At 45.2% G+C, this 288,358-nt stretch overlaps 1 protein-coding gene and 1 long non-coding RNA gene across 5 annotated transcripts; one reads left to right on the top strand and one right to left on the bottom strand.

Annotated features, from left to right (window-relative positions):
• Positions 1–30,165: 30,165 nt before the first annotated feature.
• LOC121232972 lies at positions 30,166–31,098 on the top strand. Its single transcript, XR_005931778.1, has 2 exons — positions 30,166–30,233; positions 30,581–31,098. It is a non-coding gene; the product is annotated as an uncharacterized LOC121232972 (long non-coding RNA).
• Positions 31,099–88,409: 57,311 nt separating this feature from the next.
• On the bottom strand, positions 88,410–275,782 carry LOC121232404 (polycomb group RING finger protein 3-like). Of its 4 annotated transcripts, none has more exons than XM_041121533.1 (10): positions 275,504–275,782; positions 189,586–189,626; positions 151,041–151,158; positions 124,200–124,296; positions 121,532–121,587; positions 120,405–120,515; positions 119,543–119,631; positions 117,174–117,311; positions 111,056–111,136; positions 88,410–92,544 (listed from the first exon to the last, which is right to left on the bottom strand). In XM_041121533.1, exons 3-10 carry the CDS (start codon positions 151,147–151,149, stop codon positions 92,497–92,499), a joined length of 729 nt encoding a protein of 242 aa, XP_040977467.1. In that variant the 5' UTR covers positions 151,150–151,158; positions 189,586–189,626; positions 275,504–275,782; the 3' UTR covers positions 88,410–92,496. The 4 variants fall into 4 exon arrangements, 3 of the variants coding, with proteins under 3 accessions (XP_040977467.1, XP_040977469.1, XP_040977468.1); XR_005931772.1 differs by lacking the exon at positions 88,410–92,544 and adding an exon at positions 113,697–113,829 and having other exon boundaries at positions 111,080–111,136; XM_041121535.1 differs by lacking the exon at positions 117,174–117,311.
• Between the last annotated feature and the right edge of the window lie 12,576 nt (positions 275,783–288,358).

Below are 288,358 nucleotides of genomic sequence, written 5' to 3'. Positions count from 1 at the left end.
ATACAGGTAGTGCAGTAAAGTTAGGTTCTGTTTTAAGTTCAGCAAACCCTGGAGAGGGAGTACCAGGCGATTGGGGTGGGGGGGGGTGGGGGACGGCGGCGGCACGGCAGTGGCCGCAGCCGCGCAGAGGCCGCGGGACGCAGCAGCGGGGCGGCCGCGGCAGGCAGCGGTGGAGGTAATGAGGGATATAAATCCGGCTCTTTTTCAGAGTCCACCCTGCCTGATGCAAAAGAATTATTATCGGAATCAGAATCCTGCTCGTTAGCGGCCTGCTTACAGACTGCCTCCTCAAAAGCAGTATCAGGTTGTATTGATATGATTTTCTCTGCCGGCTGTAAATGCACCAGCGTAGTATAAATAAATTTCCATGTCGACAACAAGGTTTTAGCAAGCATTCGCGAGTCATGTGGAGTTAAAGGTGACCCAGAAAATGTATGGGACAAAACTGCCTGTGTAAAAGGAGATTTTAAACCATACTGAGCAATTGTAACCTTTGCTTCTTTTATGACTTTCCAATCAAATGGAACCCATTGATTAGGTCCACCCCCAGCCCCAGCAATAACCAGAAACGCTGTGGGAGCTGCTATGATTTCTCCCTCAATTAAGGCATCGCGAATAATTCCCCACGCAGGTAAAAGGGGTGCATCAAAGGATACGGCTGGCAGTTTTTCTCGCTTCACAGCAGGCTCCAGCTGAGCCAGCTTTTCTATTACTGACCGCAACTGCTGCTAAGTGAGCTCCGGCCCCTCTTCGTGCTCTTGAGGCAACCCGGGCGTAGACGAAGGCAACGGACGGTATATGCTAGGTATAATTTGTTCATGTTGAGCGGCGATATCTGGGGGCTGTTTTTTCCTAGGCAGATTTTTACTCGCTTCCTGATTCTGTAGGGTTTCCTTTAAGTGTATGGTTAGGGAGGCTTGGGAACTGTCAGATGGCTGATTAATATTGGCAGTCCCAGGGAGTGGAGCAGAAGTCAAGGGCACAGGAGCAGGCAGACAAGCTCTGGGAAAGCCAAAAGTTTCTCTCGCTGCATTATGTTTTTCTCCCTGCGTTTCCCCTTCGCTTGTGTTTGGAGAGAGCGCAGCAAAAGCAGACGCAGACGCTTTACGATCTGCTTTCATTTCTTGCAGTTGTCTTAATTTCCATAAAGTTACAAGACCTTTAACTTCTTTAGACCCGTCACTAATTTCATCCCATAGGGAGGTTCCGATAGCTTCCACAATCTGTCTATCCACATTAATCACTTCCGAGTCTGCCTCGTCCGAATCAATCGGACGAGAAACGGCCCCCCCTAATTCCTCCGTCTCTCGTGGAGTAACAGGCAGGGGGATACTTTCAGCACCAGCGACCTGGCTGGGTATAGGCAAAGGCTGTGTCTGTACAGACGTCTCAGCACTAGCAGAAATGGATGCTCGGGGGGGTAGAGACAGCTGCGTAGAAAATCTTCCTCTAACTGCAGCGGGATAGGGTGACGCGGCTGACATGGAGGCATCAGAAGGGGTCACCGACGCGCAGACAGCAGCGGCTGCCTGCTGTTCCGCCCTCATTGCCTGCAGCACATCCCGAACTACCTTCCAGTGCGTTGCGTATTTGATTGCTTCCTTTGTCTTATCTCCCCCGGCGCTAATAGTGTCCCACAGCACCTTGCTTACATCATCCCAAGTCGCTACTTCAAATGCAACATTTATACTCGGAATAAGTTCTCTCTCCCAAGCCCATAAAAGTAACTCCTTTATAATGGAGTTATCACATTTCAACCCTCTCTTAGAGAGTATATGTTGAAGGAGGTTTAGGACCGCTTCTTGCTCTTTATCCAACCCCATCTCCTTCTCCGACCGCTCACCTGATTAGGGCGAGATCCACCAGGGTAAGATTCCCCTTTTCCGCCGCGCACGCGGTCTTTGTCAGCCCCAGCTCAGCTGGTCATCCTGCCGGGGCAGCAGGGATAATTTCGGCCGGCTTCTCCGCTCCCTCTCTCCGTCGGCTCTCGTCGAAGAATTCAACACCGATCCGAGGGTCCCTGTTCGGGCGCCAATTGCGGAGGCACAGGACAACACACACAGACCAATGTGATCAGGTGAAGTCCACTTTACTAGAGCATCAGACATCATTTTATACATTAGTTACATCTGTACATGCGTTTAGCTATTTTACTATTGGTTGCACACATTATTCACGCACTGTCCATGCGTCTAGTTACACTTAATGATTGGTTATATCAACACTGTACACACGCATAAACATAAAACATAATTGGTTATACTAACAAAAACATGCGAGACTTGTCTCAGTCTAATTGGTCAAGATAAACTGCCGAGTTGAGGTTGTTTGTGCCAAGTTCTCTTTATCATGGAATGCGCACCTGTGTTTTTCTAATTGGTATCTTTCATATTTTTGTCTTCTGTTTATTCTGTTCAAGGCCTTCTAAAGGCATCTGGAATGCTCTTGTGACCGTTAGCTAAAAATGTTCCACAACAACCTAGCACTACCCAGGGAGGAAATAAATGGCCAAAGTTGACTCAGCAAAAAAATTTGACCTCTCCTCCCTGTTAGGAGATGTTAAGAGTGGGGCCATCTCCTCCAGATGCTCTGGCGCAGTACTTCCTCCTGCCCAGCTGCTGGAGCCCAGTCCGGTGTGCCCTGGGACCCAGGGCCTCTGTATGTCTGGTACCACTGCCCGGATCCCACGGTCTCTTACCCACTTGATGGGTCTCCTACTCGCTGGCTAGTCCAGCGTGATGCTTGCTAGCAAACACACAGACACTCATTCCACAGGCACTCTACAGTCACAAGTCCCCCCAGATACCATCACAGACCCTTGCCTGCCTGATACCCCTGCCCAGACCCAGGGCCTCCTACTCACTGGCTAGTCTAGTTTGAAGTTTGCTAATGAATTACACACCCACACTGTGGTGGGTTAACTTTGGCTGGCTGCCAGGTGCCCACCAAGCTGCTCTCTCACTCCCCCTACTCAGCAGGACAGGGGAAGAAAATAAGATGAAAAATGCATCGGTCAAGATAAAGGCAATTTAATGGAAAAAAAAAAATAAAAGCAAAGGCCATGTGTGGAAGTAAAGCAAAAAAAAAAAAAAAAAAAAAAGAAGGTTTATTCTCTACTTCCCATCAGCAGGCAATGTCCAGCCACCTCCTGAGAAGTAGGGCCTCAGTACGCATAGCAGTTGATTCGGAAGACAAACATCTTAATAATGAATGCCCCCTCTATTCCTTTCTCCTAGCTTTTATTGCTGAGAATGACATCATATTATATGGAATACCCAATATCCCTTTGGTCAGTTTGGGTCAGCTTTCCTGGCTGTGTCCCCTCCCAACCTCTTGCCCACCCCCAGCCTGCTGGCCTGTCGTGGTTTCAGCCCAGCCGGTAACAAAGGACCACGCAGCCGCTCGCTCACTCCTCCCGCCCCCCCTCCGGTGGGATACGGGGGAGACGGAGGAGAGAAAAGAAAAAAAAACCTGGAACCTCGAGGGTTGAGATAAGGGCAGTTTACTGGGACAACGCAAAAAAAGTTACAACAACAACGACGGTACTAATGAAAGAGTATACAGAAAAGAGTGATGCACAGTGCAACTGCTCACCACCCGACGCTCCGCCACTTCCCCCACCGAAAGTCGAGAGAGAGCAGGAGAGCCGGAGAGCCCTCCCCCCCGGCCCACTCCCCATATATATACTGGGCATGATGTCACATGGTATGGAATAGCTCCTTGGCTAGTTCAGGTCAGCTGCCCCGGCTATGCCCCCCCACCTCCCAGGTTCCTGTAAAAATTAACTCTATCCCAGCTGAACCCAGGACATTATCCACCCCTTATTCTATACCATTTACATCATGCCCAGATCTTACATTTTCCAATCAACCACTACCACTTTCCTTGTCTTATATATATATATATATATATATATATATGTATATGGACACCCCCCCCAACACACACACACATACAAATAGTATTCCCTTAGTCAATGGGTTATTCCTCCAATGTGTCCATCAATTTTATTTAGTCCATGATTTTGGGGCTCCATCTGTTGTAACAATTCTTCAGGATAAGAGAGATGGTGTGAGGTTTTGAGTTGTTGTATGCTGTCTCTGGAACTTCTGGCTGGTACATTTGATGCAACCCACACCCTTGGTCTACAGGTCGAAGATGTTGATCTTGAGGAAATTGCTGGGCGCCAGTTCAAGTTCTATCACTGTTGTTCTTGGCTCAGTTTCAAAGTCCATTCTTCAGTCATTTGGGTAATTCTTACAGTAATACCCTTGATATGGCATATAGACACTATAGATACAATGACATACATTGGCAGGTTATTTAGCAGGTAAATATCATATAGCCCAATTCACTGGCTATTCTCTCCCAAAATCAAATCTCCCTGAGGTACACATCGAACTTCCCCATCCTTCTGCATCACCCACCAGGTGTACCCAGGTCCCTGAGCAAAAACCACCCCTTGGATGGGTTTGTCTCTGCGTGAGGGAGGACTAACCCAGACTGTCTTTCCTAACATACTCCTCATGTGCACTACAGGAACTTTATCCCCTTCTACAGTATGTGGAAGTCTTGGTTGGGCGGGGCCCGCCCGATTGGTGGATCCTCTAGTATTAACTAACAAGGTGGCTTTTGTTAAATGTGTATCCCAATGTTTGAAAGTTCCACCCCCCATTGCTCTCAATGTAGTTTTCAGCAGTCCATTGTATCGTTCGATTTTTCCGGAGGCTGGTGCGTGATAAGGGATGTGATATACCCACTCAATGCCATGTTCTTTGGCCCAGGTGTCTATGAGGTTGTTTCGGAAGTGAGTCCCGTTGTCTGACTCGATTCTTTCTGGGGTACCGTGTTGCCATAAGACTTTCTCTTCAAGGCCCAGGACAGTGTTCTGGGCAGTGGCGTGGGACACAGGATATGTTTCCAGCCATCCAGTGGTTGCTTCCACCATTGTAAGCACATGGCACTTGCCTTGGCGGGTTCGTGGGAGTGTGATATAGTCAATCTGCCAGGCCTCCCACTGTTTATATTTCAGCCATCGCCCTCCATACGACAGGGGTTTTAGCCGCTTGGCTTGCTTAATTGCAGCACATGTTTCACATTCATGGATAACCTGTGCGATAGTGTCCATTGTCAAGTCCACCCCTCGGTCACGAGCCCATCTATATGTTGCATCTCTTCCCTGATGGCCCGAGGTATCATGGGCCCACTGAGCCATAAATAGCTCACCCCTACGTTGCCAGTCCAGGTCCACCTGAGACACTTCAATCTTGGCGGCCTGATCTGCCTGCTGGTTGTTTTGATGTTCTTCAGTGGCCCAACTCTTGGGTACATGAGCATCTACGTGGCGTACTTTTACCACTAGCTTCTCTATCCGAACAGCAATATCTTGCCACAGTGCGGCAGCCCAGATGAGTTTACCTCTGCGCTGCCAATTGCTCTTCTTCCATTGCTGTAGCCACCCCCATAGGGCATTTGCCACCATCCATGAGTCGGTATAGAGATAGAGCACTGGCCACTTCTCTCTTTCAGCAATGTCTAACGCTAGCTGGATGGCTTTCACCTCTGCAAACTGGCTCGATTCACCTTCTCCTTCAGCAGTTTCTGCGACTAGTCGTGTAGGACTCCATACAGCAGCCTTCCACCTCCGATGTTTTCCCACAATGCGACAGGACCCATCAGTGAACAGAGCATATTGCCTCTCATTTTCTGGCAGTTTATTATACAGCGGGGCCTCTTCAGCCCATGTCACCTCCTCCTCTGGCGACATTCCAAAATTTTTGCCTTCTGGCCAGTCCATGATCACTTCCACAATTCCTGGGCGACTGGGGTTTCCTATGCGAGCCCGTTGTGTGATCAGTGCGGCCCACTTACTCCACGTGGCATCAGTTGCATGATGTGTAGAGGAGACTTTCCCTTTGAACATCCAGCCCAGCACTGGCAGTAGGGGTGCTAAGAGGAGCTGTGTTTCAGTACCAACCACTTCTGAGGCAGCTCGAACTCCTTCATATGCTGCCAATATCTCTTTTTCAGTTGGAGTATAGCGAGCCTCGGATCCTCTGTATCCCCAACTCCAAAACCCCAGGGGTCGGCCTCTGGTCTCCCCAGGTGCTTTCTGCCAGAGGCTCCAGGTAGGGCCATTCTCCCCAGCTGCAGTGTAGAGCACATTTATAACATCTTGTCCTGCCCGGACTGGCCCAAGAGCTACTGCATGAACAATCTCCCGCTTAATTTGTTCAAAAGCTTGTCGTTGCTCAGGCCCCCATTTAAAATCATTCTTCTTCCGGGTAACTTGGTAGAGAGGACTTACAATTTGACTGTAATTTGGAATATGCATTCTCCAAAAGCCCACAACACCTAAGAAAGCTTGTGTTTCCTTTTTTATTAGTTGGTGGGGACATAGCTGCTATTTTGTTGATCACATCCATAGGGATCTGACGATGCCCGTCTTGCCATTTTACTCCTAAGAACTGGATCTCCTGTGCAGGTCCCTTGACCTTACTTTCTTTTATGGCGAAACCAGCCTTCAAAAGGATTTGGATTATTTTCTTCCCTTTCTCAAAGACTTCTTCTGCCGTGTTGCCCCATACGATGATGTCATCAATGTATTGCAGGTGCTCTGGAGCTTCACCTTTTTCCAGTGCAGCCTGGATCAGTCCATGGCAAATAGTGGGGCTGTGTTTCCACCCCTGGGGCAGTCAGTTCCAAGTGTACTGGACACCCCTCCAAGTAAAGGCAAACTGTGGCCTGCACTCCGCTGCCAAAGGAATGGAAAAAAATGCATTAGCAATGTCAATTGTGGCATACCACTTAGCTGCCTTTGATTCCAGTTCATATTGAAGCTCTAACATATCTGGCACAGCAGCGCTCAGCAGTGGCGTGACTTCATTCAGCCCACGATAGTCTACTGTTAGTCTCCATTCCCCATTAGATTTCCGCACGGGCCATATGGGACTATTAAAGGGTGAGTGAGTCTTGCTGATCACTCCTTGACTCTCCAATTGGCAAATCAGCTTATGGATGGGGATCAGGGAATCTCGGTTGGTGCGATATTGCCGCCGGTGCACCGTCGTGGTAGCAATTGGCACCTGTTGTTCTTCAACCTTCAGCAACCCCACAACCGAAGGGTCTTGAGAGAGACCAGGCAGGGTAGACAGCTGTTCAATCTCCTCCATCTCCAAGGCAGCTATACCAAAAGCCCAACGGTACCCTTTTGGGTCCTTGAAATATCCCCTCCTGAGATAATCTATACCAAGGATGCACGGGGCCTCTGGGCCAGTTGCAATGGGGTGTTTATGCCAGTCATTCCCGGTTAGACTCATTTCAGCTTCCAATACGGTTAGCTCTTGGGATCCCCCTGTCACACCAGAGATACAGATGGGTTCTGCCCCTTTATAACTTGATGGCATTAGGGTGCATTGTGCACCAGTGTCTACTAGAGCCTTATATTCCTGTGGGTCTGATGTGCCAGGCCATCGAATCCACACTGTCCAGTAGACTCGGTTGTCCCTCTCCTCCACCTGGCTGGAGGCAGGGCCCCTCTAATCCTGCTTAGAATATTCGTTACTCACTTTTCGCACACGTGAATCAGAAGTCCCTTCAAGAGGATCAGAAATGTGATCAGCCCATCTACTGTATCTGGGGGACTGCTCACAGGAAACTGGAGCAGCAGTTTTCCAAGAAGAATCCTCTTTTCTGGTTGCTTTTTCTCGCAACTCCCGTACCCGTGCATCCAGGACTGAGGTAGGTTTTCCATCCCACTTCCTCATGTCCTCTCCATGGTCACGCAGGTAAAACCACAGGTTAGCCCGTCGTGTGTACTTTCTCCCTCCTCTCTCTTGGGCAGAGGAATGCTTACTCCCAATAGCTGCGATGCGGGCCTGTACAGGTGGGGAGGAAGACATATCCACTTTGAATTGCTGGAACTCTCGGGACAATTCCTCTACAGCCGAGACACAGGCCCGTAGGGAGGAAGAGAGACTTCCTTCGTATTGCCGGAGTTGGACAGCCAATTCATCCACCATTTGTCCATGGCCTTCTTTCCAGGACATTACTGCCAATGAGTTGGCATAGGTTGGTGGTGCACTTCGTAGAAACTTCCGCCACATGGGTTGTGTGCATTGGACTTCATCTGGGTCTATGGGTGACTGCGCATTTTCTGGATCATTATAAATCACCTCTGTAATGAACGGGTTAACTTTGTTCATGAAATCGCATGTGGAGGTAGGAATATTCTTCACTTATCTAAGACCATGAGTACCGATGATTAGCATATGTAGAGAGACGTTTATAGAGCATGAATGGGACTTGAGTCACCTAAAGAACAGCTGAGGAAGACTTCGGCCTTCATCCCAACAACCACCTGAAGGCAAATTACGACCACTTAACACCTCATGGCACAAGATACCGAAGATACCAGCCAGCCATCACGTACCAGGGACTAAAAAGACTGTATAAATAAAGAGGCTCTTCCCCTGTTTGGGCGCGAGCTTGTGGCGGAGCACTGTCTCCCCGGCCGCCCAGCGCTGTTTTGCTCTTTTATCGCTTGCTAATAAATTTGATCTTTTATTTAATACAAATTGGCTCCTCCAATTTGTCACGAGCGTCTATAACAAACTTGGTGCCGTGACTCGGATCCAGGTTCTTTGGTGCGGACCCTTGCAAGCGGGGAGGCGCCCTATCCCCGGATAGCCCCGTCTTGAAGAGGTGCCGCCACCATACCCTGGATCCACGAACCCCTCTAAATTACGATAACTGAGCAAAAGAACCTGCAGGACCCCTTATATTTTGTGCACGAAGACCAAATGAAGACCCCGGGAGCGGGTGAGTATATAAAGCGTGAGCCGTTTGGTTGGGGTGGTTATCCCGAGGTGCGATTGTGTGAGAGGTCTCTCTGAGATCACGCGAGTGCGGACCCTCCAGTAGTGCAGTTCTCGTAGCCCGCGAGGGAGCGAGTCACGACCGAGGGGAAGTGAGTGTGTGTGTGGACAAAGGCACCTCGGAAGATGGGGCAGAGGAAAAGCAAGCCCTCTGGACCCATGGGGATGGGGAAGGGAAATAAGTTACCAGACATACCCCCTGATAGTCCCCTAGGCCTGATGTTAAGATATTGGGGCAGTTCACCAAAGAGAAAGGATAGGTCTAAGGAAAAGATGATTAGTTATTGTATTGAGATTTGGGGTGGAAAACCTCTCAGTAATCCTCATGTACTCTGGCCTGTGTTCGGGTCCTCTGAGGATTGGGTGTGTCAACAATTAAATATATGGGTAAACAATAAGAGACCACCAGCCAGCCCAGAGGAAAGTGAATATGCTGCCTTATGGATTTCCCAATCCTGGGAACTGTCATTCCTCTTTGCCTTAAGGGAAAACAGACCAGATAAACCTCAAAAAGATGCTGAGGACCCCCTTTGGCCCCCTCCCTATGCCCCTCAGGCCCCTCCTCCTCAGGACCCACTCCAAGGCCAGGAAATAGCCCAGGCCCAGGAAGGGTCAGATTCGGAATCTAATTCCTCGACCCCGACACCCCCTCCCAGAAGGTCTGCACGCAATAAAATAAGGAGAGGAGAGGAAAGATTGTTTCCTCTTCGAGAAATGTTAGTACCTGGTGGGGATGGACAGGGGGGACCGGGAACGGGGTATGTGGCAGTCCCCCTTAATACAGGGGATATAAGGGAATTTAAGAAAGAAATGGGGAGTTTGTTAGATGATCCCCTGGGGGTAGCCGAGAGGTTAGATCAATTCTTGGGACCAAATTTGTACACGTGGGATGAATTACAGTCTATCCTCGGCATATTATTTACCGTAGAAGAAAGGGACATGATTAGAGGGGCTGGGATGAGGCTGTGGGACCAGCAACATCAGGCTGGCCCGGTGGCGGATCAAAAATGGCCCTTAAATTGGCCAAACTGGAATAATCAGGATCCGGCTCACAGGAATAATATGTCAGACTTGAGAACAATTATAATACAGGGGATACGGGAATCTGTTCCCCGAGGACAGAATATTAATAAAGCCTTTAGTGAAAGGCAGAAAAAAGATGAGACCCCGACAGAATGGCTTGAAAGGTTAAGGAAAAGCTTCCAGTTATACTCTGGGGTAGATCCTGCCAGTCCTGTGGGACAAGCGTTGCTGAAAACTCAGTTCGTGGCCAAATCATGGGAAGATATTAGGAAGACGTTGGAGAAAATTGAGGACTGGCAGGAGCGGGGGTTGGATGAATTACTTAGAGAAGCTCAGAAGGTGTATGTGAGGCGAGAAGAGGAAACTGAAAAGCGGCAGACTAGACTGCTGGTTGCAGCAGTAAAGGAAGGACAAAAGGGTGTGATAAGGAGACCCGGTAGGCCTGGTGGGGGAGATAAGGGAAGAATGGAGAGGAGAGGAGATAAAGCCGTGGAATGTTTGTATTGTGGGAAAAAAGGACACATGAAGAGAGAATGTAGAAAAAGGATTCAGGATGAAAAAATGTTCCAGGAGGATTAGCGGGGTCAGGGGCTCTATGTGCTGAGGACCCCCGGTAAGAAGGAGCCCTTGATAACTTTAAAAGTGGGTCCTCAGTGCCAGAAGGTGACCTTTCTTGTAGATACCGGAGCCGAAAGGTCTACTGTACAATCATTACCTCCGGGATGTAAAATATCCGGGGATAAAGTTAATGTAATTGGAGCAAAAGGGGAACCTTTCAGGGTCCCCGTGATAAAAGATGTGGCGGTGGAATCAAGTTGCAGATGCGGAATCGGAACGCTCTTGTTAGTACCTGAAGCGGAATATAACCTATTAGGTAGGGATTTAATCATAGAAATGGGGATTCGAGTAGACGTGGAAGAGGAAGAGTTAAAAATTAGGCTTTGTCCCCTTACAGAGGTGGACGAGAAGCAAATTAACCCCGAAGTGTGGTATACTCCCGAAACGGTTGGAAAACTGGATATTGAACCATTTGAGGTGGTTATTAAGAACCCAGAGATTCCAGTGAGAATTAAACAATATCCCATATCTAATGAAGGGAAAGGGGGACTAAAACCTGAGATCGAGAGACTATTAGAAACGGGGGTACTCGAACCCTGCATGTCCCCTTTTAATACCCCGATTTTACCAGTAAAAAAATCCGATGGTAGCTATCGGTTGGTGCATGACCTAAGGGAAATCAATAAACGGACTGTCAGCCGGTTCCCGGTAGTGGCAAACCCACACACCCTGCTGAGTCAATTGAGACCCGAGAACCAATGGTATAGCGTAATAGATCTTAAGGATGCATTCTGGTCATGCCCTCTTAAGGAGGAATGTAGAGATTATTTTGCCTTCGAGTGGGAAGACCCAGACACTCATAGGAGACAGCAGTTAAGGTGGACTGTACTCCCCCAGGGGTTTACAGAATCCCCAAACTTATTTGGACAAGCCCTAGAACGGGTTCTACGGGAATACCGGTTGCAAGATGGGGTCGTGTTAATACAGTATGTGGATGACTTATTGTTGGCAGGAGAAAATCAAGAGACAGTCAGAAAAGAAAGCATACAGTTGTTAAATTTCTTGGGCCTTCAAGGCCTCAAGGTATCACGGCCAAAACTACAGTTTGTGGAAAAGGAGGTGAAATATTTAGGACACTGGATAAGCAAGGGGACTAAGAAGTTGGACCCCGAACGAGTAAATGGAATTTTATCACTGAAAGCCCCGAGGAGTAAACGACAGATTAGACAATTGTTGGGGCTATTTGGGTATTGTAGGCAGTGGATTGAAAACTTTAGTGCGAAAGCACGATTTTTGTATCAAAAGTTAACTATGGATGGGTTGCTTAAATGGACCCCGGAGGATGAAGAGAGATTAGAGAGTCTCAAGGCTGATCTAGTTAACGCCCCTGTCTTGAGTCTGCCTGATGTGAGGAGACCCTTTTATTTATTTGTGGCCACTGAGGAGGGGACAGCATACGGAGTTTTAACCCAGGAGTGGGCAGGGAAAAAGAAACCTGTAGGGTATATTTCCAAATTATTAGACCCCGTCAGCAGAGGGTGGCCCACCTGTTTACAGGCAGTCGTTGCTGTAGCCCTGATAGTGGAAGAAGCGAATAAGGTAACATTTGGAAGTGAATTAAAGGTGTTCTCCCCCCATAATATTCGAGGGGTTCTCCAACAAAAGGCTGAAAAATGGATCACCGATGCTAGGCTTTTAAAATATGAGGGGATCCTGATCCATTCCCCTAAATTAGAGATCGGAACAACGAGCTTGCAGAACCCGGCGCAATTTTTGTATGGAGGTCCTGAAGAAGACTTAACACATAATTGCCTCCAAACCACAGAACAACAAACAAAAATTAGGCCAGATCTAGAAGAGGTAGAATTGGGAGAGGGAGAAAAGCTATTTGCTGATGGGTCATCTTGAGTAATAGCAGGGAAAAGGAAGTCAGGATATGCAATTGTGGACGGGGGGAGCCTAAAAGTAAAGGAATCTGGACCCCTCAGTCCTAGTTGGTCGGCGCAGGCATGTGAGTTATATGCAGTACTTAGGGCATTGGAACTTTTGAAGGACAAAGAGGGAACCGTGTACACTGATTCAAAATATGCGTATGGAGTGGTACACACTTTTGGAAAAATTTGGGAGGAACGGGGACTTATTAATTCTCAAGGAAGGGGTTTGGTTCATGAGAAACTGATTGTCAAAATTCTACAAGCAATAAGAGGGCCCAAGCGAATAGCTGTAATACATGTTAAGGGACACCAAAGAGGAACAAGCCCCGAAATTCGAGGGAATAATCTTGCTGACCAGGAAGCCAAGGCGGCAGTACTACTTGCTGTGACCATCACCCCGCTGGCAGGTGAAACGCCAGCAAAAATCCTTAGCCCACAGTTTAGTAAACCAGAAATGGATAAATTGAAGGAAATGGGAGTAGTGGAAAAAGAGGGTAATTGGGAACTACCCGATGGGAGACAAGTATTACCAAAAGCACTAACATGGAAAGTAATGAGAGGTATGCACTCAAAGACTCATTGGGGTGTCCAAGCGCTGGTTGATCAATTCGCAATAAAATACATGTGTATTGGGGTTTATAATGTAGCCAAGGGAATCGTACAGGGGTGCCTAACGTGCCAGAGGATCAATAAGCAGCATCTTAGAGAAAAAGTACAAGGGGGACGGGAATTGGCACACCGACCATTCGCCAAAATACAGATTGATTTTACTGATCTCCCTAAAGTAGGGCGATATAAACAATTACTTGTATTGGTGGACCACCTCACTCACTATATCGAAGCGTTCCCTACTGCTAGGACAACTGCCAATACAGTGGTAAAAGTACTTTTGGAACATATCATACCGCGATATGGAAATATTGAAACTATTGATTCAGATAGAGGCCCACATTTCGTTTCCAAAGTAATAAAAGAAGCTCTAGCCCCCTTTGGAACTAAATGGGAGTTCCATACACCTTGGCACCCCCAAAGCTCCGGGAAAGTAGAACGAATGAATGGAGAAATAAAGAAACAATTAACTAAGTTAATGATAGAAACCAAAATGTCCTGGGTAAAATGTTTGCCAATTGCTTTATTAAATATTCGGACTCAGCCCCGAACGGATACTGGAATTTCCCCATTTGAAATGTTATATGGCATGCCCTATGATATGGAATGCCCAGTCGATTACCCTACTTTAGATGAAGATAGTATTAACCCTTATATTGTTCAGCTGATGAAAAGGAGAGAGAAATTGCGAAAGAAAGGAATGGTAGTACAGAGGCCGCCCCTAAATATATCCATACATTCAGTAAAGCCAGGTGATATGGTATTAATCAGAGCCTGGAAAGAATCCTCTCTCACTCCTAGGTGGGAGGGGCCCTTTCTTGTTTTACTTACCACAGAAACTGCTGTCCGGACTACAGAACGAGGATGGACGCACGCCTCGCGAATTAAAGGACCTTTACCCAGAGATCAGTGGGAAGTAACAAAGACTTCAGAGGACTTAAAACTAGTGATAAGGAAGAAAAAGGAACTGCATGAATGAATAAATCCTTTTGGAAGAACGGTAAAACCTAGTTTATACCAGTGGTTCCAGGTGTCACCTGGAGAGGATTTACAGGTGGTGAACTTTACTCCTTGGCTTACAGAACAGATACCTCATCAAACCAGCGGAGCTGGTATATATGCATAAATTAGCAGGAACTCCTCAGTACTCACCTTTTTATGTACTTACTTTTTTATTGTGAAGTGGGGAGTAAGGTCCCTAGACCACCGGAATATTTAGTGGGATTCCGTGTTTAAAGCATCGTAACCATAACCATTGCAGTTGGGTGTTTTGTAACTGTACGGTCAGAAATGGTATTGTAGTTCTAGAAGGGGACATTATTATTGTATGAAGTGTCGAGAGTACCAATTCCCCGTGGAGACCAATTGAATAGAGTGGAAATTAATAGACTAATTTGTGGGTAGGAATTATTAGTACCTGAAACTATAAGGCGGTGTGCTATCAGATTCGCGTGGAAGCGAGCTAGACGTTATCACTAGAACAGCGTCTACTCTTAAATAAAATTTGTATAAGGAATGCTGGTGGACACACTGCAGGAACAGCCACCCATTTAGGGACGGCTGTACACAGTGTACCCAAAGGAGAAGGGGACTAAACGTGTCCGCCTTACGGCGGGGGGGGGGGTAGCTACAGGAAATCCCTAACCAACCCGAAGCTCCTATAACCCTGAATCCTGCGAGTGTCTTGTCATTTCCCAGGTAATATAAAATATTCTACACAGTTCCCGGGGAGGAGCTAAGTCCCGTAAGGGCTTTACAAGTGGAAAAAACACCCTTAAGAAGTACGACTGCTGCCGAGAAGATGAGAAACCTCGCTGCTCCAGGCACCGGAGTAGGCGAAGTAGGCAGAGGCGTACGGAAAAGGGAGTGTGAGTACACCGTGAGATCATCGGCGGGTAATGGCAAAAAACAGACACTTCGAGAGGAGGAATGGACTCTGGGAGCCCGACCAGGTATGCCCTGGCAAAGAGATAATCGGGAATTGACATCGACACCCATTGGTGTTCCTTGGGAAACCCCACCAGCAATCCGTGTTTGGATGATGTTACTGTGGTATTTGCTTGTTGGGCCTATGGTATCTGGTAATGTCAGCCATCAACCCTTCAAGTGGTCACTAATACAACTAGAACACTCAGTTATCATACAAAACAGAATTACCCCGGGCGCTCCCTCTTTCACGGCCCACTTAAGTTCCCTAGTAAGGTCATACCATGGATGGGCCCCCATTGATGAGAATACTCGCAAGTATACAGTTCAGCGTAAAGCCTTTTATATGTGTCCAGCTAACAATCCAGGAAAAGGATATTGCAATCACCCAACTGAATATTACTGTGCATATTGGGGCTGTGAAACAATAGCATCAGAATGGACACCAGGGGGAGGGAAAGACCAATTTTTAACTGTAGGATGGGGACCGCCAGGATGTCAAAAACCCACCTATGGACCTCAGGGTTCGGTTCGGAGAGGCACATGTTGGCATATTTATCTTAACGTTTCGAAACCTGAAGATCTAGGATGGACTATAGGGAGAACTTGGGGAATCAGGTTTTGGGAACCAGGCACTGATACAGGGGGAATAATTTTAATAAAAAAGGAGCCGGTGCCCAATGAACCCTCTGGTGTAGGACCAAATCCAGTCATAGCAGAGGAAGATGATAGTAACAGTATTGTACATACTGTTACAATCTCTCCTAATATAAACATCACTGAAAATAACACCCCAGGTGCATCAACAGAAATCAAACCCTCGACTCTTACACCCGAAGTCAGCCCATTGTGGGATATGCTCCAAGCCAGTTATCAGGTACTGAATGCCACCTACCCTAATATAACTGAGCATTGTTGGTTATGTTACAGCATTCGTCCACCCTTTTATGAAGCTATTGGGGTGGACATTAGATTTAAGAAGGCCAACGGAACAAACCCAGCTCAGTGCTTATGGAATAAGGAATCTGGACGTAAGCAAGGGATAACAATGTCCCAAGTATCAGGAAAAGGAAGATGTATAGGGAATGTCCCAAAAGACAAACGACACCTGTGTAACACAATTCACAAATCAAGAGAAATAACAGCTGAGTGGTTAATTCCTGCAGATAATACTAAGTGGATTTGTTCCCAAACTAGGGTTACACCTTGTATATCCCTAAAGGTCTTTAATTGGACAGCTGAATATTGTATACAAGTAGCTGTAATACCTAGGCTTATTTACCATCCCGAAGATTTTGTTTATGACTATCAAACTACTCAGGCCCATCACATACAAAAACGTGAGCCCTTGACAGCCCTCACGGTAGCAACCCTCATAGCAGTCGGAGCTGCTGGAGCTGGTACAGGAATAACCTCCCTCGTACAACAAAATCAAAAATTTCAATCCTTAAGAATAGCAGTCGACGAGGATTTGGCTAGGATAGAAAAAGCCATGACAGCCCTAGAACAGTCTGTTAGGTCTTTATCAGAAGTAGTATTACAAAACAGACGGGGCTTAGACCTAATGTTCATGCAGCAGGGGGGGGTTATGTGCAGCCCTACGGGAAGAGTGTTGTGTATATGTTGACCATACTGGAGTAGTTAGAGATACAATGGCCAAGCTACGGGAGGGGTTAGAAAAACGGAAGAAAGACAGGGAAGCACAACAGAGCTGGTATGAGTCTATGTTTAATTATTCACCCTGGTTAACCACCCTATTGTCAACTATTACAGGACCCCTTATCTTGTTGTTCTTATTTTTGACTTTTGGGCCATGCATTTTTAATAAGTTGATCGCTATTGTTAAAGGGCGCTTAGAAGCTGCACACTTAATGCTGTTACGAAAACAATATGAACAAATAGAGGATAAAGGAATTACTCCTATCCTTGGGCGGGCAAAAGAAGTATTAGATCGATTTAATGAACAAAATCAGGATAAAATAGAAAAGGGGGGATTGTAATGAACGGGTTAACTTTGTTCATGAAATCGCATGTGGAGGTAGGAATATTCTTCACTTATCTGAGACCATGAGTACCGATGATTAGCATATGTAGAGAAACGTTTACAGAGCATGAATGGGACTTGAGTCACCTAAAGAACAGCTGAGGAAGACTTCGGCCTTCATCCCAACAACCACCTGAAGGCAAATTACGACCACTTAACACCTCATGGCACAAGATACCGAAGATACCAGCCAGCCATCACGTACCAGGGACTAAAAAGACTGTATAAATAAAGAGGCTCTTCCCCTGTTTGGGCGCGAGCTTGTGGCGGAGCACTGTCTCCCCGGCCGCCCAGCGCTGTTTTGCTCTTTTATCGCTTGCTAATAAATTTGATCTTTTATTTAATACAAATTGGCTCCTCCAATTTGTCACGAGCGTCTATAACAACCTCCAGCACGGCTAATTCCCTCAGGTACTGGATACCTCTCTCCATGGTGGTCCACTTGCCTTGGTGACATATAACTTCATCCTTGAAGGGGTATCTTTCCTTTACACCTAACAGAAGTCGCCTCCAGAGGCTGAGGACTTGTGTTTTTCTCCCAATCGCCTTGTCGATGCCCCCTTCCCTAGATAGAGACCCCAACTGCTTGGCTTCCTTACCCTCTAATTCCACACTACTAGCCCCATTATCCCAGCATCGGAGCAGCCAGGTAACAATGTGCTCACCTGGGTGGCGGCTAAAATCTTTTCGCATGTCACGCAACTCACTCAGGGATAGAGATCGGGTGATTATTTCAGGTTCTGCCTCTTCCTCCTGTTCTCGTGATGACCCTGGTTCATCTTCATCTCTCACTGAGCGAACTGATTTCTTTGTGTGTTTCTTTTTCTGTACAGGGGCGACTGATACTGGCACAGGTTGGTTCTCTGGTTTAGCTGCAGTATCTGTCACCGGGGTTGGGGTAGCCGCGCTGCCTGTTGCCGGGGGTAGGGGTAGCCACGGTGCCTGCTGTCCTGTTTTCCATCTTTTCCCCCTTTTCTCCCTGAGGGTGCTGCCTAATATCAAGCAGTGTTTGGTAGATACTGGCCAGGGCCCAGCACAGTGCAGCGAGTTGTACGTCTTTGGAATAGCCACAGCATTTTTCTTTCAAATATTCTACCACTTCATGAGGGTTCTGTAGTTGTTCGGGAGTGAACTTCCAAGCCACTGGGGGTGAGAAGTTCTCTAGATACCTGCCCATATCCTCCCACATGCCGTGCCACCCATGAATATCCAGCTTTGGGGCAGATCTCTGGGTGGTACTCTTAAAGAGCCTTTTTGTAGCCCTAAACAAGACCTGAAACATATTCAGGAGGCATAGCACTAACAGCACACTGGCTTGCGCATCCCAAGGATATTCAAAGTTCTCAAAAGCTGTTGTAATTAGTCGGAAGGAGAGAAGGGAGGCGAACGGACGGGGGGAAGTATCCCCCCCTAACTTCCCCATGGATTGGCTGTAATTACCAATAAAATCCGATAGAAGGTGCCCAAAGTATGGAAATGATATCACTGCCTCATACAGATACCAGCTTAACCTCATGACCAGTGATGTAATCATTTCACAAGTCGACATTGCCCAGTACAGCAAAATGATAATCCCAATCACTCTCCCAGAGGTGAGAAACGTAACTACAGGCAATACATAGAGCATATAAGGACTTACAAAACGCCACCATGTAAACAAATTAATCAACATTGTGACTAACATCTATTTATCTAATATAAGGAATGCGTATGACAAATTTGTTTCAACACGCTCTAGCCAGATCTGTCGTTATCTCAACCCTTCCTGCCCCACGTTGGGCGCCAAAAAAGACTGTCGTGGTTTCAGCCCAGCCGGTAACAAAGGACCACGCAGCCGCTCGCTCACTCCTCCCGCCCCCCTCCGGTGGGATAGGGGGGAGACGGAGGAGAGAAAAGAAAAAAAACCCTGGAACCTCGAGGGTTGAGATAAGGGCAGTTTACTGGGACAACGCAAAAAAAAGTTACAACAACGACGGTACTAATGAAAGAGTACACAGAAAAGAGTGATGCACAGTGCAACTGCTCACCACCCCGGGACCCGACGCTCCGCCACTTCCCCCACCGAAAGTCGAGAGAGAGCAGGAGAGCCCTCCCCCCGGCCCACTCCCCATATATATACTGGGCATGATGTCACATGGTATGGAATAGCTCCTTGGCTAGTTCAGGTCAGCTGCCCCGGCTATGCCCCCCCACCTCCCAGGTTCCTGTAAAAATTAACTCTATCCCAGCTGAACCCAGGACATGGCCTTTGGCACAGGACTTTCAAGAGATAGTCTTGATGCTGTGCGAGCACTGCTCAGCAGTATCCAGAACATTGGTGTGTTATCAACACCGTTCTAGCTACCAATGCAGAGCACAGCACTATGAAGGCTGCTATGAGGAAAGTTAACTCCATCCCAGCCAGACCCAATACAATCTCCACCCCTTATTCCATACTATTTGCATCATGCTTAGGTCCCACATAATTTAATACATATTTATATCTTCTAACCATCCCATTGTATTTAATTCTCATTACTGAAATACCTTCTTACCAACACTTACAAATTATACTACATACTTAAACCATCTTTAGAACCAGCACACTAATTTATACATTCTCATTAACCACTATCCCATGTTCCTTCACAGATAGATCGATAGATATTACTCTCCCATTCCATGGGCTTCTGCCACTCCCCCAAATGTCCATAAGAACAGGCTGTGACTTGGGCCCTGTCTGTCAAGATGGGTGCTCAGGACAGGAGAAGAAGCATGTTCGATTGTTGGGCACCAACACCTGCTTGGTTTGGGTCATAACTGCACTTGCCCAATTCCTTGTGAAGCTCACTCTTCGTCGGTTAGGTAGTTCTTGCTACATTACTTCCTACAACATACAACTCACATCACAGATTGTTTTTCCCCCAAGGTTAAATGTCCTTGAGGCACACACTGGGTCTCCCCATCCTTCTGCATTACCCACCAAGTACACCCAGGTCCTTGAGCAAAGACAATCCCATGAATGGGTTTGCCTTTTCCCATGGGAGGAGCAACCCACACTGCCTTCCCCAGCCACTTCCCTATGTGCACTACGGGGACCTTATGTCCTCCCACAGTATGCAGGGGCTTTGTTTGGGAAGAACCAGAATGGTTAGCAGATCCTCTGGTATTAACCAGTCATGTGGCTTCTGCTAAATTTGTATTTGCTTCCGTGCCCCATTGCCCAGCGCTCTCAACATAGTCTTTAACAGTCCATTATATCTCTCAATCTTTCCAAAAGCTTATGGGTGATGTGATACACATGCCATGTTTCTTGGTCCAGGAGTCTATGAGGTTATTTCAGAAATTAGTCCTGTGTCCTGACTCAATTTTTTCTGGGGTACTATGTCACCACAAAATTTGCCTTTCAAGGCCTAAGATGGTGTTTCGGGCAATGGCATGGTTTACAGGGTATGTTTCTAACAGCTCCTCCAGATGCTCTGGCCCAGTACTTCCTCCTGCCCAGCTGCTTCCACCACGGTAGAATTCAGCTCGAATTGAAATTGGCCAGAGGTGTCAAAAACTACAAGAAAGGGTTCTTCAGGTACATAAACAACAAGCAGAAACAGTAAGAAAATATTGGCCTACTGTTAAACGGGAAAGGTGAATTCGTCACCAACAATGCTGAAAAGGCAGAGGTTCTCAACACTTTCTTCACCTCTGTCTTTACCAGCACTGTTGGGCCCCAGGCCTTGGGAACAAAAATCCAGGTTGATGCAAACACAGACCCACTGTCAGTGAAGGAAGAGTTGGTATGTGAACTATTACAGGAGCTTGACTCCTACAAATTGATGGGCCCTGTCAAAATCCACCCAAGGGTGTTAAGAGAGCTGGCTGACGTTGCAAGGCCGCTCTCCATAATCTTTGGGAAATCATGGAAATTGGGGGACATCCCAGAAGACTGGAAGAAAGCTAATGTCACCCCCATCTACAAGAAGAGCTTAAAGGAGGATCCAGGAAATTATAGGCCCATTAGTCTTACTTCAGTCCCTGGGAAAATTATGGAACAAATCCTCCTGGGGGCTATCTGTAAGAGGCTGAATTGTTATCTCGAACCATTTGCCTCAAAGATTGTTAGGTGTGAGGGACTGGGCTGTCATCAAGGAACTGTGAACTGCTCATCTTGAGCCCTTTGTCTCCAAGATGGCCGGTTTAAGCGGGACACTCCTCTGTCCATAAGGACGATTACCAGGCCATTGAGGCATCCAGGGGAGGAAACTGGGCTGGAGCTGATAAGATATTGGTTTCTGGTATCGATCACGCGAAGGTTGTGTGATAAATGAAACCTGCAGCGCATGACATCATCGAAATATGCCCTATAAAAAACCCCTAGAGACAAGTGGTGAGAGGGCCTTTTCTTCCTCACCAAAGAATTGAAGATTGAGGACCGACAGGATGCCGCTGGATCCATGGTGGTGACTATCCTTGCAACTCTATCCCGACTGCTTGCTTAATTTCTACCTTTTCTTCCATTCTATCCTATCGCTACCATTTTCCACTTTTGATACTTTTGATAATAAAAACTCTTTTGACTATACGGCATTTGACCTCGTTTGTGTCTTAATCTCGCTCTTGGGATCATATCGAAACCTTCCCCGACATTGGATCGGGACACTATCACAAGTCAAATGAAGCATGTGATTGGGAAAAGCCGGCAAAGATTCACCAAGGGTAAATCGTGCTTGACAAACCCGATTGCCTTCTATGACAAAGTAACCTGCTCGGCTGATGTGGGGCGAGTGGTGGACATTGTCTACCTGGATTTCTCCAAGGCTTTCGATATGGTTTCCCACAGCCTCCTCCTAGAGAAACTGATGCATTACAGTCTAGACAAGTGATCTGTGTGGTGGGTGGGGAACCAGCTGACAGGCTGCACCCAGAGGGTGGTGGTAAATAGCTCATTTCAAACTAGTAACCTGTCACAAGTGGAGTCCCCCAGGGATCGATATTGGGCCCAACGCTGTTTAATATCTTCATATGTGATCTGGATGATGGGATCAAATGTACCTTGATGAAGTTTGCCATTGATACCAAACTGAGTGGGGAAGAGGACACTTCGGAAGGGAGAGCCACCCTGCAGGAAGACCTGGATAGGCTGGAAGAGTGGGCTAACAAGAACCTTATGAAGTTCAACAAAGACAAATGTAAGGTCTTGCACCTGCAAAAACATAATCCAGGAGTGCAGCAAAGGCTGGGTTCTACCTGGCTGGGGAGCAGCTCTGTAGAAAGGGACCTGGGGGTCCTGGTGGACAACAAGCTCAATATGAGTGAACAGTGTGCTGCTGTGGCAAAGCAAGCCAACAGGATGCTGGGTTGCATCAACAAGGGCATCACCAGCAGAGATAAAGAAGTCATTATCCCACTCTACTCAGCGCTTGTCAGGCCACACCTGGAATACTGTGTTCAGTTTTGGTCCCCGCTATACAAAAAAGATGTGGACAGGCTGGAGAGGGTCCAGAGAAAGGCCACAAAGATGATCAAAGGACTGGGAAGCCTGCCATATGAGGAAAGGCTGAGAGAACTGGGTTTGTTCAGCCTTGAGAAAAGAAGGCTTAAGGGAGACCTTATCACCATGTTCCAGTATTTAAAGGGTGGCTACAAAGAAGATGGAGACTTCCTTTTTACAAGGAGTCACATGGAACAGATGAGGGGTAATAGGTACAAGTTACTCCTGGGGAGATTCTGATTGGACACAAGAGGAAAATTTTTCACAATGAGAACAATCAGCCATTGGAATAATCTCCCCAGGGAAGTGGTGGATTCCCCAACATTGGACACACTTAAGATTCGGCTGGACAGGGTGCAGGGCCATCTTGACTAGATTGTGCTTTTGCCAAGAAAAGTTGGACCAGATGATCCTTGAGGTCCCTTCCAACCTGGTATTCTATGATTCTATAGTGAGTATGTAGCACTTGCCTTTGTCGGTTTGTGGAAGTGGTCCAATATAGTCAATTTGCCAGGCCTCATGTCCTGGTTTCGGCTGGGATAGAGTTAATTTTCTTCCTAGTACCTGGTATAGTGTTATGGTTTGGGTTCAGTATGAGAACAATGTTGATAACACTGGTGTTTTCAGTTGTTGCTAAGTAGTGTTTAGACTAAGTCAAGGATTTTTTTTCAGCCTCTCATGCCCAGCCAGCAAGAATGCTGAAGGGGAACAAGAAGTTGGTAGGGGACACAGCCAGGACACCTGACCCAAACTGTCCAAAGGGGTATTCCATATCATGAGACGTCATGCCTAGTATATAAACTGGGGGGAGTTGGGCGGAGAGGGATCGCTGCTCAGGAACTAACTGGGCATTGGACGGCGGGTGAGTTGTGTTAAAGCGTAACGAAGATGGCAGAAAATAAACCCCCTTGCATTCCAGCTTGTCCTCAGATATCAGAGGGGCTGGGGATGGCTAGGCTTAGATTCTGAGTGATGTCCAATTCAGCACTATAAGTCTGGTTGCATTCAATATATTGAACTGTCATGATTACGGATGCACTAATAATGCACTGTACTTTCAATTTAGTCACGTTCGATGAACTATCACAGCTAGCTTTTAATGAACAGTGCAGTTAATTAAAGCAACAGTACAGGTTCCTTTAGATTGCCAGTGATAAATACACTGTCTGCAAAGCACGTGCAAATAATAATACAGTCGACTACAAGCACATTAAATTATGGAAAAACTCTATAGAGATTTCTAAGTTTCCCAGGGAAGCACTCAATATAACTGAGGGTTCAAATCTTACCCAATAGGCATCCCTATGGGGGGGGAAGAGAGGTTCAGCCCATTGACTGATCCCAGAAGTCAGCAATGTCCTCCCGACTTGTCTATGATGGTATCTTCCCTAGCATTCCTCCTCTCTTAAGCCCTTTTATACTATTTTCCTATTTAGGTGGAGCTTGAGTGACTCTAGTCACACATACCTTTACTATGATTGGTATAAAATCTCCTTGCTTTACTTTTAAAGGTATATACTAGAGAAAATTCAGAGCACATGCTCAGTGAGGGGTGGTCGCACATTGGAGGTGGGTAGCTTTTGGGAGGGAGGCATGTTTTGGTATTATAATGAGATTATAATGAGCAAAGTTCACCCAGAGAACATGACTGAGCGTGTCACTACTCCAGAACTGGGAACTTATGATATAAATCAGATGTAAGACAATAGCATTGACAGAACCCCCATTATTTCACCTCCTTGCTTCAGTGGATTCAATGCAGGGACCTTCCATTCTTGTTCCAGTAGTTCCAGTTCCCTATCCCTGCGATGATATCACAGAGCCTGGCCGCGGTGTCTCCACTCCAGTCCACCCTCCATGTTGTTTCTCTTAGAGTCAGCATACCAAGCTCCCCTGGTGTTGCTAACCTCTAAGGTTGCTGGTTATCATAGAATCATAGAATCGTTCAGGTTGGAAAAGACCTTTAAGATCATCAAGTCCAACCATCAACCCAACACCACCATACCCACTAAACCATGTCCTGAAGTGCCACGTCTACATGTTTTTTTAACACCTCCAGGGATGGTGACTCCACCACTTCCCTGGACAGCCTGTTCCAATGCCTGACAACCCTTTCAGTAAAGAAATTTTTTCTAATATCCAATCTAAACCTCTCCTGCCACAACTTGAGGCCATTTCCTCTCATCCTATCTCCAGCCACCTGACAGAAGAGACCAGCACCCACCTCACTACAACCTCCTTTCAGGTAGTTGTAGAGAGTGATAAGGTCTCCCCTCAGCCTCCTTTTCTCCAGACTAAACAACCCCAGTTCCCTCAGCCGCTCCTCATAAGACTTGTGCTCCAGGTCCTACACCAGGATGCCCTTCTCTGGACACACTCCAGCACCTCAATGTCTTTCCTGTAGTGAGGGGCCCAAAACAGAACACATTACTCAAGGTGCAGCCTCACCAGTGCCGAGTACAAGGGAACAATCACTTCCCTGCTCCTGCTGGCCACACTATTTCTGGTACAGGCCAGGATGCCATTGGCCGCCTTGGCCACCTGGGCACACTGCTGGCTCATATTCAGCCAGCTGTCAACCAGCACCCCCAGGTCTTTTTCTGCCGGGCAGCTTTCCAGCCACTCTTCCTCAAGCCTGTAGTGTTGCATGGGGTTGTTGTGACCCAAGTGCAGGACCCGGCACTTGGCCTTGTTGAACCTCATACGAGTGGCCTTGGCCCATCAATCCAGCCTGTCCAGATCCCTCTGTAGAGCCTTCCTACCCTCGAGCAGATCAACCCTCCCAACTTGGTGTTGTCTGCAAACTTACTGAGGGTACACTCGATCCCCTCATCCAGATCATTGATAAAGATATTAAACAGAACTGGCCCCAGTACTGATCCCTGGGGAACACCACTTGTGACCGGCCGCCAACTGGATTTAACTCCATTCACCACAGCTCTCTGGCTCGGCCATCCAGCCAGTTTTTCACCCAGCGAAGAGTACACTTGTCTAAGCCATGAGCCGCCAGCTTCTCAAGGAGTATGCTGTAAGAGACAGTGTCAAAGTGACACGTGGAACAAACTTTACAACTCGGAGAGTGAGTTACAAAGCAGGCATGTTTATTACAGTGCCCGGGTGCAAGGGGATTTCTCCTCAAAGCTTGCACACCGTCTCAGCAAGCAGCCAGATATTTATTACACCAGGGCATATATATTCATAGGGTTACACAATACAAAATATAGATATGTATAAGTTGGGGCAGGGTTAGTTCAAAAAGCTTGTGTCAGCAGTTCTAAAATGTTTATGTCATCTTGTGCAGGCTCAGATCTGTCTCTGGTGGTCGTTTACTTCTTCAGGGGTCTTATCTTCCTCTTCTTCTTTTGTCCTCTAGTGAACTTTAGTCATTCACGCATGCTCTCTTCTTACTTGGTGATTTCAGTGGTTTTTAACAAGTCCTAACAAGTTCTGTGGTAAGACTAACATTGCAACTCCCCGTATCACTCCCTTTGTCTGGCATGTCAGTCCTTGACGAATACCAGTCCCTGATAAGCTTAACCCTTGACAGACGCCACAGGCGCCAGGCCCTGGCAAGTGAGCCTCGAAAGAATAAACAAAGCCAACAGAATTATTAAACATTTAAGTGGTCAAAAGGCAGATGGTTATTTCCCTGTATCAAAAGGCCTTACTAAGTCCACGTAGACAACATCCACAGCCTTTCTCTCATCCACTAGGTGGGTCACCTGGTCATAGAAGGAGATCAGGTTGGTCAAGCAGGACCTGCCTTTCGTGAACCTATGCTGGCTGGGCCTGATCCCCTGCTTGTCCTGCACATGCCGTGTGAGCACACTCAAGATGAGCTGCTCCATAATCTTCCCTGGTACCGAGGTCAGGCTGACAGGCCTGTAGTTCCCTGGATCCTCCCTCCGACCCTTCTTGTAAATGGGCATCACATTGGCAAGCCTTCAGTTGTCTGGGACCTCCCCTGTTGACCAGGACTGCTGATAAATGATGGAGAGTGGCTTGGCAAGCTCCTCCACCAGCTCCCTCAGTACTCTCGGATGGATCCCATCGGGTCCCATAGACTTGTGAGTGTCCAAGTGGTGTAGCAGGTCATTAACTGCTTCCTCCTGGAGTAAGGGGGTATATTCTGCTCTCCATCCCTGCCTTCCAGCTCAGGGGGCTGAGTAACCTGAGGATAACTGGTCTCACTATTAAAGACTGAGGCAAAGAAGGCATTAAGTACCTCAGCCTTTTCCTCATCTCTGGTGGCAATGTTCCTCTCTGCATCCAATAAAGGATGGATATTCTCTCCTTGGCTCTTTTTTTGTTGTTAACATATTTGTAAAGACATTTTTTGTTGTCTCTTACGACAGTGGCCAGATTGAGTTCTAGCTGAGCTTTTGCCTTTCTAATTTTCTCTCTGTATGACCTAACAAGATCCCTGTACTCCTCCAGAGTTGCCTGACCTTTCTTCAAAAGATGATAAACTCTCCTTTTTTTTCCTGAGTCCCAGCAAAAGCTCCCTGTTCAGCCAGGCCGGTCGTCTTCCCCGATGGTTCATCTTGCGGCACATGGGAATAGCCTTCTCCTAAGCCATTAAGATTTCCTTCCTGAAGAATGTCCAGCCTTCCTGGACCCCTTTGCCCTTCAGGACTGTCTCCCAAGGGACTGTCTCAACCAGTGCCTTGAAGAGGCCAAAGTTGGCCCTCCGGAAGTCCATAGTGGTGGTTTTGCTGACCACCTTCCTTGCCTCACCAAGAATTGATAATTCTATCATTTCATGGTCCCTAAGCCCAAGACGGCCTCCGACCATCACACCTCCCACCAGTCCTTCTCTATTCGTAAACAGTAGGTCTAGCAAGGCTCCTCCCCTGGTTGACTCACTTACCAGCAGTGTCAGGAAGTTATCTTCCACACACCCCAGGAACCTCCTAGGCTGTTTGCTCTCTGCTGTGTTGTATTTCCAGCAGACCTCTGGGAAGTTGAAGTCCCCCACGAGAACAAGGGCACACGATTCTGAGACTACTGCCACCCACTTGTAGAATGATTCATCTGCCTCTTCAACCTGGTTGGGTGGTCTATAACAGCCTCCCAGCATGAGTTTTCCCAGACTCCCTGCCTTGTTGGCCTTCCCCCTCATCTGTACCCACAAGCACTCAACCTTATCATCACAATCATGGAGTTCTGTACAATCAAAACACTCCCTAACATAGAGCCACCCCACCACCTCTCCTTCCTTGCCTGTCCCTTCTGAAGAGCTTATAGCCATCCATTGCAGCACTCCAGTCATGGGAGTCATCCCACCATGTTTCTGTGATGGCGACTAAGTCATAGCTATCCTGCTGCACAATGGCTTCCAGCTCCTCCTGTTTATTGCCCATGCTGTGTGCATTAGCATAGATGCACTTGAGCTGGGCTATTGATTCCACCCCCAACATTGGCATGCCGCCCCCAGGCTCATCTCTGGTGCACCTAGTTTTATCCCTTACCCCTTCAAACATAGTTTAAAGCCCTCTCTATGAGCCCCACCAACTCATGAGCGAGAATCCTTTTCCCCTTTGAGATAGCTGGACTACATCTGTCACCAGCAGGCCCAGTGCCATGTAAACCTCCCCATGATCAAAAAACCCAAAATTCCACCGATGGCACCAGCCTCTGAGCCATGTGTTAACCAGGTGTGTTTTCCTGTTCCTTTCAGTGTATTTCCCTGCCACTGAAGGGATTGAGGAAAACACTACCTGTGCTCCCGATCCTTCCACTAATCACCCCAGTACCCTGAAGTCCCTTTTGATTGCTTTTGGACTTCTCTCTGTGACCTCATCACTGCCAACCTGCACAACCAATAGCGGGTAATAATCAGAGGGCCAAACCAGACCAGGGAGTTTCCTAGTAATGTCTTTTACTCAGGCCCCAGGGAGGCAGCAGACTTCCCTGTGGGATGGGTCAGGTGTGCATATTGGGCCCTCTGTCCCCCTCAGAAGGGAATCGCCTACAACAATTACCCTCCTTTTTCTTTTTTCAGAGGATGTGAGAATGCATGGGGCTGCCCGACTGAGCCTAGGCACCTCCCTAGATAGGGCTTCACCTACACCCTGATCTTCATTGACCTGGTCCTCAAGTTCCAGAGCCCCATACCTGTTGTGAAGGGGCAACTGGGAAGGTGAGGGAGACCGTGAGCAGATTCGCCTGCCTCCCTGAGCAGGGACCTGTATCCATTCCCCTCCACCTCTTAGGTCCCCTCCTGCCTGGTGGTAAGAGGGTAGGGGATCCTCTGCTTGTTGTGGAGCCTCCATCTGCTGCCTCTGCCTCAGGGATGGTAGGGTGTGGCTCCACCAATCTATCTCCCTCTCACACTCCCTGATACTCCTCAACCTTTCCACTTCCTCCTTCAGCTCTGCTACCAGGCTGAGCAGATCATCCACCTGGTCACACTGCACACAGGTGTTGTCTCTGCTGCCCTCCAGTACCAGTGACAGGCTCAGGTACTCCCTGCAGCTGGAGACCTGGACAGCTGCATGTTTACTTGGGAGCTCCGTCTGGGTCGCCACATTTTTCCTGGCAATGACTTTCATCCAAGTAGCAACCATAGCTGGGTCTCCTTCTGAGAGGATGATGCCCACTGGTTGATTAGCCTTCTTGAGCTGGGAGGGGGACTATGCCCTCCCTGCACGAACTGCCACGCCATGCCCTTTCTGATGCACCACGCCCTGTTTGCCCGCCCTGGTCGCTGGCGCTCCCCAGGGCCGTTTAAATCTCCCGCGGTTGCTCTTGGCAACGCCTACCCTATGTCAGCCGTGCTCTGAGAGATGTTGGCTCTGGATGGGTCCCTCAACTCTTCCTCAGGGTTCCCGGGCGCTGGGAACCTCCCTGTCTGCCTCAGCCTAGCGCTCAGCCGCTGAACTTACCATTGCTTAGGGAATTATTATGGAACAGTGTGGCAATTGAAAATGGACTCCGAAGCTGGTTGCAAACGAAGACCCTTTATTGAACAAAATGAGTCCTTTTATCTGCTAGTTGTGGCCGATGCAACAGCCAGCAATCATAGGCAGAAACTTTCCAAAATTTTCCACTCAGCAGCAACTATCTTATCTCTACACAATTCTTGGCTCCGTGTTCTTTCATCATGATTACTTCACCAGGAACCTCACTGTTCCCATGGCTTTCTGCCAGCCAGAGCAATAATATCATTGTTTCCACAGGTGGTCACTGAGTCAAGTGCTCCCACATCTCCCCCTGCTTTGTTTATAATTAACACAGCCTTACATGATCTATCAATTAATTTTTGAACACCTTGCAACATACAAGGCACACAAATTAAAATACATAAAAACACTACAAGACAAATCAAAACTGTCTTAACTAATGATTTAAGAGCAGCTCTATTTTGTAAGGTTGTGTGTCTAATACTATCTACATCTAACAGTAAATCAGAGAATGCTACACCAATCTGTATTCAGGGACCCCAGAATTTGTGATTCCTGGGGTGGCAATGAGGGTGAATGCCTGATCCGTGGAAACCAGGCTTTCCCATCCGTTGAGTCCATGACCTGCTGCACAGGGGACTCCGTCAATAGGTTCTTAAACTTTGTTGATGCCAGCGGAACACCCTATTAAACCTGTGGAAAAGGGATTGTTCGGTGTTGCTGTACTGAGGCATAAGCAATCTTGTCCGGTCACGTCAGCCAGGGTCATCCAGATGTTTTCTTTGGCTTGCGGCGGTATCCATGACTACGTCCCTCCGACTACTGTGAGGAAGATGGACCATCCGTACATTCTTGTGCTGTCTTGCTCCGCGAGCTCAGCCCAGCGATCGGTAGGTGCCTGTCGTGGTCGAGACGGACAAACGACAATTACGCATTATAGTACAAGCAAAGAAGGGTTTTTTTATTATCACTAGTCAGCAAATTTATACCTATTATACTTGTTACCTTGTACATATGTCTGCCCCTTATTGGTTAGAAAGTTGTCAGAAGTTGTTTTTCTCACCCCTCATTGGGTGGCTTTTTCAGGTTCCTTATCACAACTGCAAACAGTCAACACGTTCCTTAAACTTAGTTTCCCAGGCATGCTTCTCATCCTTTCTTGTTCTCTCACGGGAACACTGCAATCTTGTCAAGGTCAATATCCTCTCCAGGCCCCTCGGTCCAGCCAAGGTCCTCCACAGGTGCCAGCTTTACGTGGGTGTCCCCATGGAGGCAACGGTGGCCTTGCCGTACACCAGCCCGATGCTCTTTGGAAAATCCCGGTATTTATGCATTTGCAGAGGAATGGGTTTTGGCACACGTGGCCAGCGGGTGCCAAAACCTGCCTCGGTTGCAACATGGGGAGCCTATGACGCATGCGCTCGCTGGCCAGGGGCACTGCACGAGTCATAGCCATCCTGTCTATTGGTTCATGGGCTTTGTACATGCGGTTGCAATGCACAGAGAATCTTGACCTGTCATGTTGGCCAAGGTGACCCACACGTTAGTTTTTGGCTGAGGTGGTATCCATATTGCTGCACCATCTAGGATGTTCCAGATGATGATGGTTGTACAAATCGAGCGGGAGTCCATCGTGGGCCTGTATCTGTGGAAACACAAGCATAACCTCACCCCCAGGTTATTAATGGAAATGGACCTTCCCATTGCCCTGTTTCTAGATTCTTAACTAAAACCATGGCCTTACCCCTAATTTCCAGCCGCTCCTGATATGTGGATAAAAAGTGTCTAAATATCAGTGGACCGCCTGCATCAGACCAGCGATTTAGAAAATTTAAAACATAAGTGGCTGTGGTGGGTTGACCCTGGCTGGATGCCAGGTGCCCACCAAAGCCTTTTGTGCTCCTCGCACCACCCCATCAGTGAGTAGGCTGGGGGTGCACAAGAAGTTGGGAGGGGACTGTCACAGAGGCTCACACAGTCAAATTAAACAGGCGTTAAACTCAACGAAATTTATTCTTCAATCAGAATTGTTTAGAATTCCAACAACATTAGTAAACCACAGGTTCAATGATGTAAGAGGAAATTAATACTACACAACTGACTTAAGAAGTGTTAAGCTTTAGAAATGATGACCCAAATGCGCATATCACTCACCTAAAAGATGAGGGCTCTCAACCTCAAGGAATTCCCTTGGGCGGTGTCCAGACCCAAGGGGAAAGTCCCCAACTGCAGACCCGCTGCTCCAAGGAGGACCGACTCAATTTGCCCTCAGGCAGGACTCTGTTTATACCCTATTCAAATCTGATCTGTGGTCAAATCAGGTCATGTTAGTCCTCATTGGCGGAGGTCCAACACTTCCTTATTCCTGACCAAAGTGTGTACCTGTACCTGGCAGTCGTAACTTGACCCCACTCTGCAGGCGGGGTGGCTCGATCCCCAAACCACGGCTTCTAGCTTTTTTTTCTCTTTTCCACGTCTGAGAAGTTTCGCTCTCTATCAGGGCAGGTGTGCCTGCCAAAAGGTCAACCTCAGCTTCGGGCTGCAAGGTAAAGTGCTTCTCGGCCTGTGTGTCCTAATTTTTCATGTAACCATTCCCCTAGTCAGTACCATTCAGGATCTGACATATCCCCTGATTTTATTTTTCTAATTCTGGCTAATTCATCTACTTGTTGTTTCCAGTTTGTAGCTGGTTTATTGTCTTTGGCGTGAGCTTTCACCCATCCCATGGTGAACGGCGTCTTTCTGGCTATGTTTAGTAATAGATGCCAATCCTCAGTTCTCCAAACTGGGGATCTATTTACTTCCCAATTTAGGGCTTCCCATTGGCAAAGCCATTGTTTGGCTCCTGCCCATACGGCATAGGAGTCGACGTAGATAACTTTTGCTCCGTTTTGTGCTGCTAGAACAACTGCCCTTAGTTCTCCTACTTGTACACTACCTTCACCTTCTTCAGTTACTTGTCGGTCGGTGTTAATTTCTAATGCAGCAGCCTTATATTGCCATTTATCATTTATTCTTTTTGCTGAGGCGCCGGTAAACCAAATGCCCTCAGTTGGTGTTTCCTCAGTGAGGGGGGGGGGGGTGCATCTAGAATTGGTGAAGGTTTAAATGGCTGTTATTGGTGCTAGAGTACATGGACTGTAGCCTCCCGATTTTTATCAGGGCTAGGGTTAATGTTTGAACCAAATGACCACACACTGCCGTTTGGCAGGTGCCAGGTATGGCCATTCAAACTATCAAAACCCAAAATATTTTCATCATGATCTTTAACTGCAAAGTGAGTGGATGACATGCACTTCTCGCCTGGGAACCGTAAATTACCTTTTGCAGTTTGGCATATATCGCTCCGTTTACTGCAGTGATTTTAACTCTGCATTTTTTTGCGTTTGGAGCATTTCCTCTCTGATTGTTATCATCATGTCTCTGAAATGCATGAATTAGACTCTGGATAATGCTGGCAGTTTGTCTCTGAATTGCAGCTCTAGGGATGCCTAATGACAATGCTTGGTTGTATAATTCTCTCCACCTCTGAGTCCTGGGTTCATGATCAATGGGTTCCAGTTCTTGTGAACTATTTTGGATTGATTGTTTAATTTGTCTCACATTACAACCTGTCTTTTTGGTTTCATCAGATAGATCACCCCATCCCATTTCTCATCCATGATTTATGATGTCATGCATCAATGTTGCCTGGGTGGGGAGATTTCTATGCACTAGGGCTTCTTCCAGGTCATCAGCAGCATCCCTTATCGCCAATAGGGCATTGAAGTCTGTGTGTCTCCTAATTTCATCTCTTTTTGCAATGAGGTGGGGTTTAAGCATAGCAGGGGCTCCCTTGATTAAAGGCTTTAGCATGTCAGGATCCACAATTGCTGATATGGGAACACTAAGAGGGCCGTGTTCATGCGTGGCATGGATACAGGCAGCTTTTGTAATAGCTGTAGAGAGCTCATTCAAGGATTTGATGGGTATTAACAGAGGTTCTCCTCTCTCTAAAACATCTATTCCGCCAGCCCAGTATGCTACCCTACTTGTTATCGAGTGGGGATCATTTGGGGGTTCAGGTACAGCATTTAAAAAGACACCAGGGCCCCAAAATCCATTGGCTTCATTGCCACTAAGATTCTATCTTCCCCAGTTAGACATACTTGCCATAAGTATTCAGTTTCAGTGTCACCTGGCCTACAGCCATAGTGTTCTTGCAAATTAGCCACCTGAATTGGATCGAATGGGGTTGTTTTTCGGGTATGATCTTCTGCTCCACCCCAAGGTCCAGTGGTTTCTTCTGGGCCTGGCCTCATATTTGGGGGAATTTGAAGGAGATAAAGGATTATTTTCCCTTGGATCGCTATTATCACGGTCACCCCATATGTTTCCATCCCATTCTTCAGGGGATACAATTAGTTTCCTAATTTGCACAATGTCAGGGGGGTGGGGAGCTTGCATAAGCATCATTTTGACCCTTTCTTCCAACTTCTGTTTTTTCTCCTTTTCTTCCTGTAACTGTTTCTGCAGCTGCTCAATTTTCAAGGACAGTAGTAATTCAGCTGCTTTTCTGCCTTCTATTTCTTCCTTTGGGTCCAGTTCCCTTTTATTGCTATTCTTCCTAAACTGACAAGCAGCTTCTAGACAGGTACCTAACATTTTGCAAATAATTCCCTTTCCTTTTCCATCCTTTATATGGCCCCTGGCCATCTTTAGCTGTTCTTCCACATTTTTCCAATCATGTCAGTTATCACGAGCCCATTCTTCTGAAAATTTGGGACTCAAACTTATTCCATGCTTTTGTAAGTAATCAGTGATACTACTTGCCATCCTGCCGACTACGCCAATTTGTCACGAATGAGTGGTTTGGGCCGCTTAAAGAATCACCGTCAAAGATATGAGCAGAAGTGATTTAATAGGAATTTATAAAAGTGTGACTTCACAAAGTTCGATTGCAAGGTTCACTCTATTACTTAATACATGGATGAAACGTACAAAGGAAAATCAAGTTAGAATCAAACTAGAATGATTTATACAGAGACCGAAGACACAAAAGGGTAAGAGAGAAACACACAAAGGAAAATGGAGTTAGAATTGATTTTTCATGATTTGCACAGAGATCGGAGATGTAAAAAGGTAGGGGAGACCCTCCCATTGAGTTATGAGGTTCAGAGAAGACCCCCTTGCTTTCTAAACTCCTGATGGAGCTTAGGTGTAGCTGGATCTACTCATAGTCCCAGACTTGGTCAATGGTTTATGTCTAAAGGGATTATGTGTGTAGCAGCACTCTGAGGTTCATACACAGTTTGAGGTGAATCACAAGATTTAGGAGAATTTGATCATTTTAACATTTACAAAGTGATTCACTAGAATTTACTACAATCACAACAGTGACTTAGTTATAGATTCGAAAGGGAAATATTTATACTATACTTGTTATCAGATACCTGGGTCAATCCACACACGCATGCATACAGACACTAAGATATATATATATATAAACAAAGGTATACCTGTGTAGAGAAATTCCATGCGGGGACGGACGACAGGACACCAATATGATGATCAAAGTTGCCAGTTTATTAGTCACAGCTGATTATTCTTATACTATTCTCTAAGTTCCTTAAAAGCTCTGATTGGTTGCTGCATGCAAGCATATAGTGTCCACGCGCATAAACATAAGATATAATTGGTTATACTAACTCTGTACATGCGCATAAACATAGGACATAATTGGTTATATCAACTAAAACATGTGAGACTTGTCTCAATCTAATTGGTCAAGATAAACTGCCGAATTGAGGTTCTTTGTGCCAAGTTCCCTTTATCGTGGAATGCGCACCTGTGTTCTTCTAATTGGTATCTTTCTTTTTTTGTCTTCTTGTTTATTCTGTTCAAGGCCTTCTAAAGGCGTCTGGAATGCTCTTGCGACGGTTAGCTAAATATGTTCCCACATACCTGTTAAAAATTCCCCTCGAGTTCAGTGAAATATTCACTTCAAATATCTCGGCATTTCTCAGCGGGCAAAGGGTTGAGCCTCAGAGAGTGAAGGGTATCAGCCCAGGTCCCGTCATCAGCTTTCAGTGACGGTCCTCCGATTTTCACAGACTGGGGAGTTTGCGAGCTCTGAGAGGTGTCCCACTCAGAGGGAGGTGCTGGTCACAGCCCGCTGCGGTCCAGGAGAGCTCAGAGGGCCTCACTTAGGACCGCTATTTATAGATTCGCAAGGTTGGCTTTAGTCATCAGCAAATTACTGGAATTCCAGTAACACCGGTACCGTTTCACTTGAGCTACGATCCAGGTAAGGGATGTTCCAAGGCTGTCAGGGGATGACTAATTATTCCTGCTCTCATTCCCCACCTCTGCCAGGCAACAGGAATTCTTGGTACGGTCAGTGCTACTCCCCACCTTAGCCATGCAAGAGTTCCTGGTGCAGTCAAGGGACGCTTAATCGCCCAACTCATTACACAAAGGCCAAGGCCTAACAGGAATTCCTGAGATCATAGAGTGGCCTGGGGGGGACGGTGGGGGGAATGCACCACCACAATCCACCTCATGACTAAAGTCAATCCATCTCTATCTCACAGAGTGGCGGTGTGGTTGCCTCTTGCCTCTGTGCCTATAAACAGATTGATGCCATATTCCAGTTATAATTTGAGGGAAATTTTTGGTTGGTCTACTTAATTATTAATGGTTTGTTAGATGTGATTAAGCAATGTTATATATGTGAGGAGGTTTTTGTAACAGTGATACTCGTCTAGCTATCCTCCATATTCTAACATACAGAACAATGTATAATGTAACAGAAATTAGTAAAATTACTACGGGATGTAACATTCGATTTAAAGTTCCTGTTGCTGTCGGTGGCCATCCGAATAAGGCATCCCACCAGTGATGTTCTCTGTCTTTCTTCACTCTTTGCAGGATATGGTGTATTTTCTCTGCATCATGATGGACAGTTGTCATGGTTTAAGCCCAGCCATTCTTAACTGGACGACACTGTGAGGAGCAATTAAGACTAAATGGCCACTTGCTGAGAGCTGGTGAAAGAGAAACTGCAGCTTGAGACATTCGCATTCTCCAAATAAAGTGCAGTTGCCTTACTTCGGTGTTAAAGAAAAAAGCTTAATATTTTTAATGGATTAGTATATGAAAAAAGAATGATTCAATTAACAGCAGGGAAAATGGTTTTGGGAGGGATTTTTTTTTTTTTTTTTTCAAAACCACTTTGTAGATTTAAAGGCTCCTGACTGACAGCACTGGAGGTGGGACTCTCCCATCCCAGAGAGAAGCAGTGACAGCTACAGCTGCAATAACATGCCACCTTTCTGCACTGCCTCACCTGTAACTTGCAGGTGCCATCCTGTCATGGTTTAAGCTCAGCTGGTAACAAAGCACCACGAAGCCACTCACTCACTCCTCCACCCCTGGCCCTGGTGGGATGAGGAGGAGAAAATATAAAGAAAAGCTCGTGGGTCGAGACAAGAACAGCGAGGGATCACTCCCCACTTATGGTCACGGGCAAAACTTGGGGAAAAAAACAAAATCAGTTTAATTTACTACCAGTCAAATCAAAACAAGGATAATGAGAAGTAAAACCAAACCTTAGAACACCTTCCCCCCACCCCTCCCTCTTTCCCAGCTCAACTCCACTCCCAATTTTCTCTACCTCCTCCCCCCGGCGGAGCAGGGGGGCAGGGAATGGGGGTTGCGGTCAGTTCGCCACACATTGTCTCTGCCGCTCCTTCCTCCTCAGGGGGAGGACTCCTCACACTCATCCCCTGCTCCACCATGGGGTCCCTCCCACAGGAGACAGTCCTTCACAAACTTCTCCAACACGAGTCCTTCCCATGGGCTGCAGTCCTTCACAAACTGGCATGGGTCCTTTCCACGGGCCAATCTTCAGTCACAGACTGCTCCAGCGCGGGCTTTCCCATGGAGTCACGGCCATCTTCGGGGGCATCCACCTGCTCTGGCATGGGGTCCTCCACGGGCTTCAGGTGGGCATCTGCTCCACTGTTCACCTCCATGGGCTGCAGGGGGACAGCCTGCTGTCTCACCACGGGCTGCAGGGACATCACCTCCTCCAGCACACCTCCTCCCCCTCCTTCTTCGCTGACCTTGGTATCTGCATAGGTGTTCCTCTCACATTCCAATCCCCCTACTAACTGCAGGTTCCCCTTCTTAAATATGTTATCCCAGAGGTGCTACCACCGTCACTTATTGGGTCGGCCTTGGCCAGAGGTGGGTCCGACTTTGAGCCGGGGAAGCTTCTAGCAGCTTCTCACAGGAGACACCCCTGCAGCCCCTCCCCCACTACCAAAAACCCCGCCACACAAACCCAAAACAACAGTAATTAGGGGTTTTTGTCTGTTGTTCTGAATTCGTTTTAGCAATCGACTCAGGTCATCATGTTGCAACAGTTTTCTCACCAATGTAAGATCCATTCCAGTGGGGGTAGGTAGTAAGTCTTGATATGATGTGTAGTTTGATTGTAGCAATTGGTAGGTTGTGACAGGAGGTGAATAGTTAAAGTCGCATCCCACAATTTTTGTAAAATTACAAATACAGATATTTGAGTGATTATATATCTCCACGGTGGTGTTGTCTGTAAGTATAGAATCACAAAGGGTTCTCATACAAACACATCCATTTCCAACATATATAAGTACAGTTTCAGGGGTTCCATCAGGATGTATTTCAAAATGACAAACATTTTGTTCAGTGTCAAGACAAATGTCTTGACCCTTAAAGGCATTACCTTCACAAATTAATCCCTGTTGTTCCTGTACAACGCATGCATCAACATCAATAGTTTGCCATTTGTTTCCATTTTGTTGGGCCCATACTCTAATTTTCAATGGATAGAGTAAAGTTCCATGATGATTTAATCCCAGCGAAATTATTGGGTATATGATGTATACCGAAGCATTGCATATTGTCAAAACAAAAGCTGTGGCTTTACTGTCGGTATGGTCATAAGTGAAATTGATTAGATGCCACCAAGACTGGAATTCTCTTTCAAATTTAGTTGCATTATCCCAAATTACCTTTCCAATCTCAGTGGGTAAGGTGCCCTCATCATCTTCCCTTATAATTGCTGCCACAGTTGATTGTATCCACAACTGAGCTTGGATACAACTAAGAGCTAGAGAAACATCATTTTGGGTAGTGCCTAATGCATCGGTAATTAGTTGGTGGTCTTTTTCATTATTTCTTTCCCACTTAGGTAATATATCAGCCAAAAGCCATTGACTAGTTCTTAATGCTGTCAAAGAAGATCGTAATGGGTGTTCTAGATTCTGAAAATTACTTGTTGCTAAGTGTATTTTGTTTGCTAACACTTCAGCGTCTATGCTGTTTAATACTCCTAGTCCTGTTCCCAGGATGCCAGTTATATCTCTCTTCAATCATTTTGGAGAGGTGAGAATCTGTCCATGTAACCACACTAACCATCTTGTATAAGATATATTCAGGAATGGTGAGCAGGTAGGTTTAATTGCAGAGATATCAACCTGCACTGGTAGTTCCAATGGTTTGAGGGACCATGATGGGTTAAATAACACTCGCTGTTGTCTTGTTTTTAATTATGTAGGGTCCAGTATTATGAATGTGAGGAGATAGTTCGATAGGGGGCTGAGTTGATGAATATGGTTGTTCGATATCAATCTTTAATTGAAGACCTAGGCTGGAATGAGAGTTGGGGTCTGCCCAAAGACACATTATGAGTGCTGAATGGAATATAGCAAAAGTATACCAGCATTTGTGTTTAAAAGGACAGGTATGTATGTTGTGTTTTTCTTTGGCATAGTTTACAACAATGTGTAAAGTTGATGTCATACATTTAGTGTGATTTTTGATTCAGCATCCTATTGAAATGGTATCTCCCTTAGTTCCTTTCAAAGGTGGAATTTGTTGATTTTCATTTTTGTCTTTAATCATCCATTCATGCCTATAAAAGGTGATGTTATTGTGTAGTGTTGTCACAGATAAATTTAGAACAGGTATGTCAAAAAGTATGTATGCATGGCCACCCTGTTGTGTACAAATTCCATATTTTGCACTCACTAATCATAAAAATCAAATAATAGTTCTACACCACATTTACCCCAGAGGCAGAATGTGAGTACAGGTTGTGAAAAAGTGAAATTGTACCAGCAATCTGGTTCTAGTATCTTATAGCAAGATTTCTCATTGTTTTTTGGCTTAGAAAAATTGGTATAGTATATTTTACTTTTGGTGGATTTTTCGTTGGTAGATCCATTGATTGCCCGGCATCCTATTTTTATTTCTTCTCCTGGTGTGGCCTGAAGTGATAATATTTGGTAAATGTTGTTATTGTGAGATATCCTAAATCTTTTTTTGTATAGTGTCTCCCATCTCCATTCATCCTTTAGATATGCCTCGTCTCCATGCATAACCAAAGTAGCAAAGTTCAGGCTTGCCTTATCTTTTGGTGAGGTTCCAATACTTCCAGTATAATTTAGTAGCACATGTTCCCAAGGGTCTTGTGTCTGAGCTGAAAGGATTATACTTATCCCAGTTAAGAGGAAATTGAGATTAAATTGGGGGCATACTGCCGTTGATGTTGCTGCCATCAATATAGATTCATTTTCTCCTGAAAAAGAAAAGAAAGAAAAGTTTCGGTCCTGGTTTTGGCTGGGATAGAGTTAATTTTCTTCTTAGTAGCTGGTATAGTGCTATGTTTTTGAGCTAGGTATGAGAAGAATGTTGATAACACACTGATGTTTTCAGTTGTTGCTAAGTAATGTTTAGACTAAAGTCAAGGATTTTTCAGCTTCCAATGCCCAGCCAGTAAGAAGGCTGGAGGGGCATAAGAAGTTGGGAGGGGTGTATACGGAGGTGTTAAGAGATGGAATTTTGGTCTGTGGATGAACACTGGGGGAGAAGTAGATAGCCGAGAAAAGCGCAGTCAGCACAGAAAACAGATGGTTTGTTGCCCGTTGCTTGGAATGCTGACCACGGAGATAAGAGAGCTGAGCAATACTGGGGGAGGACATGCAGCGGGCTGTTGCACAGCACAGCTGTGAGCATGGTCAGTGCGTGACTGCTGGATTATGACAATATGCCATGTGTACAAAGCCCATGAACCAATAGACAGAATGGCTATGGCACGTGCAGCGCGCCTGGCCAGCGAGCGCATGTGTCATAGGCTCCCTATGTTGCAACCGAGGCGTGTTTTGGCACCCGCTGGCCATGTGTGCCGAAACCCATTCCTCCGCAAATGTATAAATACCAGGATTTCCCGAAGAGCATTGGGCTGGTGTACGGCAAGGCCACCGTTGCCTCCGTGGGGACGCCCACGTAAAGCTGGCACCTACCAATTGCTGGGCTGAGTTCGCGGTGCAAGACGGCACAATAATGTAAGGATGGTCCATCTTCCTCACGGTCCTCGGGTCAGTATGTTAATTTGCTTTACAAGATACCCTTAGTATAACACGTCTGTAGTTAATAAATGCTTGCTTTTTCCCTTATAGTCAGTGTGTGTGTGTTCGCCTTCTCGGGAATCCTCGAAACCACCCTAAAACAAAGGGACACAGCCAGGGCAGCTGACCCAAACTGGCCAATGGGATATTCCATACCATGTGATGTCATGCCTAGTATTATAAACTGGGGGGAGTTGGCCTGGGGGGAGCACAGCTCGGGAACTAACTGGGCATCGGTCGTCGAGTGGTGAGCAATTGCATTGTGCATCACTTGTTTTGTATATTCCAGTCCTTTTGTTATTACTATTGTCATTTTATTATTGTTTATTATCATTATTATTTTCTTCCTTTCTGTTCTATTAAACTGTTCTTATCTCAACCCACGAGTTTCACTTTTTTCCCAATTCACTTCCCCATCCCACTGGGCTGGGGGGGGGGCAGACTGAGTGAGCGGCTGCGTGGTGCTTAGTTGCTGACAGGGGTTAAACCACAACAGTGGGGAAGGCTGAATGGGTTACTCCTTTTATGATGCAGGATAAATGCATCTAGCACTGATTCTATGTTTTGCACCACTGCTATCAGTAGCTTCCCAAGCAAGTGGGCCATGAGGTTTAGTTAGTCATAGGTACAATTCCAATCTGTGGCAGATTCACCATAACAGGTTGTCCGGGTTGCAATGTTGTAGGACATTTTCTTTCATCAGAAGGGGGAGCACTGGATTCAGATGTTGCAAAGAATGCTCTGCTCACAGGGCTCCCAGCGGGCCCATACCAATTATTTAATTGATGAAGTACTTCGGAATGTTAAGTGTCCCACTTGGCCTCATGTGGCTTAAGGCTCTTTTTCAGCAGGCCATTGGCTCTATCCTATTTGATTGAGGATAATAGGGGGTGTGAACTACCCATTGAATTCCTTCCTGTTTTGCCCACTCTTGCACCTCTTTACATGAAAAGTGTGAGCCATTATCACTCTGGATTACATCCGGAGTAGGTACATCTGAGAACCAACATGGTAGCCCACGTACTGTATTTCGTCCATCTGCTCTCTGGCATTTAGTCACTGTAAGCAAGCCAGAGACTACTTCCACTCCTGTGAGGATATATTAATATCCTACAGAAGGTCTGAATGGCCTGATATAATCAATTTGCCATGCAGACCACAAAGCTTTCCCTTCATTGATGTGTAGAGGTGGTGCTTTAGCAGTGTGATCTGCTTGCAATTTCAATTTACATTGGGGACATTCTGTAAGAATGGTTTCACATGTTTTCCTGTTTAGAGGCCAACCTCAACTTTGGGCTGCAAAATAAAGTGCTTCTCGGCCTGTGTCCTAATTTTTGATGTAACCATTCCCCTAGTCGGTACTGTTACCTGATCAGAAAGTAACTCCCGAAACACACAAAGTATGTTTAGAGAGGAGACATTGCTTTATTCTGCGCAGGGTGCAAGGTGGAAGATTTCCACAAATCGAGCACACCTACTGAGGTTTTTCAGTCCATACTTATACACTACAATTAAAGCACCACGCCTATCTAATACATATATTCTGCCTAACGATTGCATATCCATTACGTTGAGCAAGCATGACCGTGTGGTTCTCTTGAGCAATCATCCCAGAGTCTTCTATGCCTGTGCGGGGGTCTCTGGTGGTCTTTGGTGGTTGTTTGGGGAAGAACACCCCTACTCCTTCTGTCCTTTTATGGTCATGCGTCAACTGAGGACACCAGGGTCTTTGTTTCTCTTTCCAACCCCTTGGAGGATGTATGGCCTTAATTAGCAAGCCTGTGACTCTTTAAGCATCCTCTACTGTAAGCAGAATCTTAAACTAGTTAAGCTTTACCTTGAGTACACATAATCTAAACAGTCCTTGAATAGCAAACATACCACGCTTCTCATGGTTTAGTTTTTTTTTCTTTAAACTATCACTGCCTTCTTATTTGTTAATCAGTCTTTTGAAGGCTTGAGGCAACAATTCCCCCCTTTGGAAGTTTTAAATATTTTATTTGAGACTTCCATGATCTTTAATCATCATTATACTCCAGACAAGCAGAGTCCGCACAATTGCTTGTTTCATGCATCCAATTAGCATCACATTGATTATTATCACTACTATTATAATCATCACACTTTGGATCAAACTAGCTAACCATCCTGTAAGGGACGATCCACCTATGCTTTATAGAATTTTGTTTCCAATTGTTTTCAGCACTTTCTCGCAATTCTTTGGTCCCTTTTGCTACCTCCCTGACTTGGTCAATTTGTTTATTAAGGTCTTTAGTCACATTGGGAATGTGGACACAACAACATTCCTTATCCAATTTGAGATGTCCGCATAGTCCCTTTTTTTTGGCCAACAAGAAATCTAGAGCTAAGCAATTTTGTAAGGTCATCTCGCTATTTGCTTGAACCTGTTTATTTACCATAAGCAATCCTTTTTCTGTTGCATTTGCTAAACTGTTCATTTGCTAAGTGAATTTAGTGAATAATACTCGTTTTTCAAAAGCCATTATTCTGGGGGTTAAAAGTGCTTCCATGGCCCATCCTACTTTTGTGGCCATTGAGGGGCCATGCCATGGGTTTGCATTTGACTCCCTTTTAACCTTTCCCCATAGTTGAGGGGTCAGAGGATTCTTTCTCCACAGTGGGCATAATGTTAACACCTGTAAGGTAATTTGATGATCTGGGATATCAAGATGAAGTCTATCTGTCCAGGTCTCATCACTTAAAACCCACACAGTATGAAATGGTTTTTGCGTGGCATTGGACTTGTCTTGGGACTACATCTTGTTTCTCTACAATTAAATTTTGACATTGACATCCAATTCGCAATGCTTTTTCCACTCCTGCTATGTTTTTCAAAACTCCCATATGAGAGCAGTTGAACACTTGAGTACAATTCCATTCAGGAGCATATTCTCCATCCTTGGGATTCATGATAATCTCATCATACTGATTCCTAGTATTTATAAATTGTCCTGTCCATTCAAAACACCATGGACTAAGGTTCATATCTATCTTTTGACCATATGTCTCAGGCCAGTTATCTTCCATGGGGCTTCTCCAATTTGTTGGATCCTCAGGTGTAGGACAGTTAACCTTTAGAGTAGACTTCTCATCAAAAGTCTCAAACTCTCCTGTCTCAGGTCCTCCAGTTTCTATGTGGTATGTATAACAGGAAGATAAACCTGTCTCATAATCGCTACCTGGAATATATGTCTCATTCCGTATGAGGTAGCAAGTTGCATTTGCTTTTAATCTTTTGCTTAAGTTTACCAGTGGTGGCTCTTTCCATGCAAGAATTCCCCATTCTACTGGATTTTTGCTGGAATGTGGAATTGGTATACAAGTAGTAATACTTGTGGTGTTTTGTAATTTGCCAAACCCCTGAATCAATTTCAAAATTAAATTATCTTCCAATCCCTTAATTTTTGTTAGTGTCATTAAGTTAATGATGATTAAAATTTTGGATTCCATATTCCTATCAAAATCATGAACAGATTATCACAATAGTAAACAAAAACATACTGTGCCCTGCTCCCGAGTACAATTTATGAATTAACCCTTTTAAATTTTAGATGCAGAGAATTCTCTTTCTGTTTTTCCACAATCCACTTATCTGGAGGGAGTCCCTTCTTGATCCGAGTATAATGGATCCAGGGTCCCACTCTGTTAAGTTTGACTGCAATATATGTGGTTAGGAGAATTCGAAAGGGTCCTTTCCAACGTTCCTTCAGAGGTTCATTGTTCCAGGTTTTTAAATAAACCCAATCTCCTGGCTGAAATTCATGAACTGCAGTATCCAGGCCCAGAGGCGTCCTTAATTGTAGATACCTGTTAAGAGAAGACAGAACCTTCCCTAGAGAAATCACATACCCTTTAAGATATTGTTTCCCTATTAATTCTATAGATCCTGACTTGTGATTCATGCTTTGATAAGGTTTCCCATATAATATCTCAAAAGGGCTAACCTTTTCCTTAGATCTTAGTGTAATTCTCACTCTCAACAATGCTAAAGGGAGAGCTTCCAGCCATTTCAACTGAGTTTCCTGACAGATTTTATTCAATTGTCTCTTAATTGTTTGGTTCATTCTTTCTACTTTCCCACTAGACTGCAGCCTCCATGGCATATGCAAGTCCCATTTGATTTGTAAAAATTTGGATACCCCTTGGACTATTTCTGCTACAAAGTGCGGTCCTCAATCTGAGGAGAACCCTCCTGGTACCCTGAATCTTGGAATGATTTCTTTCAGTAAAACCTTTACTACTTCTCTTGCCTTGTTGGTGCGACACAAGAAAGCTTCAGGCCATCCTGAAAAAGTATCCACAATCACCAGTAGATATTTATATCCTTTACAATTAGGTAGTTCAAAAAAATCAATTTGCCAGTAATCTCCAGGTGTATAACCTTTTCTTACCTCTCCTGGGGGGAGCCTTTTCTGAATTTTAGGTTTATTCTTTAAACAAACTTCACATTTCTGTACAATCCTTTTAGCTACTAACAACATATTAATTCTCACAGCATATTGTCTGGTTGCCTCAAGCAAAGCTTCAACTCCCATGTGTGTACTTTTATGCATTCTTTCCATTAGCTCCTTCATTATAGGACAGGCAATGGTTCCACCTCTATTTCCTTCTCCAAAGTCACAACAGCATACCCGGCCTTCTGTTCCCCTTTATTTACAAAGCTATTTCCATCAGTGAATAGCTCCCAATCAGGATGTTGTAGAGGGGAGGCCTTTAAATCTGGACAGCTAGAATATACTTGCTCAATGGTCTGTTAACAATCATGTGTTAATCCTTCTTCTTCTCGAGAGGGCAACAATGACACTGGATTTAAAGTATTAGATACCACATCCTTTTGTTCAAGCAATATTGCTTGATACTGTACCATCCTGCTCGGAGACAGCCAATGATGTCCTTTTTGTTCCAAAACAGCTATAACTGCATGTGGCACATAAACAGTGATTCTCTGTCCCATTGTTAACTTTCATGCCTCCTGTATTAACATCGCTGCTGTGGCTACTGCCCTCAAGCATCCCTGCCATCCAGAGCTTACACTACCTAGTCGTTTCAAAAAGTAAGCTACCGGTCTTTTCCAGTCCCCTAAAGTTTGCACAAGCACTCCCATCACTTGATGTCCTTGTTAAAGCTCAAAAGGCTTTGTCAAATTGGGGAGGCCTAGTGCAGGGGCCCTCATAAGAGCAACCTTTATATCATCAAACCCTTTTTGACATTCTGGAGTCCATTCCAACACTTCTCCTGGTCCTTTAATAGCCTCATACAAAGGTTTAGCCATCAATCCAAAGTTAGGTATCCAAAAGTGACACCATCTGGCCATCCAAGAAATCCTCTTAACTCTCTTTTTAATTTGGGTGGGGCAATCTGACAAATCGCTTCCCTCCTCTCAATCCCCAGTTTTCTTTCTCCTTGAGAGATTTCAAAACCAAGATAGGTCACATTTTTCTGTGCAATCTGCACCTTTTTCTGAGACACTCGATATCCAGCCAGCCCTAAAAAGTTCAATAAACTACTAGTTGCTTCTTTACACCGCTCAAAAGGTATTTTCCCCCAACAGGATGTCATCCACATATTGTAGCAAGGTAATTAACGAGTTCTTACCTTGCCATTGTTCCAATTCCTTTGCTAGTACATTACCAAAAATGGTGGGGCTATTCTTAAATCCTTGGGAAGTACTGTCCAACATAGCTGCATCTTGCATCCCATTGTAGGAATCTCCCACTCAAAGGCAAACATTTTTTTTTACTCTGTTCTTCCAGAGGAATATACAGAAAAAGGCCTCTTTTAGGTCCAGAGTGGCTTCGCTCCCTGTTTTAATTCCACTTTTACCAGTTCGGCTGATTTAGCTCTTCCAGGCCTCTCTGTTGCCCATACAAAGGGCACCACTGCATCCATAATTTCGGAGGGGATTTCAACTTGTTCATTCTTCATGTCCTTGATTCCTGTAACACATAAACTTGTGCTCCCCAGGCATTACTCTGAGGAATATGCACTAGAATTCTGTTGGGGTTTTGTTTTTTTTTTCAAAAGTTATCTGTGCTCTCAATTTATTTAGTAAATCCCATCCCATAAGAGGTAATGGACATTCTGGCATATACAAAAATTCATGCGTCAATGTTTTATTTCCAATTTCACACATCATAGGTTGGAGAAAGGGCATAACCTCTCGCTTTCCTGTGGCACCAACCACCGACATAGAGAACTTACTCATAGGTCCCTTACAGCTACTTAACACAGAATAAGTTGCCCCTGTATCTACAAAATTTTAACAATTTCATTCTGCAGCTTGGCTGGAACTCTTGGAATCACTGTATATACGATAAATTGAGTCTTAAATCAAATTAACAAGTAAGGCTGTAATCAGAAAGGCACACAGTTGGCATTCATAGAGTAAGGACACCCTGGAACAATTAGGCCTTGATGTTTGGAGGATGCTTTGTGTGCATTGCCAGCTTGGCAAGAATACTCAAGGTCTATCATCAGAGAGAAAAGAAACTTTAAGGATAATTAGACCTAAGATTGTAGGATGTGACTGATAAAAAGAAACATTCTGCTCCAGAAGGTGCCAAAGGGTGGATGACTGCCAAAGAAGCATGAACTGGGGGAAAGGTAAAGGTGGCAGGGGGAGATGGCGACCTCCGACTCAGTTCCAGGCTGGAAGAACTTGCTCCCCACTTGTAAGGAGCATGCGTGCTGATCTACATAGCAAGCAAGGCTAATTTAAATATGGCTGGCCAATAGCAGATGGGATGGTGACTATAATTAGTTCTAGTAAATAGAATGAATATGTATAATCATTCCGGGAAATTTAATACATATGTATGTAACTGAGAGATATAAGCTTTGGCTGATGCAACATATGGTGGTGTCATGGTTTAACCCCAGCCAGCAACTAAGCACCACGCAGCCGCTCACTCACTTCCCCCCCACCCAGTGGGATGGGGGAGAAAATCGGGAAAAGAAGTAAAACTCATGGGTTGAGATAAGAACAGTTTAATAGAACAGAAAAGAAGAAACTAATAATGATAATGATAACACTAATAAAATGACAACAGTAAAAGGATTGGAATATACAAATAATGCACAGTGCAATTGCTCACCACCTGTCGATCGATGCCCAGTTAGTCCCCGAGTGGTGATCCCCCCAGTTTATATACTAGATGTGACGTCACATGATATGGAATACCCCATTGGCCACTTTGGGTCAGCTGCCCTGGCTGTGTCCCCTCCGAACTTCTTGTGCCCCTCCAGCCTTCTTGCTGGCTGGGCAACAGAAGCTGAAAAATCCTTGACTTTAGACTAAACATTACTTAGCAACAACTGAAAACATCAGTGTTATCAACATTCTTCTCATACTTAGCTCAAAAACATAGCACTGTACCAGCTACTAGGAAGACAATTAACTCTATCCCAGCCAAAACCAGGACAGGTGGACATGTTAGGTGGAATGACTCCCTGATGTCCCTGGCCGAATAAAATAATGCCTGCTCGTTAATGCTAAACCCAGCGTTAAGGAGTTTTATTCCTGATTTTGGTGACAGAACCAGGGGCTCGGCTGGGGCTCAGCCCCCGGTCCCCGTCAATCAGAAGCCTCTGTACCAATCATTAGTAAATTGGCCTCAGGGTTACGGGCAGAAGGGGGAGACCAAGTATGTTTCCCCCTCCTCCCTGTTCCCTTCCACATCCCCGTCCTCTGGGGAAACCCCTTCCCCTGGAGGATGTTTGTGCTTGAGTAAATGCTGCTGCTAAAATAGCAGCCTTTTGCTTCTGATCTTTTAGTTTCTCCTTTGTTTTTTTTCCTAACTCTTCTCTGTTATTATACACCTTATAAGCAATCTCAATCAGTTGAGATATTGTCATTCATTAGCATGTTTGAATCAAATACTGCCAATTTGCATTTCTTTCTTGTTTCATAATCATTTTTAAAGCAAAGAACATATCCACATATGGTATTTGATTCCACTTATCTTGCCTTCTAAAAAACAACATTAGCTGTAAAATGGTATTATAGTTCAAAGTTCCCATTTCTGGCCATTTTTCTTCATCATCTAATTTATACACCAGCCACCATTGAGTACAGTACTCTTAATTTCTGCCTTGTTAGGGGATCCCCACCAAACTTGTTCCAATGTTTCAAAATACAACCCAACAGGGAAGCTTTAATTATTCACCCTTCCTCAGAGGAAGATGAGTTTCCCATTTGTAAATATTCACCAATATAACCTAATACAACAATTTAAAACAACCAATAGTACCAAAAATACAAGTACACCAAACCAAACCCAACTCTCTACCTGCTCTGGTCGTCACCGTACTAACGCAGGAGAGATAAAATACCTCCAACCAGCAGCTGCAATTAATTCACCAATTTGTACATTAAACAGATATGCTTTATAATATCAAAATAGCAATGTCTCTACCCCGGTTCCAATCGATCGCATACCACCCACCAGGGAATCGCAAGAGGAGTCCCCAGAAAAATCCTTCAGTGCGCGCTGGAGTATGGCTTGCGATTCTTCCGGCAGTAGCAAGCATTGATAGAAACCCGGTTTTAAAGTCCCATCTGAGTCACCAAAACTGTTACCTGATCAGAAAGTAACTCCCAAAACACACAAAGTATGTTTAGAGAGGAGACATTGCGGGTGCAGCGCCGCCTCGGGAGCAGCGGGGACAGCGCCCTCGGGGACAGCGGGGACAGCGCCCTCGGGGACAGCGGGTCGGACTCAGACGGAGCGGGCGGCCGTGGAGCGGGGCTCGCAGAGTGGGCCGTCTTTGATCGCGGACATGGGCACGGAGGGTGCGGCGGAGACGGAGGTTTTTTTCTGCAGAGGCGGCACCAGCAGGACCTGATGCGCCCCCCCCCCCCCCCCCCCCCCCAGTATCCATGAGAGGAGTTGCGGCGGGTGGTTCGGCAGCTCATGGGGGAGGGACGGTTTGCAACGCCTCAGGCACAGGCACAGGGCATGCGCGGGCGTGACTTTACGGCGGTCGCAACAACTGCCTTGGCCGCACTTGGGCGTGTCGCGGCCATGGATAGAGCGGACCCCCCTTGGGTGAAAGTTCGGCAGGGGATTGCCGAGAGGTTTACTGCCTTTTTAGATCGGCTTCAGCTTGCTGTGTAGGCGGCAAACCTCCCGGAGGCGGCTAAAGAGGCGATTGTGCTTGAATGTGCTAGGGCTCAAGCTAACCCACAGAGCGCAGCGCTTGTCTCTCATTTGCCAGCGGGTTCGTCCCTAGGCAACATGATACGCCATGTACTGCAGAGAGAGCAACACCGGGAAGCGCGTCCGGTAGTGGCGGCCTTGCAAGAACTTTTGCAGGCGGGTACAGCCTGATACTGCTTTTGAGGAGGCAGTCTGTAAGCAGGCCGCTAATGAGCAGGATTCTGATTCTGATAATAATTCTTTTGTATCAGGCAGGGTGGACTCTGAAAAAGAGCCGGAATTATATCCCTCATTACCTCCACCGCTGCCTGCCGCGGCCGTCCCGCCGCTGCCTCCCGCGGCCTCTGCGCGGCCGGGACCGCTGCCGTGCCGCCGCCGGCCCCCACCCCCCCACCCCAATCGCCTGGTACTCCCTCTCCAGGGTCTGCAGAACTTACAACGGAACCTGGCTTTGCTGCACTGCCTGTATCGCCTTTTCCTGCTAATCCCTCTAACTCTGTGCCTCTGTCTAATCCATGACGATTCACTTAATGATTTGGGAAAAAATACACATAGTTTGATGCAATGCTGTCGAGGAAAAGCTCTACAGCAAGAAGATACCATGTTTACTTTTCCTGTTGTATGCACACCTGCCTCAAGAAATGCAAGAACCTCAAGAGAGAGTTGTTAGGATCAGTCATCATGAATCCCTGTGTGATGTTTAATTACATCTATAACACCACTCAAAAGGGTCAGAATGTAAATGCTATTTTGCCTGTATATAGAAATGCTACAGCTTGGTGTAACTATATCTATTCCAGAATATCACACTCTTTTTTCTATTCCAGCTGCTTTACCTACGCGGATGTTTTTAATTTGTGGGAATAGAGCGTGGGAAAGGAATTCCATCGAAACTTAACAGGAGGCCATGTAGCCTCGGACAACTTACGTTACTAACACCCGATATTAATATGATTCACAGTAAAAGGCTCACGATAACTGACACAGGTTTAACTGGATGGCTAACAAGTTTGGGAATTAGGGGATGATTAAAAGATTTGCTTATGCATGGCTTAGTTATTTTAATTGTAATATTAGCAGTTGTAATGATTGTACCACGTATCATAAAATAGTTGAACGTATGATTGCAAAAGCATTTCATGTAACTTGGCTTGCATAAAAATAATTGGGAAAAAAAAAAAGAGAGAGAGAGGAAGAGACAGAAAGAAAAAAAAATTAATGAAAACAAACAGCTGGAGAGGGGGAAGAGAGATGCGGTTGCAGAACACACAGACATGGCAGCTGAAGAGTGAGAACATCTAAGAGAAATAACCCTGCAGACACCAAGGTCAGTGCAGAAGGAGGGGGAGGAGATGCTCCAGGCGCCGGAGCAGAGATTCCCCTGCAGCCCGTGGTGAAGACCATGGTGAGACGGGTCGTTCCCCTGCGGTCTATGGAGGTCCACGCTGGAGCAGTGTGCTCCTGAAGGACTGCACGCTGGGGAAGGGACCCATGCTGAAGATCTTCGTGGAGGACTGTCTCCCGTGGGAGAGATCCCACGCTGGAACAGGGGAAGAGTGCGATGAGTGCTGCCACTGAGGAGGATGAAGTGACAGAGATAATGTGTGATGAACTAACCGCAAAACCTCATTTCCCGTTCCCCTGTCCAGCTGTGGAGGAGAGAGTGATAGGATAGCTATGGTAGGTGACTGGTGTCCAGCCAGGATCAACCCATCACATAGACAAAATGCATTGTAAAATAGAATGAAATTACATTGCAATTGGGAATTTCAAAAACAAGGGCTCTGTGTAACTCCTTTACAAGGGAATGAAAGTGTATGTGATTGGAATTAGGTGAAGGCACATTTGCAAGGTGCATTTGCTACTAATATTGCAGGAGAGACCTAAGACCTTGCACAGATATTACAAGATCAAATGGAAAATATATGAAATTAGCAGAATAAGGTGTTTTTCAAAGAATTGTCTAATACTGTTGAATGCTTAAATCCAAAAACATGATTTGAAGGTTTAAATTTGTATATCTGAATTTATATTGCTATTGGAGAATTATTAATCATTTGTGTGTTTGCAGCAATCAGAATCACCTGAGGAGCAGTATGAGGATTGCATCAGTTCGAAGCTAGAGTCCTCGCTGCCTTCCTCGTGAATCTGATGTTCCTAAACAAAAAAGGGGGCGATGTGGGAGCAGCTCGGAACACCTGGCATTTGTTTTCAAGAGTGACCGTTAGAATTTGTTGTGCTGCATGTTTGCCAAGCCTTGAAGAACTAGTTTTACAAGGTCAGGTTGGAGGATGGCCTTGTGTAGGCCTGGGAAGATGTGGCTGAAGACAGTCACGAGTATGTCTATGGAATGTTTTTATCTTTAACTGTTCTGAGGACTGGCAAACATCCCAGCTGGGTCAGATATGCCTTCCTGTGCTAGTAGTATTGGCTGTGAGTCGTTAGTACTTTCTGGATCTTTGTTGAAACATATATAAGTTGGATTCTTTTGTGAAATAAAGGGAATCTTGCACGGAAAAAAAAAAAAAAAAAAAAAAAGGGAAATTGTGGGAGATTTCATAGAAAATGGGGGAACATTTCTTTGAGCCTGATTATTTAGAGTTAGCATAAGTAGCCCGCAGTCAACATGAGTGGACCGGAGTACGCTCCCTTTAAGCCACTACAGTATTTGCATGTTACCGTAGACACCTATAGTAAATATATTCTTGCTACAGCGCACAGGAAGCAGAATAGCTTGGCGGTTGTACAACACTGGGGTGCTTGCATAGCCCAACTGGGGATTCCACGACAGATCAAGACGGATAATGGTACAGCTTATACTGCGGAAAAGGTGAAACGATTTTGTGCAATCTGGGGTATAGCCCTTGTACATGGCATTCCTTATAACAGCACCGGCCAGGCCATTGTAGAACGAGCACATCGAACCTTAAAGACCCTGCTAGATCATCTTAGGGAGGGGGACCAGGCGGAGCCCTCCTGCTTACGGGATAATTCACCTGTTCTCCGTACACAGCGTCTCCTGTTAACTGCGTTAACTTCATTAAATCAGACAATTCGGGGGGACCTGGACCAGATGGCGGCGCAACGACATTTTACGAGTACGGAAGAGAAAGGCCCCTACCCACTGGTCCGTGTGCGAGATCCCCAGACACGCCAATGGGACGGACCGTTTGAGCTGCGTTGCCTCGGGCGGGGGTACGCCTGTGTACAGACACCTGAAGGGCTACTGAAATGGGTCCCTAGTCGCATGGTTCGTCCTGCCCTAACCTTGTAGTGTTTGAGTGTTTTTCTTTACAGATTGCTGTTATACTTTCCTGGCTTGTGATGTCTTCGGTATCTGCTACAAATTTCTGACGCTGGAGCAATTAATAAACAAGATAACAGAACTGCAGAAGCAAGAAGGCGCTGCAAGACCTTTATAGCAATTAAGAAAACTGTCATTTCGGCTTAGAACATTTAGCTGCGGGATGGGGACTTAGGAGTTGGTTTGTATCTTTGTTAAAAATCGGGGTTTCTTTTATTCTTGTGTATTTTATTAGGTATAATGTTGCTTTTACTGTGTTTAATTAATTGTGTTCATATATCTTGTAGGTCACCTTAGCCAACATAACAGGTCAAGATTCTCTGTGCACTGCAACCACATCACAAAGCCCGTGAACCAATAGACAGGATGGCTATGACTCGTGCGGCACGTCTGGCCAGCGACCGCATGTGCCATAGGCTCCCTATGTTTCAACTGAGGTGAATTTTAGCACCCGCTGGCCACGTGTGCTGAAATCTGTTCCTCTGCAAATGTACAAATACCGGGATTTTCCGAAGAGCATCGGGCTGGTGTACGGCAAGGCCATCGTTGCCTCTGTGGGGACGCCCACGTAAAGCTGGCACCTACCGATTGCTGGCCTGAGTTCGCGGATGGTGGTGACTAGATCTGCTAATACTCTTCTAATAGAAAAAGGGAGGGGGAATTGTTGTGGGAACATATTTAGCTAACGGTCACAAGAGCATTCCAGACGCCTTTAGAAGGCCTTGAACAGAATAAACAAGAAGACAAAAATAAGAAAGATACCAATTAGAAAAACACAGGTGCATATTCCACGATAAAGAGAACTTGGCACAAACAACCTCAATTTGGCAGTTTATCTTGACCAATTAGACTGAGATAAGTCTCATATGTTTAGTTAGTATGACCAATTATATTTTATGTTTATGCGCGTGTGCAGTGTTGATGCAGCCAATCATTGAGTGCAACTGGACGCGTGGACAGTGCATGAATAGTGTGTGTAACCAATGGGAGCTAGTTGGACATGAGGAGGGGGAGATGTAGGGAACACCGTTCGGAAGATCTCGCGATGTCACGGAAAGGTAGAAGGCTAGTCGTCGCCTCCCTATGACATATCAGTAATCCCACCTACCGTTGTTAGTATAAAAGGAATTAACTGCGCAATAAAGGACGGAGTTGGCACTCACACCATGTGTGTTATCTGTCTCTTCCCTGGTCCAGGCCGACCAGTGATCTAATCGCGGCACCTTGATATGTAGCACTGCTACATTTTCCTATTGTTTCTAGTCTTGCTACATCCATATCCAAATTTGGTTTCTCTAATACCATTACCATCTTGGCCTTACATGGTATTGCTGTTATGGTTACCCAGGCACTGTTGGCCTTACAGGGTTCCCAATTGTCCCCAAAACTCCCCTCCAATTATCTGTGAAGCTTGTTCATCTCTCAGATACTTCTCCCTTAACCACTTATGAAATCTGGCCATTCTTCATGAAGAAGCTAACTTTTGTCAGCTTCTCAATGTGCTATTTGCTATGTTCAGCAATTTCTCATGTCATATCCACTAGTTCCTCAAGGTCTGTTCAGTTAGCTACACCTCAGGTCAGGGCCTAGTCATCTGCCTGCATATCTTAACAAGGGCAAAACAGACTCAACTTGGGGAATTTAACTTAATTTATTGTCGCGGTCGAGACGGACAAACGACAAGTATGCATTCTTATAGTACAAGCAAAGAAGGTTTTTTTATTACTACAAGCCAGCAAATTTATACCCATTATACTTGTTACCTTGTACATATGTCTGTCCCTTATTGGTCAAAAAGTTGTCAGAAGTTGTTTTTCTCACCCCTCATTGGGTGACTTTTTCAGGTTCCTTATCACAACTGCAAACGGTCAACACATTCCTTAAACTTACTTTCCCAGGCATGCTTCTCCTCCTTTCTTGTTCTCTCACAGGAACACTGTAATCTTGTCAAGGTCAATATCCTCCCCAGGTCCCTCGGTCCAGCCGAGGTCCTCCACAATTTATTGCCAATTAACATAAACATTTAATTACTGATTCCGGTATTGGGAAACAAAGAAGACAAACATTTAGACATTTAGGGAAAACACCCCTCCTCCTTTCCCAGGCTCAACTTCACTCTGGACACCTCTCCTATCCCCTTGTTATCACCACAGGTTACACTCAGTCCCTTCAGTGAGGCAACGAACAGCACAGGAGGTTGGGGTCAGCGCATAGCAGTTTGTCTCTACTGCTCCTTCCTTCTCACTCTTTTCCTGTGCTCCAATGTGGGTCCTACACAGGCTGCAGTCCCTTTGGGGGCATGCCTACTCTGTCATGGGTCCTCCATGGGCCTCAGTCCCTTCACAAATATCTGCTCCTGTGTGGTCTTAGCCATGGGCTGCAATCCCTCCAGGGAAGTACGTGCTCTGGCGTGGGTCCTCCATGGGCCTTTAGTCCCTTTAGGGGCATGTCTGCTCCTCCATGGAGCACCTCCTACTCCCCTGACCTTGTTATTCCCTCATTCCCTCTGTTGTTCCTTCCTCCTCTTTCTCTCCCTGGCATTTTCTGCCCTTTCTTAAATATGTTTTCACAGAGGCACCACAAACTCCTCCGAATGGCTTAGCTTTGGTATGTGGTGGGTTTGTTGTCAAGCTTGCTGGAACTGGTTGTGACCAGCACAGGGAAGTCCCTGACCTCTTCCCATAGAGGCCACCCCTGCAGCATACCCCCTGACCCTGCACTACCAAAACCTTGCCATTTACATCCAATACAGATAAGCAGTCATGGTGGGCAAAGGTGAACACAAAACACCATTTCTGATTCAGCTCTGCAATTAGCAGCCCAGTTTGTACCTCCCAAGCACATGTTCACTCACATACAGGGAGACAATTACATGCATAAACAAAAGACTTCATTACTGTGGGTCATGTTTTCTCTGCCAGAACAAAACACCAGTACAACCAGAGATAATTGTTTTTACCAGCACAGATTCATTCTGTTGTTGATTCAGCTCTGCCAAAGCAAACTACTTTAGTTTGAAATTTAATGTAACCCGATTGCTCTAGGTTTATATTGCTGCTTCTCTTGTTAATGAATCTGAAACAAGGTGGTCAAAAACCCTCCCAATATCTCCACTATCAACATGGAAACTTTAAACACATCTCAACCAATCTCAGCATAGCCAAGGCTCTGATAGCAGAGACCTGTGTGCTCTTCCCAGTCACTAGATCTTTTGTTATCTCTAAACATCTTTTGGTTCCTGGCCTATGGCCCTTCAAACACACCCTTTCTTTTCACTCCTGCTATTTATTGCAACCAACAGCTCTGATAGCTCCTCTATATTTTTGTATCTAAAGTTCTAAAAGGAAAGGAAAAGGGGAAAAGCCCATATGGCTGCTGCTCCCTCCACCCATATGTTTTTCTTTCCAGCACACCTCCAGTTAAATCTGCATTGTCCAGGCAGATCTGGTTAACATGGCCAGAAAAGCTCTGTCAGACTGCTGATCATCCAGGAACCTCACTAGGGAGTCCTAGGATACTGACAGCCTGATCCAAGAAATTCAGGGAGTCATGGACCTGCAAGCCTGGTGTTTATATCAGGCAAGTTAGCAGAAACTATTCAAGAGAACAGAACAGTCAGGCATGTGAATAAATAAGATATATTAGGGAAAAATCATGGTGGCTTTTCTAAAGGGAATTTGACCCCCACAAGCTATAGTGAACCTGACCGAACAACCACTGTACATCAATGAGTTAGTGATCCACATAACAGTTAACCTGAATAGGCCCAGCCCTGTATTGTACTGTGCTATACTGCATGTACAGCTTGGCCTTCAGGCCTGTGTTGTGCTGTGCATAGCCCTTGGCCGCAGGATAAACTTAGCCAGCTAATTGTAACAAAGTAGCCTGTAGGCAGCTCCCACTGGGTACTGGCAATTACACCATCTGCATGTCCTTGCCTTTATCTAAAACTGCAGCAACAAGTTCTCATGTGAACATCCTCTTTATCTGACAGCAGAAATTATGAATAGAGTTGTTTTCTTTTAAGAAAATCCTATAAGAGCTCAAAGGACCCGAATGTCCAGTAACCTTTCCATGGATGTGTGACGGATGCACTCCTCCTGTTTGAAATAACTGAACTTTGGTCCAGGCAGATGCTCAGCAAGTAGGCCTAACTGAAGTTAATCCTATTGTGTGAGGCTATCAGTGAGAACACAGCACCAAACCCCCAAAAATGGTTTGGCTGGAGACTGGGCTGATAAGCGACTGAAACTGCATTTACACAGCAGAAAATCTGACTACAAATCAACCACTTTACGCCATAAAGATCTGCAGCCATCAGGGCCCGTTGAGCTCTCCCTCCATAGCAGCTGGGTGCACGCCAATCTCCCATTGAGTAGGGACACCTCTCAAGGTTACCCCTCGAGGCTGAGAGATCCCTTACCTGACACCAGATATCGATGGGCTGGTAAGTGACATTTTTTTGCATGCATGTAACATTTAAGATATGTATAGTAAGCTTATGCAATAATCTTTGTATCCCATACTAACTTTAAGTGTAGTAAATAGTATTGACAGCCAATCCATCTGTACTTATTAAATATTTTACATACCTAAATTTACTGATTAGAACTCAATAAACTAACTAGTAGCTCAGATCTGAGTGATCTCGGACTCTTCTCCTGCGACAGGATGGGATCTGCACAGTATGTTCTGCCTTGACTGGAGACCCTGTTACGGATGCACGACTAACCAAATCCAACAGGTGTTAAAACTCAGATTTATTCTTCAGCAAAAGTTAGCTAGAAGTCCGGTAACATTTTATAAAACCACAGGCTCAATGATGTAAAGAGAATTAATACTACACGGCCGACTCAAGAATCCCCAAGATTTAAAGTGACGGCTCAAAATGCGCATATCACTCACCTAAAAGCTGAGGGCTCTCTCCCTCGAGGAGTTACCTCAGGCGGTGCCCCGACCTGAGGGGGAGTCCCCGACTGCAGACCCGCTGCTCCGAGGAGGACTGCCAACGTGTCCTCCGGCGGGACCCCGTTTATACCCCTGTTGAATCTGACCTATGGTCATTTAATCCCTATTGGCCAGGAGGGTCACCTCGGTGTACCTGGCGCATCTCGATTGGCCAGTTCAAATTTCAACCTGTGGCCTCCAGGGTTTCCTTTCCCTTCTCCCTTCTTGGAGAAGTTTTGTTTCCTGCTGGCAGGATGGGGGGGGGCAGGGAGTGTACTGCCACAGACCAGTTCGATACCACACAATTTAGGGTTCCCAGTATCTGAAGGGACATAAGATTATCTATATTATCCTCTCTTTCTTTATAGTGTTAGCTCCAATGAATGGCATTTTAATTGATACTTTACAGAGTGTGAGTGCCTTTCTTACTGGGATCATAATGCACCAGCATCTTGTGGTACAAAACTGTATTGGATCTGGCTGGGATGGAGGTAACTTTTCCCATAGAAGCCCTCAAAGTGCTGTGCTTTGTAGTTGTAGCTAGAATGGTGTTGATAACACACCAATGTTTTGGCTACTGCTCAGCAGTGCTCCCACAGCATCAAGGCTGTCTCACCCCCCCCCCCCCCCCCCCTCTCCAAAGGCTGGAGGGTAGGCAAGAGGTTGGGAGGGGACATAGCCAGGACAGCTGACCCTGATACCGAAAAGCCAGTCAAAGAAACTCTCTAAGACTCATTTTGGAGTTTTGGAAAGCAGGCATTCTTTATTGCAGCGCTGGATGCACAGGGGATAATTCCACCTAGCGTGCATGCCACAGCTTTAGCACAAACAGGTTATATAGAATAACTAATTGCATATTAATCAGATTAGTATACATATACATAAAAATTATTGTAACTGATTATCTTAGTACTGCCTACATCCAATCATGCACAATGAAAGATCCATTTGAGTCGAAGGGCTGCTTTTACGACCATCGAACCATTTGAAGTTCTTGTTGGCTGTCCTTGAAGTCTTTATTCTTGTCCTTGTTCTTGAAGCTTAACGCAGTTTCAATCACATGTGGTCAGTTTCAACATTGTTCTCATCTAGCGTACAGGAACATCTAGTCATAAGAGCCAAGAACTGCCAAACTTGTGAGTAACTGCCTCTACTAGTTAATTGCTTGGCTATACTTTTGTCTATTGTTTCAATCATAGTGTTAGTATAAGATTTCTAATAATTATTTACTAAATCTCACTTTTACAGTCATCTAGCAGCAAACCAGTTTCCACGGCTGGTACAAAATACTAAAACCATCAAAATATTTAGACATACCATACAGAATGTATGGAAATATGCTATTAACCCAAACTGACCAAAGGGATATTCCATACCATATGACATCATGCTCAGCAATAAAAGCTAAGGGAAAAGAGGAGTAGGGGAGGCATTCATTATTAAGGCATTTGTCTTCCAAAGCAACTGCTATGTGTACTGAGGCCCTACTTCCCAGGAAGTGGCTGGACGTTGCCTGCTGATGGGAAGTAAAGAATAAATCTTTTTGTTTTCCTTTGCTTCCACATGGCCTTTGCTTTCCTTTATTAAACTGCTTTTACCTCGACCCATGAGTTTTCATCTTATTTTCTCCCTCTGTCCTGCTGAGGAAGTGGAGTGATAGAGTGGCTTGGTGGGCACCTGGTGGTGAGCCAAAGTTAATCCACCACAAAAACACAAGCCTATTGGAGTTCTTGGGAGGACTAAATGAGCATGCAGAAAAAGGAATCTGGTTCTAACTAACCTGCCATGGGATAAGAGGAAAAAGTTGTCACACAGATTTTAAAAAATGGTTAAAAGATAAGAAACAGAGTAAGAATAATTTGTCAGTTTTCTCAGTGGAAGGAGATCTGCAAAGGGGGGGTGTGTATTAGTGACCTGTACTGTTCAACAGTTGTAAATGAGCTGGAAAAGGACAGGAGAGAAGTAGGGAGGGGTTAAAGTTCATTGGTAATACTAACTTAATCAAGCATGAGAGCTGACTGTGATGCCTTGCAAAAAGCATGTGGTGATATTGAGTTACTAGGCAATAAAAAGGCAGATGAAATTCAATGTAAAGTGATGCACACGAGGGAAAAACACAATCAATTTCTTGTATGAAATGATGGGCTCTGAGCTAATTATAACCGCTGAGGAACGAGATCTTGGATGATGATAGATGATTTGATGAAATTAGCTCCATGCTCAGTAGCAGACAAATCATTACATATTTGGAATTATTGTAGAAAAGAACACAGAAAGCATCATTATGCCACCATATAAGTGAATAAATCTTGACTATGCAATTTCTGTCCCTGCATCTGTCAGGGCCCTGAGAGCATATTCCCCCAGAGGTTTGGCTACCTGGGCTTTGTATCAACTTAGAGATAGTGCAGACAAGGGTTGCCCCAGTTTCTTTTGATGACCTTGAAGAGAGCACTCCAAGACAGCTCTGCTGGGAGGCCTTAGCCAGGACTGACACACACACCACCACCACCATTACCCCAGTTTTAAGCTGAGGATCTAGTTCTTGGTCCCCCCCCAAACTACAGCTGCATCACAGCCATACCTGTGCCTGGCCATGGGCTCTGTTGATCCAGACCCAGACCCTGACTCACAGACTGCCCAGCTTGACCTGGACATGCTTTGTCACCATGGACTTGCCTGGCAATCACTGGACCATGTCTGACTCTGGTTACCATCACCAGACCTGATCCTGACTCAGACTTACTCATTTGCATTCCCAGATTGACCTGAGCCCTGCCTCATCACCACTTACTTGTTTGACGATCTGGACTTTTGGCTGATCCTTGCTACCACTCTCAGACCTACCGTGCTCACTTCACTCAGGTACTATGGGACTGGGCCCTTGCTGGCAAGGCCACCGGTCTGCCTGCCTTGTTATCACTCAACTCCCAGATCCTCTTTCCTTAGGGAGAAGTCTGCACTCATTGCTCCCTGACAGCATCTCAAAAAAGATAACAGAATTAGGAAAGGTGCAAATAAGGAAAGAAAACTGATCAGAGGTCTGGACATGAGGAATATCAGTTTCATAAAAATCACAAGTATCACAGAGATGGTGAACGGGAAATGATAACTCTCTCCTATGAAAAAAACTCAGGAATATCAAATGAAACTAGGTAGTAAATGCAAAACAAAACAAAAAAAAGAGGTGACTCTTGAGACAACATGTAATTAATCTGTGAAACTCCTTGCCACAGGATGATAAAAGTTTACAGAAGTTGAATGAAACTGGATAAACTCACAGAAGAAAAACCCATGGATGTCTATTAACTTTGAATCACAGATAGCAAGAGTCTAGGGAAAGAACCCCTAAATGTTTGCCCTTTTCTCATACTTTTCCCTAGGCTTCCCAGGATCCTGGACAAGAAAGACCTTTGATCTGATCTGGTACAGCTGGACCTATCTTCTTGCATTCTTTTGCTGACAAACATGTCAGGCCTCTTGAAAAAGTGAACCATTGCCATTCTGACCAACAGGGCAAAGTTTTCAGATCAGATAGAGCCCTTCAACAAGGTCCAAATGGTTCTTTTGACACTCAGTTCTTTAGTCCTATATGAAACTGAAGTTGAAATTACTTTAATAGATCAGTAATGTGGTAGGTTGTGACTACAGCTCCTAGCCAACAAAAATTTGCATATACCTTGCCCCCCACACCCATTACATGCTGACATTGCACTTGTTTATTATGTGTTAGCATTGCACAGTGCCCTAATCATGGAGGTACAAGGCATGAACAGTAAAGCTTAGCTGAAGGAGAGAGAAACCTACAGGATTAAGTAATATGGGTAACATGAATGTCATCCTTTGCATCTTTTCCAGGCTGTATGCAGATCTATCTATCCATAGATTATAATTGCAAAGCCTAGGATGTTGGAATGCCAGCATTTGCCAAAATGAATAATGTCAAAAGATGGAAATAATTAAAAACATAGTTGCAATACTGTGATGAATCTGCTTTTGCACACTGCACAAAGCAACTCAGAAAAGAGCTGTTCCAGTGGGTTTTGTCAACAGCCTGACTAAGCCACAGCCATTTGCTAATGTTTAATTACAGCAATCAAATAATGATTACCCTCCTTTTATTTTTCCTTTAAAGAAGTTCTCAGTTCCCTTTAACCTCAAAGTGCACAGCATCCACCTACAGACCTGTGTTTTATCATTAATTTCTGTCTCTAGATTAACCCTAAAATCAAAATGTCTGCCCAATTTCCCCTCTGCACATTGGAAGCTTCAAAATCTACCATTAAGATAAGAATTTGTTCAGCTTGGGAATTGCGCCTAATAAAGATTTAAACCAGAAATGGATACTGTGAGCTGCTAAATTCTTGGCTGGTCTTTCTACTTTATTTCAATTTTGAAATGTAATTTATACTTCCTTGTGTTATCACCAATTTGCCTATCACAGAATATGATATTCTATCACAAAAGAGACCAAGACCTTTGCTTCTTTGGGCTGAGCCAGAAAAACATGTTTCTCCCTTCTCCATCTCACCCTTTTCTACCTCCAGATATGGGATGGGAACATAGTCAAACAGGACTCATTAGGGGTGATGGCAGATGAGACCCAGAAAGATAAGCTGTCATGTAAGAGGATTAAAACCTTTACAGGCCAAATGATGAAATATTTGCTAAAGTCCTCCTGTCAGGTCATCAATGAAAACATGTACTTATCTACCCCACCAACACTCTGCCTAAAACCACACTGAATCCAGTGGGGATTGTGCCAGTTCCTTTCCAGGGAAGAAAACTTGTTTGCTTGATTTTGTTAATAAAAGAAAAGCTGTTCCTTATGAATTTGGCAATAAGGATTTTTGAAGTTGCTAATGTGACGGAAAAAGACTTAACTGCAAGGTTCAAGCAAATGATTTATTTGAACTTCACTTACAGACTTAACACGCCACTATTGCAGGTTTTACAGATACAATGGAGGAATGCACTATTGCAATTTTTTAAGGCAAGAGTAGTACATTATTACAACCACAAGCGATTCACAGACAACCACAAGCACACACGCGTTTACAAACTTTAAGCATAAACAATATTCACTTACCCCTCCAGGTAAGGGCTCTCAATCCCAGGGAAGCTACCTCGACCGGCATCCCGATCAAGGAGGGGAAGTGTCTCCTTCACAAGCCAACTATATAGTTGGAGAAGCAACTCCCCAATTTCCTACCTGAATCTTAGAGCTTTTATCCCCTGACTTGTGGAATGGTGTGTATGACTATGTCTGAGTGGATTATGATATATGCCTAAATGGGTTATGTATATCTGAGAGGAGTTTCCCCTTATCTTTCCTTTGTTGGGCTGTAATTGTTTGAATACACAAGGTTGTCATTTGAAACTGAAGCTGAAACCCTCCAGGTTTTTTTTTTTTTTTACCTTGCTTCCTCAGGCAACTGAATAGTGGTTGGATTGAGACTCAGGGCATACTATTTGTTAAGGGATTTCAAGGCTCAGTTCAGGTTTTGGTTCTTTGAATGGCACAGCCACCGCCCCGTTTAGTTTAGGGTTTATCAGAGAACCCAGGGCTAAGCTGTCTACACAACTCCCTGTGAGTCGTCTCTGCAGAGAGACAGGGCCTCAAGGCAATCCAAGGCTGGGTCGCTTTTGTAACCCCCCATGAGTCGCCTGTGTGCACTAGACATGGTGAAACTTGTTTGTGAACTATGAGCAGGACAATCCACACAGTTGCATTCTATTAAAAGACTGTTACACTGAATTTAGTCTGGGCTTTGTACTGGTTGCACTGGGGGGTGGGGGGGGGGGCATGCAGCACACTGATCTAGTAGGTACCATGCTTTTTATGGGAGAAAAGTGCTCCTCATGCAGTAACCATGTTGCTCTGATTTTTCTGCCTCTGTTTTCCTCCTGTATCCCTGTCCGCAATCTGAGACATTTAAGAAACAGCACACCTGTGCTCATCTGCTCTCCTCCCCCAACCCCCCAGCAATGCTGTGGTGGGTTGACCTTGGCAGGCTGGCAGGTGCCCACCAAACCATTTTAACACTCTCCCTCTGTCCTAGTTTCAGCTGGGATAGAGTTAACTGTCTTCCTAGCAGCTGGTACGGTGCTATGTTTTGAGTTCAGTATAAGAATGTTGATAACACTGATGTTTTCAGTTGCTGCTAGTAGTGTTTAGACTAATGTCAAGGATTTTTCAGCTTCTCATGCCCAGCCAGTGAGAAAGCTGGAGGGGCACAAGAAGTTGGCACAGGACACAGCCAAGGCACCTGACCCAAACTGACCAACAGGGTATTCCATACCATATGACGTCCCATCTAGTATAGGAACTGGGAAGTGGGGGCGGGGAATCGCCGCTCGGGGACTAGCTGGGTGTCGGTCGGCGGATGGTGAGCAATTGCACTGCGCATCATTTGTACATTCCAATCCTTTCATTATTGCTGTTGTCATTTTATTAGTGTTATCATTATCATTATCCGTTTCTTCTTTTCTGTTCTATTAAACTGTTCTTATCTCAACCCGTGGGTTTTGCTACTTTTTCCTGATTTTCTCCCCCATCCCACTGGGTGGGGGGGGAAGTGAGTGAGCGGCTGCGTGGTGCTTAGTTGCTGGCTGGGGTTAAACCACGACACCCTCCATCAACAGGACAGAGGGAGAAAATACAATGAAAAGAAAAGGTTGTGGGTCAAGATAAGGACAAGGAGATTACTTACCAATTACTGTCATGGGCAAAACAGACTTGACAGGGGGAAATTAATTTAATTTATTACCAATCAAACCAGAGTAGGGTAATGAGAAATAAAAACAAATCTTAAAACACCTTAGACTCATAGAATCATCTAGGTTGGAAAAGACCTTCAAGATCATCTGGTCCAACCATCATCCATGCCCACTAAACCATGTTATGGAGTACCCCATCTACGCGCTTTTTGAATACCTCCAGGGATGGTGACTCAACCGCTTCCCTGGGCAGCCTATTCCAATGTCTGACAACCCTTTCAGTAAAGAAATTTTTCCTAATATCTAACCTAAATCCCCCTTGCCGCAACTTGAGGCCATTTCCTCTCATCCTATCTCCAGCCACCTGACAGAACAGACCAGCACCCACCTCACTACAACCCCCCTTCAGGTAGTTGTAGAGAGCTATAAGGTCTCCCCTCAGCCTCCTCTTTTCTAGACTGAACAGCCCCAGTTCCCTCAGCCGCTCCTCATAAGACTTGTGCTCCAGGCCCCTCACCAACTTGGTTGCCCTCCTCTGAACATGCTCCAGCACCTCAATGTCTTTCCTGTAGTGAGGGGCCCAAAACTGAACACAGTACTCGAGGTGTGGCCTCACCAGTGCCAAATACAGGGGAACAATCACTTCCCTGCTCCTGCTGGCCACACTATTTCTGATGCAGGCTAGGATGCCATTGGCCGCCTTGGCCACCTGGGCACACTGCTGGCTCATATTCAGCTGGCTGTCAACCAGCACGCCCAGGTCTTTTTCTGCTGGGCAGCTTTCCAGCCACTCTTCCCCAAGCCTGTAGCATTGCATGGGATTGTTGTGACCCAAGTGCAGGACCCGGCACTTGGCCTTGTTGAACTTCATACAATTGGCCTCAGCCCATTGATCCAGCCTGTCCAGATCCCTCTGTAGAGCCTCCCTACCCTCAAGCAGATCGACCCTGCCTCCCAACTTGGTGTCATCTGCAAACTTGCTGAGGGTGCACTCAATCCCCTCATCCAAATCATTGATAAAGGTATTAAACAGAACGGGGCCCAACACCGAGCCCTGGGGAACACCACTTGTGACCAGCCACCAACTGGATTTCACCCCATTCACCACAACCCTCTGGGCTCGTCCATCCAGCCAGTTTTTCACCCAGCGAAGAGTACACTTGTCCAAGGCATGAGCTGCCAGCTTCTCAAGGAGTATGCCATGAGAGACAGTGTCAAAGGCCTTGCTGAAGTCGAGGTAGATAACATCCACAGCCTTCCCCTCATCCACTAGGTGGGTCACCTGGTCATAGAAGGAGATCAGGTTGGTCAAGCAGGACCTGCCTTTCGTAAACCCATGCTGACTGGGCCTGATCCCCTGCTTGTCCTGGATTTGCCATGTGAGTGCTCTCAAGACAAACCGTTCCATAATCTTCCCCTGAGGATAACTGGACTCACGATTAAAGATTGAGGCAAAGAAGGCATTAAGTACCTCGGCCTTTTCCTCATCTCTGGTGGCTACGTTCCCTTCTGTATCCATTAAAGGAAAGATTCTCCTTGGGATTTTTTTTACTGTTAACATATTTGTAAAAACATTTTTTGTTGTCCCTTACAATAGTGGCCAGATTGAGTTCTAGCTGAGCTTTTGCCTTTCTAATTTTCTCTCTGTATGACCTAACAAGATCCCTGTACTCCTCCCAAGTTGCCTGCCCTTTCTTCCAGAGATGATAAACTCTCCTTTTTTTCTTGACTCCTAGCAGAAGCTCCCTGTTCAGCCAGGCTGGTCGTTTTCCTCGGCGGTTTGACTTGCAGCACATGGGAATAGCCTGGTCCTGAGCCATTAAGATTTCCTTCTTAAAGAATGTCTATCCCTCCTGGACGCCTTTGCCCTTCAGGACTGTCTCCCAAAGGGACTGTCTCAACCAGTGCCTTGAAGAGGCCAAAGTTGGCCCTCCGGAAGTCCATAGTGGTGGTTTTACTGACTACCTTCCTTGCCTCACCAAGAATTGATAATTCTATCATTTCATGGTCCCTAAGCCCAAGACGGCCTCTGACCATCACACCTCCCACCAATCCTTCCCTGTTCGTAAACAACAGATCTAGCAAGGCTCCTCCCCTGGTTGGCTCACCTACCAGCTGTGTCAGGAAGTTATCTTCCACACACCCCAGGAACCTCCTAGATTGTTTACTCACTGCTGTATTGTATTTCCAGCAGACGTCCAGAAAGTTGAAGTCCCTCACGAGAACAAGGGCACACGATTCTGAGACTACTGCCAGCCACTTGTAGAATGATTCATTCGTATCCTCAACCTGGTTGGGTGGTCTATAACAGACTCCCAGCACAATATCTGCCTTGTTGGCCTTCCCTCTCATCCTCACCCATAAGCACTCCACCTTGTCATCACAATCGTGTAGCTCTGTACAATCAAAACATTCCCTAATATAGAGAGTCACCCCACCACCTCTTCTACCTTGTCTATCCCTTCTGAAGAGCTTATAGCCATCCATTGCAGCACTCCAGTCATGGGAGTCATCCCACCATGCTTCTGTGATGGCGACTAAGTCACATCTATCCTGCTGCACAACGGCTTCCAGCTCCTCCTGTTTATTGCCCATGCTGCCTGCGTTGGCATAGATGCATTTGAGCTGGCCTATCGAATCCACCCCTAACATCAGCATGCTGCCCCCAGGCTCATCTCTGGTGCACCTAGTTTTATCCCTTACCCCCTCCAAACCTAGTTTAAAGCCCTCTCTATGAGCCCTGCCATCTCATGAGCGAGGATTCTTTTACCCCTTTGAGATGGCTGGATGCCATCTGTCGCTAGCAAGCCCGGTGCCGTGTAAACTTCCCCATGATCAAAAAACCCAAAATTCCACCGATGGCACCAGCCTCTGAGCCACATGTTAACCAGGTGTGTTTTCCTGTTCCTTTCAGTGTATTTCCCTGCCACTGAAGGGATTGAGGAAAACACTACCTGTGCTCCTGGTCCTTCCACTAATCGCCCCAGTGCCCTGAAGTCCCTTTTGATTGCCTTTGGATTTCTCCCTGCAATCTCATCACTGCCAACCTGCACAACCAGCAATGGGTAATAATCAGAGGTCCGAACCAGACCACAGAGTTTCCTGGTAATGTCTTTTACCCAGGCCCCAGGGAGGCAGCAGACTTCCCTGTGGGATGGGTCAAGTTTGCATATCGGGCCCTCTGTCCCTCTCAGAAGGGAGTCACCTATGACAATTACCCTCCTTTTTCTTTTTTCAGAGGATGTGAGAATGCGTGGGGCTGCCCGACTGAGCCTAGGCACCTCCCTAGATAGGGCTTCACCTACACCCTGATCTTCACTGGCCTGGTCCTCAAGTTCCAGAGCCCCATACCTGTTGTGAAGGGGCAACTGGGAAGGTGAGGGAGACCGTGAGCAGATTCGCCTGCCTCCCTGAGCAGGGACCTGTATCCATTCCCCTCCACCTCTTAGGTCCCCTCCTGCCCAGTGGCAAGAGGGCCGGGGAACCTCTGCTTCTTGCGGAGCCTCCATCTGCTGCCTCTGCCTCAGGGATGGTAGGGTGTGGGCCCACCAATCTATCTCCCTCTCACACTCCCTGATACTCCTCAACCTTTCCACTTCCTCCTTCAGCTCTGCCACCAGGCTGAGCAGATCATTCACCTGGTCACACCTCACCCAAGAGGTGCCCCTGCTGCCCTCCATCATCAGTGATAGACTCAGGCACTCCCTGCAGCCAGAGACCTGGACAGCTGCATGTTTACATGGGACCTCTGTCTGCATCACCACATTTTTCCTGACAATGGCTTTCACCTGAGTGGCAACCATACCTGGGTCTCCCTCCGGGCCGACGCCCACTGCTTGAGTAGCCTTCTCGAGCGAGGAAGAGGAAGAGGAAGAGGAAGAGGAAGAGGAAGAGGAAGAGGAAGAGGAAGAGGAAGAGGAAGAGGAAGAGGAAGAGGCTACGCCCTACCCGCTCGAACTGCCGCGCCACACCCCTGGTCGCTGACGCTCCTCAGGGCCGTTTAAATCTCCCGCGGTTGCCCCTGGCAACGCCCACGCCGCGTCAGCCTCTCTCGCGAGAGCTGCGGGCTCTGGCCGGGTCCCGGGTCCCTCCGCTCTTCCTTGGGGCTCCTGGGCCTCGGGAACCTCCCAGTCCGCCTCAATCTAGCGCTTAGCTGCCGACTTACCATTGCCACTGTTACCTTCCCCCCACCCCTCCCTTCTTCCCAGGCTCAGCTTCATTCCCAACTCTTCTACCTCCTCCCCTGCCCCAAGTGGCACAGGAGGATGGGAAACGGGGGTTGCAGTCAGTTCATCATGCATTGTCTCTGGTGCTCCTTCTTCCTTGTTATAAACGCTCGTGACAAATTGGAGGAGCCAATTTGTATTGGATAAAAAAATCGAATTTATTAGCAAGCGATAAGAGAGCAAAACAGCACTGGGCGGCCGGGGAGGCAATGCTCCGCCACAGGCTCGCAACTTTATGTTACCGTTACATTCCTTATATACATTTTATGTACCCCTTTCTTGTAAGTCTCCACCTTGTCCTGCTTCTTCTTTCTTCATTCGTGCAGGTCTGTTACTATGCAGATTCGGTAAATTTTTTCAAGGATAAGTATCCTTAGATGTAGAATGTCTTTTGATGTGGAGAAATACAGTCTTGGTAAATTGCAGCTGTTGTCCTTCCTCTCCTTATCTAGTAAGTTATAGCTGTTGTTCTTTTCCCTCTGTGATGGGTTGACCCTGGCTGGGTGCCAGGTGCCCACCAAAGCCGCTCTATCACTCCCCCTTCTTAGCTGGACAGGGGGGAGAAAATATAACAAAGAGCTTGTGGGTCGAGATAAGGACAGGAGAGATCACTCACCACTTACTGTCACGGGCAAAACAGACTCAACTTGGGGAAAATTAACTCGCTTTATTACAAATCAACCAGAGTAGGGTAATGAGAAAAAAAAACCCGAATCTCAGAACACCTTCCCTCCACCCCTCCCTTCCTCCCGGGCACAACTTCACTCCCGGCTTCTCTACCAACCCCCCCAGCGGCACAGGGGGACGGGGAATGGGGTTTACGGTCAGTTCATCACACGTTGTTTTCTGCCGCTTCATCCTCCTCAGGGGGAGGACTCATCACACTCTTCCCTGCTCCAACGTGGGGTCCCACCCACGGGAGACAGTCCTCCACGAACTTCTCCAACGTGGGCCCTTCCCACGGGCTGCAGTTCTTCACGAACTGCTCCAGCATGGGTCCTTTCCACGGCGTGCAGTCCTTCAGGAGCACACTGCTCCAGCGTGGGTCCCCCACGGGGTCACAAGTCCTGCCAGAAAACCTGCTCCGTGGGCTCCTCTCTCCACAGATCCGCAGGTCCTGCCAGGAACCTGCTCCAGCGCAGGGTTCCCACGGGGTCACAGCCTCCTTCGGGCACCCACCTGCTCCGGCGTGGGGTCCTCCACGGGCTACAGGTGGATATCTGCTCCACCGTGGACCTCCATGGACTGCAGGGGGACAGCCTGCCTCACCATGGTCTTCACCACGGGCCGCAGGGGAATCTCTGCTCCGGCGCCTGGAGCATCTCCTCCCCCTCCTTCTGCACTGACCTTGGTGTCCGCAGAGTTGTTTCTCTTAAATGTTCTCACTCCTCTCTCCGGCTGCCGAATCTGCCTGTCCCAACTTTTTTCCTTCTTAAAAATGTTATCACAGAGGCGTTACCACTATCGCTGATTGGCTCGTCCTTGGCCGGCGGCGGGTCCGTCTTAGAGCTGGCTGGTATTGGCTCTCTCTCTCGAACACAGGGGAAGCTTCCAGCAACTTCTTACAGAAGCCACCCCTGTAACCCCCCCCGCTACCAAAACCTTGCCAACAAAACCAATACACCCTCCTTATCTAGTAAGTTATAGCCATTGCCCTCTTCCCGTGACCTTTTACGCATCACTTAAGCAAGCTTTGTTATTTACACAAGGCATATGTTAACTCTCAATATGTCTCTTCCCCCTTCTCGATTTCATGAACAAAGTTAACCCGTTCATTACAATCTCCCCTTTTCTATTTTATCCTGATTTTGTTCATTAAATCGATCCAATGCTTCTTTTGCCCGCCCGAGGATAGGAGTAATTCCTCCATCTCCGATCTGTTCATATTGTTTTCGTAGCAGCATTAAATGTGCAGCTTCTAAGCGCCCTTTAACAATAGCGATCAACTTATTAAAAATGCATGGCCTAAAAGTCAAAAATAAGATCAACAAAATAAGAGGTCCTGTAATAGTTGACAATAGGGTGGTTAACCAGGGTGAATAATTAAACATGGATTCATACCAGTTCTGTTGTACTTCCCAGTCTTTTTTCCATTTTTCTAACCCCTCCCGTAGCTTGGCCATTGTATCTCTAACTATCCCAGTATGGTCAACATATACACAACACTCCTCCCGTAGGGCTGCACATAACCCCCCCTGCTGTATGAATATTAAGTCTAAGCCTCGTCTGTTTTGCAATACTACTTCTGATAAAGACCTAACAGACTGTTCTAGGGCTGTCATGGCCTCTTCTATCCTAGCCAAATCCTCGTCGACCGCTACCCTTAGGGATTGAAATTTTTGATTTTGTTGTACGAGGGAGGTTATTCCTGTACCAGCTCCAGCAGCTCCGATTGCCATGAGAGTTGCCACCGTGAGGGCTGTAAAGGGCTCACGTTTCTGTATGTGATGGGCCTGAGTAGTTTGATAGTCATAAACGAAACTTTCGGGATGGTAAATAAGCTTAGGTACTACAGCTACTTGTATACAATATTCAGCTGTCTAATTAAAGACCTTTAGGGATATACAAGGTGTAACCCTAGTTTGGGAGCAAATTCACTTAGTATTATCTGCAGGAATTAACCACTCAGCTGTTATTTCTCCTGATTTGCGAGTTGTGTTACACAGGTGTCGTTTGTCCTTTGGGACATTTCTGATACACTTTCCTTTTCCCGATACTTGGGACATTGTTATCCCTTGTTTACGTCCAGATTCTTTATTCTACATGTACTGAGCTGGATTTGTTCCATTGGACTTTTAAAATCTACTGTCCACCCCAATAGCTTCATAAAAGGGCGGTCGAATGTCGTAACACAACCAACAATGCTCAGTTATATTAGGGTGGGTGGCATTCAGTACCTGATAACTGGCTTGGAGCATATCCCATAATGGGTTGATTCTTGTTGATACGCCCGAGATATTGTTTTCAGCGATGTCTATGTTAGGGAGGATAGTAGCAGTCTGTACAATACTGTTACTATCATCTTCCTCTGTTACGACCGAATTTGGTCTTACACCAGAGGGTTCATTTGGCACCAGCTCTTTCCTTATCGTAATTATTCCCCCTGAATCTGTGCCTGGTTTCCAAAGTCTGACTCCCCATGTTCTCTCGGTTAACCAAGCAGGATCTTTCGGGTTGGTTACATTAATATAAATATATGGGCAATTTCCACTCCATAGTCCTGTTTGGCTTCCATCCTAACCATGTGAAGCAGGTGTACATCCATGAGGCTCCCATCCTACGGATAGGAATTTATCTGGACCTCCCCCAGGAATCCAATCAGAAGCTATAGTTTCGCAACCCCAATAAGCACAATAGTAAGAGTCGGGATGGTTGCAATACCCCTTTCCAGGGTTAGAACTGGGACAAAAGTAAAAGTCTAAGTTATGCAGACATGGGTTCCTGGGTACGATTTGACATAAGGATTGATTAAAGCTTGGGGCCCCGGCAGCAATTACTTGCTGTAGTATCTTTTGATCCTCCCACCTATAGAGTGTCCATTTGTAGGGTTGGTGGGGGTTCCCTTTGCCTTGGGTTGTCCCTATTAGCATTAGTAACAGTCCTATCATCCAAGTGCTTAATCTCAAGTTTGAGAAAAGTGGTGTCCCTTTACCCTTGCGATAGGTATTCCGAGGGTGCTGATAATCATTTTGATTTTTGTCTTCATCCCTGGTGAGAGATGGGAGACTTTGGGGAAGCTCTGAGGACATTTTGTTTGGGAGTAATAAGTCAAGAGGCTCCGTGAGCCTTCTCTGGAGGTAGTTCATCAACCTTAATCCCCACAGCAGTACGTCTCTGCCCTCTTCTCTGCCTACTCTGTTGCTTAGAGCAGCGAGGTGTACTATCTTCTCGGCAGCAGTCGTATTCTTCAGGGGAACCTCCTTTATATTTACTTTGCTTTGACTTATATGCGTCCCAGTTTGTATCCTTCACTTCCCAAGCTCCCCACCCCACTCTGACCACTGTTCGTCTGCGGGATACTTGCACTATTTCAGCCTTCGTTGGGCATAACTCATTTACATAAAGACAACACCTCTTAGGGTTTATGCCTTTAGCAAAAATATCCCACCATTCTTTGGAGTCGTTTATAATTTTCTCAGTTGATACTCCCACACGTAATGCTTGCTCAATTAATTCTTGTTCGTAATTATAACATTCGTGGCAAATGTCACTAGGGGAATACCCATAGGAGCAATGTGTCCACCACTTTTCTCTACAAAGTTTACACCTGTAACATACAAAGATAACATATACAGTGAGGATTTTTACAAAAGACAGTCTCACTCCTCCACTTTTCTTCGGAACTTGATTTTCAAGCTGTCAGGGTCTCTGGTCGCCTCCCAATGAGAACTCCGAATTGGTCCTTTGATCCTGCTTGCATGAGTCCATCCTCTGTAGTTCGGACAGCAGTTTCTGTGGTAAGTAAAACAAGAAAGGGCCCCTCCCACCTAGGAGTGAGAGAGGATTCTTTCCAGGCTCTGATTAATACCATATCACCTGGCTTTACTGAATGTATGGATATATCTAAGGGTGGCCTCTGTACCACCATTCCCTTCTTTTGCAATCGCTCCCTCCTTTTCATTATCTGAACAATATAAGGGTTAATACTATCTTCATCTAAAGTAGGATAATCGGCTGGGCATTCCATATCATAGGGCATGCCATATAACATTTCAAATGGGGAAATTCCAGTATCCGCTCGGGGCTGAGTCCGAATATTTAATAAAGCAATTGGCAAACATTTTACCCAGGACATTTTGGTTTCTATCATTCCAAATAAGTTTGGGGATTCCGTGAACCCTTGGGGAAGTACAGTCCACCTTAACTGCTGTCTCCTATGAGTGTCTGGGTCTTCCCACTCAAAGGCAAAATAATCTCTATATTCCTCTTTAAGAGGGCATGACCAGAATGCATCTTTAAGATCTATTACACTATACCATTGGTTTTCGGGCCCCAATTGACTCAACAGGGTGTGTGGGTTTGCCACTACCGGGAACCGGCTGACAGTCCGTTTATTGATTTCCCTTAGGTCATGCACCAGCCAATAGCTATCATCGGATTTTTTTTACTGGTAAAATCAGTGTATTAAAAGGGGACATGCAGCATTCGAGTACCCCCTTTCCCAATAGTCTTTTAATCTCAGGTTTTAGTCCCCTTCTCCCTTCATTAGATAAGGGATATTGTTTAACTCTCACTGGAATCTCTGGGTTCTTAATAACCACTTCAAACGGTTCAATATCCAGTTTTCCAACTGTTTTGGGAGTATACCACACTTCGGGGTTAATTTGCTTCTCGTCCACCTCTGTAAGGGGACAAAGCTTGATTTTCAACTCTTCCTTTTCCACATCCACCCAAATCCCCGTTTCTACGATTAAATCTCTACCTAATAAGTTATATTCCGCTTCAGGTACCAACAACAGTGTTCCGATTCCGTATCTGCAACTTGATTCCACCGCCACATCTTTTATAACGGGGACCCTAAAAGGTTCCCCTTTTGCTCCAATTACATTAACTTTATCCTCAGATATTTTACATCCCGGAGGTAATGATTGTACCGTAGACCTTTCGGCCCTGGTATCTACAAGAAAGATCACCTCCTGACGCTGAGGACCCACTTTTAAAGTTATCAAGGGCTCTTTCTTACCAGGGATCCTCAGCACATAGAGCCCCTGACCCCGCTAATCCTCCCAAAACACTTTTTCATCCCGAATCTTTTTTCTACATTCTCTCTTCATGTGTCCTTTTTTTTCCGCAATAAAAACATTCTACGGCTTTATCTCCTCTCCCCTCGATTTTTTCCTTATCCCCCTCACCAGGCCGACCAGGTCTCCTTATCACACCTTTCTGTCCCTCTCTTACCGCTGCAACCAGCAGCCTAGTCTGTCGCTTTTCTGTTTCCTCTTCTCGCCTCACATACACCTTCTGAGCTTCTCTAAGTAATTCATCCAACCCCCGCTCCTGCCAGTCCTCAATTTTCTCCAACTTCTTCCTAATATCTCCCCATGACTTGGCCACGAACTGAGTTTTCAGCAACGCTTGTCCTACAGGAGTAGCAGGGTCCACCCCAGAATATAGCTGGAAACTTTTCCTTAACCTTTCAAGCCATTCCATTGGGGTCTCATCTTTCTTTTGCTGTTCACGAAAGGCTTTATTAATATTCTGTCCTCGGGGAACAGATTCCCGTATCCCCTGAATTATAATTGTTCTCAAGTCTGACATATTATTCCTATGAGCCGGATCCTGATTATTCCAGTTTGGCCAATTTAAGGGCCATTTTTGATCCGCCGCCGGACCAGCCTGATGCTGCTGGTCCCACACTCTCATCCCAGCCCCTTTAATTATGTCTCTTTCCTCTACGGTAAATAATATGCCGAGGATAGACTGTAATTCATCCCATGTGTACAAATTCGGTCCCAAGAATTGATCCAACCTTTCGGCTACCCCCAGGGGATCATCTAACAGATTCCCCATTTCCTTCTTAAATTCCCTTACATCCCCTGTATTAAGGGGGACTGCCACATACCCCGTTCCCGGTCCCCCCTGTCCATCCCCACCAGGCACCAACATTTCCCGAAGAGGAAACAATCTTTCCTTTCCTCGCATTATTCTATTACATGCAGACCTTCTGGGAGGGGGTGCCGGGGTCGGGGAATCAGGTTCCGAATCTGACCCCCCCCGGGCCTGGGCTATTTCCTGGCCTTGGGGTGGGTCCTGAGGCGGAGGGGCCTGAGGGGCATAGGGAGGGGGCCAAAGGGGGTCCTCATCATTTTTTTTCGAGGTTTATCTGATCTGTTTTCCCTTAAGGCAAAGAGGACTGATGGCTCCCAAGATTGGGGAATCCATAAGGCAGCATATTCACTCTCCTCTGGGCTGGCTGGTGGTCTTTTATTGTTTAACCATATATTTAATTGTTGACACACCCAATCCTCAGAGGACCCGAACACGGGCCAAAGTACATGAGGATTGTTGAGAGGTTTCCCACCCCAAATCTCAATACAATAAGTGATCATTTTTTTTCCTTAGACTTATTCTTTCTCTTTGGTGAACTGTCCCAAGATCTTATCATCAGGCCTAAGGGACTATCAGGGGGTATGTCTGGTAACTTATTTCCCTTCCCCATCCCCATGGGTCCAGAGGGCTTGCTTTTCCTCTGCCCCATCTTCCAAGGTGCCCTTATCCACACACACAGTCACTTCCCCTCAGTCGTGACTCGCTCCCTCGCGGGCTACGAGAACTGCACTACTGGAGGGTCCGCACTCGCGTGATCTCAGAGAGACCTCTCACACAATCGCACCTCGGGATAACCACCCCAACCAAACGGCTCACACTTTATATACTCACCCGCTCCTGGGTCTTCGCTTGGTCTTCGTGCACAAAATTTAAGGGGTCCTGCAGGTTCTTTTGCTCAGTTATCGTAATTTAAAGGGGTTTGCGGGTCCAGGGTGTGGCGACGACACCTCCTCAAGACGGGGCTATCCAAGGATAGGGCGCCTCCCCGCTTGCGAGGGTCCGCACCAAAGAACCTGGATCCAAGTCATGGCACCAAATTTGTTATAGACGCTCGTGACAAATTGGAGGAGCCAATTTGTATTGGATAAAAAAATCAAATTTATTAGCAAGCAATAAGAGAGCAAAACAGCGCTGGGCGGCCAGGGAGGCAATGCTCCGCCACAGGCTCGCAACTTTATGTTACCGTTACATTCCTTATATACATTTTATGTACCCCTTTCTTGTAAGTCTCTGCCTTGTCCTGCTTCTTCTTTCTTCATTCGTGCAGGTCTGTTACTATGCAGATTCGGTAAATTTTTTCAAGGATAAGTATCCTTAGATGTAGAATGTCTTTTGATGTGGAGAAATACAGTCTTGGTAAATTGCAGCTGTTGTCCTTCCTCTCCTTATCTAGTAAGTTATAGCTGTTGTTCTTTTCCCTCCTTATCTAGTAAGTTATAGCCATTGCCCTCTTCCCGTGACCTTTTACACATCACTTACTTAAGCAAGCTTTGTTATTTACACAAGGCATATGTTAACTCTCAATATGTCTCTTCCCCCTTCTCGATTTCATGAACAAAGTTAACCCGTTCATTACATTCCTCATGCTCTTCCCCTGCTCCAGCGTGGGGTCCCACCTATTGGAGACAGTCTTTCATGACCTTCTGCAACATGGGTCCTTCCCACAGGCTAGAGTTCTTCACGAACTGCTCCAGCATGGGTCCTTTCCATGGGGTATAGTCCTTCAGGAACAGACTGCTCCAGCATGGGTCCCCCATAGGGTCACAGGTCCTGCCAGAAAACCTGCTCCTGCATGGGCTCCTCTCCACAGGCCACACTTCCTGCCAGGAGTCTGCTCCTGCGTGGGCTATCCACAGGCCATAGGTTTCTTCAGGGCATATCCACCTGCTCCGGTGTGGGGTCCTCCACGGGCTGCAGGGTGGATATCTGCCCCACCGTTAACCTCCATGGGCTGAAGGGGGACAGCCTGCCTCACCATGGTCTTCACCATGGGCTTCAGAGGAATCTCTGATCTGACACCTGGAACACCTCCTCCCCCTCCTTCTTCACTGACCTTGGTGCCTGTGATATCAAAAAGCCAGTCAAAGAAATTCTCTAAGACTCATTTTGGAGTTTTGGAAAGCAGGCATTCTTTATTGCAGCGCTGGATGCACAGGGGATAATTCCACCTAGCGTGCATGCCACAGCTTTAGCACAAACAGGTTATATAGAATAACTAATTGCATATTAATCAGATTAGTATACATATACATAAAAATTATTGTAACTGATTATCTTAGTACTGCCTACATCCAATCATGCACAATGAAAGATCCATTTGAGTCGAAGGGCTGCTTTTACGACCATCGAACCATTTGAAGTTCTTGTTGGCTGTCCTTGAAGTCTTTATTCTTGTCCTTGTTCTTTGATCTTGAAGCTTAACGCAGTTTCAATCACATGTGGTCAGTTTCAACATTGTTCTCATCTAGCGTACAGGAACATCTAGTCATAAGAGCCAAGAACTGCCAAACTTATGAGTAACTGCCTCTACTAGTTAATTGCTTGGCTATACTTTTGTCTATTGTTTCAATCATAGTGTTAGTATAAGATTTCTAATAATTATTTACTAAATCTCACTTTTACAGTCACCTAGCAGCAAACCAGTTTCCACGGCTGGTACAAAATATTAAAACCATCAAAATATTTAGACATACCATACAGAACATATGGAAATATGCTATCAGTGTGCAGGGTTGTTTTTCTCACATATTCTCATTTTTCTCTCCCAGCTGCTGCACAGTGTTTTGTTTCCCTTTCTTAAATATGTCATCACAGAGGCACTACCAGTGTCACTGATTGGCTCAGCTTTGGTCAGAAGCAGGTCTGTCTTGGAGCTGACTGAAACTGGCTCTGTCTGACATGGGGGCAAACTTCTGGTATCTTCTCACAGAAGATCCCACTCAAGTTCTCCCTGCCCCCTCCTAACAAAACATTTCCACATAAACCAAATACAAATGCTTACTGGAAGCCAACTGTGCTGGTTTTGGCTGGGCTAGAGTTAATTTCTTCATAGTAGCTAGTTTGGGGCTATGTTTTGGATTTGTGCTGAAAACAGTGCTGATAATACAGGGATGTTTTAGTTATTGCTGAGCAGTGCTTACACAGAGTCAAGGCCTTTTCTGCCTCTCACACTGCCCCACCAGCAAGAAGGCTGGGGGTGCACAAGAAGTTGGGAGGGGACACAGCTGGGACAGCTGACCCCAACTGACGAAGGGGATATTCCATACCATATGATGTCATGCTCAGCAATAAAACTAGCGGGGGAGGTTGGCAGGGGGGCCACTGCTTGGGGACTGGCTGGGCATTGGTTGGTTGATGGTGAGCAATTGTTTTCATTTGCATCACTTGTCTTCCTTGGGTTTTATTTCTCTCTCTTTTTTATTTTCCTTTTCCTTACAATTTTTTTTTTCAATTAATAAACTGTTTTTTCTCAACCCATGAGTTTTCTCACTTTTACCCTTCTGATTCTCTCCCCCAACCCACCGGGGGGTGGGAGTGAGCGAGCAGCTGTGTGGTGCTTAGTTGCTGTCTGGGGTTAAACCACGACAGTCCTTTTTGCACCCAACGTGGGGCTCAAAGGGTTTGAGATAACAACAGGTTTGATTGGAATGTGCTAGATCAAATTTATGGCTGTTATTGCTGTTTAGCTGTTAATTGACAGGCTCCTCTGCTTGCCATGGGGCTTGCTTACCTTACTGTATATTAGAGTCTAGTGCTTGTTAGTGGTTGCTTTTTGCTTCCGCTCCTTCCTGTACTGCTGTGCTGCTTATCATCTTACTTTACTGTATCTGGGAACATTTTGGTAACAGCAATGGCAATGCGCCTGGACTGGCAGATGGCCAGGGGATCACTGCTGTTTCTGTGCTGCTGTACTGGACAGGCTGGAACTCCAGTGTGAACTCGAGTCAAAGGGACTGTCACCTGTGAATGAGTCCATGCAGGAGCAGGACACCCTGAAGTGTCTATGACCATGGATAAGTGCATGCCAAAGCAGGTACACCTTGAAGCGTCTGTGGCTGTGGTTATGTCTGTGCCACAGCAGGTATACCTCTGAAGGGATTGTGGCCCAAGGGTAAGTCCATGCTGCAGCAGGTACACCTTGAAGCATCAGTGGCTGTGCATGAGGTCATGCTGGAGCACCTCCAAGTGTGTGGCCATCAATAAGCCCATGACAGAGCAGGTACGCCCCTGGAGGGACTGCAGCCACAGGTAAGGCCATGTTAGAGCAGGTTTACTTCTGAAGGGACTGTGACTGTGGGTAAGGCCACACTGGAACAGGGACATCTCTGAAGGGATTGTGGCCCATGGATAGGGCCACGCTGGAACAGGTGCACTTCAAAGCGACTGTGGCTGTGGATAAGTCTATGTCGCAGCAGGTATACCACTGAAGAGACTGTGGCTCATAGATAAGGCTCCACTTGGAGCAGGTACACCCCTAAGGGACTGCAGTTTGTGGATAAGTCCAAGCTGGAGCAGGGGCAAGGGGAGGAGTTCATTGCAATGTTAAACCCTATAACATGCCCAAAGGAACCAGGGGTGGAGATTGCAATGGAAATACCTTTAAATTGTTATAAACTATGATTTGGGTTGCATGTTATAGAAATTACTATAGCAGGAACCAAAGGTTTTGGTAGCAGGGGGGCTACAGGGGTGGCTTCTGTGAGAAGCTGCTAGAAGCTTCCCCTATGTCCGATAGAGCCAGTGCCAGATGGCTCCAAGACCTGCCGCTGGCCAAGACTGAGCCAATCAGCAACGGTGGTAGCACCTCTGCAATAACATGTTTAAGGGGGAAAAAAGTTGCTGTGCAACAGTAGCTGGGAGAGAGGAGTGAGAATATGTGAAACAACTCTGCAGACATCAAGGTCAGGAGGTCATCAAGAAGGAGGGGAGGGAGGTGCTCCAGGTGCCAGAGCAGAGATTCCCCTGCAGCCTGTGGTGAAGACCATGGTGAGGCAGGTTTTCCCCCTGCAGCCCATGGAGGTCCACGGTGGAGCAGATATCCACCCGCAGCCCGTGGAAGACCCCACGCTGGAGCAGGCAGATGTGCCCTGAGGGAAGCTGCAGTCCATGGGAAGCCCATGCTAGAGCAGGCTCCTGGCAGGACCTGTGACACCGTGGAGAGAGGAGCCCATGCTGAAGCAGGTTTGCAGGACTTGTGACCTCCGCAGGGGACCCACACTGGAGCAGTCTGTTCCTGAAGGACTGCACCCCATGGGAAGGACCCACGCTGGAGAAGTTCATGGAGGACTGTCTCCTGTGGGAGGGACCCCATACTGGAGCAGGGGAAGAGTGTGAGGAAGGAGTGACAATGTGTGATGAAGTGACTGCAACCCCCATTCCCCATCCCCCTGTGCTGCTCAGGGGGGGAGGAGGTAGAGAATTCAGGAGTGAAGCTGTGCTTGGGAAGAAGGGAGGGGTGGAGGGAAGGTGTTTTGAGATTCGGTTTTATTTCTCATTACCCTACTCTGGTTTGATTGGTAATAAATTAAATTAATTTCCCCAAGTTGAGTCTGTTTTGCCTGTGACGGTAATTGGTGAGTGATCTCCCTGTCCTTATCTCGATCCACAAGCCTTTCATTGTATTTTTCTCCCCCTGTCTAGTTGAGGAGGGGGAGTGATAGAGTGGCTTGGTGGGCACCCTGCATCCAGCCAGAGTCAACCCACCATATTACAAGAACAAATGATACAGCTTGCAGCTCCAAGCATTAGGTTGCATCTCAAGCAGTTATCCAGTTAAGAGAGCTATGACCTCTTCTTCTGGAGAAAGCAAGCTACTGCTTGGAGAAAAGTATGTCATACTCATTGATTTGGTACATATTACATAGTAGACATTTTCTACATTTTTATAGAATCATAGAATCATAGAGTGGTTTGGGTTGGAAGGTACCTTTAAAGGTCATCTAATCCAACCCCCCTGCAATGAGCAGGGACATCTTCAACTAGATCAGGTTGCTCAAAGTCCTGTCCAACCTGACCTTGAATGTTTCCAGAGATGGGGCATCTATCACCTCTCTGGGCAACCTGTTCCAGTGTTTCACCACCCTCATTGTAAAAAATTTCTTCCTTACATCTAGTTTGAATCTACCCTTTTTTAGTTTCAAACCATTACTCATAATGTATTCAAACTGTGTTGGACTTAGCTGTGGTCTGGAAAATACAGCCAACTGAATTTAAGTGAAGAAAACAGCCGATCAATGCTGAACCAGTTTCACTAATGTATTCCAAGTAGTTTTGCCAACTGGACTTATTACAGCATATCAGCTTCCTGCCATACTAAGAGTCTGCAAGAAAGTGGCGATGATGATGAAGGTGATGATGATGAAGGTGATGATGATGAAGATGATGATAAGTTTTTGCTATGCTTTTCCTCTACTACTATACACTTTTCATCAGGACCTGCTCAAACACCCTATTGGTTATTCACATTTATGCCACTATTAGCACTGATTGGCGCTTGCTTAATTAGGCACAAGTGTTTCATACTGATTGGTTGATAAGCTTTGTGCATGCATAGTAATGGACAATACATATCAGATATTTAAATGACTATTATCTACACTTCATTATTCATTGTCTTTTCCCCTAATGTAAACTAAAAGCTACAAAACAAGGAGCAGGAAGAGGAAGGGGTGATTCTCACACCAGTAGCCTTCGCTTCCCATGAGAACCTGCCATAACAGTACTGGAGTGTGCAGGTGCAAGGACATAAGAACAACAGCATAATAAGGGAGAAATACTGACACAGAGGTTCTGGAAAACACTGCCACAGCATCTTGAGTGAAAGGGTACAGATCTGCAAGTGGAAATCAGGCTACAGAACTGCAAATGGCAGGACCATAGCATTACACAGGTTACAGTACTGTGCAACAGAAGTATATGTTTATACATGCAAAAATACAGTCATTACACAGAACACACAAAGTACTACTCATGCTCTAATTCATGCTCAGCAATACAAAACCTCTACAGACATGATCACAGAACATACTGAAGAAAATTATCATGTGAAAGATGCCTTAGAGTGAATTTTCAGAAGGTGGAGCATGACTTAAATCTTGTAAGATATATCTACCAAAAAATACTCTTGTAAATTTTTCTCCCACTACATCCAACTCACCACTTGAGTTTCTCTAAGATAAAAGTAAATCAACAAGAATGTCTTATAGCAAAAAGAAAGAAAGAGCGAGCTAAGTAATACCTATTTTACAAGCTAAAGACAGAGGGGTTTTTTCATATCCAGGTACATAAAGAGTTAATCCAAGTGAACTTTTAACATGGATTGTATTATACCATTATATCCATTATACCCCTACTCAGAAGTGAAAGTGATTTACACTTAAGTGAATAAAGGTCAATTTAATCCTGAGTAGTTGTCCACACAGGGACACTTCAAATTCACTTTAATCAACTTATATTGAGATATAATATGGATTTTTTTTTCTGAATGTTCCTATCTCAAAAAATTCATAGCTATTGTACAAAAGGAGACATTTAGCTTGCAATTACTCTTTCTTATTGCAGAATAGCTTAAATACTCAAATCAGATTATAAATAGATGAAGTGCTAGCAGTTGGAATTTTTATCATGTTGAGTGATCTCTAGAGAAAAATATAGTTTTTTGCTCGTTAACTGCAGAGACAGGTTTATGCTTTCAGGGCGCACTTACATGATTATTGCCAAAGCTGCTTGTGTGAGACTTGAGGAATTCCATGGGCAAGCTAGAATTGCTTCTACTCCTCTGTGTGTGGTGGTTTAAGCACTGTGATTAGGCAACAAGAGGGGGTTTGCTCTGCTCCACCCCACAGTTCTGTTTAGATTTTCCATGATGTACAATTGAGTCTAGTTTAGAGGAATCATTTTAAGCTACCACAGAAGTAATGGAAATAAAAAATAAAAGGTCAAAGAAATATTTCTATGCAAAAAAAAATCTGAACTGCTACAAGTATAATATAGACAGAATGATACAAAACATTAAATTGAAAAACAATTTTTACAACAGGATATTTTGCAAAGGTGACATTCATAATAAACATTGATAGTGCTGTCTTTAACCATTCTTGAAATTACATATACATGCAAGCCATTCCTACTGCAAACCCAAAGAGCTTCCTCTGGACATGACAGAGGATATGGAAAAGGCCAAGGTACTGAATACCTTCTCCACCTTGGTCTTTACTAGTAAGATTTGCCCTCAGGAATCCCAGGCCCCTGAGACCAGTGGGAAAGTCTGGATCAAGGAAGACTTACCTTTGGTGGAGGACGATCAAGTTAGAGAACATTGAAACAGACTGGACATACCCAAGTCCGTGGGACCTGATGGGATGCATTCACAAGTGCTGAGGGAGCCAGCCAATGTCATTGCAAGGCTATTCTCTATTATCTTTGAAAGATCTTGGTAATCAGAGAAGGTTCTTGAACACTGGAAGAAAACAAATGTCACTCTTATCTTCAAGAAGGGAAAGAGGATCTGGGGAACTACAGGCTGGTCAGCCTCACCTCAATCCCTGGGAAGCCAATGGAGCAACTAATCCTGGAAACCACTTCCAAACATTAAGGACGAGAAGGTTACTGGGAGTAGTCAACATGGATTTAGGAAGGGAAAATCATGCTTAACCAGCCTGACAGATTTCTACAGTGAGATAATTGGCTAAGGTGGATGAGGAGTGAGCAGTAGATGTTTGTTTACCTTGACTTTAGCAAGGCTTCCAACATTGTCTCCCACAACATCCTCATAGAGAAGCTGATGAAGTACAGGCTAGATAAGTAGACAGTGAGGTGGACTGAAAACTGTCTCAACTGACAGACTCAAAGGGTTGCAACCAGTGGCATGAAGTCCATCTGGAAGCCAGTCACTAGTGATGTATCCCAGGGGTCATTACTGGGGCCAATCCTGTTTAACCTCTTCATTAATGATCTGGACAATGGGACTGAGTTCACCCTCAGCTAGTTTGCAGATGATACAAAACCAGAAAGAGTGGTTGATAGACCAGATGGTTGTGCTGCGATTCAGAGGGACCTGGACAAGCTGCAGAAATGGGCCAACAGGAACCTCATGGAGTTCAACAAAGGGAAATGCCAAGCCCTGCACTTGGGAAGGAACAATCCCGTGCACCAGTAGATGCGATCCTTATCCTCTGCTCAGCACTGGTGAGGCCACATCTGTTGTGCTGTGTCCAATCCTGAAGCTCCCCAGTACAAGGACATGGGCATACTTGAGCAAGTCCAGCAAAGGACCACAAAATCGATTAAGGAATTGGAACATCTGACACATGAGGAGAGGCTGAGAGAACTGGGACTGTTCAGCTTAGAGAAGACAAGGCTCGGGGGGGGGGAATCTTATCAATGTGTGTTAATACCTGGTGGGAGGCAGTAAAGAAGATTGAGCCAGACTCCTCCAGTAGTGCTCAGTGACAGGACAAGAGGCAATGGGCACAAATTTAAATTCAAGAAATTCCACCTAAACATAAGAAAAACCTTTTTTACCATGAGGGTGATTGAACACTGGAACAGGTTGCCCAGGGAGCTTGTGGAGTCTCCATCCTTGGAGATATTCAAAACCTGACTAGACATGGTTCTGAGCAACCTCCTCTAGGTGACTGCTTTGAGAAGAGGGGAATTGGAATAGATGATCTCCAGCTGTCCCTTCCAACTTCAACCATTCTGTGAAGCATATGCCAATTAAGAATCCATAGCTTACACACTGTATATCATTATGTACTTCTGTCCAAACATGTTGGGTCACAGATAGCAGTTGTTTTACTCTCACTATTCCAGCATGGTACAGGAGTTGGAAAAAAGAAAATCTATAATTATACTACTGTGAAACAGAACATTTCTAGCACTATTTTTTTCTGGATTCCTGAAATCCACTAAAAACAGCACAGTGGGAAAAAGCAAGCTGAACCTGACGTGTCACCAACTAGTTCACAGACAGATGAACAGCAGTAGAAAGGACAGGGGAAGTGTCAGAACCGCTAATAATGAGAACATATAAGATTTACAATTTGCAGTGTTAGCTCTGGTAGTAGAATTACTGCTAATGCTTATTCACTTTTAAATGACTATTTATAAATAAAGTGACCTTCCTCTGCTAGATCTCTCATGTCAGTATTTCAATGAACCAATCAGTGGCAATCTGTGGCATCTCCTTGGGATGATTATACATGGCTACTATTGGTGAGACAATTGTGTGCAAGAACAAACCTCTGACTTTGAACCAATCCAAAACTCTTGACAATTCCTAACTTATTAGCAGGAAAAGAACCCTTCTGCATTCCTCAATACAAACAGCAATAGAATAGTCTGTAAATTCACAGTACTGTAGGAAGATGCTGCAAGATCACCCTCTCCCAAGCCCATCAGGGACAGCTATGCCCTCTTCCTCCCTATTCAAAAAAGAGAAAAGTAAAAATTTGGGTTGGTATGCTTTTCAATTTGACATGTGTCCAAAAGAGTGTCACGGTCCAGCCTACCCCTCTGCATCAGCATCATTAGATAAGAGTGAAACTTAAAGTAACATGTATAGGTAGGGCAAGTAGTTTTTCTGGATTTTAGTAAGGCTTTTGGTACTGTCCCTCACAGCATCCTTCTGGACAGGTTGTCCAACTGTGGGATGAGCAGGTACACGGTACGCTGGGTGAAGAACTGGCTGAAGGGCAGAGCTCAAAGGGTTGTAGTGAATGGGGCTACATCTGGCTGGCGGCCAGTCACCAGTGGTGTTCCTCAGGGTTCAATTCTAGGCCTAGTTCCATTTAATATATTTATCAATGATCTGGATGCAGGAGTTGAATGCACCATTAGCAAGTTTGCTGATGATACCAAACTGGGAGGTGCTGTTGACTCTCTTGAGGGGCAAGAGGCCTTGCAGAGGGATCTAGATAGATTGGGGCATTGGGCTGCAATTAATGGGATTAAATTTAACAAGAACAAATGCTGGATTCTGCACCTGTGACAGAGTAACGCCAGGCACAAGTATAACTTGGGAGAGGAGTGGCTGGAGAGCAGCCCTGCAGAAAGGGATCTGGGGGTGCTGGTTGACAGCAGGCTCAATATGAGTCAGCAGTGTGCCCTGGCAGCCAGGAGGGCAAAATGCATCCTGTGGTGCATCAGACACAGCATAACCAGCTGGTCAAAAGAGGTCATTATCCTGCTGTATTTAACCTTGGTGTGGCCTCACCTTGAATACTGTGTGCAGTTCTATATTCTATTCTAAGTATATTTATACTCACAAATACATGAAAATGGTAAAGTACCTACTTCCTGTCCCCCCAACAGAAGACATGTTAATTAACTGATAGGCAATTATAGCCACAGATGGGAATAAAGATTGATTATAGAACCATGTATGTCATTCTTGTTCCAGTCACACTGTGTTTGTTTAAGAACATAAAGGACTAGCTTGCATAATATAGTATGGGGGTGGGGGGGAATGGAACGGAACAACTACCACCAGCCTGGCAGGATTTCAGTTAGCTTTTTTACTTTTATTAACAAGCATATAATATTATTTGGCAAAACACTGGATACAAGCATCACTATCGTAAAATCAAAACATTACGCAATAATCCCAAAAGGCTTCTTCAGACCAAAACTAGCCACCAATATTACAAAAATCACACAGGAAACATTATAAAAAAGTAATCTCTCAAGTGAAACCAAGTCAAAAATATTGTCTTACACTGTGATAGTTTCAGTATCTTTTTATTATGCCACATATCGAGGATAAAGGCTTAGTGATTGTACTGGTTTATTGTCCTTTAACCTTAATTTAATGTTGTTGCAGAAAAAGAACAAACTCTTTTTGTCCAATTAAATTACTTGGATAAAATAACTTTATTAAACCAATGCATTTTAAGTTAAAAGATACAGAAACATCAGTCCGTCCTTCAAAAATTAGGACTCCATCTTGCAGACAGACATTTAAGCAATTTTGTCCACATGAATGATTCCACTGTTTTCAGTGGAACCATCTAGGTTAGTGATAAAGTTACCACTGTAAGAATTTGCAGAATTGGCTTTCAGCCCCTATCTTGCAATCTGACCTCGGCAGATCATGGTGGCTTCAAAAGGTTTCCAAGAAGCCTTGAGGATCCATTCAAGTGGCTCAAACAACAACAGAGTTTTAAATTTGTGTATAGGTATATCAAACTCCATTGTAAAAATATGACTGTTGGCTTCCCACAAAAGGCAGGTACCTAGAGAGTGTCTGTACATGATTACAGATTTTTATGAAAGCAGACATTAAAGTATTTTTCCATGCTGATGTTAGGCACCTTAATGCTCTCTCTGCACCTTTAAAAGAGCCAGAAGTCAATACCTCTCAATTAAGTGAATCTTATGCAAAGATTCTAGTATGTCTGACATTTTTTCTTGTTATTGACTTCAGGCAGAAATACTGAAGCATAGATTGTATTAATATCTCTGGTGAAATGTCCAAACTGAATCAATTACCCAAGGAAATACAGAAACTAGATTTTTCTGTAAAATTTAGCCTTATGTACTAAATACATTTCTTAAGTACTGTTGAGAAAACACATTTATTAAGATTAATGTGTTATTGTACAGACTAGTTGGCTCTTTCCAATTATACTTAACTCAATGGTAAGATTCATATAATTGATAAATAGGCTAGCTCTATAGTTCCATTTACCATCCAGTAGGAAAAAAAGTGAATCTCCTAAGACTAATTATGCTGTTATAACAACAGTAGAACCAAATAAGCTTTCAAAGGCTCATAGTCTATTGAAAAAAAATAGTACCATCATAAATGTAGTCTCATTTTTGCAGTCCCACATTCCCAGAGGTGACAGTGTTGTGTATATTATTGCACAACCAATAAAAATAAATATTCTCAAGTTAGATGACACGCAAAGATACCAGACATAACAATGGCACAAACCAATTTTGGATAGGCTGCATCTTTTGCATATTACTTCCACAATTCATATTGAAGTTTCTTGCTAGATCAACCATTTTAAAATATTGCTGATGGGTAGTTCTTGCACTTAAAGATTTTACAAGCCCATAAAATTCCAAACTTCATTATTAAAAAAACCCAACAAACCACAAATTAAAATTCCAAGCAAAAACCCACTGAATGTATATATGAAAACCCCCATCTACATTGCTTTTCAATTTAGAAGTAGATGCTACATTTACAGTTTAAACATATGCCTTATAAATGCATGTTTCTGACCCATTCCACAAAAGAAAAAGCAAAGCTCTTCAGCCACACATAGCAAAGACATACAAATAAAAGCCATTCAAACCTAATATAACAGGAAGAAGCTGTAAAAACTTTTACAGTTTTATATGCCTGCAAATAAAGCTGGACCTTTGAAACAAAAAATACTCAAATGATAAAATAAAACAGAATGCTTAATATAATAAATAATTTTTATAAAGTTAATTTTTCCAAGCTCCTAAATCTTATTTAAATTCAATATTATGTATTTTCTGTGAATTATCTATTTTTAATGAAAACTATATCTAGTGAGACTTTGAGCCTGGGATAATTTAGTCTCATTGCTGCTGAGGATAATGCTACAAGATACCTTTTTACCGCAATTATTTACCAGTGTAAGCGGCTGTAAAAATTACTTCCCAGTAATGCTATCTTCATTAAGATCAAAATAAATTAATCATGATCTTATCAGGATTCAAGAAATATCTATACTGAGCCCAACTTTCAGATTTAAAAGCTTAAAAAAAAAGAGAGAGAGAGAGAAAGTCAGTATTGTTTTAGCCAATATAATCTTGACATTAAATCAACTGTTTCTTAAGCTTCAAAGAAGTAAAACAGAACTTTGACTCCAAGGCTTGCCTCTGACTTGAATTCAGTTGTAGTCTAGTCTTTCTATAAAGCTAGAAAGCAAACAAATGGTGCAGACACCATCCCATCCCTCCCCATGGGAAACAGCTTTTGTAATGAAGATAGCTATTGTGACATGATCTGAACAATAGGGTTGTGGTTGGTTTTGTTTGTTTGGTTGGTTTGGTTTTAAAAGCACTGCTGAGGTTTTATCAGGTTAAACACATAACAAAAGCAGTTACACACAATTATGAGCAATCACCAGCTATAGGTGTTAACACTAGCTACAGATGCATACCTATATAAAGATTTAAATATATTGATATAGCACCGTAACAAATTCAAGTGATTCCAAAGGTAGTTACAAACTTGCAAACATATATTCTATACTATAGACTGTTAGAGCAAGATTTAGAACTGAATGGCAGAGAGCTTTCTGAATTTACATGTTTGTAACTGCTAACCTCTTTCAGTTGTAGAGCTACACAGGAAAACACTAAAATCCCAATAAACTTCAACAGCGCTGCATCAACATCTGATCTTGCAAAAAGGTTCCACAGTGTACATATACTGAGGTAGACCAATCACAAATATATTTATAAAACCCTTAGACTGTAGTTGAAAAATTAATTAGGCATTTACATGGTCTATGGACTTGAGCTCCATGTCTGTGTCAGGTACATTAGGGGTGCCTGGAGGATGGGTGTTTATAACTATATTTGCATTCTCTGGAAGCCTTACCAACTGGAACCAGCCCCTGATTTACACTGGGAAGTATACAATGATAGCCAAAGAGCTCCAGAAAGGCCTATTATGTTAACTTACATATACATCCATATCACCTGCATTCACTCTTCTGTGAAAAACTACCAAAAATAGAGACTAATTAGATCTCACCTGTCCTCTTCTGTCACTTCTATTAATGCTAAAAACAGATAAAAGCTAAATTGTAGGTAAGCGAGTCCAGAAACAGTACAGCAAAACAAGAGCAAACTTCTAATTCCATCACATGCACATTCTCTAAGCCTTGACATAAAGAAGTCCTGTCTAAACCAGTTGTTCAAATTTAGTGGTCTCACATCATCATTTGCAGAGATGGCAGTACTCCACTGGCCTTACTGTGGCTCTCTTGACTATCCCCATAGTTCAGTAGACTTTTTCTTTCTCTTTGCATTTCTTTCATTTTCTTCACCATTCACCATCTATGGCCATAAATGAAAACAAGGGCCCCATTTCCTGAGACAAAGTGAACTTAGAGCGTCCCTCTGGCAACAGCAGAACTAGGAAAAGAACTGAAAAGTTCAATTAAGAAAAGCATGGGAGATATGCAGAGCAATGTGGTGCTTGGAAAACTCAAGAAGATGCAGTAGGATTTAGAATACTTGAATAAGCCTCTTATGAGATCAACCTCCTATTATCAAGTGATGTTAAGCAATGCTTTCTTGCAAAGTAGGGGAGCACAGCTGGAAGAAGCAGGACAGTGCTAACAGGCATACTGATTTTCCTAGCCATCGACATTTTATGAAAGAATAAAGTGTTTGATATAACTGCCATTTTCAGCTGACAGGAAAACTCAAAGAGTTAAAAAATATTGGCAGCCTCCAGCTGCCAATAATACTGCTTATCTTCTTTTCAGTTATTTAAGACCCCATGTCAGACACACTCACATCCATGCTATATATAATGTTATGCAGCATACAGCTTGCAGAAGTCACTTTCAACTACTACCACATTTTTATGAAGCTGACTATTTTAAAAAGCCTTTCAATCAGTGTAGTCAACACTGCTAAGCACTACTGAAGGTGGATTCTCTAAGGTGCGTGCATGTCTGTACACAGACACACATACACGTATGGTAGTTTGCATCTCTTGGGCCTTGACACAAGCAAAATTATCAGTTAAGGCCAGACGGTGCCCCTGTAATCTAATCTGACCTCAAAGATAAATAGTAATTGAGCTATAAACAGCTATGATTTCATATAGAAAACAGTAAAAGAAACACAGAATTGGTTTACAGTTAACTGAAGAATTTTTAGCTAGTGAAATGGAAACTTGTGCAACATCAACAAAAGGTGCCCAACAGCCATAGTTTTAACAGCTAATGAAATAGCAAATACTCCCTAAAGTAAAATTCGATTTTTGCAAGCCCCAATTATATGACATATTTGCTTCAAAACAATTTCATAAGTTCAGCACTTATGAGTATTTGTTATGATTGGATGTAATTTATGCCATGGCAAAATATTAAGGCATATTTAAAAAAATCAAGTGAACTCACTTCAAATCAACATGCAAAGGGGGGATATTAAAACATTACTGAAATACAAAATAAAGAACAAACGTTGTGCAAAACTAATGAAGTAATTGGATATCCAGGCTTTTAGGAAGTTTTTAATGCAGCATAATAAATATCACCAGTCACTGTATATCATTAGGTATGTTCAATGCTCTATAGAATGGCTTGATTAAAGCTGACATAATTGGGCATACTACATAAAACAAGAACACCTCAGAAAAACATACTGAAACAATTTGTAAATTTTAAAGACAAAAAAATAAGTAAATGTAGTAATTTGGTGCTAAAAGCAACATTTTAAATCTCTCCCACACCATTTTAACTTATTTTTGTGTAACTACAAAGAGATGAATCAGGCTGAGCTCCATGGAACTGCGAAGTGTTTTCACTACCTGTAAACTCAGTGCTGGTAGAATCCCGTTGAGTTGTGATTTATTTCATTTGTACAAAAATAAATATATATATATATATTTTTTTTTGTCCAAAAATCCATGTAGCACATCCCTAGAAATATTCATGACAGTCTGCTATAGAAGCACTACAATGTTCCAAAATGATTCTGCTGGTTCGTTTCACATGAGAGTTAAGTGCTGCACTAAGGTACCAGATGATAGTCTCTGCAAAAAAAACTGTCCAGAAGGACAATAAAGTTCTCCTACAGCAAGTCCATTTTGGGTCTGTAATGTAGCAGTAGAGGTGCTTTCTGCAAGACAGAATCATCAGACATGTTAAGGGGCAAAACCAAAGTGAATTCATATACTTTAAAATTAAACTTATCTGTTTCATAAATTAAAGCTTAGAGAGACTATCAGAGTAGCTATATTCAAAAATTTCACCAAGATACCCCATCTATGGAGCCCCCCTCAAAAGAATCCTTCAACTTTTGTCTCAGTAATTGATCATCCTAAAAGTAGCTAACACTAGGTCTGACCATCTAGAATAGAACCTGTTCCTAGCAGGAGCCAATCACAGACCCTTAGGGAAGGGCATAAGAACAGGGCAAGTAAATAGCAATAGTCTCCAGAATGCTCCCCATTCTCAAACAATTCAGGAATTTCCTAAGCCAGATGTAGAACCTTGTATTAATAGTCCTCAGCCAATAATTCTTCTGTGAATTTACCCATTGCTTTTTTAAAGCTATGTAAACTTTTAACATCTACAACATCCTGCAATACAGAGTTCTACAGTTCAAGTTTACACAACATAAAGAATGGTCATAAAAGCCTCTTCTGCATGAATTTGTGTGAATTGGCTCTTTAGGTACTTATGTGCGTGGATGGAGCAATAGTTACCTGAAAAGAGCAGGCCAAAGAGAGGAAAAGTACATGCTGAGAATCACAGAATGACTGAGGTTGGAAGGGACACCTGGAGGTCATCTGGTCCAACCCCCCCCGCTCAAGCATGGTCACCTAGAGCCACTTGCCCAGGACTATGTCCAGATGGCTTCTGAATATCTCCAAGGAGGGAGACTCCACAATATCCCTGGACAACCCCTTCCATTGCTCAGTCACCCTCACAGTCAAAAAGTGTTTCCTGATGTTCAGAGGGAACCTCTGCTTCAGCTTGTGCCCAGTGCCTCTTGTCCTGTCACTGGGCACCAATGAAAAGAGCCTGGCTCTGTCCTCTTTGCACCCTCCCTTCAGGTATTTATATACATTGATGAGCCCTGAGCCTTCTCTTCTCTAGGCTAAACAGTCCCAGCTCTCTCAGCCTTTCCTCATAGGAGAGATGCTCTAGTCCCTTAATCATCTTCATGGCCCTATGCTGGACTCTCTCCAGTATATCCATGTCTCTCTTGTACTGGGGAGCCCAGAACTGGTCGCAGGACTCCAGGTGTGGCCTCACCAGTGCTGAGTAGAGGGGAAGGATCACCTCCCTCGACCTACCGGCAATACTTTGCCTGATGCATCCCAGGATACCATCAGCCTTCTGTGCAGCAAGGGCACATTGCTGGCTCTTGTTCAACCTGGTGTCCACCAGGACCCCAGGACCTTTTCTGCCAAGCTGCTTTCCAGCTGGGTGGCCCCAAGCATATATTGGTGCATGGGGTTGTTCTTCCCCAGGTGCAGGACTTTGCCTTTCCCCTTGTTGAACTTCATGAGGCTCTTCATGAACTTCTTGAACTTCATGAAGATAGTGTGTGAAAGTCTCCCAAGGACCAATAAGCTCCTGAAACTAGCAGTCCTGTTGAACCCACAAGATCTGATAAACGCAGAACACCAAGGGTCTGCTTAAGGCCAAGGCCATAAGCAAACACTGGCATTAATAATGGGTTGCAGAACTCAGACCACATCCAAGAAAGTGGGGGCTGCTATATGTAGATGAAAACTATAGGATTATATATACACCTGAATAGACAAGGGGCCACTGAGGGACTTTCTGAACACATACCTGAAAGCCACTAGCATGTCAGTATGACCATCTACTTAGTAGACAGATGGGGCTGGCCTCCCTAATGTTGCTCCAATCCAATAAATTACAAGCACATGTGCACAAGTGAATTATGTTAACTATTCACACAGTACAAATACTTATCTACTGGATGGAGTTAGCTTTCTTCATAGCAGCTCTTATGGTGCTATGGTTTGGATTTGTGACCAAAACAGTGTTGATAACATGTCCATGTTTTAGTTATTGCTGAACAGTGCTTGCGTAGCATCAAGGCCGCCTGTTTCTCACACTGCTCCATCAGCAAGTAGGCTGGGGGTGCACAAGAAGTTGGGAGGGGACTCAATAAAAGCTGTGGGAAAGAAGGAGGAAGGGGGGGGATGTTTGGACCATTATGCATGAGGAAGCCCTGCTTTCCTGGAAATGGCTAAACAGCTGCCTGCCTACAGGAAGTAGTGAATGAATTCCTTATTTTGCTCTGCTTGCACACACAGCTTTGCTTTACCCACTAAACTGTCTTTATCTCAACCAACAATTTTTCTTCCTTTTACCCTTCCAATTCTCTCCCCCATCCCACTGGGAGGGAGCGAGCAAGTGGCTGTGTGGTGCTTAGTTGCCTACTGGGGTTAAACCACAAAACACAGAATTCTTCCAAGCAGGTCTTTGAACAGACCAAAGCCTGCTCTCCTGAAGTCCAGGGATGTGATACTGCCATTTACCTTGTTCCTTTCTTTCAACACAGACCCTGGCTGCCCCCTCCCTCATTGCACCTGCAGATTCAGACTCTTGTATCTCTAGGGTCTTAAAGAAAATCCTATCAATCTCCTTTTCATCACCTTTGATACCCTGCAGTCTGCTGGCCTCCTCCTTGTTATTTCACAACAGAGATTCTCCACCAACACACATCTTCTGCAGACAAGGACACCATCTCCTCCTACTCCAGCCTTAGCAAGAAGCCCCAGGCACTCACTGCAGCCAAAGGCCTGGAGAGATAGAATCATAGAATCTGTTAGGTTGGAAAAGACCTTTAAGATCATCCAGTCCAACCATTAACCTAACACTGCCAAGTTCACCACTAAACCATGTCCCTAAGCGCCACGTCTACATGTCTTTCAAATACCTCCAGGGATGGTGACTCAACCACTTCCCTGGGCAGCCTGTTCCAATTCTTGATAACACTTTCGGTGAAGAAATTTTTCCTAATGTCCAATCTAAACCTCCCCTGGCACAACCTGAGGCCATTTCCTCTTCTCCTATCACTTGTTACTTGGGAGAAGAGACAGACACCCAGCTCGCTACAACTTCCTTTCAGGTAGTTGTAGAGAGCGATAAGGTCTCCCCTCAGCCTCCTTTTCTCCAGACTAAACAGCCCCAGTTCCCTCAGTTGCTCCTCATAAGACTTGTTCTCTAGACCCTTCACCAGCTTCATTGCTCTTCTCTGGACACACTCAAGCACCTCAATGTCTTTCCTGTAGTGAGGGGCCCAAAATGGAACACAGTATTCCAGGTGTGGTCTCACCAGTGCCAAGTACAAAGGGACGATCATTCCCCTAGTCCTGCTGGCCACACTATTTCTGATACAGGATGCTGTTGGCCTTCTTGGCCACCTGGGCACACTGCCAGCTCATATTCAGCCGGCTGTTGACCAACACCCCCAGGTCCTTTTTCGCCAGGCAGCTTTCTAGCCACTCTTCCCCAAGCCTGTAGCATTGCATGGGGTTGTTGTGACCCAAGTGCAGGACCCGGCACTTAGCCATGTTGAATTGCATACAACTGGCCTTGGCCCATTGATCCAGCCTGTCCAGATCCCTCTGTAGAGTCTTCCTTCCCTCAAGCAGACCAACACTCCCACCCAACTTGGTGTCGTCTGCAAACTTACTGAGGGTGCACTCGATCCCCTCATCCAGATCATTGATAAAGATATTAAACAGAACTGGCCCCAATACTGAGCCCTGGGGAACCCCACTTGTGACCGGCCGCCAACTGGATTTAACTCCATGCACCACAACTCTTTGGGCCCAGCCATCCAGCCAGTTTTTTACCCAGCGAAGAGTATGCCCATCCAAACCATAAGCAGCTAGTTTCTCCAGGAGAATGCTGTGGGAAATGGTGTCAAAGGCTTTACTGAAGTCTGAGTAGACAACATCCACAGCCTTTCCCTCATCCACTAAGCAGGTCACCTTGTCATAGAAGGAGATCAGGTTCGTCAAGCAGGACCTGCCTTTCATAAACCCATGCTGACTGGGCCTGACCGCCTGGTTGTCCTGTACATGCCGTGTGAAGCCTCTCAAGATGATCTGCTCCATAACCTTCCCCAGCACCGAGGTCAGACTGACAGGCCTGTAGTTCCCCAGATCCTATGTGGAGGTCATGGAAGGTACAGCTCCTGTCTGCTGGCTGATTAAATAAGAATAGTCTAGATTTATATGTTAAGTTATAATAAACAATCTAAATATACACTCTGTAATCTTAAAGGATCCTGGAACAGGCCGAACAGAATGTGGAACGTTGTTTGTGGGAGTGCATGAAAGGGATGGGCTGGAAAACCGCCCAGAATATGGTAAGAATGTGCCAAAGCGAGTAGCTTTGGGGAATGTGTGTGAGTGAATGTGACTGAAGACAGTCACGAGTTGAACAAACAACACCTGTTTGGCTGTATGCCCTTAGTACTTTCCAGATCCTTGTTGAAACATATATAAGTCTGATCCTTTTGTGAAATAAACGGAATCTTGTACAGATAGCTTGAGTGGTTAATCCAGTCGCTGCAATCCTCCTTCCGGCCCTTCTTGTAGATGGGTATCACATGTGCTAACCTCCAGTCCACTGGGACCTCCCCAGTTAGCCAGGACTGCTGATAAATGATTGCAAATAGCTTGGTGAGCACTTTCGCCAGCTCCCTCAGTACCCTTGGGTAGATCCCATCTGGCCCCATAGACTTGTGTGTGTCCAAGAGGTGTAGCAGGTCACTAACCATTTCCCCTTGGCTTCATTCTGCTCCCCGTCCCTGTCTTCCAGCTCAGGGGTCTGGGTACCCTGAGAACAACTGGTCTTACTATTAAAGACTGAGGCAAAGAAGGCATTAAGTACCTCAGCCTTTGTCACTATGATTCCCCCTGCATCCAGTATAGGATGGAGATTCTCCTTAGCCCTCCTTTTGTTGCTAATATATTTATAGAAACATTTTTTATTGTCTTTTACCACAGTAGCCAGATTAAGTTCTAGTTGGGCTTTGGCCCTTCACTTTTCTCCCTGCATAACCTCACGACATCCTTGTAGTCCTCCTGAGTTGCCTGCCCCTTTTTTAAAGGTCATAAACTCTCTTTTTTTCCCTGAATTCCAGCCAAAGCTCTCTGTTCAGCCAGGCCAGTCTTCTTCCCTGCCGGCTCATCTTTCAGCACATGGGGACAGCCTGCCCCTGTGCCTTTAAGATTTCCTTCTTGAAGAATGTTCCAGCCTTCCTGGGCTCCTTTGCCCTTCAGGACTGCCTCCCAAGGGACTCTCTCAACCAGGCCCCTAAACAGGCCAAAGTCTGCCCTCCAGAAGTCCAAGGTAGTAGTTCTGCTGAACCCCCCTCCTTACTTCACCAAGAATCGAAAACTCTATCATTTCGTGATTGTTATGCCCAAGACAGCCTCCAACCATCACATCACCCACAAGTCCTTCTCTGTTCGCAAACAACAGGTGCAGCGGGGCACCTTCCCTAGTTGGCTCCCTCACCAGCTGTGTCAGGAAGTTATCGTCCACACACTCCAGGAACCTCCTAGATTGTTTCTTCTCTGCTGTATTGTATTTCCAGCAGTCATCTGGTAAGTTGAAGTCCCCCATGAGAACAAGGGCTAGCGATCATGAGACTTCTCCCAGCTGCTTATAGAATATTTCATCTGTCTCTTCATCCTGGTTGGGTGGTCTATAACAGACTCCCACCATGATATCTGCCTTGTTGGCCTTTCCCCTGATTCTTACCCATAAACACTTGACCCTTTCATCACCATCTTCAAGCTCTAGACAGTGAAAACACTCCCTAACATACAGGGCTACCCCACCGCCTCTCCTTCCTTGCCTATCCCTTCTCAAGAGTTTATAGCCATCCATTGCAGCACTCCAGTTGCATGAGTCAAGCCACCATGTTTCCGTGATTGCAACTATATCATAGTTTTCCAGCTGCACAATGGCTTCCAGCTCCTCCTGTTTGTTGCCCATGCTGTGTGCATTGGTCTAGATTCACTTCAGTTGGGCCATTGATGCTGCCACCTTTTTTGGGGGAGAAGCCCTAACTCCTATGTGACTGTTCTCAGGTGCTACTGTGGTTTCTAACACATCAATAACCCTTGTGTCTTTGCTGCCACGGGGATCTCCATCACCTGCTTCTATGGAGATGGCTAAGGTGCTGCGTGCATTAGTACAGAGATATTTCATATATGATCCAGTGTGCTCAGCACATCGTAGAGCAGACTGAAGGAGCTTGCTAGCACGCCATCCCTCAAACATTGGCATGCCGCCCCCAGGCTTATCACTAGCCAGCCTGGTTTTATCCCTTTCCCCCTTCAAATCCAGTTTAAATATTTTTCAATGAGCCCTGATAACTCTTGCACAAAGATCCTTTTCCCCCTTTGAGAAAGGTGTACCCCATCTGTTGCCAGCAGGCCTGGCGTCATGTAGACTGACCCATGATCAAAAAACCCAAAATTCTGCTGGTGACACCAGGCTCGGAGCCAGGTATTGATCTGCTGGCTCTTCCTGTTTCTTCCCTCATCGTTCCCTGCAACTAGAAGGATAGAGGAGAACACTACTCATGCTCCTGATCCCTTAACTGGTTGTCCCAAGGCCCTGAAGTCTCTTTTGATTGCCCTTGGACTTCTTATTGCAACTTCATCACTGCCTACCTGAAAATTCAATAATGGATAATAATCCAAGGCCCGTACCAGGGTAGGAAGTTTCCTCATCACATCTGTAACTTGGGCCTCAGGGAGGCAGCAGACTTCCCTAAGAAGTTGGTCTGGCCAGCAAATTGGACCTTCTGTTCCCCTCAGAAGAGAGTCTCCTATGACAATAACTCGTTTATTTTTTTTTCTTTATGGAAGTGGTTTTGACACAGTGCATAGGCCGACTTAACCTTGGCGACATCTCCAACCTAGATGAACCTCCATCCTCATCATTGTTCAGTTCTACTTGCAGAGCCTCGTACCTATTATGCAAGGGCACCTAGGAAGGCGAGGTAGTCATGGAGGAGATACGCCTGCTGTGCCGGGCAGGAACTTGTTGCCATTGCCCCCTATCCCTTAAGTCACTGCGTTCTGCTGGCTGGAGAGAGGATAGGGAATCCTCCATATCATGTGTTCTGTCTGCCTGACAGGCCTGTCCCAGGGAAGGTAAGGTGTGGTTCCAGTAGTCTATCTCTCTCTCAGACTCCCTGCTGCTCCTCAACCTACTCACCTCCTCCTGGAGCTCTGTCACTAAGCTGAGTTCCTCTACCTGGGCACACCTCTCACAGGTGTGCTTACTACTGCCATCCGGTACTGGCATAAGAGTAGGGCACACCCTGCAACCTAACACATGGGTAGCAGCATGTTCCCATAGGAGGTCTGAGAAGCTGTGTCAGTCGTGGTGGGTGCAGAGTTTAGAGAGGCCATGGCCTTCTGCCGAGTGGATACCATCGCTCCCTGGTCAAGCTGGCAGAGCTTCAGCACCCTTCCTGCATGCCTTTCCACACGAACTGCCATGCAAACTGCCACATCACCCCCTTGCTGACGCACTATGCCCTGTTTGCCTTGCATCTTCCTCTGGAGCTGCGTCTAAGTCAAGACCTCTGATATTCCAGTGATAGTTGCTCTAGTTAGTGCTGGGAACCATGCCCCAAAGCACATCATTACTGTTGCTGAGCACACATAATCTACCCTCAGCAGAATTTCTAGCCAATTTCTGCATACCCTACCATAACAAATGTTATACCTGCTCACTACTTCTATTAGTGCTAGGCCCAGCAGTTCTATAGGCCTCTCCCTAGCACCTGCTGAAAGTGCTCCTTGTGTAGTGGTTTTGGTCGGGATAGAGATAAATTTCTTCATAGTAGCTTGTATGAGGTTATGTTTTGAATTTGTGATGAAAACAGGATGTTTTAGCTATTGCTGAGCAGTACTTCCACAGAGTCAAGGTGTTTTCTGCTTCTCATACTGCCCCATCAGCGAGTAGGCTGGGGATGCACAAGAAGTTGGGAGGGGACACAGCTGGGACAGCTGATCCCAACTGACCAAAGGGATATTCCATACCATATGACATTGTGCTCAGCAATAAAACAGGGTGGGTGGAGGTTGGTGGGGGCTGCCATTGCTCAGGGACTGGCTGGGCATCAGTTGGTTGGTGGTGAGCAATTGCTTTCTTTTGCATCATTTGTTTTTCTTGGTTTGGGGGGGGTGTCCCTCTCTCTTTGTGGTTCCCCCCCCCTCCTTTTTTTAATTATTAAACTGTCTTTATCTCAACTCACAAGTTTTCACACTTTTACCCTTTTGATTCTCTCCCCCATCCCACTGTGGGGGGGAGTGAGGGAGTGGCTGTGTGGTGCTTAGCTGCTGGCTGGGTTAAACCATGACACCTTGTCATCAGAGGTATCTTTTCAGGATGGGTTGGAACTTTTTCCTCTAAAAGGAACACAGCCTCTGTAACTGTAAAACTTCTATTTAAGGAAATTATCTGTAGGTATGGAACACCCTCAAAGAAAGGATCAGATAAGGAGGGACTTCTGTAAGTGAAAGAACTCAAGCCTTAATGAGTAACCTGGGAATTAAACAAAGACTGCATACATCTTACCACCCACAATCATCCAGAATGCTAGAAATAATGAATCAGATTGTAAAAATAGTCTAAAGAAAACTGTAGGACAATACCCAAAACAATGGGCTGGAAAATTACCCTTGATATTAGTAGCTTTAAGGAACAGTGACAGATTAAGTACTGGTTTAAAACTGTACCATATAACATTTGCGTAGCCTGTGCTTTGGTGACGCCACACTCAAGACCCTAGAGGCCTCATCATCCCTGATGATCTGAGCTCTTGGTTGAACCTGGCTATGATCTCTGGGTCTGCCTTGCTTGGGTACTGTAGGGCCAGGGTCTGGCTGGCAAGACCTGGCCTCACTAGCTGTTGTTTGTGCACAGCTTCCCCATTCCCGTAGGGAGTAGCTGGCCCTAAATGCTCCCTGACATATAAATAGATTCATGTTTCTCAGATCTCCCCTACAGGGGAAAATATGTGTGGAATCAATCAGGGATTTGTCTCCCATAAAAGCCTCACAGAAAAACTAATGAGGTAGGAACGAGCTAAGTGGACAGAAAAATGACTGAACTGCCAGACTCAAAGGGTTGTGATCAGCAGCATGAAATCCAGCTGGAGGCCAGTCATGAGTGGTGTACACCAGGGGTTGATATTGTTGATGAAGAGTTCTTACTTCAGCTACAGGAATCCTCATGCTCACTGGCCCTGATCCTGCTGGGGGACTTCAGTCACCCTGACATCTGCTGGAAAACCAACACAGCAAGGTGTAAGCAGCCCAGTAGACTCTTGGTGTGCGTCAAGGATAATTTCTTAACCCAGGTAATAGACAGCCTGACCAGAGGAGAAGGGTTACTGGACCTCTTGCTCACCAACACAGATGAACTAATTAGAGAGGTCAAGACTGGTGGCAGCCTGGGCTGCAGTGATCATGCCCTGGTGGGATTCACAATCTTGAGGGATATGGGCCAGGTGAAGTACAGGTACAGTCAGGACCCTGAATTTTAGGAGAGCAAACTTTCAGTTGTTTAAGGAACTAGTGGATGGGACACCCTGGGTAGATGCCCTCAGGGACAAAGGAACTGAACAGAGCTGGCAGCTCCTTAAGGACATTTTTCTTAGAGCACAAGAACTATCGATTCCCATGTGTAAGAAAACGGGCGAGGAAAGCAGGAGACTGGCATGACTCAGTAAGAAACTTCTAGTCAAACTAAAGTGTAAGAAGGAAATGCATAGGCAGTTGAACCAGGGACACGTATCCTGGGAAGAACATAGGGACGCTGCCCGGATGCGTAGGGATGGGAACAGGAAAGCTAAGGCACAGCTGGAGCTGAATTTGGTGAGGGATGCAAAGAATAATAAGAAGGGCTTCTACAGGTACATTGGCCATAAAAGGAAGATTAAAGAAAATGTACACCCCCCGATAAATAAGACATGGGAACTAGTGATAACTGACATGGAGAAGGCTGAGGTACTCAACAATTTTTTTGCCTCAGTTTTCAATGGTAATCTCTCTTCCCACATCTCTAAAACCCCTGAACCTCAAGGCAGGGGCTGGGGAAATGAAGTCCCTCCCTTAGTAGGAGAAGAGCAGGATCGAGACCACCTGAGGAACCTGAGCATATACAAGTCCATGGCACCTGACGAGATGCACCCCAGGGTCCTGAGGGAACTGGCTGATGTAGTTGCTAAGCCACTCTCCATCATATTTCAAAAGACATGGTAGCCAGGCGAAGTCCCCAGTGACTGGAAAAAGGTCCTGACTAATCTAGTGGCCTTCTATGATGGAGGGACTGCATCAGTGAAAAAAGGAAGAGCTATGGATATTGTCTACGTGGACTTCTGTAAGGCCTTTGATACAGTCCCCCACAGCATTCTGGCCTCAAAACTGGAGAGATATGGGTTTGATGGATGGAGTGTTAGGTGGATAAGGAACTGGCTGGATGGCCACGTCTGAAGAGTTTCAGTCAATGGCTCAATGTCCAAATGGAAACCAGTAGCGAACGGTGTCCCTCGAGGGTCCGTACTGGGACCAATACTGTTTAATATCTTCATCAGTAACACAGACAGTGGGATTGAGTGCACCCTCGGCAAGTTTACAGACGACACCAAGCTGAATGGTGCAGTTGATTTCCTAGAGGGAAGGGATGCCATCCAGAGGGACCTTGACAGGCTTGAGAAGTGGGCCCATGAGAACCTCAAGAAGTTCAAGAAGGCCAAGTACAAGGTCCTGCGCCTGGGTCAGGGCAATCCCTAATTTCAGTACAGACTGAGGGCCGAATGGATTGAGAGCAGCCCTGCAGAGAAGGACTTGGGGATACCGGTGGATGAAAAATTGCACATGAGTCGGCAATGTGTGCTTGCAGCCCAGAAAGTCAATCGTATCCTGGGCTGCATCAAAAGAAACGTGGCTATCAGGTTGAGAGAGGTCATTCTCACCCTCTACTTTGCTCTCACGAGACCCCACCTGGAGTATTGCGTCCAGCTCTGGGGTCCCCAGCACAAGAAAGACATGGACCTGTTAGAGCGGGTCCAAAGGAGGGCAACGAAAATGATCAGAGCACTGAACACCTCTCCTCTGCAGAAAGGCTGAAAGAGTTGGGGTTGTTCAGCCTGGAGAAGAGAAGGCTCCAGGGAGACCTTATTGCGGCCTTTCAATATATTAAGGGGGCTTATAAGAAAGATGGAGAAAGACTTTTTACCAGGGCCTGTAGTGACAGGACAAGAGGCAACAGTTTTAAACTGAAAGAGAGTAGATTTAAATTTGATATAAGGAAGAAATTCTTTATGATGAGGATGGTGAGACACCGTGTCGTGGTTTAACCCCAGCCAGCAACTAAGCACCATACAGCCACTCACTCACTTCCCCCCCACCCAGTGGGATGGGGGAGAAAATCGGGAAAAGAAGCAAAACCCGCGGGTTGAGATAAGAACGGTTTAATAGAACAGAAAAGAAGAAACTAATAATGATAACGATAACACTAATAAAATGACAACAGCAATAACGAAAGGATTGGAATGTACAAATGATGCGCAGTGCAATTGCTCACCACCCGCGGATCGACACCCCGCTAGTCCCCCGGCGATTCCCCGCCCCCACTTCCCAGTTCCTATACTAGATGGGACGTCACATGGTATGGAATACCCTGTTGGCCACTTTGGGTCAGGTGCCCTGGCTGTGTCCTGTGCCAACTTCTTGTGCCCCTCCAGCTTTCTCGCTGGCTGGGCATGAGAAGCTGAAAAATCCTTGACATTAGTCTAAACACTACTTAGCAACAACTGAAAACATCAGTGTGTTATCAACATTCTTCTCATCCCTAACTCAAAACATAGCACCGTACCAGCTACTAGGAAGACAGTTAATTCTATCCCAGCTGAAACTAGGACACACTGGAACAGGTTGCCCAGAGAAGTTGTGGATGCCCCCTCCCTGGAAGTGTTCAAGGTCAGGTTGGATGGGGCTTTGAGCAACCTGATCTAGTGAAAGATGTCCCTGCTCATGGCAGGGGGATTGGACTAGATAATCTTTAAAGGTCCCTTCCAACCCATACCATTCTACGATTCTTTTTCTATACTGGGGCCAATACTGTTTAACATCTTCCTTAATGACTTGAGCAATGGGGCAGAGTGCACCCTCAGCAAGTTTCCAGATGATACAAAACCAGAAGGAGTAGTTGATACTCTTGATGGTTTTGCTGTCACTTAGAAGGACTTTGACAGACTGCAGAAATGGGCTGACAGGTACCTCATGAACTTAAGCAAAGGAAAATGCCAAGTCCTGCACCTGGGCAGGAATAACCCCAGGCACCAGTAGAGGCTGGGGGCTGACAGACTGGAAAGCAGCTTTGCAGAAAAGGACCTGGGGGGTCCTGTTGGACATCAAGTTCAACATGAGCCAGCAATGCACCCTTGCAGCAAACAAGGCAAACAGTATCCTGAGCTGAATTAGGAAAAGTGTTGCCAGCAGGTTGAGGGAGGTTGTTATTGCCCTCTGCTCAGCACTGGTGAGAGACCACATCTGGAGTCCTGTGTTCCCAGCACAAGAAGGACATGGACATACTGGAGAGAGTCCATAAAGGGTTCATTAAGGTATTGGAATCTCTGGCATTTGAGAAGAGGCTGAGAGAGCTGGGATTGGTTAACCTGGAGAATAGAAGGCTCAGGGGGGGATCTTATCAATGTGTACAAATACCTGATGGGGGGCAGTAAAGAAGATGGAGCCAGACTCTTTTCAGTGGTATCCAGTGAAAGGATCAATTGGCACAAACTGAAATACAAGAAATTCCATTTAAATGTAAAAAAACTTTTTTACTGTAATGGTGACTGAGCACTGGATCAGGTTGCCTAGAGAGGTAGACTCTGAGGCAAGACCAAGGAGTAAGATAAGCAGCCTGCCAGAAGAACTTAATTCAGTAGCAGTTAGTAGACTTGAGCTATAGTGAGTGGTACACATCAGTGCCTATCAGACTCAGAGAGGTTTCCTGAAATTGCAGGAATCCTTAACTTGGCTCTACACCCTATAGTAATAGTTTGTTTGTTTGTTCTTATAAATTGTGTTAATCAAAGACATTTAGCAAATCAGGTATTGACTATATACTGTCATGAAGAACTGTCAGACCTTTACGGATTATCATGAGGCAAGACCTGATAGAAGACAGTGAATGCCTCCAAGAAGAGTCTCTGCTCAGTCCTGATTAGGAGTCTTGAGCCATAGGAGAGTTTGCAGTATCCTTGTTGGACTCATTGAGCAATAACCTGTGATTCATGGACTACCAAAGGAGAGGGATAGAAGTGACCTTGTAGCCCAGGAAACATGGCATTGCTGTTGCTATCAAGGACACAAATTTGATATAGGCCTCATTTGTCATATTTTGCTTGTTTGCAGCTTTATTTTTGTCTGTTTAACTGGAGTAGCCAGTAATGCTTACAATAAAATTTTGCATGGCTGGATAGCTAATCTGTGACCTAACCCGTCTTTGTCTTGCTTAGCTTGGTCTAACTATTTACTGTAATAACAACAGTTTAAGACAACTGAATTAAGACTCCTTTTAGAACTCTAACAGATTTAAGTGTTACAGCTCAGGATTTGGGTCCACCCAGGCTGGGGGATCACAGTTAAAGCTTTGGAAAAATGCTCTGTATTGGGTCTGGCTGAGATGGAGTTAATTCTCCCCATAGCAGCCCTTGTAGTGCTGTGCTCTGCATTGGTAGCTAGAAAGGTGTTGATAACACACCAGTGTTTTGGCTACTGCTGAGCAGTGCTGGCACAGCAGCAAGGCTGTCTCTCCAACATTTTTGCCCCCCTCAATGGCAGGCTGGGGCTGGGCAAGATCTTGGGAGGGGACATAGCCAGGACAGCTGACCTAAACTAACCAAACATATTCCATACCATATGACGTCAGCTCAGATATAAAAGCTAAGTAAAAGGAGATGGAAGGGGGGCATTTTCATCTTCCAGAGCAACCACTACACGTACTGAAGCCCTGCTTCCCAGGAAGTGGCCAGACATCGCCTGCTGATGGGAAGTAGAGAATAACATCATTTGTTTTTCTTTGCTTTCGCGCACAACCTTTGCTTTCACTTTATTAAACTGTCCTTATCTTGACCCACGAGCCTTTTGTTATATTTTCTCTCCCCTGTCCAGCTGAGGAGGGGGAGTGATAGAGTGGCTTTGGTGGGCACCTGGCACCCAGCCAGGGTCAACCTACCACATGCTCAAAAGTTAAAACAACCTTACAAACTTGGTAGTTTTGTTTACAGGATAATACTCAAAGAAACAATTTGAATAGAAGCATCCAGACTTAGTGACAGAATTGTTGATTTCAGTAATGTTCTTTTAAGCAAATGTGTAAATATAAAAGGAATTTGGGAGAGGTATCAAAGAAGAAAGGAAAGAGAAAGAAAGGTTTGAAACAGAGGGGAAACGGAATACTAACAGTACTTAAAGGCTGAGAGAATTGTGAGTTATACGTGTATATATCAAGGTCTGAAAGAGGATAATATATAATGAATAGTGAAATATGGTTGAACCAGAATAGAAGTAGCACTAAAGTTAGACACTTATCTATGCCAGGTATTGGAGGTTACTTATATCTAATAATCAGAACTTAATCACTAAACCCAGCATTTCTGTAAGAGCAAAAAAAGAAACAAAATGGTAGAAGTCTATATATGAATGTGACGACTGATTATGTGAACAACTCTGTGTAATTTCTCCTCTGCTATTTCTCCTTCTCTTCTCCCCCAACTATTTAGTTGCCTGTGTTCCGAGGATCCAAAGCCCAGCTCTGATGCTACACAGCTGCATAATCTTGGGACACATATTTGAGAAAATCACTAAGTTATGAGAGAACCTGTAAGAAGATAAAAAGGGCAAAAGCAGGGTGAGGCTAGCTGAGAACTTTGGGTCAGATCAAGCCACTAATATCAATAGTGAAAGCTAGATGAAAATAGTTTGATTGCTACAATCGTGTGTTAACTTTTTCAGTAGTGACCAGGAATATCACTATTCATGTACTGGGGCTAGATTAGGTGACAATTATATTAGGATACCTAACAAGATACTGTAAAATGTACATGTTTCATAGAATTGGGAAAGATCTACTGTAAATGTAATCTTATTCATGATAAAAGAGAACATATTGGTTAACTAAACAATTATATGAGGAACGAGAAACATTTCATCATTGTCACATGTTATGAGGAGATATTAGGTAAAAAGTTTTAAGGGATAAGGCTTAAGAAAATATTAGTATATCTCTTAAGACACCCTGTTGTATGGTTAATCACATTTGAATGGATAGTTTTATTAATTGTGAAAATCATCAAATAGTATAGAATCAAAATGTTTATGCTTATAATGATTATACAGCTAATGAAACATTCTGCAATTATGTAAACTGAATGAAAATTGACAATACCATAAGTTTAAATTACTTAGGTATCAACAGGGAGAGAAGTGTCATAAAGGACCATTTGAACACCTACCTAGAAGCCACTGGCATGTCAGTATGACACTCTGCTTCTGAGTACACAGCTGGGGTTGGTCTCCCTGCTGTTTCTCCAACTGGGTAACTATGAGTGTGTAAGGGAATAAATGAATATACTGTATAAAGTTATCTGCTATTAATAATAGCCTAATGAAGTTTGCCGATGATACCAAACTGAGTGGGGAAGAGGACACTTCGGAAGGGAGAGCCACCCTGCAGGAAGACCTGGATAGGCTGGAAGAGTGGGCTAACAAGAACCTTATGAAGTTCAACAAAGACAAATGTAAGGTCTTGCACCTGCAAAAACATAATCCAGGAGTGCAGCAAAGGCTGGGTTCTACCTGGCTGGGGAGCAGCTCTGTAGAAAGGGACCTGGGGGTCCTGGTGGACAACAAGCTCAATATGAGTGAACAGTGTGCTGCTGTGGCAAAGCAAGCCAACAGGATGCTGGGTTGCATCAACAAGGGCATCACCAGCAGAGATAAAGAAGTCATTATCCCACTCTACTCAGCGCTTGTCAGGCCACACCTGGAATACTGTGTTCAGTTTTGGTCCCCGCTATACAAAAAAGATGTGGACAGGCTGGAGAGGGTCCAGAGAAAGGCCACAAAGATGATCAAAGGACTGGGAAGCCTGCCATATGAGGAAAGGCTGAGAGAACTGGGTTTGTTCAGCCTTGAGAAAAGAAGGCTTAAGGGAGACCTTATCACCATGTTCCAGTATTTAAAGGGTGGCTACAAAGAAGATGGAGACTTCCTTTTTACAAGGAGTCACATGGAACAGATGAGGGGTAATAGGTACAAGTTACTCCTGGGGAGATTCCGATTGGACACAAGAGGAAAATTTTTCACAATGAGAACAATCAGCCATTGGAATAATCTCCCCAGGGAAGTGGTGGATTCCCCAACATTGGACACACTTAAGATTCGGCTGGACAGGGTGCAGGGCCATCTTGACTAGATTGTGCTTTTGCCAAGAAAAGCTGGACCAGATGATCCTTGAGGTCCCTTCCAACCTGGTATTCTATGATTCTATGATTTATAAAAACAGTTATTAATGAATATTGGTTGTGTTCTGCGTCTCCCCCAACTCAATCCCTTATCAGGGTAAATGGAATTTACAACAAAATCACTTCCTTTTGTTCATTCTAAACCTCATACTTACGAGTTTCACTTGATACCCTTCATCTCTTTCACCGAATAAGACAGTTTACAGTTACTGCCTTTTCCATGTGTCCTGGGTTCAGCTGGGATAGAGTTAATTTTTACAGGAACCTGGGAGGTGGGGGGGGCATAGCCGGGGCAGCTGACCTGAAGCTATTCCATACCATGTGACATCATGCTCAGTATATAAATGGGGAGCGGGCTGGGGGGAGGGGTCTCTCGACTTTCGGTGGGGGAAGTGGCGGAGCGTCGGGTCCCGGGTGGTGAGCAGTTGCACTGTGCATCACTCTTTTTGTATACTCTTTCATTAGTACCGTTGTTGTAACTTTTTTTGTGTTGTCCCAGTAAACTGCCCTTATCTCAACCCTCGAGGTTCCGGTTTTTTTTTTTCCTTTTCTCTCCTCCGATTCTCCTCCCTATCCCACCGGAGGGGGGCGGGAGGAGTGAGCGAGCGGCTGCGTGGTCCTTTGTTACCGGCTGGGCTGAAATCACGACACCATGCCACTCATGGCTCTACAAATCTTCATGATACAGGTAAATAGTGGATTTATACAGAGGCACAGCAGTGCTCTTGTTTAGCTCTCTATTCTTTTCCTAATAATTTCTAGCATTTCATTTGGGTTTTTCTTGGACCATTACTGAGCTGATATCTTTATGTCTAACCCCAAAACCTGATTACTGTTTGATGGCAGACAACTCAGAGCCCACCATTTTTATATATAAAGTTCAGATACATGTTTTCCCCAGCATGCATCTCTACATTTAACCATATTGAACTTTAGGTGCCATTTTATCACCCAGTCATCCAGTACTGTAAAGGCCTCCTGCAACCTTTCATCACCAACATTTATCTTTACTGTCTTGAATAACTTTATTGGTGCCAGTGTCACCTCAGTACTTAACCTCTTTTCCAGGTCATTCATGAATGTGTCATAACTGACCACAATCTCCTACCTTCTATTTCCCAATCTGAAATTAATTATTTCTTCATAGACAGATAAAAATTGCATACCTATTCTCATTCATCCCTTCTATTTATGCATTCAAAGGTATTACATCTTTCTACCACAGTATTATCCTGGGAGCTTGTGTTGTGTTGCATGTCCATTATGAACACTAACCCCTCTTCAAAGTTGTCGCTCCCAAACTGCACATACCCTGATTCTCTGGATGTGACTTGTATCCTAGATGTTCAACTTGACATTTCATGATACTTACAGCCATTTTATTTGGGTGGCCATAAATAACCAGTAATAATTTATGCTCTATATGAATCCCCCATCATTTACTGTTCAGCTCTAAGTTTTGTTGTGTGGGGTTTCGGTTTTGTTTAAAGAAACTAACATCAGTAACCCAGAGACCCACTCAGCTGCTTTCCCCAGCCTTTTTATGCCTACTAAATATTGCTATAAGTCTCTTGAACTGAAGTGGGGAGCAAAGTCAATTCATTCACCTCCTTTAATGAGTACATTCAGCCTCTCTCTTCCAAACTACAGAATACAAATGTATTGAATATTGGTCTCTTCTGCATTGTAATCAGTTTCACAATCTACACAGAGTAATATTAGTTGTATCTGACTGACATGGCTGAGAAAAATGTCCCTCTCAATGGCTTCAGCCTCCTTTACCTTATACATTTTTAATTACTACCAAATTGATATCTGCCATCAACTTCCCCTTTTCCTTATTAGCATATTTTACATTTTCCCCCATTTTTCTCTTTTGAATTAAGAAAAATATCTATTTTTAAAGATATTTTATTAGACATTTAAAAATATATATTTTAACCATTTTGAAGTTATTGCAGTATAGACCTGCATGATGTATGCTTTATGGACTTTGTTCTTTAGTCAGCTAATGATTTACATGGAACATGAAAATTTTGATGAAAAAGCAGTTGTGTCATACCTTAAATCTCCATCTAGTAACAACTACAAACTTGAGTGTGTGGTCCTTGCCAAGAATCTCTTCATTGCATAATATATCCAGCTGATGTAAAAAGAAGAAATAATTAATTCACTGAGACACAGAATGTGGCTTTGAAACAATACACTTCAGATAAGGCCCAATAAAAAGATCAAAGAAACAGAACTCAATTCTCATATAAAGACAACTTTGTCCTTTGACATGCTATGAAAATTCTTTACACAATACCCAGCAAGTAACTTTCTACTTTGAAAATACATTTTTAAAAGGCTACCCCCTGCTTATACATCAGCATTTAGGGCTTTATACATCAGCATTTAGGGCTTTTTTTTGCAGACACTTTATATTTGTTTTTACTTTTCTATGTCAACTTTGAAAGATCTTGATATTGGAAACAGCAAGGGTATGGACTCATAAGCCAATGTGAGATCATGTGATCAGCCATCAGCTGAATTGCAGTAGATGATCATGCACATGATCTTAACCTATTTGACTGCAAGGTGACATGTACTGAAAGGGTAAGTCACCATGAAAGTGACATATGCTAATGGTACTTTACCACAACCTGAGAAAGCCAAGAATGTGTATGCAGTCCACTACAATGGCTCAGCTGACAGACAATAACTCAAATCAGGATTTGTCTATAGCATTCAACCAAGTGTTCACATCCTTAGGGCCTTTCTCCTCAAAACATATTTTTCACTGGACATACCAATACACTGTTTCCACAAAAATGCCACGTGCCCTTAAAGGGAGAGGGAGGACTTGTGAAACAAGTACTGTTGAATGAACATTCTTACGTTTCAATAAGAGCCAAGTAGGTTGTAAAACCAAAGATTGCTGCAGTGGAATAGTGAATTTAAACACAAAAGCAAAAGGTGTAATTAGTAAGAAAGCAATCCAGGTTTCTGAAAGGTGTTAGGAATTTTTACACAGATGCTAGATGGGCCAAACATAGGTGACATACAGCTGGATCTACTACTCATCAAAAAGGAAGAACTTTCTGGGGACATGATAATCAATGGCAGCCTTGGTTGTAGCAACCATTGTCCTGGTTTCAGCTGGGATAGAGTTAACTGTCTTCCTAGTAGCTGGTACGGTGCTATGTTTTGAGTTCAGTATGAGAAGAATGTTGATAACACTGATGTTTTCAGTTGTTGCTAAGTAGTGTTTAGTCTCAAGTCAAGGATTTTTCAGCTTCTCATGCCCAGCCAGCGAGAAAGCTGGAGGGGCACAAGAAGTTGGCACAGGACACAGCCAGGGCAGCTGACCCAAAGTGGCCAACAGGGTATTCCATACCATGTGACACCACATCTAGTATAGGAACTGGGGGGGTGGGGGGGGGGGGATTGCCGCTTGGGGACTAGCGGGATGTCGGTCGGCGGGTGGTGAGCAATTGCACTGCGCATCATTTGTACATTCCAATCCTTTCATTATTGCTGTTGTCATTTTATTAGTGTTATCGTTATCATTATTAGTTTCTTCTTTTCTGTTCTATTAAACCGTTCTTATCTCAACCCGCAGGTTTTGCTTCTTTTTCCCGATTTTCTCCCCCATCCCACTGGGTGGGGGGGGGAAGTGAGTGAGCAGCTGCATGGTGCTTAGTTGCTGGCTGGGGTTAAACCACGACAACCATGAAATAGTGAAGTTCAAGATCCTGAAGGGAGCGAGGAAATCAAGTAGTAGAGTACAGATCCTGGGCTTCAGTAGAGCAGAAATTTGCTTTTTCAGGAAGGTGGTAAGTAAGATCCTATGAGAGGCAGCTCTGAAGGGAAAAGGAGCTCAAGAGATGACAAGTCTTTAAGGACAACATCCTCCAAGCACAAGAACAGTCCATCCCAATACTCAGAAAAATGAGTAGATGTATCAGGAGACCAGCTTGGCTAAACAGGGAGCTCATGAGAAAAAGGACATATACAGGAGGTGGAAGTGAGGACAGGCTACAAAGGAGGAATATAGAAACATTGCCCGGGTATACAGGGATGGTTTGGGGAAAGCCAAAGCTCAGCTGGAGCTGAAACTGGCAAGGGACATCAAGGGCAACAAGAAGAACTTCTACTGCTACATTATCAATAAAAGAATAAACAAGGAAAATGTGAGCCCACTGCTGCATGGGGTGGACAATTTAGTGACAGTGTCTGCAGATAAGGTTGAGGTACTTGGTGCTTTCTTTGCCTTGGTTTTCACCAACAAGGTCTCCCAGGCCTTTTTGTGCCTAGAGACAGGGTTCAAGGAAGAGACGAACTGCCAGTAGCAGAGGATCGAGTCAGGGATCTATTGAGAAATCTCAACCCATACTAGTCCATGGAACCAGATGGGATGCATCCAAGGATGCCACAAGAGTTCGCCGATGTCATTGCGAGGCCACACTAGCATCACTGAAAGGTCACAGAGATCAGGGAACCTGATGGTTCCCAATGACTGGAGAAATGTTGTACCCATCTTCAAAAAGGGCAAGAAGGACTATCTAGGGAACTAGAGGCCAGTCAGCCTCACTTTGGTGATCCCTGGGAAAGTTGTGAAGTGAGTCCTCTTGGAAGCCATTTCTGGGCACATAAAGGCAAAGGTAAATCCATGCTGACTATTCCCAATCACCAAGGGAAAAAAATCACGCTTGACCAACCTGATTGCCGCCTTTAATTAAATGACTAGATCCATGATGAGGAGAGACAGTGGATGTTGTCAACCTTGACTTAAGCAAGGCTTTCAGCACCATCTTGCACAGCATCCTTGTATCCAAATTGGGACATTATGATCTGGATGGGTGGACTACCTGATGGGTGAAAACCCAGGTGGATTGTTAGGCTCGGAGGTTAGTGGTTAATGGGTTGTACTCTACACAGAGGCCAGTGACATGCGGAGTATTGCAGGGGTCTATCCTGGGACCTGTGCTGTTGAATGTCTTTATCACTGACCTGGAAGAAGAGACAGAATCCACCTGATCAAGCTTGTGGATGACACCAAACTGGGGGAGTGCAGCTGACACACTTGAGGACAGGGCTGCCATTCAGAGGGACCTAGACAGGCTAGAAGGATAGGCTGACAAGAATCTCATGAAATTCAATAATAATGGCAAAGTCATGAGACGTTACAAGCTGGGTAGCAGCTCTGCTGAAAAGGACCTGGGGGTCCTGGTTGAAAGCAAGTTGAACATGAGTCAGCAGTGTGCTCTGGCAGTGATGAAGCCTAACAGGATACTGGGGTGTATCAACAGAAGCACAGCCAGTAAACTGAAGGAAGTCATCGGAACAATGTCCAAGTGGAAACCAGTAATGAGTGGTGTCTCTTGAGGGTCTGTACTGGGACCAATACTATTTAATATCTTCATCAACGACACAGAGAGTGGGATTGAGTGCACCCTGTTGTGGTTTAATCCCAACCAGCAACTAAGCACCACACAGCTGCTAACTCACTTCCCCCCCACCCAGTGGGATGGGGGAGAGAATCAGGAAAAAAAAAAGGTAAAACTTGCAGGTTGAGATAAGAACAGTTTAATAGAACAGAAAGGAAGAAACTAATAATGATAATAATAACAATAATAAAATGACAATAATAATAAAAGGATTGGAATAAACAAAACAAGTGATGCACAATGCAATTGCTCACCACTCGCCGACCAATGCCCAGTTAGTTCCCGAGTGGAGATCCCCCCAGGCCAACTCCCCCCAGTCATACTAGGCATGACGTCACATGGTATGGAATACCCTGTTGGCCACTTTGGGTCAGGTGTCCTGGCTGAGTCCCCTCCCAACTTCTTGTTCCCCTCCAGCTTTCTCGCTGGCTGGGCATGAGAAGCTGAAAAATCCTTGACTTAGTCTAAACATTACTTAGCAACAACTGAAAACATCAGTATGTTACCAACGTTCTTCTCATACTGAATCCAAGACATAACACTATAGCAGCTACTAGGAAGAAAATTAACTCTATCCCAGCCAAAACCAGGACAACCCTCAGCAGGTTTGCAGACAACACCAAGCTGAGTGGTGCAGTTAATTCCCTAGAGGGAAGGGATGCCATCCAGAGGGACCTTGACAGGCTTGAGAAGTGGGCCCACGAGAACCTCAAGAAGTTCAAGAAGGCCAAGTACAAGGTCCTGCGCCTGGGTCAGGGCAATCCCTAATTTCAGTACAGACTGAGGGCCGAATGGATTGAGAGCAGCCCTGCAGAGAAGGACTTGGGGATACCGGTGGATGAAAAATTGCACATGAGTCGGCAATGTGTGCTTGCAGCCCAGAAAGTCAATCGTATCCTGGGCTGCATCAAAAGAAACGTGGCTATCAGGTTGAGAGAGGTCATTCTCACCCTCTACTTTGCTCTCACGAGACCCCACCTGGAGTATTGCGTCCAGCTCTGGGGTCCCCAGCACAAGAAAGACATGGACCTGTTAGAGCGGGTCCAAAGGAGGGCAACGAAAATGATCAGAGCACTGAACACCTCTCCTCTGCAGAAAGGCAGAGAGAGTTGGGGTTGTTCAGCCTGGAGAAGAGAAGGCTCCAGGGAGACCTTATTGCGGCCTTTCAATATATAAAGGGGGCTTATAAGAAAGATGGAGAAAGACTTTTTACCAGGGCCTGTAGTGACAGGACAAGAGGCAACAGTTTTAAACTGAAAGAGAGTAGATTTAAATTTGATATAAGGAAGAAATTCTTTATGATGAGGATGGTGAGACACTGGAACAGGTTGCCCAGAGAAGTTGTGGATGCCCCCTCCCTGGAAGTGTTCAAGGTCAGGTTGGATGGGGCTTTGAGCAACCTGATCTAGTGAAAGATGTCCCTGCTCATGGCAGGGGATTGGACTAGATAATCTTTAAAGGTCCCTTCCAACCTTCCATTTTATGATTCTATGATTCTAAGTGATTATTGCCCTTTATTCAGCACTCACTAGACCACATCTGGAATGCTGCATCCAGTTTTGGCCCCTCCAGTAGAAGAAAAAAGTTGATCAACTTGAGCAAGTTCAGCGGAGGGTCACCAAGATGGTCAGGGTGCTTGAACACAGGCCTATAATGAGAGGTTGAGGGAACTGGGACTATTTATCTTGGAGAAGAGAAAGCTTAAAGGGGATGTAGTTACAGCCTTCCAATTCCTTAAGAGAAGCCTATAGAGAAGATGGAGCTAGGCTATTTACTGAGGTGCATGGTGGGAGAATGAGAGACAGTGGTCATCAATGGAAACAGAGGAAGTTCTGAATGGATATAAGGAGAAAAAAAATCTCCTTAAGGATAATTAAGCACCAGAACAAGTTGCCCAAAGAGGTCATGGCATCACCATCCTTGGAAGTTTTCAAGATTGAGAGATGGCAGTTTGAGCGTCAGACTGGATGGAGGGGGACTGTGACTAATACCAACAAAGAGGGAACAGAGGCTGTGTTTTCACATGCCTGCCATTATGTGTTCTAGTTTTAGAATCTGAAATGACAGAACTTGCAGAGGATAGAAAAGCCTCTTTCTTCCCTTACCCTCCACCATGATTTCTTCCCACGAACAGTCCAATTATGTACTCCCTGCAGGGAAGGTGGCACCAGCTGATACTACACAAGGCTGAGTTTCACTCAGAATAGGGAAGCAGAAGAAAGTATATGTGCTGCTTTCCATTAAATCAGTCTTTCAGTAGCGTCCGAGTGTTATAATCCATTCTCTGCACTGAGTGAAAAATCTCTGCTAGGACAGCGTATCCCTTCATTTAAGGCCACCAAACAAAGCATCTTGCAGGAGTCAATTTTAACACAGGTGGAAAACACATAACCAAGCCTTTTGGTATGTTTTAAAACTGGTCATGGAACAACACACTGAGCTGCACTGCCAACTCTGTATAAAGCCAAGAACCAGTAAGAGCTACATGTCCATTGTATTGGAGGGGGAGAAAAAAAGGGAAGATGACCAGCATCCTTAAATTAAAAGGGCGGGAGGTAAATTTGGAGAAAAACCTATTTGTCTGCATTCAGCTCCTCAACTTAAATAGCCATTTTCTGTTCCTTTATATTAGGAAATAGTGTGTGCTTCAATTTTTAAAAAAAATCTGGTTAGAAGGAAAGACACTGTTTTGAAAATAATCCATAAGACTTTCATTTGCAAAATCATTTTTAAACATTAAAACATTACCTCATTAAAAGAAGAAAGGTTAAGTTTTTTAGCAATGAACTTCTTTAGATGCAAGACTGTTGCTTGTGCTGAGCAGCGGATCCACTTTCGTTTCAGTCCACGTAATTTGCTGCTATTGCATTCCAAGCAGATGCTTACCTTCAGGAAAAAGCAAACACAGTCAGGGCTAGTTGACAATTTTCTGCAGTTCCCATTATGCATTTCACATGCAGCATTTATTAGTCCAACAAAAAGGTGAAAATGTAGAATACCAGTATTCTTTAAAGCAAAATGCATGCAGTGTCATTAAAAAAAGGTTGTCTAGTATTTTGTCAGCTTGCTGTTAAGCATCATTCAACTCAAAAGGGACCTGGACAAAAGTTCAAGGCAGAATTTTAGGGCTGTCTTGTTCCAGAGCTTTATTCTAACTGCAGAGGTTACAACTAGTTCAGAAGAAGCCTAGGTCGAGGCCGAAGCGAGATATCTAATATGAAAACCTGTCAGGACCCTGAGCTCATTCCTCTCCCCCCTTGGGGTTTGGTTGCCTGAGCTCAGGGCCAATTTTGATAAACAGCTGTATGACCATGAAACTTTTGTGAAGAAAGAGCTGTTTGAGAAAAAGCCTGAAGAATTTTCAGTGTGAGCTCACTCTGCTCTACTTAGCAGCATCATTTAAGCTGAAGCTCCCTCCCTTGGTTGGTGCCCCTGCATGAGCTACATTGCAGCCATGCCCATGCCTGGCTTAGACCCTGACCCACAGATTAGACTTCCTGGCTTGACCTTGGACCTGTCTCATCACTATGGACTTGGCTTGGTGATCACTGGACTGTGGCTGAATCTGGTCACTGTCACCAGAGCTGCTATGCTCTCCTTATTCAGGTATTGTGGGACTGCACCCTTTGTTGGTGAAGTCAGTGCCCTCTCTGCCTTGCTGTCACTCTTGGCTCTTGGCTTGCCTGCCCCTATGGAGCAGCAGCCTGCCCTTGCTGCTCCCTGACAAAACCATTATCACTTATTAATGACTGTTTCTAATCTAACCTCTGAACCCAGTAACATAGTTTAATATTTAAGGCATGTTTTAAAATAATATTTTGAACTTTAAAATTTACTGATGCAGATGATGTAACAAATTGTCCTGGTTTCGGCTGGGATAGAGTTAATTTTCTTTCTAGTAGCTGCTATAGTGTTATGCTTTGGATTTAGTATGAGAAGAATGTTGGTAACACACTGATGTTTTCAGTTGTTGCTAAGTAATGTTTAGTCTAAAGTCAAGGATTTTTCAGCTTCTCATGCCCAGCCAACAAGAAAGCTGGAGGGGCACAAGAAGTTGGGAGGGGACACAGCCAGGGCAGCTGACCCAAACTGGCCAAAGGGGTATTCCATACCATGTGATGTCATGCCTAGTATATAAACTGGGGGGAGTTGGCCTGGGGGGATCACTGCTCGGGAACTAACTGGGCATTGGTCGGCGAGTGGTGAGCGATTGCATTGTGCATCACTTGTTTTGTTTATTCCAATCCTTTTATTATTATTGTCATTTTATTATTGTTATTATTATCATTATTAGTTTCTTCCTTTCTGTTCTATTAAACTGTTCTTATCTCAACCCACGAATTTTACTTTTTTTTCCTGATTCTCTCCCCCATCCCACTGGGTGGGGGGGAGTGAGCAAGCAGCTATGTGGTGCTTAGTTGCTGGCTGGGGTTAAACCACGACACAAATTTTTGAAGTTCAAAAGATATATGGGAAGAAATGGCCTTTTGATCTCTGTTCTTCAATTCCCTCTTCTTTTCTCAATCATCTATTTTCTTTATTTAGTCTAAGCTCTTTAGGATAAGTTTTATCCTGTACACTTAAATGATCTGGTACAAAGCACAATCCATCTGAAAACTACCATTGCACTATCATCAAATGGAAAATTAATCCAAATTTAATTTACTTTAGACACAGTTAGCAGGGAAACATGAAGTTTCATAGTCAAACAGGTTTAAAACTTGACACAAATACTAAGTAAAAAAAGACTTTTCATTCTAATTATTGAAACATATTCAGTCCTGATGCACCAGAGTGGCATGGAAGTAGACTCTCAGATAAAGGGCCCAAATGACTTGAAATCTAGTTGAGATGAAAGCCAACACAGAGTTTAGCCAATATTCAGGAAACTCAGAAATAGTTATAACTATCAAACCTTAATGAAATTCTCAAAACCAAATTTCTCCACAGCTACCTAAATAAAAAAGATGAAGCTCAAGTTCACACAAAAGCATGGGAGAACACTGTACCTTGTCTCTGTCAGAGGGAAAAGTTTATCAAAGAAAAATAATCATTTAAAGATAAAGTGGAAATACAAAATAAAACTAAGAAATGCCCTATATCAGAAGTAAGCCCACCTGTTCATCACTTCGATGATAGTCATTATCTTCTTCCTGTTTTTCTTCAGAAGTTTCTTTGTTTGAATTTTCATCTGGTTTAGTTTCACCTTTCAGAAGAAAGCAGAGCATTACAATAATTAAATTAGACATATCAGATAACAGGTAATCCGGAAACGAAGTCAAGACTATAAGAGAAACTGTGGTTTTTTTGTTTGGGTTTATTTTTTTAAGTAATTAGGCTTGTCAGAGCATGATCAGCTTCTCTTCTAATCAGGAAAAAAGTTGGAAAGCAGCTTTATTCTTGGTAGCAGAGATGTGGACACTAACCCAAAGCCTCCCAGAAAATCAGTTCAAGACACCTTGCTACAAATTTGTCAGGGCTCATTCACTATTCTGTAAAACTGATGTGCTCTCCTGACAGTCACAAATTTGAGAATTCTTTTGCCCTTGGATAAATACACACACTCACATACATTTTAAGTATAACCACCACAGCATTTCTATCACAAAATTACACTTAACATCAGCAGTTTCTGAAGTTAATGCAATTCAGGACTGGGATAAAAAGTAACCTTCTCTTATCATAGAGTTCCACATAAATACTACTGAAGATCTTCACCAGGAACAGATAACAGCCAGCTAAAAGAACACATTCTATAAACAGGTGTGATACAAAACAATACTGCACTTAGATGGTGAGTTCAAAGTGGTAAGTTCTTGCATATAGTCCAATATATAAGCACAAGCAAGCCTTGTACAATTATACAATTATGAGTGCTAATAAATATTAGCTAGACACCTACCTCTGACAGATCCTTTCAGCAGCTTAATGGCAGTCTGTGCCCCCACCCCAAAACAGAATAAATGTAAGACCATTTACCATTGCGATGTGAATCTAGATGTTGCTTTGCAGAGCATGTCTCCCCTTTGATGTCCCCTGGTACTTCCATACCCAGTTTGTGATAGAACTCCCTCTGCTTTTTCATTTCCGCTGTTTAAAATTGTAAATATTAGTTATGTAATAATGTTCTAGCACAATATTTATCAAGATATTCCAAACCCCTCCTCTGTTCTGTAACAGAAGCTTGTCAGGCAGGAATTGGTATTAGCACTTTTTGCTACTTCTCTACTCTTGCTGCCATAATCGAGTTACCCCAGATCTTATTCTTGAGAGGCAAAATACTACCAAGTCATTTGCAGAGCTATTATTACACCATTCTGTTATTACACATAAAATAAATTTTAAATATTATACCATACTTTGTGTTTTTTCCCCTTCAATATTTCTGTCAAAATATTGGTTTTGAATTTTTATCAGTATTTCTGATTTTCAATATCCTAGAAACAATTTTAAAATAATCTCTTTACCTAAACTTGCTTATAAATGTCTGATAATGTCTTCACTTGACAGCTTAATTGGATTGAAATACTCTACTTAAATAAAAGTAGCAACACACCACTGAAAAATAATACTGAACAATTACTATAAAGCATTCCTTTAGTTCAACAGATTCATTATCAAAGTAGATTATAAGAACACAAATGCAAAGGTACCTGCTAGCAAAGGATTTAAGTACATCTTAGGAGAAGAATAATTCACTGAAACTAAAAGTTATGCTACATTAGTATTCTACCTCTGAGAACTCTGCAAAGCTGTCAAAAAAGACATGAATATGTACACAGTTTATTAAAGAAGAATGTATGCAAATTATAGAATGCCAACATGAAAAAGTTGTAGTGCTATTTAGGTTTACATAATGTTACTTTTCCCTGAAATAACACCAGCATTTTAATTTCTGAAGTTTTTCAGTAACACTGCTAGTACAAGTCTAAAATTAAAAAAAAGCACTGAAGTATAGAGGAAAAGTAGTGCTAGAACTGGAACAAGTGAAGATGGCATTTTTCATCCCCTCATGAACATTTACCTCACTTCCTCCTTTTGTTAATGTAAAGGAACTATGTGTAAATCTAATATTCAGTAAAAATAGGTCATACCAGAAAACTTACCTTCTTGGAGGCCTGGCACAAGTTTATAAACAATATCTTGCATTGTTCTATCATGACTAGCAGGAAAAAAAAAAGAAAAAATGAAGGTTTAAATTAGCCATCTTGATTCAAAACATTTCTCTTAAAGAGATTCAGTATTAAATTGACTCTACAAACCTCTAAAATCTTGTAAGAAATAAAAATATTTATCTTGGATAACTGAAATATCAAACATGAGATAACAGTAACAAGAAAGGAATGCAGATAAGGTTCAGGCTAAGACAAGAACTGAGAAAAGTTTAACAGAAATGCTAGGAAGGATGCTAGGAAGGATGGTCTTTATGATGCAAAGGATGGCATCCTGTGAGAGATGCCATATACCTGCATGTGTATCAGTAACATAACTCTCAAAATTCCTTGCCAATTTTGACAAAAGCATTTTTTTATTTTCTGTTTCTAGACACTAGAAACTTTTCTGTTTCTAGAAACTAGACTGTTTCTTATCCCTTTTAATTAATCTCTCACGTTGCTAGGTTGTTTAGTTAACCATACTGGGCTTTTTAAAAAACATGAGGAAAAAAGCCTATAGGGGGAAAAAAGAAGAGAACAAAGGAAAGAAAAATTGCATTTGCTCTTATAATCCAGCATTTCACCCAAGAGCAACATCATGTAGCTCAGAATCCCATCTAGCTAAAAAGGGTGGAACAAAAAAAGACAGACTGATCCAGCACATATGGAAGGAAATGGTGGGGAAGCAGGACTGGTTAAGATTCTAAACACTCATGTTTTCAACCAAAGTTTAACTACAAGCTACCATTTCCTGGATTACTCTAAAACAAGTCATTGCCTGAAAGGACCAGAACATTATTACCCTGACTTCCAAACTATAAATAAAATCTAATACAAGCTAAAATGTCAGCCTCAGCTGCTACCAGGGCATTAACCCCAGAAGAGTTTACAACACCAAACTCCAGCTTTGACTCTCAGGTTAGGATTTTTAAATGTCATTTACAGATTGCAGGAACATCTCCAAAAACATTTCAATCCAAATGAATGATTTTAGCCACCAGCATGAGAGCAGAGGTGAGAATTTAACAGCATTCTTAATGATGAAACATAAGATGTGTTTGTTTTACTTATTCCCTAGATGGATGGGGATGAATTAGATCACATTCTTGTAACTAAGGCATAATACAAAGTTCCTCCCTATTAATTGTTGAATAAACCACAGACTTCCAAAAGCAGGTTGGACAAAGGCTATCTGTTTCGATCTTTAAGGGGCAGTATTTTGTAACTAGCTCAGGAAAATACTTCTCTAGGAGGGCATCTTCATTTTTTAAAGCAGTAGAGCAAAGAACATAGACTGAAGAAGGGGATCAATTTTTAAAAAGACATAATACTGTGCATTCAGTGTCCACAAACAACTGTCAAATCTACTTCTAACTGCTCAATTTGAGGCTATGTTCCCAGGCCTCTCTTAGCATTGAAAACAGGCTTCTGAACCAATACACAGATGTATTCCTGTAGCTTTACAGAGGACAACCATGTTGTCTTAAGTGCCATTTGTTTCTTCTTGCCTACTGGCATGGATTTGTCATTACTGTTTTGTCATATTTCAAAATACACTCTAGCACAGTCTCTACATCATTCTCGGAAGGTATAGGAAAAACTCCTGAAGGGGACTCAGTTTTAAGCAATTCAGAAAGTTTTTATAGGACATGCACAACTCTCAGTGAAAGTGGAGAAAGAATCAAATTCATTTTCTATAGCTACTTCTTCAAAAGCTGCACTAGAACTGAGATGTGCACATTTGAAGCAGTGCCACAAACGAAAACAAACTTTGCATGAAGGTAGACAAGAGTCTAGACAATATGCAGCAACTATTGTGAACACACTGTCTCAATACATTTCTATCAATGAAAGTTGCTGTGGTACAAATCTCTAGTGCAGATCTGGCCAAGTCAGGTGGTATAAACATTTGACTAATACCTTTGAAATTTTTAAAATGAGAGGAAACTGTTGAAGAAAAAGAAAGGTAATGTACAAATAAACAGAAAATACACTGAAAAAGAAGGAAATTATGATACAACACCCAGTTCATTTTAGGTCACACAGTAAGGGAGGCCTATATGGGAATGGCACAAATCTTTCACTGTTCCATTCAAGACATTGAAGCCACTACTCTAACTTTTCTGCTACCAACTTTCTCATCTGCACCTATGAACTAAACAGTTCTTTGAAAGGCTAAATCAACAATAATGCTGTGTATTTGCAAAGTCTTTGAACACACCCTCTCAGTCACTGAAAACCACTGTCCAACTGCCAGTCATTGTTCTGAAGATTTAATACAAGTGTAATTCATGTGTGCAACCTCTATGATCCAGGCATACAAAACAGGAAGTGACTAAATCTCATTAAACTTCACTCAGTAATTAAACAATAAAGTCTATTGTGTTTGTCCAATTCAAGAGAAAAGGATTTGCTTCAAAAGAATTGCAAATTCACAGCAAAATTCAATACCCTACCTCTTTGATATAAATCTTCTATCTTCTAATCAATCTTCTTTATATATATTTAAAATATTGATAAGCAAATAAAAAAATGTAGAGAGAAACTGTGCTGTATTTGAGAGGTTTGTATAGCCCAGAGAGTAACTAGTTGTGCTTTTCCTTTCATACTGCACACTTACCCAATATACTGTAATGGATGGCTCTGGTGTATAACAATCCGACATGTTGGACAGGTATTGTTTTCCTCCAAATATTTCACCAAGCAGCTTCTACAAACTAATAACAAGAACATTAATAATTAAAAAGAAATAAAACAAAATGCAGTTTGAAGAAACTTGTGAGGTTGCCAGGGTATCTGAGTGGGTTTCTGACACCCTTGGGCTGTGCCTGTGGAGGGACCAGCCGGCAGGGGACAGGTCTTGCGAGAGGGGTGGGCAAGAATTGGGCAGTGCTGGCAAGCCCCATGGCCAGTTCAAACCCCGGGAAGCCGCATATAACTGGCCCCTTGGGAGCGCTAGCAACCAAGAGCGTGGCATCGGTTGGGAGTGGTAACAGATAGGAGGAGCTGGAAGCCACTGTGCAGCTAGAAAGCTATGATCTAATCACTGTCACTGAAATGTGCTGGGACGAATCGCACAACTGGAGTGCTGCAATCGATGGCTGTAAACTGTTCAGAAAGAACAGGCAAGGAAAGAGGGGTGGGGGGGTTGCCCTCTATGAAAAAAAAAAGGATTGACTGCTAAGAGCTGTCTTTGAAAAGTAGCAAAGAACAGGTTGAGAGCTTATGGGTTAAAATTAGGGGCCAAGCCAACAAAGGAAACATCGTGGCTGGTGTTTACTACAGGCTGCCCAAACAAGGGGAGACTGTGGACAAAGCATTCTTACTTCAGCTACAGGAATCCTCATGCTCACTGGCCCTGATCCTGCTGGGGGACTTCAGTCACCCTGACATCTGCTGGAAAACCAACACAGCAAGGTGTAAGCAGCCCAGTAGACTCTTGGTGTGCGTCAAGGATAATTTCTTAACCCAGGTAATAGACAGCCTGACCAGAGGAGAAGGGTTACTGGACCTCTTGCTCACCAACACAGATGAACTAATTAGAGAGGTCAAGACTGGTGGCAGCCTGGGCTGCAGTGATCATGCCCTGGTGGGATTCACAATCTTGAGGGATATGGGCCAGGTGAAGTACAGGTACAGTCAGGACCCTGAATTTTAGGAGAGCAAACTTTCAGTTGTTTAAGGAACTAGTGGATGGGACACCCTGGGTAGATGCCCTCAGGGACAAAGGAACTGAACAGAGCTGGCAGCTCCTTAAGGACATTTTTCTTAGAGCACAAGAACTATCGATTCCCATGTGTAAGAAAACGGGCGAGGAAAGCAGGAGACTGGCATGACTCAGTAAGAAACTTCTAGTCAAACTAAAGTGTAAGAAGGAAATGCATAGGCAGTTGAACCAGGGACACGTATCCTGGGAAGAACATAGGGACGCTGCCCGGATGCGTAGGGATGGGAACAGGAAAGCTAAGGCACAGCTGGAGCTGAATTTGGTGAGGGATGCAAAGAATAATAAGAAGGGCTTCTACAGGTACATTGGCCATAAAAGGAAGATTAAAGAAAATGTACACCCCCCCGATAAATAAGACATGGGAACTAGTGATAACTGACATGGAGAAGGCTGAGGTACTCAACAATTTTTTTGCCTCAGTTTTCAATGGTAATCTCTCTTCCCACATCTCTAAAACCCCTGAACCTCAAGGCAGGGGCTGGGGAAATGAAGTCCCTCCCTTAGTAGGAGAAGAGCAGGATCGAGACCACCTGAGGAACCTGAGGAACAAGTCCATGGCACCTGATGAGATGCACCCCAGGGTCCTGAGGGAACTGGCTGATGTAGTTGCTAAGCCACTCTCCATCATATTTCAAAAGACGTGGTAGCCAGGCGAAGTCCCCAGTGACTGGAAAAAGGGAAACATCACACCCATTTTTAAAAAGGGTAAAAAACAATGACCCTGGGAACTACTGACTAGTCAGCCTCACCTCTGTGCTTCATAAGATCATGAAACAGATCCTCCTGGAAGGCGTGTCAAACATGTGGAAGGCAGGGAGGTGATTAGAGTCAGCCATCATGGCTTCACCAAGGGCAAATCATGCCTGACTAATCTGGTGACCTTCTATGATGGAGGGACTGCATCAGTGGACAAGGGAAGAGCTACAGATATCATCTACGTGGACTTCTGTAAGGCCTTTGATACAGTCCCCCACAACATTCTGGCCTCAAAACTGGAGAGGTATGGGTTTGATGGCTGGACTGTTGGGTGGATAAGGAACTGGCTGGATGGTCACATCTAAAGAATTTCAGTCAATGGCTCAATGTCCAAGTGGAAACCATTAACGAGTGGTGTCCCTCGAGGGTCCGTACTGGGACCAATACTATTTAATATCTTCATCAACAACATAATGCGATTGAGCATACCCTCAGAAAGTTTGCAGACAATGCTGTGGTGGTGCTGTGAGAGACTTAAAGAGTTAATGTCTCAAACATTGTGGTGGGACAAGTTCTGCTTAAAGACAAACCCTGCACAGCAAGGAACCAGGGTGAAAAGCCCATCAGCTCAGACATCAGCAACAGGAGGGGGAGGGCATGCTGGAGGGTGCCCAGCTCCCTGGTCTGATAAGCTCTTCTGATACAAAGATCAAACAATGGCCAAGTCTGCAGGGAAGGAGAAGTCACTCCACAAAGGACCCCCCAAGCCCAAAGGCTCACAAACTGCTCATTAACCTGACGAGTTCAGGTGCCTGCCCGAAGGAGGGGCAAGGATGATAAAAGGACACAAACTGAAGCCCTGGGTGCGCAAGCCCATCAGAACTGGACCCCTCGGCTGACTGGACCAACGCTGGACCCAGGACCGGTGAAATCTTTCTCTCTTCCTTTTTCTCTCTCTGTCTTCTTCTCTCTTTCCTTTTCCACAATCCCTACACCTCATCCATTTCAAGACATAAACCGTTGACCAAGTCTGAGACTAAGAGTGGATTCAGTCTCCCCTGGGCCCTTCTCTGAGGAGGAGTCTGGAAAGCAAGGGGGTCTGCTCTGAACCTCGTGACTCAACAGGAGGGATCTCCTTATTCCCTGAATCAATTGATAGCATATTTCCATACATTCTGTATGGTATGTCTAAATATTTTGATGGTTTTAATACTTTGTACCAGCTGTGGAAACTGGTTTGCTGCTAGGTGACTGTAAAAGTGAGATATGGTAAATAATTATTAGAAATCTTATACTAACACTATGATTGAAACAATAGACAAAAGTATAGCCAAGCAATTAACTACTAGAGGTAGTAGAAGATTTGATTAAATATTGTAATCATTGGTAGCCTCTGTATAAACTTGATGAAGGGGAAAAGTGGCCTGTGAATGGGACACTAAATTATAACACCATGTTACAACTTATGTTATTTTTGAGATGTGAGCAGAAATGGGATGAAGTTATGTATTGTGATTTGTTCTTTACCTTAAAGAATCATCCCGAGTGGCAAAAGGACTGTGGAATTAATATGCCACCCAGCAATCCTTTTATGCTATCTTTGGAAAAAGAGAAAAACAAAAAAGGTGATAATAAGCTCAAAAGGTGTTTTTCTGCATGTAGTATTGGGCAAAGATGTTTAAAGTTATATGAGCAAGAACGAGAGAATGATACCGAAATGATAATTGGATCTCAAAGGGCCCCACCTAGAACTGCTCCCAGAAATAGTGATGAAAGAGAGCCCATGAATAGTCCTGTCCCAGGGAGAACAAGAGCTAAACAGAGCAAAGTTATTCAAGCTCCTCTTCGTCAGGCGCTTAGGACTGAGGGTGTGGTGTAGTTAGGGTCCGGCGGTTGGAAGATATCGCGCTGTACGGAAAGATAGGGCCCCTCTCCCGATAGCCAATAGCGCTTAGTTTATGATGCAAGCGGACGGAAGTGATGTCGTAAACCCGAGCTATATAACGCCGTGTCGCTCCCCAATAAACGCCATTTGCCGTCCACCCCGTTGGTGTCCGCGAGCCGATGGCCCGAGCGGCCCGGGGTCGGCCGCCGCGCCGTTCCCGAACCGCGTCGCCGCGCCGTCGAACGCAACAAGCGGTGCCGAAACCCGGGAAATTCGCCCGGAATCGGGTGAACGGCGGCCGGAGCGGCAGGTCCAGCCCGGCGGGGAGGACGCTCCCGGACCAACGAGGAGGATGGAAGCCCTTGTGAAGGTCGTATCACAATTACATACGCGGCGGGGTATTGATCGTAAACCCAAAGATTTCGCTCTGGCGGTTGCGAGGCTTTTGCGAATTGGGGTCATTGACCAGCCGGTGGATATTCTCCACCCAGAAGTGTGGGACAAGTGCACTAAAGCGCTTGCCGAGGAGACGATGTCCTCGGGTTGTGGGAAAAACCTTAAGTCGTGGGGGAAAGTCGTACAGGCCCTGCAGAAGGCCATACAAGAGCAGGAGACCTGGAGGGCGGCAAAGGACTGTTTGGTGATCATCCCGAAACTGGGAGTCGGAGCAGCCACACAGACCCTGCACCCCCCAGATAATGCTGAGTCCGCTGAGCCTAAGCATTAGCGAGAGGGTGGCATGCCCCCTCAATCCCCGAACCCCGACCCGCTTACGGAGGGACAGAAACGAGCTAAATCCTTCTGGGGTGGGTTAGCCGAGGAGGCCAGGGACGCCGCGGAGAAACCAGAGTCTGGGGAAGCCTGGGCCAGACCACCGCCTTACGCGCCCCAAGATGGCGCCGAGCACAAAGGCAAGGGGCGGGGCGAGGATGCCTTTGGCGGGAACAGGGAGGAAGCACTAGCATTAACAAGCGCACACAAAAGGGAAGGGGAGGAGAACGAGAAGGAGAAGGGTGGTGGGGGCGACCGGGAAGGGGAGGGGAGCGCGAGCGAAGGGCGGAAAGCCAATCAGAGCAGCCATCTGAAAAAATGCCCTCAGAGCAGCCATCTGAAAAAATGCCCTCACAGGGCAAATACCCCGCCGAGCAGAGGGCGGGGTGAACCAAGAGGGAGGGGCGAGCCAAGAGGGAGGGAACGGCCCGCCCGCAAGGGAGGCGGGCGGGGCCGAAGCCCGACAAAAAGGTACTGGAAACCGGAAGTAACCGGTCAGTCGAGTTCCGACTCTGGATCAGACACTAGCTGGGACGAGTGGCTCGCAACTGATTCAAACTTAGAGGAGGAAGAAACGGAGATGAACAAAGTTAAGAGCCAAAATATCCCCTTCCAAACTAAAGAGGAACCACGAGGAGAAATCCCTCTTACGGACTGGAGGAAAATAAAGATTGCGTGCGCCGATTGGGCCCCATCGGCCGCGCTAGCGTTCCCGGTCCGGGTGACAGAAGGGGGACAGAGGGTCCATTCGCCAATAAACCCTAAGGATATACAAGCAATTGTTAAGGCAATTGCGGATAAAGGGCTTAATTCTGCCATGGTCTCCACCCTCATAGATGGTGTCTTCGGGGGAGACGATATGCTCCCGTTTGATATAAAACAAACTTGTAGATTGATCTTTGACGGGGCAGGGATGATTGTTTTTAAACAAGAATGGGAGGACAACTGTGCGAGGCAACTGGCCCAAGTAACTGGAGCGGATCATCCACTGCATGGCTCCAGCCGGCAACAGTTAATGGGCACAGACCCCACAATGATTACCCCCCAGGCGCAAGCCCAGGGCCTGCGGGCCCATGAAGTCATGGCAACTACTCGTGCGGCCAGAGAAGCCATTCGCACGGCCTCTAGAATTATTGCCAAACCATCGCCATGGTCCACAATAAAGCAAAATGAAAGTGAGAGCTTTACGCAATTTGTGGATCATCTCCAAGCAGCGGTCGACTCTTCGGCCCTGCCTGCGGAGGCAAAAGGCCCGGTCGTAGCAGAATGTTTACGTCAGCAGTGTAATTCGGCAACCAAGGAAATCCTGCGATCACTACCGGCGGGGTCAAGCATCGCGGACATGATTAAGCATGTCGCAAAGGAAGAGCATTTAGCCCCGATTCAAGCGGCTGTTCGTACCGCAATAGCTAACGTGATGGCATGTTTTAAATGTGGCCAGGCGGGCCACGTTGTGGTAAACTGCCCTCGGTTGGGGGACCCACTAACAACGCTTCCCCCATGCCAGAACCGACCCAGAGGACCGTGTTGGGCCTGCGGAAAGAAAGGACATTTTGCGAAGGAATGTAGATCTAAAACTCAGGGAAACGGGAGGGGGAGAGGGTACCCAGGCCGCGCACAGCCCTCTCCCACTTGGGACATGAGGCGGCCCAACTATGCCAACCCCGGATGGGGCGAAACGCTCCCGAACCCGCTACCCCCTCGAGAAGCGACCAACTTTATGGTTCAACCGATGACCCAGCTGAACCTGTCCCTACCTCAGGGACAGCAAGGACCACCCCTTGGGGGCGAGACCCCAGGGTGGCCCTGGCAGTAAAGTGTGATAGCCCGCCAGTGGTGTGGGGGATCTGTTCCCTCTATAACACCTTAAATGGCACCACCATTAGTGTCCCCTTTTTGATCGATACTGGAGCAGATGTTACAGTTATTCCTGAGACAAACTGGCCCCCGCGTTGGAAACTGGAAGACGCCCCCATGGTGGGTGGAGTCGGGGGATTAACCCGAGCTCGAAAGAGTGCTCAATTAGTAGCAATCACGCTTCACACTGAAAAAAGGACCGGAGAAAACCATTACCTTCTTCCCATATGTCATGTCAGGAGTCCCACCCCTGTTGGGAAGGGACGCTCTAACCCTATTAAAAGCCAGGGTGACAAATTTACCGTGAGGGCCACTGCCGCACACCCACTTCCGCCAATTAGACTGACGTGGAAATCGTCCGACCCAGTGTGGGTCGAGCAGTGGCCCCTGTCAAAGCCTCGAATGGATGCCCTTCTCGAGCTAGTTGACCGCGAACTACAACGAGGTCATATAGAACCCTCCACTGGCCCATGGAACACCCCAGTTTTTGTAATACCCAAACGAACTGGCGAGGGGTTTCGCCTCCTCCACGACCTGCGTGAAGTAAATAAGAGGATTCAACCAATGGGTCCCGTCCAAACGCTGTTGCCCGTGAACTCTATGATACCAGAAGGACAACCTTGCGCCGTCCTTGATATTAAGGACTGTTTCTTTTCGATACCCCTACATGACGACGACAAAGAGCGGTTTGCTTTTTCTGTCGTGTTCCCAAACAGCCAACGCCCCAACCTACGTTTCCAGTGGAAAGTGCTGCCTCAAGGAATGATCAACTCGCCTACTATCTGCCAGATTACAGTGGATCGGGCGTTGGCACCGGTTCGGCGCAGTGACCCAACCGCAACTATCATTCAATACATGGATGATATCTTGATCGCCGCGCCGTCAGGAAGTCAGGTGGACCAACTGGTATCAACAGTTTCTGAAACTTTAAAAACAAACGGGTTCGAGATCGCGAGCACAAAAGTTAAAAGAGGACCATGTGTAAGCTTTTTAGGAGTGGGGATCACGAGTTCTTACGTAACCCCCCCCCCCCAGATAAAAATCCGTCGGAACATCAAAACACTCCATGACGCACAACAGTTAGTGGGGTCCTTACAATGGCTCCGCAACATTGTCCTGATCCCTCCTGAAATTATGGCACCCCTGTATGATCTTCTGAAAGGAAAGAACCCATGGGAACAAAAAACTCTGACGACGGAAGCAATGAACTCTCTTGACTTTATCGAGCAACAGGTACCGTCAAGCACGCTCGCCAGGTGGAACCCAGATGTATCACTCGATCTGTATGTACATTTTACGGAGGGAGGAGGGGTAGGGGCACTAGCCCAGGGGCCCCCCGAAAAAGCTCAACCAATACAATGGATAGTCCTGGGAAAACCGTCACGTGCATTCTCTCCAGGAGTCGAGTGCCTTAGTAACCTCATTATGAAAGGCAGAAAACTTGCCCTAAGACATCTGGGCATTGAACCCGCCGCGATATACCTACCCTTCCGCAAACAGCTCCCAACGCAATCAGTAGCGATGTCAGAGTATCTGGCCATAGCCCTCGTCGGATTTGGCGGAGAAGTCCGGTACGCTGCAAAGCCCCCCTGGACTCAGATGCTGGCAATTGTCAACATCGACCTCCCACAGAAGATCATGGACCGGCCCCAACAGGGACCAACGGTCTTCACAGACGCATCCTCAGTGACCTCCACTGCGGCGGCGGTATGGCAATCGGGGGGAGAATGGCACTGCATTAAAATGACCGACTGTGCGATTTCAGTCCAGCAGCTAGAAGCCGCGGCCGTAGTACTGGTGTGTGGGCTGTTCCCAATGGAACACCTCAACATAGTGACCGACTCGATGTTCGTGGCCAAGCTTTGCTTAGCCATGTCGGGGCCCGGCGTGTCAACATCCACAGCAGCTCTCATGCTGGAAGAAGCACTTTTTTCCCGAAAGGGCACCATATCGGTCATCCATGTCAACAGCCACGACCCAATCAAGGGTTTTTTCCAAACCGGCAACGACAAAGCAGACGCCGCTGCAAAAGGGTTGTGGACGCTAAAAGACGCCCGTCAGCTACACGAGTCTCTCCACATCGGAGCTAAGGCACTAGCAAAGAAATGCGGGATCTCGGTCACTGACGCAAAACACATAGTAGCCACGTGTCCCCACTGTCAGAAAGCACCACTGTGGTCCAGTGGAGTCAACCCCAGAGGCCTTAAGGCCTCCGAAGTGTGGCAGACGGATTTTACGCTCTGTCAGTTGCTGAAACCTCGAGCGTGGCTAGCAGTAACTGTAGATACATATAGCGGAGTGATTGTAGCCACACAACACCTTAGAACTGACTCCAAAGCGACCATCCAACATTGGTTGACGGTCATGGCGTGGCTTGGCGTCCCTAATCAGATCAAAACAGACAACGGTCCGAACTTCGTTTCTAAATCAGTCCAGGCGTTTGCCTTGAAATGGGGTATCACCCTAACACACGGCATTCCGTATAATAGCACAGGACAAGCTATAGTCGAACGAGCAAATCAAACTCTGAAATCTAAATTAGAGGTGTTGGCAAAAACAGAAGGTTTTGCCAATGCCGTTCCCCCGGGAGACCAAGCACGCCTGCTAGCGACCGCTCTTTTAGCACTAAATCAATTCCCCAGGGGGGAAGAGACGAATAGCCCCACCCAAAAACATTGGGCCACTCGAGCGCTAGAAGAAGGCCCGTTGGTAATAATCAGAAATGAGCTGGGAGAATGGGAACAAGGGTGGAGGCTAGTCATAACAGGGCGAGGATATGCTGCTGTCAGAAAAGATAGCAAAGTTAAGTGGTGTCCGCTTAAGTCTATTAAACCAGACCTCCAGAATAAAGCTAATGAAAACTGTGAGTTTTTGTCCACAGGACCAGATTATCGGACGTCCTCGTAACCCGTACGCCCCGGTGGGAAGAGGGGACGACGAATCGACAAGCATCCTGTGCGCACCCGGGAGCTCAGCACCGGCGGAATCCAAACAACGGCGACACAGCCCCCATGGCGGGGGGCCACGATGCCTTTGTGTGATCTTGATTTTAGGGCTCGTCACTATAAGACAGGTAAAATCAGAGTACCATCCCCAGCGGCCATTCAGGTGGGTCCTACGAGACCCTGCAAGCGGTGATAAAGTGATAAAGGAAAACATAACAGCAGGTGCCCCGACTTTTACGATAACAATTGGCGACTTATTCCCCATAGTGGGAGGACCCAATTCTAAATCATTATGGGGAACATATTGGTGCCCCAGTTCAAACCCAGGAATGAGTTATTGTAACTATCCGGGATATTGGTTTTGTGGATATTGGGGATGTGAGACCACTGTAACAAGTGATAGATGGAACCCAAGAAAAAACGATGAATTTTTGCGGGTAACATGGGGACCAGTAAGGTGTGACCATCCAAAATTTGCGAGCGATGGAATGATATATCATAAAGGTACTTGTACCCATTTGAATTTAGAAATCCTACAACCGACTAATATGGGTTGGACTGTGGGAAAAATGTGGTCAGTGTTCATTCACAAAGCTTTCACAGATCCAGGAGTAGTGTTACAAATTATTAAGCTCATGCCACAAGCACCCCAAGCAATCGGGCCTAATCCAGTTCTTAACCCACAATCCCCAGCTCTTAATAACCCACAAATATCTACACCTTTACTACATAATACCACAAATAATACCAAAGTTACCACACCTGCAGCGACACGCACCACACCTGCAGCGACACGCGCCACCAAAATTCCTTATGGAAATCCTCTCTGGAAAATGATGCAAGCTAGTTACCAAGTACTGAACAAATCTAACCCAAATCTTACGGAGCATTGTTGGCTGTGCTACGGAGTAGAACCACCCTTTTATGAGGCCATAGGAGTAAGTGACCTACCCATACGGGTAAATGTTTCAAATCCGGCCCAGTGTATATGGGACACAGAAAAGCAAGGGGTTACATTAGCACAGGTGGTGGGAAGTGGCGTGTGTGTAGGTAAAGTCCCAAAGCACAAAGAACAACTGTGTGTTAATAAGACACAAGATAAAACCCCTGCAAAGTGGTTAATACCAGCCAACAATACCAAGTGGGTTTGTTCCACTATGGGAGTTACACCTTGTTTGTCGTTGAAAAATTTTAATGAATCCTCAGAATATTGTGTCCAGGTAACTATAGTCCCCAAAATCTTTTACCATTCCGAAGACTTTGTCTACGACTCACAGATTACCCCAGAACATCATCTATCAAAACGAGAACCCCTTACAGCACTAACAATAGCTACTCTAATGATCATAGGAGGTGGGGGAATAGGTACAGGAGTAGCATCCTTGGTGCAACAGAGTAAAGAATTTAGCGCCCTAAGGATGGCAGTAGATGAGGACCTGGCTAGAATTGAACAATCAATAAGTGCATTGGAACAATCAATTAGATCACTATCTGAAGTAGTGTTGCAAAATCGAAGAGGATTAGACCTGATGTTCTTACAACAAGGGGGGTTGTGTGCTGCACTAAGAGAAGAGTGTTGTGTATATGTGGACCACACCGGAATAGTGAGGGACGCTATGGCTAAATTGCGAGAAGGATTGGACAAACGGAAAAGGGAACGAGAGGCACAACAAAATTGGTTTGCATCATGGTTTAACCATTCACCATGGCTGACCACCCTGATATCTACCTTGATAGGGCCAATCGCAATGATCATGATAGCATTAATTTTCGGACCCTGCATATTGAACAGACTTGTGTCGTTTGTCAAGAGCCGGCTAGGGAAGGTTAACGTTATGTTGGTAGAATGCCAGCAACTGCTTTAAGAATGTACTTACTCAGTGTTACCCCCAGATCTCCCTAGCTACCTCAAGTTACACCCCAATATTACCAATCACCCCCTAATTTTTACCCGTTCACTGTGCCTTATGTTTTTTACTTAAGTTTATGATATATACTTTTTAAGATTGTTATAAAGCATAGAATAAGAACAAGATATTTTAACTAATTTAGTTATACATTTAGTATGTTTTTTATCCAAAATTACGATATATATATTCTTTTAAGATTGTTATATTTTAGCCAATTTAATTACGCATAGGGAGGGGGGAAATGTAGTTAGGGTCTGGCGGCCGGAAGATATCGCGCTGTATGGAAAGACAGGGCCCCTCTCCTGATAGCCAACAGCGTTTAGTTTATGATGTAAGCGGACGGAAGTGATGTCATAAACCCAAGCTATATAATGCTGCGTCACTCACAAATAAACGCCATTTGCCGTCCACCACATTGGTGTCTGTGAGCTGATGGCCCGAGCGGCCTGGGGTTGGTCGCCATGCCGTTCCTGAACCAGGTCGCCACGCCAACGAAGGCAACAGTGTGGCAACTATTAAAGTACCCTTTTCTATTGTGGATTTAAATGGAAAATAGCAGCTGGGATCTATCGGGAAAACCCTGATCAAACAGCCCACGCTTTTGAAACAATGATTCAGACTCAGGATCCTGATTGGAAAGACATACAAGTAATAATGGATGTACTTTTTGATAGTGCAGAAAGAGAAACGATCCAGAGAGCTGCTAAAACCCAGGTAGAAGCACAAGTAGCTTCTGGAGTATTACAAGGAACAGTGGAACAAAATTTTCCATCTACCGATCCTAGATGGGATCCTAATAATTTGTCTCAGAGAAGACTGCTAGATCAATATCAAAAATGGGTTCTATTTGGAATTAGAACTGCTATGCCTAAGGCGATTAACATGTCTAAATTATATGAAATTAAACAAAATAGAAAAGAGTCTCCCACTGAATTTCTGAGTAGATTAAAAGATGCTGCTAAGAAATATACTAATCTGGATCCTGAGTCTGAAGGAGGAAAAGCTCAATTGGCTCCTTTATTTACAGGACAATCCTCTGATGGTATCAGAAGGAAATTACAAAAATTACAAGGAGCAGAATCTCGAGATTGGGGAAGATTATTAGAAGTTGCTTGGGTGATATATAGAAATAGAGATGAATTACAGAGTAAAATGAATGCAAGGTTAGTAGCTGCTCTGGAAGCAGGAGCTGGCGTGGGACAAGGCAGAGGACTTATTCCCTGAGGAAGGGGACGTGGTCGAGGAACAGGACGAGGGAGAGGAACTGGATTGGGGTCACCAGTGGGATTAAACCAGCCCCTGGGACCGAATCAGTGTGCATACTGTAAACAAGAAGGACACTGGAAAGGGGAGTGTCCCCTGAGACCTACAAAGTCACAAGTGATCCCAATTTCGACCGCACAAACTCAGCAAGTTCCCCCTTTCTTGGGAAAGTTGAGTGAAAGTATCTGACAGGGACCGGAGGGGAGTCTCCCAGCAGAACCTCTGGTTACAGCTAACCTGGGAGAACAGAAAATTGAATTTTTAGTTGACACTGGAGCTACCTTTTCAGTTTTAAACACCTTAGAGGGGGAGTTAAGTTCTGAAGAAATTAGTGTTGTTGGTGCGACAGATGAACGAGAGGCTAGACCCTTCTTTAAACCTTTGGCAATGAAATTAAGAAAGCAATGGGTCACTCATCAGTTTCTGTATTTGCCAAATTCTCCTAAACCCCTGTTAGGGAGAGACCTACTTGAGAAATTGGAAGCAGAAATTAAATTTAAAAATGGTGAGATTAAAATTCTAATTCCAGAAACTGAACATATCAAAGCAGTGGCTTTGTTGTTACAGGACGGTCACCGAAAGCAGAGGATCATACCAGTCGAAGTAAATAATGCTGTAATTCCAATCGTCTGGGCTGGGGAAGTTCCTGGTAAATCCAAAAGAGCAGAGCCTGTGAGAATTGATTTAAAGCCAGGATCGAGTCCGGTAAGAATTAAACAATACCCCCTAAGACTGGAAATTTGGAAAGGGTTAATACTGATAATACAAAAATTTTTAAAGTACAAATTGTTAATAGAATGTGAATCCAAATGTAACACCCCAACCTTGCCTGTTAAAAAGGCTAATGGAAAAGATTACAGGCTGGTTCAAGACCTCAGAGCGATAAATCAAATAGTACAAGATATTCATCCGGTAGTAGCAAATCCTTATACTTTGTTAACAACCCTAACAGAGAAACAAGAATGGTTCACAGTATTAGACTGAAAAGATGCCTTTTTCTGTATTCCCTTGGATCCCAACAGTCAAGAGCTTTTTGCTTTTGAATGGGAAAACCCTGAGACTGGGAGAAAAACACAATATACATGGACAGACTTGCCTCAAGGCTTTAAGAGCAGCCCTACCATTTTTGGAAGTCAATTGGCATGAGAATTAGAGATTTGGAAGAAAGACAATAATCAAGGAATCTTGATCTATTAATTGCAGCTGAGACAGAAGAACAATGCACAAAGTTAACTATTAGCCTTTTGAACTTTTGGGGAATCAGTGGATATCGAGTGTCAAAAGAAAAAGCCCAAATAACCCAGAGAGAAGTAACTTATTTGGGTTTTGAAATCCTGAAAGGACAGAGACAATTAGGAACTGAGAGAAAGGAGGCAATTTGTCGTCTCCCTGAACCTAAGACTCTCAAAGAATTGCGAGCCTTTCCGGGAATGGTTGGGTGGTGTCGCCTGTGGATTGCAAATTATGGCTTGCTGGTCCGACCTTTATACGAGCAGCTCAAAACCTCAAACAATGGATTTATAGATTGGACTGATGCCAGGAAAGCTGCTTTCAAAGAACTAAAACAGGCTCTAATGGAGGCGCCAGCCCCAGGCCTGCCAGATCTCACAAAGACCTTTGAACTCTTTACTCATGAAAGAAAAGGTATAGCTCTGGGTGTCCTGGCCCAATATCTGGGACCAAGTTGGCGAGCTGTGGCCTACTTCTCGAAGCAATTAGACAATGTGAGTCTGGGATGGCCTGGTTGCCTGAGAGCCGTTGCTGCAACTGTGCTATTGATCCAAGATGCTCGTAAGTTCACCCTAGGACAGAGAATTACAGTGTACGTTACCCACATGGTGATCACTGTGCTAGAACAGAAAGGGGGGCATTGGTTATCCCCTAGTAGAATGCTGAAATACCAAGTGGTGTTGCTGGAGCAAGATGATGTTTACTTAAAAACTACTACTATCATTAACCCTGCTGTGTTTTTTAACAACTGATCAAGTTGAAGGAGAACTGGAACATGACTGCCTGCAGACAATTGAAGAAATCTATTCCAGCCAACCAGATCTCCGAGACGCGCCACAGGAAGAAACAGATTGGGAACTATATGCTGACGGAAGCAGTTTCATCCGTGAAGGAAAACGTTTATCAGGATATGCGGTAACCACTACTGAGAAGGTAATTGAATCACGAGCTTTGCCCTCGAATGTATCTGCCCAAAAGGCTGAATTGATAGCTCTTACTCAAGCACTGGAACTAAGTCAAGGAAAGCGAGTCAACATTTGGACAGACTCAAAGTATGCTTTTGGAGTAGTACATGCACATGGAGCGATATGGAAAGAAAGAGGACTGTTATCTGCACAAGGAACCACCATTCAGCATGCAGAACAAATACTGAAATTGTTAGAAGCCATTCAAAAGCCAACAGCAGTTGCGATAATGCACTGTAAAGCACATCAGTCAGGCAGGACTGTCCCTGAAACAGGTAACCGATTGGCTGGTAGAGCTGCTAAAGAGGCTGCAGAAAAAGGCATCCTAGCACTAGTTCCAGAGAAAAATGTAAATTTGCCTAAAGAAGCTCCAAATTATAATGAAAAAGATGAAGAATTAATTATTAAATTGCAGGCTAATAAAAATGAAACAGGATGGGCTGTAACACCAACAGGTTAAATAATAGTCCCACCTGCAATAATGACAGAAATTGCCTGAGCTGAACATAACAAAGTACATTGGGGAACAGAAAACCTTGTTAGATATTTACAAAAGTGTATTTTGAATAGAGATCTGACAAAAATTATTCGAATAATTACAAGCAGATGTGAAATTTGTATACGTAATAATCCCAAAACCAATAATAAAATCACTTTTGGAATTGTGAAACAAGGAAATTCTCCAGGAAAATATTGGCAAATTGATTTTACAGAATTGCTTCAAAAAGAGGGATATTGATATATCCTAGTTCTAGTTGATACCTTTACTGGGTAGCCTGAAGCTTTCCCTTGTTGCACCAACAAAGCAAGAGAAGTAGTTATCATCATTGTTATAATCTGTGTTGCTTTTAGCTGTCTTAAATGAGCTGTGACATGATTCATGTTCAAGTGAGACTACTAAAAGAATTAGTACCCTCAAACAGAAAGGGGGGAATTGATAGCATATGTCCATACATTCTGTATGGTATGTCTAAATATTTTGATGGTTTTAATACTTTGTACCAGCCGTGGAAACTGGTTTGCTGCTAGGTGACTGTAAAAGTGAGATTTGGTAAATAATTATTAGAAATCTTATACTAACACTATGATTGAAACAATAGACAAAAGTATAGCCAAGCAATTAACTAGTAGAGGCAGTTACTCACAAGTTTGGCAGTTCTTGGCTCTTATGACTAGATGTTCCTGTACGCTAGATGAGAACAACGTTGAAACTGACCACATGTGATGGAAACTGCGTTAAGCTTCAAGATCAAAGAACAAGGACAAGAATAAAGACTTCAAGGACAGCCAACAAGAACTTCAAATGGGTCGGTGGTCGTAAAAACAGCCCTTCAACTCAAATGGATCCTTCATTGCACATGATCGGATGTAGGCAGTACTAAGATAATCAGTTATAATCATTTTTATGTATATGTATACTAATCTGATTAATATGCAATTAGTTATTCTATATAACCTGTTTGTGCTAAAGCTGTGGTATGCACGCTAGGTGGAATTATCACCCGTGCATCCAGCGCTGCAATAAAGAATGCCTGCTTTCTAAAACTCCAAAACAAATCTTAGAGAGATTCTTCGACCGGCTTTTCGGTATCACGATGTATATGGTTACCACAGGTTACCTGGTTTACTGAGGTAGTTTCAAGACATAAACCATTGACCAAGTCTGAGACTAAGAGTGGATCCTACCCCCCCCTAGACCCTTCTCTGAGGAGGAGTCTGGAAAGCAAGGGGGTCTGCTCTGAAGCTCGTGACTCAACGGGAGGGATCTCCTTATTCCCTGAATTGATGTATATGGTTACCCTGGGTTACATGGTTTACAGAAGTAGTCTTATGCCAATTCCTGTTGTGAGAAACCCTGCCACTGATTTCTATTTATTTTAAAAATAAAACCCTATCACTGATTACTTACAAAAACATGGAAGTAGTCCATCCCAAATTTTCTGTTGAATGGGCTTGTGATAACTGGCATAATTGGACATCCGTGGAAGAACAACTAAAGTCAGCCAGAGGCCATATAAAGGGTGGAAAAGGAAAGGGAATCATTTGCAAAATGTTAAGCACCTGCTTAGAAGCAGCCTATCAGTTTAGGATTAAGAGAGAAAAAGACCTAAAGGAAGAAATGGAAGGCAGAAAAACAACTGAATTCCTACTGTCCTTGAAAACTGAGCAGCTGCAGAAACAGTTAAAGGAAGAAAAAGAGAAAAAAACAAAAGTTGGAAGAAAGGGTCGAAATGATGCTTATGCAAGCTCCCCACCCCCCTGACATTGTGCAAATTAGAAAACTAATTGTATCCCCTGAAGAATGGGATGGAAACATATGGGGCGACCCTGATAATGACTATTTGAAACAAGATAATCCTCTATATCCTCCATTACCTTTAAACCCCCCTGAATATGAGGCCAGGCCCATCATAAAAACAGAGGAAACCACTGGACCTCGGGGTGGAGCAGGGGATTGTACCCGAAAAACAACCCCATTCGATCCAATTCAAATGGCCAATTTACAAGAATGCTACGGCCGTAAACCAGGCGAAACTGAAACTGAATACCTATGGCAAGTGTGTCTAACTGGGGGACATAGAATCTTACTCAATGGAGATGAAGCCAATGGATTTTGGGGCCCTGGTGTCTTTTTAAATGCTGGACCCACACCCCCAGACAATCCCCACTCGATAACAAGTAGAGTGGCATACTGGGCTGGTGGAATAGATGTTTTAGAGAGAGGAGAGCCTCTATTAATACCCATCAAATCCTTGAACGAGCTCTCTACAGCTATTACAAAAGCTGCCTGTATCCAGGCCACGCGTGAACGCGGCCCTCTTAGTGTTCCCATATCAGCAATTGTGGATCCTGACATGCTAAAGCCTTTAATCAAGGGAACCCCTGCTATGCTTAAACCCCACCTCATTGCAAAAAGAGATGAAATTAGGAGACACACAGACTTTAATGCCCTTTTGGCCATAAGAGAAGCCGCTGCTGATGAGGAAGAGGCCCTAGTGCAAAGAAATCTCCCTACCTGGGCTACATTAATGCATGACATCATAAATCATGGATGAGAAATGGGATGGGATGATCTATCAGATGAAACCAAAAAGACAAGTCGTAATGTTAGGCAACTTAAACAATCAACCCGAGATAACCCCCCAGTACAGGAACCCACTGATCACCAATTCAAAACTCAGAAGTAGAGAGAATTATACAACCAAGCATTGTCACTAGGTATCCCTAGAATTGCAATTCAAAGACAGAGTGCCACTTCAAAAAAATATTGATGACACTCGGAAAGGAAATATTCCAAATACTCAGACACCTACTCCTCCTCCGTGAGGGAGTAATAACCCTTTTTCTCCCAAAGGTTCGGAAACAAAAAACTAGTAATGCCCAGACAACGATTGGGTTTGTCGGTCTGGCAAGTACAGTCTTATCAATGGATTGATAACAATGGCCCATACATTTTGATCCCAGTTGGTCCTCAAAACAATTAGTAAAATTCCTAATAGATATGGGAGCACAAATTTCAATCTTAACACAACATGATGCTGAGAAGGTGGGTGTACGACCTGGACAGCAAAGAGTTAAAATCACTGGAGTAAACAGAGCCAGTGTTCTGTGCCAAACTGCAAAAGTAAATTTATGGCTCCTGGGTGAGAAGCATATGTTATCTACACGCTTTGCTATCAAGAATCACAATGAAAATATTTTAGGCTTAGATGTTTTGAACGGCCCAACCTGGCACCTGCCGGATGGTAGTGTGTTGTCATTTGGTTCAAACCCCAACCCTGACAAAAAGCAGGAGGCTACAGTGCGTGTACTCCATGCAGCCACTGCACTTCCTGATTCAAAGATCACTAATGTGCCACAATACCCGATTTCTGCTGCAGCACAAAATGGAATTTCAGAAGTAATAACAGATTTAGAGAAAAGATAAATTATCTCTAGAACTCAGTCCCCATATAATTCACCTGTCTGGCCAGTCGGTAAACCGGATGGGAGGTGGTGCTTAACAATTGATTATTGGCACTTGAATGCCAATACAGCCTGTTAACAGCTGCTGTACCAAACATTGCAAACCTAACAGCTACTTTGCAAGCAGATGCACACCTGTGGATGGCAACATTAGATGTGAAAGATATGTTCTTCCTGGTCCCCTTGCAAGAAAAAGACAAAGAGAAATTTGCTTTTACTTGGGAAGGTGTACAATACACTTTTAACAGACTCCCCCAGGGGTATAAACATTCTCCCACAATTGCTCATGCTGCGCTTGCTGAACTTTTACAAACAGTCTCATTCCCCAAGATGTGAAACTATACCAATATATAGAGATATCCTGATTGGGGGAACTTCCCCTGAGATGGTGGGGGAAGCAGCAGCAGCAGTGCGACAGGCACTACACAGAGCAGAAGTTGAGATCCCTCCTGAGAAATGTCAAGGACCCGGCAGAGAGGTAAAATTTTTAGGTACTTGGTGGATTGCAGGTAGTGCAGCGATTCCACCAGACACCCTAAGTAAAACAGAACAGTTACAAATACCGCAATCTAGGAAAGAACAACAACTCATGGGTACTTTGGGGTACTGGAGAAAACATGTACCTGGATTTTCTATCGTTGCTCGCCCGCTTTACTCACTTTTATGGAAAGGAAAATCATGGCAATGGAACTCGGAACACAAAGAGACAGTTAAAACCTTAATACAGGAATTAAAAACATATCAGTCACTGGGACCAATTCACCTCCGTGATCCTATTATAGCGGAATGGGGTTTTGCAGACCATGGTACTTATTGCAATCTATTTCAAACTGGCCCTGATGGACCACAGAGACCTTTATTATTCAGCTCAACTGCATTTAAAGAAACAGAACAGAGGGACTCTGAGTGGGAAAAGAGACTTTTGTCTCTAACCCGAGCAGTCAAACAAGTTGAGAAAATACATCAGGGACAACCTGTTCAGACTAGAGGACCATTTAATCTGCTAGATACAATCCTGAAAGGAACTGCTCCCCCAGAAGCAATTGCACAGAAACCCACCATCAGGAAATGGTATGCCTACCTGGTGGGAGTAGCAGATGAAATGCAATTGACTGAAGGACATACGAAGATTTCCAAATTACAAATGCCTATAAACAACGACCCACAAGCACTAAAACAGCCATTTAAACCTTCACCAATTCTAGATGCTCCCCCCCCTCACTGAGGAAACACCTACTGAAGGCATTTGGCTCACCGACACCTCAGCAAAAAGAATAATGATAAATGGCATTATAAGGGTGCTGCATTAGAAATTAACACTGACTGACAAGTAACTGAAGAAGGTGAAGGTAGTGTACAAGTAGGAGAACTAAGGGCAGTTGTTTTAGCAGCCCAGAATGGAGCAAAGGTTATCTATGTCGACTCCTATGCCGTGTGGGCTGGAGCCAAACAATGGCTTTGCCAATGGGAAGCCCTTAATTGGGAAGTAAATGGGTCCCCAGTTTGGAGAACCGAGGATTGGCAACTATTACTAAACATAGACAGGAAAACACCATTCACCATGGGATGGGTGAAACCTCATGCCAAAGACAATAAACCAGCCGCAAACTGGAACCAACAAGTAGATGAATTAGTCAGAACTAGAAAAATAAAATTAAAGAACACAATAGATTCAGAATGCTAACGATTAGGGGAATGGCTACATCAAAAATTAGGGGACACAGGTCGAGAAGCACTTTATTTCGCAGCCCAAAGTTGAGGTTGGCCCCTAAACAGGAAAACATGTGAAACCATTCTTACAGAATGTCCCCAATGTAAATTGAAATTGCAAGCAGATCACACTGCTAAAGCACCACCTCTACACATCAATGAAGGGAAAGCTTTGTGGTCTGCATGGCAAATTGATTATATCAGGCCATTCAGACCTTCTGTAGGATATTAATATATCCTCACAGGAGTGGAAGTAGTCTCTGGCTTGCTTACAGTGACTAAATGCCAGAGAGCAGATGGACGAAATACAGTACGTGGGCTACCATGTTGGTTCTCAGATGTACCTACTCCGGATGTAATCCAGAGTGATAATGGCTCACACTTTTCATGTAAAGAGGTGCAAGAGTGGGCAAAACAGGAAGGAATTCAATGGGTAGTTCACACCCCCTATTATCCTCAATCAAATGGGATAGTAGAAAGAGCCAATGGCCTGCTGAAAAAGAGCCTTAAGCCACATGAGGCCAAGTGGGACACTCAAAGTACTTGATCAATTAAATAATCTATGGGCCTGCTGGGAGCCCTGTGAGCAGAGCATTCTTTGCAACATCTGAATCCAGTGCTCCCCCTTCTGATGAAAGAAAATGTCCTACAACATTGCAACCCGGACAACCTGTTATGGTGAATCTGCCACAGATTGGAATTGTACCTATGACTAACTAAACCTCGTGGCCCACTTGCTTGGGAAGCTACTGATAGCAGTGGTGCAAAACATAGAATCAGTGCTAGGTGGATTTATCCTACATCATAAAGGGGTAACCTGTTCGGCCTTCCCCACCAAAACTTTTTTTTCTTTTCTTTTTCAGGAGAAAATGGATCTGTATCGATGGCAACAATGACTATGGCGGTTTATCCCCAGATTAATCTCAGTTTTTCTCTTAATTGGGATAAGTACAATTCCTTTGGTCCAGACACAAGACCTTTGGGACCATGCACTACTAAATTATACTGGAAACATTGGAATGACACCAGAAAATAAGGCAAACCTGAACCTTGCTACCTTGGTGATACTTGGAGATGAGGCATATCTAAAAGATACATGGAAATGGGAGACATTAGACATAAAAGGACTTAGGATATCTCACAACAGTAACAACATTCAACAAATACTATCACTTCAGGCCTTACCAGGAGACGAAATAAAAATAGGGTTTCAGGCAATCAATGGGTCTACCCATGAAAAACACACAGAAATCAAAATATACTACACTAATTTTTCTAAACCAAAAAACAATGAGCAATCTTGCCATAAGATCTCAGAACCAGACTGCTGGTACAATTTCACTTTCACACAACCTGTACTCACACTTTGCTTCTGGGGTAAACATGGTGTGGAATTATTATTTGATTTTATGATTAGCGAATGCGACTTATGGACCTCGTGTATGACGGGGTGGCCATGGACTGATGCATACATACTTTTTGACACACCTACGCCCAATCTAAATTTATCTGTGACAACACTACACAATAACATCACCTTTTGCAGGCATGAATGGATGATTAAAGACAAAAATGAAAATCAACAAATTCCACCTTTGAAAGGAACTAAGGGAGATACCATTTCAATAGGATGCCAAATTGAAGATCACACTAGATGTATGACATCAACTTTATACATCATTGTAAACTACACTGAGGGAAGACACAACATACATACCTGTCTTTTTAAACATGAATGTTGGTATATTTTTACTATATCTCATACAGCACACATAATGTGTTTGTAGACAGACTTCAACTCATTCTGACCTAGGCCTTCAATTCAGGATTGAAATCAAACAACCGAATTTACCAACTCAGCCCCCCATCAAACTATCTCCTCACATTCATAATACTAGACCCTACATTATTAAAAACATAGGACAACAAAGAGTGTTATTTAACCCGACATGGTGTCTCAAACGAGTGGAACTACCAGTGCAGGCTGATATCTCTGCAATTAAACCTACCTGCTCACATCCTATACAGGATGGTTAGCATGGTTACATGGACAGATTCTCACCTCTCCAAAATGATCAAGGAGAGATGTAACAGGCATTCTGGGAACAGGACTAGGAGTATTAAACAGCATAGACGCTGAAGTGTTAGCAAACAAAATACACTTGGCAACCAGCAATTTACAAAATCTAGAACACCCATTACGATCTTCTTTGACGGCATTAAGAACTAGTCAATGGCTTTTGGCTGATATATTGCCTAAGTGGGAAAGTAATAATGAAAAAGACCACCAGCTAATTACCAATGCATTAGGTACTACCCAAAATAATGTTTCTCTAGCTCTTAGTTGTATCCAAGCCCAATTGTAGATACAATCAACTGTGGCAGCAATTATAAGGGAAGATGATGAGGGCACCTTACCCACTGAGATTGGAAAGGTAATTTGGGATAATGCAACTAAATTTGAAAGAGAATTCCAGTCTTGGTGGCATCTAATCAATTTCACTTATGACCATACCGACAATAAAGCCACAGCTTTTGTTCTGACAATACGTAATGCTTTGGTATACACCATATGCCCAATCATTGTGCTGGAATTAAATCACCATGGAACTATACTCTGTCCCATGGAACATAGAGTATGGGCCCTACAAAAGGTGAGCAAATGGCAAACTATCGATATGGATGCATGCGTTATATGGGAAGACCAGGGATTAATTTGCAAAAGTAATACCATTGAGGCCCAAGACAATGTTTCCAGTATAATTTAGTAGTGCATGGTCCCAAAGGTCTTATGTATGTCTCTTAGTGTCTTTATGCACACGCGTGTACTAACTTGAATAGTCTATAGTATGTTATAGCAAGTATATTATAAGTTAATACTTTCAAATTTATACTTAAATTACTGTTGTGATTTTTATTCAACTGTGAATGAATTTTAGGCTGCTATTATACTCATAATCCCTTTAGATATAAACCGTTGCCCAAGTCTGGGACTAAGAGTCGATCCAGCCGCACCTAGACTCCGACAGGAGTTTAGAAAGCAAGGGGGTCTTCTCTGAACCTCGTGACTCAACGGGAGGGTCTCCCTTACCCTTTCCCACATTTCCTTTTACCCTATTATGTTTTTGGTCCCTATATACATAAGTTTAGTTTGATTCTGATTTAATTTTCCTGTGTGCATTTCATCCATGTACTAAGTAATAGAGTGAACCTTGCCAGCGATTTCTGTGAAGTCACACTTTTATGCAAATATCTATTAAATCATTTTTCTATTGCTAATACAATTGGAGGTGATTCTTTAAGCGATCCGAACCACTCTCTCATTTTTAAATTCCCCCCGTGACAAACACCAAGCTGAGTGGTGCATTTGATTCCCTAGAGGGAAGGGATGCCATCCAGAGGAACCTTGGCAGGCTTGAGGAGTGGGACCGTGTGAACCTCAAGAAGTTCAACAAGGCCAAGTCCTGCACCTATGTCAGGGCAATCCCCAATATCAGTACAGACTGGGGGCCAAATGGATTGAGGGCAGCCCTGCAGAGAAGGACTTGGGGATATACTGGTGGTTGAAAAACTGGACATGAGCTGGCAATGCACGCTTTCAGCCCAGAAAGCCAATTGTATCCTGGGCTGCATCAAAAGAAGCGTGGCCAGCAGGCCGAGGGAGATCATTCTCACTCTCTACTCTCCTCTCACGAGACCCCACCTGGAGTATTGCGTCCAGCTCTGGGGTCCCCAGCACAAGAAAGACACGGACCTGTTAGAGCAGGTCCAGAGGAGGGCAACGAAAATGATCAGAGGGCTGGAACACCTCTCCTCTGAAGAAAGGCAGAGAGAGTTGGGGTTGTTCAGCCTGGAGAAGAGAACATTTTTAATGAACATTTTTCATGACTGTTCTCAATTCAGAGAAGTGATGCATTGTAGCTATGTGTCCTAGTTTCAGCTGGGATAGAGTTAACTGTCTTCCTAGTAGCTGGTACGGTGCTATGTTTTGAGTTCAGTATGTGAAGAATGTTGATAACACTGATGTTTTCAGTTGTTGCTAAGTAGTGTTTAGACTAATGTCAAGGATTTTTCAGCTTCTCATGCCCAGCCAGCGAGAAAGCTGGAGGGGAACAAGAAGTTGGGAGGGGACACAGCCAGGGCAGCTGACCCAAAGTGGTCAACAGGGTATTCCATACCATGTGACGTTCCATCTAGTATAGGAACTGGGAAGTGGGGGCGGGGAATCGCTGCTCAGGGGACTAGCTGGGTGTCAATCGGTGGGTGGTGAGCAATTGCACTGCGCATCATTTGTATATTCCAATCCTATTATTATTGCTGTTGTCATTTTATTAGTGTTATCATTATCATTATTAGTTTCTTCTTTTCTGTTCTATTAAACTGTTCTTATCTCAACCCGCGGGTTTTGCTTCTTTTTCCCGATTTTCTCCCCCATCCCACTGGGTGGGGGGGGGAGTGAGTGAGCGGCTGCGTGGTGCTTAGTTGCAGGCTGGGGTTAAACCACGACACTATGGTAAGAAAATTATATCTAGTTGGAGTCTTCCTAACAAAACACGCTTAAATTTGGAACACAGTCCCATTTTCCAAAGTTACTAGAATAGCATTTCAAATAGGTCCGTAGCATATTTACTTGTACTGTTCAGCTTTCACAAAGGATTTTATGGATGCTGCATGCCATTAAGATACCTAGCCAATTTGCTGTTTATCATGGATGCATATAGAAGAAAAATGTGTTATGATAAGAAACCTTTGGCAAAAGAGTAATTTCTTTTTCCTCAAGTCAGGTGCTTTGAATCATTTTATTTAAATGCAATTTATGTTTTCATTTTCACAAAATACACTACAATTAGTCTTCAATCAGAAAATTAAATGAGGAAAGGTCTTTAGTATACAGAGAAAAACTGTTAAAATGGATACTACAGAGTAGCATGCTTTTGGAACTGTTTCTAAGTCTATACAGAACCATATATTTGATTCAAAGAAAAACAATTCCCTCATTTTAACCAGTACTACTGTTTTTTCACCACTAATAATACATTACAGTATTAAGTGTTTTCCTGACCTGAAGTTCTAAATGAACTCCAGCTCAAACTTCAGAAATTAAAAAAGCTCAAGTTACCTAAATTATATGTATTTTTTTATTATTAAAAAAGGTTAAACATCTTTTCCTTAAACGGTGATTCCTTTAATCTTAGGCAACCTTACAACAGCCCTTATGGTATAAGGCAAGAGAACTGTAGCTGTAGTGCCATCTACCTCTCAGACATGACAGTACGTTTGAATGAACACCAGTTAAAGCCAAAAAAGTCATTACATTTGCTTTGCTTATATACTGTATTTACATATTTAAGATGAAATTACTGTTGCTGGTAGAGGTTATTATTGGACCAATCCTAGTAATTTTGCCCACTAAGCCCAGATCTTGTATTACAGTCTGCTCCAGTGGTATATACTAGCAGATCCAGTTGCAAGGATGAGGCCATAACCTCTTTGAACCCAAGTAAACAGAAGAACCAAACCCATCTTCTAAAACCACTAACTTCTCACTTGCAATCAATAGATCCTCCAGTTTTGAATAAGGAGATACCAACCCCTCCTAAACTAAACTAAGCACAGGTCAACTCAGTTTGTCACAGACAAACTAAAAAGGTACAAATGAAGAAACAGTGGGAAAACTCACTTTTGCTATAGCTGTTCTTTAAAAAGCTGCTCCCCACCCTTCCACCCACAATATGAGGCTATGTCTCCCCTCAGAATTAATACCATAAGTCTAAGGATGAAACCAAAAGCAACAAAACTTTCTGAAAACATAAATTTATAATAAGGGATATTCCAGAAGACACCCCATAGGTTTGCTCTAAAAATGCATTCCTGAGAAATGGTATGGCCTATGTGAACTGAGCACACCTGCTTGCAGTGCATGTTTTAGGGTTGCAAATAAGTAAATAAATACATTCATACATTTTAGAAGAATGAAAAAGTGACCCTCTAGCAAGACTAATTTTAATAGTTAATGGCAGCATTACAGAATTTGGGACAAAACAAAGCAAAAGCCTAGATTAGGGTTCTAAATGCTTTACTCAGAACACCAAGGAACTTGAGTTTTGGAGCACATGGAGAAGGGACTCAAGAATGAGCTAAAAAAGGAATGGGAAGAAAAACAAGAAAAGCAAATACATTAAAGCTGATGAACAGCATCTAGAAATCAAATGTAGTGGAAAAAATTATCTCTGGCAAATCTGAAACATCATATCATCTCTATAAAGCATGCCACATTTCTTCTAATATTCAGCAGAAAAACTACATTCCTAAACATATACATTACCATTTACTATATATGGTTTCAAGTTTGTTCTCCTTATTTGTCTCACAAAACAATATATTTTTGTTGAAAAATTATAAGTGCATAGAAAAGCTTACATTATTCTGGCTGATACACAGTAAAACTTTAAACTTCAACTAAAACTGTTAAAACATCTAGCACATCAAGTAAAAAACCAATTTTAGCTTACTCACAGCATTATATTCCTACTTACAAGTATGTAAGCATTCTGTTACAGTGGTGGCATCAATCAGGTATCCGTTGCATAAATGACAGGTTATATGGACATTAATGTCCCAAAGCTTAATCTTTCTAGTCATCATCTTTGGTATCTGTAAAAAAAAAAAAATTAAATAAATCACCCACACATTACATAGCAACTCAGATGTACTGATGAGGTAAAAGTAGTTTTGGAATAAATGAGTAACTATAATTCACCTTAAAGATATGCTTATGTAGATAGCTTCAGGCTCTTGTATACTTATGCATATATTTTGAGTGAGTACTAAACTTTTAAAAGATGATAAAAATGAATGGTGAAATAATTGAAATCTACACTATTTTACATGTCAAGGTTTCAGAGTGGAAGAGTCCTAATACATTATTAACACTGACCAAGTGTGGTGGGTTAGCCTTGATTAACTGCCAAACTCCCACCCAGCTGCTTGCTCACTCCCCCTACTCAGCAGAACAGGGAGAGAAAGTAGGAAGAACAGGAACGAGAAAGCTTGTGGTTCGAGATAAAAACAGGGAGATTGCTTACCAATTATGGTCACAGGCAAAGCAGACTTGATGAAAATTAATTAATTAATTAATTTATTGCCAACTAAAATAAAAATGTAATTACTAAATTGGGTAGTGGGAAACAAAAAGACAAACATTAAACAAACACCTTTCCTTCCCCCCCCCCCCCCTTTCCCATGCCCAGCTTCACTCCAGACTCCTCCACACACACCCCCAAGCTGCACAGGGGGGATGGGTGTGGGGGGTTACAGTGAGTACATAATGGTTTTTCTCTGCTGCTTCTTCCTTCTCACACTTTTCCTCTGGTCTGTTGTGGGTTCTCCAAGGGCAGCAGTTTCTTTAGGAATATCCATCTACTCTGGCATGGATCCTCCACAGGCTGCATGGAATATCTGTTCCAGCACCATGGAGCACCTCCTCCTCCTCCTTTCTCTGACCTTGATGTTGCCTCTGTTGTTTCTCACACTTTTTGTTCCCTCCTCCTCTCTCTGTCCAGTGTTTTCTGCCCTTTCCTAAATATGTTTTCACAGAGGTGCCACAAACTTTGCTGATGGCCTCAGCTTTGGCCTGTGGTGGGTCCATTGCCAAGCTATGTCCAGCACTGGGCAGTCCCTGACCTCTTCCCAGAGGCCACACCCCTGCAGCCTGCCCCCCCTTGCCACTTGCATCCAATATACCAAGGGATGCAGATTTAAGACCAAATCCTATTTTACTCATCTAAGTAATTTCAGTCAAGCTAGTAATTAAGACATCTGAAAGTGAAGAGAGATGATCCTCCTGTAATTGGCAAAGTGCAAAATCAAAAGGAATAGGTGTAAAAGGAACTAGGCCTTAAGCCTTATTGTTTCTAAGACTATTCAGGAACTAGGCCTTAAGCCTTATTGTTTTTAAGACTATTCATATTAGACATATAACTAATGATTAGAAATTGGTTTAGATATGATTAATAGAATGCAGGTGCTTGTAAAACAATATGCATAAGCTGCTTATTAAGCCTACGTGTCTCCCCCTCCATGGCTGGCTTGAAACCCAGTCAAGCTGAATCAATAGAAGAAGGATCATACATCTTAGACCTAAGACATGGGAGTAAGTGATTAACTTTAGAACAAGATAAATTAATAGAACAACCTGAGTGATTTTCAGAAATTCAAAGGTAATCTTTGCTGCGTAAGAAGATAAGTGATCGTGGTGACCCAAGACCTTCTGCCTATGACCACTAACTTCAGAAGAACCGGGACACAGGAATTGATGAGATAAATTGATGAATGATAACGACATGGGAACCGAGATCAACTGGAAAATTACAAAGACTTTGGACTGGGACAATGGGTGGTAAAAAGGTATATAAGATTGAGAAAGTTTTGGAAGGTTGCCATTCACTGCGGTGGTGGCCCAGCTCTGAGTTGTTAATAAAGCAAACCTAGAGAAACCCACGTTTGAAAATTCTTTAATAATAGGTCTGATTTGACAAATTTGGGTTAACCACACTAAGTGTCAGCCTCACATCTCTTATGGTTAGAGCATGATTTTGAATCCATATCTGAAAAAGGGAGCTGAAAAGTAAAATAAACCAGTTTTCTTAAATGTTAAAAATCAAATTAAATAAAGAAAACATGACAAACTAAACTTCTTGTCCCATCAGTATAGCTACACCATGTTGTACTAAGGAATGTGAAATACAGAGCTTCTCCCCCCTTCCCAAATTAAAGGATGCTACAATCACCATTAAAAGGAAGGCATTCAGAATTTAAAAATTAAATAGCTTTTTTTTTTTTTTTTTTTTGCAACATTACTCATCACTGGTAGAGTAACCAGAAACAGACTACAAAATGCATGCTTTAAATAACGAATATACTGCTACCTTTTAAATATATATTATCTTTCTGCCTATGGAATCTCAAAAAGAAGAGTAACAAAAATTTTAAAAAAATTAAAAAGTCACTTCAAACTGTGCTAGGAAACTAAGTAACCTTTAACTCTCAAACATATAATTCTCATAAATATACAGCCAAGGATTAAGATTCAAGCTTCCTAAACTTTCCCTCCCCCCAATTGCAATTGAATAGTTACATTTATACCCTGTTTATCCTCAGAATATATGCAACATTTTTCATTCCTTTTGTTTAAAATACAAGAGAGGATAAATTACCCAGGAAGCAGATACATTCTGATCCCCCCAAAAAACCCTTATGTGGGTAGTTTTAAATATGATAAAGAAACTGCCTGCTTATACATATATATTGAAATAAAAATTGCACTGGTAGCATTAGATTTAATTAAAACAGGAGATTACACTGGTTTACAATCTGTTACATTTGTTTCCCACACTGCAGATTACCAGATTACAATCTGTTACCAGATAACCTTGCTCTCCGGTAGACTGACTGAGTAGGCATGGCTCACAAATACTTGTTTTAACTGAGTTTGTTTTGGAATACATTTCAGAATTTGAATAGTGGAAGATTTTTCACAGTATGCAAAGCTTCAGACAGGAATGTGACAAGATGGTAGCCTGAACCCTACGTTTGTTAAACATAGAAAAGGATTAAGGCAAATAGACTAAGTGGTAAACTAAGCATAAAGAACTATCAGAAGCTAAACTTTCAAACTAATGTGAAAGATATCATCATTGAAAAAGGTAATTACATTCCATTATAAACTACTGAAGTGCATTTTCTCTCAAGCACTGTAAAATCTACACTGTGTGATATATAAGAGTAACTGAAGACTTTTAGGTCTTAGGGATAAGTAGTAAAAGATACAAACACCAAATTTGCTTTATGGTGTTTGAGATTTCATTAACTTAGTAACTAGCTGTCAAAGAATGAAAACATGATTTGTTTGCACAGTATATCAGATAGATCAGAACCTATACCAGGGAACTCGATTACTTCTTTTCTAAACCTTATTTTATAGCTAAATTTCCATGCAACTGAAGAGCAGCCACATATTTAGCAGTTTCAATACAGCAAATGACATCTCCAATTTAAAAAACTGTATGAACTACACACATTTCTATAGCACAGGAGAACAGCTATTTATGGCCATTCTTCAGAAATATTTAGGAGATGGCTTAAACTGTTGTTTGAACCACTAGCCAAATAGGAAGTGAACCCTTCTGAAGGCAATGGAAAGCATAATTTTTAACAGGTAAAAATAGGAAGGCTAAAAGTACACCTAAAATGGCAAACACCCAGGCACAAAAATTAAATATAACTCTAGTTATTTGACTAGGTAGGAATTCAGCCAAAACTGTGGGTGTACATAGATTACCAAGGAGTGAATCCAAGCATTAACCAGGATGAGAAGCTAAAGGTATTATGGTAAAAACTGAAATAAAGAAATAATTTCTCCTCTGGAGAACATTGGATATTTTTTTCCCCCACTATAATGTAGTCAAGCAATGCCAAACGAGGCACCAACCAGTAAGAGCTCAGGTAAGACAAAATAAGATGTGAAATAACTATAGAATAAAGAAAAAAAAATGCTACAAAATAGGTAGCCTAATTAAAGCCATTTTTTATCAGAGAAACAGAGGATAGCAAAGATAATACACACATCTAGACAAACATCCATTTAATGAATGGGAAATAAAAATCAGATATTTTTTGGTAAAGGAAAAATATACATCTAGTAGACTTCCCTGATTATACCTAAGCAGCAAATAAACCTGGTGACAGTTTTATAGAACTTGCAAGAAGCACACCAGAAACCTCAGTAGTTGTTTAAAGAACACACTGGAATCTATTAGCAGGAAGTAGAGGTACAGAGGCAACTTTTTCCAGGGTATTAGTCACTTCAACTTCAAAACAAGATGCAAGGCACAATAAGAGGTTTCTCCAGAAGGCCTGACCCATACTGCCAACATGCAGCTGTTAAAACAAGAGAACAGATTCACTACACATGCAGAGGTCCTGACATACAAGTTCCAGCACAAAATGAATCTCTGGCAGGCAATGAAATTTTGAAGGTTCATAAGTTCTCAGCATCAGATTTCAGTTTAGCCTGCATCTTGTGGGCTTGAGCCATACACAACTCAAGCTACACATTGTCCTTTGCTCACAGAAGGGTCAAAGAATTGGGATACATCAGCATTTTTAAAGACAGCTAAGCCATAATAGTGAAATGCCTTAAAATGCTATATTAGAAGAAGGAATGCCAGATATACTTGTAATTATTTAGAAAGACAAGAAGAAGCTAGCAGCAAAATAGTACATTATGAAGATGTCAGTTTGATTAGACTAGAGATACTGACTGACCTAGACCTTGGAGACAAACTGATGTGCTTCCCAACATGCTTTTTTTAATCTGCAAAGTGAACATTGATTTATCATATAAAACACTCTTAAATTATCATTATCCTTTCTCTTTAAAGTAACATCTGAAATAGGAAATTCTGAGCCAACCATGAGGCAATTCCCATTTGAGTTGAGATGTTTTGTTTAGAGGGGAAAAGAGAAAATAATTATTTAAAAACCCACAAACTACTGTGGTGGGTTAACCTTGGCTAGCCGTCAGGTGCCCACGGAGCTGCTATCTTACTCCACCTCCTCAACAGGACAGGGGGAGAAAATACGATGAAAAAGCTCATGGGTCAAGATAAGGACAGGGAGATCACTCAGCAATTATCATCATGGGCAAAACAGACTCGACTTGGGGAAATTAATTTAATTTATTGCCAATTAATAACAGAGTAGGATAGTGAGAAATAAGAACAAAACTAAAACCACCTTTCTCCCATCCCCCCTTTTTCCCAGGTCTACCTCCTCCCATCTGTCCTGAGCAGCACAGGGGGATGGAGAAAGGTGGCTGTGGTCGGTTCATAACGCTTCATCTCTGCTGCTCCTTCCTACTCAAGCTCTTCCTCTGGTCCAGCGTGGGTCCCCCACAGGGCACAGTTCCTGCCAGGAGCCTGCTCCAGCGTGGAGTCCTCCATGGGCTACAGGGGAACAACCTGCTTCACCATGGTCTTCACCACAGGCTGCAGGGGAATCTCTGCTTTGGTGCCTGGAGCATCTCCTCCCCCTCCTTCTTCACTGACCTTGGTGTCTGCAGAGTTGTTTCTCACACTCCTCTCTCTCAAAGCTGCTGTGCAGTGTTTTTTACCCTTTCTTAAATATGTTATCACAGAGGCGCCACCAGCTTCACTGACTGGCTCAGCTTTGGCCAGTGGCGGGTCTGCCTTGGAGCCATCTGAAACTGTCTCTGTCTGACATAGGGGCAGTTCCTGATCTCTTCTCACAGAGGCCACCCCTGTAGCCCCCTGCTACCAAAACCTTGCCACGTAAACCCAGTACAACTCCTGAGATACATAAAGAAGAAATGAGAGGACTCAAATTACCACCTTAAATGAGAAATTAAAATTAAGAAGAGCAAACAATTAATAAATCCTTAAGAAAATTTTATTTAGGGATTTCTCAGATCTGTTCTGTATCACATAAGAGGAAAGTGCATATTACAAACTGAATTAGATCATCTCCCATTAACTAATTTTTAATTCTAACTAATTTTACTGAGATGGGAGTTAAATTTCTTCATAGCAGCCTGCATGGTGCTGTGCTTTGTATTTGTAGCTAAAACAGTGTTGATAACACACCAGTGTTTTGGGTATTGCTAAATGGTGCTTGCACAGCGTCAAGACTTTCTCTCTTCCTCCCCTCACACACACATACACAGGGAGTAGTCTGGGGTTGGGCAAGAGGTTGGGAGGGGACATAGCCAAGACAGCTGACCCCAACTGACCAAAGGGATATTCCATACCATATGACATCATACTCAGCAATAAATGTTCAGGGAAAGGAGGAGGAATTGGGGACATTCGTGGTTATGGCATTTGTTTTCCCAAGCAACCTTTATGTGTGCTGAGGCCCTGCTTCCCAGGGACTGGCTAGATATCTGCCTGCTGATGGGAAGTAGCAAATTAATTCCACAGCTTTGGCTTTCCTTATTAGACTGTTATTATCTTGATCCCTCTATTTTCTCCCTGTCCTGTGGGAGAGGGGACTGAGCAAGAGGTTGGGTGGGTGTTGACCAGGGTCAACACACCACACTAATATATTTAAGAAAGTTAAACACTGATGATTCAAGATACAAAGTTACAATACTTAGGAAGAAACTCCCCATGTGAGAAGATGTTTAACACAGGATTTCTTGCACATTCCTGTATGGCATCTGTTAACATCTATCACCTCAGACAGGGTACTGGGTTAGTTGAACCACAGGTCTGTTCTGGTGAGAAAGTACCAGCACTCTATGCCCTACCACCCAACAAATGTTCAAGTCAATTACATCATATAAAATAAACCAGATTTTATAAAATCACCACAAATGTATTTTTCCTGTAACCATACACACACTCAGAAGTAAAATGTTGTAGGGGAAAAGCTTTTGAATTATGTCTAATTAAAAGGTTAGAAGCAAACAGAGCAAATACAAGAATTACTTGCTATTACTGCTGGAAATATTTTGACACATCCTTTAATGGATACAGAGGGGAACATTGCTACCAGAGATGAGGAAAAGGCTGAGGTACTTAATGCCTTCTTTGCCTCAGTCTTTAATAGTGAGACCAGTTATCCTCAGGGTACTCTGCCCCCTGAGCTGGAAGGCAAGGACGAAGAGCAGAATATACCCCCATAATCCAGAAGGAAATAGTTAGTGACCTACTACACCGTCTGAACACTCACAAATCTATGGGACCAGAAGGGATCCATCTGAGAGTACTGAGGGAGCTGGTGGAGGAGCTTGCCAAGCCACTCTCCATCATTTATCAGCAATCCTGGTCAACGGGGGAGATCCCAGACGACTGGAGGCTTGCCAATGTGATGCCCATTTACAAGAAGGGTCAGAGGGAGGATCCGGGGAACTACAGGCCTGTCAGCTTGACCTCGGTACCGGGGAAGATTATGGAACGGTTCATCTTGAATGTGCTCACATGGCATGTGCAGGACAAGCAGGGGATCAGGCCCAGCCAGCATGGGTTCATGAAAGGCAGGTCCTGCTTGACCAACCTGATCTCCTTCTATGACCAGGTGACCCACCTAGTGGATGAGGGAAAGGCTGTGGATGTTATCTATCTACCTCGACTTCAGCAAGGCCTTTGACACTGTCTCTCATGGCATACTCCTTGAGAAGCTGGCAGCTCATGGCTTAGACAGGTGTACTCTTCACTGGGTGAAAAACTGGCTGGATGGACGAGCCCAGGGGGTTGTGGTGAATGGAGTTAAATCCAGTTGGTGGCCGGTCACAAGTGGTGTTCCCCAGGGATCAGTTTTGGGGCCAGTTCTGTTTAATATCTTTATCAATGATCTGAATGAGGGGATTGAGTGCACCCTCAGTAAGTTTGCAGAAGACACCAAGTTGGGAGGGAGGGTTGATCTGCTTGAGGGTAGGAAGGCTCTACAGAGGGATCTGGACAGGCTGGATCAATGGGCCGAGGCCAGTTGTATGAGGTTCAACAAGGGTAAGTGCCGGGTCCTGCACTTGGGTCACAGCATCCCCATGCAGTGCTATAGGCTTGGGGAAGAGTGGCTGGAAAGCTGCCCAGCAGAAAAAGACCTGGGGGTGCTGGTTGACAGCCAGCTGAATATGAGCGAGCAGTGTGCCCAGGTGGCCAAGAAGGCCAATGGCATCCTGGCCTGCATCAGAAATAGTGTGGCCAGCAGGAGCAGGGAAGTGATTGTTCCCCTGTACTCAGTTTTGGGCCCCTCACTATAAGAAAAACATTGAGGTGCTGGAGCATGTCCAGAGAAGGGCAACCAAGTTGGTGAGGGGCCTGGAGCACAAGTCTTATGAGGAGCGGCTGAGGGAGCTGGGGCTGTTTAGTCTGGAGAAAAGGAGGCTGAAGGGAGACCTTATAGCTCTCTACAACTACCTGAAAGGAGGTTGTAGTGAGGTGGGTGCTGGTCTCTTCTGTCAGGTGGCTGGAGATAGGATGAGAGGAAATGGCCTCAAGTTGCGGCAAGGGAGGTTTAGGTTGGTTAATAGGAAAAATTTCTTTACTGAAAGGGTTGTCAGGCATTGGAACAGGCTGCCCAGGGAAGTGGTTGAGTCGCCATTCCTGGAGGTATTCAAAAAGCATGTAGACAAGGCACTTCAGAACATGGTTTAGTGAGCATGGTTGATGGTTGGACTCGATGATCTTGAAGGTCTTTTCCAACCTAAATGATTCTATGATTCTAAAGGCATACCAAAAATAACCCCCAAAACTTTAGTGTTAAGCAATCTTAATTTCACTTACACAATTATGAATACACTTATGTATTATGTCGTGGTTTAAGCCCAGCCGGTAACAAAGCACCACGAAGCTGCTCGCTCACTCCTCTGCCCCTGGCCCTGGTGGGATGAGGAGGAGAAAATATAAAGAAAAGCTCGTGGGTCGAGATAAGGACTGGGAGGGATCACTCACCACTTATGTTCATGGGCAAAAGACAGGCTCAACTTGGGGAAGAAACAAAATCAATTTAATTTACTACAAGTCAAAACAAAACAAGGATATTAGGAAGTAAAACCAAACCTTAGAACACCTTCCCCCCACCTCTCCCTCCTTCCCGGCTCAACTCCACTCCTGGTTCTCTCTACCTCCTCCCCCCAGTGGCACAGGGGGGCAGGGAATGGGGGTTGGGGTCAGCTCGCCACACATTGTCTCTGCCGCTCCTTCCTCCTCAGGGGGAGGACTCCTCACACTCATCCCCTGCTCCACCGTGGGGTCCCTCCCACGGGAGACAGTCCTTCACAAACTTCTCCAACGTGAGTCCTTCCCACAGGCTGCAGTCCTTCACAAACTTCTCTGGCATGGGTCCTTTCCACGGGCCGATCTTCAGGCAGAGGCTGCTCCAGCGCGGGCTTTCCCATGGAGTCATGGCCATCTTCGAGGGCATCCAACTGCTCCGGCATGGGGTCCTCCACGGGCTGCAGGTGGGCATCTGCTCCACTGTTCACCTCCATGGGCTGCAGGGGGACAGCCTGCTGTCTCATCATGAGCTGCAGGGACATCACCTCCTCCGGCGCACCTCCTCCCCCTCCTTCTTCGCTGACCTTGGTATCTGCATAGGTGTTTCTCTCACATTCCAATCTCCTCTCCCACTGTAGGTTCCCCTTCTTAAATATGTTATCCCAGAGGCACTACCACCATCGCTGATTGGGACGGCCTTGGCCAAGAGGCTCCAACTTTGAGCCGGGGAAGCTTCTAGCAGCTTCTCACAGGAGCCACCCCTGCAGCCCCTCCCCCTCTACCAAAAACCCTGCCACACAAACCCAAAACACTATGTTACCAATAGTGAATTCAACATTTATTGAAGTCTAAGATTTTACATTTGTCTAAATAGTTTATAAATTCCATGTGAAATATTATTAGTTTTGTGATTATGAGTCAAGTAAACAAAATAGTTAATCCTTCTTCTACTGATGGGTTTCTATAAAAGCATCAAGACAGATTTATGTTCAGACAGTTTTAATAGTCTTTAAAAAGTTTCAGCATCTGTCTTTAGTGCCTAGCTAACAGTCTCAAAGGCCTAAATTAACCCAGCATTCACATCTATCACAAAGAGTGGAATAAAACCAAACTTCAAGCACTTCAGAGATCTGCTTGGAAGAATCCCATGGGATATGGCCCTGGAGAGAAGATTGGTCCAAGAGAGCTGGTTTATATTCAAGGATCATATTCTCCAAACTCAAGAAAGGTCCATTCCAACACGTAGAAAAGCAAGGAAAGGTGGTAGGGGGCCTGCATGGATGAGCAAGGAGCTCCTGACTGAACTCAGACATAAAAAGGAAGTGTACAAGAGGCAGAAGCAGGGCCAGGGTACTCAGGATGAGTATAGAGATTGTAGGGTGCAAGAAGACTTTGTTACAGTAACCCAGGATAGTTTGCCTTCCCCATTCAAGTATGTAGAGGCCCAAGTACATCTTATTGTCATAGTAACCTGGGATAGTTTGCTTCCCCCCTCATCTGCACATATCCTTGCACGGGTGCCAACGTGAAGGCCAGCTGTGAATCTCGGAATTTGGACAAGAGCACCTGCATTACATCAGCGAGTTTGCTAATGAGCAAAACAGGACATTGCATATGTATCATATGTTAATCAGTGCAAGTTTTATTATTCCCCCCTGTGGTGCTTTCCCTTGAGCTTCAGTCCTGAGCAGGGTTCCACTGCGTCAGGTCCCCATTTGATTAGTGTCAATGTGCCGGGGCTCCCACCATGGTAACACTACGCTTTCATTAAAGATAAAGCTTTCACTTGCTGAGTGTTGTGCCTTGTCCCTGAGGGATCCGTATCTGCTTTTCGCTCATAACACTTGGCGCAGTTGGCAGGATCCATCAGGTATGATGTCACTTTGGTTAAAAGCGGGAGAGGCAGGGAAGCTTGAGCTATCCCTGCGGTGCATACCAGGATGGCACCTGACAGAGCAATGGGGTTCAGTTGCATGAATGGTGGCAGGCTGGTCAGCTCTGGCAGACTGGCTGGAGTTGCAAAAAGCAGCTTAAGTAACACCACAGCAAGTTGAGGCGATGTTAACTCAGCTGCGCCTGGGCCACCGGCCAGGGGTGGAGAGGAAAGCGGTGGGTGAAGCATCGTGGTTGTTCCTCATTGCGCTCTGCGCCCTGGATGAGATCTTACATCTACGTAGGATGCTCTCAGTTAAGGAGCAAGAATGTCAGGATTCGGTGGACACATGAAGTATAGTCGGAATGGACACAGCAGTTAACACATGCTTGTGTTAGCAGCCAGAGTAGCAAACAGAAAGCGAGCGAAGGTCAGAAAAGGGCCAGTCTCTGTGTCACAGGTACAGGCTGTATAGCGACAGCCGCTTGGGATCCAGAGTCCTGGGATGAAAATATTTGGAGTTCCTCCTCGTCGGAAGGGTGGTCTGAAGGTAATTCTATGCGAGGTACTAACAATCGCCAGATGTGGCCCATCTGTGAAATGTGCATGGAAGGCAGAAGGATACAGCCCGAAGTGTGGCGGACATTTAAAACAGCAGAATTACAAGACCTTGTTAACACTTTCAAACAGACTCCTGGGGAGGGACTATTGGAATGGCTCATATGGGTGTGGGATAATGCAGGGAATACTGTGCTCCTCCTTCGCAATGAGCTATGGCAAATGGGAGTTTGCAGATACGGCATGCATTGCAGGAGATTCAGGGAATACAGGACAACAGTGGTCAAGACATTGAGGCTCCTTCTTTGTATCGATGGTTGCTGGCTGTGGCTGATACAGTATATCTGTCTACTGGAGAGCTAGCAGCCACTGTTCAACCATGGCAAACAATCCCCAAGGGTGTAAATGCTCTATGGCAGTTGAGGATGGCTCACATGGTAGTGTTGGGATGTGCCAAGGCTCCTGATGATGTCCAAGTCACAAAACTGATTAAGACAATATTCCTTAGGTTGGCCCCCACAAAATTAGAAGTGCCATTAATGGCAATTGTAATGGCCACCAATGAACGGGTGGGAGAACTGGTGGGGGCACTGATGCAGTTGGATTCTGTATTGAGTACAAGAGCAGTGTGAGCAGCAAAAGGGAAGAGAACAATAGGGGAACCTGGCCAGGCTGGACAGGAGAAGGGAAAAGTGATGCAGAATACAATATGGGCTGAACTTATATGGGCAGGGGTGCCCCAGGAAGAAATTAATGGATTACCAACTCCTGAGTTATATAAACGTTGGTTACAATTGTCAGCAGGGCAGTGTAGCACACCACCGATCATAAAGGGCAAGGGGGGCTGCGAGAAATGCCGCAATGTCACCCACTCCTGCAGTGCCCAGTGCCCCGGTCGAATGGTCCCTGCTGCCAGCATGGGATTGACTTATAGGCAGGCCCTCCACAGTGGGAGCGGTGACAATGAGCGAGGGGGACCAACACCCCTTTCTTCTGATTACAGTTCAGTGGCCACGGGGAGGAACACAGCATGTACTGGCCTTGTTGGACACAAGGACGGAAGTAACTATTTTGCATTCACCTTTTCAGGACTTGCAGGGATGGACAGTCCTGGTACAAGGATTGGGAGGGATGGAGACTGCGGCTCAAGTTGTAACAGTAAAATTGACATTAGGTAAAGCACCCCTATTTAAAGCTACAGTGCTTGCGGCTCTAATTGGTGAATATATATTGGGAATGGATGTGCTGTGTGGCTGTCAGGTCGATACACAGTACAGACTTTTCGCATTCGGGCACCCCTGATATATTTGGGTGTTTCGAGTTGCAGAGATGATTTTGCGGGGTCATCCAAAGTGGGACCCGGTGAACTTGCCGACCCCGATTCAACCCGTGTCATTGCATCAATACCGCATTCCGGGGAGTGAAGAAGAAATTCAAAAGAGTATCGCTGCTTTACAGCAAGCTGGCATTGCGCAAACAGCATTGAGCCCATTTAATAGTCCCATCTGGCCAGTGAAGAAGACAGACGGAACATGGCGTATGACAGTCGATTACCATGCTCTGAACCGGGTAACCCCAGAACTCACAGCAATAGTGCCAGATATAGTAACATTGGTAGAGCACATAACCACTGCTGCTCAGCCATGGCAGGCTGTAATCGATCTGGCAAACACATTCTTTTCTATTGATATTCACCCTGACAGTCAGAATCAATTTGCTTTTACTTGGCAGGCATGGCAATATAAATTTACCATGTTGACACAGGGGTACAAGCATTCTCCAACCATTTTCCATTTGTTAGTGCAGGCAGATTTAGAGTGAATTGCCCTTCTTCATGGAGTCTAATGCTACCATTATATCAACGACATAATGGTGTCAGGACCAGATGAAAAGGTAGTTCAAGAAGTGCTGGATATTACATTGGCAGCGCTACAGGAGCAAGGATGGGTGGTGAAGCCAAAGAAAATCCAAGGGCCCACAGGAAGTGGTGTGCTCTGGGTAGGTGCCAAAAGGTGAATTCCTCCAAAAGTGCAACATATCATACAAGCATTTCCCACATCAGCAGCTAAGGCACAGTTACAGAGTTTTTTAGGTTTGCTAGGATTCTGGTGGGCCTTTATCCCACACCTGGCATTCTTAATGAGACCCTTGCAGGAACTGGTATGAAAAGCAGCACCATGGCAGTGGCGCCCTCGTCACCAACAAGCTTTTGATCTATGTAAGGAAGCTGTGGTGGAGCATGCATGTTTGGTTTCACCTGAGAAAGAGCGACCTTTTGATTAGAGGTTACTACTGTTAGAGATGTTGCATCTTGGGGCCTGTGGCAACAGGTGGCACTGCAATGCAAAGAGCCTATTTGGTTCTGGTCGCGGACATTGTGAGGAGCAGAAGGCAGTTATACGCCCCTGGAAAAACAGATTCTAGCAGTAGTTTGGGAACTGCAAGACACTGACCGTATTACGGGGCCCTCGCCTGTGACTGTTTGAATGCCCATTCCCTTGGCCGGCTGGGTTACAGATGAATCAGATAGAGTTCATACAGGGGTGGCACAGGCTGCCACCCATTTTAAATGGAAACACTATCTGCAACAACACCTGCATATGGGCAGGCCAACCATTTCAACCCCACACACGCTTTTGTTAGAGGCTATCACCTTTCAACATGAGCCATCTCTATAAGACAATCTGCCTGCAATTGGGCCACCTGCTGCCCCATCCCCCGTGGCGGAAGCACCACCAGTTGACAATGTTCCAACAGAACACCAAAATGCAGTTTGGTTTACTGAGGAGTCAGAAAGCTACACCCCTACAGGACCTCCTCAGTGGCGCACAATAGTGTATGCCACATATAAGGACAAAGTTGCATATGCATGGGGGGGAGAATTCTAGTCAATGGGCTGAATTGCATGCAGCAACTCTTGGAATAGAAGAGGCCACTGGAGAAGTTTTCTTATATACTGATAGCTGGGTGGCCTATTGTGAGACACTGAAAGAGTTAATGTCTCAAACATTGTGGTGGGGCAAGTTCTGCTTAAAGACAAACTCTGCATAACAATGAACCCTGCACAGCAAGGAACCACAGGTGAAAAGCAGCCACTGAGCACCCATCAGCACAGACATCAGCAACAGGAAGGGAGGGCATGCCAGAGGGTGCCCAGCTCCCTGTTCTGATAAGCTGTTCTGATACAAAGATCAAACAATGGCCACTTCTGCAGGGAAGAAGTTACTCCCCAAATGACCCCCAAGCCCAAAGGCCCGAAGGTTACACCTAATTAGCCTAATGAGTGCCCGAAGGAGGGGCAAGGATGATAAAAGGACACAAACTGAAGCCCCAGGTGCCTGCCCACTGGAAATGGACCCCTCAGCTGACTGAACCAATGCTGGACCCAGGACCAGTGAAATCTTTCTCTCTTCCTTTTTCTCTCTCTGTCTTCTTCTCTCTTTCCTTTTCCATAACCCCTACACCTCATCCCTTTAAGACATAAAACCGTTGACCAAGTCTGGGACTAAGAGTAGATCCAGCCGCCCCTGGGCCCTTCTCTGAGGAGGAGTCTAGAAAGCAAGGGGGTCTGCTCTGAACCTCGTGACTCAAGGGGAGGGCTCTCCTTATTCCCTGAATTGATGTATATGGTTACCATGGGTTACACAGTTTACTGAGGTAGTCTCATGCCAATAACTGTTGGGAGAAACCATGCCACCTACTGTTATACCTCCCAACTTCAGTTTGCTTCTGTCAGGAATAAAATGTTTAACTGATCACTTGGTGTCGTTTCACCTTAATTTAGCCTGAGGGAATTCCAAATACAACATGACTCCCTAGTCTGTCCAGTCCGGGTCGTGACACCTATAAAGGTCTACAAACTTCGATAACATCCTGGGAAGCAGCTAACTGGCAAATAGCAGGTCATCCTTTGTGGGGTGCTGTGTGAGTCAGCACAGGCAGGACACAGGAACAACCACAAAACCACAGATTAAATGCAAAGAGTAAATTTATTTTCATTACCTCGCCAACCAGGGGCTCCCCAAAGCAGCACCTGGGCAGAGGCACACAAGCGGGAACGCAGGCACTGCAGAGCTCAGTCCTTGCTAGAGGATCACCGAACCTGATGTTTTTGCCTGTTTATCAAGGATTCACCCAGACATAGTTTACCACTGTGCTTTGATCTTTCCCACAGCAGGGCAGGAATCTCAAGCATGTTCAATAGCGTGCCTCTAAGTCTATCACAGGCCTGTGTTATCTAAACACAGATGTTCTACTTGTCCAACACACAAGGCTAAACAACAATTAGCATGATATATGTGTTTTTCTACACTTTGGCTTCGAGTCACTTGAGTGTGTTTACAATCTTCCATTATTTTCCCAGCAGGTACTTGAGCTTGCCAGATGCTTTCCCTTGTGTCACGACCCAGACTGGACAGACCAGAGAGTCCTGTATAATTCGAAATTCCCTCGGGCTAAATTAAGGTGAAATGACACCAAACAATCAGTTAAAGATTTTATTCATGACAGAAGCAAACTGAACTGGGGAGGCGTGGTAGTAGGTGGCAGGGTGTGGACACATATTTAGCTAAAGGTCCCAAGAGCATTCCAGACGCCTTTAGAAGGCCTTGAACAGAATAAACAAGAGGACAAAAAAAGAAAGATACCAATTAGAAGAACACAGGTGCGCATTCCACGATAAAGGGAACTTGGCACAAAGAACCTCAATTCGGCAGTTTATCTTGACCAATTAGACTGAGACAAGTTTCACATGTTTTAGTTAGTATAACCAATTATGTCTTATGTTTATGGGCGTGTACAGTGTTGATATAACCAATCATTAAGTGTAACTAGGCACGTGGACAGTGCGTGAATAATGTGTGTAACCAATAGTAAAATAGCTAAACGCATGTACAGATGTAACCAATGTATAAAATGATGTCTGATGCTCTAGTAAAGGGTCTTCAACTATGATCATCTTGATCTGTCGTTGAGTCCATTATTATGCTCCCGCAGCAGGGTTTCTCACAACAGGAATTGGCATAAGACTACTTCTGTAAACTGTGTAACCCAGGGTAACCATATACATCAATTCAGGGAATAAGGAGATCCCTCCCGTTGAGTCACGAGGTTCAGAGCAGACCCCCTTGCTTTCCAGACTCCTCCTCAGAGAAGGACCTAGGGGTGGCTGGATCCACTGTTAGTCTCAGGCTTGGTCAACGGTTTATGTCTTGAAATGGATGAGGTGTAGGGATTGTGGAAAAGGAAAGAGAGAAGAAGACAGAGAGAGAAAAAGGAAGAGAGAAAGATTTCACCGGTCCTGGGTCCAGCGTTGGTCCAGTCAGCCAAGGGATCCAGTTCCGGTGGGTTTGCACAACCGGGGCTTCAGTTTGTGTCCTTTTATCATCCTTGCCCCTCCTTCGGGCAGGCACCTGAACTCGTCAGGTTAATGAGCAGTTTGTGAGCCTTTGGGCTTGGGGGGTCCTTTGTGGAGTGACTTCTCCTTCCCTGCAGAAGTGGCCATTGTTTGATCTTTGTATCAGAAGAGCTTATCAGACCAGGGAGCTGGGCACCCTCCAGCACAGCCTCCCCCTCCTGTTGCTGATGTCTGAGCTGATGGGCTTTTCACCTTGGTTCCTTGCTGTGCAGGGTTTGTCTTTAAGCAGAACTTGCCCCACCACAATGTTTGAGACATTAACTCTTTCAGTCTCTCACACCACCCCGTGGCTCAAACATTGCCTATATTATCTTTGTGGATTCTCCATAGTCTTCTCCCAGGTTGGTGATTTAGATATAAAGAAAGGAGAAAGCAAGAAAAGGAGAGGGAGAGAGAGAGAGAGAACATGTACAAAACTTCAAAGAGTACAAAACAGTATAAACTTTGAACAGTGTAACAGTATAACAATTGCAAAGCCAACCATTAAAAACAAAAAATCCACATAATTACATGAGTCCAATGCTAACAAGCCATTTCCCCCACCCCGTGAGTCCCAAGGCTGTTAGGAGAGAGGTCAGCAACGATCCTCTGTTAAGCCAGTCTCTAGGTTGCATCTCTTGGAAAAGTTCTCCAGTCTTGTCTGTAACTTCTCTCATCTTCTTTTGCGCTTCTTCTGAGGAGGTAGTTGCGTTGTGTATGGTGAGACAGCATTCTCCGTCAGTGAGATTTAACATCCCATATACCCCATGTTCTTTTAACAACAACATCACAAGATATAAAGGTTTCCTCCTCAGGGAAGAAGATAAATCTTTGAATAGTAGCCATGAAACGTCCCCCGGAAGCGTTGTTCCAGGAACAATTTGGTTTTCACAAGATTGGTGATATTTAGATTAATGAGGCCGAATTGAATTCCTTTGTACAAACACCTCGATTGGTGTCATTCCAGAGGTGTGTGAAACCTTGAATCAAATTCCAAGCTAAATCTGGAGAATCTTTTCCCTGTCCTCCAGTGGAAAGGATCAGGATGAGGGAAAAGGCTCCCCAAAGCATCTTTCCCTATAATAACAGGCAAAAATTACAAATAACAATAAACTGATAACACAAATAACAATTAATATAGTTAGGACTAACACAGGTCCCTTGCCATCTTTCTCCACTTCTCTTTGGTTCTACAAAATGCAAATATAAAACATACATAGATTAAAACGAGGGTATTATCCATCATGTGTGGATTCAGTGGTCTTTTCCATGTGCATCAGCAGCTACCCATGAATAGGTGTTCAGTGGAGTTTTAAGGGTTAAAGGCACCTCTCCCACTGTTGGGAGGTCCAACAGAACGGGTTGTCCTGGGTAGTATAAGGGTTTTACTGGGTCTTTTGTTTCCCTTTCCCCCAGGAGTAGGGAGGGGGGTTGGGGGCAAAATGCAGTGAGTTTGGGACATCCATTTACTCCCCAGCGACTGTTCACCTTCGCTATGGCATTGGGGATCTGTGCAGGCCATCCAGAATTGTGGGGCCATGTCCCTGGTTTCCCGGGATGGGTGAGAAAGGTCTTTAAAATTTGAGGGAAATAGGGCCCCTTTTATTTTGTCCCAGCCTTTCACCAGACATCCAGGTTGGGAGTGGGCAACCCATCCATCACCTCCCTGGGGATTCCCTTTGAGATACCCTCTGTCCACAGTGTGTATCTATTATTATCGGGAGGCCGTGTCGGTCTGCCTGAAGGAGGGGATCGAGAATTCTGTGTAGACCTGGTTTTTGTTTCTCCATTCCCTTCCACTCTCCTAAGGTCTGCTTTGGATTTTGTCTCTCCCCGAGTGTTGAATCCAATCTGTCTCCCATAATTAATCAATTCCCGCGCTACTTCTCCCCATGTCATCTCCGGGGGGCCTCCCCTTCTTCAGGGTCGGGGTACTCTCAAGTGATCTTGTAATTGCACTGCATACAATTTCAAGGCATCAGGCAGTCCCTTTATAAGAGGATGCAACCTTTCAGGGTCTGTTGCATATTGCATGGGGGAGGGCTGTTGCAGAACCAGGAATTGATCATGCATCAGCTGGAGACACGCAGCCTTTTGTACAGTCTCCAAAATGTGACCCACTGTCCTGGGTTCAGCTGGGATAGAGTTAATTTTTACAGGAACCTGGGAGGTGGGGGGGCATAGCCGGGGCAGCTGACCTGAACTAGCCAAGGAGCTATTCCATACCATGTGACATCATGCCCAGTATATAAATGGGGAGTGGGCCAGGGGGAGGGCGCTCCTGCTCTCTCGACTTTCGGTGAAGGAAGTGGTGGAGCGTCGGGTCCCGGGTGGTGAGCAGTTGCACTGTGCATCACTCTTTTCTGTATACTCTTCCATTAGTACCGTTGTTGTTGTAACTTTTTTTTGTGTTGTCCCAGTAAACCGCCCTTATCTCAACCCTCGAGGTTCCAGGGTTTTTTTTTCTTTTCTCTCCTCCGCCTCCTCCCTATCCCACCGGAGGGGGGCGGGAGGAGCGAGCGAGCGGCTGCCTGGTCCTTTGTTACCGCCTGGGCTGAAACCACGACAGTCCTTTTTGGCGCCCAACGTGGGGCACGAAGGGTTGAGATAACGACAGATCTGGCTAGAGCGTGTTGAAACAAATTTGTCATACGCATTCCTTATATTAGATAAATAGATGTTAGTCACAATGTTGATTAATTTGTTTACATGGTGGCGTTTTGTAAGTCCTTATATGCTCTATGTATTGCCTGTAGTTACGTTTCTCACCTCTGGGAGAGTGATTGGGATTATCATTTTGCTGTACTGGGCAATGTCAACTTGTGAAATGATTACATCACTGGTCATGAGGTTAAGCTGGTATCTGTATGAGGCAGTGATATCATTTCCATACTTTGGGCACCTTCTATCGGATTTTATTGGTAATTACAGCCAATCCATGGGGAAGTTAGGGGGGGATACTTCCCCCCGTCCGTTCGCCTCCCTTCTCTCCTTCCGACTAATTACAACAGCTTTTGAGAACTTTGAATATCCTTGGGATGCGCAAGCCAGTGTGCTGTTAGTGCTATGCCTCCTGAATATGTTTCAGGTCTTGTTTAGGGCTACAAAAAGGCTCTTTAAGAGTACCACCCAGAGATCTGCCCCAAAGCTGGATATTCATGGGTGGCACGGCATGTGGGAGGATATGGACAGGTATCTAGAGAACTTCTCACCCCCAGTGGCTTGGAAGTTCACTCCCGAACAACTACAGAACCCTCATGAAGTGGTAGAATATTTGAAAGAAAAATGCTGTGGCTATTCCAAAGACGTACAACTCGCTGCACTGTGCTGGGCCCTGGCCAGTATCTACCAAACACTGCTTGATATTAGGCAGCACCCTCAGGGAGAAAAGGGGGAAAAGATGGAAAACAGGACAGCAGGCACCGTGGCTACCCCTACCCCGGCAACAGGCACCGTGGCTACCCCTACCCCGGCAACAGGCAGCGCGGCTACCCCAACCGCAGTGACGGATACTGCAGCTAAACCAGAGAACCAACCTGTGCCGGTATCAGTCGCCCCTGTACAGAAAAAGAAACACACAAAGAAATCAGTTCGCTCAGTGAGAGATGAAGATGAACCAGGGTCATCACGAGAACAGGAGGAAGAGGCAGAACCTGAAATAATCACCCGATCTCTATCCCTGAGTGAGTTGCGTGACATGCGAAAAGATTTTAGCCGCCACCCAGGTGAGCACATTGTTACCTGGCTGCTCCGATGCTGGGATAATGGGGCTAGTAGTGTGGAATTAGAGGGTAAGGAAGCCAAGCAGTTGGGATCTCTATCTAGGGAAGGGGGCATCGACAAGGCGATTGGGAGAAAAACACAAGTCCTCAGCCTCTGGAGGCGACTTCTGTTAGGTGTAAAGGAAAGATACCCCTTCAAGGATGAAGTTACATGTCACCAAGGCAAGTGGACCACCATGGAGAGAGGTATCCAGTATCTGAGGGAATTAGCCGTGCTGGAGGTGATTTATAATGATCCAGAAAATGCGCAGTCACCCATAGACCCAGATGAAGTCCAATGCACACAACCCATGTGGCGGAAGTTTCTACGAAGTGCACCACCAACCTATGCCAACTCATTGGCAGTAATGTCCTGGAAAGAAGGCCATGGACAAACGGTGGATGAATTGGCTGTCCAACTCCGGCAATACGAAGGAAGTCTCTCTTCCTCCCTACGGGCCTGTGTCTCGGCTGTAGAGGAATTGTCCCGAGAGTTCCAGCAATTCAAAGTGGATATGTCTTCCTCCCCACCTGTACAGGCCCGCATCGCAGCTATTGGGAGTAAGCATTCCTCTGCCCAAGAGAGAGGAGAGAGAAAGTACACACGACGGGCTAACCTGTAGTTTTACCTGCGTGACAATGGAGAGGACATGAGGAAGTGGGATGGAAAACCTACCTCAGTCCTGGATGCACGGGTACGGGAGTTGCGAGAAAAAGCAACCAGGAAAGAGGATTCTTCTTGGAAAACTGCTGCTCCAGTTTCCTGTGAGGAGTTCCCCCAGATGCAGTAGATGGGCTGATCACATTTCTGATCCTCTTGAAGGGACTTCTGATTCACATGTGCGAAAAGTGAGTAACGAATATTCTAAGCAGGATTAGAGGGGCCCTGCCTCCAGCCAGGTGGAGGAGAGGGACAACCGAGTCTACTGGACAGTGTGGATTCGATGGCCTGGCACATCAGACCCACAGGAATATAAGGCTCTAGTAGACACTGGTGCACAATGCACCCTAATGCCATCAAGTTATAAAGGGGCAGAACCCATCTGTATCTCTGGTGTGACAGGGGGATCCCAAGAGCTAACCGTATTGGAAGCTGAAATGAGTCTAACCGGGAATGACTGGCATAAACACCCCATTGCAACTGGCCCAGAGGCCCCGTGCATCCTTGGTATAGATTATCTCAGGAGGGGATATTTCAAGGACCCAAAAGGGTACCGTTGGGCTTTTGGTATAGCTGCATTGGAGACGGAGGAGATTGAACAGCTGTCTACCCTGCCTGGTCTCTCTCAAGACCCTTCGGTTGTGGGGTTGCTGAAGGTTGAAGAACAACAGGTGCCAATTGCTACCACGACGGTGCACCAGCGGCAATATCGCACCAGCTGAGACTCCCTGATCCCCATCCACAAGTTGATTCATCAACTGGAGAGTCAAGGAGTGATCAGCAAGACTCACTCACCCTTTAATAGTCCCATATGGCCCGTGCGGAAATCTAATGGGGAATGGAGACTAACAGTAGATTATCGTGGGCTGAATGAAGTCACGCCACCGCTGAGCGCTGCTGTGCCAGATATGTTAGAGCTTCAATATGAACTGGAATCAAAGGCAGCTAAGTGGTATGCCACAATTGACATTGCTAATGCATTTTTTTCCATTCCTTTGGCAGCGGAGTGCAGGCCACAGTTTGCCTTTACTTGGAGGGGTGTCCAGTACACCTGGAATCGACTGCCCCAGGGGTGGAAACACAGCCCCACTATTTGCCATGGACTGATCCAGGCTGCACTGGAAAAAGGTGAAGCTCCAGAGCACCTGCAATACATTGATGACATCATCGTATGGGGCAACACGGCTGAAGAAGTCTTTGAGAAAGGGAAGAAAATAATCCAAATCCTTTTGAAGGCTGGTTTCGCCATAAAAGAAAGTAAGGTCAAGGGACCTGCACAGGAGATCCAGTTCTTAGGAGTAAAATGGCAAGACGGGCGTCGTCAGATCCCTATGGATGTGATCAACAAAATAGCAGCTATGTCCCCACTGACTAATAAAAAGGAAACACAAGCTTTCTTAGGTGTTGTGGGCTTTTGGAGAATGCATATTCCAAATTACAGTCAAATTGTAAGTCCTCTCTACCAAGTTACCCGGAAGAAGAATGATTTTAAATGGGGGCCTGAGCAACGACAAGCTTTTGAACAAATTAAGCGGGAGATTGTTCATGCAGTAGCCCTTGGGCCAGTCTGGGCAGGACGAGATGTTATAAATGTGCTCTACACTGCAGCTGGGGAGAATGGCCCTACCAGGAGCCTCTGGCAGAAAGCACCTGGGGAGACCCGAGGTCGACCCCTGGGGTTTTGGAGTCGGGGATATCGAGGATCCGAGGCTCGCTATACTCCAATTGAAAAAGAGATATTGGCAGCATATGAAGGAGTTCGAGCTGCCTCAGAAGTGGTTGGTACTGAAACACAGCTCCTCTTAGCACCCCTACTGCCAGTGCTGGGCTGGATGTTCAAAGGGAGGGTCTCCTCTACACATCATGCAACTGATGCCACGTGGAGTAAGTGGGCCGCACTGATCACACAACGGGCTCGCATAGGAAACCCCAGTCGCCCAGGAATTGTGGAAGTGATCATGGACTGGCCAGAAGGCAAAAATTTTGGAATGTCGCCAGAGGAGGAGGTGACATGGGCTGAAGAGGCCCCGCTGTATAATAAACTGCCAGAAAATGAGAGGCAATATGCCCTGTTCACTGATGGGTCCTGTCGCATTGTGGGAAAACATCGGAGGTGGAAGGCTGCTGTATGGAGTCCTACACGACTAGTCGCAGAAACTGCTGAAGGAGAAGGTGAATCGAGTCAGTTTGCAGAGGTGAAAGCCATCCAGCTAGCGTTAGACATTGCTGAAAGAGAAAAGTGGCCAGTGCTCTATCTCTATACTGACTCATGGATGGTGGCAAATGCCCTATGGGGGTGGCTACAGCAATGGAAGAAGAGCAATTGGCAGCGCAGAGGTAAACTCATCTGGGCTGCCGCACTGTGGCAAGATATTGCTGTTCGGATAGAGAAGCTAGTGGTAAAAGTACGCCACGTAGATGCTCATGTACCCAAGAGTCGGGCCACTGAAGAACATCAAAACAACCAACAGGCAGATCAGGCCGCCAAGACTGAAGCGTCTCAGGTGGACCTGGACTGGCAACGTAGGGGTGAGCTATTTATGGCTCAGTGGGCCCATCAGGGAAGAGATGCAACATATAGATGGGCTCGTGATCGAGAGGTGGACTTAACCATGGACACTATCGCACAGGTTATCCATGAATGTGAAACATGTGCTGCAATTAAGCAAGCCAAGCGACTGAAACCCCTGTCATATAGAGGGCGATGACTGAAATATAAACAGTGGGAGGCCTGGCAGATTGACTATATCACACTCCCACGAACCCGCCAAGGCAAGTGCCATGTGCTTACAATGGTGGAAGCAACCACTGGATGGCTGGAAACATATCCTGTGTCCCACGCCACTGCCCAGAACACTATCCTGGGCCTTGAAGAGAAAGTCTTATGGCAACACGGTACCCCAGAAAGAATCGAGTCAGACAACGGGACTCACTTCCGAAACAACCTCATAGACACCTGGGCCAAAGAACATGGCATTGAGTGGGTATATCACATCCCTTATCACGCACCAGCCTCCGGAAAAATCGAACGATACAATGGACTGCTGAAAACTACATTGAGAGCAATGGGGGGTGGAACTTTCAAACATTGGGATACACATTTAACAAAAGCCACCTGGTTAGTTAATACTAGAGGATCCACCAATCGGGCGGGCCCTGCCCAACCAAGACTTCCACATACTGTAGAAGGGGATAAAGTTCCTGTAGTGCACATGAGGAGTATGTTAGGAAAGACAGTCTGGGTTAGTCCTCCCTCATGCAGAGACAAACCCATCCAAGGGGTTGTTTTTGCTCAGGGACCTGGGTACACCTGGTGGGTGATGCAGAAGGATGGGGAAGTTCGATGTGTACCTCAGGGAGATTTGATTTTGGGAGAGAATAGCCAGTGAACTAGGCTGTATGATATTTAACTGCTAAATAACCTGCCAATGTATGTCATTGTATCTATAGTGGCTATATGCCATATCAAGGGTATTACTGTAAGAATTACCCAAATGACTGAAGAATGGACTTTGAAACTGAGCCAAGAACAACAGTGATAGAACTTGAACTGGCGCCCAGCAATTTCCTCAAGATCAACATCTTCGACCTGCAGACCAAGGGTGTGGGTTGCATCAAATGTACCAGCCAGAAGTTCCAGAGACAGCATACAACAACCCAACACCTCACACCATCTCTCTTATCCTGAAGAAGTGTTATAACAGATGGAGCCCCAAAGTCATGGACTAAATAAAATTGATGGACACATTGGAGGGATAACCCATTGACTAAGGGAATACTATTTGTATGTGTGTGTGTGGGGGGGGTCCATATACATATATATATATATATATATATATATATATATAAGACAAGGAAAGTGGTAGTGGTTGATTGGAAAAATGTAAGATCTGGGCATGATGTAAATGGTATAGAATAAGGGGTGGATAATGTCCTGGGTTCAGCTGGGATAGAGTTAATTTTTACAGGAACCTGGGAGGTGGGGGGGCATAGCCGGGGCAGCTGACCTGAACTAGCCAAGGAGCTATTCCATACCATGTGACATCATGCTCAGTATATAAATGGGGAGTGGGCCAGGGGGAGGGCGCTCCTGCTCTCTCGACTTTCGGTGGGGGAAGTGGCGGAGTGTCGGGTCCCGGGTGGTGAGCAGTTGCACTGTGCATCACTCTTTTCTGTGTACTCTTTCATTAGTACCGTCGTTGTTGTTGTAACTTTTTTTTGCGTTGTCCCAGTAAACTGCCCTTATCTCAACCCTCGAGGTTCCAGGGTTTTTTTTCTTTTCTCTCCTCCGTCTCCCCCCTATCCTACCGGAGGGGGGCGGGAGGAGTGAGCGAGCGGCTGCGTGGTCCTTTGTTACCGGCTGGGCTGAAACCACGACACCCACCTTAGGCGTTTTAATTGAAAAGGGGTCTCCCCTCTCCATAGGGTCCAATCCACCTGCCCAATATGCTACTCTTTGGGTCAGGGACCACAGCTCTCTATTGTCATCTGTAGTTAGGAAAACCCCCGGACCCCAATATCCCCTTGCCTCGTCCTCACTTAGGAGGATACGGTCACTCCCAGTAAGGGATACTCTCCACACAAACTCAGTTTCTGTTTCTCAGGGTCCCCGGGAATATTCTTCCTGAATTTTGACCAAATCGGTGGGGGAATAGGGGACGATGCGGGTGGCAAATTGTTGGGCTCCTCCTTGACCACCATCCACAGTCTCAGTCTTAATCAAAGGCCGCATCATGGCTTCCCCTGTCCTAGGAGAAAATATTTCCCTTATACATTCTAGATCTTCAAAAGGGTATGATTTTGATTCCTTTTCCCCATCAGAGTCTGCACCCACATTTTCTACAGTGATCTGGGAGCGGGTTTCATCTAATTGCTCTCTTAATACTCTTTCCCGCCCCAGAACCTCAGTCAAAGCAGTATGTAGTCTCTGGTTAGTCACTTGCTCAGTGGTGAGTTGGTCGGAGAGACTCCTTATCTCATTTTCCAATTGCTCCTGCAAAACTTTCACCAAGTCTTGAAGGGATTTAATCATCTTCCCTTCTGCTTGTCGGGCCATGCATTTGTCCTGTTGTGCTGCCACCAAAACAGCTCCTAAAACTCCACAAACCAACGCCTTCCTTTTTTCTTGCTTCAACCTTCGTTCTTTAGCCAAAACGAGAATTCTGTCTGCTACAGCTTGCGGATCATGCCAATTGTTACGGGCCCAAGTCATACCAAGGGGAGAGGGTCGAGCATTGTAGCCCTCTAATCCCTTCAGGAGAGGGGTGCAGTCTACAGTCTGACCTCCCAGGGAGGCCATAATGAACACACAAGTACAGGGATCAGATGCTTTTAGTGGTCCTCTGAGGACTATCTCTACACTTGGACCTCCCAGGGAGACTGCAATTCAATCAGATTAAGTCCTCTGAGGGTGATCTCTACAGTGGGATCTCCCAGGGAGACCGCAACAAAATCAGATTATTAAATCCTCTGAGGACTATTTCCCCTTGTGTATGACTCCTCTCAGAGAGGGGCCACAGTAAGGACCTGGTCCCAAAGATCGCTTTAGCAACACGGAGAGAATCCTGCCGACTACGCCAAAAAAGTCACGACTCAGGCTGGACAGACCAGGGAGTTGTGTTTAATTTGAAATTCCCTCGGGCTAAATTAAGGTGAAATGACACCAAACGATCAGTTAAAGATTTTATTCATGACAGAAGCAAACTGAACTGGGGAGGCGTGGTAGTAGGTGGCAGGGTTTCTCACAACAGGAATTGGCATAAGACTACTTCTGTAAACTGTGTAACCCAGGGTAACCATATACATCAATTCAGGGAATAAGGAGATCCCTCCTGTCGAGTCACGAGGTTCAGAGCAGACCCCCTTGCTTTCCAGACTCCTCCTCAGAGAAGGGCCCGGGCCGGCTGGATCCACTCTTAGTCTCAGACTTGGTCAATGGTTTATGTCTTGAAACGGATGAGGTGTAGGGATTGTGGAAAAGGAAAGAAAGAAGAAGACAGAGAGAGAAAAAGGAAGAGAGAAAGATTTCACCGGTCCCGGGTCCAGCATTGGTCCAGTCAGCCGAGGGGTCCAGTCAGCCAAGGGATCCAGTTCCGGTGGGTTTGCACAACCGGGGCTTCAGTTTGTGTCCTTTTATCATCCTTGCCCCTCCTTCGGGCAGGCACCTGAACTCGTCAGGTTAATGAGCAGTTTGTGAGCCTTTGGGCTTGGGGGGTCCTTTGTGGAGTGACTTCTCCTTCCCTGCAGAAGTGGCCATTGTTTGATCTTTGTATCAGAACAGCTTATCAGACCAGGGAGCTGGGCACCCTCCAGCACAGCCTCCCCCTCCTGTTGCTGATGTCTGAGCTGATGGGCTTTTCACCTTGGTTCCTTGCTGTGCAGGGTTTGTCTTTAAGCAGAACTTGCCCCACCACAATGTTTGAGACATTAACTCTTTCAGTCTCTCACACCTTGTCAGTCCGACATGTAGACGCACACATGAAGAATAATACACTGGAAGCTCAGTTAAACGCAGCAGCTGATACCATGGTGAGTACTCATATAAGCATACAGGTGGCTGTTTTACATAAGGCCGCAGGCCATCGCGGTGCCTGTGCTACATGGCTTCATGGCTTAAGCAAAGGTATAGACATTCCTTTGATGGCCTATCACGCTGCATGAGCTAATTGTGCCATTTGTACTCAGCTTGCTCTGGTTGTGTTATCACACAGATGATGATGTGGATCAGCCCCATGTCAAGATTGGCAAATTGACTACATTGGTCCTCTCCCGCCTTTCAGAACATATTTTTATCTCTTGACTGCAGTAGACGCATATAGGGGAATATTGGTAGCTTTTCCTAGTACAAGGGCAGATGCAGCTGCCACTATTGCTGCCCTCAACCAATTATGTACACATTATGGCATACCAGTGAGTATCCAGAGTGATCAAGGAACCCATTTTACTGCACAGTGAGTCCAAGATTGGGCCGATGATGTGGGTTATGATGGTTATATCACCTACCATATACCCCAACAGCAAATGGTCTGATAGAGCATATGAATGGCCTCTTAAAGGACCAAATACGAAAACTGACAGCTACCCACACACTGAAGGGGTGGGGGGAGGTGCTGCAACAGACAGTGTTCTACCTGAATAATCGTCATGTTGGGAGAACAACACTCTATGAGCATTTGCGAGATGCACCTGATCACGCCATAACTATTTGTATACAGCAAGATCTGATGGGACAACTGCGGATGGATGGCACATCACTTCAGCTGCTCATGGGGCAAGCAGGAAATCTTGCCCCCGCCGCTACTGCTATCCCATAGGCAACAGGTGGGAACCTACATAGCACACCAAATACCGTTCTTGCACTGACATCACCGATCGCAGACCTGCAGTAGAGTCCAACTTTATGGCAACTGGAAGAGCTACCGTTAGCAGCCTTCCATTGCTGCAGTTGTGGTGATCATGAAATATCTTGGGCAGTAGGACAACATTTATTAAGCGTTTCTGCTTTGTTACCCAAAACAGGTCGAGTTATCCTTATCGAACCACAATCTGCTGGTGTACCACTCGTCAGTGCCTGGAACACAGCAGTCCCTGTAGCTATCCTCGGGGATGGGCAAGGGTTAGTGCTATTCTCCCTCATAAAGGAGAAAATGTGTTGTGTGTGTCTACCAGCAGGTTAACTTGGTGAGCACTATGAATAGCGGAGTTTTGCTCCCTGTTCTGTTGGGAAGCACCATTGCAGATCAATGGGTACCATGCAGCGAAGACACTACAAACGTATGGGTATTGTTAGCACACACGACTTTAAGTGCATCAACCTTCTGTTTACCTCACACTGTAGCTGTGGAAGATCTGATGGAGACATGTTTTTTAGGAATCGGTACACCACTGAACGTTTTGCAGAATTATACTCTATTGAAAAGTTTCCAAATACATGCAACTTGCTAACCTATATGATATGGGTACTGTCATTTCCCAGTTAGATTATAGCACCTATGCTTTTCACATTGCTAAGGTTACCCCTGCAGAAGCTTGTGTAATTTTTGTTAACGCTGCTAAATCCCGAGTAATTTAAACAATGCTGCCGCAAAGGTGTTCTCCAAAACTGCACGGCCATAGATTATCTATTACTTTGACATGGCCACTGCTGTAGCGAGCTTGATGGTATGTGCTGTTTCAACATTAGCAAAGACAGTGATATTATTGAAAAAGAACTTAAACAATTTCAGTGGCTGGCTCAGGGTATTTGTCAAACGCAGGGAGATCAGTGGTTGTGGTCATGGCTGGGATCCCTCCGAAGCTGGGCTGCACATCTAGTGCAGGGTGGTTTCCTTTAATTCTGGGATGTGTTGCACTGTATTTTGGTATTACCTGTGGAATTAAGTTGTGGTTTTTAGGACTCCATCGAACTCAGCAAGAGCTACACTATGCGGACTCAGAAGATGCCTCATAACTCATCATGGAGGAGGTGCGGGGAGGAGTGTAGGGCACGAGAAGACTTTGTTATGGTAACCCAGGATACTTTGCCTCCCCCATCTGAGTATGTAAAGTCCCAAGCACATCTTATCTTGTTACGGTAACCTGGGATAGTTTGCTTCCCCCCAATCTGCACATACCCTTGCACAGGTGCCAATGTGAAGGCCAGCTGTGGATCTTGGAATTCAGACAACAGCACCTGCATTACATCAGTGAGTTTGCTAACGAGCAAAACAGGTGCATTGGGTTTGTGTGGCAAGGTTTTGGTAGTGGGGGGCTGCAGGGGTGGCTTCTATGAGAAGCTGCTAGAAGCTTCCCCTATGTCTGATAGAGCCAATACCAGCCGGCTCCAAGATGGACCTGCTGCTGGTCAAGGCTGAGCCCATCAGCAATGGTGGTAGCACCTCTGGGATAACATATTTAAGAAGGGGAAAAAGTTGCTACACAACAGAAACTGCAGCCAGAGAGGAGAGTGAGAATATGTGAGAGAAACAACTCTGCAGACACCAAGGTCAGTGAAGAAGGAGGGGGAGGAGGTGCTCCAGGCACCAAAGCAGAGATTTCCCTGCAGCCTGTGGTGAAGACCATGGTGAGGCAGGCTGTCCCCCTGCAGCCCATGGAGGTCCATGGTGGAGCAGATATCCTCACTGCAGCCCGTGGAGGACCCCATGCCAGAGCAGGTGGATGCCTGAAGGAGGCTGTGATCCCATGGGAAGACCATGCTGGAGCAGGCTCCTGGCAGGACCTGTGGGCTTATGGAGAGAGGAGCCCATGCTGAAGCAGGTTTTCTGGCAGGACTTGTGACCCCGTGGGGGACCCACGCTGGAGCAGTGTGCTCCTGAAGGACTGCACCCTGTGGAAAGGACCTGTGCTGGAGCAGTTTGTGAAGAACTGCAGCCCGTGGGAAGGGCTTGCGTTGGAGAAGTTCATGGAGGACTGTCTCCCATGGCAGTGACCCTATGCTGGAGCAGGGGAAGAGTGTGAGGAGTCCTGTCCCTGAGGAGGAAGGAGCGGCAGAGACATGTGATGAAGTGACCGCAACCCCCATTCCCTGTCCCCCTGCGCTGCTTGGGGGGAGGAGGTAGAGAATTCAGGAGTGAAGTTCTGCCCAGGAAGAAGGGAGGGGTGGGGGGAAGGTGTTTTAAGGTTTAGTTTTTATTTTCTCATTATCCTACTCTGATTTGGTTGGCAATAAACTAAATTAGTTTTCCCCAAGTTGAGTCTTTTGCCTGTGACGGTAATTGGTGAATCACTGTCCTTATCTTGACTCATGAGCCTTTCATTATATTTTCTCTCTCCTGTCCAGTTGAGGGGGGGACTGATAGAGCAGCTTTGGTGGGCACCTGGCATCCAGCCAGGGTCAACCCACCACAACAGGACATTGCATATGTATGATATGTTAATCAGCATAAGTTTTATTATCCACCTCTGTGGTGCTTTCCCTTGAGCTTCAGTCCTGAGCAGGGTTCCACTGCATTGGGTCCCTATTTGATTAGTGTCTGTGTCCCGGGGCTCCCACTGTTGTAACACTATGCTTTCATTAAAGCAAAAGCTTTCACTTGCTGAGTGTTGTACCTCATCCCTGAGGGATCCGCACCTGTTTTTCACTTGTAACAGAGATGCTGTCTGATCTTGCAGGGATGGGGTTAGAAAAGCCAAGGCCAAGTTGGAGCTGAATCTGGCAAGGGGTGTGAAGGGCAACAAGAAAGGATTCTACAAGTACGTAAACAGCAAAAGGAAGACTAGGGAAAACATGGGCCAGCTGTTGAATGGAGCAGGGGAACTGGTGGCAAGGGACATGGAAAAGGCCAAGGTACTCAGTGCATTCTTTGCCTACTGACAAGACTGGCTTTCAGGAACCCCAAGCCCCTGAGACCAGGGGGAAAGTGTGGAGTAAGGAAGGTTTACCCTTGGCAGCTCCAGTTTAGGGAGCACTTAAATAAACTGGACATACATAAATTCATGGGGCTTGATGGGTTGCACCCACAAGTGCTGAGGGAGCTGACTGATGTCATGGTGAGGCCACTTGATTATCTTTGAATGGTCATGGTGATTGGGAGAGGTTCCTGAACACTGGAAGAAAGTAAATGTCACTCCTATCTTCAAAAAGGGCAAGAAGGAAGATCTGGGGAACTACAAGCCAGTCAGCCTCACCTCAGTCCCTGTGAAGGTGATGGAGAAAACCTGCCTGGAAACTGTTTCCAGACACATGAAGGCCAAGAAGGTGATCAGGAGCAGTCAGCATGGATTTACAAAGGAGAAATCATGCTTAACCAACCTGTAGCCTTCTACAATGAGGTGACTAGCTTGGTGGATGAGGGGAGAGCAGTGGATGTTGTTTACCTTGACTTTAGTAAGGCTTCCAACACTGTCTCACATAATATCATCATAGACAAGCTGACAAAGTACAGATAAGTGGACAGTGAGGTGGACTGAAAACTGGCTGAATGGCCAGGGTTGTGAATGGCAAGGGTTGTGAGCAGTGGCACAAAGTTCAGTTGAAGGCAAGTCAGAAGTGGTATATGCCAGGGGTCAATACTGGAGTTTAACATCTTCATTAATGACCTAGATGCTGGGACACCCTCAGTAAGTTCACAGACAATACAAAACTGGGAGGAGTGGCTGATATGCCAGAGGGTTGTGCTACCATTCAGAGGGACCTTGACAGGCTGGAAAATTGGGCAGAGAGGAACCTCATGAAGTTCAGCAAGGGGAAATGTCAAGTCCTGCTCCTGGGGAAGAATAACCCCAGGCACCAGTACACACTGGGGGCCAACTGGCTAGAAAGTAGCTCTGCAGAGAAAGACCATGGGGTTCTGGTGGACAAGAAGTTGACCATGAGCCAACAATGTGCTCTTGCGGGAAAGAAGGTCAATGGCATCCTGAGCTGCATTAGGAACAGTGTTGACAGGAGGTGTGAGAGACTGAAAGAGTTAATTTCTCAAACATTTTGTCCGGGCAAGTTCTGCATAACAACGAACCCTACATAACAAGGATTAGCAACAGGATGCAGAGGGGGTGCCAGAGGATGCGCAATTCGCTGTTCTGATATGCTGAGCAGGGCAGCTCACCATATATGGCCAAAGGTGAAACAACAGTCATGCCTGCAGGGAGGGAAAAGTTACTCCCCAAACAACCCCCAAGCCCACCGACCCATTTCCTGAAGGTTCTGAAAGCACAAACTGCACGTGACACCTAATTAGCCTAATAAGTTCGAGTGCCTGCCTGAAGGAGGGGCAAGGAGATTATAAAAGGACATGAATTGAAGCCCCACATGCCTGTGCCCTCCAGAACTGGACCTCTAGACTGGCTGGACCAACGCTGGACCCAGGACCAGTGAAATCTTTCTCTTTTCTTTATCTCTTTCTTTCTCTCTCTGTCTCTTTTTTTCACAATCCCTACACCTTATCCCTTTAGACATAAAACCATTGACCAAGTCTGGGACTAGGAGTGGATCTAGCTGTCCCTTAGGCTCCTCTCTGAGAAGGAGTCTAGAAAGCAAGGGGGTCCACTCTGAACCTTGTGACTCAACTGGAGGGCTTTCCTTATTTTCTTCCCTGAAGTGATCCCCAAATAATCAAGGCTTGTAGTATATGTTTGTGTAAAGGGAACTAGTCCTTAAGTCTCATTGTTTCTAAGACTATTCATATCAGACATATAACTAATGATTAGAGATTGTTTTAGATGTGATTAATAGAATGCAGGTGCTTATAAAACAATATGCATAAGCTGCTTATTTGTCCCTTGTGTAGCTCTCACCATGGCTGGCTTAAAACCCAGTCAAGCTGAATCAACAGAAAAAGGATCATACATCTTAGACCTAAGACATAAGAATAGATAAGTGATTAACTTTAGAGTAAGATGAATTAATAGAACAACCTGAGTGATTCTCAGAAATTCAAAGGTGATCTTTGATGTGTAAGAAGATAAGTGACTGTGGTGACCGGAGACCTTCTGCCTACGACCACTAACTTCAGAAGAACCAGGACAAGACAATAAGAATCAGTTGAGACAGGAAAATGTATTGGACTTTTGAAACCACTGGAGAATAGAGAACTGAGAGTTCATGGAAGAACACCTAGAACTTCTTTTGACAAATCATCAATTGCATGTTGTTTTGTAAAATCTTATATATATAGAAGGCATTTTTGAGTTATCTTTTGCCATTCACTGTGGTGGTGGCCCAACTCCGAGTTGTTAATAAAGCAAACCTAGAGAAACCCACGTTTGAAAATTCTTTAACAGTTTGGTGACATATGGTTAGCACGTTACGTGGTTTACTGACGTAGTTTCATGCCAATTCTTGTTGTGAGCGAAGAAAAGTTGAGTTTTGTGAGTTAAAGGATCCCTGGTGTCATTTCACTTTAATCCTGACCTGGGAATCAGCAAACCTGAGTCATCGTCCTGAGAAATTGGGACGTGACAGGAGGCTGAGGGAGGTGATCCTTCCTCTCTATTCAGCACTGGTGAGGTCACATCTGGAGTACTGTGTCCAGTTCTGGGCTCCTCAGTACGAGAAAGATATGGACTTACTGAAGCAAGTCCAGTACAGGGCTACTAAGCTGATTAAGGGACTGGAGCATCTTTCATATGAGGACAGGCCAAGAGAGCAGGGACTCTTCAGCCTGGAGAAGAGAAGGCTCAAAGGGGATCTTATCAATGTGTGTTAATACCTTATGGGAGAGAATGAAGATGAGGGAGCCAGACTCTTCTCAGTAGTACCCAGTGATAAGACAAGAAGCAATTGGCACAAATTTAAACATGTGAAATTCTGACTGAATAGAAGAAAAGACTTTTTTTTTTACTGTGAGGGTAGTTGTATTGGGTTTGTGTGGCAAGGTTTTGGTAGCGGGGGGGTTACAGGGGTGGCTTCTGTGAGAAGCTGCTGGAAGCTTCCCCTATGTCCAACAGAGCCAATACCAGCCAGCTCTAAGATGGACCCGCCACTGGCCAAGGCCGAGCCAATCAGCGATAGTGGTAACGCCTCTGTGATAACATTTTTAAGAAGGAAAAAAGTTGCGGGACACACAGAAATGGCAGCCGGAGAGAGGAGTGAGAACATGTAAGAAAGAGAAACAACCCTGCAGACACCAAGGTCAGTGAAGAAGGAGAGGGAGGAGATGCTCCAGGTGCTGGAGCAGAGATTCCCCTGCAGCCCGTGGTGAAGACCATGGTGAGGCAGGCTGTCCCCCTGCAGCCCATGGAGGTCCACGGTGGAGCAGATATCCACCTGCAGCCCATGGAGGACCCCATGCCAGAGCAGGTGGGTGCCAAAAGGAGGCTGTGATGCCATGGGAAGCCCGCGCTGGAGCAGGTTCCTGGCAGGACCTGCGGATCTGTGGAGAGAGGAGCCCACGGAGCAGGTTTTCTGGCAGGACTTGTGACCCCGTGGGGGACCCACGCTGGAGCAGTGTGCTCCTGAAGGACTGCACCCTGTGGAAGGGACCCATGCTGGAGCAGTTTGTGAAGAACTGTAGCCCGTGGGAAGGACCCACGTTGGAGAAATTTGTGGAGGACTGTCTCCCTTGGGTGGGACCCCATGCTGGAGCAGGGGAAGAGTGTGATGAGTCCTCCCCCTGAGGAGGATGAAGTGGCAGAAAATAACGTGTGATGAGCTGACCGTAAACCCCATTCCCCGTCCCCCTGCGCTGCTGGAGGGGGTAGGTAGAGAATCCGGGAGTGAAGCTGTGCCTGGGAAGAAGGGAGGGGTGGAGGGAAGGTGTTTTGAGATTTGGTTTTATTTCTCATTAACCTACTCTGGTTGATTGGCGATAAATTGAGTTAATTTTCCCCAAGTTGAGTCTGTTTTGCCCGTGACGGTAATTGGTGAGTGATCTCTCCTGTCCTTGTCTCGACCCACAAGCCCTTTGTTATACTTTCTCTCCCCTGTCCAGCTGAGGAGGGGGGAGTGATAGAACGGCTTTGATGGGCACCTGGCGTCCAGCCAGGGTCAACCCGCCACAGTAGTCAAACACTGGCACAAGTTGCCCAGAGAGGTTATGGAGTCTCCATCCTTGGAGATATTCAAAACCAAACTGGACACAGTCCTGGGCAACCTTCTCTAGTTGACCCTGCTTGAGGACTAGATGATTTCATGAGGTCCCGTCCAACCCAAATGATACTGTGAAAAGCATGTTTACCAGCAGCTAAATTTTTCTGGACAATTCCACTTGAAGTAACATTCTTTTGCTCAGACTACTGACATTTTCTGCACAGGTAATTAACCTGATATGTGGCAGATAAGGACCAGCACTATATAGCAAGCTAATACAAGGTCCAAAAAAAGCTTAGATTAGGAAGACTGAGATTAGCCATCTTGCTTTAACTAACCCTATTCTCTAGGCAAATCCAAGCTTTCCTCTTAATTCCTTCTACAATATTATCTTTCAAAAAAAGGTATGAGATAGAAGGTAATACACCTCCCACCCGCATTTTGGAATGCAGGCAACAGGCTCTATAAAAATCCCATCTTCCTACCTCTTAATCAGCAAGCACCTTGTCCAAAAGGAAGCCAAAAGTGAATTTGAAAACTTTTTCCAGAGCAAGTAATCCAATCTAATTTTGAATTTAAAAAGGAAAAAGAAATACCTCTGAATAGTAAATACATATTTCCAGTATACATAAGTTGTAAGGTTGCTTGTAACATTCAAACACAACTTATTATGCCTTCCAATAGTTCAAACAATAATTGTAACTGAGGGAAGTCCTATGGCCATTGTTAAACAAGAGATGGATTTGGAACAAATTATCCCATCCCTCCTGACTCTATAATCCATTAACCTAGTGCCCAGATTCTTACCTGCATTCAAGTTTAAATGCATTTTGTTCCAAATAAATAGGAAGTGCCCATGTAAAGCTCAGTCTATTTAAAATTGCAAAACAGATGAAATCACATTGTTCACCCCTATTAAGCAGGGAATCAAATAATACCTCATGCATTGGTCTATTCAAGTGATATGACAGACAAATTTCTTATCCTTTGGACTGTTTTCAAGCTGCACTGAGTACTTGAGGAAAACAATATCTGGCCATAATTACATAGAAATCAACTCTACTTAATTAAGATAGCATGATCACAGCATTTAAACCTTGTTGCTTTTACAACTAGCAGAAAAAGATTAGCGGTGAAAGTAGCTGTAGCTTTAAGTTACAAGAAGAGAGTATAAGTTTACCTTTGCAAAGCATCACCTAGACTAAAGTCTTCTTGCATCAAATTCTTACTCTTAATTTAAAAAAAACCCCCACATCTCCAAATTCAGCCTTCTGGATTAGAGACTGATTTATAAACAACTCACTAGAGTGCACTGGAGTTAATATGGGAAATACACACCTATATATTAACTAAAGATGTTTTTAGCTTGGCTTCCTTCAGTAACAATGCTTATGTGAATAGTCAGTGCATACAAGATGCATGCCCAAGAACTTCTGAATCTTTCATATGATTGCAGTTGAGTTCACAGGCAGAAATCTCATAGATATTTATGTTCTTAAATAAAAGCAAACAGCCAAGGAGGAGGGACCAGGACTTGAACATTTGCAATTTTACCCTCAGCTTTTGAATGTCTATTTTCCACAGTTGAACACAGCAAACCTTCAGCTGCCACCAAACCTCTATCCAAAATATTGTTTTGTAGTGATTGGTGGAGAGTTACAGAAAAATCTTAGCATAACTTGTTGTTATGGGTTTGTGTGGTGGGTTTTTTTGGTAGCGGGGGAGGGGGCCGCAGGGGTGGCTCCTGTGAGAAGCTGCTAGAAGCTCCCCCAGCTCCAAGTTGGACCCGCCTCTGGCCCAGGCCGACCCAATCAGTGACGGTGGTAGCGCCTCTGGGATAACATATTTAAGAAGGGGAACCTGAAGAGCTGTTTTTAACCCAAAAAAGAAGTACTTTTCACTAGGAAACATTCTTTAAACAGAACTGAAAAATCCACATTGTGACTACTTGAAGAAATAGGAGACCTTCTAAAGTTTCAGAGACCTGACTCAATCCTGAAGAGAAGGAAAAGTTTTATTTTGAAAAATTAGAAAAATGAGAGTACTAAAAAGATTGAATGAGACCTAGCTTTCTGTGAGAATGAGAAAAAGGCTATTTTTCTAAAATCTGTTCCAAATTGTAAGAAAGGGAAGAGATTCCCTACAATTTCTTGAATGAATCCTGAAATTGGTAAGGGAAGAACTAGCAAATTTAATTTCTAGGAGAGTGCTGTTGCTAGCAGCTGTAAAGCACTGAATTATTCAGACACAACATATCAACACTGGAGAGGAGTAAAAGAGGCAGACCTCTGAATAGATGGAATATGAAAACCAAAACAAAAAACAGTCAAATCCAAATATCCAGCCAATATGCCAAAATGACTGTTTGAACAGAGACTAATATTTCTTCTTTTTGGTTCTAAATAACGTTATGTTATACCACACTGAGGCTAGGAACAGTATCGGTGCCTGATAGCCCAAGTATTCAACCAAGGGATGGAGTAGAGGAAACTACAAAAGTATTTGGAGTACACTCCCAATTTAAAGAAAATCCACAACAGGAGAGGGTGGAAGGGGGGTAGGCATGTGTCAGTCAAGTATCCTCATTCATGCTATACTTTCTCTACTAAGGTAATGTCTTGTTAAAATTATCAACCGGAAGGGTTAGCAGTATATTACAGACCTCTTCAGTAAAGTTATGCCACTAACAAAACAGGTTTGAAGAAGCAGCTTTCAGAGATTCCAGCAAAGAAAACTTATTAGAGTAGACTCACAGAAACAGAGGACAAGCAAAGAGACCCCTCCTCAAAGGAGTGGCTTTATCATTAGCGTATATGCTAGTCAGGAATATTTTGGGCTACATGAGACATACCTCTTAAAACTGCATTTCTTTTCAGTCTGCCATCCAGAGACCTGAAAAGACAGAAAAATAATCTGCAAGTTAGCATCCAAAACTCCTTAAAATCCAGCCACCACATAGAAATCTTAACCTACTAAGCTCACCTAACGCTACCTACATGTATTAATTCAAAACAACTCAAAGGAAAAAGAAACATTCATTTTTTTATAAAGAAAAAAAAAGGAAAGCCTGCCAGAATTAGAAGAAAAAGGAACTTCAAGAAACACCCATATAACATCCTCTATGAAAGGACAAGCTTACCACAGAAAAGTAAAAACAGCCCCAAATTCAAGCAGTCCTGATACCATGTGGTGGCAAAAATACCAAAAAAATCAATTATTTGCTGTACTGGGTCTGGATGGGATGGAGTTAATTTTCTTCATAGCAGCCTGTATGGTGCTAACCACCAGCATAAAGGGGATTGCCCAGGACTTCAGTTGGCTGGCACCTGCAATCCCTCCAAAGCCGCCTCTGACAATCACAATACGCACAGTGTCATCCACAGACAGCTTGGAGCCCACCATGCGTAGCAGAGCTTATTCAGGAGGAAGAGAGCTATGGCAGCGCAGTGCTGTTTTGGATTTGTGACCAAAACAGTGTTGATATAACACACCAATGTTTTAGCTATTGCTGAATAGTGCTTACACAGCATCAAGGCCTTCTCCATTTCTCACTCTGCCCCACAGCGCATAGGTTGGGATGTGCAAGAAATTGGGAGGGGACTGCCTTGGTTTTGTTAAACCACGACAGGGACACAACCAGAACAGCTGACCTGAACTGACCAAAGGGATATTCCATGCCATATAACATCATGCAGCAGCAATAAAATCGGAGGGGAGGGGGGATTTTGGGTAAGTAGCCATTGCTCAGGGACTGTCTGAGCATCGGTCTACTTGTAGGAGGTGGTGAGTGACTGCCTTTGCATTGTCTTTTTTTTTTTTCATTTTTTTCTTTCTTCTTCCTCTTTCCTTAGCTTATTATATTATCTTTATCTCAAAGCATGAGTTTTCTTGCTTTTGCTCTTCTATTCTCTCCCCTGTCCTGCTGGTGGGGGGAAGTGAGCAAGTGGCTGTGTGGTGCTTAGCTGCTAGCTTGGGTCAACCTACCACATCTGCACAAATGAGAATGACAGAAGAAAATGACTGGTCTGATAAAAAGAAGATTTGGGTTTGAAGAGCAAGCAGTATTATTCTCAAAATCTATTTAAAAGTATCTGCTCTCCATTTCACTGAATTTTCAAAAAATTTTCAGATGGAAATCTGTCATATCTCCAAAATCTTCATATATTTTCCAACATAAAAGGAAAAAATATTTTTCCATCACTTTCCAAACAGAGGATAATCACATGAACATTTTAGCTTGACAAAAGAAGGCAATTTTTTTAAAGTTAATTCACACAGGAAATATCCAGATGTTATAAAGACAATGAATACTGCTTCTTTATCTTCCTCCATCAAAATCAAAGGCATAGCCTGCAATTATTAATTTTGCTTTTATATTGCTTAAGGAAATGATAAACACTATGGTACAATGATACTTCATGACAGCAATAGGTGAAAACCAGAATGCAATGCAACTGAACAATCTCTCAGCACCTCCTTTGGGTACTTTTTTTTACCACATTCAGAGAACAAAGAAATGTTAAACACTGCCACACTGAAAGCAGAGTGGCATTAAATGCCTTTGTGTTGGTACCAACAACAAAAAAATTCACACAGAGAATAGAAAATCCCTTGGCTGTAGAGGAGAATGGACTTGAGGATGCATCTGCTGCAACAGCAGCAACATTCCTTAAGCAAAAAAATGTCCTAATTTATATTGCGGTTGAAGAAACTGAATTACAGGTTTACCACCAGAGCATTCTGAAAACACATCACAACACAAGTTTATGATCAATGAAGATGTTTTCTAAGACAAGCCCAGGGGTCTCTGTGTCCCAAGCCAATGGATGTGGCTGCTGCTTTCCTGTTTGCAGGTTCAACCAGTAACAAGGCTGAGTGTGTATCCCAGAGATGCACACGTGCACACATACTGTCACAGAGGACACTAACATGGCCAGCTACACAAACTGCCACAGATAGGGTGCTGCCTTTAACAATACCCACATATAACACTACCAGAACTCACATAAAACATAAGTACAGCTAGCCAAGTTTCCCTCCTCCTCTCTGGCTGATCAGGATTTAAGTTCACTAGTGAAAACACATGTACCCTCACTCTCTAGATTCACAAGCACACATACATTCAGAGATCCCTCAAATATCAGCACAGCCCCTCTGTCCATCTAATATCCATGCCCAGATCCTGAGCCCTCTTACCCACTATATGGGTCTCCTACTTGCCAGCTAGTCTAGTTTGATACTTGCTAGCAAACAGGTGCATGCACTCACACACTCATTTTACAGGCACCCCCACACTCTCAGATCCCTCCAATATCGGCACTGGCCCTTTGCCAGTCTGATATTCCTGCTGAGATCCTGGGCCTCCTCCTTAAGGGCTAGTCCAGCTTGAAGTTTGCTAGCAAATTACAGAGACACATGCACAACAGGTTAGGGTAAAATACAAACATTCCAACCCCCCCTAGTAGCTGGCACCTAGACACATGAGCCCTGTGACCTGCCATCCCTACATCAGCTGCTGATTCTGTGACCCTCACTCACTTTACTCACCCTGGTCTCCCCAGTAGCTGGCACCCAGGACACAAATGGGCCCTATGACCCACAGTCCCGGTCCAGTGGCTGATACCAAGACCCTCACCCGCTCCAGTTGCTGGCACTGAGACTCCCACTTGCTCTAGTTGCTGGCACCACAGGCCCAGGGGTGCATACACCCCCAGTCTGACTCCAGTTGCTGGCCCCATATTCACTCATATCCATCCCCCCCAATAGCTGGCAGCCAGACACATGCTCCTTGGATCCATGGCCCCTCCAACTACTGATGTTGAGACCCTCACTCACTCCAGCCACCTAAAAGGAGAACAATAAGTTCAAACTTACTTGGAGCAAGGAAGTTTTGCTGGAATTAATAAAATGCCTCAAAATTAAAAGGATTTTTTTCTTCAAAATAAAGTTTTAAAATATTCAAAGCTTTGACAAAATTCTTCCTGCTATGTTTAATAAAATAAACTAGCTAGAAACACCTTTATTGTTGAATAGAAATAGTTCAATATTTACATTTTCGTTAATAAGTGAAGTTATGATTAGCAGCATGCATAGCCTCTCTATGAGAGAGTTAATCTATTTGTGAAGGCATTAGATTTTTCATTATTACAGCCATTTCTCAAATACTCATATCTGAGCAGTACTCTTAAATCATTTTTCCCATATGCGGGAAGCTATCAGCAGAGGGCGTCACAAACTAAATAGAGCAGGTAAACAGGTTAATTAATTAATTTTCATCAAGTGGAAAGAAATACCTACGATCCTATCTCAGTAAGAAAGGCCTGACAACAAAGGGCATAATAGAATAGCTGTTTTAATAAGATAGAATAAAAAGAGGAATATTGATAGCAAGTAACTCTTATGTCCCTTCAGATGCTGGGAAACCTGCTTTCATGCAGCATTGGACAGACCCCAGATGGATTTTTCCCACGGCATGCTGTGCGGATCCTGTCCATAGAGTAGTTCCTGCTCCCTCCCATGCCATAGTGCCTTTTATTTTGTGTAAAAAACAGAACTATATATATTCTTCTGACATTTTGGAATGTTATCTCTGTGATAACATCCACCAGCGCACAGCACAGGCCGGCACGGGGCATTCCAGCAGATTCCCTTGCAGCATCTACTCATGCTAACCTATGGGCTTTTCAAGCTTTAAGTACAAGGCCCAATAGAGCAAACATGGCCTGCTCAAGATCACTAACTCCTTGAATACAACGTCTTCTGCAAAGCTCCCAATACAGGCACTCAGTGCCTTTTTTTTTAATCAGTTTTCACAGGTAAGGTCTGCCCTCAGGCCTCCCAGGTCCCTTAGCCTAGTGGCAGAATCTGAGGGAGTGAAGCATTACCCACAGTAGGGGAAGAAAGAATTAGGGAACACTTAAATTGGACACACACACACAAGCCCATAGAAACAGCTGGGATGTATTGAAGGGCACTGAGGGAGCTGTCCCACGTTGTTTTGAGGCCACAGTCTACCATCTTTGAAAGGTCATGGTAATTGGATTGGTTCCTGATGACTGGAAAAAGGCAAAGGTCGCACCCATCTTCAAGAAGGACAACAAGGAGGATCCAGGGAACTACAGGTCAGTTAGCCTCACTTCAGTCCCTGAGAAGGTTATGTAGCAAATCCTCCTGGAAGCCATGTCCAGTTACATTAAGGACAATAAGGTGATTGGGAACAGCCAGCAGGGATTTACCAAAGGCAAACTGTGCTTGACCAACCTGATAGCTTTCTACAATGACATGATGGGTTGTGTGGGCAAGGGGAGAGCAGTGAATATTGCTTACCTTGACTTTAGCAAGGCTTTTGAAATGATCTCTCATAGTATCCTTCTAGTGAAATTGGTGAGGTATGGACTGGGTAAGTGGAACAGGAAGAAAATTGGCTGGACCACCAAGCTCAAAGGGTTGTGATCAGCGGTAGAAAGTCCAATTGACAGCCTGTATTGGGTTTGCATGGCAAGGTTTTGGTAGCAGGGGTGGCTTCTGTGAAAATGATAGTTCTTGTGAAAAGAATGGGTGAAAAAGAAGGTTGTCCCTCAATTATTAAAAGTATTAACTGTATCTCCTAATAAAATAAAGAGGGCCAGAGACTTGAAAAGCACTCTTGTCCTTCCAATGAGAAACCCTTGTACCTTCTAGGTTAGCTACTAATAGCATTTTCTGCATGTATATATATATATATGTATTTAAACAGTAGTATCATTAATCCTAGAGCTGTCTGAGTGTGAGTTAACTGTGTATTTAAATTGTTTTTCTTTTGCAGTAGCAATGTTTTACTCATTTGTTAATCTTATATGTTTATACATGAATACAGATGTCTTGTTACTCACTAACTTTCTCTAAAAGCATTCTGTTTAAGATCTGTATGTTGAAAAAAATACAAGCATAAGCAGAAAAAAGCTAGAAACTTGAGATAGATGAGAATGGACAGTGTGTCAGTCACTGAAGGGGGTTACTAAACTGAGACCTTTGTTCAGAACCAGTGCAGCACACCTACTGTAGATACTGAGTTAGCACTATAAAACTGAGTGCAGGCAACTGGTAAAGAATGCTTGCTTATGAGCCTGCTATTCATAACATTTTGATAGAACTTCTTGTTCTTTCAGACAATAGTGCCTCATTATTTCAGATACCTATTATATGCCACTAGTCTCATCTGAGATGTTTATCTTTGGTTGATTTTCCATAAACCATTATCCAATTTTTAATTTACAGAAACTGAACACAGATTCCATGTTGAGATCTCCATATCTACCTTCACAGACTCTTCCCTTCCTTCCTGTAGTGATCCTGACTAGAAGACCATTGTACATTGAGGAGTTAGTGATCCACATGGCAAGGTTTTGGTAGCAGGGGGGCTACAAGGGTGGCTTCTGTGAGAAGCTGCTAGAAGCTTCCCCTATGTCCGATAGAGCCAATGCCAGGCGGCTCCAAGACGGACCCACCGCTGGCCAAGGCTGAGCCCATCAGCAACAGTGGTAGCACCTCTGTGATAACATATTTAAGAAGGGGAAAAAGTTGCTACACAACATAAACTGCATCCGGAGAGAGGAGTGAGAATATGTGAGAGAAACAACTCTGCAGACACCAAGGTCAGTGAAGAAGGAGGGGGAGGAGGTGCTCCAGGCACCAGAGCAGAGATTCCCCATGGTGAGACAGGCCATCCCCCTGCAGCCCATGGAGGTTAAGGGTGGATGCCCGAAGGAGGCTGTGACCCCGTGGGAAGCCCACGCTGGAGCAGGCTCCTGGCAGGACCTGTGGACCCATGGAGAGAGGAGCCCACACTGGAGCAGGTTTTCTGGCAGGACTTGTGACCCCGTGGGGGACCCACACTGGAGCAGTGTGCTCCTGAAGGACTGCACGCCGTGGAAGGGACCCACGCTGGAGCAGTTCGTGAAGAACTGCAGCCCGTGGGAAGGACCCACGTTGGAGAAGTTCGTGGAGGACTGTCTCCTGTGGGAGGGGCCCCACACTGGAGCAGGGGAAGAGTGTAAGGAGTCCTCCCCCTGAGGAGGAAGGAGTGATGAACTGACCACAACCCCCATTCCCCATGTCCCCCTGCACCGCTGGAGGGGAGGAGGTAGAGAAAATCGGGAGTAAAGTTCTGCCCGGGAAGTGAGGGGTGGCGGGAAGGTGTTTTAAGATTTAGTTTTTATTTCTCATTATCCTACTGTGATTTGATTGGTAATAAATTAATTTTCCCCGAAGTCAAGTCTGGTTTGCATGTGATGGTAATTCGTGAATGAGCTGTCCCTGTCCTTATCTCGACCCATGAACCTTTCGTTATATTTTCTCTCCCGTCCAGTTGAGGAGGGGGAGTGATAGAGCAGCTTTGGTGGGCACCTGGTGTCCAACCAGGGTCAACCCACCACACAGCCTGTTACTAGTGATGTCCTTCAGGGATCAATATCAAGGCCAAAACTGTTCAACATCTGACGTGGTTTAAGCCCAGCCAGCAACTAAGCACCATGAGGCCGCTCGCTCACTCACTCCTCCCCGCCCCCTCCGGTGGGATGGGGATGGAGAATCAGAAAGGAGAGAGGGGAAAAAAAAAAAAAATAGAACCTCGTGGGTTATGTCCTGGTTTCGGCTGGGATAGAGTTAATTGTCTTCCTAGTAGCTGGTACAGTGCTATGTTTTAGGTTCAGTATGAGAAGAATGTTGATAACACTGATGTTTTCAGTTGTTGCTAAGTAACGTTTAGTCTAAAGTCAAGGATTTTTCAGCTTCTCATGCCCAGCCAGCAAGAAGGCTGGAGGGGCACAGGAAGTTGGGAGGGGACACAGCCAGGGCAGCTGACCCAAAGTGGCCAACAGGGTATTCCATACCATGTGACGTCACATCTAGTATATAAACTGGGGGGGAGTGGGGCTGGGAGGGATCTTCACTCGGGAACAAATTGAGCTGCCTTCCTGCCCTTTGGGCCCAGCCTTTCTGCTGAAACTGATAATGAAGGCATGAGGAAGCATCTGGGTTTGGGGTTTTTTTTGGATAGAGATACTGGTCTGAAACAGCAGTCCAGCAGTTGGACTTAGATCATCCATTTATTTCTACTTTAGCTCTTTAACAGCTGCTCAGCAAAGATTCAGTAATTATTGAACTAAATTAGATTCATGCTGGCAATTCCGGCTCGGTTTCAAGCTTTGACTCTAGAGTGATTATCATTTGTTTTACTTGCATTTTGTGCTCAACAGAAAATGCAGAAAATGTTCAGTGTGCGGCAAACATTTTTTTTTACTTATATAAACAAAGAGATATTTCCTTCTGCAGACTTAAAGATGCATTTTCAGGTTAAGATGAAAACAAGTGTGTAGAATGCAATTGTTTAAAAATTCAGGAGTTAGTCTGATGATTATGCTTGAGGAATTAGTATTATTTTTGGTGCTTATAAAGCATTCATTACTGTTTTAAAACCAAATATTTGGGATCTGTGTTATAGTATTAGTTAGATAACTTCCGTATTTTAAAAATGCCAAAAGCAAGTTATCCTTGGAATAGGGTCTTGGCCTACGGAACAGACATAACTCAGATAGTTAGGCTAAAGTAGGAGGCCCACAGTTTGACCTTGTGTATGTTGCTATGTAGTTCTTAGGGAGGTAACTTTAGGTGGATAAAGCAAAATTAGAAAATTGTTATAAAAAATATGCATAACTGACAGAAATAGCAAAACTAAACTTATACAAGGATATTTGCCCGGCAACTCAGTATAACAATCAATAAACAACAGCTTGGATCAGCCCACTAACCAGTAAACATGAAACATTGTGGAGGATGCTCTCCAGCTCAGCCTAAAGAGGTGGCAGCAAAACTCTACCTTCTGGGACACCTAACCGTGGAGGACCTCCAGGGGCACCTGAGGCCAAGCTCATGCAGCTGGACCCACCATGCTTAACATCCTACTCCTCCTGACTACTGACAACTGCCACTCCTGTCAGCAAGGAAAGGGGAAGTAGACACAACTATGTTTCTATAACTTTATAGTGCTCTATTGTATTGGGTATATGTGGCAAGGTTTAGATAGCTGGACGGAGAGAGGAGGAAGAAACAAAAAGAGTGAGAAACAACAGTGGGAACACCAAGGTCAGAGAAAGGAGGAGGAGAAGGTGCTCCATGGCACATCCCCTGCAGCCTGTGGAGGACCCATGCCGGAGCATATGGATATTCCTGAAGGAACTGCTGCCTGTGGAGAATGCATGCTGGAGCAGATTGTTCCTGAAAGGACTGCAGCCTGTAGAAGAAGCCATGCCAGAGCAGATTTTCCTGAAGGAACTGCAGCATGTGGAGAATCCACGCCAGAGCAGAAGAAAAATGTGAGAAGGAAGGAGCAGCAGAAATAAACTATTACGTACTGACCGTAATCCCCCATTCCCCATCCCCCCTGCATTGCTTGAGGGGGTAGAAGAGTCTGGAGTGAAGGCGTGAAGTTAGGCATGGGAAAAAGGGGAGGAAAGGTGCTGTTTTAATGTAATGATACTGCATATCACATGTTTATTTGCTGGTTGATCTCAAACCCAGGGTTTTAATGGTTTAACTAGTTCACAAAACTTTCCTTGCAAACCACTATGCTATGGTAACTTTTCTACAAAGAATGATCCTTAAAATGTAGTAACTGCTAAAAAAAGATGTAGACTTCTATATTTAAACATGTTTATCCTTGGATTATGTTCTCAAAATAATTTTTGTATATATTTTGCAATATGTTTTTCTAATCAGTGCAAAACATACAATTGCACTGGGTTAAAGTGGCAAGGTTTGGGGGGGGCATGGCTACAGGGGTGGCCTCTGCGAGAAGAGACCAGGAGCTGCCTGAAGGGAAAATTCAAATTGTAACTTCTCAGCAATGGTAATTTGAGACCAAGGACTGATCTAGCATGGAGGGCAAGAAGGCCTGACTGCAGAAGGGGTTAAACTGATTGGAAGCCATAACAATCCTGGAAAAGGAGTTCTCAGGGGCCACTTTTGGTAAACAGAGCTGGCACTTGGAGGATGAACCCAACACCAAGTTAAGGCTCTTGATGCCGACACTCATATGATCGGTGCTGGTGCAAATGTATATAATGGATCGGCCTCTGTTGCATCTTTGCAGACTCCTTGCAGAACAGCTTGTGGTGGAAGGACTCTGCCCAATGCATTGCTCATTAAATCTCTTTATACTTAAGCACAAACGTGTGTTTAATTCTCTTCAAGGGGTACATTAAAAATTCCCAACACTGCCTCTGCGTGGGACAGAGCCAGTTCCAGACAGCTCCAAAACAAACCCACCACTGTCCAAAGCTGAGCCAATCAGTGAAGCTGGAGGCGCCTCTGTGATAACATTTAAGAAAGGGTAAAAAACGCTGCACAGCAGCTTTGAGAGAGAGGAGTGCGAAAAAATGTGAGAGAAACAACCCTGCAGACACCAAGGTCAGTGAAGAAGAAGGGGGAGGAGGTGCTCCAGGCACCAAAGCAGAGATTCCCCTGCAGCCTGTGGAGAAGACCATGGTGATGCAGGTTGTTCCCCTGCAGCCCATGGAGGTCCACGGTGGAGCAGGTGGATATGCCCTGAAGAAAGTTGTGACCCCTTGGAGAGGAGCCCACGCTGGAGCAGTCTGTTCCTGAAGGACTGTACCCCATGGGAAGGACCCGTGCTGGAGCAGGTCTCGAAGAACTGCAGCTCATGGGAAGGACCCACGTTGGAACAACTTATGAAAGACTGTATCCTGTGGGAGAGACCCAATGCTGGAGCAGGGGAAGAACGTGAGGAGGAAGGACGGGTACAGGCAAAGTGTTATGAATTGACCGCAACCCCCATTCCCCATGAACCCCTGTGCCGCTGGGGGGGAGGAGGTAGAAGAGTCAGGAGTGAAGTTGAGCCTGGGAAGAAGGGTGGGGGGTGGAGGAAGGTGGTTTTAGTTTTGTTTTTATTTCTCACCATCCAACTTTATTTTTAATTGGCAATAAATTAAATTATTTTCCCCAAGTCGAGTCTGTTTTGTCTGTGACAGTAATTGGTGACTGATCTCCCTGTCCTTATCTTGACCCATGAGCTTTTCCATCTTATTTTCTCCCTCTGTCTTGCTGAGCAGAGGGGGTGAGAAAAAGTGGCTTGGTGGGCATCTGGCAACCAGCCAAGTTTAACCCACCACACAGGATCTTCACAGAGAAGGCTGGATGTTTGTGACTTCTAGCAACAGAATGAAGGCTCCTTCTTCTCCATCTACATTTACAGAACACGTTTAGCACAGCACCCTGGAAATATGAAAAGGAACAAACTCTGTCAATGGAAACATCAGTGACAGCTGAACCTGAACCAAGCAGACACATGAATAGGAAACAGCATGCGTGTCACAGTCCGTTTGGATCTCTCAAATTTACAGGACAATGTACTCTGTAAATTAAACTTTATTTTATGAGCTTATTAGGAAAGAAAACAAACACACATGACAAACAAGGGCTCAATCCCCTTTGTACAGACTAGTCTAGCAGATGAATTCACTACTTCATCACTTAACTCATGAAGTTTCTCACTCACAAGTTCTCTAATTCATAACTCGCAACTCATAACTTGTAACTCATTGTCACAGTTTAACCCCAGCCAGCAACTAAGCACCACACAGCCACTCACTCACTTCCCCCCCTGACCCAGTGGGATGGGGGAGAGAATCAGGAAAAAAAGTAAAACTCATGGGTTGAGATAAGAACAGCTTAATAGAACAGAAAGGAAGAAAATAATAATGATGATGATAACAGTAATAAAATGACAACAGTAATAACAAAAGGATTGGAATATACAAGTGATGCACAATGCAATTGCTCACCACCTGCCGACCGACGCCCAGTTAGTCCCCGAGCAGCGATTCCTCCCAGCCCCACTCCCCCCCCATTTTATATACTAGACATGATGTCACATGGTATGGAATACCCCGTTGGCCACTTTGGGTCAGGTGCCCTGGCTGTGTCCCCTCCCAACTTCCTGTGCCCCTCCAGCCTTCTTGCTGGCTGGCCATGAGAAGCTGAAAAATCCTTGACTTAGTCTAAACACTACTTAGCAATAACTGAAAACATCAGTGTGTTATCAACATTTTTCTCATACCTAATTCAAAAACATAGCACTGTACCAGCTACTAGGAAGACAATTAACTCTATCCCAGCCGAAACCAGGACACTCGTGCACCTATGAGTAAAATAGTTACGTAGCCAATGGTGAGAGTGCTCATCCTTCCTCCTCCGTCACGGTGCAGGCGTTCCCTGTATCACACTGGGAAGCCCAAAACCCTCAGCAGTCCAGCTGCTGTTGGATCTGCTTCAAAAATGTTTTGGGTAAGCTGACATATTTATACCCTCCAGCTTGGAAGTTTGTTCTATACTATTTCCATGAGTTAGTGGATTCTGAAGAAACTGTCAGACAACCAATATGCAAGGATTATGGCTGCGGGAGACAATGGCTGCATAATGACCTTTAGCCCTTCCTGGCCACTATGTCCTGCCTATGTGTTGCCCTTGCTTTGACCTAATGGTGCTGCTCCCAGCATACATCAGGCCTTAGTATGAGTTGTGTCTGTCCTAGTTTCAGCTGGAATAGAGTTAACTGTCTTCCTAGTAGCTGGTACGGTGCTATGTTTTGAGTTCAGTATGTGAAGAATGTTGATAACACTGATGTTTTCAGTTGCTGCTAGTAGTGTTTAGACTAATGTCAAGGATTTTTCAGCTTCTCATGCCCAGCCAGCGAGAAAGCTGGAGGGGCACAAGAAGTTGGCACAGGACACAGCCAGGGCAGCTGACCCAAAGTGGCCAACAGGGTATTCCATACCATGTGACGTCCCATCTAGTATAGGAACTGGGAAGTGGGGGCGGGGAATCGCCGCTCGGGGACTAGCTGGGTGCCAGTTGGCGGGTGGTGAGCAATTACACTGTGCATCATTTGTACATTCCAATCCTTTCATTATTGCTGTTATCATTTTATTAGTGTCATCATTATCATTATTCGTTTCTTCTTTTCTGTTCTATTAAACTGTTCTTATCTCAACCCAAGAGTTTTACTTCTTTTTCCCGATTTTCTCCCCCATCCCACTGGGTGGGGGGGAGTGAGTGAGCGGCTGCGTGGTGCTTAGTTGCTGGCTGGGGTTAAACCACGACAGTGTCTTAGCCAAAATCTGAGCAGGAGTTGAGCAAACAGTCACACGGGACGCGGGTGATTGTTATCAGAGACTCCCTTCTGTGGGAGATGGAGGCACCTATCTGCTTACCTGACTTGATGTCTTGGGAGGTTTGCTGCTTGGTAAATGCTTGGATTGGGGATGTTGCAGAGAGGTTGCCAAGATTTGTCTGGCTTTCAGGCTACTACCTCTTGCTGCTGGTCCACATAAGCACCAACGATGCTGCCAGGGAAGCCCTTGAGCGTATCAAGACATAATCAAAGGATTTGGGGGTGAAGGGCATGGGAGACCAGGAGGTGTTCTCTCTTAGGTTATGGGATAAAAAATGGTTTATCTGCACATCCACAAAGGAGCACAAGGGGACAATGACAGGTAGAATACCCTGTCCCAGCTACTCCCAGGCCCATCACAGGAGCCATCAGCCCACCACAAACCCAGAGGAGCACAGGGGCACAATGACAGACAGGGGGGTCTGAGTGCCAGCAACTAGAGTCAGACCATGGGTTGGAGGACCCACGTGTCTGTGGTGCCAACAACTGGAGAGACCAGAGCGAGCGGATTTAATTCCCAGCAATTGGAGTGGGACCTTGGGTCATAGGGGCCCTGTGTGTCTGTGGTGCCAGCAAGTGGAGTGAGTGCTGGTGTGCAAGTGAATGTATGAACGCTAGCGAAGATCAAGCCAGACTAGTTGGCAAGTAGGTGAAGTGACCTGGGAGCTAGTTATGTATGTGTATGTGCCTCTAAGGGTGAGCTGGCTATCAGAGGGACCAGGGGAGTCTGGGTCAGCTGCCAGAGAGACTGTAGGATCTGGGGGGAGGGAGTCTTTAGGGCCATGACTTGCTGGTGGGTGTGTGTCTCTAAGGGTGAGACCACAGGGGGTTGGCTACTGGGGGACCAGGGGAGTCCCGGCCAGCTCTGTGTGTGTGTGCACACACGTGCATATATGTGTGTGACTGAGGGGGTCTTTATCAGCAACTGGAGTGGGGTTGCGGCCTCGGGAGCTCATATGTCCATGTGCCAGCAAGTGGGCAGACTGAGTGTCTGACACCAGCTGCTGGAGGGATACACATTGTACATCTGTATTTATATTCTCACTAATGGACGTCCATGCTCATCAGCCAGAGAGGGGAGTAGGATGAGGTTGCTGGTGTTGTCTGTGTTTGTGTGAGTGCTCTGTGTGTCTGTGTTATCTGTGTGGCCAGCTGTGCATATACATATATACGTGGTGTATATGTGTGCTCGTGCCTACTGGGAATACATTTTCAGCCTCGTTACTGTTTGGACCTGGGGCATGGAGCTGCAGCAGCCTCACTTCTCTCAGACTGTCAGATCTGTCCCAAAATTTCCCCTAACATTCCCCTCAGTCTTTCTAGTGAGGGGGAAAGGTTCACGTAGGAGTGGATGCAACCAGCAGGTCAACACGTGGCTGCATTGCAGGCAGGGCTTTGGCTTCTTTGACTACAGGAACCTCTTTGAAGAAACAAGTGCTGCTGAACAGGAATGAGATCCATCTAACAAAGTGGGACAAGCAAATATTGGAAAACAGGCTTCCCAACCTACCGAGGGCAACTTTAAACTAGTACATTGGGGAAGGTTACCATAACCTAAAAAGAAGTGAAGGCATGGGGGTCAGTGAGGAAGTGTCCACGGGACAGCATGATGGGGGAGGCTCTTGCACTTCTGTGAAAACAGCATGACTGGGGTGGGGCTATCTCAAGTATTTGAATATAAATGCACACAGCATTGGAAACAGGAGGAATGAAAAGGTTTCTAGTGGTTTTGGCTGGGATAGAGTTAATTTTCTTCATAGTAGCCTGTATGGACTATGTTTTGGATTTGTGATGAAAACAGTGTTGATAACACAGGGATGTTTTAGTTATTGCTGAGCGGTGCTTACACAGCATCAAGGCCTTTTCTGCTTCTCAGACTGCCCCGTCAGCGAGCAGGCTAGGGGTGCATGAGAAGTTGGGAGGGGACATAGCTGGGACAGATGACCCCAACTGACCAAAGGGATATTCCATGCCATATGACATTACACTCAGCAATAAAAGCTGGGGGAAAGAGGGAGGAAGGGGGGACGTTTGGAGTTACGGCGTTTGTCTTCCCAAGTCACCGTTACGCATGATGCAGCCCCGCTTTCCTGGAAATGGCTAGACACCTGCCTGCCGATGGGAAGTAGTGAATGAATTCCTTATTTTGCTTTGCTTGCACATGCAGCTTTTGCTTTCCCTATTAAACTGTCTTTATCTCATCCCATGAGTTTTCACACTTTTCCCCTTCCCATTCTCTCCCCCATCCCACTGTGGGGAGAGTGAGTGAGCAGCTGTGTGGGGCTTAGTTGCATGCTGGGGTGAAACCGTGACAAAGTTTATACACAGTCACAGAGCTATGACCTCCTTGGGATTACACAGATGTGGTAAGATAGTTGGTATGACTGGGGTGCTGCCATGGATGGATACAGGCTCTTTCAGGAAAGACAGGCTGGGAAGGTGAGGAAGAGGCAGGGATAGAACTTTGCCTTGAAACAAGTGATAAGTCAATCATAGGATAATTGAAGTTGGAATGGACTTCAGGAAGTCTCCAATCCAACCCCCTGCCCAAAGCAGGGTCAGCTATGAGGTCAGACCAGCTTTTCGGGGCTTTATCCAGTCTTGTCTTGAAAACACTCAAGGATGGAGACTGAACAACCTGTCTGAGCCTCTGTTCCAGTGCTCGTCTGTCCTCATGGTAAAAAAGTTTCTTCTTATAGCTAGTCAGAGCTGCTCTTGTTTCAGCTTGTGCCCATTGCTTTTCACGCCCCCCCCACCACCACTGTGAAGAGCCTGGCTCCATCTTCCTGATGACCTCCTCATGGGTATTGGAAGGCTGCTATTAGGCCCCCTCAAAGCCTTCTCTTCTCCAGGCTGAACAAGCGCAGTTCCCTCAGCCCCTCCTTATTGGGCATGTGCTCCAGCACCTTGACCATCTCAGTGACCCTACACTGAACTCACTCCAGTTTGTTGATGTCTTTCTTGTATTAGAGGGCCCAAAACTGAATGCAGTGTTGTAGATGCAGTCTAACGAGTGCCACGTAAAAGGGCATAATGACTTTCTTCACTCTACTTACTGCCTGTGCTCCTGTTAATACAGCCCAGCATGCTGTTGGCCTTTTTGGCTGCCAGAACACACTTCTGGCTCATGCTCAGATTGCTGTCTACCCAGATCTCCAGGTCCTTTTCAGTAGAACTGCTCCCCAGTCAATCAGTCCCAGCCTGTATCATTGCCAGGGATTCTTCCTTCTCAGATGCAGGACTTGGTATTTGTCCTTGTTGATTTCATCAGGTTCCTGTTGGCCCATTCCTCCAGCCTGCTTAGATCCTCTGAATGGCAGCCCTGCCCTCAAGCATACCAACTGCCCCCATGCCCTTCAATTTCATGTCATCTCCAAACTTGATGAGAGTACACTCTGTCACTTCTTCTAGATCATTGATAACAATGTTAACCAGGGCAGGTCCCAGGATAGACCCCTGTTTTGACTGCTGCTGTTTAAATTGACTGTTAAAATTGTGCTGCTAGTCATAATGGATGACTAACAAAGAAAAGTCTATTGAACATGGAAAACATTAAACAGTTAAAGAAGTTGTGGGAAGAGTAGAGCGGCTTGTTCTTCCCTTGTTTTCACTCCTCCAGTGAATAGATCATAGGCTAACATTAGGGACACTTTAGGAATGACTCAGGGCTCAAGACAGGAGGCTGGACTGCACAGCCAGAAGAGTTGTAAATTTCTTTTGGCAGCAGCAAGACATTAGCTTCACTCCACTGTTTGTGAAGCCAGTCTCCAACACAGTTAAGCAAGGTGCATTCCAGCTGCCTCTTTTCAATTAAAATGTATTAGACTGTTCAAACCATTAATTACTTGGGATAGGGTCTTGGCTCATGTCTGAAGAACAGCCTAATACTCTTTTGGGTGCTGAATAATCCCTACCACACAAGAGAAGGGGAAAACTTTTCTACAAGATTATAGTTGAAGAAAAGCAATCTCTGACCAACCAGATTTGGCCCTACTGAACCAGTTTTCCATTTTTGACAAATGATCGCTAGCTTATCTAAACCCAAATTACTCTCTGTGTTCTTCTATTTCCTCTATTTAGAGCTGAGAAAACAAGTTCATACCTGCATCAAGATGTAATACATCTGCTAAAAAATCTGAAGGGGCCTTGAAGGGCCAGAGCTTTCTAAATCTTTGGAAATACTATATAAATACAGCATGGCCTCAAGGGTAACCTTTTTCATTAATACCACTTTAACTTTCTCTAAATAAAATCCAGTTCATTATCACTAAACAAAATTATTTATAGAGGCAGCAGGTTTTGAAGTAAAACAATATTCATTTTTGTGCACTATTCAAAAATCTGGTTGATTGGCAAAAAATTAAGTTAATTTTCCCCAAGCTGAGTCTGTTTTGCCCGTGACGGTAATTGGTTGAATGATCTCTTCCTGTCCTTATCTCGACCCACGAGACCTTTGTTATATTTTTCTCTCGCCTGTGAAGCTGAGGAGGGGGGAGTGATAGAACGGCTTTGGTGGGCACCTGGCATTCAGCCAGGGTAAACCCACCACAAAATCACATGTATCATGAAGAGATGGAAAGACCTTTGACTTCCAGTAATTAAAGGTTGGCTAAAGAGAGCCCTCAGTCTCATGAAGAACAATGTCCCTTCAAAATCAAGTCTGCAGTGAGATGCTGTTACAAAGTAGCTGAGCTACTAAAGTAACAGACACAGGACAAACTTCACCCAAGTCTTAACTTAATCTTCATGTGGTGGGTTGACCCTGGCTAGATGCCAGGTGCCCACCAAAGCCGCTCTATCACTCCCCCTCCTCAACTGGACAGGGGAGAGAAAATATAACGAAAAGCTCGTGGGTCGAGATAAGGACAGGGACAGCTCATTCACCAATTACTGTCACAGGCAAAACAGACTTGACTTGGGGAAAACTAATTTAGTTTATTACCAATCAAATCAGAGCAGGATAATGAGAAAATAAAAACTAAACCTTAAAACACCTTCCCCCCACCCCTCCCTTCTTCCCGGGCTCAACTTCACTCCCGAATTCTCTACCTCCTCCCCCCCCGAGTGGCACAGGGGGACGGGGAATGGGAGTTGTGGTCTCTTCATCACACGTCTCTGCTGCTCCTTCCTCCCCAGGGGGAGGACTCATCACACTCTTCCCCTGCTCCAGCATGGGGTCCCTCCCACAGGAGACAGTTCTCCACAAACTTCTCCAACGTGAGTCCTTCCCACGGGCTGCAGTTCTTCACAAACTGCTCCAGCATGGGTCCCTTCCACAGGGTGCAGTCCTTCAGGGACAGACTGCTCCAGCGTGGGTCCCCTGTGGGGTCAGAAGTCCTGCCAGAAAACCTGCTCCAGTGTGGGCTCCTCTCTCCATGGGTCCACAGGTCCTGCCAGGAGCCTGCTCCAGCGCGGGCTTCCCACGGGGTCACAGCCTCCTTTGGGTGCATCCACCTGCTCCGGCGTGGGGTCCTCCACGGGCTGCAGGTGGATATCTGCTCCACTGTGGACCTCCATGGGCTGCAGGGGGACAGCCTGCCTCACCATGGTCTTCACCACAGGCTGCAGGGGAATCTCTGCTCTGGTGCCTGGAGCACCTCCTCCCCCTCCTTCTTCACTGACCTTGGTGTCTGCAGAGTTGTTTCTCTCACATATTCTCACTCCTTCCTCTCTCCGGATGCAGTTTCTGTTGCGCAGCAACTTTTTCCCCTTCTTAAATATGTTATCACAGAGGCGCTACCACCGTTGCTGATGGGCTCAGCCTTGGCCAGCGGTGGGTCCGTCTTGGAGCCGCCTGGCATTGGCTCTATCGGACATAGGGGAAGCTTCTAGCAGCTTCTCACAGAAGCCACCCATGTAGCCCCCCTGCTACCAAAACCTTGCCACACAAACCCAATACGCTTCATTAAAACATCCTTTTGTAATACAGATGAGGGACTCTAGATACCAACTGACTTCTGGCTTTAAAAGCTGTCAGCTAAATAAAGATGCACATTTGTATTAATGGCTTTCTATGACTTTATGCAAGATAATGAAGGCTCAAAAAGACCACCCCAAAGAAGCCAGAAGCTAAGTGAGGCTGTCATCAACTCCTACAGAACTTAAGTTTTAGTTGTTATGTTTGAAGAGATCTTCCCCTTCCTCCCTCCCATCATTTACATGTATCAGTCAACTTCCTTCACAGAACAAATATATCACTTCTACATACAGTGAAAAAATCCAGTTACATAGGATGTTATACATATGTCTGTATCTACAGAAGCCAACCACTTATTCACAGAGACTAGTACATATTGTCTCTCTAGTGAATAATGTTGTAATATTATGTAGTAGACTACAGGGATTTTTGTACCTACTTATGAAGCAGTTACTGACCTCTATTCATCAGGAAAGAGAATTGGTTCCCATTCTCATACAGATATTGTTGTATTTCTAATAATGGGATGAAGAAGAATAATCTCTAAATAGCAATCAAAGACAATACTGCTGGATATTTACTAGGAAGCCTTCAAAAATTCACATGCCCAGCCATCTGACTCCACCTATTAGAATAGGCACAATGATAGATGAGTAAAGCATTGACTGCTAAAAAGCAAGTCTGTCATGAGAAGCCAGGAGCCACCAGCTGCCAAAAGGTTAGGAAGGTGCTAAAATTTAACTGATTGGACATCTGCAATTTTTTTAAACCTTCCAGTAAAATTTAACAAAGCCCAGATTACAGTCAGACAACTCTAGCCAAACTTGAAGCCTTAATTGAAAGAGTCTGAAAAAAAATGTATATTTATGCCTCTAGTTAAGATTTCAGCAACCAACAATGGTTTCAATTTAATTTTTCTGACAATCCTGCCCCAGCTGCTCCAACAGAAGATGAGTAAATGAAATTACTAGAATTGCCCCTAAACCTTGTAAACATGTAACAGCTACCATGTATTCTTTCTGGAGTCCGATGTACCCTCATAACCTTTATAAAATTGGCTGTTTGACAAGTTATACAACACAAAAAATGAGCCTTGTAAAATTCCCTTTCCTCTTTTGTTCTTGAAATCCTAGAGTAGTTTTAAGATGTACTCTGCTCTCCATTTTAGAATCACAGAAAAGTCTAGGTTGGAAGTGACCTCTGGAGATCATCTGGTCCAACCTTATGTTGAAAGCAAGGCCTTAGACTAGGTTATTCAGAGCCCCATCAAACTAAGTCTTGAATATTTCCAGTGAGAGAGAGTCCACCACTTCTCTGGGCAATTTATTCCAGTGTTTAATTACTCTCACAGTGAAGAATTTTTCTGTCCTATCTGGACAGAATTTCCTCTGAAAGAACTTGTGCTTGTTGCCTCTTGTCCCATCACCGTGTTTTCTTGTGAAAAGAGTATCTCCACCTTCTCTAACAACTTTTTAGGTATTGGAAGACTGTGATTAGATCCCCCTCAAGCCTTCTCTTTTCTAGGCTGAAAATCCAAGTCCTCCAGTACAGTAACTAATAATGCCCTAGCTAGGACAATTGTAGCTTTTTCAGCTGGTGGATTATTTTGACATGTTGACCAGACCCAAAATAACTACGTTAAACCAAATATGCAAAAAGAAGAGCCTTGAATTACTGATATCCTAAATCCAGATACCTTAGCATGAACTTCTCACTATTTCAGTGCAATAAACTCTATCAATTACATTTAGCAAACAGCACAAAGGTAAGAAAGTTGGTGTTTCTTTTCCCATTACATTTCATTAGCCATGCTTCTTGCAGGTCATATGTTCTGAACCCATCTTACAAAATCTATATTTGGGCTCAGTCACACTGGCTAAAGGAAGGATTCCATCTCTCACTTTTGCAAGGCTTAATGAAGTCATTACAGGAACACATCCCTTTGAAATCTCCTTCAGTTGTTGCATGTGCCTCATGTAAAATGAATACTATGCTTTGTTGGTATGCTCCTTCACAAAGTGGAAATTCCAATATTCTGTAATAGCTGGATAACTGAACAGGGTTTATTTATTTATTTTTTTTATTTATAAGAACTGGAACATTCATCCTTTTCCAAGCCATAACATCAACTGTGAAGAATTCTCCAACTTTCACAGTGTGGGTTCAGAAAGGGCCACTATATTCTCAACATTTAAATGTTTCACTCAATAACTTACAGGGAAAAAATGAGGTAAAAAAAGTCAACAATTAAGGCATTTCTTCATTACATAATCTAATAATGAATCAGTGTTCAAACATACCTTAAGGAACATATGGAACATACTTTGATTGTTCCAGTGGAGTCTTTTGTCTGTATTCTAAGTCAAGGCCATTAGTACCAGCTACATTTCCCAAACTATGACAGACAAAATCTTAAGATAGAATGAAACCTCAACTATAGAAATGAAAGCAGTATCATCACAACAGTAACACTACAACATTACACTGGTCTAAGGGACATGGTCTCAGAGAGAAGAGCTCAGTGGAAAATGACAACAGTGTTCTGGATTGTTTTGTCAAAACATGGAGAAAAACTGCTTCTCCACGAAGCTAATCTTGAACAAAACCTGAAAGGTCTAGATTATCACAGCCACAGAAAAATCTCACTGATCATCACAGGAGTGTTTCATTTATGTAAGAGCTGACAGACTCATTCCTGTGGTTTAAGAAATTATTGCCTGCAACTGTCCACCCCTTGCTAGACATGGCCACCCTGAAGCAAAAAACATATATTTGCACCTCAGATGCTCAACAGTATGTCATATTAGCACAAACCATTGATGAAGCAGGTTTTGCTAATATAGCCTGAAGATAGAAAAAAGGGAAAGAGGAAATTATTCAGAAAAGGGGCAGGTGGAGTGAGAACTAGATTCACCAACTTGCCTGTCAGCGAGAATTCTCAGTTTTGTTCTCCTACTCTACATATTTCAGTTACATATTTGACCTTAAAGGTCTCAAAAAAATATCATCTGTATTTTCCCTTACTGCTTAGTGCTCAACAGGGTTTGCGCTTAAGTGAACAGAAGTAGTGAAAAATGTTTTTGAAATTGCCTATTACAAACCACTTAATTCAACCTTGGAGCAAGTAAACAATTATTAATTACCCTTAATCAGCACCAGATGCAGCATTAACCACCAGCTTTGCTTATTCTACCTAGCATGGTGTCCTGGGTTCAGCTGGGATAGAGTTAATTTTCACAGGAACCTGGGAGGTCGGGAGGGGGGGGGGGGGGGGGGGGGGCCACAGCCGGGACAGCTGACCTGAACTGGCCAAGGAGCTATTCCATACCATGTGACATCATGCTCAGTATATAAATGGGGAGCAGCCTGGGGCGTGGGCTTGGCTTTCAGTGGGGGAAGTGGTGGAGTGTCAGGTTCTGGGTGGTGAGCAGTTGCACTGTGCATCACTCCTTTTGTATATTCTTTTATTAGTACCGTTGTTGTAACTTCTCTTTTTGTGTTGTCCCAGTAAATTGTCCTTATCTCAACCCATGAGGTTCCGTTTTTTTTTTCTTTTCTCTTTTCTGATTCTCCTCCCCATCCCACCGGAGGGGGGCGGGAGGAGTGAGCGAGCGGCTGCGTGGTCCTTTGTTACCGGCTGGGCTGAAACCACGACAGTCCTTTTTGGCGCCCAACGTGGGGTCACGAAGGGTTGAGATAATGACAGATCTGGCTAGAGTGTGTTGAAACAAATTTGTCATACGCATTTCTTAAATAAATAGATGTTAGTCACAATGTTGGTTCATTTGTTCTCATGGTGGCATTGTGTAAGTTCTTATATGCTCTATGTATTGCCTGTAGTTACATTTATCACCTCTGGGAGAGGGATCGGGATTATCATTTTGCTGTACTGGGCAATGTCGACTTGTGAAATGATTACATCACTGGTCATGAGGTTAAGCTGGTATCTATATGCAGCAGTGATATCATTTCCATACTTTGGGCACCTTCTATCGGATTTTATTGGTAATCGCACCCAATCCATGGGGAAGTCAGGGGGGGATACTTCCCCCCGTCCGTTCGCCTCCCTTCTCTCCTTCCGGCTAATTACAACAGCTTTTGAGAATTTTGAATATCCTTGGGATGTGCAAGCCAGCGTGCTGTTAGTGCTATGCCTCCTGAATATGTTTCAGGTCTTGTTTAGGGCTACAAAAAGGCTCTTTAAGAGTACCACCCAGAGATCTGCCCCAAAGATGGATATTCATGGGTGGCACGGCATGTGGCAGGATATGGGCAGGTATCCAGAGAACTTCTCACCTCCAGTGGCTTGGAAGTTCACTCCCGAACAACTACAGAACCCTCATGAAGTGGTAGAATATTTGAAAGAAAAATGCTGTGGCTATTCCAGAGAGACACAACTTACCGCACTGTGCTGGGCCCTGGCCAGTATCTACCAAACACTGCTTGATACTAGGCAGCACCCTCAGGGGGAAAAGAGGGAAAACAGAGCAACAGGCACCATGGCTACCCCTATCCCGGCAACAGGTACTGCAGCTAAACCAGAGAAGCAACCAGTGCCAGTATCAGTCGCCCCTGTACAGAAAAAGAAACACACAAAGAAATCAGTTTGCTTAGTGAGAGATGAAAGTGAACCAGGGTCATCGCAAGAACAGGAGGAAGAGGCAGAACCTGAAATAATCACCTGATCTTTATCCCCGAGTGAGTTGCGCGACATGAGAAAAGATTTTTAGCCACCACCTAGGTGAGCACGTTGTTACCTGGCTGCTCCGATGCTGTGATAATGGGGCCAGTAGTATGGAATTAGAGGGTAAGGAAGCCAAGCAGTTGGGATCTCTGTCTAGGGAAGGGGGCATCGACAAGGTGATTGGGAGAAAAACACAAGTCCTCAGCCTCTGGAGGCGACTTCTGTTAGGTGTGAAGGAAAGATACCCCTTCAAGGATGAAGTTACATGTCACCAAGGCAAGTGGACCACCATGGAGAGAGGTATCCAGTACCTGAGGGAATTAGCTGTGCTGGAGGTGATTTATAATGATCCAGAAAATGCGCAGTCACCCACAGATCCAGATGAAGTCTAATGCACACAACCCATGTGGCAGAAGTTTCTACGAAGTGCACCACCAACCTATGCCAACTCATTGGCAGTAATGTCCTGGAAAGAAGGCCATGGACAAACGGTGGACGAACTGGCTGTCCAACTCCGGCAATATGAAGGAAGTCTCTCTTCCTCCCTACGGGCCTGTGTCTCGGCTGTAGAGGAATTGTCCCGAGAGTTCCAGCAATTCAAAGTGGATATGTCCTCCTCCCCACCTGTACAGGCCCGCATTTCAGCTATTAGAATTGTTCCTCTGCCCAAGAGAGAGGAGGGAGAAAGTACACACGATGGGCTAACCTGTGGTTTTACCTGCGTGACCATGGAGAGGACATGAGGAAGTGGGATGGAAAACCTACCTCAGTCCTGGATGCACGGGTACGGGAGTTGCGAGAAAAAGCAATCAGAAAAGAGGATTCTTCTTGGAAAACTGCTGCTCCAGTTTCTCGTGAGCACTCCCCCAGACAGAGTAGAAGGGCTAATCTCATTTCTGATCCTCTTGAACGGACTTCTGATTCACATTTGCGAAAAGTGAGTAACGGATACTCTAACCAGGATTAGAGGGGTCCTGCCTCCAGCCAGGTGGAGGAAAGGGACAACCGAGTCTACTGGACAGTGTGGATTCGATGGCCTGGCACATCAGACCCACAGGAGTACAAGGCTCTAGTAGACACTGGTGCACAATATACCCTAATGCCATCAAGTTATAAAAGAGCAGAACCCATCTGTATCTCTGGTGTGACAGGGGGATCCCAAGAGCTAACTGTATTGACAGCTGAAGTGAGTCTAACTGGGAATGAGTAGCATAAACACCCCATTGTGACTGGTCCAGAGGCCCCGTGCATCCTTGGCATAGACTATCTTAGGAGGGGGTATTTCAAGGACCCAAAGGGGTACCGTTGGGCTTTTGGTATAGCTGCCTTGGAGACGGAGGAAATTGAACAGCTGTCCGCCTTGCCCAGCCTCTCTGCAAACCCTTCGGTTGTGGGGTTGATGAGGGTTGAAGAACAACAGGTGCCAATTGCTACCACGATGGTGCACCGGCAGCAATATTGCACCAGCTGAGACTCCCTGATCCCCATCCACAAGTTGATTCATCAACTGGAGAGTCAAGGAGTGATCAGCAAGACTCACTCACCCTTTAATAGTCCCATATGGCCCGTGCGGAAATCTAATGGGGAGTGGAGACTAACAGTAGATTATCGTGGGCTGAATGAAGTCACGCCACCACTGAGCGCTGCTGTGCCAGATATGCTAGAACTTCAATATGAACTGGAATCAAAGGCAGCCAAGTGGTATGCGACAACTGACATTGCTAATGCATTTTTCTCCATTCCTTTGGCAGCGGAGTGCAGGCCACAGTTTGCCTTTACTTGGAGGGGTGTCCAGTACACCTGGAATCGACTGCCCCAGGGGTGGAAACACAGCCCCACTATTTGCCATGGACTGATCCAGGCTGCACTGGAAAAAGGTGAAGCTCCAGAACACCTGCAGTACATTGATGACATCATCATATGGGGCAACACGGCAGAAGAAGTCTTTGAGAAAGGGAAGAAAATAATCCAAATCCTTCTGAAGGCTGGTTTTGCCATAAAACAAATTAAGGTCAAGGAACCTGCACAGGAGATCCAGTTCTTAGGAATAAAATGGCAAGACGGGTGTCGTCAGATCCCTATGGATGTGATCAACAAAATAGCAGCTATGTCCCCACCGACCAATACAAAGGAAACACAGGCTTTCTTAGGTGTTGTGGGTTTTTGGAGAATGCATATTCCAAATTACAGTCTGATTGTAAGCCCTCTCTATCAAGTGACCCGGAAGAAGAATGATTTTAAATGGGGCCCTGAGCAACAGCAAGCCTTTGAACAAATTAAACGGGAGATTGTTCATGCAGTAGCCCTTGGGCCAGTCTGGGCAGGACAAGATGTTAAAAATGTGCTCTATACTGCAGCCGGGGAGAATGGCCCTACCTGGAGCCTCTGGCAGAAAGCACCTGGGGAGACCCGAGGTCGACCCCTGGGGTTTTGGAGTCGAGGATATCGAGGATCCGAGGTTCGCTATACTCCAACTGAAAAAGAGATATTGGCAGCATATGAAGGAGTTCGAGCCGCCTCAGAAGTGGTTGGTACTGAAACACAGCTCCTCTTAGCACCCCGACTGCCAGTGCTGGGCTGGATGTTCAAAGGGAGGGTCTCCTCTACACATCACGCGACTGATGCCACGTGGAGTAAGTGGATTGCACTGATCACACAACGGGCTCGCATAGGAAACCCCAGTCGCCCAGGAATTTTGGAAGTGATCACAGACTGGCCAGAAGGCAAAGATTTTGGAATGTCGCCAGAGGAGGAGGTAACGCGTTCTGAAGAAGCCCCGCTGTATAATAAACTGCCAGAAAATGAGAGGCAATATGCCCTGTTCACTGATGGGTCCTGTCGCATTGTGGGAAAGCATCGGAGGTGGAAGGCTGCTGTATGGAGTCCTACACAACAAGTCGCAGAAACTGCTGAAGGAGAAGGTGAATCGAGTCAGTTTGCAGAGGTGAAAGCCATCCAGCTAGCGTTAGACATTGCTGAAAGAGAGAAGTGGCCAGTGCTCTACCTCTATACTGACTCATGGATGGTGGCAAATGCCCTGTGGGGGTGGTTACAGCAATGGAAGTAGAGCACCTGGCAGCGCAGAGGTAAACACATTTGGGCTGCTGCACTGTGGCAAGATATTGCGTCCCGGCTAGAGAATCTGGTTGTAAAAGTACATAATGTCGATACTCACGTACCCAAGAGTCAGGCCACTGAAGAGCATCAAAATAACCAACAGGTGGACCAGGCCGCCAAGATTGAAGTGGCTCAGGTGTATCTGGACTGGCAACATAAGGGTAAGCTATTTATGGCTCAGTGGGCCCATGATGCTTCAGGCCATCAGGGAAGAGATGCAACATATAGATGGGCTCGTGACCGAGGGGTGGACTTGACCATGGACACTATTGCACAGGTTATCCATGAATGTGAAACATGTTCTGCAATTAAGCAAGCCAAGTGGTTAAAGCCCCTGTGGTATGGAGGGTGATGGCTGAAATATAAATATGGGGAGGCCTGGCAGATTGACTATATCACACTCCCACGAACTCGCCAAGGCAAGTGCTATGTGCTCACAATGGTGGAAACAACCACCGGATGGCTGGAAACATATTCTGTACCCCATGCCACCGCCCGGAACACTATCTTGGGCCTTGAAAAGCAAGTCTCGTGGCGACATGGCACCCCAGAGAGAATTGAGTCAGACAGCGGGACTCATTTCCGAAACAACCTCATAGACACCTGGGCCAAAGAGCATGGCATTGAGTCGGTGTATCACATCCCCTATCATGCACCAGCCTCTGGGAAAATTGAGCGATACAATGGACTGTTAAAGACTACATTGAGAGCAATGGGGGGTGGAACTTTCAAACATTGGGATACACATTTAGCAAAAGCCACCTGGTTAGTCAACACCAGAGGATCTGCCAATCAGGGTGGCCCTGCCCAGTCAGAATTTTTACGTACTGTAGAAGGGGATAAAGTCCCTGTAGTACACACAAAAAATATGTTAGGGAAGACAGTCTGGGTTACTCCTGCCTCAGGCAAAGGTAAACCCCTTCATAGGATTGCTTTTGCTCAAGGACCTGGGTGCACTTGGTGGGTGATGCAAAAAGATGGGGAAGTCCGATGTGTGCCTCAAGGGGATTTGGTTTTAGGTGAGAATAGCCAGAATTAACCTGTATGATATTAGTTGCTATATAACCCTGCTACTGTATGTTATCATTACTATAATTGTTATATGCTATATCCATAGTACTATAGTAAGAATCACTTAGATCAAGCAAGAAAAAACTGTGATAAACCTGAGCAAAGCGCAGTAGTGATGGAACCAGAACTGACTCCAGCATGCAACAATCCAACGGTGCACACCATCCTCCTGCTGCGTCCAATGTCAACTGCTCGTCACACTGCACTGAAGCCCAACTCTGCTCTACTGACTGAGAGGACTTTGCACCATCCCTCCTGCCCAGAAAGACTGGTATGACAGATGGAGCCCAGAGTCAGGAACTAAATGAACTCAACGAACATTTAATGAACATAACCCATAAACTAAAGGAATGATATCTCTGTGTATGTATACATATATATATATATATCATTGTTCATATGTCTCAAAGGGATGGAAAAGCTGGTAATGATTGACCAGGATGTAACTAAAGGTATGGGAACTGAGCATGACGTCAATGGTATAGAATAAGGGGTGGATACTGTCCTAGTTTCAGCTGGGATAGAGTTAACTGTCTTCCTAGTAGCTGGTAGGGTGCTATGTTTTGAGTTCAGTATGTGAAGAATGTTGATAACACTGATGTTTTCAGTTGCTGCTAGTAGTGTTTAGACTAATGTCAAGGATTTTTCAGCTTCTCATGCCCAGCCAGCGAGAAAGCTGGAGGGGCACAAGAAGTTGGCACAGGACACAGCCAGGGCACCTGACCCAAAGTGGCCAACAGGGTATTCCATACCATGTGACGTCCCATCTAGTATAGGAACTGGGAAGTGGGGGCGGGGAATTGCCCCTCGGTGACTAGCTGGGTGCCGGTCGGTGGATGGTGAGCAATTGCACTGCGCATCATTTGTACATTCCAATCCTTTCATTATTGCTGTTGTCATTTTATTAGTGTTATCATTATCATTATTCGTTTCTTCTTTTCTGTTCTATTAAACTGTTCTTATCTCAACCCGTGGGTTTTGCTTCTTTTTTTCCCGATTTTCTCCCCCATCCCACTGGGTGGGGGGGGAGTGAGTGAGCGCTGCGTGGTGCTTAGTTGCTGGCTGGGGTTAAACCAGGACAAACAGATAAGGCCGGAAAAGATAAGAACTCCTGCCTTTGTTCCCATCCTTGTAGATAATTTAGCTTAATGAGAACTTAGATAAGAACACTAACAAGCAGTAATGTATCAAAACATGTAAAGGACCATACTGCGCAGAATCACCTGAGGAGGGTCAAATAGCGGACAAGTGAGGAAGACTATGGAAGACCACCAGAGGACTCCTGAAGACCACCAGAGACCTTCAATGGGCCTGCGTAAAGGATATTTGCATATGCTAATAGTTTCCCGGAAAACTAATGAATATGTATAACATTTCTCAGGAATCTAGTGAATATGTATGTAGAACCTGTACTTAACCTGCACAATTAGACCTGACGGGGTGTGCCTTGGTAGAGCAGAGGCTCCTGGTGCACCCAGCGCTGTTTGCTTGCCTCTATTCATGTAAATAAATTGTAAACTTTAATTAGAATCCTGTTTTGGACATGATCATTTTTCACAACTATATCACACTCCCACAGACCCGCCAAGGCAAGTGCCATGTGCTTACAATGATGGAAACAACCACCGGATGGCTGGAAACATATCCTGTGTCCCACGCCACTGCCCAGAACACTATCCTGGGCCTTGAAGAGAAAGTCTTATGGCAACACGGCACCCCAGAAAGAATCGAGTCAGACAACGGGACTCACTTCCGAAACAACCTCATAGACACCTGGGCCAAAGAGCATGACATTGAGTGGGTGTATCATATCCCCTATCATGTACCTGCCTCCGGAAAAATCGAATGATACAATGGACTGCTGAAAACTACATTGAGAGCAATGGGGGGTGGAACTTTCAAACATTGGGATACACATTTAACAAAAGCCACCTGGTTAGTCAACACTAGAGGATCTGCCAATCGGAGTGGCCCCGCCCAACCAAGACTTCCACATACTGTACAAGGAGATAAAGTTCCTGTAGTGCACATGAGGAGTATGTTAGGGAAGACAGTCTGGGTTAGTCCTGCCTCAAGCAGAGACAAACCCATCCAAGGGATTGCTTTTGCTTAAGGACCTGGGTACACTTGGTGGGTGATGCAGAAGGATGGGCAACTTCGACGTGTACCTCAAGGAGATTTGATTTTGGGAGAGAATAGCCAGTGAATTAGGCTGTATGATGTTAACTGCTAAATAACCTGCCAATGTATGTCATTGTATCTATAGTGTCTATATGCCATATCAAGGCTATTACTGTAATAATTACCCAAAATGACTGAAGAATGGACTTTGAAACCAAGCCAAGTGCAACAGTGATAGAACTTGAACTGGCGCCCAGCGATTTCCTCAAGATCAACATCTTCGACCCGCAGACCAAGGGCATGGGTTGCACCAAATGTACCAGCCGCAAGCTCCAGAGGCAGCATGCAACAATCCAACACCTCACACCATCTCTCCTATCCTGAAGGACTGTTAGAACAGATGGAGCCCCAAAGTCATGGACTAAATAAAATTGATGGACACATTAGAGGGATAGCCCATCGACTAAGGGAATGCTATTTGTGTGTGTGTGTGCGTGCGGGGGGGGTGTCCATATATATATATGTATATAAGACAAGGAAAGTGGTGGTGATTAATTGGAAAATGTAGGATCTGGGCATGATGTAGATGGTATAGAATAAGGGGTGGATAATGTCCAGGGTTCAGCTGGGATAGAGTTAAATTTTACAGGAACCTGGCAGGTGGGGGGGGTGGGGACAGCCGGGACAGCTGACCTGAACTAGCCAAGGAGCTATTCCATACCATGTGACATCATGCTCAGTATATAAATGGGGAGCAGGCTGGGGCGTGGGCTTGGCTTTCAGTGGGGGAAGTGGTGGAGTGTCAGGTTCTGGGTGGTGAGCAGTTGCACTGTGCATCACTCCTTTTGTATATTCTTTTATTAGTACCGTTGTTGTAACTTCTCTTTTTGTGTTGTCCCAGTAAATTGTCCTTATCTCAACCCATGAGGTTCCGTTTTTTTTTTCTTTTCTCTTTTCTGATTCTCCTCCCCATCCCACCGGAGGGGGGCGGGAGGAGTGAGCGAGTGGCTGCGTGGTCCTTTGTTACCGGCTGGGCTGAAACCACGACACATGGGAATTTATTACCTTGTGAAGTTTCCCATCTCAGCTCTACGTATAATCATTTCACTATGTGTTAAAAATTTGACTTTGTAGAAATATCTGAATAGAACAAAATATATGACCTTACAGAATAGATCAGTCAAGCCATTTTTCCTTAACTAATGATAGCAACTGTACTCTCCAGCCTCTGAATAGTTTATTTTCAATTAATTTGTGAAACTATGTTCTGTATCTAAATTATTCTATACAACTCCCCAAAATCCCTTAAAACAAGGCATGGATGTCAAGTTTTATGCACAAGGTAAATAGTGCTAGATAAGACCAAGGAAAAAGTTGATGGAGAAAACAGCTAGCAATTTCTACCTTGAAAGTACACAGAGAGAGCTAACACCGCATTAACAGTGAACTGAGACAAAATAATATACTGGGGTGGCAGAAATGAAATCAGTAGAGAAGTGAATCACGAGACCAATTTTTGGTACGAAACTACGTGGAAAAGTAATATGGAAGTAAACAAGTAATTGCTACATTGTTATTATGTAGTTGCAACTAAAGCATCCACAAAAGCACAAATAGGAATACTGCAATGCATTACATTTGCAAGTATTGTATAACTATTCCACAATGACAGAAGCAGATTATGTATATAGTCCCACAATAACAAGTAATAAAATAGAAAATTAAGAAGAGAGCAAGATCAATAATAGTTTAGCTTATAGATATTACATTAAATTTCTTCTACATTTTATATAAGAGAACACATATTATTTTAAAAATTACAGAAGTTCCTGAATTATCACAGCTTTGCTAAGTAGCACACAAAGTGATGGCTATTATCAAGGTTGTGCATACACACATTCGCACAGCATGTTTAAAAATTTTTGGAAGAGAATTTCCTCCACTCTGGTGAGGTTCATCTTTAAACGTGATCTGATATTCCATGCAAGGAATAATATACTCCTCCCATCAAATCAAATTTTAAACAGCTCTCTGCCTTTACAGTATACAATATTTAATCAGGTATTTCTCAGTCTTCCTCCAGGAATTTTTAAACTCCAAGAAAAACACTTTACTAGGTCTTTATTCCTCCAGACTACAAATTCCGCCAGACAGAAACACCAGACAGAAGTGAGTAATGTACAGCAAAGAGGGGAGAAAGAGTCTTTTAATACAAAGATGCCAAGTAATGCAGTCCCCTATTCTTACCCACAGAATAGCATTTCGCTCTTGTGTGCAATTCACCAAGAAGCACCCTTGGGAACAGAATTATACCATTAGGAACATCCAAAATAATATAATAATATTAATAAAAACATAATACTGGCTCAAATACATACAATTTCTAATACAGTTTTCCCCTTTGCTCTTCAGCAGACAACCTACTAGAACAGTTAACCATAAACTAGTAACATTTAAAGTTTGGCTGACAAGGAGAGAAAGGACCCTGCTCAGAATGTACTCAGAAGAGATTTATATACAGTGCATCCTGAACATCTGAAACAGTCTTTTCAGGGGAAAAAATTGTTCACTTTTTTTTTAATTAAGAAGGGTAGAAGGAGAAATGGGAAGGGTGTTTGTTTTTCTTTTATATATATTTTCTTGTTAAAATTGACTTCTGCTGTTAAAATTTACTGTTAAAATTGTGCTGCTAGTCATAATGGATGACTAACAAAAAAAATAAAAGCCTATTGAGCATGGAAAACATTAAACAGTTAAAGAAGTTGTGGGAAAAGTAGAGCAGCTTGTTCTTCCCTTGTTTTCACTCCTCCAGTGACTAGATCATAGCGTAACATCAGACCAGCTAATAGATGATACAAAGGAGGAATTTGTAAACTTTCCACTTATCCTTATATTCTGTGTATCCATGCTTTAGATGACCAAATGGTGGCATGGGAAACTGTTTACTCCCAAAAACTGCAACAGGTGCACAGAAGTTCAAACTTCAACTTAATCTCCATTTATTTTTGTGATAAGAGAACCAGAGCCAATCCTGTCTAGTGTCTTTATGAACAACCTGGACAATAGGACAGAGCACACACTCAGCAAGGTTGCAGAGGATATCAAATGGGAGAGCAGCCAATAGGCTGGAGGGCAGGGCTGATATTCAGAGAGAACTCAAGGGGCTGGAGAAATGGGCTTACAGAAACCTCATGAAGCTCAACAAAGGCAAATGCAAAGTCTTCCAGCTGAGATGGGATAACCCCATGAAAAAGTACAGATTGGGGGCCAATTGCCCAGAAGCTTTTGCAGAAAAGGACCTGTGGGTCTGGTGCAGAAGACAACCACAAGGTAGCAGTGTGACCTTGTGGCAAAGGAGGCCAACCACATACCGGACCATATTAGCAAGAGTGTAGCCAACAGGTCAAGGAAAGTGACTACTCCCATGTATTTGGCACTTGCGAGACCATATCTGGAATACTATGTTGTTTTGAGGCTCCCCAATACAAGAAAGACACCAGTTGATATACTGGAACGAGTCCACTGTAGGTCCACTGAGATGATTAGGGGGCTGGAACACATGATCTATATGGAGAGGCTGAGAGAATTGACTTTGTTCAGCCATTAGAAGAGAAGGCAAAGGGGAGAGCAGTATAAAGAATTCTTTTATCCAGGATAAGAAGTGACAGGTGCCACGGCCTCCAACTTCCATCAGAAACCCTGCCCCTACTGGCAGTCACATGTCTGTCTGGGGCAGCCACTTGCCCCAAAAGTCCCTCCCCTCTTCCAGTCATCTGGTTTGTTTACACCACCTCTTTTTGCTCCTGGAGAGCTGCCATTTTGTAAGATGCCATACCCATCACATTCACAGACTGCCCTGTGATTGGCTGGAAAGACCAGCCGTGCCTTCCAGTTTACCCAGCAGTATGTCAGAACAGGAAGTCCCTTCCTTCTACATACACGTGGAACACCTATTTCTTTCAGCCACCATTTTATGGCAGGGAGACACCATTTTGTAAAACATGATAACCCACATTTTTTCATACTGCTCTATGACTGGCTGACTGCCATGTTCTGACACCATCGTACCCCACGTGTTCTCAGGCAGCCCTGTCATTGGCTGACAGGACCAGCCAACCCTTCCTGTTTACCCTGGAAGGATGTCAGAACAGGAAGTCCCTTCCCACTAAATACCCAGGGGCTGCCACGTTCTTTCAGCTGCCATTTTATGGCAGGTAGCCGCCATTTTTGACAACAACGTCCCATGTGTTTTCATACTGCCCTGTCATTGGCTGGCAAGAAAAGATGCCCCTTCCAGTTTACCTAGAAGTATGTCAGAACAGGAAGCTCCTTCCCGCTACATACATGGAAGCCACCATTTTTGTGAGGCCACCATTTTTGTGCTCTGTGATTGGCTGGTTGCCATTTTTTGACACCATCATACCCATGTGATCTCAGAACACCCTCTGATAGGCTGCCCATTTCCTTTGGCCCATGTATAAAAAACCCTATATAGATAGCTATATAAAGGAGTGTAAATAATGTATAAATATATGTGCTGTTCACTTATAGATAATAGATATTTATAAATGTGAATAGAGAGTAATTAAATAAAAGTAAAAAGATGGGGCCGTGTCTGTCCTGGTTTCAGCTGCGATAGAGTTAATTGTCTTCCTAGTAGCTGGTACAGTGCTATGTTTTAGGTTCAGTATGAGAAGAATGTTGATAACACTGATGTTTTCAGTTGTTGCTAAGTAATGTTTAGTCTAAAGTTAAGGATTTTTCAGCTTCTCATGCCCAGCCAGCAAGAAAGCTGGAGGGGCACAAGAAGTTGTCACAGGACACAGCCAGGGCAGCTGACCCAAAGTGGCCAACAGGGTATTCCATACCATGTGACGCCACATCTAGTGTATAAACTGGGGGGAGTGGGGGCGGGGGATCGCCGCTTGGGGACTAGCTGGGTGTCGATCGGCGGGTGGTGAGCAATTGCACTGTGCTTCATTTGTATATTCCAATCCTATTATTATTGCTGTTGTCATTTTATTAGTGTTATCATTATCATTATTAGTTTCTTCTTTTCTGTTCTATTAAACCGTTCTTATCTCAACCCACGAGTTTTACTTCTTTTCCCGATTTTCTCCCCCATCCCACTAGGTGGCGGGGGGAGTGAGTGAGCGGCTGCGTGGTGCTTAGTTGCTGGCTGGGGTTAAACCACGACAGTGTCCTGTGTCGTCCCCCCCACGTTACAAGTGTGCTTAACAAGCCCTAACATGTTTGGGGTGGGGGGCACAAACAAGTTGGAACATGCCTGAGGACTACAGACCCCTCCTAGGAGGCCCACCAAGGGGCCCCTGTGCAATCCCCGCCCCATGCAAAGAGATCGATCCTGTGACCCGGACTGAGAGGCCCCCCGCATCCGGCCCCAGCCCAACAGGATGGCCATGCAGTATTATTGGGGCAGCCTTTCGGCTTTACACTGTGCTTCAAGACACAGGCAACACGTTCCGCTAAAGGGGAAAACCAGGACAAAACACCAACTTCAGAAGAATGTGTGCATGGGAACAATGAGGAAAAGCCCCCAAGGGATTCCCCCCAAAGACCATGCGAACCAGAAGAACTAGCCGATGGGCCCATGAATGGGAAACTATGTTTTGAGGTAAGTGTCTGTATTGGGTCTGGCTGAGATGGAGTTAATTCTCCCCATAGCAGCCCTCATAGTGCTGTGCTCTGCATTGGTAGCTAGAAAGGTGTTGACAACACACCAGTGTTTTGGCTACTGCTGAGCAGTGCTGGCACAGCATCAAGGCTGTCTCTCCAACATTCCCTCCCCCCTCACCAGTAGGCTGGGGCTGGGCAAGATCTTGGGAGGGGACATAGCCAGGGCAGCTGACCTAAACTAACCAAACAGATATTCCATACCAGATGACGTCAGCTCACCTATAAAAGCTAAGTAAAGGGAGATGGAAGGGGAGGCATTGTCGTCTTCCTGAGCAACCACTACACGTACTGAAGCCCTGCTTCCCAGGAAGTGGCCAGGCATCGCTTGCTGATGGGAAGTAGAGAATAACATCATTTGTTTTCCTTTGCTTTCGCGCACGCGACCTTTGCTTTCACTTTATTAGACTGTCCTTATCTTGACCCACAAGCCTTTTGTTATATTTTCTCTCCCCTGTCCAGCTGAGGAAGGGGAGTAATAGAGCGGCTTTGGTGGGCACCTGGCACCCAGCCAGGGTCAACCTACCACAGTGTCACACAGAGAAGGCAGGTGGTGGTGGGAGCTCCCTTTGTCCACAGCTGCAAGAGAGCTTACAGCTACCTGTAAGACTATTATGGGGTACAGGCTTGTGCTACATGTATTTTCTTATTCTTCGGTCAATGAAGACCTTATAGAACATTTTAAACAGCTCCAGCTGACTGACTGAGGAGGGAGAAGACAGAAACATGCCAGGAACTGTTCAAGTTCCTGTGTTTTTAGACCATGAATACTTTGGAAGCAACAAGACTCAGGCTTTGAGTACACAGCCTGGCAACCTATGGACTAAAGCTACTGCAAAAAGAGCAAGGGGAGCAGAAAGAGCAATGGGGGTGTTGCAAAGCTGAAAGACCATGATTATTATCCGGTACAGAGGAGTAGCAGCCAAGAAGGAGGGCATAAAGGGGCTGGTGGTGCTATTCATTCTGGGGTATTGGCTCACAGGCTAGCAAAATGGAAAAAACCGTTACAACAAAGAATGCTAATTAGAAAAGCTAAATGAATTTTGCGTTGCTACAAGCATCTTGTTGGCAAGGGCTTGTGGCAGTACACTTCCCCCCCCCCCCCATCCCACCAGCAGGAAACGAAACTTCTCCAGGCAGGGAGAAGAGTAAAAAAAACCCTAAACCCTGTAGGCCGCAGGTTGAAATTTGAACTGGCCAATCGAGACGTGCCAGGTACACTGAGGTGACCTTCTTGGCCAATAGGGATTAAAATGACCACAGATCAGATTCGACAAGGGTATAAACGGGGTCCCGCCGGAGGACATGTGGGAATCAGTCCTCCTCAGAGCAGTGGGGCTGCAGTCAGGGACTCCCCCTTGGGTCAGGGCACCGCCCAAGGTAACTCCTCGAGGGAGAGAGCCCTCAGCTTTTAGGTGAGTGATATGCGCATTTTGAGCCATCACTTTTAAATCTCAAGGATTTTTAAGTCACCTGTGTAGTACTAATTCCCCTTACACCATTGAGCCTGTAGTTCACTATTGTTACCGGCGTTCTAACTAACTTTTTACTGAAGAATAAATCTGAGCTTTAACACCTGTTGGATTTGAGTGTGCGTGCATCCGTAACATTTTAAATTGGCGTAGTCAGCAGGATGGTGTTAATGGAGGAATTATTACGGAGGCATGGCTGCAGTCCTTCTCCCCCAGGTCTGGAATGGGCGAAGGAGAAGTGGTCCGACCCAGCAGTGGTCGTGGAGAGAGTAGGACTATGCTGCAGAACTTGTCAAGATGGCAAAGGCAGTGTGTGTGCCCTCCTGGGCGCCTGCTGGATTCAAGCACAGAACCGAAAGAGTGATTCTGCTAAAAGGCAAGGGGAAATAGATTGTCTGAAGGTGGAATTGGAGGAAAGGGATGTGCGGCCCCTTATTGAAACAGAAGGGCACGCGGGTCCGCACGGTGGGAGCCCCCGAAACACTATTTGCACAACCCCTTGGTTGGGACCCGAACTCAGCGAGTTACAAGCTAAGTTTTCGCGCAAGCCAGGCGAAACCAAAACTGAGTATTTGTGGAGAGTTTCTCTAACGGGGGAGGATCGGATACTGTTGAGTGATGATGAAGCGAGAGGTTACTGGGGACCGGGAGTGTTTCTGAGTGCTGAACCGGCGGGTGATCAGTCGATAACGTCCCGAGTAGTCTATTGGGCTGGGGGGGTGGACCCCAAGGAGAGAGGAGAATCTGTTACTATCCGGGTAAAGGGACTGTCGGAGTTAACGAAGGGAGTGCAAAAAACCGCCTGTGTTCAGGCCATGTATGATAGAGGGCAGCAAGGGATACTGGTGACTGCCCCGGTGGATCCCTGCCATCTTAGACCCTTTATTAGAGACCTGCTGGATGTTTTAAAGATACACGTCCAGTCCCTCAGAGAAAGAATCCTGGGGGTCATTGAGTGCAACCAGCAGAACCCCCAGAGGCTGCCCGCGCATGTGATGATTTGGGCGGAGCTGAGCAATGGCAAGGAGGGCGGCAGGAAGGTCCGGCCAGCCAGTTGTAAACCCCGCCCTGAGTGGTCTCGAACTCGCTGTCAGTAGGGTTGGAACTACGATCTCGGAAGGAACGATCTCTGGCGGAAGGCGCTGGCACTAGGGGCACCCCGAGCCGTGCCGTGCTGCACGGGCAGTCCACTGACGACATCTGGGAGTGGAATTGCTGGAGGGGGAAGCTAGAGAACAAAGGGAAGCCCCAGCAACCCCGCCCCCTCAGGAAGACAAACAGGACCCTTTCGCGGCACTGCAAGAGGAACTGGAAGGGCTAAAAAACTAGAAGCTGCGGTTTGGGGTTCAGACCGCCCAATCCACATGGTAAATACCTGACGATGGTCTGCTGATAAAGAGCCTTATATACACATTCCCCCGCTATTGCCCACAATGCTTTAGCCAAGCTCCTTGATGCTGTGGAAGTACCATTAGGTGTTCACATATATCAATACATAGATGATATCCTAGTTGGTGGGGAATAACAAGGAATAGGTAGGGCAATACCTCCATTGGTATTGTTCCTATGACCTTAGAAAAACCCAGAGGCTTGTATGCATGGGAAGCCTTAGATGGGAGCATCAGTGTCCGGTAGATAATCCTGGACTTTTAACCCTGTGACCCGGTTTAAGACCGAGGCCTAGTTTGTGTTTTCTTACAGGACAATGAAGAAACAAGCTATTCCAGTGCTTCTACTGGCAGTGATGACAGTGGCAGGCGTGGATAGTGAAGATCTGAATGATAATGTCGTGGCAAAAATGATGGACTTCAAAATATTGCGAGCCCTTGAGCTCACATGGGAGCAATGTAACAATTATAGTTGGAGTTTCAGATTGTATGAGGGAGGAGGTTATACTCATGTTGTTTATAGTTGGCCACCAGGTGCAGTATATGCTAGTTCAGTATGAAACACCAGATGTGACTATATCCTCCAACTAACCCATGGGATCACAGGGTGGAGTTGGAATGGTACTACGCTATGCCATGAAATTCCATCGGGGCGACTGTGTATGGTACCCAAGGGAACACCGATAGAGCACTCTAGAACTGAGTTTACAACTATCAACCTTAGCCAACGTTACATCTCACAATTTGGGGACTCTTAAACAATCAGTTATAACATATTAGTAAAATGACTATCAAAAAATGGGCCGTATTGGATTAGATGCTAATGAAAGAGAAGGGTGTATGTGAAGTTTTCAACCTGTTGATGGATGACTGCTATGTTCACTCCAAATGTGTCAATGTAGCTTCAAGATTTAAATCAACAAAAGAAAATGGCAAGAGATGTAGAGGTAATTGCGTCTGCATCAGGGACTAACTGACTGGAGAAGAGGTTTTGATATGTTCAGATTTTCTTTCCCAGGGTGGGTGACCAGCCCTCTCTAATCTTTAATAGTGCTTGTAGTTAGGATTACTGTAATCTGTATTGCAATAAGTTCTATCAAACGCTAGGTAGTGTAGCCTGTACTAACGGTTAAGTATACTCCCTTAAAACCTGTCCATACACTGGATATTCCTGTGTTCGATATTCCACTTTAGTTCTAGACTGGAAGGGAACGATAACCCACAATGAGCGTCAAACTCATCAGACCGCACCCCCTTTTAACTCTGGAGGCAAGAGGTGACTGTACCACCACTCCAAGGAAACCAGTCGAATCATGACTGTGGTCACGGGGTGGATTGTGTGGCAGTACACTTCCCCCCCCCCCCCATCCCGCCAGCAGGAAATGAAACTTCTCCAGGCAGGGAGAAGGGGAAGGAAAAAAAAACCCTAAACCCTGTAGGCCGCAGGTTGAAATTTGAACTGGCCAATCGAGACGTGCCAGGTACACTGAGGTGACCTTCTTGGCCAATAGGGATTAAAATGACCACAGATCAGATTCGACAAGGGTATAAACGGGGTCCCGCTGGAGGACATGTGGGAATCAGTCCTCCTCAGAGCAGCGGGTCTGCAGTCAGGGACTCCCCCTTGGGTCAGGGCACCGCCCAAGGTAACTCCTCGAGGGAGAGAGCCCTCAGCTTTTAGGTGAGTGATACGCGCATTTTGAGTCATCGCTTTTAAATCTCAAGGATTTTTAAGTTGCCTGTGTAGTACTAATTCCCCTTACACCATTGAGCCTGTAGTTCACTATTGTTACCGGAGTACTAACTAACTTTTCTACTGAAGAATAAATCTGAGCTTTAACACCTGTTGGATTTGAGTGTGCGTGCATCTGTAACAGGGCTTATGACACCATCAAGCGTGATCCAGAGGTTCAGGGCTAGGCGATGTGTAGAAGAATACAAATTTGTTAATTTAGACCAGGTATGATTTCATGAAGCTTATGAAACATTTGTTTGGGAGGTAGAGCAGAATTTTGACTACTTAGGACACCTGTTTGAACCTGGTGATTATGCTCGGCTCTGTCTTGTAGTTGTCTGCGTGCACAACTCTTTATACTTTCCTACTGTCAATTTAAGCAATATGAATGCTGTGAAATTTTGAGAATGGGTCAGTACTCTCCTGCAAAGTAAGAGCAAACTGTGTTTTGACCAGACTTTCCGCCTGGCTAAAGCCGCTGGGGGTTGGGGTATGCAGAACCATGCAGTCTATCCCTCATTCCAACATTATAGACAAAAAGCTGCCCTATTTAATTCATCTAAATAACAACAACAATAATCTCTGTTTTGCTGGGAGTTCACACTGCTTACAGCAGCGACAGATCTGGCAGATGCAGAAAAAAAGAGCTACATGACAAACTGGGGTGCTCTGTGCACAGGAAGGTTATGCTGACTGAGATCACCTTGTTTCACAACTTGCTACATAATTGTCCTAGTTTCAGCTGGGATAGAGTTAACTGTCTTCCTAGTAGCTGGTACAGTGCTATGTTTTGAGTTCAGTATGAGAAGAATGTTGATAACACTGATGTTTTCAGTTGTTGCTAAGTAGTGTTTAGTCTAAAGTCAAGGATTTTTCAGCTTCTCATGCCCAGCCAGCAAGAAAGCTGGAGGGGCACAAGAAGTTGGCACAGGACACAGCCAGGGCAGCTGACCCAAAGTGGCCAACGGTGTATTCCATACCATGTGACGTCACATCTAGTATATAAACTGGGGGGAGTGGGGGCAGGGGAATCACCGCTCAGGAACTAACTGGGTGTCGATCAGCAGGTGGTGAGCAATTCCACTGTGCATAATTTGTACATTCCGATCCTTTTATTATTGCTGTTGTCATTTTATTAGTGTTATCATTATCATTATTAGTTTCTTCTTTTCTGTTCTATTAAACCGCTCTTATCTCAACTCACGAGTTTTACTTCTTTTTCCCGATTTTCTCCCCCATCCCACTGGGGGGGGGGGGGGAGTGAGTGAGCGGCTGCGTGGTGCTTAGTTGCTGGCTGGGGTTAAACCACGACAGTCCTTTCTGGCGCCCAACGTGGGGCACAAAGGGTTGAGATAACGACAAACCTGGCCAGAGCTTGTTAAAACAAATTTGTTATAAGCATTCATTATATTGGTCTAATAGTCGCTGGTCACTATGTTAATTTATGTGTTCTTAGAGATGTTGCTCTCATTTTTGAAGTTCTGTTATGTATCACCTCGCTTGCTGTATGTAGTCCCTTTTCTGCTGCTTATCATGCGTGGGAGGTGGATTAAGGTTTCCGCTTTGATGTATTGTATAACACTGAATTATGGTATGATAAAGTCATCAGTTGTGGGATTAATCCGGTATTTGCACTCAGCATTGTCACCTTTATACTGCGGGAGCCATCTGTGGGAAACTATTAATAATTACACCATTCACCTTTCCTCCTTGGAAAACCAGTCTATGGGTGGGATACCTCTCTTCCCATCTCCTTTCTCCTTCAGTCCAGTTACAATGGTGTTTGAGAATTTTGAAAAATTTGAATACTCTTGGGATGTTGAGACCAGCACGGTCCTAGCCCTACCGCTAGGAATTAGCATGCTCCTGAATGTGGTTCAGCTCTTGTTTAAGGTTAAACAACTATTTAAGAAGATCAGCCAGAGGTCTGCCCCGAGGCTGGATAATTATGAGTGGCAGGGTGTGTGGGGTAGTATGGGCAAGTACCTAGAACAGTGGGCACCTCGAGTGTTTTGGAAATTCACCCCTGAACAAGTGCAGAATCCAGAAGAACTAGTAAATTATTTGGAAAAGGTATGCTGCCACCCCAGCAACTCCAGAGAGATACAAATCACTGCAACGTGCTGGGGCCTGGCCCATGCCTATTGAGCCTTGTTCAACACCACTCAGTACTCTCAAGGGGAAGAGAAGGTCTCTGGACCTAACAAGAAAACGATGAGCACTGCAGCCCCCAAACCTCGGCAACGGGCACTGCGGCCCCTCCAGCCCCAGCGACGAGCATTGCGGCCACCCAGACCTTGGTGACAGGCACCGTGACCCCTCCAGCTCTGGCGACGAGAACTGTGGCTACCCAAACCTCAGCGACAGACACTGCAGCCCCTCCAACCCCGGCAACGAGCACGGCAGCTACCCAAACCTTGGCAATAGGCACTGCGACCCCTCCAGCTCCGGCAACGAGCACTGTGGCTACCCAAACCTTGGCGACAGACACTGCAGTTATCCAAAATCCGGCAAGCGATACTGCAACTGAACCAGCGGACCAACCTGCACCAGTATCAGTTGCCCCCATACAGAAGAAGAAATATACAAAAAAATCAGTTTGCTTAGCGAAGGAGGGAGATGAGCCAGGGTCATCACAGGAACAGGAGGAAGAGGCAGAACCAGAGGTAATAACCCGGTCCCTATCCTTGAGTGACCTGCGGGATATGCAAAAAGATTTTGGCCACCGTATAGGTGAGCATATTATCACCTGGCTTCTCCAATGCTGGGACAGTGGGGCTAATAGCTTGGAATTAGAAGGTAGGGAAGCCAAGCAGCTGGGATCGCTTGCCAGGGAAGGTGGCTTTGACAAGGCAATTGGAAAAGGGACACAAGCCATCAGCCTCTGGAGGCGACTCCTGTCAAGTGTGAAGGAAAGGTACCCCTTTAAGGAAGATGTTATACGTCAATCAAGCAAGTGGACAACCATGGAAAGAGGTATCCAATATCTGAGGGAATTAGCCGTGCTAGAGACAATTCATTATGACCCGGACAACCCACAATTACCCAAAGATCCAGACAAAGTCCAATGCACACGACCCATGTGGCGGAAGTTTGTACGGAACGCACCATCGTCCTATGCCAACTCACTGGCAATAATGACCTGGAAAGACGAAGAGGCACCGACAGTGGATGAAGTGGCTCGCCAACTCCAGCAATACAAAGAAAATCTCTCCTCCTCCCTACAAGCCTGCATTTCGGCTGTGGAGAAGCTGTCCCAGGATTTCCAGCAATTCAAAGAGGATATGTCCTATTGTCCACCTGTAAGGACCAATGTCTCAGCTATTAGGAGTGAGCGCTCCTCTGCCCAAGAGAGACAATATAGAAGGTACACACTGCGAGGTACCCTGTGGTTTTACCTATGTGATCATGGAGAGGACATGAGGAAATGGGATGGAAAACCTACCTCAGTCCTAAATACACGGGTACGTGAGCTGCGAGGAAAAACGACCACAAAAGGGGATTCTACTAGGAAAAATGCCGCTCCAGTTTCCAAACAGAGTAGAAGGCAGGATCTTATTTCTGATCCTCTTGAAGGGACTTCTGAGCCAATTTTACGAGAAGTGAGTACTGGATACTCTGGCCAGAATTAGAGGGGCCCTGCCTCCAGCCAGGTGGAGGAAAGGGACAACCGGGTCTATTGGGCTGTGTGAGTCGATGGCCTGGCACGTTAGACCCACAGGAGTACAAGGCTCTAGTAGACACTGGTGCACAATATACCCTAATGCCATCAAGCTATAAAGGGGCAGAACCCATCTGTATTTCTGGTGTGACAGGGGGATCCCAAGAGTTAACTGTATTGGAGGCTGAAGTAAGCCTGACTGGGAAGGAGTAGCAGAAACACCCCATTGGGACTGGTCCAGAGGCTCTGTGCATCCTTGGCATAGACTATCTCAGGAGAGGGTATTTTAAGAACCCAAAGGGGTATCGATGGGCTTTTGGTATATCTGCCTTGGAGACGGAGGGCACTGAACAGCTGTCTACCCTGCCTGGTCTCTCTCAAGACCCTTCGATTGTGGGGTTGCTGAGGGTGGAAGAACAACAAGTGCCAATTGCTACCACGACGGTGCACCGGCGGCAATATCGCACCAACCGAGACTCTCTGATTCCCATCCACAAGTTGATTCGCCAACTGGAGAGCCAAGGAGTGATCAGCAAGACTCGCTCACCCTTTAATAGTCCCATATGGCCAGTGTGAAAGTCTAATGGGGAGTGGAGACTAACAGTTGACTATCGTGGCCTGAATGAAGTTACGCTGCCCCTGAGTGCTGCCGTTCCAGATATGCTAGAACTTCAATACGAACTAGAGTCAAAGGCAGCCAAGTGGTATGCTACAATCGACATTGCTAATGCGTTTTTCTCAATCCCTCTGGCAGCGGAGTGCAGGCCACAGTTTGCCTTTACTTGGAGGGGTGTCCAGTACACTTGGAATCGATTGCCCCAGGGGTGGAAACACAGCCCCACCATTTGCCATGGAATAATCCAGACTGCACTGGAAAAAGGTGAAGCTCCAGAACACCTGCAATACATTGATGACATCATTGTATGGGGCAACATAGCAGAAGAACTCTTTGAGAAAGGGAAGAAAATAATCCAAATCCTTCTGAAAGCCGGTTTTGCCATAAAAGAAAGTAAGGTCAAGGGATCTGCACAGGAGATCCAGTTTTTAGGAATAAAATGGCAAGATGGACGTCGTCAGATCCCAATGAAACTGCTGAAGGAGAAGGTGAATCGAGTCAGTTTGCAGAGGTGAAAGCCATCCAGCTAGCGTTAGACATTGCTGAAAGAGAAAAGTGGCCAGTGCTCTATCTCTATACTGACTCATGGATGGTGGCAAATGCCCTGTGGGGGTGGTTACAGCAATGGAAGCAGAGCAACTGGCAGCGCAGAGGTAAACCCATTTGGGCTGCCGCACCGTGGCAAGATATTGCTGTTCGGCTAGAGAATCTGGTTGTAAAAGTAAGTTATGTAGATGCTCACGTACCCAAGAGTCAGGCCACTGAAGAACATCAAAATAACCAGCAGGTGGATGAGGCTGCCAAGATTGAAGTGGCTCAGGTGGATCTGGACTGGCAACATAAGGGTGAGCTATTTATGGCTCAGTGGGCCCATGACACCTCAGGCCATCAAGGAAGAGATGCAACATATAGATGGGCTCGTGACCGAGGGGTGGACTTGACCATGGACACTATTGCACAGGTTATCCATGAATGTGAAACATGTGCTGCAATTAAGCAAGCCAAGCGGTTAAAGCCCCTGTGGTATGGAGGACGATGGCTGAAATATAAACATGGGGAAGCCTGGCAGATTGACTATATCACACTCCCACAAACTCGCCAAGGCAAGTGCTATGTGCTCACAATGGTGGAAACAACCACCGGATGGCTGGAAACATATTCTGTACCCCATGCCACCGCCCGGAACACTATCTTGGGCCTTGAAAAGCAAGTCTCGTGGTGATACCCCACCCCAGAGACAATTGAGTCAGACAACGGGACTCATTTCCGAAACCACCTCATAGACACCTGGGCCAAAGAGCATGGCATTGAGTCGGTGTATCACATCCCCTATCATGCACCAGCCTCTGGGAAAATCGAACGATACAATGGACTGTTAAAGACTACATTGAGAGCAATGGGGGGTGGAACTTTCAAACATTGGGATACACATTTAGCAAAAGCCACCTGGTTAGTCAACACCAGAGGATCTGCCAATCGAGCTGGCCCTGCCCAGTCAGAATTTTTACGTACTGTAGAAGGGGATAAAGCTCCTGTAGTGCACATAAAAAATATGTTAGGGAAGACAGTCTGGGTTACTCCTGCCTCAGGCAAAGGTAAACCCATTCGTGGGATTGCTTTTGCTCAAGGGCCTGGGTGTACTTGGTGGGTGATGCGAAAAGATGGGGAAGTCCGATGTGTGCCTCAAGGGGATTTGGTTTTAGATGAGAATAGCCAGAATTAAACTGTATTATATTAGTTGCTATATAACCCTGCTGCTGTATGCTATCAGTACTCTAATTTTTATATGCTATATCCATAGTACTACAGTAAGAATCACTTAGATCAAGCAAGAAAGAACTGTGATAAAACCAAGCAAAGCGCAGTAGTGATGGAACCAGAACTGACTCCAGCATGCAACAATCCAACGGTGCACACCATCCTCCTGCTGCGTCCAATGTCACCCACTTGCCATACCGCACTGAAGCCCGATCGTGCTCTGCTGAGTGAGAGGACTTTGCACCATCCCTCCTGCCCAGAAAGACTGGTATGACAGATGGAGCCCAGAGTCGGGAACTAAATGAACTCAATGAACTTTTTTATGAACATGACCCATAAACTAAACGAATGATATCTTTGTGTGTGTATACATATATATATATATATCTCTCAAAGGACGGAAAAGGTGATGATTGACCAGGATGTAATGGAAAGTATGGGAACTGAGCATGACGTCAATGGTATAGAATAAGGGGTTGATACTGTCCTGGTTTCAGCTGGGATAGCATTAATTGTCTTCCTAGTAGCTGGTACAGTGCTATGTTTTTGAGTTCAGTATGTGAAGAATGTTGATAACACTGATGTTTTCAGCTGTTGCTAAGTAATGTTTAGTCTAAAGTCAAGGATTTTTCAGCTTCTGATGCCCAGCCAGCAAGAAGGCTGGAGGGGCACAAGAAGTTGGGAGGGGACTCAGCCAGGGCAGCTGACCCAAAGTGGCCAACAGGGTATTCCATACCATGTAACATCACATCTAGTGTATAAACTGGGGGGAGTGGGGGCGGGGGGAATCGCCACTCGGGGACTAACTGGGTGTCAATCAGCAGGTGGTGAGCAATTCCACTGTGCATCATTTGTACATTCCAATCCTTTTATTATTACTGTTGTCATTTTATTAGTGTCATCATTATTAGTTTCTTCTTTTCTGTTCTATTAAACCGTTCCTATCTCAACCCACGAGTTTTACTTCTTTTCCCGATTTTCTTCCCCATCCCACTGGGTGGCAGGGGGAGTGAGTGAGCGGCTGCGTGGTGCTTAGTTGCTGGCTGGGGTTAAACCACGACATTAATATACATGTCATCCCTCCTATCTGAGGGTAAAAAAGGCTGGGGGATTTTTAACGTCAAATGATGGGCTTGAATATCCCAAGACCTCTTTCCTTCTTTTACATGATGAACATTATTATGGTGTTAGGGACATCAGGAAGGTATTCGGAGTAGGTGAGAAACTTTTGTGAGCTTTGTCATATGCTGTATAATCATATCCATAGCTGTAAACATTATTGCCGGCTCTGCTAGTCACACGCCTTTGCATTTAGCATGGGTATGAGAATAAGGTGCCCTAGATGCAGACTGCTGTGCAGATCCAGGGAATGTTTAGAGAGGCACAAGGCCCTGGCTATTAAAGAACAAACCGATTGTAGAAAAGCATCAGGAATGTAAAGGCTGGAAGGGTGGATTGTGCTATGAACAGATCTGTAATGCACCAGATACAGGACTTGGCATTTGTCCTTGTTGATTTCATCAGGTTCCTGTTGGCCCATTCCTCCAGCCTGCTTAGATCCTCTGAATGGCAGCCCTGCCCTCAAGCATATCAACTGCCCCCACGCCCCTCAATTTCATGTCATCTCCAAACTTGATGAGAGTACACTCTGTCACTTCTTCTAGATCATTGATAATGATGTTAACCAGGGCAGGTCCCAGGATAGACCCCTGTGGTATCCCGCTTGTTACCAGCCTCCAGACAGAGTACCACTACCCTTTGAACCTGACCATCCAACCAGATTTTTACCCATCAAGTTGTCCATCCATCCTGAACATAACATCTTAACGTGGATATCTTTAGTAAATCCAGAAATGTATTCCAAGAAGACTCGCTCCATGATTTTCCCAAGAACCAACGTGAGGCTGACCTGTTTATAGTTCCCTGGATCGTCCTTGACTGAAGATCTTAAGGGTAATGATCAGAGGATAGACCAACATGGCTGATGTTGTGGAAGGCATCTACTACAGACTCTCTAACCAAGAAGAGGAAGATAGCTCTTTAAATAGCTGAAACAAGCCTCTCGATCACAGGCCTTAGTACTCATAGGAGATTTCAACAACCCTGATATCTGCTGGAATGGAAATATGTCTGGGCACAAACAAGCCAGGAGGCTTCTGGACAGTGCTGAAGACAATTTCTTAACGCAAGTGTTCAGGGATTACATAGGGACTGGAGTGTTGCAACAGATGGATACATGTTCTTTAGGAAGGTAAGGCCAAAAAGGTGAAGAATAGGGATTGTGCTCTACACAAACACACGGCTTGAATTCATGGAGCTTTGCCTTGGAGCAGGTGATGGGCCACTTGCCCTGTCTGCCAATCTGTATTCAGAAGCTCTCAACACAGATAACGTGTTTAGAGCTTGATGATGGTGACGATAGGGTTGAGCGTTTATGGGTAAGAATCAGGGGGAAAGCCAACAAGGCAGATATCATGGTGGGAGTCTGTTATAGACCACCCAACCAGGATGAAGAGACAGATGAAATATTCTATAAGCAGCTGGGAGAAGTCTCACAATCGCTAGCCCTTGCTCTCGTGGGGGACTTCAACTTACCAGATGACTGCTGGAAATACAATACAGCAGAGAAGAAACAGTCTAGGAGGTTCCTGGAGCGTGTGGAAGATGAAAACTTCCTGACACAGCTGGTGAGGGAGCCAACTAGGGAAGGTGCCCCGCTGCACCTGTTGTTTGCGAACAGAGAAGGACTTGTGGGTGATGTGATGGTTGGAGGCTGTCTTGGGCATAGCAATCACGAAATGATAGAGTTTTCGATTCTTGGTGAAGTAAGGAGGGGGGTTCAGCAGAACTACTACCTTGGACTTCTGGAGGGCAGACTTTGGCCTGTTTAGGGGCCTGGTTGAGAGAGTCCCTTGGGAGGCAGTCCTGAAGGGTAAAGGAGCCCAGGAAGGCTGGAACATTCTTCAAGAAGGAAATCTTAAAGGCACAGGGGCAGGCCGTCCCCATATGCTGAAAGATGAGCCGGCAGGGAAGAAGACTGGCCTGGCTGAACAGAGAGCTTTGGCTGGAATTCAGGGAAAAAAAGAGAGTTTATGACCTTTAAAAAAGGGGCAGGCAACTCAGGAGGACTACAAGGATGTCGTGAGGTTATGCAGGGAGAAAAGTGAAGGGCCAAAGCCCAACTAGAACTTAATCTGGCTACTGTGGTAAAAGACAATAAAAAATGTTTCTATAAATATATTAGCAACAAAAGGAGGGCTAAGGAGAATCTCCATCCTATACTGGATGCAGGGGGAATCATAGTGACAAAGGCTGAGGTACTTAATGCCTTCTTTGCCTCAGTCTTTAATAGTAAGACCAGTTGTTCTCAGGGTACCCAGACCCCTGAGCTGGAAGACAGGGACGAGGAGCAGAATGAAGCCAAGGGGAAATGGTTAGTGACCTGCTACACCTCTTGGACACACACAAGTCTATGGGGCCAGATGGGATCTACCCAAGGGTACTGAGGGAGCTGGCGAAAGTGCTCACCAAGCCATTTGCAATCATTTATCAGCAGTCCTGGCTAACCGGGGAGGTCCCAGTGGACTGGAGATTAGCAAATGTGATGCCCATCTACAAGAAGGGCTGGAAGGAGGATCTGGGGAACTACAGGCCTGTCAGTCTGACCTTGGTGCCAGGGAAGATTATGGAGCAGATCATCTTGAGCACCATCACACGGCATGTACAGGACAACCAGGCGGTCAGGCCCAGTCAGCATGGGTTTATGAAAGGCAGGTCCTGCTTGACGAACCTGATCTCCTTCTATGACAAGGTGTGAGAGACTGAAAGAGTTAATGTCTCAAACATTGTGGTGGGGCAAATTCTGCCTAATGACGAACTCTACATAAAAACAAACCCTGCATAGCTAGGAACCACAGGTGAAAAGAAGCAGATCAGCAGACCAGGAGGGCTGCTGCAGCTCCATGTTCTGATATGCTGAGCAGGGCAGCTCACCATGCATGGCCAAAGACCAAACAGTGGTCATGTCTGCAGGGAGGGAGAAGTTACTCCCCAAACAACCCCCAAGCCCACCGACCCATTTCCCGGAAGGTTACACCTAATTAGCCTAATGAGTTTGAGTGCCCGCCTGAAGGAGGGGCAAGGATGATAAAAGGACACAAACTGAAGCCCCACACGTGCGCACCCACCGGAATTGGACCCCTAGGCTGAGTGGACCAATGCCGGACCCAGGACTGGTGAAATCTTTCTTTTCTCTTCCTTTTTCTCTCTCTGTCTTGCGCTCTCTTTCTCTTTCCTTTTTCATAATCCCTACACCTCATCCCTTTAAGACATAAAAGTGTTAACCAAGTCTGGGACTAAGAGTGGATCTAGCCGCCCCTAGGCTCCTCTCTGAGAAGGAGTCTAGAAAGCAAGGGGGTCTGCTCTGAACCTCGTGACTCAACGGGAGGGATCTCCTTATTCCCTGAATTGACGTATATGGTTACCACGGGTTACACGGTTTACTGAGGTAGTTCCATGCCAATTCCTGTTGTGAGAAACCACGCCACCTACTGTTATGCCTCCCAAGTTCAGTTTGCTTCTGCCATAAATAAAATGTTTAACTGACCGTTTGGTGTTGTTTCACCTTAATTTAGCCCGAGGAAATTCCGAATTCACCACGCCCCCTCCCTGGTCTGTCCAGCCCAGGTCGTGACACAAGGTGACCCACTTAGTGGATGAGAGAAAGGCTGTGGATGTTGTCTACCTGGACTTTAGTAAAGCCTTTGACACCGTTTCCCACAGCATTCTCCTGGAGAAACTGGCTGCTCATGGCTTGGATGGGCATATTCTTCGCTGGGTAAAAAACTGGCTGGATGGACGAGCCCAGAGGGTTGTGGTGAACGGAGTTAAATCCAGTTGGCAGCTGGTCACAAGCGGTGTTCCCCAGGGCTCAGTATTGGGGCCAGTTCTGTTTAATATCTTTATCAATGATCTGGACGAGGGGATCGAATGCACCCTCAGTAATTTTGCAGACAACACCAAGTTGGGTGGGAGTGTTGGTCTGCTTGAGGGAAGGAAGGCTCTACAGAGGGATCTGGACAGGCTGGATCGATGGGCCGAGGCCAATTGTATGAGGTTCAACAAGGCCAAGTGCCGGGTCCTGCACTTGGGTCACAACAACCACATGCAGCACTACAGGCTTGGGGAAGAATGGCTGGAAAGCTGCCCAGTGGAAAAGGACCTGGAGGTGTTGGTCTAAAGCTGGCTGAATATGAGCCAGCACTGTGCCCAGGTGGCTAAGAAGGCCAGTAGCATCCTGGCTTGTATCAGAAACAGTGTGTCCAGCAGGACTAGGGAAGTGAGTCCTGCTCATGGCTTGGATGGGTGTACTCTTTGCTGGGTAAATGTGCTGGTTTTGGCTGGGATAGAGTTAATTTTCTTCATAGTAGCTGTGTCATGGTTTAAGCCCAGCAGGTAACAAAGCACCACTAAGCCCCTCGCTCACTCCTTCCCCCTCCCCGGCCACAGTGGGATGAGGAGAAAATATAAAGGCAGGCTCATGGGTCGAGATAAGGACAGGGAGGGATCACTCCCCACTTGTGGTCACGGGCAAAAGACAGGCTCAACTTGGGGAAGAAACAAAATCAATTTAATTTACTACAAGTCAAAACAAAACAAGGATATTAGGAAGTAAAACCAAACCTTTAGAACACCTTCCCCCCACCTCTCCCTCCTTCCCGGCTCAACTCCACTCCTGGTTCTCTCTACCTCCTCCCCCCAGCGGCACAGGGGAACAGGGGTTGGGGGTTGGGGTCAGCTCGCCACACATTGTCTCTGCCGCTCCTTCCTCCTCAGGGGGAGGATTCCTCACACTCGTCCCCTGCTCCACCGTGGGGTCCCTCCCACAGGAGACAGTCCTTCACAAACTTCTCCAACATGAGTCCTTTCTGCAGGCTGCAGTTCCTCACAAACTTCCCTGGCGTGGGTCCTTTCCGCAGGCTTCAGTTCTTCCCGAACTTCCATGGCATGGGTCCTTTCCACAGGCAGATCTTCAGTCACAAACTGCTCCAGTGCGGGCTTTCCCATGAAGTCATGGCCATCTTCAGGGGCATCTGCTCCACTGTTCACCTTCATGGGCTGCAGGGGGACAGCCTGCCGTCTCACCACAGGTTGCAGGGGCATCAACCTTCTCAGGCGCCCCTCCTCCCCCTCCTTCTTCACTGACCTCGGTATCTGCATAGGTGTTCCTCTCATATTCCAATCCCCCTACTCGCTGCAGGTTCCCCTTCTTAAATATGTTATCCCAGAGGCGCTACCACCGTCACTGATTGGGTCGGCCTGGGCCAGAGGCAGGTTCGACTTGGAGCCGGGGGAGCTTCTAGCAGCTTCTCACAGGAGCCACCCCTGTGGCCCCCTCCCCCACTACCAAAAAAAACATATCACACAAACCCATAACAAGCTGGTATGGGGCTATATTTTGGATTTGTGGTGGAAACGGTGTTGATAACACAGAGACATTTTCCTTATTGCTGAGCAGTGCTTACACAGTGTCAAGGCCTTTTCTGCTTCTCTCACCACCTCACCAGCAAGTAGGGTGGGGGTGCACAAGAAGTTGGGAGGGGACACAGCTGGGACAGCTGACCCCAACTGACCAAAGGGATATTCCATAACATATGACATCATGCTCAGCATATAAAGCTGGGGGAAGAAGGAAGAAGGAGACGTTCGGAGTTACGGCATTTGTCTTCCCAAGTAACCATTATGTATGAAGGAGCCCTGCTTTCCTGGAGATGGCTGGGCACCTGCCTGCTGATGGGAAGTAGTGAATGAATTCCTTATTTTGCTTTGCTTGTGTGCGCGGCTTTTGATTTACTTATTAAACTGTCTTTATCTCAACACATGAGTTTTTTCACTTCTACTCTTCTGATTCTCTCCCCCATCCCACTGGGGAGGAGTGAGAGAGTAGCTGTGTGGTGCTTAGTGTCCGGCTGGGGTTAATATGAACTGGAATATGAGCCGGCAGTGTGCCCAGGTGGCCAAGAGCATCCTGGCTTGTATCAAAAACAGTATGGCCAGCAGGACTAAAGAAATTATCTTCCCCCTGTACTCAGCACTGGTGAGCCCGCACCTCAAATGCTGTGTTCAGTTTTGGGCCCCTCACTACAAGAAAGACACTGAGGTGCTTGAGTGTGTCCAAAGAAGAGCAACAAAGCTCGTGAAGGGTCTAGAGAACAAGTCCTATGAGGAGCAGCTGAGGGAATTGGGGCTGTTTAGTCTGGAGAAAAGGAGGCTGAGGGGAGACCTTATCGCTCTCTACAACTACCTGAAAGGAGATTGTAGCAAGGTGGGTGTCTGTCTCTTCTCCCAAGTAACAAGAGATAGGACAAGAGGAAATGGCCTCAAGTTGCACCAGGGGAGGTTTAGATTGGATATTAGGAAAAATGTCTTCATCAAAAGGGTTGTCAAGCATTGGAACAGGCCACCCAGGGAAGTGGTTGAGTCACCATCCCTGGAGGTATTTGTGTAGATGTGTAGATGTGGCACTTAAGGACATGGTTTAGTGGTGGACTTGGCAGTGTTAGGTTAATGGTTGGACTCGATGATCTTAAAGGTCTTTTCCAACCTAAATGATTCTATGATGATGGGTGTCTGCTACAGGCCACCTGTATTGGGTATATATGGCAAGGTTTTAGTAGCAGGGGTGGCTTCTGTGGGAAGAGGTAAGGGGCTGCCCCATGCCAGACGCAGTCAGTTTCAGCTGGCTCGGCAACAGACCCACCACAGGCCAAAGCTGAGTCCATCAGTGAAGTTTGTGGCACCTCTGTGAAAACATATTTAAGAAAAGGCAAAAAAACCCCACCAGACAGAGAGAGAAACAGGAAACAAAAAAGCGTGAGAAACAGCAAAGGGAACACCAAGGTCAGAGGAGGGGAAAGTGGTGCTCCGTGGCACCACAGCAGATATTCCCTGCATCCTGTGGCAGACCCCTGTCATGGTTTCAGCTGGGATAGAGTTAATTTTCTTTCTAGTAGCTGGTACAGTGTTGTGTTTTGGATTTAGTATGAGAATACTGTTGATAACACACTGATGTTTTCAGTTGTTGCTGAGTAGTGTTTATACTAAGTCAAGGACTCTTCAGCTTCTCATGCCCAGCCAGCAAGAAGGGTGGAGGGGCACAGGAAATTGGGAGGGGACACAGCCAGGGCAGCTGACCCAAACTGGCCAAAGGAATATTCCATACCATATGATGTTATGCCCAGTATATAAACTGGGGGAAGTTGGCCGGGGGGGGGCAGGCAGATCACTGCTCAGGATGTAACTGGGCATTGGTCATCAAGTGGTGAGCAGTTGCATTGTGCATCACTTGTTTTGTATATTCCAATCCTTTTATTATTATTGACATATTATTATTAACACTATTATTATTTTCTTCCTTTTCTGTCCTATTAAACTGTCTTTATCTCAACCCATGAGTTTTGGGGTTTTTTTTCAATTCCCTCCCCCACCCAGTGGGATGGGGGGGAGTGAGTGAGCAGCTGCATGGTGCTTAGTTGCTGGCTGGGGTTAAACCATGACAACCCCACACCAGAGCAGATTTTCTTGACATGAACTGCAGCCTTCAAAGAACTCACTATCCTAATCTATTTTAATTGGCAACAAATTAAATTAATTTTCCCCAACTTGAGTCTGTTTTGCCCGCAACAGTAACTGGTAAGCAATCTCCCTGTCTTTATCTTGACCCATGAGCTTTCTCATCCTATTTTCTCCCTCTGAGGAGATGGAGTGAGTGAGCAGCTGGGTGGGAGTCTGGCCCTTAGCCAAGGCTAATCCAACACACCACCTGATCAAGAAGTAGATGAGGCTTCCTCCAGTTTTTTAAAGGAGTCTTCAATGTGTGCAGGCCCTGGTACTCATGGGGGACTGTAAACACCCTGATATCTGCTGGAAAGGCAATATGGCTGGGTACAAGCAAACCAGGAGACTTCTTGAGTGTGCCAAAGAATTTATTGATGTAGATGATCAAGCTAGGGGAGATGCTCTGCTGGATCTGTTAATCATAAACAAGGAAGAGCTGGCTGGGGATGTGAAGATCAAGGGCAGCCTTGGCTGCAGCAACCATGAGATAGTGGAGTTTAAGATCCTAAGATGAGGAAACAAGGCAAACAGTAGAATCATATTCTTGGACTTCAGGAGAGCAAATTTCAGCTTATTTAGGGATCTGCTTGACAGGCTCCCCTGGGAGACTGCCCTGGAGAGCAAAGGGGCTGGTTGATCTCAGAGGAGAACTTCCTCAAAGCACAAGAGCAGCCTATTCTGACAAGCAGGAAGTCTAGCAGCATGGATGAACAGGGAACTCCTAGACGTGGAGAACGGGCTACCCAAGAGGAATATAGAGACATTACCCAAGTACACAGGGATGGAATTAAGATAGCCAAAGCTTAGCTGGAGTTGGAACTAGCGAGGGATGTTAAGTGCAACAAGAAGGGCTTCTCTAAGTATATTGGCAGTAAAAGAAAGGCTAAAAAAATAATGTGAGCTCCAACTCAGTGGGGCAGGGGACCTAGTGAATGAGGACATGGAAAAGGCTGAGGTACTCAATAATTTCCTTGCCTCAGTTTTCATTGGTAAAGTTTTCCCTCAGGTCTCCGAGTCTACCGGCAGAGTCTAGAGGGAGTAAAGCATTACCCACAGTAGAGGAAGATCGGTTTATTAATAAAGTCAAAGTGTTGCTATCACCGATCAGAAAGCAAGAGGGCAGCAGTCTCCAGTTTAACAGTGAAGGCTGTTAACTAGAGAGAGGTCCATTAATAAACGTTTCAATTTGCAAATAAAATTGCCAAAACTACGGTCCATGTTGTAGCACAATGGTGCTTTAATGACATTCCTTCCTTCTGTGCCAACTCTCAGCATAAAATTTAATTCTCTGACTTGAGACATTTGACAAATATTTAAGATTAACAAAGTAAAGCACTCTCCCTAAGATTCAGATTTAATTGAGACTTTGGATGTGTTTGAATATAAGTTTAAAGCTTATGACCAAAGCTGAGGATACACCACAGTTGTGCATTTAAGATGTCAAAAACCACACATCATGCATACTCATATCAATAGGATGCCTGAAAATACAATGCTAGATGTTTTTAGATGAGTGCAAATATGTCAAGCAACTGCATGAACCTACCTTGGAAAATCCAAATCATTGTTAACTCACAAAACAAAAATATAGATGCTCAACTCGCTATGAATATGCTAACCAAGATAGATTTTAATACTTAGACCATGCAATACCAATAGAGATAACGGCATAAGCAGTGCTTGAATGTTGCTGAGTGAAATTAGCTGACAAGAAGATAATTTACTAACAAACTACATGATTGGTACTGCTGAAGGCAAAGACATCTGAGGGCACATGCCACAGTAGTATGTAGGTGACATTCTAAAAACTAAAACCTAAGAAACTAGCAATGCTGCTGCTTTGGATACAACAAAGCTATCCTTTCATGGAACACTATCCATTCACAGCCCTGGCTATTAAAGAACAAACCGATTGTTTGACTATGATTTTCTGAGAGAAGTGCAAGACCTATGTAGAAAAGCATCACGAATGTAAAGGCTGGAAGGGTGGAATGTGCTATGAACAGATCTATAACGCACCAGTGCTTCATGCCCATGACCAAAACTCCAGAAGCAGGGCAGGACTATATTATCTATGGCATGGAACATATGCAAGAAACCAGGACATATATCCCAAACTACATTTTTGCCATGGAGTCAGCTCCAGATGCCCTTTGGGATGAAGAAGAAGGGGTGGAAAGGAAAACTGAAGAACGGGAGTTTAAGGGGGACACACGTCTCGTGGACTTTATTCAGTTGTTTATGGACACAGAGTTTTGGGGCTATACTTTCCTAGCACATAATGCCAAAGGCTATGATGGCTACTTCGTTATTAGCCAGCTTTTGAAAGGAAAAATGGACGTACAATTAATCACCCAAGGTGGTAAACTCATGTACATAGAAGTACCCAGCCCAAGTATACATTTAATAGACTCTTTACAGTTTTTTACCCATGAAACTAAGCAGCCTTCCCCAAGCATTGGGAATTGTGGGCTGCAAAGGTTATCCCCATTTTCTCAACACTGCTGAAAATCAAGGTTATGTAGACCCTCTTCCACAGCCAGAATATTATGGGATGGACAGCATGATGCTTGAAGAGAAAAAGCCACTCTTGGCATGGCACACAGATAATCAGGAGAGGATTTTTGACTTGCAAAAATAATTGGGGCTGGCTGGGATGGAGTTAACTTTCCCCATAGCAGCCCTCATAGTGCTGTGCTTTGTAGCTAGAACAGTGTTGATAACACACCAATGTTTTGGCTACTGCTGAGCAGTGCTGGCACAGCATCAAGGCTGTCTCTCCAACCCCCACCCCAACACCAAAGGCCAGTAGGGCGATTCACCATGGATTCACCTGACCCAAGTAGGACAAGGTGGTCTTCACCAACAAGCTGGCCAGACTTATAAGGAAGACTTTAAACTAGACTTAGCAGGGGAAGGGGATGGAGTTCTGAGCACTAGACGAGAGCCAGGGGCTGCTGAGGTATTAGGAACCAACAGGGAGGAGGAGCTGGAAGCCACTGTGCAGCTAGAAAGCTATGATCTAATCACTGTCACTGAAATGTGGTGGGACAAATCGCACAACTGGAGTGCTGCAATCGATGGCTGTAAACTGTTCAGAAGGGACAGGCAAGGAAGGAGGAGCAGGGGGGTTGACCTCTATGTAAAAGAAGGGACTGACTGCACAGAGCTGTCTTTGAAAAACAGCAATTAACAGGTTGAGAGCTTATGGGTAAAAATTAGGGGCCAAGCCAACAAAGGAAACATCGTGGCTGGTGTTTACTATAGACCACCCAAGCAAGGGGAGCCTGTGGACAAAGCGTTCTTACTTCAACTACCAGAAGCATCACAATCACAGGCCCTGATCCTGCTGGGGGACTGCAATCACCCTGACATCTGCTGGAAAAGCAGCACAGCAAGGTGTAAGCAGTCCAGGAGACTCTTGGTGTGCGTCAAGGATAATTTCTTAATCCAGGTGATAGACAGCCCGACCAGAGGAGAAGGGTTACTGGACCTCTTGCTCACCACCACAGACAAACTAATTAGAGAGGTCAAGACTGGTGGCAGCCTGGGCTGCAGTGATCATGCTCTGGTGGGATTCACAATCTTGAGAGCTATGGGCCAAATGAAAAGTAGAGTCAGGACGCTGAATTTTAGGAGAGCAAACTTTCAGTTGTTTAAGGAACTAGTGGATGTGACCTCCTGGGAAACTACCCTCAGGGACAAAAGGAGCTGAACAGAGCTAGCAGCTCTTTAAGGATATTTTTCTTAGAGCACAAGTGCTCTCAATTCCCATGTGTAAGAAATAAGGCAAGGAAGGCAGGAGACTGGCATGGCTCAGTAAGGACCTCCTGGTCAAACTAAAGTGTAAGAAGGAAATGCACAGGCAGTGGAAGCAGGGACGTGTATCCTGGGAAAAATATAGGGACACTGCTCGGATGCATAGGGATGGGACGAAGACAGATAAGGCAAAGCTGGAGCTGAATTTGGCAAGGGATGCAAAAAATAATAAAAAAGGTTTCTACAGATACATTGGCCAGTGGAGAAGGCTGATGTACTCAACACATTTTTAGAATAGAATAAAATAGAATATTTCAGTTGGAAGGGATCTACAACGATCATCTAGTCCAACTGCCTGACCTCTTCAGGGATGACAAAAAGTTAAAGCATGTTGTTAAGGGCATTGTCCAAATGTCTCAAACACTGACAGGCATGGGGTATCGACCACCTCCCTAGGAAGCCTGTTCCAGTGTTTGACCACTCTCTCAGTAAAGAAATGCTTCCTAATATCTAGTCTGACTCTCCCCTGACGCAGCTTTGAGCCATTCCCATGCATCCTGTCACAGGATACCAGGGAGAAGAGATCAGCACCTCCCTCCCCACTTCCCCTCCTCAGGAAGCTGTAGAGAGCAATGAGGTTTCCCCTCAGCCTCCTTTTCTCCAAACTAGACAAACCCAGAGTCCTTGGCCGCTCCTCATAGGACATGCCTTCCAGCCTTTTCACCAGCTTTGTTGCCCTCCTCTGGACACATTCAAGGACCTTCACATCCTTCTTAAATTGTGGGGCTCAGAACTGCACACAATACCCAAGGTGAGGCCACACCAAGGCTAAATACAGCAGGATAATCACCTCTTTTGACCAGCTGGTTATACTGTGTTTGATGCACCCCGGGATGCGGTTTGCCCTCCTGGCTGCCAGGGCACACTGCTGACTCATATTGAGCCTGCTGTCAACCAGCACCCCCAGATCCCTTTCTGCAGGGCTGCTCTCCAGCCACTCCTCTCCCAATCTATATTTGTGCCCAGCGTGACTCTGTCACAGGTGCAGAACCCAGCATTTGTTCTTGTTAAATTTCATGCCACTGATGATTGTCCAATGCTCCAATCTATCTAGATCCTTCTGCAAGGCCTCTTGCCCCTCAAGAGAGTCAACAGCACCTCCCAGTTCGGTATCACCAGCAAACTTGCTAATGGTGCATTCAACTCCTGCATCCAGATCGTTGATAAATATATTGAACAGAACTGGCCCTGGAATTGAGCCCTGAGGAACACCACTGGTGACTGGCCACCAGCCAGATGCAGCCCCATTCCCTACAACCCTTTGAGCCCTGCTGTTCAGGCAGTTCTTCACCCAGCGCACCGTGTACCTGCTCATCTCACAGTTGGACAACTTGTCCAGAAGGATGCTGTGAGGGACAGTACCAAAAGCCTTACTTTAAATCCAGGAAAAACTACATCCATCGCCTTCCCTTCATCCACTAGGCAGGTAACCTTGTTATAGAAGGATATTAAATTAGTTAAACAGGACTTTCCCTTTGTGAACCCATGTTGACTCTGCCTGAGGATTGCATTGTTCTTTAAATGCCTTTCAATAGCACTGTCGTGGTTTCAGCCCAGCCGGTAACAAAGGACCACGCAGCCGCTCGCTCACTCCTCCCGCCCCCTCCGGTGGGATAGGGGGGAGACGGAGGAGAGAAAAGAAAAAAAACTGGAACCTCGAGGGTTGGGATAAGGGCAGTTTACTGGGACAACGCAAAAAAAGTTACAACAACAACGACGGTACTAATGAAAGAGTACACAGAAAAGAGTGATGCACAGTGCAACTGCTCACCACCCGACGCTCCGCCACTTCCCCCACCGAAAGTCGAGAGCAGGAGAGCCCTCCCCCCGGCCCACTCCCCATGTATATACTGAGCATGATGTCACATGGTATGGAATAGCTCCTTGGCTAGTTCAGGTCAGCTGCCCCGGCTATGCCCCCCCACCTCCCAGGTTCCTGTAAAAATTAACTCTATTCCAGCTGAACCCAGGACATTATCCACCCCTTATTCTATACCATTTACATCATGCCCAGATTTTACATTTTCCAATCAATCGTTACTACTTTCCTTGTCTTATATATAGATATATATGTATATGGACACCCCCCCCACACACACACACATACAAATAGTATTCCCTTAGTCAATGGGTTATCCCTCCAATGTGTCCATCAATTTTATTTAGTCCATGACTTTGAGGCTCCATCTGTTATAACACTTCTTCAGGATAAGAGAGATGGTGTGAGGTGTTGGGTTGTTGTATGCTGTCTCTGGAACTTCTGGCTGGTACATTTGATGCAACCCACACCCTTGGTCTGCAGGTCGAAGATGTTGATCTTGAGGAAATTGCTGGGCGCCAGTTCAAGTTCTATCACTGTTGTTCTTGGCTCAGTTTTAAAGTCCATTCTTCAGTCATTTGGGTAATTCTTACAGTAATACCCTTGATATGGCATATAGACACTATAGATACAATGACATACATTGGCAGGTTATTTAGCAGGTAAATATCATACAGCCTAGCTCACTGGCTATTCTCTCCCAAAATCAAATCTCCCTGAGGTACACATCGAACTTCCCCATCTTTCTGCATCACCCACCAGGTGTACCCAGGTCCCTGAGCAAAAACCACCCCTTGGATGGGTTTGTCTCTGCGTGAGGGAGGACTAACCCAGACTGTCTTTCTTAACATACTCCTCATGTGCACTACAGGAACTTTATCCCCTTCTACAGTATGTGGAAGTCTTGGTTGGGCGGGGCCCGCCCGATTGGTGGATCCTCTAGTATTAACTAACCAGGTGGCTTTTGTTAAATGTGTATCCCAATGTTTGAAAGTTCCACCCCCCATTGCTCTCAATGTAGTTTTCAGCAGTCCATTGTATCGTTCGATTTTTCCGGAGGCTGGTGCGTGATAAGGGATGTGATATACCCACTCAATGCCATGTTCTTTGGCCCAGGTGTCTATGAGGTTGTTTCGGAAGTGAGTCCCGTTGTCTGACTCGATTCTTTCTGGGGTACCGTGTTGCCATAAGACTTTCTCTTCAAGGCCCAGGATAGTGTTCTGGGCAGTGGCGTGGGACACAGGATATGTTTCCAGCCATCCAGTGGTTGCTTCCACCATTGTAAGCACATGGCACTTGCCTTGGCGGGTTCGTGGGAGTGTGATATAGTCAATCTGCCAGGCCTCCCACTGTTTATATTTCAGCCATCGCCCTCTATATGACAGGGGTTTCAGTCGCTTGGCTTGCTTAATTGCAGCACATGTTTCACATTCATGGATAACCTGTGCGATAGTGTCCATGGTTAAGTCCACCCCTCGATCATGAGCCCATCTATATGTTGCATCTCTTCCCTGATGGCCCGAGGTATCATGGGCCCACTGAGCCATAAATAGCTCACCCCTACGTTGCCAGTCCAGGTCCACCTGAGACACTTCAATCTTGGCGGCCTGATCTGCCTGCTGGTTGTTTTGATGTTCTTCAGTGGCCCAACTCTTGGGTACATGAGCATCTACGTGGCGTACTTTTACCACTAGCTTCTCTATCCGAACAGCAATATCTTGCCACAGTGCGGCAGCCCAGATGAGTTTACCTCTGCGCTGCCAATTGCTCTTCTTCCATTGCTGTAGCCACCCCCATAGGGCATTTGCCACCATCCATGAGTCGGTATAGAGGTAGAGCACTGGCCACTTTTCTCTTTCAGCAATGTCTAACGCTAGCTGGATGGCTTTCACTTCTGCAAACTGACTCGATTCACCTTCTCCTTCAGCAGTTTCTGCGACTAGTCGTGTAGGACTCCATACAGCAGCCTTCCACCTCCGATGTTTTCCCACAATGCGACAGGACCCATCAGTGAACAGGGCATATTGCCTCTCATTTTCTGGCAGTTTATTATACAGCGGGGCCTCTTCAGCCCATGTCACCTCCTCCTCTGGCGACATTCCAAAATTTTTGCCTTCTGGCTAGTCCATGATCACTTCCACAATTCCTGGGCGACTGGGGTTTCCTATGCGAGCCCGTTGTGTGATCAGTGCGGCCCACTTACTCCACGTGGCATCAGTTGCATGATGTGTAGAGGAGACCTTCCCTTTGAACATCCAGCCCAGCACTGGTAGTAGGGGTGCTAAGAGGAGCTGTGTTTCAGTACCAACCACTTCTGAGGCGGCTCGAACTCCTTCATATGCTGCCAATATCTCTTTTTCAGTTGGAGTATAGCGAGCCTCGGATCCTCTGTATCCCCGACTCCAAAACCCTAGGGGTCGACCTCGGGTCTCCCCAGGTGCTTTCTGCCAGAGGCTCCAGGTAGGGCCATTCTCCCCAGCTGCAGTGTAGAGCACATTTATAACATCTTGTCCTGCCCGGACTGGCCCAAGAGCTACTGCATGAACAATCTCCCGCTTAATTTGTTCAAAAGCTTGTCGTTGCTCAGGCCCCCATTTAAAATCATTCTTCTTCCGGGTAACTTGGTAGAGAGGGCTTACAATCAGACTGTAATTTGGAATATGCATTCTCCAAAAGCCCACAACACCTAAGAAAGCTTGTGTTTCCTTTTTATTAGTTGGTGGGGACATAGCTGCTATTTTGTTGATCACATCCATAGGGATCTGACGACGCCTGTCTTGCCATTTTACTCCTAAGAACTGGATCTCCTGTGCAGGTCCCTTGACCTTACTTTCTTTTATGGCAAAACCAGCCTTCAAAAGGATTTGGATTATTTTCTTCACTTTCTCAAAAACTTCTTCTGTCGTGTTGCCCCATACGATGATGTCATCAATGTATTGCAGGTGCTCTGGAGCTTCACCTTTTTCCAGTGCAGCCTGGATCAGTCCATGGCAAATAGTGGGGCTGTGTTTCCACCCCTGGGGCAGTCGATTCCAGGTGTACTGGACACCCCTCCAAGTAAAGGCAAACTGTGGCCTGCACTCCGCTGCCAAAGGGATGGAAAAAAATGCATTAGCAATGTCAATTGTGGCATACCACTTAGCTGCCTTTGATTCCAGTTCATATTGAAGCTCTAACATATCTGGCACAGCAGCGCTCAGCGGTGGCGTGACTTCATTCAGCCCACGATAGTCTACTGTTAGTCTCCATTCCCCATTAGATTTCCGCACGGGCCATATGGGACTATTAAAGGGTGAGTGAGTCTTGCTGATCACTCCTTGACTCTCCAATTGGCAAATCAGCTTATGGATGGGGATCAGGGAATCTCGGTTGGTGCGATATTGCCGCCGGTGCACCGTCGTGGTAGCAATTGGCACCTGTTGTTCTTCAACCTTCAGCAACCCCACAACCGAAGGGTCTTGAGAGAGACCAGGCAGGGTAGACAGCTGTTCAATCTCCTCCGTCTCCAAGGCAGCTATACCAAAAGCCCAACGGTACCCTTTTGGGTCCTTGAAATACCCCCTCCTGAGATAATCTATACCAAGGATGCACGGGGCCTCTGGGCCAGTTGCAATGGGGTGTTTATGCCAGTCATTCCCGGTTAGACTCATTTCAGCTTCTAATACGGTTAGCTCTTGGGATCCCCCTGTCACACCAGAGATACAGATGGGTTCTGCCCCTTTATAACTTGATGGCATTAGGGTGCATTGTGCACCAGTGTCTACTAGAGCCGTATATTCCTGTGGGTCTGATGTGCCAGGCCATCGAATCCACACTGTCCAGTAGACTCGGTTGTCCCTCTCCTCCACCTGGCTGGAGGCAGGGCCCCTCTAATCCTGCTTAGAATATTCGTTACTCACTTTTCGCACACATGAATCAGAAGTCCCTTCAAGAGGATCAGAAATGTGATCAGCCCATCTACTGCATCTGGGGGACTCCTCACAGGAAACTGGAGCAGCAGTTTTCCAAGAAGAATCCTCTTTCCTGGTTGCTTTTTTCTCGCAACTCCCGTACCCGTGCATCCAGGACTGAGGTAGGTTTTCCATCCCACTTCCTCATGTCTTCTCCATGGTCACGCAGGTAAAACCACAGGTTAGCCCATCGTGTGTACTTTCTCTCTCCTCTCTCTTGGGCAGAGGAATGCTTACTCCCAATAGCTGCGATGCGGGCCTGTACAGGTGGGGAGGAAGACATATCCACTTTGAATTGCTGGAACTCTCGGGACAATTCCTCTACAGCCGAGACACAGGCCCGTAGGGAGGAAGAGAGACTTCCTTCATATTGCCGGAGTTGGACAGCCAATTCATTTACCGTTTGTCCATGGCCTTCTTTCCAGGACATTACTGCCAATGAGTTGGCATAGGTTGGTGGTGCACTTCGTAGAAACTTCCGCCACATGGGTTGTGTGCATTGGACATCATCTGGGTCTATGGGTGACTGCGCATTTTCTGGATCATTATAAATCACCTCCAGCACGGCTAATTCTCTCAGGTACTGGATACCTCTCTCCATGGTGGTCCACTTGCCTTGGTGACATGTAACTTCATCCTTGAAGGGGTATCTTTCCTTTACACCTAACAGAAGTCGCCTCCAGAGGCTGAGGACTTGTGTTTTTCTCTCAATCGCCTTGTCGATGCCCCCTTCCCTAGACAGAGATCCCAACTGCTTGGCTTCCTTACCCTCTAATTCCACACTACTAGCCCCATTATCCCAGCATCGGAGCAGCCAGGTAACAATGTGCTCACCTGGGTGGCGGCTAAAATCTTTTCGCATGTCACGCAACTCACTCAGGGATAGAGATCGGGTGATTATTTCAGGTTCTGCCTCTTCCTCCTGTTCTCGTGATGACCCTGGTTCATCTTCATCTCTCACTGAGCGAACTGATTTCTTTGTGTGTTTCTTTTTCTGTACAGGGGCGACTGATACTGGCACAGGTTGGTTCTCTGGTTTAGCTGCAGTATCTGTCACCGGGGTTGGGGTAGCCGCGCTGCCTGTTGCCGGGGTAGGGGTAGCCACGGTGCCTGTTGCCGGGGTAGGGGTAGCCACGGTGCCTGCTGCCCTGTTTTCCATCTTTTCCCCCTTTTCTCCCTGAGGGTGCTGCCTAATATCAAGCAGTGTTTGGTAGATACTGGCCAGGGCCCAGCACAGTGCAGCGAGTTGTACATCTTTGGAATAGCCACAGCATTTTTCTTTCAAATATTCTACCACTTCATGAGGGTTCTGTAGTTGTTCGGGAGTGAACTTCCAAGCCACTGGGGGTGAGAAGTTCTCTAGATACCTGCCCATATCCTCCCACATGCCGTGCCACCCATGAATATCCAGCTTTGGGGCAGATCTCTGGGTGGTACTCTTAAAGAGCCTTTTTGTAGCCCTAAACAAGACCTGAAACATATTCAGGAGGCATAGCACTAACAGCACAGTGGCTTGTGTATCCCAAGGATATTCAAAGTTCTCAAAAGCTGTTGTAATTAGTCGGAAGGAGAGAAGGGAGGCGAACGGACGGGGGGGAAGTATCCCCCCCTGACTTCCCCATGGATTGGCTGTAATTATCAATAAAATCCGATAGAAGGTGCCCAAAGTATGGAAATGATATCACTGCCTCATACAGATACCAGCTTAACCTCATGACCAGTGATGTAATCATTTCACAAGTCGACATTGCCCAGTACAGCAAAATGATAATCCCAATCACTCTCCCAGAGGTGAGAAACGTAACTACAGGCAATACATAGAGCATATAAGGACTTACAAAACGCCACCATGTAAACAAATTAATCAACATTGTGACTAACATCTATTTATCTAATATAAGGAATGCGTATGACAAATTTGTTTCAACACGCTCTGGCCAGATCTGTCGTTATCTCAACCCTTCGTGCCCCACGTTGGGCGCCAAAAAGGACTGTCGTGGTTTCAGCCCAGCTGGTAACAAAGGACCACGCAGCCGCTCGCTCACTCCTCCCGCCCCCTCCGGTGGGATAGGGGGGAGACGGAGGAGAGAAAAGAAAAAAAACTGGAACCTCGAGGGTTGGGATAAGGGCAGTTTACTGGGACAACGCAAAAAAAGTTACAACAACAACGACGGTACTAATGAAAGAGTACACAGAAAAGAGTGATGTACAGTGCAACTGCTCACCACCCGGGACCCGACGCTCCGCCACTTCCCCCACCGAAAGTCGAGAGCAGGAGAGCCCTCCCCCCGGCCCACTCCCCATGTATATACTGAGCATGATGTCACATGGTATGGAATAGCTCCTTGGCTAGTTCAGGTCAGCTGCCCCGGCTATGCCCCCCCACCTCCCAGGTTCCTGTAAAAATTAACTCTATCCCAGCTGAACCCAGGACAAGCACCCAGTATGATCTTCTCCATAATTTTTCCAGGAACTGAGGTTAGACTAACAGGTCTGTAGTTTCCTGGGTCTTCCCTCACGCTCTTCTTGTAAAGTGGAATAATGTTGGGTAGCTTCTGTCGCAGATGGAGTGACGCAGTTCACTCGTAAGAGAGAAGCAGCAATATGTTTATTGATATAAAACAGCGATTTAACAAAGTTTGATAGTAAATGTGACAGTGGTTTAACAAGATTCGATGGCAAGGTACACTTGAGTATTTACTGCATAGAGGACAGGGTCAGATGAAACTGTCAGGGAGACCCTCCCATTGAGTCACAAGGTTCAGAATAGACCCCCTTGTGTTCTAAACTCCTTCTCAAAGGGGAGTTTAGGTGTGGCTAGATCCATACTTACGTCCCAGACTTGGTCAACGGTTTACGTCTAAAGGATTATATATGCACAATCAACCCTTTATATCACTTAACTAAGATTTCAAAGTTTCAGCGTGCTTATTCCCAATTCACTTACTGAGTATCTGACGCGATAGGGATTCTCTCAACCTCGAGGAGTAACCTTGAGAGGCGTCCCTACTCAAGGGAAGATCCTGGCATGCAGCCCACTGCCATGCAGGAGAGCTCAACGGGCCCTGGGCTGTCCACTATTTATGGAGTAAGATGATTGACTTATAGTCATAATTGCATACCAGCCTTATTTCGGTTGGTGCATGCTCAACTAGCCCTCAGCTGTTGAGCAAGATTTATAGCCCTTATCTATTGTGCTGTTATCTGTCTCCCCAGAGTCCAACTTAAGCCAGATGCAGCCATCACGACCACCACTTGTGGCTATTGCTTAAGCAGAAAAGGGGGGGAGCACATGGCCACAGCTTCCAGTCAGCAGGGACCTCCCCAGACTCCCAAGACCTTTGGTAGGTGACCAAGAGGGGTCCTGCCATAACATCCTCTAGCTCCTTCAGTACTCTGGGATGAATCCCATCAGGCCCCATGGACTTAAGAACATTCAGCTGATCCCTTACAATTTCAGTGTCTACAAATGGAAAGTCACAGTTCCCACACTCGTGGTCCTCTGACTCAGAGGACCAGGCAGCCCAAGGTCTATCAGTATTATTAAAGACTGAGGCAAAAAAAAGCATTGAATGCCTCTGCTTTTTCTTCATCCCTATTAGTCAGGTGACCATCTTCAACAAGTATCAGTCCAATGTTTTCCTTAGACCTCCTCTTGCTATTAACGTACTTTAAAAAGCCTTTCGTGTTTTCTGACACAACACTGGCCAGTTTCAGCTCTAGTTTGGCTTTGGTCTTTCATGTCTTCTCCCTGCATATACAAATCACAGCTCTGTAATCTTTCTGCAAAGCCTGACCTTGCTTCCAGAGATCATACAATTTCTTTTTCCTCTTGAGTGCCACGAGTTCCCTGTTCAGCCGAGCTGGTCTTCTGCCCCCCTTGCTTGACTTTCGACACAAGGGGGTTGCCTGCTCCTGTGCTTCTAAAAGGTGGTTCTTAAAAACTGACCAGCACTTGTGGACTCCTAAACCCTCAAAGGCAGATTCTCAGGAGACTCACCTAAGTAACTCCCCAAGTAGCTTAAAGTTTGCTCTCTTGACATCCAGGGTAGCAACTCTGCTAACCTTTTTTCTCACTACACTGAAAATTTTAAACTCAACTATTTTGCAATCACTGTAGCCAAGACAGCCACCTACCATCACATCCCCCATGAGTCCTTCTCTACTCACAAACAACAAGTCTAGGAGGGCATCTTTCCTAGTTGGCTCACAGAGTACTTGTGACAAGAAGTTATCTTCCACAAACTTCAGGAATTTCCCAGACTTGCTCATCACAGCAGTACGGTATTCCCAGTTGATGCCTGGGAATTTGGAATCTCCCATAAGAACAAGGGCTACTGATCCAGAGATTTCTCCTAATTGCCTATAGAATAACTCATCAGTGCTATCATCCTGGCTGGTCAGTAGACACCCACTACATCATCTCCTTTATTTTCCATCCCCCTAATCCTCACCCAGAGGCTCTCCACCACATCATCACTAACTGTAAGGGCTATACAGTCAAACCTCTCCCTTACATATAGTGCAACTCCTCTGCCTTGCCTGCCCTACCTATCCTTCCTGAACAGCCTGTAGCCCTCCATCCCAGCACTCCAGTCGTGGGACTCATTCCACCAAGTCTCACCAATACTAATGACATCATAGCTCTGGGAACCGACCAATGCCTTCCAGTTCATCGTGCTTGTTTCTCATACTGTGTGTGTTGGTGTACAAGTATTTCAGATGTGCTCCTAAGCCCTCCATGGTCCCTGGAGCAGCATAAATGCTCCCATTAGCATTGCCACCCTCAGGTGATGCCACGCCAACCCTTGGCTTACCTTCAGCTCTCCTGATGGTATCCACTTCCCCCACTGATTCTAGTTTAAAGCCCTCTCAATCAGTCCCACCAGCTTACAAGCAAAGAAGCTTTTCCCCCCCATTGGGACAGGTGGATCCCATCAGGCCCCAGCATACCTTGTGCCTCAAAGACTCACTCTTCCATGGTTATAAAAAATGAAGTTCTGGCAGAGGCATCAGTCCTGGAGCCAGGTATCGATGTCTTGGGCATGCTTGCTTCTTCCAAAGTCTCTTCCCATTACTGGGAGGATTGAGGAAAACACTGCCTGTGCTCCTGAATCTTTTAGCATTCTTCCCAGGGCCCTGAAATCTCTTTTGATCAACCTTGGACTTCCTGTTGCAACATCATTAGTACCCACATGAAAGAGATGGAGTGGGTAATAGTCCAAAGGCTGTACTAAGGTCATGAGTTGACTGGTGACATCCCTGCTTCAGGCCCCAGGGAGGCAGCAAACTTCCCTGAAAAGAGGGTCCCATCTGCAAATGGGCACCTCCGTTCTGCTCAGGAGGGAGCCACCTATGACTATAGCTCGTTGTTGTTTCTTCTCGGCACTGGTCTGTATTGGTTTTGCTGGCAAGGTTTTGGTAGCGGGGGGGGGTTACAGGGGTGGCTTCTGTAAGAAGTTGCTGGAAGTTTCCCCTGTGTTCGAGAGAGAGCCAATACCAGCCGGCTCTAAGATGGACCTGCCGCCGGCCAAGGCCGAGCCAATCAGCGATAGTGGTAACGCCTCTGTGATAACATTTTTAAGAAGGAAAAAAAAGTTGGGACAGGCAGATTCAGCAGCCGGAGAGAGGAGTGAGAACATGTAAGAGAAACAACTCTGCGGACACCAAGGTCAGTGAAGAAGGAGGGGGAGGAGATGCTCCAGGCGCCGGAGCAGAGATTCCCCTGCGGCCCGTGGTGAAGACCATGGTGAGGCAGGCTGTCCCCCTGCAGTCCATGGAGGTCCACGGTGGAGCAGATCTCCACCTGCAGCCCGTGGAGGACCCCACGCCGGAGCAGGTGGGTTTCCCGAAGGAGGCTGTGACCCCGTGGGAACCCTGCGCTGGAGCAGGTTCCTGGCAGGACCTGCGGATCTGTGGAGAGAGGAGCCCACGGAGCAGGTTTTCTGGCAGGACTTGTGACCCCGTGGGGGACCCACGCTGGAGCAGTGTGCTCCCGAAGGACTGCACACCGTGGAAAGGACCCATGCTGGAGCAGTTCGCGAAGAACTGCAGCCCGTGGGAAGGGCCCACGTTGGAGAAGTTCGTGGAGGACTGTCTCCCGTGGGTGGGACCCCACGTTGGAGCAGGGAAGAGTGTGATGAGTCCTTCCCCTGAGGAGGATGAAGCGGCAGAAAACAACGTGTGATGAACTGACCGTAAACCCCATCCCCGTCCCCCTGTGCCGCTGGGGGGGTTGGTAGAGAAGCCGGGAGTGAAGTTGTGCCCGGGAAGAAGGGAGGGGTGGAGGGAAGGTGTTCTGAGATTCGGTTTTATTTCTCATTACCCTACTCTGGTTGATTTGTAATAAAGTGAGTTAATTTCCCTAAGTTGAGTCTGTTTTGCCCGTGACGGTAAGTGATGAGTGATATCTCTCCTGTCCTTATCTCGACCCACAAGCTCTTTGTTATATTTTCTCTCCCCTGTCCAGCTGAGGAGGGGGAGTGATAGAACGGCTTTGGTGGGCACCTGGCAATCAGCCAGGGTCAACCCATCACATGGTCTTAATGCAGGTCTTGTTGCGAGGGGTTGGTTGATCTGACCTTGGTGCCAGTGCTTGCACAGGTTCCTCCTCCATCTCATTATGCACTTCGTCTACCATACCCAGAGCCTTGTACCTATTCTGTAAAGGTAGCTGAGAGGGTAAGGAGGGGTTCCTCTTACAGCTCCATGCAGTAACCTGCTTCCACCCCTCCCTATCCCTTGTAACGCTGCCTTCCTCCTGGCACAAAACGGATCCTGGACCTGCCTCCATAGTGGCCATGCTGAGTTGACTTGCATGCATCAGAAATGGCAGAGCACAGCTCCATTGATCAGTCTCCTTCTCAGGCTTTCGGATGCTCCTCAGTCCACCCACTTCCTCCTCTAGCTCAGCCACCAGGCAGAGCAGTTCATTTACCTGGTCACACCTCCCACAGGCTTGCTTGCTATCACCCTTCATCTCCAGGAATATCCTCACACACACACCCCCGCAGTCTGAAACCTGGGTGGTCGCATGCTCTGACAGGAGCTCTGTCTGTGTGGCTGCATTGGTTCTACCAGGCACTAGAAGCTCAGGAGAAGCAGAGGACACTGCTTTTTGCCAGGTGGTCACCATGCTGCCACACACCTGCCCACTGCCACATGCCTGCCCGCTGTGCTAGGTCCTCTGTTGTAAGATACAGTGTAAGGCTTTTCATCCATTTTGAGCTGTGTTGAGCACCTCCCTTTCTGAGCAGAGGTGCAGATTCTCTCATTTTAAATATGCTCCCATATACATTTTTTCAAACCCTTGCAGAGTTTAAAGAGTTCACATCTACAGGCCTGGTTCTGACACTTCTGTGAAAGCTATGGCTATAGCTCTTTATAAACTCCGACAACACATCAATATGGTCAAGAGTGGCACGTGCTGTAACATATCTTTGTTTTGAGCGTCCTCTTTAAACCCTCTATAAACAGAGGCTTTTACTTCATTATTAACAACAAAGCAGTAAACGTCATACTGCTTTAAATGCTTGTTTAAAAGCTTGCTTAGAAATTTATTTCTTTAGTCTGTCTGTAACTTCTGAGGCATGGGCCCCCTATTAAAAATGCTTTTAAAAGCCCCAGCTATTTCGGAACCCATTTTGCCTTTTAGACCAATGGCCCAGGCAGACTTTGATAATGTGTCTATCAATCGCTGTTAAGAAGTACTTAACACCATCATTGTGTTTGGAAAACTGTTGCCTATCCGCCAAGTCTGCCTGCCATGGAGCATCCACCTCTGACACTCACCTTGTTTCTTCTAAAACCTCCAGAGCTTCCTGCCTCCTCCAGAGCACTATAAACATCTTCTAAAAAAATTAGTGTGTCAGTAGACATGTCTATGCCACGTCTACTGACACACTACTACTACGCACACATACAAAATAAAATGCTGAACAATGAATTTAACCCATGCACAGAGAAACTTTATTAACAGGGTATGAGGGGTGTCAATCACCAGTCAGGCTTCTCCAGCATCTTTCCTTTTTTTCCCCTTGAACACTGCTCTCCTATATCTGTTCTCCTTTCTTTGACTGCTGCAGGCCTGGGCAGGAACGCAAGCAATTCACAGTACATTTCTGTCTTCTCCCTCCTCACTCAGTTGAAGCTTTTCCCAATGTCCTATAATGTTATCAATGACCAAAGTGTTATCAATTGTGAAATATATTAACCTGATTCGTGTCAATATAAAACAATGGTAGGGCCGCATGGTGAAATGTGACCCTCTCTGCATATGTAATCTTTAACCGTTTTGCTTGATCTTGTATAACCGTAGGCCTAAGGGAAGTAGGAAAGTATGTATATAGTTCTTGCTTCCTGAAAAAGCCATATAACAGTAGGGAATTACAAAAGTTGGAAACGAAATAAAATCAGACATCAAGTAGAAATCGAAAAATACTTTACACGGTCTCTCGGAAGTAGCGGAATCCTATAGTTGCAAAGGTTTAAAGAAAAAGGGGGGGATTGATATAGAGAACAAACTGCTTATTGCTTAATGATTGTCTCTCTGTAACTTTACATACCAAGGACTGGTGTTTGTCAAGGATTAAGCCTGTCAGAGACTGGTACTTAGGAATGATGAGCAAGAAGGAACCAAGAGCGATCACAAGACTTAATTAAGTGTTCGATGAATTTACGATCTTGTTAAGAAAACACAAGTAGAGGCCTTGCTTGAATAGATAAGGCCAGAAAAGATAAGAACTCCTGCCTTTTGTTCCCATCCTTGTAGATAATTTAGCTTAAACTAACCATATGGTGCTATACCACTAATGAGAACTTAGATAATAAGAACACTAACAAGCACTAAGGTATCAAAACATGTAAAGGACCATACTGCGCAGAATCACCTGAGGAGGGTCAAATAGCGGACAAGTGAGGAAGACTATGGAAGACCACCAGAGACCTTCAATGCGCCTGCGTAAAGGACATTTACATATGCTAATAGTTTCCCGAAAAACTAATGAATATGTATAACATCTCTCAGGAATCTAGTGAATATGTATGTAGAACCTGTACTTAACCTGCACAATTAGACCTGACGGGGTGTGCCTTGGTAGAGCAGAGGCTCCCAGTGCACCCAGCGCTGTTTGCTTGCCTCTATTCATATAATAAATTGTAAACTTTAATTAGAATCCTGTTTTGGACATGATTATTTTTCACATCAATTAATATGTATAATATGATTTAAATAACCAGGGAGCTGCTGAAGTCCTGTGTACAGCCCCCATCAGTTAATATTTAAAATAGGGAAACAATAACTAGACATGATTTAGGGTTTAGGAACTAACTACTAGACAATGGGGCTTTATGTTTATGTCAGAAAAGGTAATGGATCGTGGTCTGGTCAACAAATGAAGAACTGCCTGGAACTACCAAGATCAGGGAAGAAGTAGGTAAAAGGCAATTCCTACAGGGGGAGATTGCGACCACCGACTCATTGACCACCTACTCAAAAGAAGACAATGGAGGAAGAAGACAGAGTCTGCGCACTAATTTACATGAGGGGCAAAGAAGAAAGAACCAATCATTAAGGAAAATAACAATGAATATGTATTAGTTAAGTGTATAAACGTGAGGATTTTTGAGACAAGGGTGTACTGTCTTGAGACAGGCACCCATTCATGCGCATCAATGAAATTAATTTGAAAATACCTCGACTCTGTGTGTTATCAGCTTGCACACTGGGTAAACGAACCCTGTTTGTGGGACAACAGTAACACCAACATACCCACCCTTGATACCTCCAGTTCTCACCCAAATCTCCTCAACGCTTTCCCCAGCTGATTCCACATTGCCTAACTACAAGATGGGAAAGAGGCAAGTTGTTGCTATGCGAACGGTTGCCAAAAGCTAACCAGAACAGGTAAGTCTTGAGCTCACCATACTGTCTCACACACTTATTTAGGTCCCTTCTCTACCTTTATTCAGCCATCAATTTATTTTTTATTATTAAGAAAACACATAAGAATTCCATTTCTTTATCTCTCTGCGAACCATAGCACAAATCATTCACAAGTATGAGGAATGACAGGTTGACTATGAATAGCTGGGGGGGTGGGTGTGTTTGGGGGCAGGGGTTTTTTGTTTGCAGTTGTTTTTTCAGGTTTTTTTTGTTGTGTTTTGTTTTTGGGGGGTTTTTTTTGGTTTTTTGTTTGTTTTTGTTTTTTTTTAATAGAAGCCCCTAATGATAACATATTAATTGTTATTTAACTATGCCTTTCTAAATGAAGTAAACTGCTCATACCAAATTCACTTTTTTCAGCTAGCCTGTACCTAGAGACAACATTTGAGAATTACATTTGCCACTATAAAGAATAATCTCTAAAAAGAATTTGTCAAGTGCTTCAAAAAGCAAGTGCAATTTGATGAGCTCTTACTATACAATGTAGGTTTCAAAAAAAAAAAAAAAACCCACCAAGTTCCCTGAAATCTATTCCTACAGACTCTTGAACTCTATGAAAAGAGACATTTTAGACCTTGCATGCTAACGAAGCTAAAAACAAACTTTTTTTTTTTTTTTTTTTTAAGTAATAGATCAGATTTTTTTTAAGTAAAAGACAGGATTTACCCCTCAGAACCAACTCAACTCAGCTTTCACTTTAAATGAAGTTTTCTTTCTGGTAGAAAAAGGAAAATGGCATTACCTATCAAGTCATTATTTTATTCTGTCCTGCAACATGCCTGTAAGACTTTTAGACCTTTATAATGACAAGTTCCATTCAAATCTTCAATAGCAAATAAGCTTTTTCCATCTCCTAAATTCTCACCACAGGGAATATTTTATATGCTAGCAATTTAAATACAGAAGTATTTATTCAGAAAATTTAGCTTAACAAAAAACCTAATTTGAAGAAGAGCAGCAAGTTTTTCCTCAGCTCTTCAAAATAGACTACAGTAAGAACTGCTGCATACAGTATCTATTTCAATCAACAATAAAACAACAGTACATATCACAATAGCAAGGGCTGGTTTTAATGCAATGCAACCCCACCCTTTGATTGCATTAACTACTTCAGCATAGCAAGTACATTTAGAACAAAGTCTGTGAGCCTTGACTTTCATCTTCCCAAAATCTGTCTTTTATTAAAATTATTAATTTACCCTAGAGACAGGACTCCAATACAAGTCCTGTACCAAGTAATAGATTTTGGAATTGGGCAGTGTCTTTCTAGCTGTTAATTTATTTCAATCAGACATTCTAATCTGACATTCCTAAATCAGTTTTCTCTGGCCTCCCTTCAAACCTGATAGAGTACTTAGCACAAGGGAATAGTTTGAACTGGTTACTCAACCCTTTTTACTAGTAATATCAAAAAGGAAGCAGTTTAAACCATGGGACATTCAAGAATATCAATATTCTGAAATCCATTGCATCACCAAATACTGCTGATAAAGGCTTCCATTTAGTATCACTGTCTCAAACTATGTACCAGTCAGACCACTATCCCAATATAAAAGGATAAAGAGTTATATATACACATATAAAAAACCAGGAATATTCTACACTCACATTCTTGCAAGATCTCGTTACATTTGCAGTGTTTTTCAAAAGGTACATCCACTTTACAGACCATATCTAGCTTAAAGTTTCCATGCAAATATTTTTAATATATTCCTGAAGTAGCTTCCTGGGGAGTCCAACGTTTTGGTCTAATATTACTTTAAGTCCAGAAGGATTGTTATGTGTAATGAACGGGTTAACTTTGTTCATGAAATCAAGGAGGGGGAAGAGACACATTGAGAGTTAACATATGCCTGGTGTAAATAACAAAGCTTGCTTAAGTGATGCGTAAAGGTCACGGGAAGAGGGCAATGGCTATAACTTACTAGATAAGGGGGGGGGGAAAGAACAACAGCTATAACTTACTAGATAAGGAGAGAAAAGAACAGCTATAACTTACTAGATAAGGAGAGGAAGGACAAGAGCTGCAATTTACCAAGACTATATTTCTCCACGTCAAAAGACATTCTACATCAAAGGATACTCATCCTTGAGAAAATTACCGAATCTGCATAGCAACAGACCTGCACGAGTGAAGAAAGAAGAAGCAGGACAAGGCGGAGACTTACAAGAAATGTATATAAGGAATGTAACGGTAACATAAAGTTGCGGGCCTATGGCGGAGCGTTGCCTCCCCGGCCGCCCAGCGCTGTTTTGCTCTCTTATCGCTTGCTAATAAATTCGATTTTTTTATCCAATACAAATTGGCTCCTCAAGTTTGTCACGAGCGTTTATAACAAATTTGGTGCCGTGACTCGGATCCAGGTTCTTTGGTGCGGACCCTCGCAAGCGGGGAGGCGCCCTATCCTTGGATAGCCCTGTCTTGAGGAGGTGTCGTCGCCACACCCTGGACCCGCGAACCCCTTTAAATTACGATAACTGAGCAAAAGAACCTGCAGGACCCCTTAAATTTTGTGCACGAAGACCAAGCGAAGACCCAGGAGTGGGTGAGTATATAAAGTGTGAGCCGTTTGGTTGGGGTGGTTATCCCGAGGTGCGACTGCGTGAGAGGTCTCTCTGAGATCACGCGAGTGCGGACCCTCCAGTAGTGCAGTTCTCGTAGCCCGCGAGGGAGCGAGTCACGACCGAGGGGAAGTGAGTGTGTGTGTGGACAAAGGCACCTTGGAAGATGGGGCAGAGGAAAAGCAAGCCCTCTGGACCCATGGGGATGGGGAAGGGAAATAAGTTACCAGACATACCCCCTGATAGTCCCCTAGGCCTGATGATAAGATCTTGGGACAGTTCACCAAAGAGAAAGGATAAGTCTAAGGAAAAAATGATCACTTATTGTATTGAGATTTGGGGTGGGAAACCTCTCAACAATCCTCATGTACTTTGGCCTGTGTTCGGGTCCTCTGAGGATTGGGTGTGTCAACAATTAAATATATGGGTAAACAATAAAAGACCACCAGCCAGCCAAGAGGAGAGTGAATATGCTGCCTTATGGATTCCCCAATCTTGGGAGCCATCAGTCCTCTTTGCCTTAAGGGAAAACAGATCAGATAAACCTTGAAAAAATGATGAGGACCCCCTTTGGCCCCCTCCCTATGCCCCTCAGGCCCCTCCACCTCAGGACCCACCCCAAGGCCAGGAAATAGCCCAGGCCCAGGGGGGGTCAGATTCGGAACCTGATTCCCCAACCCCGGCACCCCCTCCCAGAAGGTCTGCATGTAATAGAATAATGCGAGGAAAGGAAAGATTGTTTCCTCTTCGGGAAATGTTGGTGCCTGGTGGGGATGGACAGGGGGGACCGGGAACGGGGTATGTGGCAGTCCCCCTTAATACAGGGGATGTAAGGGAATTTAAGAAGGAAATGGGGAATCTGTTAGATGATCCCCTGGGGGTAGCCGAAAGGTTGGATCAATTCTTGGGACCGAATTTGTACACATGGGATGAATTACAGTCTATCCTGGGCATATTATTTACCGTAGAGGAAAGAGACATGATTAGAGGGGCTGGGATGAGAGTGTGGGACCAGCAACATCAGGCTGGTCCGGCGGCGGATCAAAAATGGCCCTTAAATTGGCCAAACTGGAATAATCAGGATCCGGCTCATAGGAATAATATGTCAGACTTGAGAACAATTATAATTCAGGGGATACGGGAATCTGTTCCCCGAGGACAGAATATTAATAAAGCCTTTAGTGAACAGCAAAAGAAAGATGAGACCCCAACGGAATGGCTTGAAAGGTTAAGGAAAAGTTTCCAGCTATATTCTGGAGTGAACCCTGCCACTCCTGTAGGACAAGCGTTGCTGAAAACCCAGTTCGTGGCCAAGTCATGGGGAGATATTAGGAAGAAGTTGGAGAAAATTGAGGACTGGCAGGAGCGGGGGTTGGATGAATTACTTAGAGAAGCTCAGAAGGTGTATGTGAGGCGAGAAGAGGAAACGGAAAAGCGACAGACTAGGCTGCTGGTTGCAGCAGTAAGAGAGGGACAGAAAGGTGTGATAAGGAGACCTGGTCGGCCTGGTGGGGGGGATAAAGAAAGAATCAGGGGGAGAGGAGATAAAGCCGTGGAATGTTTTTATTGCAGGAAAAAAGGACACATGAAGAGAGAATGTAGAAAAAGAATTCAGGATGAAAAAGCGTTCCGGGAGGATTAGCGGGGTCAGGGGCTCTATGTGCTGAGGACCCCCGGTAAGAAAGAGCCCTTGATAACTTTAAAAGTGGGTCCTCAGCGTCAGGAGGTGATCTTTCTTGTAGATACCAGGGCCAAAAGGTCTACGGTACAATCATTACCTCCGGGATGTAAAATATCTGAGGATAAAGTTAATGTAATTGGAGCAAAAGGGGAACCTTTTAGGGTCCCCGTTATAAAAGATGTGGCGGTGGAATCAAGTTGCAGATACGGAATCGGAACACTGTTGTTGGTACCTGAAGCGGAATATAACTTATTAGGTAGAGATTTAATCGTAGAAACGGGGATTTGGGTGGATGTGGAAAAGGAAGAGTTGAAAATCAAGCTTTGTCCCCTTACAGAGGTGGACGAGAAGCAAATTAACCCCGAAGTGTGGTATACTCCCAAAACAGTTGGAAAACTGGATATTGAACCGTTTGAAGTGGTTATTAAGAACCCAGAGATTCCAGTGAGAGTTAAACAATATCCCTTATCTAATGAAGGGAGAAGGGGACTAAAACCTGAGATTGAAAGACTATTGGGAAAGGGGGTACTCGAACCCTGCATGTCCCCTTTTAATACCCTGATTTTACCAGTAAAAAAATCCGATGGTAGCTATCGGCTGGTGCATGACCTAAGGGAAATCAATAAACGGACTGTCAGCCGGTTCCCGGTAGTGGCAAACCCACACACCCTGCTGAGTCAATTGGGGCCCGAAAACCAATGGTATAGTGTAATAGATCTTAAGGATGCATTCTGGTCATGCCCTCTTAAGGAGGAATGTAGAGATTATTTTGCCTTTGAGTGGGAAGACCCAGACACTCATAGAAAACAGCAGTTAAGGTGGACTGTACTTCCCCAAGGGTTCACGGAATCCCCAAACTTATTTGGACAAGCCCTAGAACGGATTCTACGGGAATACCGGTTGCAAGATGGGGTCGTGCTAATACAGTATGTGGATGACTTATTGTTGGCAGGAGAAAATCAAGAGACAGTCAGAAAAGAAAGCATACAGTTGTTAAATTTCTTGAGCCTTCAAGGCCTGAAAATATCACGGTCAAAACTACAGTTTGTGGAAGAGGAGGTAAAATATTTAGGACACTGGATAAGCAAGGGGACTAAGAGGTTAGACCCTGAACGAGTAAATGGGATTTTATCACTGAAATCCCCGAAGAGTAAACGACAGATTAGACAATTGTTGGGGCTATTTGGGTATTGCAGGCAGTGGATTGAAAACTTTAGTGCGAAAGTGCGATTTTTGTATCAAAAGTTAACTATGGATAGATTGCTTAAGTGGACTCAAGAGGATGAAGAAAGATTAGAGGGTCTCAAGGCCGATCTAGTTAACGCCCCTGTCTTGAGTCTGCCTGATATGAAGAGACCCTTTTATTTATTTGTGGCCACTGAGGAGGGGACAGCATACAGGGTTTTGACCCAGGAGTGGGCAGGGAAAAAGAAACCTGTAGGGTATATTTCCAAATTATTAGACCCCGTCAGCAGAGGGTGGCCCACCTGTTTACAGGCAGTTGTTGCTGTAGCTCTGATAGTGGAAGAAGCGAATAAGGTAACGTTTGGAAGTGAATTAAGGGTGTTCTCCCCCCATAATATTCGAGGGGTTCTCCAACAAAAAGCTGAAAAATGGATCACCGATGCTAGGCTTTTAAAATATGAGGGGATCCTAATCCATTCCCCTAAATTGGAGATCGGAACAACGAACTTGCAAAATCCGACACAATTTTTGTATGGGGGTCCTGAAGAAGACTTAACACATAATTGCCTTCAGACCATTGAAGAACAAACAAAAATTAGGCTAGATCTGGAAGAAGTAGAATTGGGAGAGGGAGAAAAGTTATTTGCTGATGGGTCATCTCGAGTAATAGCAGGGAAAAGGAAGTCAGGATATGCAATTGTGGACGGGGGGAGCCTAAAAGTAAAGGAATCCGGACCCCTCAGTCCTAGTTGGTCGGCACAGGCATGTGAGTTATACGCAGTACTTAGGGCACTGGAACTTTTAAAGGATAAAGAAGGAACCACGTACACGGATTCAAAATACGCGTATGGAGTGGTACATACCTTTGGGAAAATTTGGGAGGAACAAGGGCTTATTAATTCTCAAGGAAAGGGTTTGATTCATGAGGAACTGATTGTAAAAATTCTACAAGCAATAAGAGGGCCCAAGCGAATAGCTGTAATACATGTTAAGGGACACCAAAGAGGAACAACCCCCGAAATTCGAGGGAATAATCTTGCTGACCAGGAAGCCAAGGCGGCAGCACTACTTGCTGTGACCATCACCCCGCTGGCAGGTGAAACGCCAGCAAAAATCCTTAGCCCACAGTTTAGTAAACCAGAAATGGATAAATTGAAGGAAATGGGAGTAGTGGAAAAGGAGGGTAATTGGGAACTACCCGATGGGAGACAGGTGTTACCAAAAGCACTAACATGGAAAATAATGAGAGGTATGCACTCAAAGACTCATTGGGGTGTCCAAGCACTGGTTGATCATTTCGCAATAAAGTACATGTGTATTGGGGTTTATAATGTAGCCAAGGGAATCGTACAAGGGTGCCTAACGTGCCAGAGGATCAATAAGCAGCATCTTAGAGAAAAAGTACAAGGGGGACGGGAATTGGCACACCGACCATTCGCCAAAATACAGATTGATTTTACTGATCTCCCTAAAGTAGGGCGATATAAACACTTACTTGTATTGGTAGACCACCTCACTCATTATGTCGAGGCGTTCCCTACTGCTAGGGCAACTGCCAATACAGTGGTAAAAATACTTTTAGAGCATATCATACCACGATATGGAAATATTGAAACTATTGATTCAGATAGAGGCCCACATTTCGTTTCCAAAGTAGTAAAAGAAGCTCTAGCCCCCTTTGGAACTAAGTGGGAGTTCCATACCCCGTGGCATCCCCAAAGCTCCGGGAAAGTAGAACGAATGAATGGAGAAATAAAGAAGCAACTAACTAAGTTAATGATAGAAACCAAAATGTCCTGGGTAAAATGTTTGCCAATTGCTTTATTAAATATTCGGACTCAGCCCCGAGCAGATACTGGAATTTCTCCATTTGAAATGTTATATGGCATGCCCTATGATATGGAATGCCCAGCCAATTATCTTACTTTAGATGAAGATAGTATTAACCCTTATATTGTTCAGATAATGAAATGGAGGGAGCGATTGCAAAAGAAGGGAATGGTGGTACAGAGGCCACCCTTAGATATATCCATACATTCAGTGAAGCCAGGTGATATGGTATTAATCAGAGCCTGGAAAGAATCCTCTCTCACTCCTAGGTGGGAGGGGCCCTTTCTTGTTTTACTTACCACAGAAACTGCTGTCCGAACTGCAGAACGAGGATAGACTCATGCAAGCAGGATCAAAGGACCAATTCAGAGTTCTCATTGAGAGGTGGCCAAAGACCCTGACAGCTTGAAAATCAAGTTCCGAAGAAAAGTGGAGGAGTGAGACTGTCTTTTGTAAAAAAATCCTCACTGTATATGTTATCTTTGTATGTTACAGGTGTAAACTTTGTAGAGAAAAGTGGTGGACACATTGCTCCTATGGGTATTCCCCTAGTGACATTTGCCACGAATGTTATAATTACGAACAGGAATTAATTGAGTAAGCATTACGTGTGGGAGTATCAACTTGGAAAAATTATAAAAAAAAAAAACAAACAAACAAACAAAAAAAAAAAAACCAAACCAAACCAAACAAACAAACTCCAAAGAATGGTGGGATATTTTTGCTAAAGGCATAAACCCTGAGAGGTGTTGTCTTTATGTAAATGAGTTATGCCCAACGAAAGCTGAAATAGTGCAAGTATCCCGCAGACGAACAGTGGTCAGAGTGGGGTGGGGAGCTGGGGAAGTGAAGGATACAAACTGGGACGCATATAAGTCAAAGCAAAGTAAATATAAAGGAGGTTCCCCTGAAGAATACGACTGCTGCCAAGAAGATGGTACACCTCGCTGCTCTAAGCAACAGAGTAGGCAGAGAAGAGGGCAGAGACGTACTGCTGTGGGGATTAAGGTTGATGAACTACCTCCAGAGAAGGCTCACGGAGCCTCTTGACTTATTACTCCCAAACAAAATGTCCTCAGAGCTTCCCCAAAGTCTCCCATCTCTCACCAGGGATGAAGACAAAAATCAAAATGATTATCAGCACCCTCGGAATACCTATCGCAAGGGTAAAGGGACACCACTTTTCTCAAACTTGAGATTAAGCACTTGGATGATAGGACTGTTACTAATGCTAATAGGGACAACCCAAGGCAAAGGGAACCCCCACCAACCCTACAAATGGACACTCTATAGGTGGGAGGATCAAAAGATACTACAGCAAGTAATTGCTGCCGGGGCCCCAAGCTTTAATCAATCCTTATGTCAAATCGTACCCAGGAACCCATGTCTACATAACTTAGGCTTTTACTTTTGTCCCAGTTCTAACCCTGGAAAGGGGTATTGCAACCATCCCGACTCTTACTATTGTGCTTATTGGGGTTGCGAAACTATAGCTTCTGATTGGATTCCTGGGGGAGGTCCAGATAAATTCCTATCTGTAGGGTGGGGGCCTCATGGATGTACACCTGCCTCACATGGTTGGGATGGAAGCCAAACAGGACTATGGAGTGGAAATTGCCCATATATTTATATTAATGTAACCAACCCGAAAGATCCCGCTTGGTTAACCGGGAGAACATGGGGAGTCAGACTTTGGAAACCAGGCACAGATTCAGGAGGAATAATTACGATAAGGAAAGAGCTGGTGCCAAATGAACCCTCTGGTGTAAGACCAAATTCGGTCGTAGCAGAGGAAGATGATAGTAACAGTATTGTACAGACTGCTACTATCCTCCCTAACATAGACATCGCTGAAAACAATATCTCGGGCGTATCAACAAAAATCAACCCATTGTGGGATATGCTCCAAGCCAGTTATCAGGTACTGAATGCCACCCACCCTAATATAACTGAGCATTGTTGGTTGTGTTACGACATTCGACCGCCCTTTTATGAAGCTATTGGGGTGGACAGTAGATTTAAAAAGTCCAACGGAACAAATCCAGCTCAGTGCATGTGGAATAAAGAGTCCGGACGTAAACAAGGGATAACAATGTCTCAAGTATCAGGAAAAGGAAAGTGTATCGAAAATGTCCCAAAGGACAAACGACACCTGTGTAACACAACTCGCAAATCAGGAGAAATAACAGCTGAGTGGTTAATTCCTGCAGATAATACTAAGTGGATTTGCTCCCAAACTGGGGTTACACCTTGTATATCCCTAAAGGTCTTTAATTGGACAGCTGAATATTGTATACAAGTAGCTGTGATACCTAGGCTTATTTACCATCCCGAAAGTTTCGTTTATGACTATCAAACTACTCAGGCCCATCACATACAGAAACGTGAGCCCTTTACAGCCCTCACGGTGGCAACTCTCATGGCAATCGGAGCTGTTGGAGCTGGTACAGGAATAACCTCCCTCATACAACAAAATAAAAAATTTCAATCCCTAAGGGTAGCGGTCGACGAGGATTTGACTAGGATAGAAGAGGCCGTGACAGCCCTAAAACAGTCTGTTAGGTCTTTATCAGAAGTAGTATTGCAAAACAGACGGGGCTTGGACTTAATGTTCATGCAGCAGGGGGGGTTATGTGCAGCCCTACGGGAGGAGTGTTGTGTATATGTTGACCATACTGGGATAGTTAGAGATACAATGGCCAAGCTACGGGAGGGGTTAGAAAAACGGAAAAAAGACTGGGAAGTACAACAGAACTGGTATGAATCCATGTTTAATTATTCACCCTGGTTAACCACCCTATTGTCAACCATTGCAGGACCTCTTATTTTGTTGATCTTATTTTTGACTTTTGGGCCATGCATTTTTAATAAGTTGATCGCTATTGTTAAAGAGCGCTTAGAAGCTGCACATTTAATGCTGCTACGAAAGCAATATGAACAGATCGGAGATGGAGGAATTACTCCTATCCTTGGGCGAGCAAAAGAAGCATTGGATCGATTTAATGAACAAAATCAGGATAAAATAGAAAAGGGGGGATTGTAATGAACGGGTTAACTTTGTTCATGAAATCAAGGAGGGGGAAGAGACACATTGAGAGTTAACATATGCCTGGTGTAAATAACAAAGCTTGCTTAAGTGATGCGTAAAGGTCTCGGGAAGAGGGCAATGGCTATAACTTACTAGATAAGGGGGGGGGGAAAGAACAACAGCTATAACTTACTAGATAAGGAGAGGAAGGACAAGAGCTGCAATTTACCAAGACTATATTTCTCCACGTCAAAAGACATTCTACATCAAAGGATACTCATCCTTGAGAAAATTACCGAATCTGCATAGCAACAGACCTGCACGAGTGAAGAAAGAAGAAGCAGGACAAGGCGGAGACTTACAAGAAATGTATATAAGGAATGTAACGGTAACATAAAGTTGCGGGCCTATGGCGGAGCGTTGCCTCCCCGGCCGCCCAGCACTGTTTTGCTCTCTTATCGCTTGCTAATAAATTCGATTTTTTTATCCAATACAAATTGGCTCCTCAAATTTGTCATGAGCGTTTATAACATTATGCACATGAGATTTCAAAGTTAGAATGAATGTTGTGTTTAAATAGCATATGTTTTTTTTTTTATTTTAACCTTCTCATCCACAACTTTAATTCTAAGAAACATAGGTAGACAGTTATGTAGGACTCCTGAAAAATACCAAAGCAAAACACTTCTAAAGGAACATTCTAGAGCACACATGGGTAATCAAACAGAATTTCTAGATCTAGGTTTCTCAGTCACCCATATTTTACATCCAGAGGGAAAAAAAAAAAAAAAAAAAAGACTAAACTGATTTGAGACTATGCATACACAGAGTTATGGAGTATACATTTCCCAAAACAAAAATATGTGAACTAACAAAGAGCATCCAAGTATTATACAACTATTAAGTATTAAGTCTCCTGCAGTTTCTTCATAGGATATTCTGAAGCAAAATCAATTACTTTTCAACAAAAGACCAACCGCCACGTTATTCCATAGCACCACAACTCACTTGACAAATTCAACATTTGTAGAAAACAAACAGAACTTGGTAGCAGAAGACTACGCTGTTCAACAAATACGGGGGGGGGGGGGGGACACGACAATGCAAACCACAAAAAACATTCCTTCTTTAATCTACCAGTGCTACTTCAATTCTTACTTCTCACAGGACTTGAAAACCTAAGCCATACACAGCATCAAAACCCCACATCTGTATAATTGAGGTCATTTAGCAAGGAATACACCCACTCCATTCTGACTAGAGACAGATTCCCTCCCAACAGTAGGGGTTTAATCAATACAAAACCATGAATAGGGGTGGAGGGAGCTCTCTGAACGTGACTCAGACAGCTCTCATCCAAACCCCACCCACCACCTCTCCCCAAACGTTCCTTATCACCCTGCTGAGCTACACACCTAAGCCAACCCACAGTAACGCGAGGTCTCCATGCAAATCTGAGGACAATAGTCTGTTGGCAGGATGCAGAGGCACGCTGACCAGACACCCGGAAAGAAAGAAGCGTTACCACTCCTCCAGAAGCCAGGAAGCTTAATAGTTGGAATAGGAAAGGGAGGGATGAAAACAGAAGGGGGGAGGGAAGGTGGGGGGAGAAGAAGTTTGTGTTGTGGTTTTTTTTAAAGAAAAGACACCTTTCCCCTTGGTGGACAAAAGCTACCCTTAAGCATGAAAAAAGAAGAGGGGTTAAGGAGAAAAAACAAAAAAGAAAAAACCCACTGTCTATTAAAATACCATCGGACCCACCGAGACAATAACGTGCATTTTCTGCATCACAAAAAGTTCAAGCACAGCCTGCCCACACCCGACCCGGTGTCGTGTCGCGTCCATCCCCCCCCACCCCAGAGAGTGGCAGACTGACCTGTCAACAAATGGCAGCGACGGCAACAGAAAAGATGAGCAACGCTGTGCCCGGCCGCTGAGAAGGGGGAGGAGCAGGAATCTTTTATCTTCAGGGGGTTGATTCCCGTCCCCTTTTCCTTCCAGTTCCCCTTTTATTTTTTCCCTACCCCCGCAAAAAAAAAAAAAAAAAAAGAAAAAAAAATACTTTCTGTCTTTCCTCCTTCCTCCCCTCCCCCCACAGTTTTCAGACTCAGAGTTTAAAACAAAGAGACGGAAATAGCCGAGTGCGGACCGAATGAAGCCGAGTGAGCGTGTCATGCATATAGCGCATGCGCACTGTGTGTACACATACGCTCAGATCTATATCCTTGCCTCTGTCGAGATGTGGGATTGGTTTCGCGTTATCCATTCCTCCTATCCCACTCCGTTATGCGTGTGCTGAAAGGGGAGCAGTGTCTTTCCGGTTCCCCCCTAAGCTCGGGGTGGAGAATACCTCTCTGCTGTACTCTGCGTTTCTCCCTAGGGTGGCCCCTGTGGGATTCCCAGCCCAGTATTGCTCCCTCATGCATGCACACTTTTTTCAGGTAGCAACCTTGTATGCTATCTTTCTGTCAAGATGGGAGTGATTGGGTGAGGGGTGAATTTTCCCAGAAATAGCCCTTGTGCAATGCATGCTTTTCCCCTGCCCCATTTAGCCTTCTTGACACACACGGACAGGCACCCCTGGTGCTGCTTCCCCCAAACCTGTACCTTCTCCACATGCAAAGACAAGCACCCCGGAACGATCCTCCCCAAACATGCACATTTCCACATACAGGGACGCTCATCACTGTCACAAATGATGTGATAAACAGGGACAGACATTTTCTGCATGACCCTTCTAACATCTCCCTCACATGTTGGGAGGACAAACACTCTTGCAACATACAAGGAAAGATGTCACTGCCACAGCCCACCAACACCCATATTTACACAGGAATAAACCCTGCACAACCCACCAACAGCTTTTCTCCACCAACAACCTCCACACACAGGACTTAACAACCTTAGTCCTCTATTCACAGCACAAAAAGGCACCAGAACAATCTCCCAACATTGGACTCACACATGCAACTCACCAACTTCTGTACTAGATTCTCTAGGACCCAAATACTCCCCCATCCACATGTGGAGACTTCAGAAACAGCTCACATCCTCTCCAAGACACGCTCACATTTAAGAGTCCAGAAAATGGATGTCCAATTCCTAACAGTACCAACATACCCCAGACTGTAAAGATGAGTTGAATTTTTCAAAATAATGAGATTAATAAATAAGACTTACATTCTGGACAATTTTTATGCTTTCAGATTTGAGTGCTTAAAGCCATATCATATTCCAAAGTTTTCTCCAGAAGTATATAGGTGGTTTGGTTTTTTAACATCCTCCCCCAAATAATCACATACTTCTGTAAGTTGGAGCTTTAAGAAGTCCACCAGTTACAATGAAACTTAAACAGGAGCTGGGAATGCTGGTGACAAGATATTTGCAATTTTTCATTGGGTTGCATAAGTCAAACACTTCAACTGAAAGCCCTGCTGAAAGACAAAGCATGAGGACAAATTTGCAAAGCAGGAACTGAGGTTGAGCTCACGCCACATAGCTGAACACTAAGATTACAAACACAAGTACTCAAAAATTAACCTTTCCAGGGCGATCTGTACCTTCCCTATTATGCATGTTTTCTATGTAATCTAGATACATATCTTCACATTTATACACATACACACACAAAGACTAAGCCACAATACAGTCTGCTTCCACTTTGGCTAAGGTGGCAACTAGAAACAGGATGTTCAGTGTGGCACATTCCTAGAAGATGTTTTGCCAGCAGGTTAACAATCCACTGAGTCTTAAACGCAGTGTATATCATGACTTTAGGTCTGGGTCTGTGCTTAGTTCTAGGAATAAAGTTATCCAGAGGCTATGGTATGGTAAAAAGGCACATGCTAACACTATAGATTTGCCATATATAGCTTCAAGGTCTGTGCATCTAAGCAGGTGAGTCCTGTCTGTCAGATATCTAAATTCTGTTCCAAATTTGACCACAAAAGACTTTGCAAAAATCTTTATTTATATAGGTATATGCTACATTGCAAGGGGGACCTGCTGCCTGCCTTCTGTATTTAGGGTTCAAGAAGCCAAAAGCAACAGTAACAAACTAAATAAATATATGTGGAAATTAGAAACTGGACACCTGTTTCTTTGCAGCCCTAATATTTCCAGATTCAAAAACTGCAGATGTGGAAAAATATTAAATCTAGAGTCTATAGCTTCAGCACTGTTAGGTTATGTGATAAAGCTCATCTGCACACCCACAGAGGAGCTCAGAGACACAATGGCAGGAGAGGGAGCCCAAATAATACCCTGCCAGGCTACTCACAGGCCCATCACAGGGGCCATCAGCCCATCAGAGGCTGCACAAGCCCAGAGGCGCACAGGGACACACAATGGTAGGCAGAAACCCAAATCAGGGACTCCCAAGGAACAACACCTTGTCTAGGCCCCTCCCAGGGCTGTCCCAGCAGAACCATCAGCCCTATTCTCCAGGCATGAAACCCATCACAGGAGCAGCTCTCCAGATCACCTTTCCCACTAGAGGGGGTTGCTGCCTAGGGGTGGGACATTGTCACGACCCAGACTGGACAGACCAGGGAGTTGTGTTTAATTCGAAATTCCCTCAGGTTAAATTAAGGTGAAACGACACCAGACACCAAACGATCAGTTAAAGATTTTATTCATGACAGAAGCAAACTGAACTGGGGAGGCGTGGTAGTAGGTGGCAGGGTTTCTCACAACAGGAATTGGCATAAGACTACTTCTGTAAACTGTGTAACCCAGGGTAACCATATACATCAATTCAGGGAATAAGGAGATCCCTCCCGTCGAGTCACGAGGTTCAGAGCAGACCCCCTTGCTTTCTAGACTCCTCCTCAGAGAAGGGCCCAGGGCCGGCTGGATCCACTCTTAGTCCCAGACTTGGTCAATGGTTTATGTCTTGAAATGGATGAGGTGTAGGGATTGTGGAAAAGGACAAGGAAAGAGAGAAGAAGACAGAGAGAGAGAAAGGAAGAGAGAAAGATTTCACTGGTCCTGGGTCCAGCATTGGTTCAGTCAGCCGAGGGGTCCAGTCAGCAGAGGGGTCCAGTTCCAGTGGGCTTGCGCACCCAGGGCTTCAGTTTGTGTCCTTTTATCATCCTTGCCCCTCCTTCGGGTGGGCACCCAAACTTGTCAGGTTAATGAGCAGTTTGTGAGCCTTTGGGCTTGGGGGGTCCTTTGTGGAGTGACTTCTTCCCTGCAGAAGTGGCCATTGTTTGATCTTTGTATCAGAACAGCTTATCAGACCAGGGAGCTGGGCACCCTCCAGCACAGCCTCCCCCTCCTGTTGCTGATGTCTGAGCTGATGGGCTTTTCACCTTGGCTCCTTGCTGTGCAGGGTTTGTCTTTAAGCAGAACTTGCCCCACCACAATGTTTGAGACATTAACTCTTTCAGTCTCTCACAGACATATTATGGGATGCAGGAGAAAAGCAGTTTGGGATGGCATATGATTTATTATGGGATGTTTAGGGAAGGAACCAAAGGCAGAACAAGGGAGGGGTTTAGGTGATTTGGGGAGGAACAAGAGTGGGAAAATAGAGGAATAAGGGGATAAAAGGGCCAGTTGGGTGTAAATAGTGGGCTGGTCAGTACGCTTGCCTGGCTATGCCCAGAGCCTGATCTTATTAAAACCCTTTCTAACTCTTTCCTGGGTGAGGGCTCTCTATTCTGTGTGCATGTGTGTGTATGGAGGTCTGAATGCCAGCAACTGGAGTCAGACCATGGGTTGGAGGGCCCATATGTCTGTCCATGGTGCCAGCAACTGGAGCAAGTGAGGGTGCGTCAGTGTATGATCACTCGCAATGATCAAGCCGGACTAGCTGGTGAATACTAGGTGAAGTGCCCTGGGAGCAAGGGGGCGAGTGGATGTCTAAGGGCCAGCTCTGGGTGTGAGAGTGCCTGTGTATCTCTAGGGGCAATAGCACGAGGGGCCTGCTATGGGGCTAGGGGAAGTCCTGGTCAGCTGTGTATTTGTGACAGTCTATACCAGCAACCGGAGTAGGGCTGCGGCCTTGGGTGCTTCTATGTCCAAGTGCCAGCAACTGGTGAGACTGGGATCCAGGGGCCAACTGCTGTGTAAACTAAGTGTCTGAGCCCAGCTGCTAGAGGGATCCACCTTGTACATATGTGTACATATATTCTCACTAGTGGACTTCCATCCTGTCCAGCCCAAGAGGGGAGCAGGATGAGGCCATTGGTGCTGTCAGTGTTCATGTGGGTACTATGAGTGTCTGCCTGTGATCTGTGTGGCCAGCCATGTATATATGTAGCACATATGTGTGCTTTGTGTGTGTGTGTGTGCCTCCTGGGAATACATCTTCAGCCTCACTACTGGTTGGACCTGGGGACATAGAGCAGCAGCAGCCTTACCTTTCTCAGGCTGTTGGATCTGGCATATATTTTCCTCTAACAAGCCCTTCTCTTGTCATAGATATTTTTACAAGATGGTGCCCAGAGCAATATGACATGGCCATGTCTCCTCAAACTAATTATTTTTTTCAAAATATGAAATGACTGCCCTAAGCCTCTAAATAGCTGAGGGCATGGTTTGCTCTCACTTCAATCACACGGCCCTACTATCAGTTCTGCCACATTTGACACTACCATACAGGAGTATGTTATCCTATGCATGGTATTTCTGAAAGATAAGGTCAGTAATTAAACTATCTAAAATCATAACTGAGTGGATATAAGCAGTTGCATGAACAGCAGGACTTGGGACTAGGAGAGAACTGAAACTTCTTGCTAGCATTGAAGTCAGTGCTACTGCACTCAAACTAAAAAGATAAATACATGGGTGAAACAAGAACAAGCATTTAAAGAATTCCTTTAGTAAGCCCTGAAAGCTTTAATCTTCACACTTTCCACACAAACCAAAGCATAATATGAACATGAGAAAATTGAAGTAGTATTAAGAAATTAGCACAAGCCTTAGCTTCTGGAGGCATGTGATTTCCCCTCTAAGAGAATCCATGTCAGTGTTCATGACAAGAAAAACAGTTCAGGGTGAAAGAAGTTAACTACCTCATTTGGGACTCCCCTCTACCAGTGAAAATGTACTAGTTAGCAATAGCATATTAGCAATAATGGCTTAGACAAGAAATGACCAGAAAATATCCAAGCACTATTAAAGCACAACCCATACAAAAACATGATTGCGGCAATGAAAGAGGCACTCAGGATGACAATGAGATGGTTCTGAAGCAACGGCAAAAAAACCTCTTTATTGTCTCTTACAGCATACTTATATGTTACTAAAACAGGAGCACATAACTGGCTCAGCTGGGATGTTTGCCAGTCCTCAGAACACTTAAAGATAAACACACACTCCACACGCATACTCGTGACTGTCTTCAGCCACATCTTCCCAGGCACACACCAGGCAGTACTCTGACCTGACCTTGTAAAACTAGTTTTTCAAAGGCTTGGCAAACATGCAGCACAAGTTCTAACGTTCACTCTTGATTCAAATGCCAGGTGTTCCGAGCTACTCCCACATCTCCCCCTTTTTTGTTTAGGAACATCAGATTCTCGAGGAAGGCAGCGAGGACTCTAGCTTCGATGCAATCCTCGTACTACTCCCCAGATGATTCTGATTGCTACAAACACACAAATGATTAATAAACCTCCAAAAGCAATAAAATTTCAGATACACAGATTTAAACCTTCAAACCATGTTTTTGGATTTAACCATTTAACACTATCAGACAATTCTTCAAAAACATCTTGTTCTGCTAATTTTGTATATTTCCCATTTGATCTTCTAATATCTGTGCAAGATCTTAGATCTCTCCTGCAATATTAGTAGCAAACACACTTTGTAAATGTGCCTTCACCTGATTCCAATCGCATACACTTTCATTCCATTGTAAAGGAGTTACACAGAGCCCTTGTTTTTGAAATTCCCAATCACAATGTAATTTCATTCTATTTTGTAATGCACTTTGTCTATCTCCATGTGATGGGTTGACCCTGGCTGGACACCAGGCGCCCACCAAAGCCGTTCCATCATTCCCCCCTCTGATAGCATATTTCCATACATTCTGTATGGTATGTCTAAATATTTTGATGGTTTTAATATTTTGTACCAGCCGTGGAAACTGGTTTGCTGCTAGGTGACTGTAAAAGTGAGATTTGGGAAATAATTATTAGAAATCTTATACTAACACTATGATTGAAACAATAGACAAAAGTATAGCCAAGCAATTAACTAGTAGAGGCAGTTACTCACAAGTTTGGCAGTTCTTGGCACTTATGACTAGATGTTCCTGTACGCTAGATGAGAACAATGTTGAAACTGACCACATGTGATTGAAACTGCTTTAAACTTCAGGATCAAAGAACAAGGACAAGAATAAAGACTTCAAGGACAGCCAACAAGAACTTCAAAAGGGTCGGTGGTCGCAAAAGCAGCCCTTCGACTCAAATGGATCCTTCATTGTGCATGATCGGATGTAGGCGGTACTAAGATAATCAGTTACAATAATTTTTATGTATATGTATACTAATCTGATTAATATGCAATTAGTTATTCTATATAACCTGTTTGTGCTAAAGCTGTGGTATGCACGCTAGGTGGAATTATCCCCTGTGCATCCAGCGCTGCAATAAAGAATGCCTGCTTTCTAAAACTCCAAAACGAGTCTTAGAGAGTTTCTTTGACCGGCTTTTCGGTATCATTTTGGCGACCCAGATGGGACAAGGCTTCTGAGACTCGACGGACGTGGGATCGCAGGACCTCCAGCCGGCACCGAGATTTCTTGGGGAGACCCTTGATTCCTGTTCCCCGGGCTCACAAGCCAAGGCCACTGGTAAGATTTTATTTAAAGGCATTCTTTTGTTTAACCTGTTTCTGGTATTCTGGTCTGGTCTGGTCCTCTTACATGTAAGCCTGACTAAGAGAAGTCAGCAAGGAAGAGATCTAAAAGGATCCTTAAAAATCTGGTATTCTGGTAGAAGTACTTCTCTGGTAAAGGGTATTCGTCTCGCTGATTGAAGGCAAAAACACTCATTTGGTTTGATCTCGGTACTTTGATTAAGGCTTTGGTATTTGACTATTGATTTTGGATATGACCTTTTGATCTCTGATTGATTCTGTTTGGTATTTTGACTTAGGCTCTGATATTTGACTTTCCAATTTCTGATTTTTGTATACTGAAGGTATTGATAATGGGAACAGGACAGTCAAGTGAACTCCCTAAAAAAATCACCTCTGGGGTGTGTTTTAAAGCACTGGAAACAGCTGGGGGGTGTCCCGGGTGGTAACAGGTGGAGAGAAGATTTGATTAAATATTATAATCACTGGTGGCCTCTGCATAAGCTTGATGAAGGGGAAAACTGGCCTGTGAATGGGACACTAAATTATAACAACATGTTACAACTTATGTTATTTTTGAGACGTGACCAGAAATAGGATGAAGTTATGTATTGTGATTTGTTCTTTACCTTAAAGAAATTATCCTGAGTCGCAAAAGGATTGTGGAATTAATATACCACCCAGTGATCCTTTTGTGCTATCTTTAGAAAAAGAAGGAAACAAAAAAGGTGATAATAAGCTCAAAAGGTGTTTTTCTGCATGTAGTATTGGGCAAAGATGTTTCTATTGTGGATTTAAATAATTGGAAAATAGCAGCTGTGATCTATCAGGAAAACCCTGATCAAACAGCCCATGCTTTTGAAACAATGATTCAGACTCAGGATACTGATTAGAAAGATATACAAGTAATAATGAATGTATTTTTTGATAGTGCAGAAAGAGATATGATCCAGAGGGTTGCTAAAACCCAGGTAAAAGCACAAGTGGCTTCTGGAGTATTATAGGGAACAGTGGAACAAAATTTTCCATCTACTGATCCCAAATGAGATCCTAATAATTTGGCTCAGATAAGACTGCTGGATCAATATTAAAAATGGATTCTATTCGGAATCAGAAATGCTATGCCTAAGGCAATTCAGATTAAAAGATGCTGCTAGGAAATATACTAATCTGGATCCTGAGTCTGAAGGAGGAAAAGCTCAATTGGCTCCTTTATTTACAGGACAATCCTCTGATGGTATCAGAAGGAAATTACAAAAAATTACAAGGAGCAGAATCTCGAGATTGGGGAAGATTATTAGAAGTTGCTTGGGTGGCATATAGAAATAGAGATGAATTACAGAGTAAAATGAATGCAAGGTTAGTAGCTGCTCTGGAAGCAGGAGCTGGCATGGGACAAGGCAGAGGACTTATTCCCTGAGGAAGGGGACGTGGTCGAGGAACAGGACGAGGGAGAGGAACTGGATTGGGGTCACCAGTGGGATTAAACCAGCCCCTGGGACCGAATCAGTGTGCATACTGTAAACAAGAAGGACACTGGAAAGGGGAGTGTCCCCTGAGACCTACAAGGTCACAAGTGATCCCAATTCCGACTGCGCAACCTCAGCAAGTTCCCCCTTTCTTGGGAAAGTTGAGTGAAAGTATCTGACGGGGACCAGAGGGGAGTCTCCCAGCAGAACCTCTGGTTACAGCTAACCTGGGAGAACAGAAAATTGAATTTTTAGTTGACACTGGAGCCACCTTTTCAGTTTTAAACACCTTAGAGGGGGAGTTAAGTTCTGAAGAAATTAGTGTTGTTGGTGCGACAGGTGAATGAGAGGCTAGACCCTTCTTTAAACCTTTGGCAATGAAATTAAGAAAGCAATGGGTCACTCATCAGTTTCTGTATTTGCCAAATTCTCCTAAACCCCTGTTAGGGAGAGACCTACTTGAGAAATTGGAAGCAGAAATTAAATTTAAAAATGGTGAGATTAAAATTCTAATTCCAGAAACTGAACATATCAAAGCAGTGGCTTTGTTGTTACAGGACGGTCACCGAAAGCAGAGGATCATACCAGTCGAAGTAAATAATGCTGTAATTCCAATCGTCTGGGCTGGGGAAGTTCCTGGTAAATCCAAAAGAGCAGAGCCTGTGAGAATTGATTTAAAGCCAGGATCGAGTCCGGTAAGAATTAAACAATACCCCCTAAGACTGGAAATTTGGAAAGGGTTAATACTGATAATACAAAAATTTTTAAAGTACAAATTGTTAATAGAATGTGAATCCAAATGTAACACCCCAACCTTGCCTGTTAAAAAGGCTAATGGAAAAGATTACAGGCTGGTTCAAGACTTCAGAGCAATAAATCAAATAGTACAAGATATTCATCCGGTAGTGGCAAATCCTTATACTGTGTTAACAACCCTAACAGAGAAACAAGAATGGTTCACAGTGTTAGACTGATGTATTGGCTTTGTGTGGCAAGGTTTTGGTAGCGGGGGGGGTTACAGGGGTGGCTTCTGTAAGAAGTTGCTGGAAGCTTCCCCATGTTCAAGAGAGCCAATACCAGCCGGCTCTAAGACGGACCCGCCGCCGGCCAAGGCCAAGCCAATCAGCGATAGTGGTAACGCCTCTGTGATAACATTTTTAAGAAGGAAAAAAAGTTGGGACAGATGGACAACGGCAGCCGGAGAGAGGAGTGAGAACATGTAAGAGAAATAACCCTGCAGACACCAAGGTCAGTGAAGAAGGAGGGGGAGGAGATGCTCCAGGCACCGGAGCAGAGATTCCCCTGCAGCCCGTGGTGAAGACCATGGTGAGGCAGGCTGTCCCCCTGCAGTCCATGGAGGTCCATGGTGGAGCAGATATCCACCTGCAGCCCGTGGAGGACTCCACGCCGGAGCAGGTGGGTTCCTGAAGGAGGCTGTGACCCCGTGGGAACCCCGCGCTGGAGCAGGCTCCTGGCAGGACCTGCAGATCTGTGGAGAGAGGAGCCCACGGAGCAGGTTTTCTGGCAGGACTTGTGACCCCGTGGGGGACCCACGCTGGAGCAGTGTGCTCCTGAAGGACTGCACACCATGGAAAGGACCCATGCTGGAGCAGTTTGTGAAGAACTGCAACCCGTGGTAAGGACCCACGTTGGATAAGTTTGCGGAGGACTGTCTCCCGTGGGTGGGACCCCACGCTGGAGCAGGGGAAGAGTGTGATGAGTCCTCCCCCTCAGGAGGATGAAACGGCAAAAAATAACGTGTGATGAACTGACCGTAAACCCCATTCCCCATCCCCCTGTGCCGCTGGGGGGGTTGGTAGAGAATCCGGGAGTGAAGTTGTGCCTGGGAAGAAGGGAGGGGTGGAGGGAAGGTGTTCTGAGATTTGGTTTTATTTCTCATTACCCTACTCTGGTTGATTTGTAATAAATTGAGTTAATTTTCCCCAAGCTGAGTCTGTTTTGCCCGTGACGGTACTTGGTGAGTGATCTCTCCTGTCCTTATCTCGACCCACAAGCTCTTTGTTATATTTTCTCTCCTCTGTCCAGCTGAGGAGGGGGAGTGATAGAACAGCTTTGGTGGGCACCTGGCGTCCAGCCAGGGTCAACCCACCACAACTGAAAAGATGCCTTTTTCTGTATTCCCTTGGATCCCAATAGTCAAGAGCTTTTTGCTTTTGAATGGGAAAACCCTGAGACTGGGAGAAAAACACAATATACATGGGCAGACTTGCCTCAAGGCTTTAAAAACAGCCCTACCATTTTTGGAAGTCAATTGGCACGAGAATTAGAGATTTGGAAGAAAGAAAATAATCAAGGAATCTTGATCTATTAATTGCAGCTGAGACAGAAGAACAATGCACAAAGTTAACTATTAGCCTTTTGAACTTTTGGGGAATCAGTGGATATCGAGTGTCAAAAGAAAAAGCCCAAATAACCCAGAGAGAAGTAACCTATTTGGGTTTTGAAATCCTGAAAGGACAGAGACAATTAGGAACTGAGAGAAAGGAGGCAATTTGTCGTCTCCCTGAACCTAAGACTCTCAAAGAATCGTGAGCCTTTCTGGGAATGGTTGGGTGGTGTCGCCTGTGGATTGCAAATTATGGCTTGCTGGTCCGACCTTTATACGAGCAGCTCAAAACCTCAAACAATGGATTTATAGATTGGACTGATGCCAGGAAAGCTGCTTTCAAAGAACTGAAATGGGCTTTAATTGCGGTGCCAGCCCCAGGCCTGCCAGATCTCACAAAGACCTTTGAACTCTTTACTCATGAAAGAAAAGGTATAGCTCTGGGTGTCCTGGTCCAATATCTGGGACCAGGTCAGCGAGCTGTGGCCTATTTCTTGAAACAATTAGACAATGTGAGTCTGGGATGGCCTGGTTGTCTGAGAGCCATCGCTGCAACTGTGCTATTGATCCAAGAAGCTCGCAAGTTCACCCTAGGACAGAGAATTACAGTGTACATTCCCCACATGGTGATCACTGTGCTAGAACAGAAAGGGGGGCATTGGTTATCCCATAGTAGAATGCTGAAATACCAAGTGGTGTTGCTGGAGCAAGATGATGTTTACTTAAAAACTACTACTATCGTTAACCCTGCTGTGTTTTTTTAACAACTGATCAAGTTGAAGGAGAACCGGAACATGACTGCTTGCAGACAATTGAAGAAGTTTACTCCAGCCAACCGGATCTCTGAGATGCACCAGTGGAAGAAACAGATTGGGAACTATATGCTGATGGACGCAGTTTCATCCGTGAAGGAAAACGTTTATCAGGATATGCGGTAACCACTACTGAGAAGGTAATTGAATCACGAGCTTTGCCCTCGAATGTATCTGCCCAAAAGGCTGAATTGATAGCTCTTACTCGAGCACTGGAACTAAGTCAAGGAAAGCGAGTCAACATTTGGACAGACTCAAAGTATGCTTTTGGAGTAGTACATGCACATGGAGCGATATGGAAAGAAAGAGGACTGTTATCTGCACAAGGAACCACCATTCAGCATGCAGAACAAATACTGAAATTGTTAGAAGCCATTCAAAAGCCAACAGCAGTCACGATAATGCACTGTAAAGCACATCAGTCAGCTAGGACTGTCCCTGAAACAGGTAACCGATTGGCTGGTAGAGCTGCTAAAGAGGCTGCAGAAAAAGGCATCTGTCCTAGTTTCAGCTGGGATAGAGTTAACTGTCTTCCTAGTAGCTGGTACGGTGCTATGTTTTGAGCTCAGTATGAGAAGAATGTTGATAACACTGATGTTTTCAGTTGCTGCTAGTAGTGTTTAGACTAATGTCAAGGATTTTTCAGCTTCTCATGCCCAGCCAGCGAGAAAGCTGGAGGAGCACAAGAAGTTGGCACAGGACACAGCCAGGGCACCTGACCCAAAGTGGCCAACAGGGTATTCCATACCATGTGACGTCCCATCTAGTATAGGAACTGGGAGGTGGGGGGCGGGGAATCGCCGCTCGGGGATTAGCGGGGTGCCGGTCGGCGGGTGGTGAGCAATTGCACTGCGCATCATTTGTACATTCCAATCCTTTCATTATTGCTGTTGTCATTTTATTAGTGTTATCATTATCATTATCCGTTTCTTCTTTTCTGTTCTATTAAACTGTTCTTATCTCAACCCGTGGGTTTTGCTTCTTTTTCCCGATTTTCTCCCCCATCCCACTGGGTGGGGGGGGAGTGAGTGAGCGGCTGCGTGGTGCTTAGTTGCTGGCTGGGGTTAAACCACGACAGCATCCTAGCACTAGTTCCAGAGAAAAGTGTAAATTTGCCTAAAGAAGCTCCAAATTATAATGAAAAAGATGAAGAATTAATTATTAAATTGCAGGCTAACAAAAATGAAACAGGATGGGCTGTAACACCAACAGGTCAAATAATAGTCCCACCCGCAATAATGAGAGAAATTGCCTGAGCTGAGCATAACAAAGTACATTAGGGAACAGAAAAC

The sequence above is a fragment of the Aquila chrysaetos genome, assembly GCF_900496995.4.
Source record: "Aquila chrysaetos chrysaetos chromosome W unlocalized genomic scaffold, bAquChr1.4 W_unloc_2, whole genome shotgun sequence".
Classification (NCBI taxonomy): domain Eukaryota; kingdom Metazoa; phylum Chordata; class Aves; order Accipitriformes; family Accipitridae; genus Aquila; species Aquila chrysaetos.
This window is presented reverse-complemented; position numbering and strand designations above follow the sequence as displayed.

Coding starts and splice junctions, on each gene's coding strand:
- LOC121232404 (XM_041121533.1), bottom strand. CDS start 151,149: ATGATGACTAGAAAGATTAAGCTTTGGGACATTAATGTCCATATAACC. Junction 121,588..124,199: donor CATCCATTACAGTATATTGG/GTAAGTGTGCAG, acceptor TTTTCCTGCTAG/TCATGATAGAACAATGCAAG. Junction 111,137..117,173: donor ACCTTTCTTCTTTTAATGAG/GTAATGTTTTAA, acceptor TTTTTACATCAG/CTGGATATATTATGCAATGA.